The 288,358-nt window shown below is 46.4% G+C and overlaps 2 protein-coding genes and 1 long non-coding RNA gene across 5 annotated transcripts; all 3 read right to left on the reverse strand.

Moving 5' to 3' along the window:
* Positions 1–22,741: 22,741 nt before the first annotated feature.
* On the reverse strand, positions 22,742–24,813 carry LOC139275096 (uncharacterized). The gene is made up of 2 exons (XR_011595670.1): positions 24,577–24,813; positions 22,742–23,699 (listed from the first exon to the last, which is right to left on the reverse strand). It is a non-coding gene; the product is annotated as an uncharacterized lncRNA (long non-coding RNA).
* Positions 24,814–58,499: 33,686 nt separating this feature from the next.
* On the reverse strand, positions 58,500–137,021 carry creg2 (cellular repressor of E1A-stimulated genes 2). 3 transcript variants are annotated; one of them, XM_070892087.1, is made up of 4 exons: positions 136,541–137,021; positions 82,469–82,638; positions 71,613–71,708; positions 58,500–60,388 (listed from the first exon to the last, which is right to left on the reverse strand). In XM_070892087.1, exons 1-4 carry the CDS (start codon positions 136,970–136,972, stop codon positions 60,238–60,240), a joined length of 849 nt encoding a protein of 282 aa, XP_070748188.1. In that variant the 5' UTR covers positions 136,973–137,021; the 3' UTR covers positions 58,500–60,237. The 3 variants fall into 3 exon arrangements, with proteins under 3 accessions (XP_070748188.1, XP_070748187.1, XP_070748186.1); XM_070892086.1 differs by having other exon boundaries at positions 71,595–71,708; XM_070892085.1 differs by having other exon boundaries at positions 58,500–60,391; positions 71,595–71,708.
* Positions 137,022–143,937: 6,916 nt separating this feature from the next.
* Positions 143,938–219,607, reverse strand: LOC139274621 (DNA-binding protein RFX8-like). The gene is made up of 10 exons (XM_070891299.1): positions 219,457–219,607; positions 197,664–197,722; positions 191,985–192,141; positions 184,490–184,584; positions 179,627–179,744; positions 170,078–170,358; positions 160,035–160,176; positions 145,459–145,608; positions 144,587–144,663; positions 143,938–144,012 (listed from the first exon to the last, which is right to left on the reverse strand). The coding sequence occupies exons 1-10, from the start codon at positions 219,605–219,607 to the stop codon at positions 143,938–143,940; spliced, it is 1,305 nt and encodes a 434-aa protein (XP_070747400.1).
* Positions 219,608–288,358: the final 68,751 nt, after the last annotated feature.

The raw sequence follows: 288,358 nt of genomic DNA on the forward strand, positions 1-288,358 counted from the left end.
GGCCGCCTGCCAGTGAATCTGCTTGAGGTGCTCCAACAGACTCTTGGTAAAGCGGTCCCTATTCACCTCGATTACCTGAGCTTCCATCAGGACCGGGGCAAGTACATGGGTGGGAGTTCACATGGCTCTTCCAGTCATGAGATCGTATGGGGAATACCCCGTGCTTTTCGACTGGCTGGCCTGGATCCCCATCAAAACCAAGGGGCAACCTCTCCACCCACCTCTGCGGGGAATCCCCAGACTCCTTCCTGAGTTTTCCTTTCAAGGTCCTATTCATACTAGCCCCGAGGACTGGGGGTTGTAGGCGATGCACCACTTCCCCTCAATCCCCAGCACCTTAAGGGTCACCTGCATGACCTATCCCTTGAAGTGGCTCCCCCGGTCGGACTCCACATACTGTGGAAGTCCCCACCTGGAGAACACCTCCCTAACCAATATCCTGGCGGTCCCCGCTGCTGTGGCTGTTCGGCAAGGGAAGGCTTCAACCCACTTTGTGAAAGTGTCCACCAAAACCAGGCAGTACCGGTACCCTCTCTTAGCCATAGGTAGGGCCCTATGTAATCGATGTGTACCGATTGCCATGGTCCTTCTACCCTCCTTGCGTGTCCTAGAGACACCTTTCTTTTCTGGGGATCTGGATTATTGGTTGCACAGAAAGACAGTTCCCGCAAAATTCACGAGTGTCTTCCTGGAGCTGGGGCCACCACCCGACCTGTTCCACCCGTTGCCAGGTGACCTCCAGTCCGGGGTATCCAGCTCCAGGGCCTGCGTGGGCCAGCTGAAGGAACTCCCTCTGGTGCTGCTGGAGCACTATCCACTGCTCTCCTTTAAACAACATCTTCTCCCTAACATGGATGCCTGTGCCTCCATACGGTCCTTCGACCTTTTCTCCCGCAGTCAGCTTGTCCATGACGGACTTGAGAACGGGATATCGCGCCTGTACCTGCTGGAGGTCCAGGGCCAAAGCCACCCCTGCACTCCCTTGCATCCCCTGTCCGCCCCGGATATCTGCTATGGGGCCTGCCTCGAGCGGGTTCCACTTGGTTCCCGTTCGCGCTCCCTCTTTGGCCAGTTGATCTGCCTTTTGGTTCCCTGCAGTCCTGGGCTCATGTTTGTAATGGGCCTTTACTTTGTGAATGCAAATGTCTGCCTCAGTCCCTACTGCCTGCATGATGTGCTGCAGTAGGGGTTTTATGGCCAGGGGCTTACCGTCTGCAGATGTATACCCGCGACGGGACTAGATGGCTAGGTACTCCGTGCAGGCATTGCAGGTGAACATACTATCTGAACAGATGGTATAGGGCCATGGGAATTCGTCGGGGTGGGTGACTACGTACATGACTGCCGACAGTTCAGCATGCTGGGTGCTCATTGTGGTTGGGAGCTTTATGGCCCTGGCAATGCCTGCCTGGGGATCATAAATCCCACACCCTGTGAGCCTTTCCCCCGCCACCACCATGCTGGACCCGTCAACATAGATCTCCCGGCCGTGGGGGTGGATCCCTGCCCGGAGCCCTATGTCCATGTCCCAGACCCCCTCAACGGAGCAACGGTGGGCTTTCCCGGGGTACAGCATGTTGGCTGACAGTCGGGGCTCACACATCCCTTTTACTCTCAAATCCATCTGTGAGAGCAGGAGGGTCCAGCGAGCAATGCATGCGCTGCTCACTGTCCCATCCTTAATTCTCCCATCCAGCAGCATCTGAGTGGGGGTGTGATGAGTGAGGAGGGTGATTGGGGACACCCCTGTAAACACCTGCGACCGCTTCACAGCCCAGTGGGTGGCCAGCAGATGCCTTTCACAGTTTGAGTAACCCCTCTCAACCTCAGTGAGGACCCTGGAGGAGTAGACCACCGGCCTCAGCTGGCCATGCCGCTGTTGCATCAGCACAGCACTTAAGCTATCCCCGCTGGCTGCTACCTCCAGGAAAAATTCCTCGCTCCCAGGGCCGGAACTTTCTGCAGGTCTCCCTTGAGGCGGGTAAATGCTGCATCACAGTCCTCATCCCACTCCCACTCCACGCCTTAGCGCACGAGCCGGGTAGGAGGGCTGCAATGGCTGTGTAATCCTCAATGAAGTCCCTGCAGTAACCGGTCAGACCCAGGAACGACCTCACCCCTGTAACTGTAGTCGGAGCCAGTAACTCCTGAACTGCCCTCCTCTTAGCCTCATCAATGGCTCTCTCCCCTGCCCGCACAGTCAGCCCCAGGAATTTTACCTCTGTCTGGCCGATCTGTGCTTTCTTAGGGTTTACTTTAAAACCCTCCTCGTGCAACAGTCCCAACAGCTCTGCCAGCAGGGGACCGTGCTCTTCCTCCGAATCGGAGAATAGCAGCAGGTCGTCCACATACTGGACTAGCTGTCTGGGTCTGCTGAACTCTTTCAGGCAGTTGGCCATACACTGATGAAAAATGCTCGGGCTGTTGTGGAAGCCCTGGGGAAGACAGTTCCAAGTATACTGCTGTCCTTTGAATGTAAAGGCGAATTTGTACTGGCCCTCCCGCTGCAGCAGGATGGACCAGAACCCATTCGAGATGTCCAGCACCGTAAAGACGCGGGGATGATCTTATTGAATGGTGGAGCAGGCTCGAGCGGCTAGATGGCCTACTCCTGTTCCTAATTCTTATGTTCTTATGTTCTTATGACTAGGTCGGCTATGGCTGCCACTGTGGGCGCACAGGCAGGGATATTTTTATTGAGGACTCGGTAGTCCACCGTGGCCCTCCAAGAACTGTCCGTTTTCCGAACCGGCCAAAGTGGAGAGTTCACATGTGTGGCTATTTTTCTCAACACTCCCTGTCTGACTAGAGATCCCAATGCGACCTCTAGGTCTGCCTCAGCCTCCCTGGGAAAATTATACTGCTTCTGGGGCTTAGACATGGGGTCCCCATCTACTTTGACCTTGACCCCATTTACCCGTCCACAGTCGTGCTTATGCCTGGCAAATGCCGCCAGGTTGGCCCGCACAAAAGCCCAATAGATCATCGGGGTGCCGTCTACCAGAGCGCTGAGGTCATATCCCTCCTTCGGCTTTACAGTGCAGAGGGAACCCTTCCCCTGCTTCCCCTGGATGACTGCTGTACCTTCCCCCTCTCCGGTGTCAGCTGTGCCCCACAGACTGTGGTTCCTCAGGTCGACCAGAATTTTCTGGCCGCTGAGGAAATCTGCCCCTAGGATGTCTTTACCCACTCCCTCCCACGGCAGAAGGACACACTTCCACATGGTGTGGAGGGTGCCTATGTGTATCTGCCGTGGTTTGGAGAAGAAGCCCTCGCGTTCTTCTCCAGTGAAGCTGGTTAGGCAGTAGGGGATCCCACTGGATAGGGGTGAGGTGGTCGGGTCATCTACATGAACCAGGGTGCACGAGGCCCCTGTGTCCAGCTGATACTCCACCCCGACCCCCTCAACCCCCATCATGACACATGGTATGCTCCATGCATCATAGGTGACTGGGCAGAGGTACGCGGGTTCCTTGGGGTCTAGTCATTGGGGGGTGTTGGTCTGGGCCTGAGGGACTTCTCCCCCGGTCACGGCTGAAACCTTCCCAGTCTGGGTAAAGAATGCCTGCAGAGCCGCGAGGAGACCCTCGAGTGGGGCGGCAGGGCTGGGCACAGCTGGCTTGGGAGGGCTTGCGTCCGCGGGGACTGGGGCTGAGGTTGGGGCCTGTGGACCTCTCTTTTCCTGCCTCAGAGCCCGGCATTCCCTCCTCATGTGCCCTGTCTTCCCGCACCCGTAGCAAACCACCTCTCTGCCTGCCTGCCAATTCCCTTCTTGCCTTCACTCTCTCTTATCAGAGCCGGGGCGGATCTCACACACCTTCCCCTTGGTGGGTTTCTCCCTGCCAATTCTGTCATTGCGAAAAGAGAGGGTCAGCTGCCTCAGCACCGTCTCCTCTGTGGCTTGGGGGTTCTCTGAAATCGAACCACAGGTTGGCCTGGGCGCGCAACTCCGGTAGGCTGTTTGCCACCAGTGCACGCAGCCAGCGACCACGTCGGTGTGCATCCAGCTGGGTTCGGTCCAAATTCCCACCACTGGCTTCCTCATACACTAGCCACAGTCGATCAGCGAACGCCTGGGGGGTCTCCCCGGGTCTCTGGACAGTGGCCTGTACCTGCTCGAATGGACAGCCGTCGTTCAGTCCCATGGCCTCCAGGATATCCTCCTGGAGAGCGGCCATTGTTCGCTGACCCCTCTTGCTCTTAGCAGAGGGAGCCTGACACAGGGCTGGGTCCAGTGAGAACAGGAGCAGTTTGCTCCGTTCGGCCTCATCGCAGTCATTTATGTCTCCTATCTGCTCTACTTCCATAAAGTGGACAGAGGGGTCTCCTTTTTGGGTAAGTTTATTCACATGGGCCACCATCTGCCGCAGCTGGGTCGCACTGTGGGGAAGCACGTATTGGTTCTGTCGGGGACCCTTAGCCTGACCCACTGCGGGTGGTCCGAATCTACTCTGCCTGATGGAGCACATTGGGGTTGGTCCCGGAGGTTTAGATTCCAGCATTTCATCCTGTCTCTCCTCCGGGATCCCGAATGGGGCTGTGGGAGAGGGCCTGTAGGATTCTTCCTCCCTATCCTCCTCCCCACAGCCTGTTTCACTATGCTCCCCCTTCCACACCTCGGCTGGGCTGGTAAGGCACACCACTCCTTTACTGGGTGCCTTGCTTTCAGCCCAGCCAAGGGCTTTTGTCTCAGCTAGGGCCGGAGCTTTGGTGTCGGGCCGGTTGGGCATTTGAGTCTCGGGCACTTCCAGAGCTTTTGCTCCGGCTAGAACAAGGGCAGCTTTGGTTACAGCCAGAACCAGGGTGAGCCGATCAATTTGTTCCTGGAACGATGATCCGCCTCTGCCCTGCTGTGGCACGCCTGAAGCGCAGCCTGTAGCTGGAGACTCTTATCCTCTCCCAACCTTCCCTGGTTCTGAGCCTGGGCAAGTTCCTCCTGCAGTCCCCTGACGTAACCTTTTCCCTCAGTTACCTGGGACTGAAGGTACTCCCTGTGGTTGCGATAGCTTTCGCCATCCCTCTCTCGTTCCTGCCTCTCCCACTTTAAATCCTGATCCAGCTTTTCCCTTTCTTTGCTGGTCTTTACTAGCTCCTCTCTCTGCTTAGTTAACTCTGTCTGCAGGATGTCTACCTGCCTGTCCAAGACCTGTATTTGCTTCCGAAAGCAAATCAGCCACACTGCCTTTTCCACTGATCTTTTATGATCTTTACTCTGAGTCCACCTGGCTGCTGCGTCCTCGGGCCGTTCTGCCCTCAGCAGCGCCTGCATCCACTTCCTTGAGCAGTTTGTCCTTGTTGTTACATACCTAGCAATCCTACCCTCCATTTTATACTCCTCTCCACCAAGACTGACTGTATCTTCACCCTCACTCAACGCACGTCCCTTCGTGGTCGCCATTGTAAGGGGAGCTTGGGGTGTGGGTTCGAATCCACACTCCCCTGAGGTTCTGTACGTGCGATTTATGAGGATGGGTGAGTAACGAGGCACCAGACACAGTGGGTAAGAGTGCAAAATGGCTAATGTTGTTTATTTAGAATAGTAAACACAAAGATAGAGGGCATAGGAAGAGGTCTTAAATAGCAGTAATGGCACAATCTCACACAACAACACGAAAAATTTTTGCAACAGGGAAGGGGAAGATAAGAGGTTGAAACATTCCGCTCACACACAACCCCACCTCCCACTTCCACCCTTCTTACCAATTCCTATCCTAAATTGAGTCTGTGAGGGGGTTTGGGCTGTACTCACAATCCTATCAACTCCGGGGTTCTGGGGGCACTTATTTCAGCTCGGGATCCCTCTGGAGTGGGTTTTACATTGTTTGTCAGTTCAGTTTTCCTCCTCGATATTGCGTCGCTTTCTTCTATTTGCCTCTCGGTTGGCTCCTAAGCAAAAAGTTGCTTGAGTTAAGCACACCTTCCCCAGAGCGAGGGCCCTGTGAAGAGCTGACTCAACTCCCCTTTAACTCAATTCAACCACAACGAAAACTGACTCCCACCTTCTTAACTCAACTCTACAACTCAATGCAAAAGCTGACTCCAACCTACAATCTCCTTGTGTGTTTTTGCAGCTTTTACATAACAACATAAGAATTAGGAACAGGAGTAGGCCATCTAGCCCCTCGAGCCCATTCAATAAGATCATGGCTGATCTGGCCGTGGACTCAGCTCCACTTACCCGCCCGCTCCCCGTAACCCTTAATTCCCTTATTGGTTAAAAATCTATCTATCTGTGACTTGAATACATTCAATGAGCATGCCTCAACTGCTTCCTTGGGCAGAGAATTCCACAGATTCACGACCTTCTGGGAGAAGAAGTTCCTTCTCAACTCAGTTTTAAATTGGCTCCCCCGTATTTTGAGGCTGTGCCCCCTAGTTCTAATCTCCCCTACCAGTGGAAACAACCTCTCTGCCTCTACCTTGTCTATCCCTTTCATTATTTTAAATGTTTCTATAAGATTACCCCTCATCCTTCTGAACTCCAACGAGTAAAGACCCAGTCTACTCAATCTATCATCATAAGGTAACCCCCTCATCTCCGGAATCAGCCTAGTGAATCGTCTCTGTACCCCCTCCAAAGCCAGTATATCCTTCCTTAAGTAAGGTGACCAAAACTGCACGCAGTGCTCCAGGTGCGGCCTCACCAATACCCTATACAGTTGCAGCAAGACCTCCCTGCTTTTGTACTCCATCCCTTTCGCAATGACGGCCAACATTCCATTCGCCTTCCTGATTACCTGCTGCACCTGCAAACTAACTTTTTGGCATTCATGCACAAGGACTCCCGGGCCGCCTGCAATTTCTGCGGTCTGGAGGAGTCCGTGTTCCATGTTTTTATTGAGTGCACAAGGTTGCAGCCCCTGTTCCATTATTTGAAGGGGCTGCTCCTGAAATTCTGGCTGCACTTCAGTCCCACTCTCCTGATCTTTGGGCACCCTGTGCGGAGGGGAGCGGGTAGGTCCGAGGGCCTCCTCGTAGGACTGCTCCTGGGCACGGCCAAGGGTGCCATCAGCCGGTCCAGGCAGCGGGCGGTCGAGGGGGTCGTTCAACCTGACTGCCTGCCTCTCTTCCGCTCTTACATCCGATCCAGGGTGTCCTTGGAGATGGAGCACGCGGTGTCCACCGGTACGCTCGCGGCCTTCCGCGAGAGGTGGGCACCGGAGGGACTGGAGTGCATCATCACGCCCGGCAACCAAATTTTAATTTGATTTTACGTTTTAAAGTTTAATTTGTTTTAATTGCCGGTGCTTTTAGTGTCCCCCTTCCCTTTTATAGGGGGCACTGGGGAAAATTGTTATTTTAGTGCCCAAAAAAAAAACCAAAAAAAAAAGAGAAAAACACAAAAAAAAACCAAAAAAAAAAAAGGGGGGAAAAAAAGGGCCTTGAAAATGTCTGGAGTGTCACCCAGGTCGGGTGGCACCGTTTATTGTTTTTATGTTTTCACAGGTGAACTCAAAAGAGTTTCATGCACAAGGACTCCCGGGCCGCCTGCAATTTCTGCGGTCTGGAGGAGTCCGTGTTCCATGTTTTTATTGAGTGCACAAGGTTGCAGCCCCTGTTCCATTATTTGAAGGGGCTGCTCCTGAAATTCTGGCTGCACTTCAGTCCCACTCTCCTGATCTTTGGGCACCCTGTGCGGAGGGGAGCAGGTAGGTCCGAGGGCCTCCTCGTAGGACTGCTCCTGGGCACGGCCAAGGGTGCCATCAGCCGGTCCAGGCAGCGGGCGGTCGAGGGGGTCGTTCAACCTGACTGCCTGCCTCTCTTCCGCTCTTACATCCGGTCCAGGGTGTCCTTGGAGATGGAGCACGCGGTGTCCACCGGTACGCTCGCGGCCTTCCGCGAGAGGTGGGCACCGGAGGAACTAGAGTGCATCATCACGCCCGGCAACCAAATTTTAATTTGATTTTACGTTTTTAAGTTTAATTTGTTTTAATTGCCGGTGCTTTTAGTGTCCCCCTTCCCTTTTATAGGGGGCACTGGGGAAAATTGTGATTCTAGTGCCCAAAAAAAAACCAAAAAAAGAAAAACACAAAAAAAAAAGGGGGGAAAAAAAAAAGGGCCTTGTAAATGTCTGGAGTGTCACCCAGGTCGGGTGGCACCGTTTAATGTTTTATGTTTTCGCAGGTAAACTCAAAAGAGTTTCATGCACAAGGACCCCCAGGTCCCTCTGCACCACAGCATGTTGTAATTTCTCCACATTCAAATAATATTTCCTTTTACTGTTTTTTTTCCCAAGGTGGATGACCTCACACTTTCCGACATTGTATTCCATCTGCCAAACCTTAGCCCATTCGCTTAACCTATCTAAATCTCGTTGCAGCCTCTCTGTGTCCTCTACACAACCTGCTTTCCCACTAATCTTTGTGTCATCTGCAAATTTTGTTACACTACACTCTGCCCCCTCTTCCAGGTCATCTATGTATATTGTAAACAGTTGTGGTCCCAGCACCGATCCCTGTGGCACACCACTAACCACCGATTTCCAACCTGAAAAGGACCCATTTATCCCGACTCTCTGCTTTCTGTTAGCCAGCCAATTCTCTATCCATGCTAATACATTTCCTCTGACTCCGCGTACCTCTATCTTCTGCAGTAACCTTTTGTGTGGCACCTTATCGAATGCCTTTTGGAAATACACCACATCCATCGGTACACCTCTATCCACCATGCTCGTTATATCCTCAAAGAATTCCAGTAAATTAGTTAAACATGATTTCGCTTTCATGCTGCGTCTGCTTGATTGCACTATTCCTATCTAGATGTCCCGCTATTTCTTCCTTAATGATAGTTTCAAGCATTTTCCCCACTACAGATGTTAAACTAACCGGCCTATAGTTACCTGCCTTTTGTCTGCCCCCTTTTTTAAACAGAGGCATTACATTAGCTGCTTTCCAATCCACTGGTACCTCCCCAGAGTCCAGAGAATTTTGGTAGATTATAACGAATGCATCTGCTATAATTTCCGCCATCTCTTTTAATACCCTGGGATGCATTTCATCAGGACCAGGGGACTTGTCTACCTTCAGTCCCATTAACCTGTCCAGCACTACCCCCCTAGTGATAGTGATTGTCTCAAGGTCCTCCCTTCCCACATTCCTATGACCAGCAATTTTTGGCATGGTTTTTGTGTCTTCCACTGTGAAGACCGAAGCAAAATAATTGTTTAAGGTCTCAGCCATTTCCACATTTCCCATTATTAAATCCCCTTCTCATCTTCTAAGGGACCAACATTTACTTTAGTCACTCTTTTCCGTTTTATATATCTGTAAAAGCTTTTACTATCTGTTTTCTTATAGTCCGTTCATCTTCGCGCTAAAACTGCATGCCATTGTCTTGGGTCTTCCTTGAATAAAATGGGGTGTGAATGGCAGTAGGATGTGTATCGATCTGTCTGGAATGGGAGATTAGCCACACCTCCTGTATCCTGTCGCTCGCTGATGATTGTTCACTATCTCGACAGAGGTGCCACTCTGTCTGGGCTGGCCAAAATGATTGCATCAGACCTGTGGGCCTTTGTTTAATTATTCAAACTGATACCCTTTGTGTTGCCTTGTATATTACTGGGGGGATTTTCCTGGACATGTTGCCTCTTCTGTGAGGGTTTTTCACGAAAAGCTGGAGAAATGTCCTTTTAAAATATAAAGTTGCCTTGTATCCATTTTCCTGGAAGAACCGAATGTACACTCTTCCCCGTTACGGTAGCTGGCTCATCCCCTGTTCGGTTCCATGCCCCTGCAACACTGTCTGTTACTGTACAGGGTGGCCAGAGTCCCATCATCCTCCGCGGTTTACAGGCTGTTGGCTACAGTTGGTCATTTTAAACATGGCATCTTCCCATTTTCCCTGCCACATGTCTCCGTGGTTGGTTTTGCAGAACCTTACAGTATGTTGGCTTTCATAGCTAGGGGATTTGAGTATAGGAGCAGGGAGGTCTTACTGCAGTTGTACAGGGCCTTAGTGAGGCCTCACCTGGAATATTGTGTACAGTTTAGGTCTCCTAATCTGAGGAAGGACGTTCTTGCTATTGAGGGTGTGCAGCGAAGGTTCACCAGACTAATTCCAGGGATGGCTGGACTGTCATATGAGGAGAGACTGGATCAACTGGGCCTTTATTCACTGGAGTTTAGAAAGATGAGAGGGGATGGTATAAGATTCTGACGGGACTGGACAGGTTAGATGCAGGAAGAATGTTCCAGATGTTGGGGAAGTCCAGAACCGGGGGACATAGTCTTAGGATAGGGGTTAGGCCATTTAGGACTGAGATGAGGAGAAACTTCTTTACTCTGTGTCATGTATGTAACCTTCATGTAACAACACTGCAATACTGTATATACTTGAGAAATGCACACCTTGACCACAGGGGGTGAACTTGTGGGAGACACTCCTCACCTGGTCACCCAGGTATATAAAGGGAGGTCCCACGCAGGATCATCATTTCTTGGTCCTGTAAATAAAGATGCAGGTCACAGAGTGACCTTGTCCATAGAATGTGCCTCATGTGGATTTGTGGTATTGTGTGAGCACTTTACAGTGGCGACGAGAAACGGGAATCAACGACCCACGAGAATGGCTACCGGTAGCACAGAGGAACAGTACTGTGTTGGTGAGGACTGGGACGATTTCATTGAAAGGCTCCAGCAGAGCTTTGTCACGAAGGACTGGCTGGGAGATGCAACGGCTGACAAGCGAAGGGCTCATCTACTGATCAGCTGTGGATCTAAGACGTACGCGCTCATGAAAGACCTGCTAGCACCCGAGAAGCCGGCGGACAAAACCTTTGAAGAACTCAGCAAGCTGATCAGTGAGCACCTCAAACTGGCGAGCAGCATACACATGGCCCGACACAGATTTTATACCCACCGACGTCGGGAAGGACAGAGCATACCGGACTTCGTTGCGGACCTCCGGTGCTTGGCCAGCCTCTGTAAGTTCATAGATGCCTGGAGTGGGGAGATGCTAAAGGATTTCTTTATTGAGGGCATCGGTCATGCCCGTATTTTCAAAAAGTTAATCGAGACCAAGGACTTGACCTTGAAAGCGACGGCGTTGCTGGCTCAGACTTTTATGGCGGGGGAGGAGGAAACCAAGATAATATATGCGCGCAACTCTGACTCCAACTTGGCGATGGATCGGGGGTCAATATCATAAACGTGACTCAGAGCCCAGCAGGCGGGCAAGGGCAGTTCCACACACCCCAGATAGCAATAAACCCCAGAACAGGTTTTTAACACAGACAATGGTAGGCTGAACAGACATTTACGACATCCCAGTGGACAATGTGTTCTGGGATGGGGCCATTGACACCCACTAACAGGGTGCTCAAGAGCAGTCAAAGGGACAATCAGCGAGGAATGCCTTGTAGCAGCTCTTTTGTTCACAACAATGGGAATCTCAGTTCATGCTGGAGGTGTGGGGGCAGACATGCTGCCAGGACTTGCAGGTTTCAACAGTTCGCCTGCAAAAATTGTAACCTCAGTGGCCATTTAGCCAGAATGTGCAGGAAGCCTGCGACCAGGCTAATTTACGAGGCCGATGGACCAGAAGAGGGGCCTACGAGGCAGGATGACGCATGGGGAAAATCAATGGACGCTGAAGTTCAGCGGGTTCATGTGGCAAACATTCACAGCTCATATACCAAAACGGCACCTATGATGATGAAGGTCCTATTAAACGGCATCCCGGTGTGCATGGAGCTGGACACAGGGGCCAGCCAGTCACTCATGAGCGTTCAACACTTCGAAAAGCTATGGCCACTCAAAGTCAGCAGACCCAAACTAGAACGCATTGAGACTCAATTACGGACATACACCAAAGAAATGATTCCAGTGCTAGGCAGTGCAATGTTGGCGGTCACACATAATGGATCAGTGAACCGGCTGCCGCTCTAAATTATCCTGGGCAATGATCCCGCACTGTTGGGGAGGAGCTGGCCAGCTGAGATGAATGGAAATGGGGGGATGTGCATTTGTGGAGCAAAGTTCATGCTCACAGGTCCTACAGAAATTTGAGTCGCTATTCCAACCTGGTGTCGGGACGTTCAAAGGTACCAAAGGAGTGATTCGCATCACCCCAGACGCCAGACCAGTGCACCACAAAGCCAGAGCTGTGCCGTTTGTGATGCGGGAGAAAATTGAAAGCGAATTGGACCGTTTGCTGAGAGAGGGCGTCATTTTGCCCATTAAATTCAGCGACGGGGCGAGCCCCATTGTTCCCATCCTAAAAGCGGATGGTTCAGTCAGGATCTGTGGCGACTACAAGGCCACTATCAACCGGGTGTCACTACAAGACCAATACCCGCTCCCGAAAGCGGGGATCTTTTGCCATGCTGGCAAGCGGCAAGCTGTTCACCAAGTTGGACCTCACTTCAGGCTACATCACCCAAGAACTGGCCGACGAATCCAAACTACTGACCACAATCACCACGCACAAGGGACTGTTCGTTTACAACAGATGCCCGTTTGGCATTCGATCAGCGGCTGCGATCTTTCAAAGATACATGGAAATGCTGATCAAATCCATTCCTGGAACGATTGTATTCCAGGACGACATCCTCATCATGGGTCGGGACACCGAGGAACACCTCCACAACCTGGAAGAGGTGCTACGCCGACTGGACCAGGTAGGCTTGCGACTCAAGAAGTCTAAGTGTGTGTTTTTGGGCAGGAGTGTTTCTGCAGATGGGATTCGGCCTACCGAATCCAAAACAGAGGCGATTTGACGAGCGCCCAGGCTCGGCAACACATCGGAGTTGCGTTCATTTCTGGGATTCTTGAACTATTTCGGGAACTTTCTGCCGAACTTAAGCACATTGTTGGAGCCGCTACACGGGCTCCTGTGTAAGGGTTGCGTTTGATTTTGGGGGAACTGTCAAGAACGGGCTTTCAATCGGGCGCGTAACTTACTCTGTTTAAATAAGTTGTTGACCCTGTACGACCCCTGTAAAAAATTGGTTCTGACATGTGATGCATCGTCCTATGGGGTTGGGTGCGTGTTGCAGCAGGGCAATGCTGAGGGGCAACTACAACCTGTGGCTTATGCCTCCAGGTCGCTCTCTCAAGCAGAACATGGATATGGGATGGTTGAGAAGGAAGCACTCGCATGTGTCTATGGGGTGAAAAAGATGCACCAGTACCTTTTTGGCAGGAGGTTCGAATTAGAAACGGACCACAAGCCGTTAACATCCCTGTTGTCAGACAGCAAGGCTGTCAATGCCAATGCGTCAGCTCGCACACAGCGATGGGCTCTCACGCTGGCTGCTTATGACTACTCCATCCGGCACCGGCCCAGCACTGAAAATTGCGCTGACCCGCTCAGCAGGCTTCCACTGGCCACCAATGAGGGGGCAGCGGAGCAAAGCGCTGAGATGGTCATGGCAATTGATGCCTTTGACAAAGCAGGCTCCCCCATCGCAGCCCGCCAGATCAAAATCTGGACCAACAGAGATCCCCTCCTATTTTTGATTAAGAAATGTATCCTGATTGGGGATTGGGTGCCCGCACACGGAGCATGCCCTAAGGAGGTCAGACCGTTTCACAGGCGGATGGATGAGCTCTCCATCCAAGCCGATTGCCTACTATGGGGCAGCCGGGTAGTCATGCCCCAGAGGGACAGGGAAGCTTTCACCAGGGAACTCCACAGCAAGCACCCAGGCATTGTGCCGATGAAAGCCATTGCCCGGTCACACGCTTGGTGGCCGGGAATTGATTCAGACCTGGAACACTGTGTTCGCAGGTGCACGACATGTGCTCAGCTGGGAAATGCCCCCAGGGAGGCCCCACTCAGCCCGTGGCCCTGGCCCACCAGGCCATGGTCACGCATTCACATAGACTACGCGGTTCCGTTCACGAGGAAAATGTTTCTCATCATGGTTGATGCGTACTTGAAATGAATCGAGTGCATCATTTATAATTCGTGCACGACATCCACCACTGTGGAGAGTCTACGTGTGGTCTTTGTGACCCATGGTTTGCCGGACATCCTTGTTAGCGATAATGGCCCATGTTTCACTAGCTACGAATTCCGGGAGTTCATGTCGGGTAATGGTATCAACCATGTCAGGACAGCACCGTTCAAGCCGGCCTCCAATGGCCAGGCGGAACGTGCGATCCAAATCATAAAACAAGGCATGCTCAGGATTCAAGGTCCGTCCCTTCAATGACGCCTATCGCGCCTCCTGCTGGACGATAGGTCCCGACCGCACTGCTCACGGGGGTCCCGCCCGCGGAGCTCCTTATGAAACGTACACTTAAAACCCGGCTGTCCCTCATTCATCCTGACTTGTCCGACATTGTTGAAGGCAAACGCCAGTCCCAAAATGAGTACCATGACCATAATTCAAGGAGGAGATGTATAGAAATTGGTGACCCTGTATTTGTTCTCAATCACGCTTTGGAGCCCAAATGGCTTGAAGGTACTATAATAGACAAAGTGGGGAATAACATCATCGTGGTTAAACTTAACAATGGGCAGATATGCCGCAAGCATCTGGACCAAGTAAAAAAAAGGTTCAGCATGGACACTGAGGAACCTGAGGAAGATCATGAGATGGTATTCACACCACCGCCAGTGAACGAGCAACAGGAACATTCAGCAGCATGCACAGTCCCTGCAGTCAGCCCAGACAGGCCGGAATCACCACAGGTGACAGACACGCAGGCCAAGGCTCAACAACCAGAGCCCCAACTGCGGCGCTCCACGAGGGAGCGCAGACCACTCAAAAGACTTAACCTGTGATCCCAATAAGATGTTGGGGGGGGGGGGGGAGGTGATGTCATGTATGTAACCTTCATGTAACAACACTGCAATACTGTATATACTTGAGAAATGCACACCTTGACCACAGGGGGTGAACTTGTGGGAGACACTCCTCACCTGGTCATCCAGGTATATAAAGGGAGGTCTCACGCAGGGTCATCACTTCTTGGTCCTGTGAATAAAGGTACAGGTCGCAGAGTGACCTTGTCCATAGAATGTGCCTCATGTGGATTTGTGGTATTGTGTAAGGACTTTACACTCAGAGAGTTGTTAACCTGTGGAATTCCCTGCCGCAGAGAGTTGTTGATGCCAGTTCATTGGATAGATTCAAGAGGGAGTTAGATATGGCCCTAATGGCTAAGTGGATCAAGGGGTATGGAGAGAAAGCAAGAAAGGAGTACTGAGGGAATGATCAGCCATGATCTTGAATGGCGGTGCAGGCTCGAAGGGCCGAATGGCCTACTCCTGCACCTATTTTCTATGTTTCTATGACCTGTACTTCGTGGCCAACGAACTGTAAGGAGACACTAACGCGGTCAAGCGCTGGCCGGTTCTCCTCACCATCTGTGGGCCTAAAATATATGGCCTCATCAAGAATCTGCTCGCACCAACAAAACCAATGAAGAAGGAATGTACAGAGTTGTGCACGCTGGTTCAGGACCACCTCAAGCCGAAGGAGAGTATCCTCATGTCCAGGTATCGCTTTTACATGCACCATCGCTCCGGGGCCAGAACGCGGCGGATTATGTCGCCGACCTGAGACGCCTCGCGGGACCGTGCGATTTTGGAGCTGCGTTGGGGGAAATGCTGCGGGACTTTGTCATGCTGGGCATCAGTCACGAGGTCATTCTTCGAAAGCTGGTGGCTGCCGAAACCCTAGACCTGAGCAGGGCCATCGCGATCGCTCAGACATGCATGGCCATGGACGATAACACCAAACAGATACCTTCTCAACATCGAAGCTCACCGGAAAGTACTGTGCATAAAATGATGTTGCTAGCAGGCCGAACTGCATATGGCAGGGCTTAAACGTCTGCGGCTGCAAGATCTGTGATGACTCAGAGTCCGCCATTGGGGGTGAATGTGAATCCATTAGCTGTTGGCGCTGCGGGGGTAATCATTAGGTCCATCAATGTCAATTCAAGCACTATGTGTACAAAAGCTGCGCAACAATGGGGCATCTCCAGCGAATGTGCAAACGTGCTGCGACACATCACGTGGCAGAGGATGATCGATCCAGCGCAGATCACGTAGCACAGGCAACTCAACTCAAGGAAGAAGTATATGGGGTACATGCCTTCATCACCAAGAGCCCTCTGATAATGCTGAAAGTCAAATTAGATGGAGTTCCAGTATCCATGGCAAGTCAGTCAATAATGAGCCAGATGGCTTTCGAGAAACTGTAGGGCAATAAGGCACAAAGGCCCAAACTGAGTCCGATTAATGCAAAGCTGTGAACCTACATCAAAGAGCTCATACCAGTCATTGGAAGTGCGGCAGTGAAGGTATCGTATGATGGAGCTGTGCATGACCTATCAGTGTGGATTGTTCCAGGCAATGGCCCAATGCTGTTCGACAGAAGCTGGTTAGAAAAGATTAGATGGAATTGGAACAACATCAAAGCACTATCTTCAGTGGATGACGCCTTGTGCGCTCAAGTGCTGAGCAAGTTTCCCTCGCCATTCGAACCAGCGTTCGGCAACTTCACAGGCGCCAAGGTACAGATCCATCTCGGCACCGATGCATGGCCCGTCCATCACAAGGCTCGCTCGGCTGCAGCCATTTTCCAAAGAAACATGAAGAGTTTGCTGAAATCTGTTCCGCGCACCGTTGTGTTTCAAAATGACATCCTGATCTCCGGTCGTGACACCATCGAACACCTACACAACCTGGAACAGGTTCTAAGTCGCCTAGACAGAGTGGGATTCAGGCTGAAACGCTCCAAGTGTGTTTTCCTGGCACCAGAAGTTTTGGGGGAGAAAGATTGCGGCGGACGGCATCAGGCCCACGGACTCAAAGACAGAGGCCATCAAGAATGCACCCAGACCACAGAATGTGACGGAGCTGCGTTCGTTCCTGGGACTCCTCAACTATTTTGGTAACTTTCTGTTGTGCATGCAAGCACTCTAATAATGACTTCACGAGGTAAGGGTATAGTACTTGAACTGTAGTGACCTTAGTCCTTTATTGCAGCTCCTAGAGTGAGGACAACAAGAGATGAGCTCCCTTTTATGCTTGGTTACCTGCAGTGTACAGGTGACCCTTAGGTCTCCAGCAGCAGCACCCTCTGGTGGTACAGGTATAGTGTATACAGGGTGAAGGTACATTCAGTGGTCTAGTGTTACAGTACATACATTAACATGCATACCTAACACTTTCTACCCGGGTTGAACACGTTGTTAGAGCCTTTGCACATGTTGCTACATAAGGGTGACGACTGGGTTTGGGGAAAATCTCAAGACACAGCCTTTGAGAAGGCCAGGAACCTGCTATGTTCAAATAAGTTACTTGTACACTATGACTCATGTAAACGTTTAGTGCTAGCTTGTGACGCCTCATCATATGGGGTCGGCTGTGTGTTACAGCAAGCCAATGTATTGGGCAACCTCCAACCGGTTGCATACGCATCTAGAAGTCTGTCTGAGGCTGAGAGTGCCCTATAGTATGGTCGAGAAAGAGGCGTTAGCATGTGTATGTGGGGTTAAGAAAATGCACCAATACCTATTTGGACTTCGGTTTGAGCTTGAAACTGACCATAAGCCGCTCATTTCGCTGTTTTCAGAAAGCAAAGGTATAAACACCAATGCTTCGTCCCGCATCCAAAGATGGGCACTAACATTATCCGCTTATGACTATGTTATCCGCCACAGACCAGGCACTGAAAACTGTGCTGATGCTCTCAGCCGGCTACCATTACACACCACCGAGGTTGAAATGGCGCAGCCCGCAGACTTGCTACTGGTCATGGATCCTTTTGAGAGCAAGGGGTCACCCGTCATGGCTCGCCAGATCAGGACCTGGACCAGCCAGGATCCTGTGCTATCATTAATAAAGAGTTGCTTCCTAAATGGGAACTGATCGGTCGTTCACAGGGAAATGCAAGATGAAACTAAGCTGTTTCACCGACGCAAAGATGAAATGTCCGTCCAGTCAGATTGTTTTTTAATTGGGTAATCGCATGGTTTTGCCAAAAAAAGGCAGGGAAACATTTATACGCGACCTACAGAGTACCCACCCAGGCATTGTCATGATGAAGCCAATTGCCAGGTCACGTGTTTGGTAGCCCGAAATTGACTCGGACTTGGAGTCATGCGTGCATCAGTGAAACACTTGCTCGCAACTGAGCAATGCACCAAGGGAGGCTCCACTGAGTCTGTGGTCATGGCCCTCCAAACCATGGTCCAGGATCCACATAGATTTTGCCGGCCCCTTTCTAAGAAAGATGTTTTTAGTAGTAGTGGACGCTTATTCCAAATGGATTGAATGCGTAATCATGTCATCCAGCACGTCCACAGCCATCATTGAAAGCCTCCGGGCCATGATTGCTACCCATGGCTTGCCCGATGTCCTTGTCAGCGACAATGGACCGTGTTTCACCAGCTCGGAATTCAATGAGTTTATGACCCGCAATTGCATCAAGCATGTCAGGTCTGCTCCGTTTAAGCCGTGTCTAATGGTCAAGCAGAGCGGGCAGTCCAAACAATCAAGCAGAGCATGAAATGCGTGACAGATGGCTCTCTGCAGACCCGCTTGTCTCGCATTCTGCTCGGTTACCGGAAACGACCCCTCTCACTCACCAGGGTTCCTCCGGCAGAACTGTTAATGAAGAGAGCCCTCAAAACCAGGCTTTCCCTAGTCCACCCAGATCTTAATGATCACATGGAAACCTGGTGACACCGGCAGAACATGTACCACGATCGCACGGCTGTTTCAAGTGACATTGATGTTAATGACCCTGTGTTTATCCTGAATTACGGTCATGGTCCCAAGTGGGTTGCTGGCACTGTTTTGGCCAAGGAAGGGAATAGGGTGTTTATAATCAAACTGTTAAATGGCCAAATGTGCAGAAAGCACTTAGATCAGACCAAATTGCGATTTACTGACAACCAGGAACGACTTGAAGAGGGCATCACCTTCGACGATCCACCAACACACACCTAACCAGCAATCGACCTCACTGTCAAACACGAGGATGAACCCACCGTTCCTGACAGTCCGGTCAGACCAGCCGTGGTGCAGTGCAGCAATGGTCCGACCAACTCACACACGCCAGGATTTGAACTTAGACGATCAACCAGGGAGCGAAGGGCTCCGGATCGCCTCAACTTGTAAATAACTTGTATCGAAGACTTTGGGGGGAGTGATGTAATGTATGTAACTATGTAATACTTGCCACCAGAGGGTGCGACTGTTGGAGTCCTAATGGTCACCTGCACATACGTGTAGGGCCAGTATAAAAGGTTGGCTGCCATGTTGTTTAGGCACTCTGGAGTTGTAATAAAGAAGACTAAGGTCACACTTAATTTAGCTCACAGTACTCAGCCTTGTGGAGTTCTTCTATACATAATATATGACACCACTGGAGTTATTGTGAGAGTTATAGTTGAGTGTGACAGTGTGAGAAAGCTGAATCCACAACAGGATAGATAGACAACAAAATAATAAATACCGTGCAAAGAAAAACTGCTGTTAGCACAGCGGCGCCCAGCAATCCTTCTACCATTTCCTCAGTAAGGTCATCAGCACTTACCACTTAAGCAAGAACATTACATGCTGTTCCATGTTATGGTGGGACAATTTGCCTTACAGCAAGTTCCCAAAACAATTTGTGTGGTGGGAGGGGGAAGGGGCAGGGAACAAAGAATGTCATTCTTGCTTAGCCTGTATTTATGTTCCATGCTCAGTATCATGTTCTGAATGAAAGTTATCCTATTTGCCATTAGGAAAGGTTTTCTTGAATACTGTACTACCGTTCACTCAATTTGATTAATCTCTTCCCTCAAACCCTTTAAATTTGGCCCATTGAAAGTAGTATAATTGAGTATTGGTTTGCCCCAATCAAATGTATTCATATTCAGTCATTAAAGTAGATGCCCCTACTTTAATCCCCAGTATGTTATCTGGGTCTTTAATTACCATGTCAAGGTGAGTTACAAAATGTGGTATTCCTATTGAGTTATGAAGGTAGATCACAGGCCTTGGGTTTGGGTTTACTGGATAAGTGTCAAATTAAAGTGGATCTGATTCAGACATTTAAAATGATTAAGGGCATTGGTAACAAACAAGTGGATACATTATTTGAGTTAATGAGACCTTGTAGAACTATGGGCCATTTATTTAAGTTGAGAAAGCACTTAGTGAGGTCGGATGTGCTGAATGTTATTTTCCCAGAGGGTGATTAACTTGAGAAACAGCATTCCGGAGGTGGCAGTGAGGATTTCTTCAAAAAGTGTTGAGACACTTTTCTGAAAAATCTGTGAGATCACTGGAAGATCTGTTTCATCTTTTGTTTTACTGAGACATTCATGTGATCTGTCAACTGTTACTGAGCAACAAGGAGCTGATCCTGAAGAAAGCTTTATATTCTTTGGGCCTAGATCATTAAGGCAGGACAGTGGATATAATGAAGCAGATAGCACAATTATTCCATTGGATTATAGGACAGCTTGATTTACTGTATTGCTGGTATATCTCCTATAGTATGCAACGGATGATCACACAGCAATCATCCTTTTAAGTTAAAAGATAGAGGCTTGATGAGGAAAAAAATAACAGCATTTCACAAATTCTGTTAAGAGATTTGGAACAGAAAGCAAGAGACATTTCCTTACATATGGCCCAAGTTTCGGGCCGAGCCTAGAACGGCGCAGTCCCGACCTGGACGCCCGTTTTTTGCGCCCGAATGTGCGCCTAAAAAATACCTGCAGATTCTCCGGCTCCCTGCAGGTCCTTTGGAGCTCGGCGCAGCGCAGCACGAGCTGTGGGGGGCGGAGTCAGGTCCCTGGCTGAAAAGAGTGCTGGGATCTCTGCACAGGCACACTACAGTGGGCGCGCATGTGCAGTAGCTCCAGGTGCCCGAAACTGTGTGGGAGGGGCCCAAAGCACACAGCCCCTAGCCCTGGCTGAATGGCCTCACTGGGGCTGCGAGATTAAAGCTGCACCTCCCTCGTCCAGCTCCTGCTCTGACTCCAGCTTCCTCCCCTGTTCAGCTGGCTCTTTCAACCCCCAGGTCCCGCTCCAACCCCCCCCAAGCTTCCGCTCCGCTCCCCCCCAGACCCCCCCCCCAGCTCCTGCTCAGACGACCCAGCTTCCGCTCCGATGATCCCCCCCCCCCAACTCCCGCTCCGATGACTTCTCCCCCAGCTCCTGCTCCGACGATGCTCCCCCCCCAGCTTCCGCTCCGATGACCTTCACCCCCAGCTCCCGCTCCACTCCCCCCCAGACCCCCCCCAGCTCCCGCTCCGATGACACCCCCCCCCCCCCCCTGCTCCGATGACCCCCCACCCCCACTCCAACTCCAACTCCGACGACCGCCCCCCCCAGCTCCGGCTTCCCCCGGCCACCTATTTTTAACTCCGGTCTGCTCCGCTCCCTCTTCCTTCGGCGGGGCCCTCCCGCCCGGCATCTTGCTGGGGGTGGGCCCCGCCCGAAGTCTTGGACCCAGCTTCTTCACGTCCGCCGGGCCCGTTCAGCCTCCTCCCTCTCCTCTCCCCCTTCCTCCCCCTACATCACCCTCCTTCCTCCTCCCCCTCCTCCTCCTCCTCCTCCTCTCCCCTCCTCCTCCTCCCCCCTCCTTCTCCTCCCCCTCCCCTCTCCCCCTCCCCTCTCCTCCTCTCCTCCCCCCCCCCCTCCTCCTCCTCCCTCCCCACTCCCCACGCTGTCAGAAACACATAGACACTGGCAGACAGAGTGAGAGACTGACACTGACAGACAGAGAGTGAGAGAGAGACACACAGACAGACAGAGAGAGAGAGACACACTGGGAGGGCCCCGTCCCAGCACGCTGTTGGAGGGCTCCTAGTGCTGCAGTCGGTGAGGAGAAATTTTTTTATTTATTGATTTTTTAATTTTTTTAATTTTTTATTAATTTTTTTTGATTGATTTATTGGTTGATTTATTGATGTATTTATCATGTATTGTTGATGATGGCTCTTTATTTGTAAAACTGAAGTGTTTAATGTTTGTAAACTTCCCTCCCCCCCCCCCTATCCCCGTTCCCTACACCTGATTTGTAACCTACGCCTGATTTTCTAAGTGTAGGCAAGGTTTTTCTGAGCGTACAAAAATCTACACTTACTTCATTCTAAGTTAGTTTGGAGTAAGGTTTCACTGCCTAAACTTTCAAAATGGGCGTAAGTGGCCGGACACGCCCCCTTTTGAAAAAAAAAATCTGTTCCAAACTGAAACTGTTCTCACTGACTAGAACTGGAGCAAATTAAATGCCGAGAATTGCAATTTCTAAGATACTCCATTCTAAACCAGTTGCTCCAAAAAAACAGGAGCAACTCAGGCCGAAGAGTTGTGAGGCTATAGAATTCACTTCATGGTTCAGTGGTTGAAAGAAGATTGAACATTTTCACATCTATTTTTAAATGTTAAATATATTGTGGAACTCTCACCTTAAGAGTATTCCTTGAACTAATTTAATTCCAACTCTTTTTAAAACAAATGCCAGCTTCCCCCCATTCTGATCTGTGAGACACTCTTCAGGGGATTATGCTCCCCCTCACACCCCATCAATCATTTAGGCCTAAGATCTATCATATAGTCTTCCTATTAACCATGTGTAAAATCAACAGAAGAGATAGCGAAATGGGACAGGTTTTCAAGAAATGTAAAGTACAGGAATAGACAATATGAAATGAATTCCATGCCCTCAGCAAAGCTACTTGACAATGTTCAAGTTCTTATGGACAATTAGTTCTTATGCATTGATTTAAATTTAACAAGTGGTTGATATATTTTAAACTAATACAGCACAAGACCCTAACTGTAAACCACTATTTATTGTGGGCAGTCCCTCAAAATCGAGGAAGTCTTGCTTCCACTCTAAAAGTGAGTTCTCAGGCGGCTGTACAGTCCAATGCAGGAATTACAATCTCTGTAACAGGTGGGGGAGACATTGGTTGAAGGAAAGGATGCGTGGGGAGCCTGGTTTGCTGCATGATCCTTCCACTGTCTGCGGTTAGTTTCTGCATGCTCTCAGCGATGAGACTCGAGGTGCTCAGCGCCCTCCTGAATGCTCTTCCTCCACTTTGGGCGGTTTTGGGCCAGGGATTCCCAGGTGCCAGTAGGGATGTTACACTTTATCAAGGAGGTTTTGAGGGTGTCCTTGAAATGTTTCCTTTGTCCACCTGGGGCTCGCTTGCCATGTAGGAGTTCTGAGTAGAGCGCTTGCTTAGGGAATCTCGTGTTGGGCATGCGGCTGATGTGGCCTGCCCAATGGAGCTGGTCGAGTGTGGTCAGTACTTTGATGCTGGGGATGTTGGCCTGATTGAGAACTGGCATTGGTGCATCTACCCTCCCAGGGGATTCGCAGGATCTTGCGGAGGTAGCGCTGGTGGCACCTCCCTCCGTTATGATCGCAGTGAAATTTTCGATGGTCACGGGAATCCTACCCAGGGCATCAAGGAGCTGAGGGGTGAGCTGGATGCTCTCCCTGGACAGTTCCACCATTTCCACTTCCGCGTCTGCCTATCTGTCAGCAGACCGACTTTGCTGACTCACCCTCTGGAGAGATGGCCACTAGTCCCAGGAGCCTCAGAGATTTCAAAGCTGTTTGCCGGTGGAAAAAGTGTTATAGAATATATCTGCCGCCCCCCCCCACCGTCCCGGAGTCGGCTGCTCTGTCAACTCCTCTTCCTCTTCTTCCTCCTCCTCCTCCTCTATATGATGGCCTGACATGGAGGGTTGATCCGAAGGATACAGCGCCTGTGACTGGTGATCTGGAAGTAGAAAGCAACAGATGAGTGATTTGCAGCAGGGGAGGGGGCAGGGTGACATGAGGGAGGTCACATAGCACAGGCTCATTTGAAGGTCCGCCGCTACTCCGTTATATCTAGTCCAGAGACACTATATTACATTGCCCCAAACCTAGTCCAGAGACACTGCATCACAGTGCCCCAACCCTAGTCCAGAGACACTGTATTACATTGCCCCAAACCTAGTCCAGAGACACTGCATCACAGTGCCCCAACCCTAGTCCAGAGACACTGCATCACAGTGCCCCAACCCTAGTCCAGAGACACTGCATCACAGTGCCCCAACCCAGCCCAGGGAGTGTGCAGGACTTACGCTCCGTATGCAAGCGGGGGTCAGCACCACCACTGGCAGTTGCCTGACCTGAGATGCTGATGAGGCCTGCCATTCGTTCCTCCAGGTCTGTAGGTGGCAGCGTCTGAGGACCGCCGCCTGTCCACACCTGTTCGTAGCGGTTATGGGACTTATTTGCCTGCAAAGATGAAAATAGGAATGGTTACCAGAGGGTCCATCTGCTCTTACAGATAACCACTGGAACCATACCACTTATACCATACTGTCTGAATGTAATACAGTCCTCTGTTTAATAGCCTTGGAAGTTGCATGTGGATCATCAGGAGGACATCGAAATGCGGAAACATCTTATGAGATCTCAGAAAGCAATCTTAATAATGTTTAAAGATCATTCATGACAAACAAGGTTCCAAAATAAGCCTACCTATGTGTCATGCATTTTAGAAAGCAACTGAGAGTGCTGAGAGACAGCAACAGCATGAGAACAAATAGTGTGTCAGATTTATAATTTAAGTAATAAAGGAATGCATCAATAAAAATTGTACTCACTCTAACGACCCTCGAAAGATCATTAAACTTTTTCTGGTGCTGCTTCCCACTCCTGGCCACTGTGTCTGAGGCAGAGACCTCCTTAGCAATCTCCCTCCAGATTCTGTTAAAAATGGATGGCAGGGGTCTAGATACACCCCTCCTGTGTAGTTCCTGCCATCTCCTCTCCACAGTCCCCACAAGAGCTTTGTTAGCCTCCTGTAAAAATTGTCTGGCACGCTGCCTGCTGTCCTCCTCCTCCATCATCAAAATCGAATAATAAAATGGCTGATTCAGCCCCGGGTGTACTGCGCATGCGCGCGGCCGCGCCCTGCATTGGCGTTTGCAATCGGACAGCAGACCAGAAGTGCGGGAAAGAAAAATTTGCGCACGCGCAGAACAGCCGTTTTATTTAGGGCCATAAATTTTGGCTCCGGTGCACAAATTCTGTGATGCAATGCCGTATTTAGTGCTAACACCCGTTGTGAACTTTCATTTGACAAAAGCTGTGTGCTCTGGCGGTTATGCTAACCCGGCGCTAAAAATTTTATTTTGCCACGATTTGCGCCCGGGAAGGGGTGAAATCGCAAAAAGCCGAAAATTCAGCCCAAGGTGTCTGAAGGAATGGAAGCCAGACAGAAAATGACTGGTAGTGTAGTGCAGATACAAACTAAACCAGTAAGGCTATGTTAGGTGCCAGAGGGTGGTATGAGATGTGAATTGGCTAGGATAGACTGGCGAATGATACTTAAAGGGTTGACGGTGGATAGGCAATGGCAGACATTTAAAGAACACATGAATGAACTTTAACAATTGTACATCCCTGTCTGGCATAAAAATAAAACGGGGAAGGTGGCTCAACCGTGGCTAACAAGGGAAATTAGAGATAGTGTAAAATCCAAGGAAGAGGCATATAAATTGGCCAGAAAAGCAGCAAACCTGAGAACTGGGAGAAAGTTAGAATTCAGCAGAGGAGGACAAAGGGTTTAATTAGGAGGGAAAAAATAGAGTATGAGAGGACGCTTGCAGGAATCATAAAAAGTGACTGCAAAAACTTCGATAGATATGTGAAGAGAAAAAGATTAGTGAAGACAAATGTAAGTCCTTTGCAGTCAGAATCAGGTGAATTTATAATGGGGAACAAAGAAATGGCAGACCAATTGAACAAATACTTTGGTTCTGTCTTCACTAAGGAAGACACAAATAACCTTCTGGAAATACTAGGTGACTGAGGGTATAGCGAGAAGGAGGAACTGAAGGAAATCCTTATTAGTCAGGAAATTGTGTTGGGGAAATTGATGGGATTGAAGGCCGATAAATCCCCAGGGCCTGATAATCTGCATCCCAGAGTATTTAAGGAAGTGGCCCTAGAAATAGTGAATGCATTGGTGGTCATTTTCCAACATTCTATAGACTTTGGATCAGTTCCTATGGACTGGAGGGTAGCTAATGTAACACCACTTTTTTAAAAAGGAGGAAGAGAGAAAACAGGGAATTATAGACTGGTTAGCCTGACATCAGCAGTGGGGAAAATGTTGGAATCAATTATTAAAGCTGTAATAGCAGCGCATTTGGAAAGCAGTGACAGGATCGGTCCAAGTCAGCATGGAGGCGGGAGTTCCGGCGGCGGAAAGTCGAGAGGCCTATAAAGGCCAGTGAGACCGGGAAGTCAGGAGTTCCGGCGGCAGAGAGTCGAGAGGCTGATAAAGGCCAGTGAGACCGGGAAGTCGGGAGTTCCGGCGGCAGAGAGTCGAGAGGCTGATAAAGGCCAGTGAGACCGGGAAGTCGGGAGTTCCGGCGGCAGAGAGTCGAGAGGCCGATAAAGGCCAGTGAGACCGGGAAGTCGGGAGTTCCGGCGGCAGAGAGTCGAGAGGCTGATAAAGGCATGCTTGAGCTGCTGCAGCAGGGACAGAAGGCAAAAAATAAGTAGAAAGAAATTGAAAGGTGACGTCACAGCCAAAGGGGTAAGTGATTGGCTGGCGATTGGTAAGTAGCTTTTCTATTTCCTTTCTATTTCAGTAAGTAACCTTTAGCATTGTGGTTGCTAAATTAAGTTAATCTAGGGGATAAGTCATGGCAGGAGAGCTCGGACACATGTTATGCTCCTCCTGTACCATGTGGGAAATCAGGGACGCCTCCAGTGTCCCTGACGACTACGTGTGTGAGAAGTGTATCCGCCTTCAGCTCCTGACGAACCGCGTTGCGGAACTGGAGCTGCGGGTGGATTCACTCCGGAGCATGCACGATGCTGAGAATGATGTGAATAGCACATTTAGTGAGTTGGTCATACCGCATGTAAAGGGTACACAGCCAGATAGGGAATGGAAGACTAACACGAAGAGCAGTGCAAGGAAGGTAGTGCAGGGGTTCCCTGCGATCATCCCCCTGCAAAACAGATACACCGCTTTGAGTACTGTTAAGGGGGATGACTCATCAGGGGAGAGCAGCAGCAGCCAAATTCATGGCACCATGGCGGGCTCTGCTGCACAGGAGGGCAGGAAAAAGAGTGGGAGAGCAATAGTGGTAGGGGATTCTATTGTAAGGGGAATAGATAGGCGTTTCTGCAGCTGCAACCGAGACTCCAGGATGGTACGTTGCCTCCCTGGTGCAAGGGTCAAGGATGTCTCGGAGCGAGTGCAGGACATTCTGAAAAGGGAGGGTGAACAGCTAGTTGTCGTAGTGCATATAGGTACCAACGACATAGGTAAAAAACGGGATGAGGTCCTACGAGACGAATTTAGGGAGCTAGGAGTTAAATTAAAAAGTAGGACCTCAAAGGTAGTAATCTCGGGATTGCTACCAGTGCCACGTGCTAGTCAGAGTTGGAATCGCAGGATAGCTCAGATGAATACGTGGCTTGAGCAGTGGTGCAGCAGGGAGGGATTCAAATTCCTGGGACATTGGAACCGGTTCTGGGGGAGGTGGGATCAGTACAAACCGGACGGTCTGCACCTAGGCAGGACCAGAACCAATGTCCTAGGGGGAGTGTTTGCTAGTGCTGTTGGGGAGGAGTTAAACTAATATGGCAGGGGAATGGGAACCAATGCAGGGAGACAGAGGAAAACAAACTGGAGACAGAAGCAAAAGACAGAAAGGGGAAGAGTAAAAGTGGAGAGCAGAGAAACCCAAGGCAAAAAACAAAAAGGGCCACATTACAGCAAAATTCCAAAGATTCAAAGTGTGTTAAAAAGGCAAGCCTGAAGGCTCTGTGCCTCAATGCGAGGAGTATTCGGAATAAGGTGGACGAATTAACTGTGCAGATAGCAGTTAACAGATACGATGTGGTTGGCATTACGGAGACATGGTTCCAGGGTGACCAAGGCTGGGAACTCAACATCCAGGGATATTCAACATTCAGGAAGGATAGACAGAAAGGAAAAGGAGGCGGGGTGGCGTTGCTGGTTGAAGAGGAAATTAATGCAATTGTAAGGAAAGACATTAACTTGGATGATGTGGAATCGGTATGGGTGGAGCTACGGAATACCAAAGGGCAGAAAACGCAAGTGGGAGTTGTGTACAGACCTCCAAACAGTAGTCGTGATGTTGGGGAGGGCATCAAACAGGAAATTAGGGGTGCATGCAATAAAGGTGCAGCAGTTAACATGGGTGACTTTAATATGCATATAGATTGGGCTAACCAAACTGGAAACAATGTGGTGGAGGAGGATTTCCTGGAGTGCATAAGGGATGGTTTTCTAGACCAATATGTCGAGGAACCAACTAGGGGGGAGGCCATCGTAGACTGGATGTTGTGTAATGAGAGAGGATTAATTAGCAATCTCGTTGTGCGAGGCCCCTTGGGGAAGAGTGACCATAATATGGTGGAATTCTACATTAGGATGGAGAATGAAACAGTTAATTCAGAGACCATGGTCCAGAACTTAAAGAAGGGTAACTTTGAAGGTATGAGGCGTGAATTGGCTAGGATAGATTGGTGAATGATACTTAAGGGGTTGACAGTGGATGGGCAATGGCAGGCACTTAGAGACCGCATGGATGAACTACAACAATTGTACATCCCTGTCTGGCGTAAAAATAAAAAAGGGAAGGTGGCTCAACCGTGGCTATCAAGGGAAATCAGGGATAATATTAAAGCCACGGAAGTAGCATACAAATTGGCCAGAAATAGCAGTGAACCCGGGGACTGGGAGAAATTTAGAACTCAGCAGAGGAGGACAAAGGGTTTGATTAGGGCAGGGAAAATAGAGTACGAGAGGAAGCTTGCAGGGAACATTAAAACGGACTGCAAAAGCTTCTATAGATATGTAAAGAGAAAAAGGTTAGTAAAGACAAACGTAGGTCCCCTGCAGTCAAAATCAGGGGAAGTCATAACGGGGTACAAAGAAATGGCAGGCCAATTGAACAAGTACTTTGGTTCGGTATTCACTAAGGAGGACACAAACAACCTTCCGGATATAAAAGGGGTCAGAAGGTCTAGTAAGAAGGAGGAACTGAGGGAAATCCTTATTAGTCGGGAAATTGTGTTGGGGAAATTGATGGGATTGAAGGCCAATAAATCCCCAGGGCCTGATGGTCTGCATCCCAGAGTACTTAAGGAGGTGGCCTTGGAAATAGTAGATGCATTGACAGTCATTTTCCAACATTCCATAGACTCTGGACCAGTTCCTATGGAGTGGAGGGTAGCCAATGTAACCCCACTTTTTAAAAAAGGAGGGAGAGAGACAACAGGGAATTATAGATTGGTCAGCCTGACATCGGTAGTGGGTAAAATGATGGAATCAATTATTAAGGATGTCATAGCAGCGCATTTGGAAAGAGGTGACATGATAGGTCCAAGTCAGCATGGATTTGTGAAAGGGAAATCATGCTTGACAAATCTTCTGGAATTTTTTGAGGATGTTTCCAGTAGAGTGGACATGGGAGAATCAGTTGATGTGGTGTATTTGAACTTTCAGAAGGCTTTTGACAAGGTCCCACACAAGAGATTAATGTGCAAAGTTAAAGCACATGGGATTGGGGGTAATGTGCTGATGTGGATTGCGAACTGGTTGGCAGACAGGAAGCAAAGAGTAGGAGTAAATGGGTACCTTTCAGAATGGCAGGCAGTGACTAGTGGGGTACTGCAAGGTTCAGTGCTGGGGCCCCAGCTGTTTACATTGTACATTAATGATTTAGACGAGGGGATTAAATGTAGTATCTCCAAATTTGCAGATGACACTAAGTTGGGTGGCAGTGTGAGCTGCGAGGAGGATGCTATGAGGCTGCAGAGTGACTTGGATAGGTTAGGTGAGTGGGCAAATGCATGGCAGATGAAGTATAATGTGGACAATTGTGAGGTTATCCACTTTGGTGGTAAAAACAGAGAGACAGACTATTATCAGAATAGTGACAGATTAGGAAAAGGGAAGGTGCAACGAGACCTGGGTGTCATGGTACATCAGTCATTGAAGGTTGGCATGCAGGTACAGCAGGCGGTTAAGAAAGCAAATGGCATGTTAGCCTTCATAGCGAGGAGATTTGAGTACAGGGGCAGGGAGGTGTTACTACAGTTGTACAGGGTCTTGGTGAGGCTACACCTGGAGTATTGTGTACAGTTTTGGTCTCCTAACTTGAGGAAGGACATTCTTGCTATTGAGGGAGTGCAGCGAAGGTTCACCAGACTGATTCCCGGGATAGCGGGACTGACCTATCAAGAAAGACTGGATCAACTGGGCTTGTAGTCACTGGAGTTCAGAAGAATGAGAGGGGATCTCGTAGAAACGTTTAAAATTCTGACGGATTTAGACAGGTTAGATGCAGGAAGAATGTTCCCAATGTTGGGGAAGTCCAGAACCAGGGGTCACAGTCTAAGGATAAGGGGTAAGCCATTTAGGACCAAGATGAGGAGAAACTTCTTCACCCAGAGAGTGGTGAACCTGTGGAATTCGTTACCACAGAAAGTTGTTGAGGCCAATTCACTAAATATATTCAAAAAGGAGTTAGATGTAGTCCTTACTACTAGGGGGATCAAGGGGTATGGCGAGAAAGCAGGAATGGGGTACTGAAGTTGTATGTTCAGACATGAACTCATTGAATGGTGGTGCAGGCTTGAAGGGCCGAATGGCCTACTCCTGCACCTATTTTCTATGTTTCTATGTTTCTATGATTTATAAAAGGGAAATCATGCTTGACAAATCTTCTAGAATTTTTTGAGGATGTAACTAGTCGAGTGGACGAGGGAGAACCAGTGGATGTGGTGTATTTGGACTTTCAAAAGGCTTTTGACAAGGTCCCACACAAGAGATTAGTGTGCAAAATTAAAGCACATGGTATTGGGGGTAATGTATTGACGTGGATAGAGAACTAGTTGGCAGACAGGAAGCAAAGAGTGGGAATAAACGGGTCCTTTTCAGAATGGCAGGCAGTGACTAGTGGGGTACCTCAAGGTTCAGTGCTGGGACCCCCAGCTATTTACACTATATATTAATGAGTTAGATGAAGGAATTGAGTGTAATATCTCCAAGTTTGCAGATAACACTAAGCTGGATTGCAGTGAGAGCTGTGAGGAGGATGCTAAGAGGCTGCAAGGTGACTTGGATAGGTTAGGTGAGTGGGCAAATGCATGGCAGATGCAGTGTAATGTAGATAAATGTGAGATTATCCACTTTGGTGGCAAAAACTGAAAGGCAGAATATTATCTGAAGGGTTACAGATTCGGAAAAGGGGAGGTGCAACGAGACCTGGGTGTCATAGTACATCAGTCATTGAAAGTTGGCATACAGGTACAGCAGGCGGTGAAGAAGGCAAATGACATGTTGGCCTTCATAGCGAGAGGATTTGAGTATAGGAGCAGGGAGGTCTTTCTGCAGTTGTATAGGGCCTTGGTGAGGTCACACCTTGAATAGTGTGTACAGTTTTGGTCTCCTAATCTGAGGAAAGACATTCTTGCTATTGAGGGAGTGCAACGAAGGTTCACCAGACTGATTCCCGGGATGACAGGACTGACATATGAAGAAAGACTGGATCGGCTCGGCTTATATTCACTGGAATTTAGAAGAATGAGAGGGGATCTCATCGAAACATATAAAATTCTGATAGGATTGGACAGGTTAGATGCAGGAAGAATGTTCCCGATGTTGGAGAAATCCAGAACCAGGGGTCACAGTCTAAGGATAAGGGGTAAGCCATTTAGGACCGAGAGAAGGAGAAACATCTTCACTCAGAGAATTGTGAACCTGTGGAATTTTGTACCACAGAAAGTTGTTGAGGCCAGTTCGTTAGATATATTTAAAAGGGAGTTAGATGTGGCCCTTACGGCTGAAGGGATCAAGGGGTATGGAGAGAAAGCAGGAATGGGGTACTAAAGTTGCATGATCAGCCATGATCATATTGAATGGAGGTGCAGGCTCGAAGGGCCGAATGGCCTACTCCTGCATCTATTTTCTATGTTTCAATGTTTCAAGGATTATATCTGGCCACTAAAGGAGTCTGCAAAATAGCTTTGGGAGAAGTATCAAGATAAGACTGGGGTTTTAACTTTACATCAGCTTTTCTCACTGAAGTTGGTGCAAACCATTCCTCGTCGTCCTTCTCGACCTTTCTGCAGCCTTTGACATGGTTGACTACTCTACCTTTCTCCAACGCCTCACCATCATCGTCCAGCTGGATAGGACTGCACTCACCTGGTTCCATTCCTATCTATCTAATTGTAGCCAGAGAATCACCTGCAACAGCTTCTCTTCCCGCCCCTGCATCGTTACCTATGGTATTCCACCAAGGATCTATCCTTGGCCCCCTCCTATTTCTCATCGACATGTGCCCCTTGGCGACATCATCTGGAAACACAGCGTCAGTTTCCACATGTACACTGATGACACCCAGCACTACCACTTCTCTCGACCCCTCCACAGTCTCTAAATTGTCAGACTGCTTGTCCGATATCCAGTCCTGGATGAGCAGAAATTTTCTCCAATTGAATATTGGGAAGACCAAAGCCATTGTTTTCGGTCCCCGGCACAAACTCTATTCCCTAGACACTGACTCCATCCGCTCCCCAACTTCTGTCTGAGGCTGAACCACACTGTTTGCAACCTTGGTGCCATATTATATAGTTCTCTATCCACGTCAATACATTAACCCCAGTACCATGTGCTTTAATTTTGCACACCCATCTCTTGTGTGGGACCTTGTCAAAAGCCGTTTGAAAGTCCAAATACAGCACATCTACCAGTTCTCCCTTATCCACTCTACATCCTCAAAAAATTCCAGATTTATCAAGCATGATTTCCCTTTTACAAATCCATGCTGACTTGGACCGATCCTGTCACTGCTTTCCTAATGCGCTGCTATTTCATCTTTAATAATTGATTCCAAAATTTTCCCCACTACTGATGTCAGGCTAACCCATTTTCTCTCTTCCTCCTTTTTAAAAAATGGTGTTACATTAGCTACCCTTCAGTCCGTAGGAACTGATCCAGAGTCGATAGACTGTTGGAAAATGATCACCAATGCATCCACTATTTCTAGGGCCACTTCCTTAAGTACTCTGGGATGCAGACTTGGGATTTATCGGCCTTCAATCCCATCAATTTCCTTAACACAATTTCCCGCCTAATAAGTATATCCTTCAGTTCCTCCTTCTCGCTAGACCCTCGGTCCTCTAGTATTTCCTACATTAAAAGCACTATATAAATATAAGTTCTGGTTGTTGTTGTTTTATAGAGTTGATGCTAAAATTGAACATGTAGAAGTGGATCTAGAAATAATTTTTGCCAGAGTTAAGACGCTTGAAGCAGATTAGGCTACTAGTTCTGATGGTATTCACCCGAGGGTGCTGAAGTAAATGAGGCAAATAATGCAAATAATGCAAACCACTGGCTCATATATTTAAGAGCTCACTTGTGAACAGAATTGTTCCCACAGACTGGAGAGAGGCCCATGTGGTTCCATTATTTAAAGAGGGCGGTAAGTCAAAACCAAAAACTAGGACAATTAGTTTAACTTCAGTTCGAAATGTCATGTATGTAGACCATGTATACTAACTGTATAGTCACATAAGGTGTGCCATCAGAGGGCACTGCGGTGGGAGACCTGAGGGTCACCTACATAGGTGTGCAGGGCCCAGTATAAAAGGCTGCCCACTATGCTTGTGCCTCACTCTGGAGTTACAATAAATGGGACTGAGGTGACAACAGCTCAAGTACAATACTAGATCTCGTGGAGTCATTCATAAGAGTATTAAAGACATAACAACTGGCGACGAGATTATGGACTTTCATGCAAAAATGATTAACATTGGTGCATTAGAAAAATTCTCAGAGGGTGAAGATTGGGAAGCCTTTACAGAGTGGCTCGATCAATATTTCGTAGCAAACGACCTGGTAGGCGATGATCCGGCCATGCTGGCAGATAAGTGCAGAGCTATCCTGTTGACCAGTTGTGCGCCCGTGGTTCACAGCCTCGTCAGGGACTTGCTTGCGCCAGAGAAAACAATGACCAAGTCATACGAGGAGCTGAAAGTGCTAATTCGGGACCAACTCAAACCGAAGGAGAGCATCCTCACGGCCAGGCATCGATTTTATACACACCAGTGCCCCGAGGGCCAGGAAATCGCGAAGTACACTGCCAACCTCAGGAGGCTGGCAGGACCGTGTGAATTTGGCGCATCCCTCGCCGATGCTGTGGTGTCCCTGCACCTTGCTACTGAATCACACGAGGCATGTATTGCAGACACGGTCACTGCGTGACCTTTCTTTATTCCCAGGACCAAGAAGTGATGAGCCTGCGTGGGACCTCCCTTTAAATACCTGAGTGCCCAGGTGAGGAGTGTCTCCCACAAGTTCACCCCCTGTGGTCAAGGTGTGCATTTCCAGGACATATATACAGTGTACAGTGTGGTTGCATGAAAGTTACAGTTACATGAAGGTTACAGTTGTATGAGGGTTGCATATATGACATCACTTCCCCCTCACGTCTTTTTGTGTCAAAGGTTAAGTCTTTCAGGTGGTCGATGTTCTCTCGTGGAGCACCGCAATTGGGGCTCTGGTGGCTGAGCCTTGGCATGCGTCTCTGTCGCCTGAGGTGATTCCGGCCTGTCCGGGCTGGCCGCAGAGACTGTGCATGCTGGTGATTGTCCTTGTTGCTCATCCACTGGCAGTACTGTGGGTAACATCTCATGCTCTTCCTCAGGTTCCTCAGTGTCTATGCTGAACCTTTTCTTTACTTGGTCCAAGTGTTTGCCCATTGTTGAGTCTGACCACTATGACCCTACTCCCCTCTTTGCCAATTACGGTGCCCACTTGGGTCCCAAAGCATGGTTAAGAACAAATACCGGGTCATCAATTTCTATACACCTCCCCCTTGCATTTCGATCATGGCACTTGGTTTGGGACTGGCACCTGCCCTCAACAATGTGTGCCAGGGCTGGATGAATGAGGGACAGCCGCGTTTTAAGTGTGCGTTTCATGAATAGTTCCACTGGCGGGACTCCCGTGAGCGAATGCGGGCGGGACCTGTAGGCCAGCAGGAGGCGCGATAGGCGGTACTGAAGGGAGGGGCCTTGGATACGGAGCATGCCCGGTTTTATGACTTGGACCGCATGTTCCACCTGGCCATTGGAAACCGGCTTGAACGGCGCTGTCCGGACGTGTTTGATGCCATTACCCTACATAAACTCCTGGAATTCATGGCTGGTAAAACACGGGCCATTGTCGCTGATCAGAATGTCCGGCAAGCCGTGGGTCGCGAAAACCGTGCGCAGACTCTCCACTGTGATGGATGTCGTGCACGATTATAATATGATGCACTCGATCCATTTTGAGTATGCATCGACAACGATCTGGAACATTTTTCCCATGAATGGGTCCGCGTAGTCTACGTGAACGCGTGACCATGGCCTGGTGGGCCAGGGCCACGGACTGAGGGGGTCCTCCCTGGGGGCATTGCCCAGCTGGGCACAAGTCGTGCAACTGCGAACCCAGTGTTCCAGGTCTGAGTCAATTCCTGGCCACCATACATGTGACCGGGCAATGGCCTTCATTAGCACAATGCCAGGGTGTTCGCTGTGGAGTTCCCTGATGAATGGTTCCCTTCCTTTCTGGGGCATAACTACCCAGCTGTCCCATAGCAGGCAGTCAGCTTGGATGGAGAGCTCATCCATCCATCTGTGAAATGGTCTGACCTCCTTGGGGCATGCTCCATGTGCGGGCGCCCAATCCCCAGTCAGAACATATTTCTTTATCATGGACAGGAGGGGGTCTCTGTTGGTCCAGATTTTGATCTGGCGGGCTGTGATGGGGGAGCCTGCAGTGTCAAAAGCCTCAACAGCCATGACCATCTCAGCCAGTGGGAGCCTGCTGAGCGCATTAGCGCAATTCTCGGTGCCTGGCCGGTGCCGTATGGTGTAGTCATACGCAGCCAGCGTGAGAGCCCATTGCTGTATGTGAGCTGACACATTGGCATTGACAGCCTTGCTGTCGGACAACAGGGATGTTAATGGCTTGTGGTCTGTTACTAGCTCGAAATGCCTACCGAAAAGGTACTGGTGCATCTTTTTCACACCGTAAACACAAGCGAGTGCTTCCTTTTCGCCATGCCGTATCCATGCTCTGCCTGGGAGAGCAACCTGGAGGCATAAGCCACCGGTTGGAGTCAGCCAACATCATTACTCTGCTGCAACATGCCCCCAACCCCAAAGGATGATGCATCACACGTTAAAACCAGTTTTTTACAGGGGTCGTACAAGGTCAACAGCTTGTTAGAACAAAGGAGGTTCCGCGCTCTATTGAAAGCCCGTTCTTGACCGTCCCCCCAAAACCATTCACAACCTTTACGCAAGAGCACGTGTAACGGCTCCAACAATGTGCTTAAGTTTGGCAGAAAGTTCCCGAAATAGTTCAAATGTCCCAGGAATGATCGCAACTCCGATGTGTTGCTGGGCCTGGGCGCCCGGCGGATCGCCTCTGTTTTAGCTTCGGTGGGCCGGATCCCGTCTGCGGCAACCCTCCGGCCCAAAAACTCGACCTCTGGGGCCAAAAACACACACTTGGGCTTTTTCAACCGCAAACCTACCCGGTCCAGTCAGCGTAGCACCTCCCCCAGGTTTTGGAGGTGTTCCTCGGTCTCTCGACCTGTTATTAGGATGTCGTTTTGGAATACGATTGTTCCAGGAATGGATTTAAGCAAGCTTTCCATGTTCCTCTGAAAGATAGCGGCCGCCGAACGAATGCCAATCGGGCACCTGTTGTAGATAAATAGCCCCTTGTGCGTCGTGATGGTGGTGAGAAGCTTGGATTCTTCAGCCAGTTCCTGAGTCATGTCGGCCGAAGTGAGGTCCAACTTGGTGAACAGCTTGCCACCTGCCAGCGTGGCAAAAAGGTCCTCCGCTCTTGGAAGCGGGTATTGGTCCTGCAGTGTCACTCGATTGATGGTGGCCTTGTAGTCGCCACAAATCCTGACCGAGTCATCTGCTTTGAGAACAGGAACGATGAGGCTTGCCCAGTCACTGAAAGCAACGGTCGAAATTATGCCCTCTCTGAGCAGCCTGTCCAATTCACTTTAAATTTTCTCATGCATCACATACGGCACCGCTCTGGCTTTGTGGTGCACTGGTCTGGCTTCCGGGGTGATGTGTATCACTACTTTGGTGCCCTTGAAAATCCCGACACCGGGTTGAAACAGTGCCCCGAATTTCTATAGGACCTGTGAGCATGAGCTTCGCTCCACAGATGAAATGGTGTGCACATCCCCCCATTTCCAGTTCATCTCGACTAGCCAGCTCCTCCCCAAAAGTGCGGGGCCGTTTCCCGGGACAATCCAGAGTGGCAGCCGGTTCTGTGATCCATTATGTGTTACCACCAAGTTTGCACTGCCTAGCACTGGGATGATCCCTTTGGTGTACATCCGTAGCTGCGTGTCTATGCGTTCCAGTTTTGGCCTGCTAGCTCTGTGTGGCCATAGTCTCTCAAATTGTTGGGCGCTCATAAGGGACTGGCTGGCTCCTGTGTCTAGCTCCATGCGCACCGGGATGCCATTCAATAAAACTTTCATCATCATGGGTGGCGTTTTGGTATATGAGCTGTGGACGTCAGCCACATGAATCTGCTGAACTTCAGCATCCATGGCTTTGCCCCAAGCATCATTCTGCATTGCAGACCCCTCGTCTGGTTCCTCTGTCTCGTAGATTAGCCTCGTAACAGCCTTTCTGCACATTCTGGCCAAGTGTCCTCTGATGTTGCAATTCCTACAGATAAATTGCTGGAACCTGCAGCTTTTTGCAGTAATGTCTACTGCCACACCTCCAGCATGAGTTGAGGTTGTTGTTAACAAAAGGACTGTTACCAGGCATTCCTCTCTGATTGTCCCTTTGGTTATTTCTAAGCGCTCTGATGGTGGGTGTCAATGGTTCCATCACGGGACGCATTGTTCCTCGAGATGGCGTGAATTGCCGATCCTCTTTCCATTGTCCCTGTTGCGGGCCCACCCTAGAGTCTGTTGCTGCCTGGCCGGTTTCAAAATGCCCTTGTCTGCCTGAGGGGTCCTGAGCTGCGTTCACAATGTTAACTCCCTGGTCCTTCGCCACATTGGAACCAAAGCTGCGCGCGTAAATTAGCTTGGTCTCCTCTTCCCCTGCCATGAAGGTCTGAGCTATCAACGCCGCCCTTTCTAAAGTCAAGTCCTTGGTCTCAATGAGCTTCCTGAAAATCCCGGCATGATTAATGCCCTCAATGAAGAAATCCCTTAACATCTCCACCCTGCAGGCATCTATGAACTTACAGAGACTGGCCAAGCGCCGCAGGTCCGCAACGAAGTCCGAGATGTATTGTCCCTCCCGACGCCGGTGTGTGTAGAACCGGTGCCGGGCCATGTGTACGCTACTCGCTGGTTTGAGATGCTCACTGATCAGCTGGCCGAGCACTTCGAAGGACTTGTCCGCCGGCTTCTCGGGTGCGAGCAGGTCTTTCATCAGCGCATATGTCTTTGGTCCGCAGCTGGTCAGTAGATGCGCCCTCCGCTTGTCAGCCGCTGCCGCTCCCAACCAGTCCTCCATGATGAAACTCTGCTGGAGTCTCTCAACAAAGTTGTCCCAGTTCTCACCCACACAGTAACGTTTCTCTGTGCTACCGGTGGCCATCCTCGTGGTCCGGTGATTCCCGTTTCTCGTTGCCAAATGTGGTGTCCCTGCACCTTGCTACTGAATCACACGAGGCATGTACTGCGGACACGGTCACTGCGTGACCTTTCTTTATTCCCAGGACCAAGAAGTGATGACCCTGCGTGGGACCTCCCTTTAAATACCTGAGTGCCCAGGTGAGGAGTGTCTCCCACAAGTTCACCCCCTGTGGTCAAGGTGTGCATTTCCAGGACAGTGTGGTTGCATGAAGGTTACAGTTGTATGAAGGTTGCATACATGACAGATGCGTTGTGGGACGTCTTTGTAATTGGCATCGGTCATGAGGCCCTTCTTCACAGGATGAAACCACCGTCACTCTGCAGAAGGCCATCAGCATCAGCCAGGCATTCATGACCTCAAGCTGCAGCTCCAAGCAGATGATGACTCATTCTCAGGACTCAAACCCGGCAAGTACTGTAAATAGAATGGCGCCTTTAACGGGCAGAACTGTTGAATGTGAATCTGCCCAGGGCAGAGCGTACAGGCCCCCGAATCCTTTAACACAGAGTCTGCCGAGGGGTGCAAACGTAAGTCGAGTAGCACCATGTTGGCGTTGTGGAGGTAATCACAGGGCTCATCAGTGTCGGTTCAGAGACTATGTGTGCAAAGGCTGCAGCACAAAGGGCCACGTCCAGCGAATGTGCAAAAGAGCTGTGATTCACCACGTGGAAGAGGAGTCAGCAGATGCTGTGAATCCAGCGCGGATTACGAGGAGATGGCTAGAGAGGCAGCTCAGTCCCAGGACGAAGTGTATGGAGTATATACCTACACCACAGATTGTCCTCCAGTGATAATGGAAGTCAAGATAAATACCATTCCAGTCTTCATGGAAGTGGACACGGGGGTAAGTCAGTCAGTAATGAGCCAGGAAGCCTTTGAGAGGCTATGGAACGATCAAGCTAAACAACCCAAGCTGGTCCCGGTTCAGGTAAAGCTGCGCACCTACACCAAGTTGTTGGTAGTGTGGATGTAAGTGTATCCCATGATGGTGCGGTGCACAATTTACCATTGTGGATTGTTTCAGGTGATGGACCATCGCTACTTGGAAGAAGATGGATGGGGAAGATTCATCGGAACTGGGAAGACTTCATCCCTCCAGCGATCGACGTCCCCCGTGCTCAGAGGCAGAGCAAGCCCCCACCTTCAGTTGGACCAAGCACCGGAGAGCAGATCCGCGCAGCCCCCGAGGCACAGACCGCTCATCACGACTGCGTGGCGATGACCCGATGGTCCGGCCGAGACGACCCGAACGCACCTTCCCGGTTTCAGTGGCAGGATTCCTCGGGAGGAAGATTGGATCCGAGGGCGCCTTCCCAACTTCAGTGGCAGAATCACTGGGAAAGAAGATCGCAGCAGTCGACATCATGGACAGGGAAAAGATGGCGTCCAAACCACGAGGTGCAGCGCTAATGGAGCAACGACACGTGGTTCCACGCAAGGAAGATGATTGGGGTAAAAGTAGTAAGGCCATTTTAAAGGAGGCCAGCAACCCGCCATTTTTGAATGAACTGCTTGAAATTGGTAATCAATGTAAAAGTCCAGCTGTAACAAGCAAAATGTTGTTGTCGGATGCAAATTGCAATTAGCCAATGTAGCGGGCGAACACCTAATGGTTGTATAAAGTCCAGTGGGCTACCCAATGCTGTAGCCTGCGTCCCCGGGATCAGAACGATGTATCATAAAGTGTCCCCACAGCTGACAGAAGAAGACAAGTCGCAGAGTAAACGATCCCCAGAGAGCAGAGGCACTGGTAGCGATACCCTGCCTCAGATCGGTTTAACATTGCAGGCACCCAATGGCATGAACCGCCACGGGCCAGAAACAGTAAATGGCGCCTATGCTTGCAGTCGGCTACCGTCGCCCACCACGTGGGTGGAAATGGCGCAGCCCACAAACCCACTCGCCACCATGGCAATGCCCAAGAGCGAAGGGTCACCTGCAACGGCTCCTCCGAACGGGACCTGGACCAGTCAGGATCCCAAACTAGAGAGTGCTCACAATGGTGCCCTCAAGGAAAGCGAGTCAGCAGTCCCCTGCGAACTGCTAGACAAGACGAGGCAGCCCCACCGTCGCTTAGACGAAACGCTCACTCGCTCAGACCGCTTCCCAGGGAGCAGCAACGACACTGTGCAAACGAAAAGGACAGGGAGGTCACAGACACATCAGCTGTCTTTGGTCCTGCCCGACACTAGAAGTAACGGCAAGAACCCTGAGCTCCGGCAACTCGAGCAAAATGAGCTCACCTCGCCCACAGACCCACTAGCATGGGGCGCTTTGCTGCCACCAGACGACCTGGATCTCATCCTGCCTTGCTGGAACTAGACTGCCCTTGTGTACCTGTACTGATATACCTGTACTGATCATGTAAATGTACCTCACAAAAAGAAACGCAACTGAAATCCACCCAACAAATGTACCAAGATGTAAATGTAAAACCCATGTGATGAACTTGAATGCTACTTGCATGTAACGGGCCATTAACATGATCCCTGTGTGGGGCGGAGAATGGAGTAGTGGACTCACAACCAGAAACCAGTGGGACCTCCACTGGCAACAAATCTCACTACCAACCCATCCAAACTAGAAGTGACCCTCCAATGGTCAACCAGGAAGAGCAAATCCCAGGCCACCAACAATGTACGAGTCAATTTGCATTAAAACTTGGGGGGGAGTGATGTCATGTATGTAGACCATGTATACTAACTGTATAGTCACATAAGGTATGCCACCGGAGGGCACTGTGGTGGGAGACCTGAGGGTCACCTGCATAGGTGTGCAGGGCCCAGTATAAAAGGCTGCCCACCATGCTTGTGCCTCACTCTGGAGTTACAATAAATGGGACTAAGGTCACAACAGCTCAAATACAATACTAGACCTCGTGGAGTCATTCATAAGAGTATTAAAGACATAACACAAAACAAGTTGCCAAAAAATATTATTGGAGATGTGTTGCATGATCATCTAAGAAGAGTACAAATTTTTAGGGAATCCTTGCATGATTTCTGAAAAAGGAAGTCCTGTATCACCAATTTAAGAGAATTCTTTTGAAGAGGTTACAAAGTTTGTGAATAGTGGAAGTAGGGTAGATAATGTGCATCTAGATTTTTCAAAACACTTTGATAAAGTGCTGCTCAAAAGGCTGCTCAGTGAGGTTAGGCTTGTGGGAATGGTGGGCAGATCTCAGGTTGGTTAACAAATTGATTGCATTCATATCGACGGAGAGTAGTTACTAATGGTAGCAGCTCAGCATAGAACCAGTCACTAAGAGAGTCCCACAGGGATCTGTGTTTGGTCCATTGCCATTCACTATCTTTATTAAGGATCTATGTAAAGGCATTGGGAGAACAGCCTACAAGCTTACTGATAACACAAGCTATGAGTTATAAAATGTTAGTATTAAGTGTCAGTTCTATTGATGCACATAAATTGATTTATTTGCGTCACTTTCCCATCTTGTCCATTTTTTACCTGCTATTTGGGAAGTGGCCTTTTCAGTTGGAGTGAATGGTGAGACATTATTTAACCTCGAGCAGTGGGTGTGTGTGTCACAGGAATAGTTTGGTCATTTTAGGACTGCTTTGTGGTGTAGTTTGGTGGGGGAGGGGAGAAGTTGGTACAGCATCTGGGAGCCAGATGGGTGCACTGGTGCAACTTAACTAAATCATGTCATTGTGAGGCCATCCCGGGCCTCCCAGGTAGCAATGTGCACTGCTACTGGTGCCATGTCGACCTCAGGTTCCTTCTCCTCGTGTTCTACCTATTCCTCCTCCTCCTCTGAAAAGGTTGTGTTCTCTGTTTCTTGCTCCTCTTGAAGCTCCAATCCTCGCTGCTGCACCTTGTGCAGCGTGCAGTGCACAACAATGATTCTGGAGACCCTGGCTGGTGTGTACTGAAGGGCTCCTCCAGAGCTGTTAAGTCATCTGAAGCACATCTTCAGCATGCTGATTGCTTGCTCTATGACACATCTGGTCATCATGTGGCTTTCATTATAGTACTCTTCGGCTTCATTGCTCGGCCTCCTCAAGTGTCATCAGCCACGTCTTCAGTGGATACCTCTTGTCTCCAAACAGCCAGCTGGTAAATCTGTTCAGAGGTGCAAAGAGCTGGCAAAGCACGAAAGAATCATGACAGATCCCTGGGAATCTGGCACACACGTCCATGATGATCTTTTTGTGGTTGCAGACGAGCTACACATTGGGGATCACAAACACCCCTGGGTGATCCGGGGGTGCCTTGATTGACACATGTGTACAGTCGATCATGCCCTGCATCTGTGGGAAGCCATCCAGAGCTGTATAGCTCAGCGCCCACTCAGGAACACTGGCTTCATCAGTAGCTAAGTGTACATAAGTAGCTGACATGTAAAACATGGCATCGGTCACCTGGGTGATGCATTTGTAGGCGGCGGACTGCGAGATCCTGCAAATGTCTGCTGCAGATCTCTCAAAGGAGCCTGAGGTGAAGAATTTGAGGATGATGGTGACTTTGAAAGCTATTGGTAAAGTGTGTCCACCAAGTCCTCGTGGCAGCATGTCTTCTTCCAGCAAGGTACAAATGTCTGCCCTGACCTGGTGTGATAGCCCGAGCCTCCCGAAGCACTGTTGCTCAGTCATGTTCAGGAAACTCATCCGCTGCCTGTATATCCTGTGTTGGGGTATCGCCTCCGACACAGTGCCCCTGTGCTGATCCCCTCTCTCCTGTGGAGCATCAGGTTGGTGAGAAGGCTGCTGATGTTGTTGCTGCTGCTGCTGGTGTGGCTGATGTTGTCAGTGCTGGGGCTCATTTTGGTCCGAATCTGAGGTCCAAGATGAGACAGCTTAAATGGCACCAAAGCTGATCTGATAGATGCCAGACAAAGTGGAGATCAGAGGCACAAACCACCAATCTATTGAGCGTGACTTGCAATGTAGTGAGAGTGGCTTCCAAGGTTGCAGAAACCACCTGCAAACTCTTAAAAGCAAAATCTCTGCACAAAATGCTTAGGCAAGGAAGCAGGTGTAAGCTATCTGTATTTATGTGCTTTTTTCAGCTTTCACTTAATGGCCATTGAGCTCCCGCCTTGCCTTCACAGGCGAGCTTCACGAAGTCTGTGAATGTCATGCACAAGCAGTGAAAAATGAAACATCATGTTAAAAATCTTCTTAGGGGTCTCTCAACGAGCAGTTAAGTACTTCAATAAGTTCGTCCGCCTTTCCCACGTGGATTCGTGGCGCGCTTCTAAACATGCCCCAGTTAAACGTGGAAGTCAACGGGATGATGGTGGGTTCACAACGCCCTGTTAATTTCAACGCTTTTAATTGCTGACACACTCCCAAACCCACACTCACTGCAATGTGAAAATTAGGCCACTGTGTAAAGTTTTGATTTGGATTGTACGGTGGGTTGGGGCAGACTTGATGGACCAGCTGGTTTCTTACTGTTCTTTTCTATATATGTATGTTGATAAAAAGGACATTTTGTAGATGGACAGATTTAAATATTGTGCATGATCAAACTACTGATAATAAATAGGGGAAAGTTAAATTAAAAGAAGTAGTTGCATTTATATGATAGGATAAAGTTCTTATTGAAATGTGTCAAAGCACTCCACATAATGAATTATTTTTGGAGAGCAGTATTATCATTGTTGTTGTAAATGCTGAAGTTATTTTGTGCCAACGATGTCCCACTAACAGCACTAAAACACATGACTTTTTAATCTTTTTTTGTGTGCGAGAGAATATTAAAGAGAGCTACAAAAATATGTAAACAGAAAAAAAGTGTAGAGAAATAACATTCCAGTCAGAAAACGTTAGAATTAACTAAGCAAGTAAGGTTACCTGATCTCAAACTCTTGTGCTTTATTAAAAAAAAGTCACTTTGACTTTTTTAATCTATTAGAAGCTTGCATTCTGCCACCGAGGTTACAAATACGGCCTCTTCTACATACTAATTGATATTGTGTGATATCTGGTATCTTCATGGCTGATCTGGTGACTATTTTTAACTGCAAAGATGGAAGTAAGTTAATTTGGTCTGACATTTTAAAGTTACTGTTCAGAGTCTCCTCATGTGGAGATGACCTAAATAGATATGTCCTGTGGTCAATTAGAGGGTAATTGTTGACGGACATTTCTGTCAATTGGCAGCTGCTTACAATTCGCGAGCTCCTGAGGAGAAATCATCAGGACTTGACAGACTATTTTTACACATACTTTTAATACTTTGAAGCATAATGTCATATGTGATGGAATTGTGTAGTTGCAAGAATTTTCTATACATAGATAAAGAGCTAGTTTAATACTACTATCAGCATTGCACTATAACTAGAACACTTGAAATGTACTTCATTGGTTGTGAAGCACCAAGGGATGTCCTGAGATCCTGAAAGGTGCTTCCAGGAGCAGGCTTCTCCTTCCTGCCATTTTAGTTGCGCTCGGTGCTGTGAGGCCCGGGGCCGGGCGGCAGCGATGGAGAGCGGGCTGTCGGCTCGGCTGGGCCATGGCAGTAGTGGTGGTGGGAGAAGAGGAGGAGGAGGCGGCCCTCCCCCCCCCGCGGCGGTGGGGCCCTCGGGGATCAGGCTCCGGGGAATCTGGTCGGCCGGCCGGCAAGCGGCGCTAATTGAAGTGTTGTCACTGTTGTGGCTGAGATTTGATGGGTGATCAGCCAATGTTTGGTGCGGAGTTGTGGCGGGAGATCATGGCGGAGGTGCGTGGATGTGTTTTTGTGGCGGAGGAGCGGTGAGGGATTATGGCGAGGGATCGTGACGGAGGTGCGGCGCGAGTTCATGGCGGAAGTGCGATGAATGAGAGTACGGGGCCCAGAAGAGCCGGGGGCCCAGGGCAGCATGGGCCTGCCCACACTGCGATATGTGTGCACACGAGGTCCGTGCAGCAGAGCAGGTCTCCAGTCGTCCTTGCCACTGGATAAAGGCCTAGCTTTGTCAAGCCCGTGTGGTGACTGGTGTGCAACGATCACCACACATGAAAAAAAATCCACGCACAGGCATCTTCCACCCTCTCAATTGGAGTTCAGGACTGGAATATCGGTTCCTTCATTGAAACATCTGTGAATTCATGTGGAAGCAAGTCATCCTCGTTCGAGGGACCGCCTATGATGATGATAACTAGAACATTAGTACACATGAAATAAACCTTGAGGAGACAATGTGCATCCTTTTCTATAATCTGAACAAAAGTAATTGATTGCAAAATTAATTTTCATATATATTCCACAATATTTTAAGGACTCTCTGACAAATTTAATTAAAATAGCACTAACACCAAATGGCTAATATATAGAACAAGGGACACCCGCAGTGCACAATTGTTCTTTCCACATGTGAGTTGACCAGATTCCTTGAGCTGAAAGAAAAATCACATGATACAGATCCCACAAGTCAATTGCAGCTGCTGGAAGGTTTTTGGCCCAAGGTCATCGGAATAGAGAATGAAATGGCTGTATTTCCTTCTCCAAAATTATTAACATATGGGCCTCGATATTAACCACTATTTAAGAAAGCTGAGAGAGAGAAACCGTGAAATTATAGACCTGTTAGTCTAACATCTGTTGTGGAGAAGTTATTGGAATCTAAAATTAAATAATTTGAGGGTTAAGTCATGGCAGGAGAGCCCAGATCCGTGTCATGCTCCTCCTGTGCTATGTGGGAAGACAGGGACTCTTCCAGTGTCCCTGACGACTACATGTGCAGGAAGTGTGGCCTGCTGCAACTCCTGACAGACCACATTGCGGCACTGGAGCTGCACATGGATTCACTCCGGAGCATCCGTGATGCTGAGGATGTCGTGAATAGCATGTTTAGTGAGTTGGTCACACCGCAGATAAAGGTTACACAGGCAGATAAGGAATGGGTGACCATCAGGAAGAGCAGTGGAAGGAAGGTAGTGCAGGGATTCCCTGCGGTCACCTCCCTCCAAAACAGATACACCATTTTGGGTACTGTTGGGGGAGATGACTCATCAGGGGAAGGCAGCAGCAGCCAAGTTCATGGCACCATGGGTGGCTCTGCTGCACAGGAGGGCAGGAAAAAGAGTGGGAGAGCTATAATGATAGGGGATTCTATTGTAAGGGGAATAGATAGGCGTTTCTGCGGCCGTAATCGAGACTCCAGGATGGTATGTTGCTCCCTGGTGCAAGGGTCAAGGATGTCTTGGAGCAGCTGTAGCACATTCTGGAGGGGGAGGGTGAACAGCCAGCTGTCGTGGTACATACAGGTATCAACGATATAGGTAAAAAATGGGATGAGGTCCTACAAGCTGAGTTTAGGGAGCTAGGATTTAAATTATAGAGTAGGACCTCAATGGTAGTAATCTCAGGATTGCTACCAGTGCCACGTGCTAGTCACAGTAGGAATGGCAGGATAGCTAAGACGTGGCTTGAGGAGTGGTGCAACAGGGAGTGATTCAAATTTCTGGGACATTGGAACCAGTTCTGGGGGAGGTGGGACCAGTACAAACCGGACGGTCTGTACTTGGGCAGGACCAGAACCATTGTCCTGGAGGGATTTTTGCTCGTGCTGCTGGGGAGGGGTTAAACTAATATGACAGGGGGATGGGAACCTATGTAGCGAGACAAAGCGAAGTAAAATGAATGCAGAAGCAAAAGATAGAAAGAAGAAAAGTGGAGGGCAGAGAAACCCAAGGCAAAAATCAAAAAGGGCCACATTACAGCAAAATTCTAAAGGGACAAAGTGTGTGAAAAAGACAAGCCTGAAGGCTCTATGCCTCAATGCGAGGAGTATTCATAATAACGTGGACGAATTAACTGCTCAGGCAGCTATTAACGAATATGATATAATTGGGATTACGGAGACATTGCTCCAGAGTGACCAAGGCTGGGAACTCAACATCCAGGGGTATTCAACGAAGGAAGGATAGACAGGAAGGAAAAGGAGGTGGGGTAACATTGCTGGTTAAAGAGGAAATTAACACAATAGTAAGGAAGGACATTAGCTTGGATCACGTGGCATCTGTATGGGTAGAGCTGCTGAATACCAAGGGGCAGAAAACACAAGTAGTAGTGAGTAGTAGTGAGCTTGGGGACAGCATCAAACAAGAAATTAGGGATGCATGCAATAAAGGTAATGCAGTTATCATGGGTGACTTTAATCTGCATATAGATTGGGCTAACCAAACTGGTAGCAATACGATGAAGGAGGATTTCCTGGAGTGCATTAGGGATGGTTTTCTAGACCTATAGGTCGAGGAACCAACTAAAGGGCTGGCCATGCTAGACTGGGTGATGTGTAATGAGAAAGGACTAAGTAGCAATCGTGTTGTGCGAGGCCGCTTGGGGAAGAGTGACCATAATATGGTAAAATTCTTTATTAAGGTAGAGAGTGACAGTTAATTCAGCGACTAGGGTCCTGAACTTAAGGAAAGGTAACTTTGATGGTATGAGACGTGAACTGGCTAAAATAGACTGCCGAATGATATTAAAGTGTTGACGGTGGATAGGCAATGGCAAACATTTAAAGATCACATGGATGAACTTCAACAATTGTATATCCCTGTCTGGAGTAAAAATAAAACGGGGAAGGTGGCTCAACCGTGGCTAACAAGGGAAATCAAGGATAGTGTTAAATCCAAGGAAGAGGCATATAAATTGGCCGAAAAAAGCAGCAAACCTGAGGACTGGGAGAAATTTAGAATTCAGAAGAGGAGGACAAAGGGTTTGATTAGGAAGAGGAAAATAGAGTATGAGAGGAAGCTTGATGGGAACATAAAGACTGAATGCAAAAGCTTCTATAGATATGTGAAGAGAAAAAGATTAGTGAAGACAAACGTAGGTCCCTTGCAGTCAGATTCAGGTGAATTTATTAAGGGAAACAAAAAAATGGCAGAGCAGTTGAACAAATACTTTGGTTCTGTCTTCACGAAGGAAGACAAAAATAACCTTCCGGAAATACTAGAGTATCAAGGGACTAGCGCGAAGGAGAAACTGAAGGAAATCCTTATTAGTCAGGAAATTGTTTTAGGGAAATTGATGGGATTGAAGGCCAATAAATCCCCAGGGCCTGATAGTCTGCATCCCAGAGTACTTAAGGAAGTGGCCCTAGACATAGTGGATGCATTGGTGATCATTTTCCAACAGTCCATCGACTCTGGATCAGTTCCTATGGACTGGAGGATAGCTAATGTAACACCACTTTTTAAAAAAGGAGGGAGAGAAAATGGGGAATGATAGACCGGTTAGCCTGACACCAGTAGTGGGGAAAATGTTGGACTCAATTATTAAAGATGAAATAGCAGCACATTTGGAAAGCAGTGACAGGATCAGTCCAAGTCAGCATGGATTTATGAAAGGGAAATCATGCTTGACAAATCTTCTAGAATTTTTTGAGGATGTAACTAGTAGAGTGGACAAGGGAGAACCAGTGGATGTGGTGTATTTGGACTTTCAAAAGGCCATGGACAGGGTCCCACACATGAGATCGGTATGCAAAATGAAAGCACATGGTATTAAGGGTAATGTATTGACGTGCATAGAGAACTGGTTGTCAGACAGGAAGCAGAGAGTAGGGATAAACGGGTCCTTCTCAGAATGGCAGGCAGTGATTAGTGGGGTGCCGCAGGGCTCAGTGCTGGGACTCCAGCTATTTACAATATACATCAATGATTTGGATGAAAGAATTGAGTGTAGTATCTCCAAGTTTGCAGATGACACTAAGCTGGGTGGTGGTGTGAGCTGTGAGGAGGATACTAAGAGGCTGCAGGGTGACTTGGACAGGTTAGGTTGGGCAAATGCATGGCAGATGCAGTATAATGTGGATAAATGTGAGGTTATCCACTTTGGGGGCAAAAACATGACGGCAGAATATTATCTGAATGGTGGCAGATTAGGAACAGGGGAGCTGCAACGAGACCTGGGTGGAAGAGGAGAGAAAGCATTAAAGGTGAAGAGAAGAACATAAACTGTTTGCACCAATCTGATCAATTTATTTATTGCCATGATCTGAATCAAAACAACAATAAGCATTTGTATAGCACCTTCAATGTAGTGAATTGTTCCAGTGCACTTCACAGGAGTGTTATCAGACAAAATTTGACACTGACCCACATTGAGATATTAGGACAGGTGAAAGAGATAGGTTTTAAGGAGCATCTTTAAGGAACGAGAGGCGGAGAGGCGGAGAGGTTTAGGGAGGGAATTCCAGAGCTTGGGGCCTAGGCAGCTGAAGGCATGGCTGCCAACATGGAGTGATGGAATTTGGGGATGCACAAGAGGCTAGAATTGGTGAATGCAGAGATCTTGGAGCGCTGTAGGGCTGGTAGGAGGTTACTGCGATTGGGGGTGGGGGGGCAGTGGTGAGGCCATGGAGGGATAATAACTCTGAAATTACTACCAATGTATATATTACATATACTATACATGTGTAACTTTTAGAATTTGCATGTACTGTGAAGTTTATGCAGTATTCTGTGTTGTATCATTATTTTTTTAAGGCAATAGGTCTTCTAATGGGCACAATCTACTATCTCAAGTTTATGCATAACCGTCTACACTAAAGGTTAACTACTTTCAAAATAATTGCTGCAAACTTATTGCGAGACAATCCAAGGTTCAATTTGGGGATATAACATTGTATGGGGAAAATAAGGGAGAGGGCTATTAACTGTGTTAACTATTTCCTGAATGTTAAAAGGTTATTTACAATATACATGAATGATTTAGATGAAGGAATTGAGTGCAATATCTCCAAGTTTGCAGACGATACTAAGCTGGGTGGCGGTGTGAGCTGTGAGGAGGATGCTAAGAGGCTGCAGGTTGACTTGTGGACAGGTTAGGTGAGTGGGCAAATGCATGGCAGATGCAGTATAATGTGGATAAATGTGAGGTTATCCACTTTGGTGGCAAAAACATGAAGGCAGAATATTATCTGAATGGCGGCAAATTAGGAAAAGGGGAGGTGCAACGAGACCTGGGTGTCATGGTACATCAGTCATTGAAAGTTGGCATGCAGGTACAGCAGGCGGTGAAGAAGGCAAATGGCATGTTGGCCTTCATAGCTAGGGGATTTGAGTATAGGAGTAGGGAAGTATTAATGCAGTTGTGGAGGGCCTTGGTGAGGCTTCACCTGGAATATTATGTTCAGTTTTGGTCTCCTAATCTGAGGAAGGCCATTCCTGCTATTGAGGGAGTGCAGCGAAGGTTCACCAGACTGATTCCTGGGATGGCAGGACTGACATATGAGGAGAGACTGGATCGACTGGGCCTGTATCCACTGGAGTTTAGAAGAATGAGAGGGGATCTCATAGAAACATATAAAGTTCTGACGGGACTGGACAGGTTAGATGTAGGAAGAATGTTCCCGATGTTGGGGAAGTCCAGAACCAGGGGTCACAGTCTAAGGATAAGGGGTAAGCCATTTAGGACCGAGATGAGGAGAAACTTCTTCACTCAGAGAGTTGTTAACCTGTGGAATTCTCTACCACAGAGAGTTGTTGATGCCAGTTCATTAGATATATTCAAGAGGGAGTTAGATATGGCCCTTACGGCTAAAGGGATAAAGGGGTATGGAGAGAAAGCAGGAAAGGAGCACTGAGGTGAATGATCAGCCATGATCTTCTTGAATGGTGGTGCAGGCTCAAAGGGCTGAATGGCCTACTCCTGAACCTATTTTCTATGTTTCTAGGACAGAGTGGCTGAACACTTAGAGCTGATTAGAGAGAGCCAACATGGATTTGTAAAGCATAGGTCATGTCTAACAAATTTTATTGAATTTTTTGAGGAAGTAACTAAAGTAGTAGACAGGGGAATGTCTATGGATGTAGTTAATATGGAATTTCAGAAGGCATTCAATAATGTTCCACACAAATGACTGTTATTTATAATTAAAGCTGATGGAATTGAAGGCAAATTATTGACCTGCTTAGGAGATTGGCTGAGCGGCAAGAGACTAAGAGTAGGGATAATGGACTCGAATTGGAAGGAAGTGACTAGTGGTGTCCAGTAAGGATCTATGCTGGGGCCTTAACTATTCACTACATTTATTAATGTCTTAGATGATGATAGAGAGCCACATATCCAAATTTGCTGACAACACAAAGATTGGTGGTATAGTAAGTAGTGTAGAACGGCGCATAAAATTACAAACAGATGTTGATAGATTAATTGAGTGGGCAAAACTGTGGCAGATGGATTTCAATGCAGGTAAATGCAGATCATTTATTTTGTACTAAAATAGGATAGAACCGAGTATTATTTAAGTGGTGAAAAGCTGGGAACAGTGGAGGTCCAAAGAGATTTAGGGGTCCATATACACAGATCAGTAAAATCTAGTAGTCAGATATAAAAAATAATTAACAACTAGCAGTCCCACAGGGATCTGTGCTGAGGCCTCAACTATTCATTGTATTTATTAACGACTCAGATGATGGGATACAGAGCGACATATCCAAGTTTGCCAATGACACAAAGATCGGTAGAATTATAAGGCAGGTAGATGGAAGCATAAAATTACGAAGAGATATTAATAGGTTAAGTGAATGGACAAAACAGTGGCAAATGGATTTCAATATGGGCAAGTGTGAGATCATGCACTTTGGACCTAAAAGGATAGGTCAGAGTACTTTCTAAATGGTGAAAAGCTAGAAGCAGTGGAGGTCCAAAGAAACTTAGGCGTCCATGTACATAGATCATTAAAATATCATGGACAAGTACATCAAATAATCAAAAAGGCTAAGAGAATGCTGGCCTTTTATATAGAGGACTAGAATACAAGGGGATAGAAGTTATGCTGCAGCTATACAAAGTTCTGGTTAGACCACACCTGGAGTACAGTTCTGGGTACCACGCCTGAGGAAGGATATATTGGCCTTGGAGGGAGTGCAGCGTAGATTTACTAGAATGATACCTGGATTCCAAGGGTTAAATTATGAGCAGAGATTACACAAACTAGGGTTTTATTCCCTGGAATTTAGAAAATTAAGGAATCATTTGATTGAGGTTTCTAGGATTTTGAAAGGAATTGAGAGAATAGAGAGAAACTTTATCCGCTGGTGGGGAGTTGAGGACAAGTGGACATAAACTGAAAATGCAAGCCAGGATGTTCTTCATTCAAATGGTGGTAGAAGTGTGGAGCTCTCTCCCACAAAAAGCAGTAGATGCTAGCTCAATTAATAATTTTAAATTTGAGATCAATCGATTTTTGCTCGACAAGGGTATAAAATAATATGGAGCCAAGGCAGGTGGATGGAATTAAGATACAGATCAACCATGAACTCATTGAATGGCAGAATAGGCCCGAGGGGCTGAATGGCCTACTCCTTTCCCTATGTTACCTCAACCACGGATGGAAGAGGTCGGGGATGGGGGGGCGGGGGGATTTAATGACTTAAATATGGGGAATGCGTCCTGAACATGCCCGCTGCCTTTTTTATGGCGGTGGGTATCGGAGCACCTGAGTGCTCTGCCATAGAGAGGTGGGACACTTAATGAACATATTTAAATTGGGCTCTCACAGTGCACGTCTCCCGAAATGAAGCAAAAAAATGACATCCAGTGGCTAAATTCAACAGGTCCTGATGAAATGCATCCCAGGGTATTAAAAGAGATGGCGGAAGTTATAGCAGATGCATTCGTTATAATCTACCAAAATTCTCTGGACTCTGGGGAGGTACCAGTGGATTGGAAAGCAGCTAATGTAACGCCTCTGTTTAAAAAGGGGCCAGACAAAAGGCAGGTAACTATAGGCTGGTTAGTTTAACATCTGTAGTGGGGAAAATGCTTGAAACTATCATTAAGGAAGAAATAGTGGGACATCTAGATAGGAATAGTGCAATCAAGCAGACGCAGCATGGATTCATGAAGGGGAAATCATGTTTAACTAATTTACTGGAATTCTTTGAGGATGCTATGAGGCTGCAGAGCGACTTGGATAGGTTAGGTGAGTGGGCAAATGCATGGCAGATGAAGTATAATGTGGATAAATGTGAGGTTATCCACTTTGGTGGTAAAAACAGAGAGACAGACTATTATCTGAATGGTGACAGATTAGGAAAAGGAGAGGTGCAACGAGACCTGGGTGTCATGGTACATCAGTCATTGAAGGTTGGCATGCAGGTATAGCAGGCGGTTAAGAAAGCAAATGGCATGTTGGCCTTCATAGCGAGGGGATTTGAGTACAGGGGCAGGGAGGTGTTGCTACAGTTGTACAGGGCCTTGGTGAGGCCACACCTAGAGTATTGTGTACAGTTTTGGTCTCCTAACCTGAGGAAGGACATTCTTGCTATTGAGTGAGTGCAGCGAAGATTCACCAGACTGATTCCCGGGATGGTGGGACTGACCTATCAAGAAAGACTGGATCAACTGGGCTTGTATTCACTGGAGTTCAGAAGAATGAGAGGGGACCTCATAGAAACGTTTAAAATTCTGACGGGGTTAGACAGGTTAGATGCAGGAAGAATGTTTCCAATGTTGGGGAAGTCCAGAACCAGGGGACACAGTCTAAGGATAAGGGGTAAGCCAGTTAGGACCGAGATGAGGAGGAATTTCTTCATCCAGAGAGTGGTGAACCTGTGGAATTCTCGACCACAAAAAGTTGTTGAGGCCAATTCACTAAATATATTCAAAAAGGAGTTAGATGAAGTCCTTACTACTAGGGGAATCAAGGGGTATGGTGAGAAAACAGGAATGGGGTACTGAAGTTGCATGTTCAGCCATGAACTCATTGAATGGCGGTGCAGGCTAGAAGGGCCGAATGGCCTACTCCTGCACCTATTTTCTATGTTTCTATGTTTCTACATAACGAACATGGTGGATAGAGGTGTACCGATGGATGTGGTGTATTTAGATTTTCAAAAGGCATGCGATAAGGTGCCACACAAAAGGTTACTGCAGAAGATAAAGGTACGCGGGGTCAGTGGAAATGTATTAGCATGGCTAGAGAATTGGCTGGCTAACAGAAAGCAGAGAGTCGGGATAAATGGGTCCTTTTCGGGTTGGAAATCGGTGGTTAGTGGTGTGCCACAGGGATCGGTGCTGGGACCACAACTGTTTACAATATACATAGATGACCTGGAAGAGGGGACAGAGTGTAGTGTAACAAAATTTGCAGATGACACAAAGATTAGTGGGAAAGCAGGTTGTGTAGAGGACAAAGAGAGCCTGCAACGAGATTTAGATAGGTTAAGCGAATGGGCTAAGGTTTGGCAGATGGAATACAATGTCGGAAAGTGTGAGGTCATCCACCTTGGAAAAAAAACAGTAAAAGGGAATACCATTTGAATGGGGAGAAATTACAACATGCTGCGGTGCAGAGGGACCTGGGGGTCCTTGTGCATGAATCCCAAAAAGTTAGTTTGCAGGTGCAGCAGGTAATCAGGAAGGCGAATGGAATGTTGGCATCATTGCGAGAGGGATGGAGTACAAAAGCAGGGAGGTCCTGCTGCAACTGTACAGGGTATTGGTGAGGCCGCACCTGGAGTACTGCGTGCAGTTTTGGTCACTTTACTTAAGGAAGGATATACTAGCTTTGGAGGGGGTACAGAGATGATTCACTAGGCTGATTCCGGAGATGAGGGGGTTACCTTATGATGATAGATTGAGTAGACTGGATCTTTACTCGTTGGAGTTCAGAAGGATGAGGGGTGATCTTATAGAAACATTTAAAATAATGAAAGGAATAGACAAGATAGAGGCAGAGAGGTTGTTTCCACTGGTCGGTGAGACTGGAACTAGGGGGCACAGCCTCAAAATACAGGGGAGCTAATTTAAAACCGAGTTGAGAAGGAATTTCTTCTCCCAGAGGGTTGTGAATCTGTGGAATTCTCTGCCCAAGGAAGCAGTTGAGGCTAGCTCATTGAATGTATTCAAGTCACAGATAGATAGATTTTTAACCAATAAGGGAATTAAGGGTTATGGGGAGCGGGCGGGTAAGTGGAGCTGAGTCCACGGCCAGATCAGCCATGATCTTGTTGAATGGCGAAGCAGGCTCGAGGGGCTAGATGGCCTACTCCAGTTCCTAATTCTTATGTTCTTATGTTCTTATGTCTCTGGCCTTGCAAAGTTCTTCGGCCGTTTTCTGCCTCCCCCCATCCTGCCCGGGGCCATGGAGTGCAATGGATGTGTGCTCACTGCAAACAATACGTGAAATTACATAGCGGAATCATGTTGGCTTTATACAATAATAAATCAGCAAAATTTAAAAATTGTAATTGTGAATTGTTTTAAATAATAGCTGCTCCTTTTTCTGTATGACTACCTCCTGAGTCAAATCAATTATGCCACCACTGTCATTAAATATTAGATATAGCAGTTTATTGATCTACAGATGTTGGGGAAGTCCAGAACCAGGGGTCACAGTCTGAGGATAAGGGGTAAGCCATTTAGGACCGAGATGAGGAGAAACTTCTTCACCCAGAGAGTGGTGAACCTGTGGAATTCTCTACCACAGAAAGTAGTTGAGGCCAATTCACTAAATATATTCAAAAGGGAGTTAGATGAAGTCCTTACTACTCGGGGGATCAAGGGTTATGGCGAGAAAGCAGGAAGGGGGTACTGAAGTTTCATGTTCAGCCATGAACTCATTGAATGGCGGTGCAGGCTAGAAGGGCTGAATGGCCTGCTCCTGCACCTATTTTCTATGTTTCTATGTTTCTATGTGCACAAGAGAAACAAAATTATGAAATTAAAGAAATTAACTATGGATAGCCCATAATCTGTACCATGCAACATAATCCAGAGTGTATTTAAAAGTGAACCTGTAAACCAATTGGATCACATCACTGACATTTCAATCAAAAGACTGTTACAACTCAATCATACTTGTGGGATTCCTGATTTCATATTCCTATAAAACATACACTGATGTTTTTGTTTCTCAGTAAATGCACCAATTTTCTGAATTCCTATACTGCAGGAGATAAATTGCATCTTCCCTTGTTTTGAATTCAGTTAACAGTAGATTTAATAAAGTGTTCTACATATGAGAGACTGGATCAACTGGGCCTTTATTCACTGGAGTTTAGAAGGATGAGCGGGGCTCTCATAGAAACGTATAAGATTCTGACGGGACTGGACAGGTTAGTTGCGGGAAGAATGTTTCCGATGTTGGGGAAGTCCAGAACCAGGGGACATAGTCTTAGGATAAGGGCTCAGTGTTTTTATACAATCTTGGTGAACAGAGAATGGAGATTAGGAAAAGGGGAGGTGCAACGAGACCTGGGTATCATGGTTCATCAGTCATTGAAAGTTGGCATGCAGGTACAGCAGGCGGTGAAGGCGGCAAATGGTATGTTGGCCTTCATAGCTAGAGGATTTGAGTATAGGAGCAGGGAGGTCTTACTGCAGTTGTACAGGGCCTTGGTGAGGCCTCACCTGGAATATTGTGTTCAGTTTTGGTCTCCTAATCTGAGGAAGGACGTTCTTGCTATTGAGGGAGTGCAGCGAAGGTTCACCAGACTGAATCCAGGGATGGCTGGACTGACATATGAGAGACTGGATCAACTGGGCCTTTATTCACTGGAGTTTAGAAGGATGAGCGGGGCTCTCATAGAAACGTATAAGATTCTGACGGGACTGGACAGGTTAGTTGCGGGAAGAATGTTTCCGATGTTGGGCAAGTCCAGAACCAGGGGACATAGTCTTAGGATAAGGGGTAGGCCATTTAGGACTGAGATGAGGAGAAACTTCTTCACTCAGAGAGTTGTTAACCTGTAGAATTCCCTGCCGCAGAGAGTTGTTGATGCCAGTTCATTGGATATTTTCAAGAGGGAGTTAGATATGGCCCTTACGGCTAAAGAGATCAAGGGGTATGGAGAGAAAGCAGGAAAAGGGTTACTGAGGGAATGATCATCCATGATCTCATTGAATTGCGGTGCTGGCTCGAAGGGCTGAATGGCCTACTCCTGCACCTATTTTCTATGTTTCTAATACACAAAGTGAAAAGGTATTGCTTTAATTAGCTCTTTGTCTTCTATATAAACATAGAAGCTGTTAGATTGTTCCTGGTCGGTATGCATTAGGGATTGCTATTTTTTATATTTATTTGAGATTGACATTTTTATGTTGCTTCTTTCTGTTGATACTACTTTTTTATTCTGCTTTTCATATAGACTAATAATTGTGAATTTGTTCTTCAAACCAAAGGTCTTTACCAGGAAGCAATGATTGTTGGGCAAGAATTTTAAAAAAATTTTTACTCAACCATGAATTCATAACTGATAAGGATAATCTCTCTTTTTATTATATACTGGGTTCAAGACCAATTCAACCATGTCATTATGTACATTGTGTCCTCTTGAAGCATTTTATGCTGATTTTGCAGAGGCACTGAAGTATAATTCAGCTGAACTCCCAGTATCAGAGATACACAGCTTTAGAAACATCATGAATGTACAGATAACATTCTCATATCAAAGCATTGTTTCTTCTGTGGCTGTCTTTAGTTGGGTGGTTCTGTCACAAGGCTGTTCTTTGACTGCCCTTGCAATTAGGCCTCCAGCATAGCTACTCAGAGGTATTATGCTAATATAAGAAACAATTGGACAATATTGGCAGTTACCATCTTGAGGTAGAACTCTGATGAGCAAGCAGTGAATGTTTGGGCTAAAGGTACCTCTGTCGTTTGAATCATGGAAAAATAAATGTTTGTGCATTGGTCTTTTGTGTTTACATCACTAAAACAACCCCCTTCTCCTGACAGTAGAAGCATTTTCATAGGTCCGCGATTCTGACATCAGGATAAAGAGCTGGTTTGAACAATGTAAGCAAGAAGAATCAGGACACAAACATTGCTTTCCTATGTTCTGAGATACAGCAGTGCTACATGTAAATGTGCCTTAAAAATCAGCTCCTACTTAGCTAAATAGCACAGAAATGAAAAAACATCGAGTAATCTCACATCCTGTTTATACTTTTAATTTCATTGCCAGATTAATTACTATCTGCACTGGTAGTATGTACAATGGCAAATTGACAACAGCACAAAATGCATCCCATTATTTCAATTATACAGATGTGCCAGTATAAAACAGCCAGTGTACCATTTGCTTTTATAAACAACCAGCAACATCACAATTGCATGTTTCACGTGCATACAGGATGCATTTCTCATTATTATCTGCCTCAATTTCAATTGTTTAGATCCTTCTGAATATTTGTGGTGGCAGCTTTGAGGAAATTGGTGTAAAAATGGACACAACAATTTTCTGATATTCACTGTACCAGGTGTTTCACAGCGGCATGGAGAAAATGGAAACCAAAACTAAGGAGCAGAGATTTGGAGGAGTGACCAATGGCTTGGTCAAAGAGCTGGGTTTTAAGTAGGATCTTAAAGGAGGGAGGTGGAGTTGAAACCGTAACAGACTAAGTTGAAGCTCCAAATCAGCAACCACCAGCTTCAGAAAACCAGTGTTTAGTCACCAGTCAAATGTTCCACCATTCTTTAAAAAAATTCCACTGTTACTTGAAAATATTAATTTTAATAATTAGTAATTAACTTGCATGGGTCAGTTGACTATTGAAGAATATGGGGAGAGGAAATTATAATTCCTTCTAATACCTCTTTACTCATTATCTAGATTCAGAGAATTATTTATCTGTCGATCACATGCCCATGAAGTCAAAATACATATTTTCTCTCGAACATTTTTTGGAGGCAAATTCATCCACAGTAAATGTAAATAGTACATTTTAGTATCAGCCAGCAAAAAGTGAAACATGCTTTGTTGTTACAAATGTTAATACAATCACACATGCCATAGGCCCTCCAATGCTAAGGAAGAGATGGACACAGCTTGTGTATCACAGACTGCTTTGATCACATGGCTCAGCACTGTGTTACAACATTCGATCAATAATCAAGATTACATTTGATCACAAGCAAATATTCATAAATTGCTGATACCAACAAATGGCCTGCCATGGACTTTTTCAATTTTCGGCACTTACAAAAGATAATCTAGAAGCAAGCAGTACAATAGATGTTTACCAACTCAGAATAATTCAAGTTACAACACTCTGTAATTACTGAAAGTTGCATGCCACAGTGGGTTAAGCTCAGGGTAGAACAACAACAACTCTTGAAACCTTGCAGAGGAAAAGGATTCTGAACAAAGTTGGCAGAATTTTATCAAAATATCCTGTTGTTTCAGAGAACAATCTCATATTGTACATTAACAGAATACAGCATTGAGGATTAGTAACTTTGCTGGACACTTCACATTGTTCGCAAAGGGTGCTCGCACACTAATGTGGTTACATATGGCAGGTGTAGGCAACAAATATTGGCAAGGAGAAGAGGCCCATATTACATCACAAAGAATGTCCTTCATCGTCACTAGGTCAAAATCCTTGAACTCCTTACCTAACAACACTGTGAGAGTACCTTCACCACATGAACTACAGCAGTTCAAGAAGGCTTCTCAAGGGCAATTAGAGCTGGGCAATAAATGCTAGCCTTGCTAGCGATTCACACATCCCGAGAATAATGTTAAAAATTCCAGCTGTACCCAGATAATATACCTATATGGGGAACAAAACTTTTCCAGCCTGAAGATACAAAATGGGCACCTACACAAACTGTAAACAATGTTTTTATTTTATTTTTAACAGAAGTATTCTTTTAGAAACTATTCAATATTCATTGGGTTTGCTTTGAAATAATCTTCCAGCGGGATTATGGCGACCCCTCCAAACCAGTTCTGGAGCCACACCTGTTGAATGTCCATTTTCATAAAGAACCAATTGTGGTCTGGAGGCCACTTCTTCATTACTGGATGTCTGCTGGCACAAACAGTTAAATGGTTCAGCAAATACTATGTTCAGTACAGAGGATTCTGTCTTCTGCATCTGGACTGTAGAAAACAATTGCACATTTATGCCTGGTTCCACTTATGTTAAGACAGTTTACATTTGTCCTGGCAAGTTTTGGTGGCTAGGTTTTCTGCAGATGATGCAATTATAAATGATAAGGCAATTAAATAAATTGACTGCATGTTATAAATTGTGATAACGTTTCAAATCTGTCAACAAAACAGCATGCAGCGTGTAAAAATAAAAAAAAAATAGAACAAACTATGGCCGGAGTTTTCTTCCAGGAGGCCGGGTTTCCCGCAGGCCCTGCTGATTTTACGGGCAGTGACTAATTTGAGTGTGAGGCCTCGGGTTCCCAGCGCAGCCAGCCAGCTTGAGAGGCTGGAGGCCGGCTGGCTGCGGGCAGGTAGGCCTCAGTTGCAAGGGGTTGGTCCGGGGGAGAGGTCGCAGGAGGGTGTGTCAGGGATTGTCGGAGATCGGCGGGGGGTGGGTCGGAGAACGGTGGGGAGTTTCAGGAATCGGTGGAAGGGGCATCGGGAAGAGGGTTGGCAATTGGGAGGGGGGGGGCAGAGAGGATTGGAATCGGGGGGAGGTGTTACAGATCGTCAGGCGATGGTAAAAAACGGGATGAGGTCCTACGAGACGAATTTAGGGAGCTGGGAGCTAAATTAAAAAGTAGGACCTCAAAAGTAGTAATCTCAGGATTGCTACCAGTGCCACGTGCTAATCAGAGTAGGAATCGCAGGATAGCTCAGATGAATATGTGGCTTGAGGAGTGGTGCAGAAGGGAGGTATTCAAATTCCTGGGACATTGGAACCGGTTCTGGGGGAGGTGGGACCAGTACAAACCGGACGGTCTGCACCTGGGCAGGACCGGAACCAATGTCCTACGGGGAGTGTTTGCTAGTGCTGTTGGGGAGGAGTTAGAAACAGAGAAACATAGAAAATAGGTGCAGGAGTAGGCCATTCGGCCCTTCTAGCCTGCACCACCATTCAATGAGTTCATGGCTGAATATGCAACTTCAGTACCCCATTCCTGCTTTCTCGCCATACCCCTTGATCCCCATAGTAGTAAGGACTTCATCTAACTCCTTTTTGAATATATTTAGTGAATTGGCCTCAACAACTTTCTGTGGTCGAGAATTCCACAGGTTCACCACTCTCTGGGTGAAGAAATTTCTCCTCATCTCGGTCCTAAATGGCTTACCCCTTATCCTTAGACTGTGACCCCTGGTTCTGGACTTCCCCAACATTGTGAACATTCTTCCTGCATCTAACCTGTCTAAACCCATCAGAATTTTAAACGTTTCTATGAGGTCCCCTCTCATTCTTCTGAACTCCAGTGAATACAAGCCCAGTTGATCCAGTCTTTCTTGATAGGTCAGTCCCGCCATCCCGGGAATCAGTCTGGTGAACCTTCGCTGCACTCCCTCAATAGCAAGAATGTCCTTCCTCAGGTTAGGAGACCAAAACTGTACACAATACTCCAGGTGTGGCCTCACCAAGGCCCTGTACAACTGTAGCAACACCTCCCTGCCCCTGTACTCAAATCCCCTCGCTATGAAGGCCAACATGCCATTTGCTTTCTTAACCGCCTGCTGTACCTGCATGCCAACCTTCAATGACTGATGTACCATGACACCCAGGTCTCGTTGCACCTCCCCTTTTCCTAATCTGTCACCATTCAGATAATAGTCTGTCTCTCTGTTTTTACCACCAAAGTGGATAATCTCACATTTATCCACATTATACTTCATCTGCCATGCATTTGCCCACTCACCTAACCTATCCAAGTCGCTCTGCAGCCTCATAGCATCCTCCTCGCAGCTCACACTGCAACCCAACTTCGTGTCATCTGCAAATTTGGAGATACTACATTTAATCCCCTCGTCTAAATCATGAATGTACAGTGTAAACAGCTGGGGCCTCAGCACAGAACCTTGCGGTACCCCACTAGTCACTGCCTGCCATTCTGAAAAGTACCCATTTCCTCCTACTCTTTGCTTCCTGTCTGACAACCAGTTCTCAATCCATGTCAGCACACTACCCCCAATCCCATGTGCTTTAACTTTGCACATTAATCTCTTGTGTGGGACCTTGTCGAAAGCCTTCTGAAAGTCCAAATATACCACATCAACTGGATCTCCCTTGTCCACGCTACTGGAAACATCCTCAAAAAATTCCAGAAGATTTGTCAAGCATGATTTCCCTTTCACAAATCCATGCTGACTTGGACCTATCATGTCACCTCTTTCCAACTGCGCTGCTATGACATCCTCAATAATTGAGTCCATCATTTTACCCACTACCGATGTCAGGCTGACCGGTCTATAATTCCCTGTTTTCTCTCTCCCTCCTTTTTTAAAAAGTGGGGTTACATTGGCTACCCTCCACTCCATAGGAACTGATCCAGATTCGATGGAATGTTGGAAAATGACTGTCAATGCATCCGCTATTTCCAAGGCCACCTCCTTAAGTACTCTGGGATGCAGTTCATCAGGCCCTGGGGATTTATCGGCCTTCAATCCCATCAATTTCCCCAACACAATTTCCCGACTAATAAGGATTTCCCTCAGTTCCTCCTCCTTACTAGACCCTCTGACCCCTTTTATATCCGGAAGGTTGTTTGTGTCCTCCTTAGTGAATACCGAACCAAAATACTTGTTCAATTGGTCCGCCATTTCTTTGTTCCCCGTTATGACTTCCCCTGATTCTGACTGCAGGGACCTACGTTTGTCTTTACTAACCTTTTTCTCTTTACATATCTATAGAAACATTTACAATCCGTCTTAATGTTCCCTGCAAGCTTCTTCTCGTACTCCATTTTCCCTGCCCGAATCAAACCCTTTGTCCTCCTCTGCTGAGTTCTAAATTTCTCCCAGTCCCTGGGTTCGCTGCTATTTCTGGCCAAACTGGAGTTAAACTAATATGACAGGGGGTCAGAGGGAAATAAAATGGAGGCTGAAACAAAAGATAGAAAGGAGAATAGTAAAAGTGGAGGGCAGAGAAACCCAAGGCAAAAACCAAAAAGGGTCGCAGTTAACGGATATGATGTAATTGGCATCAGGGAGACATGGCTCCAGGGTGACCAAGGCTGCGAACTCAACATCCAGGGGTATTCAACATTTAGGAAGGATAGACAGAAAGGAAAAGGAGGCAGGGTGGCGTTGCTGGTTAAAGAGGAAATTAATGCAATTGTAAGGAAAGACATTAGCTTGGATGATGTGGAATCGGTATGGCTGGAGCTGCGGAATACCAAAGGGCAGAAAACGCTAGTGGGAGTTGTGTACAGACCACCAAATAGTGAGGTTGGGGACAGCATCAAACAAGAAATAAGGGATGTGTGCAATAAAGGTACAGCAGTTATCATGGGCGACTTTAATTCACATATTGATTGGGCTAACCAAACTGGTAGCAATGCGATGGAGGAGGATTTCCTGGAGTGTATTAGGAATGTTTTCTAGACCAATATGTCGAGGAGCCAACTAGAGAACTGACCATCCTAGACTGGGTGATGTGTAATGAGAAGGGACTAATTAGCAATCTTGTTGTGCGAGGTTCTTTGGGAAAGAGTGACCATAATATGGTAAAATTCTTTATTAAGATGGAGAGTGAAAAAGTTAATTCAGAAATTAGGGTCCTGAACTTAAGGAAAGGTAACTTTGATAGTATGAGGCGTGAACTGGCTAGAATAGACTGACAAATGATACTTAAAGGGTTGACGGTGGATAGGCAATGGCAAACATTTAAAGATCACATGGATGAACTTCAACAATTGTACATCCCTGTCTGGAATAAAAATAAAATGGGGAAGGTGGCTCAACCGTGGCTAACAAGGGAAATCAAGGATAGTTTTAAATCCAAGGAAGAGGCATATAAATTGGCCAGAAAAAGCAGCAAACCTCAGGACTGGGAGAAATTTAGAATTCAGCAGAGGAGGCCAAAGAGTTTAATTAAGAGGGGGAAAATAGAGTACGAGAGGAAGCTTGCCGGGAACATAAAAACTGATTGCAAAAGCTTCTATAGATATGTGAAGAGAAAAAGATTAATGAAGACAAACGTAGGTCCCTTGCAGTCAGATTCAGGTGAATTTATAATGGGGAACAACGAAATGGCAGACCAATTGAACAAATACTTTGGTTCTGTCTTCACGAAGGAAGACACAAATAACCTTCCGGATGTACTAGGGGATCGAGGGTCTAGTGATAAGAAGGAACTGAAGGATATCCTTATTAGATGGGAAATTGTGTTAGGGAAATTGATGGGATTGAAGTCCGATAAATCCCTGGGGCCTGATAGTCTGCATCCCAGAGTACTTAAGGAAGTGGCTCTAGAAATAGTAGATGCATTGGTGATCATTTTCCAACAGTCTATCAACTCTGGATCAGTTCCTATGGACTGGAGGATAGCTAATTTAACATCACTTTTTTAAAAAGGAGAGAAAATGGGTAATTATAGATCGGTTAGCCTGACATCAGTAGTGGGGAAAATGTTGGAATCAATCATTAAGGATGAAATAGCAGCACATTTGGAAAGCAGTGACAGGATCTGTCCAAGTCAGCATGGATTTGTAAAAGGGAAATCATGCTTGACGAATCTTCTGGAATTTTTTGAGGATGTAACTAGTAGAGTGGACAAGAGAGAATCAGTGGATGTGGTGTATTTGGACTTTCAAAAGGCTTTTGATAAGGTCCCACACAAGAGATTGGTGTGCAAAATCAAAGCACATAGTATTGGGGGTAATGTACTGACGTGGATAGAGAACTGGTTGGCAGATAGGAGGCAGAGAGTCAGGATAAACGGGTCCTTTTCAGAATGGCAGGCAGTGACTGGTGGAGTGCCGCCGGGCTCAGTTAATGGACCCCAGTTCTTTACAATATACATTAATGATTTGGATGAAGGAATTGAGTGTAATATCTCCACGTTTGCAGATGACACTAAACTGGGTGGCGGTGTGAGCTGTGAGGAGGGTGCTAAGAGGCTGCAAGGTGACTTGTACAGGTTAGGTGAGTGGGCAAATGCATGGCAGATGCAGTATAATGTAGATAAATGTGAGGTTATCCACTTTGGGGGCAAAAACACGAAGGCAGATTATCTGAATGGTGGCAGATTAGGAAAAGGGGAGGTGCAACGAGACCTGGGTGTCATGGTTCATCACTCATTGAAAGTTGGCATGCAGGTGCAGCAGGCGATGAAGAAGGCAAATGGCATGTTGGCCTTCATAGCTAGAGGATTTGAGTATAGGAGCAGGGAGGTCTTACTGCAGTTGTACAGAGCCTTGGTGAGGCCTCACCTGGAATATTGTGTTCAGTTTTGGTCTCCTAATCTGAGGAAGAACGTTCTTGCTATTGAGGGAGTGCAGCGAAGGTTCACCAGACTGATTCCAGGGATGGCTGGACTGACGTATGAGGAGAGACTGGATCAACTGGGCCTTTATTCACTGGAGTTTAGAAGGGTGAGCGGGGATCTCATAGAAACGTATAAGATTCTGACGGGACTGGACAGGTTAGATGCGAGAAGAATGTTCCCGTTGTTGGGGAAGTCCAGAACCAGGGGACACAGTCTTCGGATAAGGGTTAGGTCATTTCGGACTGAGATGAGGAGAAACTTCTTCACTCAGAGAGTTGTTAACCTGTGGAATTCCCTGCCGCAGAGAGTTGTTGATGCCAGTTAATTGGATATATTCAAGAGGGAGTTAGATATGGCCCTTACGGCTAAAGGGATCAAGGGGTATGGAGAGAAAGCAGGAAAGGGGTACTGAGGGAATGATCAGCCATGATCTTATTGAATGATAGTGCAGGTTCGAAGGGCCAAATGGCCTACTCCTGCACCTATTTCCTATGTTTCTATGGGGGGTGGTCGGGGATCGGCAGGCGATGGGGAGTGGTTGGGAAAGGACGGACGGGACGGACGGACGGAATTACTGACTGATTGACTGACTGACTGACTTTCACGACTACTAGACGTCCCGAAGCCCTTTACAGAGAATGAAGTACTTTTGGAGTGTCGTCGCTGTTGTAATATAGGGAATTTGGGAGGGAATCAGAGATCGCGGGGCGGTGGGGGGCTCAGCCAGAGATAAGGGTGGTGGGGGTGGAGGATCGGGGCCAGCCTCATCATCATTGTTGGGGGGCCTGGGATTGCGATCAGTGGCCTCGTGCTGGGGTCTCCGATTGCAGGGGATGGGTTAGGTTGGGACCTTGGATCCAGGAGGTAGATATAAATCCACTTACCTCTTGGATGCAGCAGTCCCCACCTCGGTTTAACTGCTGGGTTTCACGAATAGCGTGAAACCCGTCTACAGGCAGTTAAAAACTAAATGGAGGGGCAAAAAAGAGGCTTTCAGCCTCATTACAACATTTAAATTATGGTAACGCCCCCTGGCAGCGGGTTGGTCACCCGCTCCCATCTTGCCTCCGGCAAAACCAGAAGTGGGCGAGGTGGAGGCGGTATCAGGTCGGGATTCACATTTGTAACAATTTAATTGCCCTCACGCTCCAAACCCACCCCTGTTTTTTTAATGGAAAAATTCCAACCTGTGATTCAAAATCTGCTTTTTGCCTTTTTTTTGGATCTCTTAGTTTACAACAACTACTTATATTTCTATAGTGCTCATTATGTACAAAGGGATGTCTCAGGTTAGTGAGTGGATATCGAGCTGTGGGATGGGGGGAAACAGTCATGGATGGACCGAATGGCCTCCTTCTGTGTTATAAATTTCTATGATTCAGAGAGTCAGGCAGAGACAAAGGCACAGTCAAAGCGGACAGTCTTAAGGAGGTTTTAGGAAGAGATAAAACCTCCTTAAAGAGGTGGTCATCGATGACAGCAGAAGAGAGCAGGGTATAAGTAGTAGGCCAATGTAGAGGGCTGGAGGGTATGCACAGGCAGAAGATTTTCTCTAGCGCCGGTAACTGACTGACTGATTCTCATCCTCTCCTCCCTAGCTCTGTGATCTTCTCAAACCCTAAGTCACTGCTCATATCCTCTCTGCATCCCAACATTGGCATACTACTTGTTCTGCGTTATCACAATCCACTCTCTGCGCTCCTTCATCCACTTTGCCATTGTCTACTGGAACTCCCTTCCATCATCATTTCGTTCTTACCATCTCTGTCCCTGGCTTCAGCTACTCGTCTTGTTTTTGTCTCTCTTTATCCTCTTCTTCCCACCACTTATCCACCACCCCCCCCACTGCCCCCACAAACCACCTTTGTGTCTACTCACTAACCACTGCGCCGTAAATTACTGTGAGATATAATGGTGGGGGGTAGGGGGACTTTTATCTCTATACCGCCCTCTTTTTCGGCTAGTGAGATGAAAATACTTGGAACAAAACTTTCTGACGATTTTGGCCCCAAGGCCCACCTAATGCAATTTTTGAGCAGAACTCAACTTAGGCGTCCAGTGCTCCTGCTCGATGCAGACGAGATCCTCATAAACATATGCAAATTAGGATCCTACACTGGTTTTAGGATCCAGTCATTATTTTGCTTCATCACAGGCAGTCTCTCGAAATTGAGGAAGACTTGCTTCCACTCTAAAAGTGAGTTCTCAGGTGACTGTGCAGTCCAATACATATCGATTGGTCAACTCAAATCGCACGGGGTAGACTGGAGGAGGAATTCATAGAATGCATACGGGATTGTTTCTTAGAACAGTATGTTACAGAACCTATAAGGGAGCAAGCTATCTTAGATCTGGTCCTGTGTAATGAGACAGGAATAATAAACGATCTCCTACTAAAAGATCCTCTCGGAATGAGTGATCACAATATGGTTGAATTTGTAATACAGATTGAGAGTGAGGAAGTAGTGTCTCAAACGAGCATACTATGCTTAAACAAAGGGGACTACAGTGGGATGAGGGCAGAGTTGGCTAAAGTAGACTGGATTTACAGACTAAACGGTGGCACAATTGAGGAACAGTGGAGGACTTTTAAGGAGCTCTTTCATAGTGCTCAACAAAAATATATTCCAGTGAAAAAGAAGAGCGGTAAGAGAAGGGATAACCAGCCGTGGATAACCAGGGAAATTAAGGAGAGTATCAAATTAAAAACCAATGCGTATAAGGTGGCCAAGGTTAGTGGGAAAATAGAAGATTGGGAAAATTTTAAACGACAGCAAAGAATGACTAAGAAAGCGATAAAGAAAGGAAAGATAGATTACGAAGGTAAACTTGCCCAAAACATAAAAATGGATAGTAAAAGCTTTTACAGATATATAAAAAGGAAAAGAGAGACTAAAGTAAATGTTGGTCCCTTAGAAGATGAGAAGGGGGATTTAATAATGGGAAATGTGGAAATGGCTGAGACCTTAAACAATTATTTTGCTTCGGTCTTCACAGTGGAAGACACAGAAACCATGCCAGAAATTGCTGGTCACAGGAATGTGGGAAGGGAGGACCTTGAGACAATCACTATCACTAAGGGGGCTAGTGCTGGACAGGCAAATGGGACTCAAGGTAGACAAGTCCCTCTGGTCCTGATGAAATGCATCCCAGGATATTAAAAGAGATGGCGGAAGTTATAGCAGATGCATTCGTTATAATCTACCAAAATTCTCTGGACTCTGGGGAGGTACCAGCAGATTGGAAAGCAGCTAATGTAACGCCTCTGTTTAGAAAAGGGGACAGACAAAAGGCAGGTAACTATAGGCCGGTTAGTTTAACATCTGTAGTGGGGAAAATGCTTGAAACTATCATTAAGGAAGAAATAGCGGGACATCTAGATAGGAATAGTGCAATCAAGCAGACGCAACATGGATTCATGAAGGGGAAATCATGTTTAACTAATTTACTGGAATTCTTTGAGGATATAACGAGCATGGTGGATAGAGGTGTACTGATGGATGTTGTGTATTTAGATTTTCAAAAGGCATTCGATAAGGTGCCACACAAAATGTTACTGCAGAAGATAAAGGTACGCAGAGTCAGTGGAAATGTATTAGCATGGATAGAGAATTGGCTGGCTAACAGAAAGCAGAGAGTCGGGATAAATGGGTCCTTTTCGGGTTGGAAATCGGTGGTTAGTGGTGTGCCACAGAGATTGGTGCTGGGACCACAACTGTTTACAATATACATAGATGACCTGGAAGAGGGGACAGAGTGTAGTGTAACAAAATTTGCAGATGCCACAAAGATTAGTGGGAAAGCAGGTTGTGCAGAGGACACAGAGAGGCTGCAAAGAGATTTAAATAGGTTAAGCGAATGGGCTAAGGTTTGGCAGATGGAATACAATGTCGGAAAGTGTGAGGTCATCCACCTTGGGAAAAAAAACAAAAAAAGGGAATACTATTTGAAGGGGGAGAAATTACAACATGCTGCGGTGCAGAGGGACCTGGGGGTCCTTGTGCATGAATCCCAAAAAGTTAGTTTGCAGGTGCAGCAGGTAATCAGGAAGGTGAATGGAATGTTGGCCTTCATTGCGAGAGGGATGGATTACAAAAGCAGGGAGGTCCTTCTGCAACTGTATAGGGTATTGGTGAGGCCGCACCTGGAGTACTGCGTGCAGTTTTGGTCGCCTTACTTAAGGAAGGATATACTGGCTTTGGAGGGGGTACAGAGACGATTCACTAGGCTGATTCCGGAGATGAGGGGGTTACCTTATGATGATAGATTGAGTAGACTGGGTCATTACTCGTTGGAGTTCAGAAGGATGAGGGGTGATCTTATGGAAACATTTAAAATAATGAAAGGGATCGACAAGATAGAGGCAGAGAGGTTGTTTCCACTGGTCGGGGAGATTAGAACTAGGGGGCACAGCCTCAAAATACAGGGGAGCCAATTTAAAACCAAGTTGAGAAGGAATTTCTTCTCCCAGAGGGTTGTGAATCTGTGGAATTCTCTGCCCAAGGAAACAGTTGAGGCTAGCTCATTGAATGTATTCAAGTCACAGATAGATAGATTTTTAACTAATAAAGGAATTAAGGGTTATGGGGAGCGAGCTGAGTCCACGGCCAGATCAGCCATGATCTTGTTGAATGGCGGAGCAGGCTCGAGGGGCTAGATGGCCTACTCCTGTTCCTAATTCTTATGTTCTTATACAGGAATTACAGTCTCTGTCACAGGTGGGACAGACTGTCGTGACCACACTCAACCAGCTCCGTTGGGCGGGCCACATTGTCCGCATGCTCGACACAAGACTCCTAAAGCAAGCGCTCTACTCAGAACTCCTACTGCGATGCCCAGGTGGGCAGAAGAAACGTTTCAAGGCCACCCTCAAAGCCTCCTTGATAAAATGCACAATCCCCACCGACACCTGGGTGTCCCTGGCCAAAGACAGCCCTAAGTGGGGGAAGAGAATCCGGGAGGGCGTTGAGCACCTCGAGTCTCGTCGTGGAGAACATGCAGAAAGCAAGCGCAGACAGCGGAAGGAGCGTGTGGCAAACCAGATTCCCCACCCACCCTTTCCTTCTTATTTTGCTTACCACCCACGTAGCTGTCAACATTCCCAAACCCCTCCCCCATCCCCAAAACCTTGGGATATCATTTTCAGCATTATTTAAAGGCATTCTTAGCTGCTGTTAGGTGAAATAATGGGAAGTTTTAGTAGACTTTTTGCTTGTATTAAATAGTGTTTTTTGGCTACTTATATCATTTACAAGTGCTCGCAGTGACCGTGTAATGTTCTGAATTCTTAAGAGGCTTCTGACAATGCACTTTTTCCAACCATGGGGATCCTTCTGGGAATTCCAGAATTTTAAAATCTATCCCTATATTAAAGACCAGACAACTCTCAATTAGTGTGGAATTGTGAACAAGACTGTGTTAAAACGCAACAAAATCTTGTTCAATAATCAGTCTAGTTGATTGCTGTCCATTGTTTCACTGGGACAAATTCTACAAAATTATCATGGAGAGAGGAATCCAGATTGATTTTTTTGTTTTAATACATTGAGGCGGGCCGATTACTTATTTCTACAAGAATATAAAATTAACTCAACTGGAGTAAGCACTACACCAGGTTTGCAATTACAAAGCACGTCACAATTTCAGTCCTGCATTATTATTGGAAGTGGTACATAATGTGACTGCAGCACTCTGAACAAAGATAATGGCATGACTTTAACTGTGTATAGTCATAGCTCTCAGACATTCTACCTGCACAAAATACTAATTAGAGTCACTATTTTACAGCTGAATCATAATCGTTTGTATGCTTAAAAAGACAAACCTTGAAAACATAGCTTGCCTTGCAAATTCTATTTCATCAGTGGGCACAGTCACCATTTGGCCTGCAAGAGTCAGCCTGGCACACCTCGGGTCTTCAGGGTCAATGAGATTTTGTCTGTATGCAAATAAAATACAGAATGTGAATGTACAACAAACTAAACACAGTTTGAAATAACCAGCTGATTAACTGAGATAAATTGCTTGCAATGGGACTAGGTCATCTTACTTTGTGAGATTATCATTCAGATTGCATTATAGGCCAGTGAACCTTGGGTTTCTTGAATTTTTTTCAACCAATTCATCCATGGCCCAAATTCTTCACGGCCAGCCTGGTATGAATTGGCTTTCCAGCATTTCTCCCTTCAGCATTTCAGACTCAATCCACAAACTCTACTCAGTCTATCCCTGATAATTTAGTCAATTTTGCACTAAAAAATATTTATCCAATAATTAGAATTAAGCAACATAAATTACACAGCAAACTGGAATGTTTTCACTACTTTGAACTAGGTTTGATCTGTTCTGAGGGTTCTCACCCTGCTCTGAATTCTGCTCCCTTCCTGCTCAATGATCTCAACTTTGCTGCTTTCTGTTTGTTTACGATGTAGACTAACTCTATTCATCCTTCAGAACTCCTCTCTTACCCTTTGTTGGAATGGCTTGGACAAGCTGCTCAAACTCCTACTGCTGCTTCTGATCTTGTGTGTTCCTCATCTGTTCCTTGGACCACTAAGCCAAACCTCCCTCTAGCCTCCCCATACGCTTGCTCTGAACTTTTTATCTATCTATCTTTCTACCCATGCCTTTCAGAGATCATCTCATCCATGAAACCCATCTTCTCCTCCCTTGACCCCATTCCCACTAAACCCCTGCCCAGCCAAACTCTCTTCCAGAGCTCCATGTTATTGTAATGGTTCCCTCTCCTCAGGCACTGTCCCCCTTCCTTTCCAAATATTCCTTAAAAAAAACCATGCTCAACCCAAGTGTTCCCATTAACTAATGCCTCAGTTTCAACTTCCCTTTTACTCCAAGGCTCTTGAACAACTTGTTCCCACTCATCTCTCCTGCAACTCCCTGTTTCAATCCCTCCAATCCAGCTTCTGCCCCTCCAAAAGCACCAGGATGATCCTAACCAAATTCACAGATGACATTTTCTGTTACTGGGGACCATGGTGTATTATCACACCTCTATCCTCAACCTATCTGCACCCTTTCAGCTGGATTTTCGGCTTCTCCGTTTTTGGGGCAATTAATTGCCTAACTTTTGGCATTTGGGGTCTGCGCCAGGGGCGCAGCGCAAGGGAAGGCATTGCATTATTTTCGTGACGTAAAAGCAGGATCCTCGCCAGCATTAGTGCAGGGACAGGAGCGCTCCGAGAGAGGCCTTGGGAGGGGAAAAAAATTCAAAAAACCATTCAAAAACATTGCCAACATCCCTACCTAACAAATCAATGTAAAATTATAAAAAAGTAAAAACTTTAAATGACCCTTTTTTCAGTTTATGCAACTTACTGCTGCCAGCAGGGCTGGACCGCCGTGTTTTCCCTGGCGGTTATCGGAAGGCGGCGTATGGGTTGGGTGAGTCTCGAAACTCGGCCGGTGTCGCAATGCGAGTCGTTACACCTCCGGCGCAGCTCTCCCCGGCAATGCTTTTAAGCGCCACCGCAAAAAGCGAGCCGAGGATCGCGACCAGGCGAAAAACAGCTGAGCGCTCCATTTTTCACTGCGGAGGGTCAAAACACGACGAAAACCCAGTCACATATCCTCCAAAAATCTAGCCGCTTGACTCGGTTGACCATCCCACCCTCCTCCAAAGGCTCCCCTCTACTGTTCAACTCGTGTGGCACTGCCCTCATTTGATTCCACATTTACGTTTCAATTATAGCCACAGCATCTCTAGCAATGGCCTCTCCTCCCACTCCCCTGTCACCTCCAGAGTCTACCAAGAATTCATTCTTGGCCCCCTGCTCTTCCTCATCTAAATGCTGACCCGTGGCAATATCATCTGCAGGCGTGGGGTCAGCTTCCACATGTATACCAATGACACCCAGCTGTACCTCTCCACAACCTCCCTGTTCTGTAAAACTGTTTATCCAACACCCAGTCTTGGATGAGTCTTACTTTCCTCCACCTACATATCGAAGCCTTCACCTTTAGCCCCAAACACCAAGCTCCCTCACCAATGACTCCAAACCTCTCCTCAGCCACTGCCTCAGATTGTTCGCAACCTTGTTGCTCTGTTCGACTCTCAAGCTAAGTTCCCAATGCCACATCTTCGCCATCATATAGACCACATACTTCCATCTCCAGAACATGTGTGCCTCCAACCCTAGCTCAACCATCTCCAACTGAACCCTTCACATATGCCTTTGTCACATCCAGATTCAATTATTCACATGCTCTCCTTGAAGGTTTCCGATCTTCCACAAACTGTATCCAAACCCCCTGCTGCTTGTATCTTTCCTGCACCAAATGCCACTTGAATATCACACCCAGTCCAACAGCCTTAAATTTTAAATTCTTGATCTTCTGGTTTAAATCCCGCCATTACATCGCCCCTACTTATCTCTGTAACCTCCTCCAGCCCTACACTCCCTTCTCTCCTGAACTCACGGTTCCTCTGACTCAGCCTCATGTGCACCCTCATACTTTCGCCTTTTCGAGGCTGTACCTTCAGCTGATGAGGTCCTACTCTCTGGGATCTCCTCTCCAATTCTTCCTTTAAGATCTTCCTTAAAACCTATGCCTTTGACCAACCTTTTCATTGCCCCTCCTAATCTCCTTGTGAAGTGGCTTGGGGTGGTTTCCTATGTTAAAGGAACGATATAAATGCAAACTGTTGTTGCTGATGTATTGTCTCCTTTAATTCTAAGGTACAGGTTTATGGAATATTTCCTATGTGTTGTTTTGATGGGGTGAATATGCATGACCTGGTATCTGCCAAACCAGTATATGATACTATTCTCCCACCGTGAAAGAGTCCAGTTAAATGAAATTTAATCAGATTTTCCTAAACTTTCTGCTCTCCACTCTGCAATTTGAAGAGTGACAGCAGCAGTCACAAGATAACATAGAGCATTGCTGTGCTCCTGAATTTTCAAAGACGTCATCTGCTTAGTGCCAGCTCAGAGCTGGATTTAAAGGCAATGGCGGGGTGGGGGGTGATTTTGGTCTTTCGCCCGAAACAGGCGCAAAGCTAGTGGAGCAGACACACCGCCTGCCAGCAAACTCTCACGCAGACAGGTTAGGCCAGGAGAGGGAGCCAATCCTAGAAGGAGCACTCCTGTTCCTCCTGGCCAATGTCTCCCAAGCTGCGTGGCCTCGCAGTGATCAGGAGGTCCCGCGCAGGCTGCTCACCAGCTGTAAGGCTGGAAAAGATATCATGCTGCAAATTTAAAGGGACCATGTACCTAAATTAAAAATTAGAGGGAAGATTGCTCCTGGCCCCACATAAATTCTCCCCCCAAAGATTTCTGGGCCTTCAAAGACCACTGGTTAGTCCGCTCACTGCCTGGTACAAATGGGTGAATGTGCACAGCACACCCTAAAATCTTATCTGAAAATTGCAAATGGGGTCCTACAATTGCATAGGACCCTGACTTGCATATTTAAGCAGCCTCCTAGATAAAACAGGCAGGCATGCTGCTTGTCCATTTACATGCCCGCCTGAAAATTGCAAAGGCTGTCCTTCTGCATCAACGGGGCGAGCAAAGTACCCCTTCCCCCATCTTTCAACTGCTGGCAGCCTGTTTTAAAGAGCAAGAAACAGTCAGCCAGCAGTTAAGTATCACCCAGATCAGGTCTGCGGGATTCGTAATTATTTGGTAACGAGTTTAATTGTAGTTTTTCTCCAGCAAGTTAATCAACCCGTTTGATATTGGAGATAGGTAACAGAAATATGTGACCTCTAACCTCAACAGACGAACATATTGGGGCCGAAATTGCCCCCCTCCATAAGCTCCAGTACAGCGTCTAAGAGGTGGGAATTTAGTGGCGAGGCCTTACTGACCGGGGGCAGACCGATGGGCCGACCTGACCGAAATTGTCCCCCAGGCTGGAAGTGGTGGGAACGGGTTACCGCACCGTCCATTTTCCCATACTGACTGGCGGCGACCCCCTTTCCGACCTCCACGCGGAATTGCCCCGTAGGAGAGGCACGGCTGCCGGTCGATGCCACCGACAGCTTTCACCAGCGAGGAACTGTCTGTGGCTGGGCGGCGCATCCACCCTTAAAGGGGAGGTCACACTGCCAGCAACTCCATGTTATTTTTTTATTGTCGGCCAACTGCCAGGTCAGGCTGACAGTTATGCCCACAGGTTCGGCCGGGCCACCAACAGGCAGCCTGGCACCCCCTCTTGGGTCCGTGTTGCGCTGACATCATCAGCGTGACACTGATGACTTGGAGCGACGGCCGTTCCGATCCGCCCGCACTTCCGCCCTGCTGTCGACCGGAAAAAAAAATAAAGTCCTGAATTTCCCTGGATTATCCATCCCATGAATTGGGGCAGACAGAACACTTACAAAACGGTAAGTGCACCCCATTTGGGGCGGAGGGCAATTTAGGCCCCATCAACTCCTGCATCACTGCGGTTTAGGGTCTTGTTCTACTGTGTGAAAACATTCTGACGTGAGGAATTTACCTCCATCAGATTGCCTCCTGAACCCAATTATATTCATTGCTTGAATGGCTTCCTGTAGTAACTCAATCCATTTGTCTATTGCCAATTATGTGTAATAATTTGGCCCAAATTCCCTATTTACTCAATTCATTTTTAAATTGTGTCCCTTAGTCTTTGATCCCTTTGTCAGTGTGAATAATTTATCTGTTATTAACTTTTATCAATCCTCTTCATAATTTTGAAAACTTGTTGTTACTTCAAATACTCCTTCCGAATGAAAACAAGGCCAGTGACCTCCACTTTTCCTCTTAAATGAAATTCCTAACACCTGGTATCATTTTTGCTGCTCCTTTTCCAAGGCAATATTATCCTTCCTATGTTAGTGACCAGTACAGCATGAGGTCCAACGAGAAAACATGGAAGTTGCTACATGGAAACAGGCCAGTCAGCCCAACCAGTTCACATCTGTTTACCCTCCACACAAATAGTGCTTTATGTAGAAACAGTAGTCTATTTTAACATGCTCTGTTAATACAGTGCTCACTTTAACCTTTTCACTGCAGCTGCACAGTAGGCCAATGGTTTCAAGGATCCCCTGGAGCACTATCGGAGCAGGCCGGGGAGCGGAAGGAGCAGTGTGGCGGCCTAGCCCAGCACTCTGTGTGGCCCCCGGTCTGCGAGCACCATCGGAGCAGGCCGGGGAGTGGAAGGAGCAGCGTGGTAGCGTACCACTCCAAGGAGCAGCAGGTGCTGGAGCAGGAGAGCAACAGCAGTGAAAAGGGACATCACCAAGGTCCAGGTCGCTGATTGGAGCGTGGGCAGATACATCAGGAGCGGCGAGGTCGGGGCGAAGGAGTGGTGAGAGATTGTAGAGGGACGTGATCGGGATCCAGGAGAGGTGCAAGTTCGGGGCCCAGAAGAGGTGAGGGCCCACGGGCAGCACGGGCCAGCCCATACTGCGATACGTGTGCGCACTAGGTCCATGCAGCAGAGCTGGTCCCCAGTCGTCTTTGTCATGTATTCAACTGTCATTGCAATCCATGTATAAACTGACCTAAGTTGTACACCGTGAGAACAATGACCACTAGGCGGTGAACTTGTGGGAGACACTCCTAACCTGGACTTTCAGGTATAAAAGGGAAAGCTCCACCCATCTTCTCCACTTCAGTGCTGGCTAATAAAGGTTACTGACCATAGAGTGACCTTCTCTCTAGTATGGGCCTCGTGTGCATTTGTACTGTATAGCAAGGACATATTATTGGCGATGAGAAACTAGGATTTAAACTACGCGAGCATGTCCACTAGCAGCACAGAAGAGAGATACTGTGTTGGTGATGATTGGGATGATTTTATTGAGAGACTACAGCAAAGTTTTGTCACTAAGGAATGGCTGGGACAGGATTCGGCCGACAAACGCAGGGCTCATCTCCTGATGGTTTGTGGATCCAGAACGTACTCCCTGATGAAGGACCTTCTAGCGCCAGAGAAGCCGGCGGACAAGACTTTTGAAGAGCTCAGTAAGTTGATCGGGGAACACTTTAAACAGGCGAGCAGCAAGCACATGGCGAGACACCGGTTTTACATGCACTGGCGGCGAGAAGGGCAAAGCGTTCCAGACTTCGTGGCAGACCTCCGGCGACTGGCGAGCCGATGTAAGTTCACAGATGCATGCAGAGCAGAGGTGCTGCGAGACTTTTTTTATTGAGAGCATCGGGCACGCTGGGGTTCTCAGGAAACTGATTGAGACCAAAGACTTGACTCTGGAAACGGCGGCTTTGATGGCCCAGACATTTATCTCAGGGGAGGAAGAGACCAGAATGATGTTTGACAAAAATCTTGGTTTAAATGCAGCAAATGGACAGGGAGTCAACATTGTTAACGCGGCACACAGTTCTCCAGGCAGACAGGGGCAATCGGATATGCCCGAGCATGTAGTCGAACCCAAAAGGGGAATTCAACAGAGATAATAGCTAGCTGAACGGCGATTCATGCCATCGCAAGGGACAATACGGCCAGTAATGGGGCCATCAAACCTGTCAATGGTGCGTTTAAGGACAGTTACAGAAACAGTCAGAGACGATCGACTGGTAATGGACCTTTTGTTTCCAACAACGGCACATGTTGGAGGTGTGGAGGCAAACACACAGCCAGAGCTTGCCGGTATCAGCAATATACCTGCAGAAACTGCAATGTCAGCGGTCACTTGGCGCGCATGTGCAGCAAGCCTGCAGCCAGGTTGATGTACGAGGAGGACGGGCCTGAGGGAAGCCCTACGAGGCTAAATGGACACTGGGGGAAATCGCTGGAAACTGAAGTTCAGCGAGTTCATGTGGAGCACATATACAGATCATACACCAGGACGCCACCGATAAAGATGAAAGTGCCCAGTATCAATGGAGCTAGGCACAGGGGCCAGCCAGTCCCTGATGAGTATCAAACAGTTCGACAAGTTGTGGGCGTCCAAGGCCAGGAGGCCAAAATTATTGCCGATTGACACACAGCTACAGACATATACAAAGGAGATAATTCCGGTGCTAGGCAGCGCCACGGTAATCGTGACTCACAAAGATTCGGAGAACAGGTTGCCACTCTGGATTGTCCCGGGGGACCGTCCCGCACTGCTGGGGAGGAGTTGGCTTGCTGTCATGAACTGGAAATGGGGCGATGTCAATGCAATTTCTTCTGTGGAGTGAATATCATGCTCACAGGTCCTGGACAAATTTGACTCACTATTTCAACCCGGCATTGGCACTTTCATGGGGACCAAGGTAGTGATTCACATAAACCCGGACGCCAGGCCAGTACACCACAAGGCCAGAGCGGTGCCGTACATGATGCGGGAAAAGATATAAGGCGGATTGGACCGCCTGCTGAGGGAAGGCATCATCTCGCCAGTCAAATTCAGTGACTGGGCGAGCCCAATTGTGCCGGTGCTCAAGGCGGATGGGTCGGTCAGGATATGTGGTGATTACAAGGCCACCATCAATCGGGTGTCACTCCAAGACCAGTACCCGCTACCGAGAGCGGAGGACCTCTTTGCGACGCTATCCGGTGGCAAACATTTTTCAAAATTGGACCTGACCTCAGCTTACATGACCCAGGAGCTGGCGAGTGAATCGAAGAAGCTGACCACCATCATGACACACAAGGGGTTGTTTGAGTACAACAGATGTCCGTTCGGGATTCGCTCGGCCGCCGCGATCTTTCAACGAAACATGGAAAGCCTCCTCAAGTCGATTCCAAGGACGGTGGTTTTTCAAGACGACATCCTCATCACGGGTCGCGATACTGAAGAACACCTCCACAACCTGGAGGAGGTGCTTCTCAGACTGGACCGGGCAGGGCTGCGACTGAAAAAGGTGAAGTGCGTCTTCCTAGCTCCAGAGGTACAATTCCTGGGGATGAGGGTAGCAGCAGACGGGATCAGACCTACTGCGTCCAAAATGGAAGCGATCCAGAGAGCACTCAGACCCCGTAACACGACGGAGCTGCGTTCGTTCCTGGGGCTCCTGAACTATTTTGGTAACTTTCTTCCCAAATTGAGCACGCTGTTAGAGCCGCTACACATGCTCCTACGCAAAGGTCGCGAATGGGTCTGTGGGGGACAGCCAGGAAAGGGCTTTTGATAGAGCACGCAATTTGTTATTCTCCAACAATCTGTTAACGCTATGAAAGAAACTTGTTTTAATGTGCGATGCGACGTCCTATGGGGTTGGGTGTGTGTTGCTGCATGTTAATGCCAAGGGTCAGTTGCAGCCGGTAGCTTGTGCCTCCAGAAGTCTGTCCCAGGCAGAAAGGGGCTACGGGATGGTAGAAAAGGAAGCGCTTGCATGTGTATATGTAGTAAAAAAAATGCACCAGTACCTGTTTGGCAGGAAATTTGAGCTGGAGACAGGTCACAAACCCCTAACGTCCCTTTTGGCCGACAACAAGGCCATAAATGCAAATGCGTCGGCCCGCATACAGAGGTGGGCACTCACGTTAGCTGCCTATGACTATACAATTCGGCACAGACAGGGTACTGAAAACTGTGCCGATGCACTCAGCAGGCTCCCACCAGCCACCACTGAGGGGGCAACCGAGCATGCTGCTGAGATGGTCATGGCTGTTGAAGCTTTCGAAAGCAAAGGCTCACCCGTGACAGCCCGTCAGATCAAAGTCTGGACAAATAGAGACCCGCTACTGTTTTTAGTCAAGAAATGTGTCCTGAATGGGGACTGGGCAGCCACATACGGGGCATGTCCTGAGGAATTTAAACCATTTCACAGGCGCAAGGATGAACTCTCGATTCAGGCCGATTGCCTACTGTGGGGAAACCGAGTAGTCATGCCCCAGATGGGCAGAGAGGCGTTCGTCCGAGAACTCCACAATGAGCACCCGGGCATTGTCATGATGAAGGCAATTGCCAGGTCACACGTGCGGTGGCCAGGGACAGATGCAGACCTGGAACTTTGTATTCGCAGGTGCAACACGTGTGCCCAGCTGGGCAATGCGCCCAGGGAAGCCCCCCTTAGCTCCTGGTACTGGCCCGCCAAGCCATGGTCACACATCCATGTGGACTATGCAGGTCCTTTGATGGAAAAATGTTTTTGGTTGTAGTAGACGCCTACTCCAAATGGATTGAGTGTGACATTCTCAATTCAAGCATATCCTCTGCCACGGTAGAAAGTCTACGGGCAATGTTCGCCGCCCGTGGTCTACCGGACGTCTTGGTCAGCGACAATGGCTCGTGCTTTAGAAGCATTGAATTCCAGGACTTCATGGCAGGAAATGGTGTCAACCATGTCAGAACGGCACCGTTCAAGCCGGCCTCAAACGGCCAGGCAGAATGAGCAGTGCAGATAATCAAACAGGGGATGCTCAGAATCCAAGGGGGTTCCCTACAAAGCTGCTTATCACGCCTCTTGTTGGCCAATAGATCCCGATCACACTCGCTCACAGGGGTTCCACCCGCAGAGCTGAAAATGAAAAGGACGCTCAAAACCAGGTTATCCCTTATACACCCCACTATGAAAGAAATTGTTGAGAGCAGGCGTCAGTCACAATGTGACTACCATGACAGGAATGCGAGGGCGCGATGTATTGATGTCAATGACCCTGTTTTTGTCCTTAATTACGCTGTAGGGTCCAAATGGCTCGCAGGCACTGTGATTGCCAAAGAGGGGAATAGGATTCTGGTAGTTAAACTTACTAGTGGACAAATCTGCTGCAAACACGTGGATCAAACAAAAAGGAGGTTCAGCAACCCCATTGAAGAAGCAGAGGAAAACACGATGTAGAGTTCACTCCACCACAGGTGACCGAACACCAGAACCAAGTGGAGGAGAGCCCAGTCACTGTGGGCAGTCCGGACGGGCCTGAGGCACCGCAAACAGCAGACACTCAGGCCGGCGACCAACAACCGGAGCCCCAACTCAGGCGCTCTACAAGGGAGCATAACCCACCAGAGACTTAACCTGTGATCCCAATAAGACTTTGGCGGGGAAGGGGATGTCATGTATTCACCTGTCATTGCAATCCATGTATAAACTGACCTAAGTTGGACACCGTGAGAACAATGACCACTAGGTGGTGAACTTGTGGGAGACACTCCTAACCTGGACTTTCAGGTATAAAAGGGAAAGCTCCACCCATCTTCTCCACTTCAGTGCTGGCTAATAAAGGTTACTGGTCACAGAGTGACCTTCTCTCTAGTATGGGCCTCGTGTGCATTTGTACTGTATAGTAAGGACATATTAGTCTTGGTTAATCCTTGCTACTGGACCAAGACGTTGCTCTGTCAAGCCCGTGTGGTGGCTGGTGTGCAACGGTCACCACACGTTAAAAAAATCCACGCACAGGCATCTTCCACCCTTCAAGATTTAGTTCGGACCTGGAATTTTAAATCCATCATTGAAACACCTGTGAACTTTTTGACGTGGAAGCAAGTCATCCTCAGTTCAAGGGACTGCCGATGATGATGATGACAGTAGGCCAATGGTTTCAAGGATTTTTCTACAATAATCACCAAGCTCTTTTCCTGACACGTCTGTTGCATTAATGCTCAATCCAACATATGGGATTGAACATTAATGCAATAGATCTTATCATCGATGCTCAAAATTTGTTTGATTTATTTCCTGCCACAAAGCAATGCACTGCAAATTCATAAACCTGAGAAGGAGGAGGAAAACAGATCAGTACGGAAACAGAGAACTAGCTTGGGGTTAGTGTATGGCCTTGTATAGCAGCATGAAGCTATTGGGATGAACATACCTACAGTAATCTATCTCTGCCTCTGACAACGTTAAAGAAGCACTGGGATTGTTCATCAGATCTGCAACTGTGCTGTCCATTGGAGTGACATAGAAGAACGGAATACCAGTACTGTTGTCCAGGAGGCCATCACTGATTGAAAAAATGTTTCCGAATGGCATACCTTTGATCTGGAAAAAAGTTTACATCCATGTTAAATTCATAGAAAAGATTCACGTTTAAATGAAAACTGCTGTAACCATTTTTTTGGATAGCCTAGTGCCTGCCGCAAGAAGTAGCCCAATACTGTTCTTCATCACCATCATTAACAGCAACAATGACCAATAACAACTTGTATTTATGTAGCGCCTTTAATGTGGAAGACAATTCCTAAAGCACTTCACAGAGTTGTAAAGAAAATAATTGAAGCCAAAGGAGGATATATTAGGTAGCTTGATCAAAATGTTGTGTTTTGCAGCAGGCCAACAGAGGAGAGCGATATAAACAGCTGATAGCACACCTGCCAATAATGGTGTGAAAGGAGGAAATATAAGAGGCACCACCACCACCAGCATCACAACCTCAACACATTTCATCCACCATCTAATGATACACTGACAGTCACACACCCCACACCTATTGCATCCTTCACATGCACTATTCACATCTCAAAGCTCTTCAACCATGTGAGGCATCACACACACACATAAATGCAGCTGCCAAAACACTCAATCACAATCACCATTCTTTCTCTTCCAGGAAAAAATAGCAGCACATAACAGGTGGCAGCAGGACCCACCTGGGTGAGGGGAAGCACAACCTCATGATATCACTCGCCTTGAGGAGGCAGTGATTGGGAGGGGAATGGGAGACGCCCTGGCCAGAGGCAGAGCAGGGGGCATCTTGCCCAGAGATATATGCAGTTTCCTTGCAGATGCACAACTATTCCTGATCCCTAATCCCCCAAAGCTCTCCTCACTCCCAAGCTCTATACGGTCTCATCACATACATCGTCATATAGTGGCCACACTCGCTGCACCCTAACCTTTTCAGCTTTATCATTGCAGGCTCCCAGGAGCAAGATCCACCTCGCCCCATGGAGCAGGTTCAGGAACAGCAACAACCACCTCACCCCCCCACCCCCGGAGGAAGAGGAGGAGAGCAGCTAACCTGGTCGGGAACAGAGAGGAGAGCCGGATATAAGGAGCAGCGGAGCGAAGACCCAGACTTGCAGAGCAGCGAACCTGGTCGGGAACAGAGAGAGAAAAAAATCCCGGAGTGACAACACTGGTATCTGATTGGTTGAGCAACAGAATCGCGGAGCAAGAACAGCAGAGACTCGAGAGCAGCGAGAGTGGTGTGGGTATAAAGGGCAGCGGAGACCTGAGAGCGGGGAGAGGGAGCCAAAAAACAAATCAAGGAGGGACGTCACAGGACAGCAGGTAGGTGATTGGTTGGTGATTATCACTGTTGTCTTTTCTTCTCTCTATGTTAGGGCACTGGAGTATACGAAAAACTTTAGTTAATAATCTAATAGAGGCATGGCAGGTCAGCTCAGTCCCGTGGAATGCACATCCTGTGCCATGTGGGAAGTCTTGGATGCTTCTTGTGGCCTGGATGGCCACGTGTGCAGGAAGTGTCACCAGCTAGAGCAGCTCGAGTCCTGGGTTTTGGAGCTTGAGCGGCGGCCGGTGTCACTGCAGTGCATCCGTGAGGCTGAGAACTTCGTGGATAGCACATTTCAAGAGGTGGTCACCCCGCAGCTTAAGAGTGTGCAGGCAGCGAGGGAATAGACAAGGAGGACCAGGCAAGTCGGGCAGGACTCCCCTGAGAGCATCTCGCTCACCAACCGGTTTTCAGTTCAGGATATTGGTGAGGGCGATGGTTCCTCTGGGGAGTGCAGTGAGAGCTAAGTCCATGGCACCATGGGTGGCTCAGTTGCACGGGGGGGGGGGGGGGGCAGGGGGGACAAAAAAGAGTGAAAGAGCCATAGCGATCGGGGATTCAATAGTTAGGGGAACAGACAGGCGCTTATGCGGCCGCAGACGTGACTCCAGGATGGTATGTTGCCTCTCTGGTACCAGGGTCAAGGATGTTACTGAATGGCTGCAGGACATCCTGAGGGGGAGGGTTAACAGCTGGAGGTCGTGATCCATATCGGTATCAATGACATAGGCAGAAAGAGGGATGAGGTCCTGCAGGCAGATTTTAGGGAGCTAGGAAAGAGATTAAAAAGCAGGACCTCAAAGATAGTAATCTCCAGATCACTACCGATGCCACATATTAGTGAAGACAGAAATAATAGGATAGAGTAGATGAATGCGTGGCTGAAGCGATGGTGCAAGAGGGGAGGACTTCAGATTCCTGAGGCATTGGGACCATTTCTGGGGAAGGTAGGACCTGTACAAGCCGGACAGGTTGCACCTCAACAGGGCCGGGACCAATATCCTCGCAGGGGGGTTTGCTAGTGCTGTTAGGGAGTATTTAAACTAGCTTGGCAGGGAGATGGGAACCTGAGAGTAGATTCAGAAGGGAGAGAAGAAAAGCTGGAAGTGGAAGGCAGACAATTCGTGAGTGAGTTTGGAAGGCAGAGGAAACAAAGACTAGAAAATAGGTAACAAGGGAGTTTGGCAGTGCTAAATGGTATATACTTCAACGCAATGAGTATAGGGAATAAGGCAGATGAGTCAGGGCAGAGGTAGATATAGGAGTATGGTATTATAGCTATTACTGAGACATGGCTGAAAGAAGGGCAGGAACGGCCGCTCAACATTCCTGGTTACAAGATTTTCAGACGAGATAGCGAGGGGGATAAAAAAGGTGGGGGGGGCGCAATATTGATTACAGAAACAATTACAGCTATGTGGAGGGTTAATACATTAGAGGGGTCATCAAATGAGGCCATATGGGTTGAACTGAAGAACAAAAAAGGGACAATCACACTGTTGAGAGTGTACTACGGACTCCTAAACAGTCAGAGGGAGATAGAAGAGCAAATATGTGGGCACATTTCTGAGAAGTGCAAAAATAGGGCAGTAATAATAGGGGATTTCAACGACCCTTATAATAACTGGGATAGAATTAGTGTGAAAGGTATAGAGGGAGCAGAATTCTTCAAATGCATTCAGGAGAACTTTTTTTAGCTAGTATGTAACAAGCCAAACAAGAGAGGAGACAGTTCTGGACTTAGTTTTAATAATGAAGCTGGGCAGATGGAAGGGATAGCAGTGGGAGAGCATTTTGTTGATACTGATCATAATTCAGTTAGATTTAAGGTAGTTATGGAAAACAACAAAGATAGACCGGGAATAAAAGTTCTCCATTGAGGAAAAATTAATTTTACGAAGCTGAGATGTGATTTAGCCAAAGTGGACTGGAAACAGCTACTTGAAGGTAAATCAGTGTCAGAGCAGGGAGGAGGAGTTTGAAATATTAGATAAAATAAACATAGTGAGAGAGGAAGTATTAAGGGGTTTAACATCTTTGAAAGTGGATAAATCCCCAGGCCTGGATGAAATGTATCCCAGGCTGTTAAGAGAAGCAAGAGAGAAAATTATCAATGATTTGGACTTGAATGTAGGGGGTATGATTTAAGAAGTTTGCAAATGATACAAAAATTGGCTGTGTGGTTGATAATGAGGAAGAAAGCTGTAGACTGCAGAAAGACATCAACGGACTGGTCAGGTGGGCAGAACAGTGGCAAATGGAATTCAATCCAGAGAAGTGTGAGGTAATGTATTTGGGGAGGGCAAACAAGGCAAGGGAATACACAATAAATGGTAGGACACTGAGAAGTGAAGAGGAACAGTGGGACCTTGGAGTGCTAACCCACAGATCCCTGAAGGTAGCAGGACAGGTAGATAAGGTGGTTAAGAAGGCAGACAGGATACTTGCCTTTATTAGCCAAGGCATAGAATACAAGAGCATGGAGGTTATGCTTGAACTGTATAAAACACTAGTTCTGCCGCAGCTAGAGTACTCGTGCAGTTCTGGTCACCACATTACAGGAAAGATGTGATTGCACTAGAGAGGGTACAGAGGACATTTACGAGGATGTTACCGGGACTGGAGAATTTTAGCTATGAGGAAAGATAGGATAGGCTGGGGTTGTTTTCTTTGGAACAGGTGAGGCTGAGGGGAGACCCAATTAAGGTGTATAAAATTATGAGGAGCCTAGATAGAGTGGATAAGAAAGACCTATTCCCCTTAGCAGAGGGGTCAATAACCAGGGGTCCCTCACCGCCCCGCGCCAACCCCTTTCTGCCCGCGGGGAGAATTGCCGTGCGGTAATCATGAGGCTGGCCGACATCCGCACACAGGGCGGTGCTTAAAGAGGAGGGTACCAGCACCCAGAGCCGCCATTTTTTTTTGTCGGCCGACTCTTGGGTCAGCTCGATGATGGCGGCCCTAGCATGGTCCGGGCTGCCATCGTGCAGCCTGGCACTCCGGCTTGGATGCCGGGCTGTGGGCCCAGTTGCACGCAGCTCTGTTAGCCTCGTGGAGGCCATCAGAGGCCTTGCAGAGTGCGCAGCAGCCCTCCCCTAGCATCCTGGAGCACGGGTTTGCTCTCCACTTCCTTTGAGGGGCGATAAGTGCATTTCCGCGGCTGGGGGGGGGGACTTTTATGCCGGGTGCTAAAAGTCCTGGCCCCAGAAGATTACTGCCCCCAATCGGGGCACAGGGCAATTTCTCCCATAGAATCACAAAATCATAGAATGGTTCGGTGAGTAAAATTTATTTTACACATTTGCTGGAGATGGCCTTTAATGTTACAGCCTCTCTGTATTGGCACTGGTGGGCCCTGTGATTTCTTCCACAGCGCCAGTATGGGGCTGGCCAGTTGGCCCCATGTGGCGGACTCAGGGTTGCAAGACTCTGGGTTCTGCTCTCTCTACCCTGAGAGAGACTGCGTTCAGCAGTCTTGCCTGTAAAAGGCGCCAGTCGGTTCACGGTACTTGCCGGGTTAGAGTCCTGGGGGTGAGTCATCATCCTCTTGGAATCGCAGGCCGAGGCCACGAATGCCTGGCTGACATTGATTGCCTTCTGCAGGGTGACCGTGGTGTCCGCAGAGAGCAGCCTGTGGAGGAGGCCCTTGTGGGCGATTCCAATAACAAAGATGTCCCTCAGTGCTTCGGTGAGGTGGTCGCCAAAATCACACGGTGCAGCCAATCGTCTCAGGTCTGCAGCATATTTTGCGATTTCTTGGCCTTCAGGCCGCCGGTGTGTGTGTCTGGCTGTGAGGATGCTCTCTTTAGGCTTGAGCTGTTCCTGTATCATCGTTACGAGCTCCACGTACGTTTTGGTTGTCGTCTTCTCTGGGGCTAGCAAGTCCCTGACAATGCCATAGACGGTGGGCCCACAACTGCTGAGCAAGATAGCTCTGCGCTTATCAGTCAGCGAGGTCGGTGTGTCACCAGCCAGGTCATTCGCGATGAATTAGTGTTCGAGCTTTTCCACAAAGGCATCTCAATCTTCCCCATCAGCGAATTGTTGAAAGTTGCCAAGGTTAGCCATTTTTCGCGTGGAAATTCGTAATCACATCGCCAGTTATTGTGTCTGTAAGCACTCTAATAATGACTCAATGAGGTAAGGTATTGCACTTAAACTGTTGTGACCTTAGTCCATTTATTGCAGCTCCTGAATGAGGGTACGGTAAGGTGAGCTCCCTTTTATACTTGGTTACCTGCAGTGTGCAGGTGACCCCTAGGTCTCCACCAGTAGCACCCTCTGGTGGTACAGGCATATTGTATACAGTATAACGATACATTCATTGGTCTTACGTAATTGTACATTGCGTGTACAGGATACATCCATCTATTAAACATACACAACAACCATGACCAAGACTACCACAGGCAATGCAGTCCTGGCTGTGCTGCGACATCTGAGACTTTCTTCAACGAGGCCACAGAGCTCTGTAATGATCTCTTGGTAAAACACAACCTCCTCATGCACTGATCTTGGATCATGCGAATGTAAGAGTATGCTCTCTGAATACCGAATGGATAGGGTCTCCTGCTGAAAGTCCTCCTCACCTTCCTGTCCCTCTCTCCTGCAGCAGCTAGTGCTGCTCTGCCGAGCCTCAGCTTCTCCTCAAAATCATCATGCAGAGCAAGGGGGACCAATATCAAGATGCCCATGACCAACCACTCCTGCTGACTCCTGTAAGGTGTCCAATAAGGTGGAGAAGCACAGCACTAACTCTTTTTAGATGAAGTCCTAAGGTAATATCCAGGAAAAATGTGATGGAGTGCTGGTGAAGTCTTGACAAAATGTCCCACAAAGTCTCCCGATGTGTCTGAAAAGCCCTTATCAAGTGCAATGTAATCGGTCGATCTCAATCAGCAAATGAACATTGAAAGCTGAGCATGGTTTTAAGTAGCGCTCAAAATACTCAGCAACGATGTGTTTATTCCTGTTCAGCTGGTCGCTGTTAGGAGAGGTCATTAAATTAAGTGTTATCCACCAAAATGGTGTGCAGCCTCTTTAATGAGCATTAGCAAGCAATTTAATTGTCAATCAGCTCCTTAATGATACTCCAGGCAGCTGTTCCTAGCACACGCTTCAACTCCTTTACCAAGATGGTGTCTTGTGTTAAATGTGGCATAGAAACATGGAAACATAGAAAATAGGTGCAGGAGTAGGCCATTCAGCCCTTCGAGCCTGCACCACCATGCAATAAGATCATGGCTGATCATTCACCTCAGTACCCCTTTCCTGCTTTCTCTCCATACCCCTTGATTCCGTTAGCCAGAAGGGCCACATCTTACTCCCTCTTGAATATATCCAATAAGCTGGCATCAACAACGCTGCGGTAGAGAATTTCACAGGTTAACAACTCTCTGAGTGAAGAAGTTTCTCCTCATCTCGGTCCTAAATGGCTTATCCCTTATCCTTACACTGTGTCCCCTGGTTCTGGACTTCCCCAACACCGAAAACATTTTTCCTGCATCTAACTTGTTCAGTCCCGTCAGAATTTTATATGTTCCTGTGAGATCCCCTCTCATCCTTCTAAACTCCAGTGAATACAGGCCCAGTCGATCCAGTCTATCCTCATATGTCAGTCCTGCCATCCCGGGAATCAGTCTGGTGAACCTTCGCTGCACTCCCTCAATAGCAAGAATGTCCTTCCTCAGATTATGAGACTAAAACTGAACACAATATTCCAGGTGAGGCCTCACCAAGGCCCTGTACAACTGCAGTAAGACCTCCCTGCTCCTATACTCAAATTCCCTAGCTATGAAGGCCAACATACCATTTGCCTTCTTCACTGCCTGCTGTAACTGCATGCCAACTTTTAATGACTGATGTACCATGACACCCAGGTCTCGTTGCACCTCCCCTTTTCCTAATCTGCCGCCATTCAGAAAATAATCTGCCTTCGTGTTTTTGCCCCCAAAGTGGATAACCTCACATTTATCCACATTATACTGCATCTGCCATGCATTTGCCCATTCATCGAACCTGTCCAAATCACCCTGAAGCCTCTTAGCATCCTCCTCACAGCTCACACCGCCACCCAGCTTAGTGTCATCTGCAAACTTGGAGATAGTACACTCAATTCCTTCATCTAAATCATTGATGTATATTGTAAATAGCTGGGGTTCCAGCAATGAGCCCTGCGGCACCCCACTAGTCACTGCCTGCCACTCCAAAAAGTACCCATTTATCCCGACTCTCTGCTTCCTGTCTGCCAACCAGTTCTCTATCCACGTCAGTACATCACCCCCAATGCCATGTGCTTTAATTTTGCACACCAATCTCTTGTGCGCGACCTGTCAAAAGCATTTTGAAAGTCCAAATACACCACATGCACTGATTCTCCCTTGTCCACTCTACTAGTTGCATTCTCAAAAAATTCTAGAAGATTTGTCAAGCATGATTTCCCTTTCATAAATCCATGCTGACTTGGACTGATCCTGTCACTGCTTTCCAAATGCGCTGCTATTTCATCTTTAATAATTGATTCCAACATTTTCCCCACTACTGATGTCAAGCTAACTGGTCTATAATTACCCGTTTTCTCTCCCTCCTTTTTAAAAAAGTGATGTTACATTAGCTACCCTCCAGTCCATAGGAACTGCGCCAGAGTCGACAGACTGCTGAAAAATGATCACCAATGCATACACTAATTCCAGGGTCACTTCCTTAAGTACTCTGGGATGCAGACTATCAGGCCCTGGGGATTTATCAGCCTTCAATCCCATCAATTTCCCGAACACAATTTCCTGCCTAATAAGGATTTCCTTCAGTTCCTCCTTCTCTCTAGACCCTCGGTCCCCTCGTATTTCCAGAAGGTTAATTGTGTCTTTCTTCGTGAAGACAGAACCAAAGTATTTGTTCAACTGCTCCTGCCATTTCTTTGTTTCCCATTATAAATTCACCTGAATCTGACTGCAAGGGACCTACGTTTGTCTTCACTAATCTTTTTCTCTTCACATATCTATAGAAGCTTTTGCAGTCAGTTTTTATGTTCCCGGCAAGCTTCCTCTCATACTCTATTTTCCCCCTCCTAATTAAACCCTTTGTCTTCCTCTGCTGAATTCTAAATTTCTCCCAGTCCTCCGGTTTGCTGCTTTTTTTGGCCAATTTATATGCCTCTTCCTTGGATTTAACACTATCCTGAAGTTCCCTTGTTCGCCATGGTTGAGCCACCTTCCCCGTTTTATTTTTACTCCAGACAGGGATGTACAATTGTTGAAGTTCATCCATGTAATCTTTAAATGTCTGCCATTGCCTATCCACCGTTAATCCTTCAAGTATCATTCGCCAGTCTATTCTAGCCAATTCACGTCGCATATCATCGAAGTTACCTTTCCTTAAGTTCAGGACCCTGGTCTCTAAATTAACTATGTCACTCTCCATCTTAATAAAGAATTTGACCATATTATGGTCGCTGTTCCCCAAGGGGCTTCGCAAAACAAGATCGCTAATTAGTCCTTTCTCATTACACATCACCCAGTCTAGGATGGCCAGCCTTCTAATTGGTCCCTTGATATATTGGTCTAGAAAACCATCCCTAATACATTCTGGGAAATCCTCCTCCACCGTATTGCTACCAGTTTGGTTAGCCCAATCTATATGTAGATTAAAGTCGCCCATGATAACTGCTGTACCTTTATTGCACACATCCCTAATTTCTTGTTCGATGCTGTCCCCAACCTCACTACTACTGTTTGGTGGTCTGTACACAACTCCCACTAGCGTTTTCTGCCCTTTGGTATTCCGCAGCTCCACCCATACAGATTCCACATCATCCAAGCGAATGTCCTTCCTTACTATTGTGTTAATTTCCTCTTTCACCAGCAACGCTACCCCACCTCCTTTTTCTTTCTGTCTATCCTTCCTGAATGTTGAATACCCCTGGATGTTGAGTTCCCAGCCTTGGTCACCCTGGAAAACCGGCATTGCTGCTTAAGACCCCATTTTGGCCACCTCTTTATCACTTTAGCGCCTAAACTATTCGGCCAAAATTGCTTGCTTTGTATATTAACTATGCAACCCTGCCAATAGGTCAGCCAGAGGCCTATTTAATGCGGGAATGTACCTTCTGTAGGGAGGCTGCATTCCCTTTTGGATTCGTTGGTTTCAGAGGTACTGGAAGACGAGTCTTCTCTGAAATGAGTCGTGGGCAAGCCCTCATGTTAAGAAGCCTCCCTGGTGGTGTTTGTGAAAAAGCTGAGGGCGAGGAGGGAAGCCCTGCTCCCCAGTAGTGCCAGGAGACTTGCCAAACATGCTTTCTACCAGGCATGGAGAGAGAGTTCAGATGTCGTCCAGTGTCACTCCCAGGACCTGGATACAGCGCAGGAAGTAATTCAATGACCTCACTAGAGTAGCAAGCTCTTAATTTATCTCTTTCTCTCTCTACAACTACATGGCAGCAGTCCTTTACTCCACTCCCCCACCATTCGCAACAGTTCCCTTCCCTCCATCACTTCCTTCACCACCCAGCTCAAGGCAACACTATATCACTTCTCGTTCTCATTACAATATGCACTCACCTCTTCCTTGTTCCTTCACACCAGCCACTAGCACCATTTCCCTCTCACTCGCTACCATTAGCAGATCAAAACAGTGCACAATAATCATGAGAGGAGCAAGACCGGGGGCGGACCACTCAACCTCATGATCCTCAAACAAGCTGGAGCAACAAGCCATGGAAGTTTATGGGCCTGCAAGAGTTGTGTGTATTGGCCATTTCGAGACCAAGGGCACCACTGAACAGGATCTCTTTATTACTTTTACTCCTTCATTAAGTACTCTTCATTGTTTTCTCTTTCCTCAAGGACCTCTCAACAGCCAAAGGCTCCCTGAAGAAGACATCTCAGAGGAGGAGAGTCCTTTTGAGGAGGCACTGTCATGTACCTCGTCACTCCTAAGCACCAACACAGAGATTGGCACCATGGCTGAGTTAAGGAGTGAGGTAGATGCGTCTGTTTGTGGTGATGCACCTAGCACTAGTAAGAGCAGGTATTGGTGGGAGGGATAGCCCAGGAGACACATCGCCTGTGATGGTGCATCCTCAAAAGGAATGAGGTCCTCGGAAGAATCCTCATGGATGTCCTGCAACACTTGAAGTATGCTTGAAGGCCCTAGAAGAAAAAAGAAAGGGATATGATTTGGTTGTGGTAAAGATAAGTGATGAGCTCCTTCATCCGCCTATACCTGCAATCCTCTCTGCTGCGCAATATTGTGCAGAAAGCAGCACATCATCATTATTCTGGAGACCCTCACTGGCGAGTACTGAAGGGCGCCTCCAGACCTATCTAGGCACCTGAAGCACATCTTCAACATTTCAATGGTTTGCTCTATGACACACCTGATGGTCATGTGGCTCTAGTTGTAGCACTCCTGCGCCTCATTAGTGGAGTTCCTCACAGGTGTTATGTGGCAAGTTTGAAGGGGATATCTCTTGTCATCTTTGAATCAACCCTCAATCTGCTTCCTGGAATGAAAAGTTTGGAATGTTGGACTGCTGCAGTGACAGCATCATGACAGTTCCCAAGGAATCTGGTGCAGCCCGACATGAACGTCTTCTTGTGGTTGCACATCAGCTGCGGTTTATAAAAACTCCTGGTTGCTGTGATGGTGCTCGGATTGCCATGTGTGTCCAGTTGATGGCTCTCTGTATCGAGTGGAATCTTGCCAGAGAAGCGAAGGCGAGTGCCCGTTCATTCTGGCAATTGTCATCACAGGGGAAATGTACATAACTCTGGCAAACATCCATCCGTCGCCTGCATTATGCATTTATGTGCAGCAGACTGCGAGACACGCGATATGACTCCAGTAGCGCCCTGGAGGGATCCGGAGGTAAAAAAAGTTGAGGGCGGTGACCTTCACACCCTCTGGTAATGCATGTCTGTCATGTCCAGCAGGGAGCATGTCCTCCTCTAGCAGACTACAGATCATAGAATCATAAACATTTACAGCACGGAAGGAGGCCATTTCGGTCCATCGTGTCCGCGCCGGCCGACAAAGAGCTATCCAGCCTAATCCCACTTTCCAGCTCTTGATCCGTAGCCTTGTAGATTACGGCACTTCAAGTGCACATCCAAGTACTTTTTAAATGTGGTGAGGATTTCAGGCAGTAGGTTCCAGACCCCCACCACCCTCTAGGTGAAGAAATGTCCCCTCAAATCCCATTTCAATCTTCTACCAATTACTTTACATCTATGTCCCCTGGTTGTTGACCCCTCTGCTAAGGGAAATAGTTTCCACTGATCCATTATATGTAGGCCTCTCATAATTTTATACACCTCAATTAGGTCTCCCCTCAGCCTCCTCTGTTCCAAAGAAAACAAACCCAGTCTGTACAATCCGTCCTCCATAGCTAAAATTCTCCAGTCCAGGCAACATCCTCGTAAATGTCCTCTGCACATCTTTCCTGTAATATGGTGACCAGAACTGTACACAGTACTCTAACTGTGCCCTAACTAGTGTTTTATACAGTTCAAGCATAACACCCCTGCTCTTGTATTCTATGCCTCGGCTAATAAAGGCAAGCATTCCGTATGCCTTCTTAACCACCTTATCCACCTGGCCTGCTACCTTCAGGGATCTGTGGACATGCACTCTAAGGTCCCTTTGTTCTTCTACACTTCTCAGTGTCCTACCATTTAATGCATATTCCCTTACCTTGTTAGCCTCCCCCAAATGCATTATCTCACATTTCTCTGGATTGAATTCCATTTGCCACTGTTCTGCCCACCTGACCAGTTCATTGATATCTTCCTGCAGTCTGCAGCTTTCTTCTTCATTATCAACCACACAGCCGATTTTTGTATCATCTGCAAACTTCTTAATCATACCTCCTATATTCAAGTCTAAATCATTGATATTTAGCACAAAAAGCAAGGGACCTCGTAGAGCCCTGCAGAACCCCACTGAAAACAGCCTTCCAGTCACATAAACACCCATTGACCACTACCCTTTGCTTCCTGCCTCTGAGCCAATTTTGGATCTGCCAGCACCTGATATGGCAACCTCAGCCTGCGGAAGCATTGCTCTTCCAAGAGGTCAAGGAAGCTGAACCTCTGCATGTAAACTCTGTGACATGGCTCTGCAACTTCAGTATCTCTCCTGTGCACCTCCCTGCTGTGCACATCCCTCATGTGCACGTGCTGATCCCACCACAGCACGTCATCGCTGATGTGGATGGTGATGGTCTTCCTCTTTTGATGTGCTATTAAACACATCCAACACGCTGCCCATCCTGGTGTTGTCAGTTTGAAAGCTCCAAAGTTCAGAAAAAGCTGCATCAACACAAGAACTCGTTGCCAAACATTTGCCAGAGGGAAATGAGACACCAGCTGTACCAAGTGAGCTTTTATTCAGATTGGGCAATCACAAGTTTAAATAACTACCTGAACTGCGGTTGAATTTCACTGGTCAGTTTACTTACCCCAGGAAACCCATGCTGGAGTTAAATCTAAACCTAAGTTAAATTCAATTTAAGAACACCTCATTAACGTCTCCTAAGGACATTAATTGTACCAAAGTCTACCCGCATGCCTGCACTAATTAAAGCCCCAATTTCGGTGAGTAAGTTCATTATAGGCATCCAAACATGCCTTCGTTAAACCCGCACGTCTATTATCTATTATTTTAACTTCCCATCTGCCCCCAAACCAACCGTTCTCGGGTTAAAACTCCCCCTCCCTCCCTTGTCTCAGTAAAGCAGTCAGTAGAAGCCAAGGGGGGAAAAGCAATAAATACACTGTGCTACAAATCAATGCAGTACACGTTTCAACGCCAGTTTCATGGGTTAGTTTCAGTAAAAGTCTGAGCCATGGCGTAGGTGCTCACCTGCACCTTCTAGCAGCTGATTACACAGCAACATTAGTATTAGGCCTTAGAATAAGATATTTGGTTATTCTTCAGGTTGAGAAATAGCACACGGCATGGGGTTGCGGGGGGAGGGGAAGGAGTCGGAGAACTTGAGAGTCTGAATACAATGAAAATTAAAGAAAAAAACTGGCTTTCTGAGATCAGTTTGAAGACTGAGTGGATTGAGGGCAGGATCAGGCTCAGGTATGACCGAGAGTGGAAAATCCTGCTAATATAGTCTAGGTTCACACATGAACTGTTGATCCACAATTCATTGCCTCAATTCATTGGGAGAAAACTATTGTGCCTAGGCACTATGCCATTCTGCTCAAGAGCATAGTAATACCCTGTACCAGACTTTGAAGTGTTGCTGTTGCATTTCAAACTGGCTAGACCTAGCCAATGTTAATAAAGCATGACAGAATACTCAGGTCATAATCAACATTTTTGATTTAACTCTATATTTCAGCTGCAAAAAGATTGTGAGTGGAAGGGAGAGAACATTTCCTTTTCTGTTCCTATTACGAGAGCTTTAGGTGATGAGTATAAACTTATGAAGCACAGATCAGACAGGTGAACAAAACATATGGTGGAGTCGGTCCAGATTCAAGCTGCATAAAAAGAGCAATATTGAGTAAATGAGCGAAAACGGAATCACAATCCTCATATCAGCAAATGCAAATATTGCAGAAAAGATGAAAATGTTCATCTCCGAATGATGACAAAAATGAAGCATTTGTGTCTTAAGATTCAGCATGGCATTGGCTTCTTCGATTGTTTCAGAATTAAGATCCAGCTTCACTCACACTTTGGTTTAAGCAGACATCCGAGGGTGGGGTCAAGCCATTCAATTAGTAACCTCTTTTGGGTTTACCAGAATATTATTTAGATCTGTTTGGACTCTATAATTTTGTGGAAAGTATTTCTCAGCCTGGCTGGCTGCAATTGGACAGTAAATGTGACATTACCAATGTGCTAAGTAGGTCAGATTAATGACAGATCTAGCAAGCTAAAACTGGGCATCTTTGAGGAGTTGTGCATCATCATGAGCAGCTGAATTATATGCCATCACAATTTATAACCTTATGGCCCAGCCAATGTTCCTGTTAATTCTTTTTTGGGTGTGTGGCTCCTTTAAGGCGCTGCCGGCCCATTCAAAATACCACGCATGCGTGGCTTTTCCTATTGAAAAGCCAGCGAGCTGGCTGCGCTGGAGGTCCAGAGAGCTGTGCAACCGCACAACTTAAAGGAAACATTGGGCCCAGCACATCTGTCACCCAATGATAACATCAAGCCACGGGACTAACTCTGGTTCAATGCAAAGTGCAAAAGGGCGTGCTTGGAGCAGCACCTTAGAATGAGATACAAACCTTGTGAAGCTACTACATAGGCTACCTGCATTCTAAATGCTAAAAACAGTAGGCTAATGGCAGAGATAAGCGATCCAACAACCAACATATCACAGCAAAGCGCCGTAGCCCTACCAAATCCAGTCAGGAATGCTGGTGGACAACCAGGCAATTCCATGAGGAGACAGCTCAATGTATATTCCCATCGCCAACCATGGTGCAAGTAACAAGTCTGAAGTGTTTGCTTGTGTCTTCAGCCAAAAAGTCCCAAGTGGATGATCATACTCAGCCTGCTCCTGAGGTCACTACATCAGGGTCCAGCCATTTCGGTTCACTCCATGTGACATTAAGAAATGGCTGAGTGAACTGGACGTAGAAAAGGCCACAGGTCCTAACTTGAGTCTTGAAGGTGATGGACATCAATGTTCCCTCTAATTTTTTTGTGTGTGCACGGCCCCTTTAACAAGCAGTGCAGCCCATTCAAATATCTGTGCACTAGAACTAGCTACTCCTTTAACCAAGCTGTGCAGCTATGACACTGGCATCAATCTGACAACCCCTCCAATAATGAAGCAGCCCTCGCCAATGGCTGACAAGTGGCAGGTAATATTCGCACAAGTCTCAGGTAATGACCAACTCGAACAAGAGAAAGCCGAGCATCACCATTTGACCATCAACAGCACCACCATCGTCAAGTTCTCCACCATCAACACCCGGAGGGAAGCAGGGAGGTCACCATCGGCCAGTAGCTTAATTAGATTAGCCATATCGATACCATGACTACAAGAACAAGTAAGAGGCTGGGTACTCTGTGATGAGTGGTTCCCCTCCTGACCCATCATAGCCTGTCCATCAATGTTCCCGTTAAGATGCGTTTGAATGGAAAAACTGCACATGCGTGAAAATTTGAATGGGCTGCGCAGCCTGTTAAAGGGGCCGTACACACACACAAAAAAATTAGAGGGAACATTGCTGTCCATCATCTTCAAGACTCAAGTTCTAACTGTCATGGAAAACTCATCACCTGCCTGGATGGGAACAGTTGTAATAACACCCAAGAAGTTCAACATCATCCAGGACAAAGCAGTTTGCTTATTCTCTACCACTGGACCCAATATTCATTACCAGTGCACCGTGGCTGCAGTATGTACGATATGCAGGTTGCACTGCAGCAACTCACCAAGTTTACTTTAATAATACCTCCCTTCCCTGAGACCTCTACCACCGAGAAGCACAAGAGCAGAAATGTCATGAGAACACCATCACCTGCAAGTTTCCCTCCAAGTTACACACCATCCTGACTTGAACATCTATCATTGTTCATCATCGCTGGGTCAATATCCTGGCATTCCTTATCTAACACCATTAGCACAAGGACTGCTGCAGTTCAAGAAGGCCAAGTACCACCTCCTCAAGGCAACTTGGGTTGGCTAATAAATGCATTCTTGCCAGCATCAACAACATCCTGAGAACAAATATAAAAATGCCCGTATGGCTCAAATTGGAGACGGTCTAAAGCCTCTGAAGCGAGGAAGTCGGGCTAGATAGCTTCTGTAGATTGTAATAAAATGAAAGGAGCTGCTGTGTAAGAACATTGACAGCCAAGGAGCTAGCCCCAATGTTAACACCTCCCCTCACAGCCGACAAAAATGGAGCGTGCAAAACTGTTAAAATTGTGACAACTCGCCGCCATTTCTGCTGCCGGGTTTCGGGAGGCATGTGAAGCTCTCGCTACATACAAGTCAGGGCTTCATAAATATTCAATAGTCAGTGTCCCATGATGCGATCACAGTGCCGTCTGTACCCAGGAAAGCTGCCACAGATTGGAACCAGGGCCAAAAGAGGCCCATTTAACTTATGTTTTATATTTTTTAAAGATTTCCTTGTGAGCCAGGAGGAGCAAGAGCTCTTGGGCCTCCCCTGCCCTGGGCTTCCCGTCCCATTCCTGCAATCACCTGGAACCTCTCCCCATCATTTCCCTTGCCAGGGACCATTTCCTTGGGTCCCCGAAGGCAGCCTGCTGCTGCGCAATTTCCTGCTTCCTCCTGCCGCCAGCCATGGTTTTGGCCAGAAGTACAACGGTGTCGAGGTTCGAGGGTTAGAATGGCCTGGGCCACTTGTCGCCACCGCTTCTTGCTCACTCCACACCGCCCTCCCAAGTTAACACGGGGGCTTTAATAACTACTGAAAAATGTGTTTTGTTACTGTCACTATTCCCTTGTTTGGTTATTGTTTAATAAATTTGCTTGGTAGTTAAAAGCAAAGTCAAAGTCTAGTGCAGCGTTATTCTGCCACCTTCCAAAGACAACATGGATCATGTGCGATCACATGATAAAATCGGTCACGGAGATAAACTGTAAGTGTGTAGATCAATGGAAACACCCCAGTCACATTTTTTAAGGCAAATGGATCAGTTCCACTGAAATTAGGATCCACAATAGGAATATGGGGATTGGATTCACAATTAAGAACCAATGTGCATGATATATGATGATAAACAGGCAACAAAAGTGGACTGTGTACTGACAGTGCCAGCCTATGAAAACAGACAAAGATTTTGGAATGGAAAAGCATTTCCTTATTTGGATTCACTGGGGGGGTCAATCCTATTTTCTTACACAAATTGAACCTGTTATCGGTGATATTCAGCAATTCTGAGTTAGTCACCACACAGTTCTGCTCATCAGTGAGCCATTTCATTTTACTTTATTGTGATAACTTGTTGTGCATCATGCTTTTGTGCAATTGGATGTAATTTGGTGTTTAACAGGTGCGTAATTAATGGTAGTGTTCCAAAACATTAGTTGTGTACAGACCACCAAACAGTAGAAGTGAGGTTGGGGATGGCATCAAACACGAAACTAGGGATGCGTGCAATAAAGGTACAGCAGTTATCATGGGTGACTTTAATCTTCCTATAGATTGGGCTAGCCAAATTGGTAGCAATACTGTGAAGGAGGATTTCCTGGAGTGTATTAGGGATGGTTTTCGAGACCAATATGTCGAGGAATCAACGAGAGAACAGGCCATCCTAGATTGGGTGTTGTGTAATGAGAGAGGATTCATTAGCAATCTTGTCGTGCGAGGCCCCTTGGGGAAAAGTGACCATAATACGGTAGAATTCTTCATTAAGAACAAGAGTGACACAGTTAATTCAGAGACTAGGGTCCTGAACTTAAAGAAAGCTAACTTCGATGGTATGAGACGTAAATTGTCTAGGATAGACTGGCGAATGATACTTAAACGGTTGACGGTAGAGAGGCAATGGCAGACATTTAAAAATCACATGGATGAACTACAACAATTGTACATCCATATCTGGAGTAAAAATAAAACGGGGAAGGTGGTTCAACCATGGCTAACAAGGGAAATTAGGGATAGTGTTAAATCCAAGGAAGAGGCATATAAATTAGCCAGAAAAAGCAGCAAACCTGAGGACTGGGAGAAATTTAGAATTCAGCAGAGGAGAACAAAGGGTTTAATTAGGAGGAGGAAAATAGAGTATGAGAGTAAGCTTGCAGGGAATAAACACTGACTGCAAAAGCTTCTATAGATATGTGAAGAGAAAAAGATTAGTGAAGACTAATGTAGGTCCCTTGCAGTCAGAATCAGGTAAATTCATAATGGGGAGCAAGGAAATGGCAGACCAATTGAACAAATACTTTGGTTCTGTCTTCATTAAGGAAGACACGAATAACCTCCCAAAAATTCTAGGGGACCGAGGGTCTAGCAAGAAGGGGGAACTAAGGGAAATCCTTATTAGTCAGGAAATTGTGTTAGGGAAATTGATGGGATTGAAGGCCGATAAATCTCCAGGGCCTGATAGTCTGCATCCCAGAGTACTGAAGGAAGTGGCCCTAGAAATAGTAGATGGTCATTTTCCAACATGCCATCGACTCTGGATCAGTTCCTATGGGTTGGAGGGTAACTAATGTAACCCCACTTTTTAAAAAAGGAGGGAGAGAAAACAGGGAATTATAGACCAGTTAGCCTGACATCGATAGTGGGGAAAATGCTGGAATCGATTATTAAAGATGTAATAGCAGCGCATTTGGAAAGCAGTGACAGAATCGGTCCAAGTCAGCATGGATTTATGAAATGGAAATCATGCTTGACAAATCTTCTAGAATTTTTTGAGGATGTAACTAGTAGAGTGGACAAGGGAGAATCAGTGGATGTGGTGTATTTGGACTTTCAAAAGGCTTTTGACAAGGTCCCACACAAAAGATTAGTGTGCAAAATTAAGGCACATGGTATTGGGGTAATGTATTGACGTGGATAGAGAACTAGTTGGCAGACAGGAAGCAAAGAGTGGGAATAAACGGGTCCTTTTCAGAATGGCAGGCAGTGACTATTGGGGTACCGCAAGGTTCAGTGCTGGGACCCCAGCTATTTACACTATATATTAATGAGTTAGACGAAGGAATTGAGTGTAATATCTCCAAGTTTGCAGATGACACTAAGCTGGGTGGCAGTGTGAGCTGTGAGGAGGATGCTAAGAGGCTGCAGGGTGACTTGGACAGATTAGGTGAGTGGGCAAATGCATGGCAGATACAGTAGAATGTGGATAAATGTGAGGTTATCCACTTTGGTGGCAAAAATAGGAAGGCAGATTATTATCTGAATGGTGACAGATTAGGAAAAGGGGAGGTGCAATGAGACCTGGGTGTCATGGTACATTAGTCATTGAAAGTAGGCATGCAGGTACAACAGGCAGTAAAGAAAGCAAATGGCATGTTGGCCTTCATAGCGAGAGGATTTGAGTATAGGAGCAGGGAGGTCTTATTGCAGTTGTACAGGGCATTGGTGAGATCACACCTTGAGTAGTGTGTGCAGTTTTGGTCTCCTAATCTGAGGAAGGACATTCTTGCTTTTGAGGGATTGCAGCGAAGGTTCACCAGACTGATTCCCAGGATGGCAGGACTGACATATGAAGAAAGACTGGATCGACTAGGCTTATATTCACTGGAATTTAGAAGAATGAGAGGGGATCTCATAGAAACATATAAAGTTCTGATGGGATTGGACAGATTAGATGCAGGAAGAATGTTCCCGATGTTGGGGAAGTCCAGAACCAGGGGTCACAGTCTAAGGATAAGGGGTAAGCAATCAAGGACTGAGATGAGGAGAAACTTTTTCACCCAGAGAATTGTGAACCTATGGAATTCTCTACTACAGAAAGTTGTTGAGTCCAGTTCGTTGGATATATTCAAAAGGGAGTTAGATGTGGCCCTTATGGCTAAAGGGATCAGGGGGTATGGGGAGAAGGCAGGAGTGGGGTACTGAAGTTGCATGATCAGCCATGATCATATTGAATGGCGCTGTAGGCTCGAAGGGCCGAATGGCCTGCTCCTGCACCTATTTTCTATGCTTCTATGTTTTCCTGCATGTGGACTTGTTTACTATCCAAGGCTTTGACCAACGTAAAATATATTTAATAACTTATCTATAAAACATAAAAGAAAAAGAAAAAGAAAGCAAATAAGATAGTACTATTTGTTAATCCATTATATTTGAGGACAATAATCAACTGTGTAATACAAGTGGGCAATAAAGTTTAATTCTCCAATATTCAATTAACTTCTGCTACCAATCATTGAAAACTATGGAATACCGGGGACAAGCTAGTTTTCAAATGTCAGTTGTATGTGAGACTGGAGCTGGAAATAATAATTTGCGTAACTAATTATGTGCTTCACAAAGCAGCACTTAACAGAGAAATGTTCAAAAAGGATTGTTGCGCTCTGCACAGAGTCCAGATTGTTGTCTGTAACTAGATGTTCTCTCAGCACTGCATCCCACTCTTACCTGAAATCATGCTCCACAGCAATAAGTTGACTAAGGTAATAATAAAATAAATAGCAACCAGAGTTGAACAAACACTGAAGAAAGAATTCAAATATAACTGGACATACCAATGCTTTTATCCTCGTGTACTATTTAACTTGAAATTTAAGCAATGCTCACAAAAACTCCTGTGAAAATTATTGGTGCAGAAATCACTCAAAATACCACAAGGAGAAAGCACAAGCAGATAGCCAAGTATCATTGTAAGCCAAAAGGTCATGATTTTTCTTTTTTGGTAAAATATATTTCTACAATTTTAGTGCTTACCTGCTTTTAAATATGCAGTTTTCCTCATTGCACGACTATGGTTTAAAATCTGGTGCCTAATGAAGCTGGAATCTGCACATATTAGATCTGCGCGCCCCCATTTTTAATCATTATCAATTATCGAGCACCACTGTGGTCCCAACACACTGCATCACAAAGTAATGGAATATATGTTTGAGCCTGTGATAATCCATGTTGTGAGTTCAAAGTTTCAACTGTGCTGTTCACTTTCCCCATAAAGACACATGAAAGGGCTAATCACCCTCGCTTGCTCTTGTGCTCCTCTGTGTGGCCAGACATCAAACATGATAGTTTTTTGTTTTATTTAGTAGGTTGGATAGTATATACAACATGCTGAGGCTCAAAACATAGAAAACTCTGAAAGTAACATTTAATTTATATTTTATTCACTCAGGACTAGAATTTCCCCTCCAATCGCTGGCGCTGGATCCTTAGCGGTATTCCGGCGGTTGCGTCTTTTTAGCCACCGGAATACCGCTGGTGTGCCCTCCCGCGGTTTTTGGATCCTCGATGTCGGCGGTGGCGAAGCCTAGCAATAGCAGACTGGAGCGGGCGATGAAAACGGGAGAAAACTCGCCGATCTCCTTACCTTTTAGTAAGGGAAGCAGAACCACTGCAGAAAACGGCCGGAAACTCTTCTCTGCGCATGCGCGGTCATTCTCCCGCGATTTCAGGGTCAAGGGTAACCCTGCACATGCGCAGAGAAGAGTAGGACAGCACTGGACATCTTGAAGCTGCAGAGGTTGGTTGGGGTCAGTGAGAGAGGAGTTGAGAGAGGATTTGAGTACATTGATTATCTTCAGTATATTTACAATTATATTATAATATAAAATAATATAATTAATAATATAACTAGTAATAATTATAAGAATAATAGATCTTAAAATCTTAAAAAATAGTAATAATAATAATAATAAAATAAATAAATAATTCAATTCCAAATATATATATATATATAAATAAATATCAACAAAATGGAAAATCAAGCCATGGAAGTGGAGAGGGCATTAGATGGGAGGAAACAGGCCACTCGTTTCTCGGAGGAAGCCCAGGAATCATTGGTGAACAAAGTGGAGGCCCATTGGAATCAGTTAACACGGGGTGGGTGAGGGAAACCGTTACCATTCGTGTATCAGTGGTTATGGCGAGAGATCGCTAAGGCGGTGTCCTCTGTCGCGTCCGTGATGTAAGAGCCGAACCAGTGCTGCAAACGATGGAATGACATCGTTGGGTCTGGGAGAGTAAGTACTAACTTTTATCATGCATTGACGATTTACTCTTCCACGTTTAATTATGTTGTAAAGCTTGGTATCATTTTTATTTCCCATCATCGATCTCATTGTGTTAATCCTCTGTATTTTCATGTGTTCATCATGCAACATTTGCGTGCTAACAAAATTTAAATCGTGCACTTGTTGACGAAAAGACTGGGATTGGTTAATTGGGGATGAGTACCTCTATATATGTGCATATATATATATATTATATATATGTGTGTGTGTGCATTCAGTATTAGTAGCTGTCAAATTAGTTCACACATTTTTTGTCACCTTTGCAGAAAAAATTAGCCGGCAATAGGGCGGAGCTCCGCAAAACGAGCGGTGGTCCGTCGAAGACGATTCCTCTGACGGACCTCCACATAAGGCTGTGCAAAGTGAACTGCTCTGGTGTTACCTCTGACCCCTCCCCTCCCCTGCCGCCAACCATTAATGTTATGTTTTTACAGTTGCACAGGTGGAGCCACCTGACTCTCCCAAAGAGGAGTCACTGCAGGGAAGAGCAAATGAAGAAATGGTGGAGGAGATGGTGCTGCAGAAGCTGCAGAAGAACACTCCTCAAAGCGTTGTACCCGTGGTGGTGCAGGAGGAGGGAGGAGTGGCGGGACTTGAAGGGTCCTTTATACCGGCAGCCACCAGTTCCTCGTCGGAATCTAACTTTGTTGGATTCCCGCCCGAGGAAGCGGGATCAAGTGGAATGCAATGGCACACACCGACCCACATGGTGAATCTGCGGCGGCTGATCCGCCAAAGTGGGAACGCTGCGCGACAGGCAGATGCGAGCCTGGACATGGTGGGACTGTCCAGGATGAGCATCGACTTGATTCGAGAGTTCCTGCAGGCCATTGCTGGGTTGTCCGAAAAGATTGCAGCTTTAGCAGCCCGTCAATCGGAGGACATGGCGGAGTTGATTGCCGCAGTGAGGGAGAATACCCAGACCGCCAAGGCCAATGCTATGTGGCAATCGACAGTCGTGGGATATGGCACTGCACCCCAAAGTGCCATACCAGCAATGGTGACCGCACCTAATTGTCGGGAGGAACTAGTTTCTTCCGACTTTGAAGATGGGTCGTCAGCACTTCCATCTTCTCCAGAAGCCCCAAACATAGCCACTGCCATTGTCGCCCCCCCCCCCACCCCACCCCTTCGTAGCCACGTGCGGGTGCATGATGTACTGTTTTCGACGTGGGCAGGGCCAGGAGTATTGATAATGGGAGGAGGAGGAGGGGGATTGGGGAGGAAAGGCATTGGGAAAGGTAGCTGCAGGTAGAATTGTGGGAGGGTGCAGGGGTGTTCTGAGTGTTGTTTAAACTGTTGTTGCTGTTGTTGTTGTTGTTGCTGTTCATAATGGGTTTTTTTGTACAAATTTTCATTCAGAACAATTATGTTAGCATTTATAACACTGTTAAAGTTTAATACAAATTACAAGTTTTATATAACATTTTATTTAACTAAACCATTCTTGTATTGTGTCTCACTCACTTTTGGGAAGGGGAAGATATGTCTCACATGAAAACTTTTAGGAAACACAACTTTAAACGTATGATTGCCGGTGTCCCTTGTAAACTCATACCTCATCTGGATGACCTAGACCCAATTGACTGGGGTTTTCTTCAGTCTTGTGAACATCACGTAACTGGCTAAGCCATTCACAATATAACAGCTCTACAACTATTTTGGTTGCATCTGTAAATCAAATATAAATCAAGTGCCCCCTGATTAAAGGGGGGGGGGGGCAACAAAACCAACACATTAAACAAATTAAACTTTTGACAGTAACTTAATTCAAATTAAAATTTGGTTGCCGGAGGCGATGATGCACTCCAGTCCCTCTGGTGCCTACCTCTCGCAACACCTCTACAACTCTTTTTGTGGGCAAACATAAACATTAAATCAAGTGCCCCGCGATCTGGGAGACACTCCAAACATTCTTCAAGCCCTTTTTTGTGTTTTTTTGGGGGGGGTTTTGTATTTTTTGGTAGTTTTTTTTTTGGGCACTAAAATGATGATTTTTACAAGTGCCCCCTATAAAAGGGCAGGGAGACACTAAAACTCAGCAATTAAAACAAATTAAACTTTAAAACATATAAAATCAAATTTAAATTTGGTTGCCGGGGGTAACGATGCACTCCAGTCCCTCTAGTGCCTACCTCTCGCAACACCTCTACAACTCTTTTGGGGGGGGAACTATTGGAGTGGATTTTTGGACATATATTTGATTGTATGCGGGACCAAACATTTGTTTTATTTTCCCCTTTAAATGAATTTTGTAAGGGACAATACTGATGCATTATGAACACTGGAGAGTTAAGTGCTAGGTATGTTTGTTTGTACCGGTGTCAAAAGCCTGCACTTGTTTATACTGCCCTGTCACAATGCAGGATGGGTTATATATCAAAAGCTTAGCCTTCAATAAGTCAAAGCTTTGTAGTGCTAAAGCATGTGTTGTAAAGTGACGTAATTTGTAAGATAAAAGGACTTCACTGCAGCTACCAATTTGAGAAGATGGTTCAAAGACAGGGGTCTTTAACACTTCTCCCAAAGCTTTGTCTCTGATTTAATAAACCTCTCTTTATATATTATACAGTCTCGGAAATATTTTTCCACAACAAAATGGCGTCACGACAGGATACTGTCTGATCAGACGTGATCACTTAAGACAGTATCTGGAATCTGGTGTTAGAGACTGAAAAGAGAGGTGTACGGGCACGACGGGATAGTGTATAAGATACGAGTAAAGAGATAGCGGGAAGAGGCTGACTAACCAGTTTGAGTTGTCCCTTTAGTAAATAAGGTCGGTGCGGAAGGGAACTGATCGATCAAACCTAGAGCTGAAAACTCCGGTGGTAAGGAAACACGCTAGCTTTGAAGCGAAGACAAAGGGTCTCCACAGAGTAGTCGTGGCGGTGAGTATTACAGAAACAAAGGGAAACGTCCGAGACTGGCGAACATGGAAGGTAAGGAAGGGAATGTAAAACGCGGGCTGCCCGGGTCATTAATTAATTCCTATCATTAATTGTAACTTGCGTAATTACGTAATAGAAACATAGAAACATAGAAAATAGGTGCAGGAGCAGGCCATTCAGCCCTTCTAGCCTGCACCGCCATTCAATGAGTTCATGGCTGAACATGAAACTTCAGTACCCCATTCCTGCTTTCTCGCCATACCCCTTGATCCCCCGAGTAGTAAGGACTTCATCTAACTCCCTTTTGAATATATTTAGTGAATTGGCCTCAACTACTTTCTGTGGTAGAGAATTCCACAGGTTCACCACTCTCTGGGTGAAGAAGTTTCTCCTCATCTCGGTCCTAAATGGCTTACCCCTTATCCTTAGACTGTGACCCCTGGTTCTGGACTTCCCCAACATTGGGAACATTCTTCCTGCATCTAACCTGTCTAAACCCGTCAGAATTTTAAACGTTTCTATGAGGTCCCCTCTCATTCTTCTGAACTCCAGTGAATACAAGCCCAGTTGATCCAGTCTTCCTTGATAGGTCAGTCCCACCATCCCGGGAATCAGTCTGGTGAATCTTCGCTGCACTCCCTCAATAGCAAGAATGTCCTTCCTCAAGTTAGGAGACCAAAACTGTACACAATACTCCAGGTGTGGCCTCACCAAGGCCCTGTACAACTGTAGCTGACTTGGACTTATCATGTCACCATTTACCAAATGCGCTGCTATGACATCCTTAATATTTGATTCCATCATTTTACCCACTACAGAGGTCAGGCTGACCGGTCTATAATTCCCTGTTTTCTCTCTCCCTCCTTTTTTAAAAAGTGGGGTTACATTGGCTACCCTCCACTCGATAGGAACTGATCCAGAGTCAATGGAATGTTGGAAAATGACTGTCAATGCATCCGCTATTTCCAAGGCCACCTCCTTAAGTACTCTGGGATGCAGTCCATCAGGCCCTGGGGATTTATCGGCCTTCAATCCCATCAATTTCCCCAACACAATTTCCCGACTAATAAAGATTTCCCTCAGTTCCTCCTCCTTACTAGACCCTCTGACCCCTTTTATATCCGGAAGGTTGTTTGTGTCCTCCTTAGTGAATACCGAACCAAAGTACTTGTTCAATTGGTCTGCCATTTCTTTGTTCCCCGTTATGACTTCCCCTGATTCTGACTGCAGGGGACCTACGTTTGTCTTTACTAGCCTTTTTCTCTTTACATACCTATAGAAACTTTTGCAATCCACCTTAATGTTCCCTGCAAGCTTCTTCTCGTACTCCATTTTCCCTGCCCTAATCAAACCCTTTGTCCTCCTCTGCTGAGTTCTAAATTTCTCCCAGTCCCCGAGATCGCTGCTATTTATGGCCAATTTGTATGCCACTTCCTTGGCTTTAATACTATCCCTGATTTCCCTTGATAGCCACGGTTGAGCCACCTTCCCTTTCTTATTTTTACGCCAGACAGGAATGTACAATTGTTGTAATTCATCCATGCGGTCTCTAAATGTCTGCCATTGCCCATCCACAGTCAACCCCTTAAGTATCATTCGCCAATCTATCCTAGCCAATTCATGCCTCATACCTTCAAAGTTACCCTTCTTTAAGTTCTGGACCATGGTCTTTGAATTAACTGTTTCATTCTCCATCCTAATGCAGAATTCCACCATATTATGGTCACTCTTCCCCAAGGGGCCTCGCACAATGAGATTGCTAATTAATCCTCTCTCATTACACAACACCCAGTCTAAGATGGCCTCCCCACTAGTTGGTTCCTCGACATATTGGTCTAGAAAACCATCCCTTATGCACTCTAGGAAATCCTCCTCCACCGTATTGCTTCCAGTTTGGCTAGCCCAATCTATGTGCATATTAAAGTCACCCATTATAACTGCTGCACCTTTATTGCATGCACCCCTAATTTCCTGTTTGATGCCCTGCCCAACATCACTACTACTGTTTGGAGGTCTGTACACAACTCCCACTAACGTTTTTTGCCCTTTGGTGTTCTGCAGCTCTACCCATATAGATTCCGCATCATCCAAGCTAATGTCTTTCGTAACTATTGCATTATTCTCCTCTTGAACCAGCAATGCTACCCCACCTCATTTTCCTTTTATTCTATCCTTCCTGAATGTTGAATACCCCTGGATGTTGAGTTCCCAGCCCTGATCATCCTGGAGCCACGTCTCCATAATCCCAATCACATCATATTTGTTAACATCTATTTGCACAGTTAATTCATCCACCTTATTGCGGATACTCCTTGCATTAAGACACAAAGCCTTCAGGCTTGTTTTTTTAACACCCCTTGTCCTTTTAGAATTTTGCTGTACAATGGCCCTTTTTGTTCTTTGCCTTGGGTTTCTCTGCCCTCCACTTTTCCTCATCTCCTTTCTGTCTTTTGCTTTTGCCTCCTTTTTGTCTCCCTCTGTCTCCCTGCATTGGTTCCCATCCCCCTGCCATATTAGTTTAACTCCTCCCCAACAGCACTAGCAAACACTCCCCCTAGGACATTGCCATAAAAAAGCTGATAGTGACTATCTTAAGTGACATATGGATCCAGACATAAGCTTTGTTGAATGAAGAGAGACTTTTGTGAGTGTCTATTTTGAATGAAGAGAGTACTTGAGTAATTTTGACTGTGGAATGAATGAAAGCCTGTTTTAAGAAGGTGTGGAGTTGCCTGCCTGTTTTATCTCCACCCACTCTTTCCAAACAGAGTAAAATGTTTTTTTTTAACCCTTCGTAATATTGTCCTGTATGTGGGAAGTTTAAGAAACTGTGAACCTTATGGTATTACATTTTAAGTTAGAAACGAAGGTGTGGATATAAGTTACGGAGCTAGGAAATGCACAAAGGATAGGTTTGTTGAGTAAAAGATAAAAATACATGGTCCCGGTAGTAATAAAAAAAGAATTTGACACGCTCACTTACTTGTCGAAAGAAAGCATGCAATTGGGTTGAAAGACATAAATTTAGGCCAGGAATGAGATAAAGAATGCCTTTTAAAATGCTCCCATTTTCCTTTGTGTAAAACCTTGACACGAAAGCTTCTAGCTCAGTAAAAAAAAAGTTTTAAATTTAGAAATACCTTCAGGGATTAGTTCAAACTCATGGGCAAGTGGTGAGCTATCTGTGAAGGTGTAAAAGGGACTTTTGAAAAAGGCTAAAACAGTAAGCTTTAGCAGTTTAGAAAAGAAAATGATAAAGCAGGAAAAGGTCTCCGCCACGGGAACAGGAGGAGGGCAGAAAAGGGGGACTTATATACCCTATAAGACCTGAAGCTAGAACAGCGGTTGTAGAAATAGTAAAAGGGCTAGTGGAAAAGGGTATCTTAAAAGAAACAGTTAGCACCACTAACTCCCCAAAAAGGCCCAGGTAGGGAAATCCCAGGTCCTGTACCTAGGGTACTGCCTCTCAAGGGGCTGAAAGAAATGCCCTCAGATAGGAAAAAGGCTGTCAAGGACATGCCTAGACCAGTAACGGTAAGGGGGGTGAGGAAGGTACTGGGCCTCTTTAATTACAGCCGGAACTTTATCCATGATTTTGCAAAAATTGCTGAGCCAATACAAAGATTAGTGAAAGGGGGGAAACCGGCCCTAGACCTCATAGAATGGGGCCCTGAACAAGAACAGGCGTATAGTAAACTCAAGTCAAAACTAGTTTCCGCACCTGGATTGGGACTGCCTGACATGAGTAAGGATTTCCACATCCACTGTAACAATGAAGGTGGGTTCTATATGGCCGTGGTCACCCAAGATCATGGGGATAAAAGGAGACCTATAGCCGATTACTCTACCACCGAAAGCCCGGTGGTGACTGGGTTATCCAGATGTATAGCTGCGCTAGATTGCGCAGCTTGGGCGGTAAAAATAAGCGAGCCTGTGGTGATGACTGGAAACATCATTCTCCACACTAAACACACATTGGTAGAAATGTTAAACACAGGAAAACTGAGAACCATATCTAATATGAGACGGGCAAAGTGGGAAGCAGTCCTCTTAACACCCAACAAAGCGGTAACCATAATTAGGGATGTAGGAAACAACCCCGCAGAAGGTATGATGGGTGAAGGGGAACCCCACTTTTGCGAAGAGGTATGTGAGGATATGGAAGAGGATAAAATAAAAGACGCCCCCCTTCAAACCGCAGAACAAACCTTGTTTGTGGACGGCTCACAAAAATACGTAGAGGGTCTACCTCGTACTGGATGGGCCGTAGTTAACCAGGATCTAGAGACAGTTGAATCAGGACGAATTAATGGGGGGTCATCAGCTCAAGTGGCAGAACTGGTAGCCCTCACCGAGGCACTGGAATTATCGGAAAATAAGATTGTTAATATCTATACGGACAGTAAATATGCATTCGGGGTAGTACACGATTATATGACAGCATGGGGGAGAAGGGGTGTTTGCGATGGATAAAGACATAACTTACTAAATACCAGTTGATATCAGCTGTGAAAAAGATATTGGTTTAATTGGAAAAAAAATAATTTGAAGAGGTAAAAAAACACTCTCCATTGATAATGATTTTAAATTATTAAAATTAAGTCAGTGCCGCTGGGGCCCGAGACGAACAGATAAGTATTGAGAAACTACACCAGGACACGTCTGAGGAAGAAATAGGTATGTGGACAAAGCAGGGCGCAACGCAAGGGAAGGATAACGTTTGGAGACGCAACGACAAGGTAATTGTAAAAACAATATGCCAGTTGATGGGCATAAAACAAAAATTCCACATCCCCTACCACCCGCAGAGTTCTGGGATCGTAGAGCGCATGAACCGTACCCTTAAGAACGCCCTGGCAAAGGCCATGCAAATGTCAGGAAAAACGTGGACAGAAGTATTACCCATGATATTGATGAAGTTAAGAGCCACGACAAACCGGACAACCGGATTAACGCCTCTGTTTAAAAAAGGGGGCAGGCAAAAGGCAGGTAACTATAGTTTAACATCTGTAGTAGGGAAAATGCTTGAAACTATCATTAAGGAAGAAATAGCGGGACATCTGGATAGGAATAGTGCAATCAAGCAGACGCAGCATGGATTCATGAAAGGGAAATCATGTTTAACTAACTTACTGGAATTCTTTGAGGATATAACGAGCATGGTGGATAGAGGTGTACCGATGGATGTGGTGTATTTAGATTTCCAAAAGGCATTCGATAAGGTGCCACACAAAAGGTTACTGCAGAAGATAAAGGTACGCGGAGTCAGAGGAAATGTATTAGCATGGATAGAGAATTGGCTGGCAAACAGAAAGCAGAGAGTCGGGATAAATGGGTCCTTTTCCGGTTGGAAATCAGTGGTTAGTGGTGTGCCAGAGGGATCAGTGCTGGGACCACAACTGTTTACAATATACATAGATGACCTAGAAGAGGGGACAGAGTGTAGTGCAACAAAATTTGCAGATGACACTAAGATTAGTGGGAAAGCGGGTTGTGTAGAGGACTCAGAGAGGCTACAAGGAGATTTGGATAGGTTAAGCGAATGGGCTAAGGTTTGGCAGATGGAATACAATGTCGGAAAGTGTGAGGTCATCCACCTTGGGAAAAAAAACAGTAAAAGGGAAAATTATTTGAATGGGGAGAAATTACAACATGCTGTGGTGCAGAGGGACCTGGGGGTCCTTGTGCATGAATCCCAAAACGTTAGTTTGTAGGTGCAGCAGGTAATCAGGAAGGCAAATGGAATGTTGGCCTTCATTGCGAAAGGGATGGAGTACAAAAGCAGGGATGTGTTGCTGCAACTGTATAAGGTATTGGCAAGGCCGCACCTGGAGTACTGCGTGCAGTTTTGGTCACCTTACTTAAGGAAGGATATACTAGCTTTGGAAGGGGTACAGAGACGATTCACTAGGCTGATTCGAGAAATGAGGGGGTTATCTTATGATGATAGATTGAGTATACTGGGTCTTTGCTCCTTGGAGTTCAGAAGGATGAGGGGTGATCTTATAGAAACATTTAAAATCATGAAAGGGATAGACAAGATAGAGGCAGAGAGGTTGTTTCCATTGGTGGGGGAGACTAGAACTAGGGGGCACAGCCTCAAAATACGGAGGAGCCAATTTAAAACCGAGTTGAGAAAGAATTTCTTCTCCCAGAGGGTTGTGAATCTGTGGAATTCTCTGCCCAAGGAAGCAGTTGAGGCTGGCTCATTAAATGTTTTCAAGTCAAAGATAGATAGATTTTTAAGCAATAAGGGAATTAAGGGTTACGGGGAGAGAGCTGAGTCCACGACCAGATCAGCCATGATCTTATTGAATGGCGGAGCAGGCTCGAGGGGCTAGGTAGCCTACTCCTGTTCCTAATTCTTATGTTCTTATGTTCTTATGAACTAATGACAGGAAGGGCGATGCAATTACCAGAGAACATCATAACAGCGGGGGGCCGATGTAGGTCCATTAAAAGACAAAATGTTTTGGAACTAAGTACTCAATTAAAAGTGAGGCGTAAATTAGTTAGGGACAATCAGGAAGAAAGAGACGCGGAAGCGGAGCTTACAAAGCTCCCTGAAGTCCCGTTGGCGGGAAGTCGCGTTATGGTAAGGGTCCTCCCGGGAAAACCGGGGTTTGCCCCAAAAAGGACCATATGAGGTTATAATCAGCAAGGACACTTGTGCCTGCATCGATGTTAAAGGGAACGGACAATGGAAGCATTGGACCCAGCTTAAGGTTTTTGAACCAGCCGTTTAGCACATGTTTTAATTCTTGTTGTTTGTCTATTTACAGATTGACAGCGAGAGATTCTTCAAGCAAGCCATACGGCCATTTTGCCTTTGACTATTTGTTAATTATAGAGTAATAAGATGAAACTATATATTGCGATCGGTGCGATTATCATAGTTCGTGTTAGGTCCGGCCTGCTAGCTAGACCGAAACGAGAGTTACATGTAAATACCTTTGAGGTCAATCTCCCTTAACATTTCGCAAGTAGCAGAGTGGATAATGCGACAAAACGGTACAGGGGAAGTAAATGATACTTGGAACCAGAGTGGGGATAAAGAAATGTGGAGATCGGGGGGTTACCTTTTGGATGCATTTGACGGATGGTACCAGCCGGAATACAATAGGTCGGTACGACCCCTGTTCCTGGTTTTGACCAACACCTCAGAAGTTGGAAGGCCCACCGCTGACATTTGTTTCACTAGAGACCTGACTGGTGAGGAAACAGGTTTTGTAGCAGGATATAGCAATTGTACGCAATACTTTAACCTCACCAGGTGGAACATAATAGCCAGCGAAACAACAAACCAGGGGTTCTTTGAAATAGAGGGTTTGAAGAATCAGACAAGTAGCCAGGACTGGGACCCTAAGATTAGGTGGCGACGGGGGCTGAGAGAGAGATTGGGATCGAATCTAACAGCATACAATGGCACTTATTTTGTGTGCGGGCATAAGGCCTACCCCTGGTTGCCTCAGAACTGGAGGGGATCCTGTTATTTGGGATATGTGGTCCCTTTTGGCAGACGGGTACGTACTTTAGCAGAAGTACAGACACCAGGTCGACTAAGACGAGATCTTACCCCGGTAGAGAGGCTATTTGGGGTCATGATGCTCCCATTCGGGATAGGATGCACCATGGATGAATTACGTAACCTAGAGAGGGTACAGGAACAGATAGTTAATGACACTGCTGAAGCAATAGAGGGCATAACGGCTGAAATGGTAGCCATATGCACAATAGTACTCCAGAACCGAATGGCCCTAGATTATATACTAGCACAAAGTGGTGGCACATGTGCCTTAATTGGAGCTGAATGTTGCACTTACATTCCCGATAATTCAGAAAACATAACTAACCTCGTTGATCACATCAGAAGGGAAGTAAAGAAGTTATCCACAACAGCAGGAGGATCTGGCTGGTTTGACTGGCTGTTAGGGGGATCCTGGGGGTCCTATCTTTTGCATGGAGTAATTATTCTGGTTGTAATAATAATTACTTGCTGTCTGATTATCGGGTGTTTTAATATCTGCTGTAAAGTTATGATGGCTCGACTGATGCCAGTAGCCAGTGTAATCACCGAAGAAGAAGCACACCTGATGGAAATACCTGAAGACACCAAGGATGAAGAAACAGACGACGATGACACCGACCACTATCTTTGAAGGGTAGCCGAGAGCTACAGGCAAGGTGGATATACGGAACATCAGGGAAGTAATATACCTCAAAGGACGAATATATGCTACTACCATTGTGGTCATCTGGATTTTGTAAACATCCTCCAGGACCAAAAGGGGGAATATTGTTGGAGCGGATTTTTGGACATATATTTGATTGTATGCGGGACCAAACATTTGTTTTATTTTCCCCTTTAAATGAATTTTGTAAGGGACAATACTGATGCATTATGAACACTGGAGAGTTAAGTGCTCGGTATGTTTGTTTATACCGGTGTCAAAAGCCTGCACTTGTTTATACTGCCCTGTCACAATGCAGGATGGGTTATATATCAAAAGCTTAGCCTTCGATAAGTCAAAGCTTTGTAGTGCTAAAGCATGTGTTGTAAAGTGACGTAATTTGGAAGATAAAAGGACTTCACTGCAGATACCAATTTGAGAAGATGGTTCAAAGACAGGGGTCTTTAACACTTCTCCCAAAGCTTTGTCTCCGATTTAATAAACCTCTCTTTATATATTATACAGTCTCGGAAATATTTTTCCACAACAGGAACAAAATAAATATTAGATCAAGTGCTCCCCCCGATCTGGGGGCCACTCCAGACACTTTTAACTGCCCTCTTTTTTCATATTTTTTGGGGGGTTTTTTGTGTTTTTAAAAATTTTTTTGGGGGGCATTAAAATTCTATATTTTACAAGTGCCCCCTATAAAAGGGGAGGGGGACACTAAAAACCCGGCAATTAAAACAAATTAAGCTTTAAAACATGTAAAATCAAATTAAAATTTGGTTGCCGGGGTGATAATGCACTCCAGTCCCTCTGGTGCCTACCTCTCGCAACACCTCTACAACTCTTTTAGAGGAGACAAAATAAAACATTTAAATCAAGTACCCCCCAGATGGGGCCACTCCAAACATTTTCCAATGCCCTTTTTTGTTTTTTTTGGGTTTTTTTTTGTATTTTTGTAGGTTTTTTTTTGGTTTTTTTGGGCATTAAAATCGTATATTTTACAAGTGCCCCTATAAAAGGGGAGGGGGGACACAAAAAACCCCGGCAATTAAAACAAATTAAACTTTAAAGCATGTAAAATCAAATTAAAATTTGGTTGCCGGGGTGATAATGCACTCCAGTCCCTCTGGTGCCTACCTCTCGCAACACCTCTACAAACCTGTGAGCAGCCTCACAGGTGCATGCATTACAGTTGTGATGCCTGCTACAGTTGAATAGCCCCACGACCACACTGTCAAGCCACATGAAGAATAGTTACTTGGATGAGGCCCCAGTGCATGGACACAACCCCTCCTCCCTCCAACCCTCCCCCCCCACGGCCCTGCTACAGCCAGCATCAATAAAGGGGAGCGGAGGTGGGGTGCCGATGGAGAAAATTTCTCGCAAATAATTAATGTTCAGCCATGAATAGCTCAGTGGGCTGACTCCAATGGCTTTTTCCTGAGTGGTGTTACAAATGTTACAAAATCCCTTTCCTGCCACCCACAAAATCAGCTCCTCGGCATGTTACAGAGGTACTGGTCAGTTACTCCAGCCAAACAGACGCGAAACATCTGCAAATGAATTAGGTTTATTTTTTGGGAGTGTCTGTTTCTGCGGACCCAGAAGTACACCAGGCAGCATCGCTCAGCAAACACCCTGAGTTCAGTGTATCTCTGAATTGACGACAACTAGCGAGACATGGCGTGAGATCAGTAGTGAGGCATCATTCCTCGCCAACCTGCATTCCTCAGTTTTAAAAAAAGTTCAAGCAATAAAATGAACCACTCCTGTCCCTCTTCCCATCCCACTCACACATGTAACCGCTAATAAAATATTTCATTGGCGGTGATTGTTGCGACTGGCTTTAATTAGATCAGCCCAGGCCGTTGTAAGTACTCCAAAAATTACTTTATTGTATATGAAATGTGATAATAAATACAGATTTTCTTTCTAAACGAGCTCAAAATGTTTGTATCAACCTCTGCAAATGTTGCTTCCTCTCCATGCAAACTGCTCCAGTAACTGAAGTTGGACCAGGAGCTTGATGAAAGTCCAACTCATGATGTTGATGGAACAAATGCTGAGGTTGCTCCTTGTCAGTCTAATTCAAAAATCTCTGGTTGGATGTAATGGGGAGCAAAGGTTCTTGGGTAGCTGGTGGGTATCTCCTCAGACTGTTATATCACTTGGTAGTGAGAATGAAAAGGGGTGGCAGCCTATTTTCTTCTCTGGAAGTACTGCTTCTCCTTGGAGCTCTGATCCACAGCAGCTCTCCAGCACCTCACCCAAGTGGCTATCCCTTTGAGCCTCGCAAATTTTGGGCTATGAATCATAGAATCAAATTTACAGCACAGGAGGCCATCTCGGCCCATCGTGTCAGTGCCTGCCAACCAAGAACTATCCAGTCTAATCCCACTTTCCAGCTCTTGGCTCTATGGGTGTATTGTGGCCAAGCCAGATTAGGTGATCCAACAGTATATCAATATATTTTAGAAGTGTTTGCACAGGAATGCAGGATTCTATGTGGCACAGGGAAATTGATCTTGGAATCATGGAACAGGGAATGGGGGGCTCCCCCTCTGGGTCAGGGAAATGGAGGCTCCTCCTCCGGATCAGGGAATAGAAGACTCCTCCTCCGGGTCAGGGAATAGGAGGCTCCTCTTCCGGTTCAGGGAATGGGAGGCTCCCCCTCCGGGTCAGGGAATGGGGGGTGTTATTTATGTAAACTTGTATATACCTTGTACAGCCACCAGAGGGATCATCCCCTGAAGTCTCAAGGGATCCCACAATCCCTTGGGAGCACAGGTACTTAAGGAGGCTGCACAGGTTGGAGAGGCACTCTGGAGACCTGCAATAAAACACTAAGGTCACACTTTACTTTGAGCTCACAGTATCCAGTCAGACTCTTTATTCATATACAACAACTGGCGATGAGATACAGATGACGAACCCAACGATGCAGAGAACAGTGCATCGGAGAAATTCCCGGAGGGAAATGATTGGGAAACCTTCATAGAGCGACTCGATCAATACTTTGTGGCTAACAAGCTGGAAGAAGAAGCGAATGCTGCCAAACAAAAGGCAATTCTCCTCACCGTCTGTGGGGCACCACCGTATGGCCTCATGAAAAATCTGCTTACTCCAGTGAAACCTACAGCGAAATCGAATAGTGATTTGTGCACACTGGTCCGGGAGTATCTGAAGCCGAAGGAAAGCGTTCTGATGGCGAGGTACCGGTTCTACACCTACAAAAGGTCTGAAGGCCAGGAAGTGGCGAGTTATGTCGCCGAGCTAAGACGCCTTGCAGGACATTGCAAATTTGAAGGACATCTGGAGCACATGCTCAGAGACTTTTTCGTACTTGGCATTGGCCATGAAGTAATACTTCGCAAACCTTTCACTGTAGATACCCCAACTTTTAGTAAGGCCATAGCAATAGCCCAGGCATTCATTGCTACCAGTGACAATACTAAGCAAAGCTCTCAGCACACGAGTGCTGCTACAAGTACTGCGAACAAAGTGATGTTGTTTTCAAATCGCAACGTACAGTGCAGGCCCCACATGCCTGCAGCTGCACGTCCGCAGATGTCTCAGAGTCCCCCATCAAGGGTGATGAATGCAAGACCATTGTTGGCGCTGCGGGGGTGATCATCGTTTCCATTCATGCCGCTTCAAAGGGTACGTTTGCAAGGGCTGTGGAACAATGGGACATCTCCAAGGTATGTGCAGGCGAGCTGCAAACCCTGTTAATCCTGCAAGCCACCATGTTGCAGAGGACAGATCCACGGTGGGTCACAACGAACCAGAGCCTCAGACCGAGGAGGCAGAGGTATATGGGGTGCACACATTTAACACAAAGTGTCCCCCGATAATGCTGAAGGTTGAATTCAATGGACTCCCGGTGTCAATGGAGCTGGACACAGGTGCAAGCCAGTCCATAATGAACAATAAGACTTTTAAAAAATTGTGCTGCAGCAAGGCCTCAAGGCCAATCTTGACTCCCATTTGCACGAAACTGAGAACTTACACAAAGGAACTGATTCCCGTAATCAGCAGTGCTACTGTAAAAGTCTCCTACAATGGAGCGCTGCACAAGCTACCACTCTGGGTGGTACCGAACGATGGTCCCACGCTGCTCGGCAGGAGCTGGCTAGGAAAGATACGCTGGAACTGGGACGACGTCCGAGCGCTCTCGTCCGCTGACGACACTTCGTGTGCCCAGGTCTTAAACGTTCCATTCGCTGTTCGAACCAGGCATTGGGAAGTTCCAAGGAGCAAAAGTGCAGATCCACCTAATGTCGGGGGCGCGACCCATCCATCACAAGGCAAGAGAATACCGTACATAATGACAGAAAGGGTAGAGATCGAGCTGGACCGGCTGCAACGAGAGGGCATCATTTCGCCGATCGAATCAACGAGTGGGCCAGTCCTATTGTTCCAGTCCTCAAGGGAGACAGCACCGTCAGAATCTGTGGTGATTACAAAGTAACTATCAATCGTTTCTCCCTGCAGGATCAATACCCACTACTAAAAGCTGATGACATTTTCGCTGGTGGGAGGAAAGATGCTCACGAAGCTGGACTTGACCTCGGCCTACATGATGCAGGAGCTGGAGGAATCATCGAAGGGCCTCTCCTGCATCAACACGCACAAAGGTATCTTCATTTATAACAGATGCCCGTTTGGAATTCGATCAGCCATGGCGATATTTCAGAGAAACATGGAAAGCTTACTGAAGTCGGTCCCGCGCACGATGGCCTTCCAGGATGTCATCTTGGTTACAGGTCGGGACAGAGTTGAGCATCTGCAGAACCTGGAGGAGGTTCTTAGTCGACTCAACCGCGTGGGACACCGGTTGAAACGCTCGAAGTGTGTTTTCCTGGCGCCTGAAGTGGAATTCCTGGGGAGAAGAATCGCGGCGGATGGCATCAGGCCCACCGATTCGAAGACGGAGGCAATCGTGAAGCCACAGAACGTAACGGAGCTCCGGTCATTTCGAGGACTCCTGAACTACTTTAGTAACTTCTTACTGGCTCTCAGCACACTGTTAGAACCACTGCACGCCTTACTGCGTAAAAGAGACAAATGGGTATGGGGCAAAAGCCAAGAAAATGCCTTTGTAAAAGTTAGAAAATTGTTTTTCTCAAACAAATTGCTTGTGTTGTATGATCCATGTAAGCGGTTGGGACTAGCATGTGATGCGTCATCGTATGGTGTCGGGTGTGTATTGCAACAAGTTAATGAATCTGGGAAATTGCAACCGGTTGCTTATGCATCCAGGAGTCTGTCTAAGGCTGAGAGAGCCTACAGAATGATTGAAAAAGAAGCGTTAGCGTGTGTGTATGGGGTAAAGAAAATGCATCAATATCTGTTTGGGCTAAAATTTGAATTGGAAACGGACCATAAGCCACTGATATCCCTGTTTTCTGAGAGTAAGGGGATAAACACGAATGCATCGGCCCGCATCCAATGGGCGCTCACATTGTTCGCATACAACTACGCCATCCGCCACAGGCCAGGCACAGAAAATTGAGCCGAAGCTCTCAGTAGGCTGCCATTGCCCACCACGTGCGGTGGAAATGGCACAGCCCGCAGATTTAGTCATGGTTATGGAAGTATTTGAGAGTGAGCAATCACCCGTCACAGCCCGACAGATTAGAACCTGGACGAGCCAGGACCCCTTATTGTCATCTGTGTCAGGAACACAACATCTGTCACTAGTAAAAAATTGTATGCTTCACGGGAGCTGGTCCAGTGTCCCAGTGGAAATGCAGGAAGAGATAAAGCCGTACCAGCGGCGCGGGGATGAAATGTCTATACAGGCAGACTGCCTTCTGTGGGGCAATCGGGTAGTGGTCCCCAAGAAGGGCAGAGACACTTTCATCAGTGACCTCCACAGTACCCACCCAGGCATCGTAATGATGAAAGCAACAGCCAGATCCCATGTGTGGTGGCCCAGTATAGATGCGGACTTAGTGTCCTGTGTGCACAGATGTAACACATGCTCGCAGTTAAGCAATGTACCCAGGGGGGGGCGCCACTAAGTTACATAGAAACATAGAAAATAAATGCAGGAGTAAGCCATTCGGCCCTTCTAGCCTGCACCGCCATTCAATGAGTTCATGGCTGAACATGCAACTTCAGTACCCCATTCCTGCATTCTCGCCATACCCCTTGATCCCCCTAGTAGTAAGGACTTCATCTAACTCCTTTTTGAATATATTTAGTGAATTGGCCTCAACAACTTTCTGTGGTAGAGAATTCCACAGGTTCACCATTCTCTGGGTGAAGAAGTTTCTCCTCATCTCGGTCCTAAATGGCTTACCCCTTATCCTTAGACTGTGACCCCTGGTTCTGGACTTCCCCAACATTGGGAACATTCTTCCTGCATCCAACCTGTCTAAACCCGTCAGAATTTTAAACGTTTCTATGAGGTCCCCTCTCATTGTTCTGAACTCCAGTGAATACAAGCCCAGTTGATCCAGTCTTTCTTGATAGGTCAGTCCCACCATCCCGGGAATCAGTCTGGTGAACCTTCACTGCACTCCCTCAACAGCAAGAATGTCCTTCCTCAAGTTAGGAGACCAAAACTGTACACAATACTCCAGGTGTGGCCTCACCAAGGCCCTGTACAACTGTAGCAACACCTCCCTGCCCCTGTACTCAAATCCCCTCGCTATGAAGGCCAACATGCCATTTGCTTTCTTAACTGCCTGCCGTACCTGCATGCCAACCTTCAATGACTGATGTACCATGACACCCAGGTCTCGCTGCACCTCTCCTTTTCCTAATCTGTCACCATTCAGATAATAGTCTGTCTCTCTGTTTTTACCACACATTTATCCACATTATACTTCATCTGCCATGCATTTGCCCACTCACCTATCTAAGTCACTCTGCAGCCTCATAGCATCCTCCTCGCAGCTCACACTGCCACCCAACTTCGTGTCATCTGCAAATTTGGAGATACTACATTTATTCCCCTCGTCTAAATCATTAATGTACAGTGTAAACAGCTGAGGCCCCAGCACAGAACCCTGCGGTACCCCACTAGTCACTGCCTGCCATTCTGAAAAGTACCCATTTACTCCTACTCTTTGCTTCATGTCTGACAGCCAGTTCTCAATCCATGTCAGCACACTACCCCCAATCCCATGTGCTTTAACTTTGCACATTAATCTCTTGTGTGGGACCTTGTCGAAAGCCTTCTGAAAGTCCAAATATACCACATCAACTGGTTCTTCCTTGTCCACTCTACTGGAAACATCCTCAAAAAATTCCAGAAGATTTGTCAAGCATGATTTCCCTTTCACAAATCCATGCTGACTTGGACCTATCATGTCACCTCTTTCCAAATGCGCTGCTATGACTTCCTTAATAATTGATTCCATCATTTTACCCACTACTGAAGTCAGGCTGACCAGTCTATAATTCCGTTTTCTCTCTCCCTCCTTTTTTAAAAAGTGGGGTTACATTGGCTACCCTCCACTCCATAGGAACTGATCCAGAGTCAATGGAATGTTGGAAAATGACTGTCAATGCATCCACTATTTCCAAGGCCACCTCCTTAAGTACTCTGGGATGCAGTCCATCAGGCCCTGGGGATTTATCGGCCTTCAATCCCATCAATTTCCCCAACACAATTTCCCGACTAATAAGGATTTCCCTCAGTTACTCCTCCTTACTAGACCCTCTGACCCCTTTTATATCCGGAAGGTTGTTTGTGTCCTCCTTAGTGAATACCGAACCAAAGTACTTGTTCAATTGGTCTGCCATTTCTTTGTTCCCTGTTATGACTTCCCATGATTCTGACTGCAGGGGACCTACGTTTGTCTTTACTAACCTTTTTCTCTTTACATATCTATAGAAACTTTTGCAATCCGTCTTAATGTTCCCTGCAAGCTTCTTCTCGTACTCCATTTTCCCTGCCCTAATCAAACCCTTTGTCCTCCTCTGCTGAGTTCTAAATTTCTCCCAGTCCCCGGGTTCGCTGCTGGCCAATTTGTATGCCACTTCCTTGGCTTTAATATTATCCCTGATTTCCCTTGATAGCCACGGTTGAGCCACCTTCCCTTTTTTATTTTTACGCCAGACAGGAATGTACAATTGTTGTCGTTCATCCATGCGGTCTCTAAATGTCTGCCATTGCCCATCCACAGTCAACCCCTTAAGTATCATTCGCCAATCTATCCAAGCCAATTCATGCCTCATACCTTCAAAGTTACCCTTCTTTAAGTTCTGGACCATGGTCTCTGAATGAACTGTTTCATTCTCCATCCTAATGCAGAATTCCACCATATTATGGTCACTCTTCCCCAAGGGGCCTCGCACAACGAGATTGCTAATTAATCCTCTCTCATTACACAACACCCAGTCTAAGATGGCCTCTCCCCTAGTTGGTTCCTCGACATATTGGTCTAGAAAACCATCCCTTATGCACTCCAGGAAATCCTCCTCTACCGTATTGCTTCCAGTTTGGTTAGCCAAATCTATGTGCATATTAAAGTCACCCATTAAAACTGCTGCACCTTTATTGCACGCACCCCTAATTTCCTGTTTGATGCCCTCCCCAACATCACTACTACTGTTTGGAGGTCTGTACACAACTCCCACTAACGTTTTTTGCCCTTTGGTGTTCTGCAGCTCTACCCATATAGAATCCACATCATCCAAGCTAATATCCTTCCTAACTGTTGCATTAATCTCCTCTTTAACCAGCAATGCTACCCCACCTCCTTTTCCTTTTATTCTATCCTTCCTGAATGTTAAATACCCCTGGATGTTGAGTTCCCAGCCCTGATCATCCTGGAGCCACGTCTCCGTAATCCCGATCACATCATATTTGTTAAAATCTATTTGCACAGTTAATTCATCCACCTTATTACGGATACTCCTTGCATTAAGACACAAAGCCTTCAGGCTTGTTTTTTTAACACCCTTTGTCCTTTTAGAATTTTGCTGTACAGTTGCCCTTTTTGTTGTTTGCCTTGGGTTTCTCTGCCCTCCACTTTTCCTCATCTCCTTTCTGCCTTTTGCTTTTGTCTCCTTTTTGTTTCCCTCTGTCTCCCTGCATTGGTTCTCATCCCCCTGCCATATTAGTGTAACTCCTCCCCAACAGCACTAGCAAACACTCCCCCTAGGACATTGGTTCCGGTCCTGCCCAGGTGCAGACCGTCCAGTTTGTCCTGGTCCCACCTCCCCCAGAACCGGTTCCAATGCCCTAGGAATTTGAATCCCTCCCTGCTGCACCACTGCTCAAGCCACGTATTCATCTGCGCTATCCTGCGATTCCTACTCTGACTAGCACGTGGCACTGGTAGCAATCCCGAGATTACTACTTTTGAGGTCCTACTTTTTAATTTAGCTCCTAGCTCCTTAAATTCTTCTTGTAGGACCTCATCCCTTTTTTTATCTATGTCGTTGGTACCAATGTGCACCACGACAACTGGCTGTTCTCCCTCCCTTTTCAGAATGTCCTGCACCCGCTTCGAGACATCCTTGGCCCTTGCACCATCCTGGAGTCTCGGTTGCGGCCGCAGAAACGCCTATCTATTCCCCTCACAATTGAATTCCCTATCACTATCGCTCTCCCACTCTTTTTCCTGCCCTCCTGTGCAACAGAGCCAGCCACGGTGCCATGAACTTGACTGCTGCTGCCCTCCCCTGATGAGTCATCCCCCCCAACAGTACTCAAAACGGTGTATCTGTTTTGCAGGGGGATGACCGCAGGGGACCCCTGCACTACCTTCCTTGCACTGCTCTTCCTGCTAGTCTTCCATTCCATATCTGGCTGTGGACCCTTCACCTGCGATAAGACCAACTCGCTACACGTGCTACTCACATCATTCTCAGCAACTCCGCAACGCGGTCCGTCAGGAGCTGGAGGCGGATACACTTCCCGTAGATGTAGTCGTCAGGGACACAGGTGTCGTCCCTGAGTTCCCACATGGCAAAGGAGGAGCATATCACGTGACTGAGTTCTCCTGCCATGATTTAACCCTTAGATACCCTTAAATTGACAACAACAATGTTAAAAGTTACTGACTGATATATAAAAGAAAAAGAAAAGCTACTCACCAATCACCAGCCAATCACTTACCCCCTTGGCTGTGACGTCACCTTTTGATTTCTTTCTACTTCTTTTTTGCTTTCTCTCCCAGCTGGAGCTGTACAAGCTCCGCCTCTCTCCCCGGACTGCCCGACTGCTGAGCCTTTATAGGCCGCTGCCTCTCGCCGACTCCCGCCTCTCTCGACGCTCCCCGGACTGCTGAGCCGTTATAGGCCGCTGCCTCTCGCCGACTCCCGCCTCTCTCGACGCTCCCCGGACTGCTGAGCCTTTATAGGCCGCTGCCTCTCGCCGACTCCCGCCTCTCTCGACGCTCCCCGGACTGCTGAGCCTTTATAGGCCGCTGCCTCTCGCCGACTCCCGCCTCTCTCGACGCTCCCCGGACTGCCCGACTGCTGTTTATGGTCTTGGCCCTCCAAACCGTGGTCCAGGGTCCATGTCAACTATGCAGGCCCGTTTTGGGGTAAAATATTCCTTGTGGTTGTAGATGCGTACTCCAAATGGATTGAATGTGAGATAATGTCAGCAAGCACATCCGCTGCCACTACTGAAAGCCTGTGGGCCATGTTTGCCATGCACGGTCTACCTGATGTCCTTGTGAGTGACAACGGGCCATGTTTTACCAATGCCGAGTTCAAAGAGTTCATGACCCGTAACGGGATCAATCATGTTACATCTGCTCTGTTCAAACCAGCATCCAATGGTCAGGCAGAGAGAGCAATGCAAACTATCAAGCAGGGCTTGAAGAGGGTAACTGAAGGCTCACTGCAGACTTGCCTATCCCGAGTTCTGCTTAGCTACCGCACGAGATTCCACTCACTCACTGGGATTCCACCTGCTGAACTGCTCATGAAAAGGACACTTAATACAAGACTCTCGTTAGTTTACACTGATCTACATGAACAGGTAGAGAGCAGGCGGCTTCAACAAAGTATATATCATGATAGCGCAAATGTGTCATGCGAGATTGAAATCAATATATTTGTATTTGTATTGAAATATGGACAAGTGGCTTCCCGGCATTATTGTGGCCGAAGATGGGAGCAGGGTGTTTCGGGTCAAACTTTCAAATGGACTCATTCACTGGAAACACTTGGACCAAATCAAACTCAGATTCACGGACTATCCTGAGCAACCAACTTTGGACCCTACCTTCTTTGACCCCCAACATACACACCAGTGGCAACCGACACCGCAGAACCCATCACCCGCAGCAGCCCAGCAGGACTCACCACACCAGGCAGCCCAGCAAGGCCAGCTGCACAGCAACTCAGCGAGGGCCCAACAAATGATTCACCAAACCAGCATTTGCACCAAGACGATCAACCAGGGAAAGAAAGGCCCCAGATTGACTCACCTTGTAAATAGTTACACTGTTGGCCTGGGGGCGGGGGGGAGGGGGTGTTGTTATGTATGTAAACTTGTATATATCTTGTACAGCCACCAGAGGACTCATCCCCTGGAGTCCCAAGTACTTAAGGAGGCCTCACAGGCTGGAGAGGCACTCTGGAGACCTGCAATAAAAGACTAAGATCACACTTTACTTTGAGCTCACAGTATCCATTCTGACTCTTTATTCATATACAACAGGGGGCTCCCCCTCTGGGTCAGGGAATGGGAGGGTCCCCCTTCGGGTCAGGAAATGGGAGGCTCCCCCTCCGGGTCAAGGAATGGGAGGCTCCCCCTCTGGGCCTATGTCTATTCCCTGACCCCTGGGACCACCGGGCTCAAATAGTCCCCAGTCCGGTGGGAGATGGAAGCTTCAGAACAAGCACTCGCCTTTCCCGCTCCCGGGGTGCCAGAGTCACGTTCCCTATCCGAGGATGTCCAACCTGTTCTCCTTCACTTGGGTGGCAGGAAGCTGGATCCTCTTCTGAACGAGGCGAACATGTTAAATCTGATCAAAACCTGCCTCGACAGCGTGTTGGGACTGCCGCCCCTCGGGATGGAGAAGACCAAGGACGAGACCAGTGCCGACATGAAGGATAGAGAGGTAATGATTGAGGAGTGGGCTCGATACTGGCCTTTGACCTATGGTGCCTGAGTTTAAAGGGAGCCCTACTCTGCTGTACCTGCCCTGGGAGTGTTTGATGGGACAGTCGAGAGGGAGATTTACTCAGTATCTAAAATCTAAAATCATAGCAGCCCAGCGACACTTGCTCGATGGAATCCTTTGTACCTTCATGATCTGAATGGAGTGAGCACGAGCACGATGACGACCCCCCCAGGTCACTGTCACACTGGGTGACAGAACCAGCAGTGGTCAGGTCTCTGTACTCCCTGTACGTATGGGTTCCACTACGCTGCGTTTACGTATTTTAAAAAAATCTTTATTTCTCCCCTCTGGGTCTTTGGAGAAGATGGAACAGCTGGAGTGATCAGCCAGCCTGTTATGATGGTGAAAAGTAGTAATGTCCACTCTGAATGAAGTTTGTATCTCAATTGCCAATGCTTAATCGTGCATAACGCTGGGCCCAAGTCAGGTAGGTACTTTAAAAATGGGCAGTTGTGATCGGAGCGATAATGGGCGGTAGCGGGCCTTAAAAAATACTTTTTGGTGGAAATTAGCGCTGGGGGTGGAATTAGGGACGATTTCTGGTTGGCAAATGTGGGCGGGCAATTTGCAACAACGCTGGTGGTAATCGTAGGCTGAAATTACCGCCGGCAATAATCGGGAGGTGAAACGGGCAGTACAAAGCGGTAATTTACATTTTTGACCAAAATGGGCGGTGACTGGGCATTAAATGGGCGATCCGAGGGGAAATTCTAGCCCTAAATTTATTTTGAAAAATATAAACTTTTTGAATGTCTAGAATCAGGATAAGAAACGACAATAAAAGTTCTGATAAAGGGTCTTGTTCAAAAAACATACTTTGTTTTTCCTTTCCCATGGTGACTCACCTGCTGTGTACTTCCGCCATTTTGTTTTCAATAAACAAATTGATATCTAACTGCAGATAGTTATCATTTGTCAACTTACAGCATGAATTTTTTCTGCGGAAGTTACAACCCATATGGACTGGTAAATCTTACCATGTTGTGTACTAAGACTTAAAAAACTTTGATAAAAGTTCCACAAAAGGCTCCTCGTTAAGCTCAAAGCTCTGGGGATTCAGGGTCCATGCTGTCAATTGACTGGTTGAATGGTAGGAAACAATGTGGAATCATTAGAGGAATTATGTCGGGGGGAGGGGCGAGAGTTGGAGTACTGAGTGGGGTGTCCCAGGGCTAGGTGCTGGGACTGATCATTTATATAAATGACCTGGATTCAGAAACTCAATAAAATGTGGATAAATTTGCATGATATCAAACTTAGCAGGGCCAAGTCAGAAATCAGAAAAGGCAGCACAGAAATTATAGAATGAGTAGATTAAGATACGTTAAGTGGGCAGAACAATGGCAGATGAAATTTAACGCAAACAAACGTAAAGTGCTACAGATAGGAACAAAAAATAGACAACATACATACTCCATGAATGATTGCAATAGCTACGGATGAAGTTGAAAGCGATTTAGGAGTTCTGGCGGACTCAATATTCAGCATGTCCAACCAAGGCAATCAACAAAGCCAACAGCATGTTACATAGCCAAAACAGTAGAATACAAGTCAGTATACAAATAGTGATCAGACAGTACAATGCTCTAGGCAGAGGAACACAGGGCAGGAGCTCTCTGCAGGAGCTCATGGGAGGACTTAAATCTGAATCCATCTCCTTCATCTCCCTCATCAACATAGTTCACATGGAGATAGCAATGTCTCTGTTCTTCCTCCTCATCATCTTTCTCTTCTGTGTGCCCCTTGGCTGTGGTGGATTTGCAGGAAAGGATAGAAGCTAAAAATGTAATTACCTCCTTGGGATTAAGGGAACAGAGAAGGTTGGGAAGCTTGTGTCAGTGCAGTGCTTCACAGCGATGCCAGGGTGATAGTGTAAGTGCTCGGTTACTAACCTGGCACCAGCAATATACCCCCGACCTCACCATCTCCCATGGCAAAAGCAGTGTGCCTCTCCATGAGTTCCATGACCTTCTCTTCTTAGGGTGTGAGGCATTTGAGTTTAGGGATGCCGCCTCCGGTACCCTGCTTGTCATGGGCATTGTGCACCAATTTCTCTTGCAACAACATTGAGTAAGTTGAAGGCTAGCAGCTGAAGAATTTGTGCCAAGTGCCATGGGAGAGTTGATGTAAGAAATATGGTGGTATCAGCCTTTTGAAGTGGAGGAAGGAATTTTAAAGTTATGCATGCAACTATTTGCTGTTAGAGGAGATGGGTAGCCATACTGTTAGATCACGAGCTAGTGCTTCTCCCCTTAACGAGAATGCATTGTGAAGAATGAGTTGTACAGTTATTACTTTTAGAGGGTGAAGAGTGTATTGGCACTCAGGGTACTCAATAAAGAAAAGAGGGAAGTGGCAGTGTGTTATGTTGTCTGCCCTCGACAGGAGACTGAACATTTTACAACACTATTCTGCAACCCGGGGAGTGAGAGAGTTGGCATAAGTGGCAGTAGTAACTCTGTCCAGGTGGCACAAACAATGGGCCCAAGTTTCGAGCCGCGCCTAGAACGGCGCAGTCCCGACCTGGACACCTGTTTTTTGCGCCACAAAGTGCGCCTAAAAAAAACTTCCAGATTCTCCAGCTCCCTGCAGATCATTTGCAGCTCGGCGCAGCGCAGCAGGAGCTGTAGGGGGCGGAGCCAGGTCCCTGCGCTGAAAACAATGCCGGGACCTCTGCACATGCGCTACAGTGGGCGCACATGTTCAGCAGCTCCAGGTGCCCGAAACTGTGTGGGAGGGGCCGAAGCACGCAGCCCCTAGCCCTGGCCCAATGGCCTCACTGGGGCTGCGTGAATAAGGCTCCTCCCACGTCCGGCTCCTGCTTCCTCCCGACCCGACTTGACTCCCGCTTCCCGCCCCCGGACTGGACCAGACCGGACACGACACCCGCTTCCTCCCCCCCCCGCCCCTGGACCGGACCCGACCCGACTCCCGCTCCCCCCCCCCCCCCCCGGGACTGGACCTGACTCCGACCCGACTCCCGCTCCCCCCCCCCCCCCGCCCCTGGACCGGACCCGACCCCGACCCGACTCCCGCTTCCCCCCCCGCCCCCGGACTGGACCCGACCTGAGCTCCCTCCCCCCGACCTGACCTCCCTCTCCCTCCCTCCCCCCAACCGAACCGAACCGACCTCCCTCCCACCAACCCTCCCGACCCGCGCTCCCCCCGACCCGACCCAACGCCACCTACCTGTAAATCTGGTGCTGGGGACAAGCCCTGCCCGAAGTCTTGGGCCCTGTCCGAAGCCTCGGGCCCGGCCCGTTCAGCCTCCCTTCCCCCTTCTCCTTCCCCACTCCACCCCACCATCTCCTTCCCCCCCCCCGCATCTCCCCCCCCATCTCCTTCCCCCCCCATCTCCTTCCCCCCATCTCCTTTCCTCCCCCTCCCCCTCCTCCTCCTCTCCCCCGTTCTCCTCCTCCACCCCTTCTCCTCCTCCCCCCTCCCCTTCTCCCCCCCTCCCCTTCTCCCCCATCCCTCCCTCTGCTCTCTCCCTCTACCCGCCTCCTCGCTGTCAGAAACACAGACACTGACAGACAGAGAATGAGAGACACAGACAGACAGACAGACAGAGAGATAGAGACACTGACAGAGACACACTGGGGGGCATCCCAGCACGCTGTTGGAGGGCTCCCGGTGCTGCAGTCGGTAAGTAGAAAATGTTTTATTTATTGATTTAAAAAAAAAATTATTTCTTATTAATATTTTTTGATTGATTTATTGATTGATTTATTATTGATGATGGCTCTTTATTTGTAAAACTGAAGTGTTTAATGTTTATAAACTTTCCTTTAAACCCCCCTCATTCCCTACGCCTGATTTGTAACCTACGCCTGATTTTCTAAAGTGTAGACAAGGTTTTTTCGAGCGTACAAAAATCTTCACTTACTCCATTCTAAGTCAGTTTGGAGTAAGTTTTCACTGACGAAACTTTGAAAACAGGCGTAAGTGGCTGGACACGCCCCCTTTTGAAAAAAAAATTCTGTTCCAAAGTGAAACTGTTCTAACTGACTAGAACTGGAGCAAACTAAATGGCGAGAATTCCAATTTCTAAGATACTCCGTTCTACACCAGTTGCTCCTAAAAATCAGGAGCAAATCATGTCGAAACTTGGGGCCATTATTTCTAGCAGGTTTTCTGCCACATACGCCCAGCAGTCTGTGTCTCCTGATCTCAATTTCCTCAGGAGTGTTTGCAGGGCAGACTCTGTGAAATTGTGGCAACTTCTCTGCCTGTGTGCCCTGGTCTCTTGTTTGGCTGTCTGCACCAACTGATCCTGTGTTAGACATTCTTGAAATTGACACAAAAAGATTCATGAGATTGCAGCCAAGCTAGCTGACAGTCAAATACGCGAGCCAAATACTTGTTTACGTACCTGCTGCATCCCCACACTGCTCTTGCAATCTTTAGCCAGAACTGGCTTTTTAAAAGCTGCACTCTTCATTTTATACACCCCAGCAAATTACACTTGTTTTATACAGTGTTTATGCGTATCATTACACCAATCAATAGACAAATGAGCTGGCCCAGGAAAATCTTGCGTACTCTCCAGATCATCAGCGCGTGCTAATCTTTTCCCATGGCTTAAAAATGATGCAATTCACCATGCTGAAATTTCCCCCTCCCCTAGTATCAAGGTTCTGCACCCTTTTTTCCTACGTGTTGTGCCCACAATACAGTTGTACCTGGGGCACATGCCAGAAAAATCAGCCCCTGGTTCTGCTTCTGGTTGGTGTGATGTCAGTCTACCATGGATGGTGTCATGTATCTCACATTACTGTACATAACTGTATCTTACCATGCTATACATGACTGTAATGGGATATGACCTGTAACAATAAGCATACCTTACCACCAGGGGTGCACTTGCAGGAGACACTCCATATCTGTCCCACTGAGGTATATAAAGGGAGGTCTCGGGCAAGTGCAGCACTGGAGAGCTGGAATTAAAGGTGCAGGTCCTGAGTGACCTTGACCTCAGCATGTGTCTCGTGTAAGTCAGTACATTAGAGTCAGGGCTTAACAGTGGCGATGAGTTACGGGATCACAGAATCCACAGAATGGCTGCCAACAGCTCAGATGAGAAATACAATGCTGGAGACAATTGGGATAACTTTATAGAAAGGCTCCAGCAAAGCTTTGTGACCAAAGACTGGCTGGGCGATGATAAGGCAGACAAGAGAAGAGCCCATCTCTTGACCAGCTGTGGCTCGAAAACATACGCTTTAATGAAAGACCTGCTGGCACCCGAGAAACCAGCAAGCAAGCCATTTGAGGAGTTGAGCACACTGGTGAGAGACCACCTGAAGCCAGCGAGCAGCCTACACATGGCCAGACACAGGTTCGACAACTACAGACGCTGTGTGGGCCAAAGCATACCCGACTTCATGGCGGAACTTCGGAGGCTGGCTAGTTCATGTGAGTTCCCCGATGAACTAAGGAGAGAAGTACTGAGAGACTTTTTTGTTGAAGGAATAGGCCACGCAGGCATATTCCAAAAGCTTATAGAGACTCTAGAGGCAGCAGCACTGGTCGCACAGACGTTCTTGGCAGGCGAAGAAGAAACGAGGCTGATCTATACTTCGGGTACGACAACCAACGAGGCATCAGAACAAGGGGTTCACATTGTGAAACAAACCGCTACCCCCACACACAGACAAAGGCAGGAGAACAGACCTTCAACAGCAGACAGTGGCGCCAGAGGCCATCAAAATCAAGGGCCACATGAATGGCCGATCACACCTCATCAACCCACAATGCGAGCAATCAACTACAAACTGAGAGAAGCTCAAGGGAGATCAGCCAGACGCAGCTCATCCTTCGGAAACAATGGAAACGGACTGTTGGAGATGTGGGGGAAGGCACTTAACCAGGGTGTGTCGATTTCAGCATGCCATTTGCAGAAACTGCAACTACACAGGGCATCTGGCTCGCATGTGCAGAAAAACAGCAGCTCGGCTGGTATACGAATCGGAAGAGTCGGAAAGCAGGCCAGAAGACGGTTGGAACAGTGCACGGGACGCCGAGGTACAGCAGGTTAACACAATCAATGTCCACTGTTCTTACACCAAGACCCTCCAATTATGATGAGGGTTCTACTCAACGGGATACCCGTCAACATGGAACTGGACACGGGGGCCAGTCAATCCCTCATGAGTGTTCAACAATTTGAACAGCTGTGGCCGCACAAAAGCAACAGACCAAAACTCACAAAGATCGACACCAAACTAAGGACCTATACTAAAGAAATCGTCCCAGTCCTTGGCAGCGCCATGCTCTCGGTCACACACAAAGGGATAATGAACCGATTTTCCCTGTGGATTGTCCCCGGGGATCTCCCAGCCCTGTTGGGGAGAAGTTGGCTAGCAGAACTTAATCGGAAATGGGATGATGCTCACGCCATGTCGTCAGAGGAACGGACCTCCTGCTCAACAGTTCTAAGCCGTTTTGAACATCTCTTTCAGCCAGGTGTGGGCACCTTCAAAGGGGCTAAAGTTAGAATCTACATCACACAGAATGCCAGACTGGTCCATCACAAGGCTAGAGCTGTGCCTTATGTGGTGAGGGAAAAGATTGAAAACGAACTGGACCGGCTTCTGCGGGAAGGCATAATTTCTCCCGTGGAATTCAGTGACTGGGCAAGCCCCATCATCCCCGTCATGAAGCCTGATGGATCTGTGCGAATCTGTGGGGATTACAAGTCTACCATAAACAGAGTCTCCCTACAGGACCAATACCCGCTGCCCAGAGCGGAGGACCTATTTGCCATGTTGGCTAGGAAAACTTTTCTCAAAACTTGACCTCACATCTGCGTGTATGACGCAAGAACTGACCAAAGAGTCTAAGCTACTCACCATCATCAACACACATCGAGGCCTTTTTGTGTACAATCGGTGCCCATTCGGCATCAGGTCGGTAGCTGCTATATTCCAGCGCAACATGGAAAGTCTGCTCAAGTCCATCCCGGGGACGGTTGTGTTTCAAGATGACATACTCATCACGGGTAGGGACACCAACTCTCATCTCCGCAATCTTGAGGAAGTACTGAGTCGATTGGATCAGGTAGGCCTAAGAGTTAAGAAATCCAAGTGTCTGATTCTCGCGCCTGATGTTGAATTTTTGGGCAGAAGGATTGCCGCTGATGGAATCCGCCCAACCGAATCCAAAACCGAAGCGATTCGCCTGGCACCCAGGCCCCGGAATGTCTTGGAACTGCGCGCCTTTCTTGGGCTACTCAATTACTTTGGGAACTTTATGCAGAACTTGAGCACGCTGCTGGAGCCTCTCCACGCGCTACTCAGAAAGGGGTGCGATTGGTTTTGGGGGGACGCCCAAGAATGCGCCTTCAATAAGGCACGCAACCTTCTATGTTCCAAGAGTGTTTTAGCCTTTTTTGGACCAGGTAAAAAGTTAGTCCTTACGTGTGATGCGTCAGCGTACGGGGTCGGGTGCGTTTTACAACACGTCAATGAGGCAGGTAAATTGCAGCCTGTTGCTTATGCCTCCAGGTCACTTTTGCAGGCGGAGCGAGCAGTGCAGATCATTAAATAAGGCATGCTCAGAATCCAAGGTCCCACGCTGCAGAGCCGCCTGTCGCGACTGCTGCTGGCATACAGATCTCGTCCGCATTCGTTGACTGGGGTTCCCCCCACGCAACTATTGATGAAACGAACCTTAAAGACCAGGCTCTCGTTAATCCTCCCAGACATGCATGAAATTGTTGAGGCTAAGCGTCAAAAGCTAACTGAGTGCCATGACTGAAATTCGAGGGGGAGGTGGAATGAGATAGGGGACAAAGTGTTTGTGCTAAGCTATGGCTGAGGTCCCAAATGGCTTGCAGGTACAGTAACAGACAAGGAGGGAAACAGGCTACTGGTTGTACAAATGAACAATGGCCAAACCTGCCGGAGGCATGTAGACCAAGTAAAAAGTAGATTCACTGATAACACTGAAGAATCAGAGGCAGACTACAATGTAGAACTCACACCACACCTGGTGGACAGACAGGTGGAACAACCTGAGGAAAGGGCAGTCTCAACAGACAGCCCAGGCGAGATACCAGCAATCACACCGAATGAAAAACAGGCACCAAGGCAAACAATTGAACCACAACTAAGACGCTCCACGCGAGAGCGCAGACCACCTGAGCGACTGAATCTATAAAGGCAATAAGACCTTGGGGGAGGGTGATGTCATGCATCTCACATTACTGTATATAACTATTTTACCATGCTATACATGACTGTAACTGGATATGACCTGTAACAATAAGCATACCTTACCACCAGGGGTGCAGTTGCAGGAAACACTCCATACCTGTCCCACTGAGGTATATAAAGGGAGGTCTCAGGCAAGTGCAGCACTGGAGAGCTGGAATTAAAGGTGCAGGTCCTGAGTGACCTTGACTTCAGCATGTGTCTCGTGTAAGTCAGTACATTAGAGTCAGGACTTAACAAATGGCATCGCTGAATACTTAGCTTAAAAACTTGGTAGAAGTGGCCATTTAAAATATACATATATATATATTTCCTTCAAGACGTGGTGTATAATTTTGCTGGGAACCTTACACTGTTGGAAACCAATACATGGTGCAGTGTAAGCTGAGTACTGAGTTACAGTACTCAATCAAACAGTACTGAGCAATACTCAACATTATAAAAAGGGGGGGGGGGGGCGAACAGTCCTTAAAAGTTATTACAGTCATTTTGACACAGCATGGCCCCAGGCTACACCGAGCAGCATGGTCTTACTATTTCACTTTGAAACCTATTCATGCAACAATAAAAATGCTACAAAGCCCGGGATGCTGCCTGCAGTACCTTGTCCAGAGTGGAGAGAGTTGCCAAGAAGCCCCAGTTGGTGGAATGGACCATGTAGCGGGCGATCCGCGCTTTCTCCTGGTGAGACGGCTCAGGGGGGATCTGCTCGGAACCCTTCACACTCAACCCTTCTCTCCGGTAAGAAAACATCCTGGAGGGGAAGCTGCGAACCTCTTTCGGACTCGGCAGCTCGGCCATGGCCCTGCCTTCACCATCCTCCTCCTGGTAGACGGCGGCGGGGTAGGACGCTTTCCAGATGCTGCTGCTCTCGAAGAGGCGGTTAGGCAGCACATCCACCTCCTCCTCCTCGGTGGACACCGCTTCCTCCTGGTTGGTGACTGCCCAGGACACCGAGTTGACAATCACGTAGCCGCTGCTGCAGTGCACCACCCAACCCAGCAAGACAAGTGACAGCAGAGACAGCACGGCCATGGCCACCAGCGCGCCTGGCCGTAAACAGTCTTTCAATAAAACACCTTAAAAAAAACCCAAGCTGGGCTGTAATTCAAAGCAGCACCATCTGCCGGTGAAGGCAAGGCGCACTCTGGCTGCTCCCACTCTTGGCATCTTTCAATTAGCAGTGCCTCACATTCAGATCGACCGTTCAGAAAGAGTTATCATTAAAGAGAGAATTGTTGTCATGGAAATGTACCTGGCAAACCTTTTCTCAGTTCATGGGATAAAACGACTTATTTTGCTACCGTGTGGCAAAAATGACACTTCTACAAAGGGATTTCCTCTAATATTTAAAATATGTATATATGCTAAAAACGAAAGGGTAGTGCATGGGAGTATTTTCAGTGCAATGTGCTTATTCCTTCAAGATCGGATATAGTTATTTAAAAACATATTTATTTGCAAACACCCAGAATTTAGGTTACTTCTCCATGTCGCCAGAGAGGCCTTAGAGGATTTTAAGGGCATAGCGGATATCAACGGTGAAGTCCGTTTGGAAACTTGTACTGAATGAACATCGTCACTGTTTAGTTACAGGGCTTACTTAAAGGGGCGCACATGCAATACCATCCCACTGAAGGAGTGGACAATCATACTGGGGGAGAGAGGTCTGTATGCTTCGCCAAGAAAATAAATACACCTTTCTTATACACTCTCCCATCCTTACACACACTAAACTTTTCTTACAGACTCCAGTGGCTTGTTTGTGGCATCATCAGTCTTTAAATTACTACAACAACTTTTATTTATATAGCGCCTTTAATGTAGCAAAATGTCCCAAGGCACTTCACAGCAGTGTTATAAGACAAAACATAAATTTGACACCGAGCCACATAAGGGATCACGGCAGGTGACCAAAAGCTTGGTTAAAGAGGTAGGTTTTAAGGAGCGTCCTAAAGGACGAAAGAGAGGTAGAGAGGCAGAGAGGTTCAGGAAGGGAGTTCCAGAGTTCAGGGCCCAAACAGCTGAAGGCACAGCCACTGATGGTTGAGCAGTTATAATCAGGAATGCTCAAGAGGGCAGAATTTGAAGAGCGCAGACATCTCATGGGGTTGTGAGGATGAAAGAGATTACAGAGATAGGGAGGGGCGAGGCCATGGAGTGATTTGTAAACAAGGATGAGAATTTTGAAATTGAGGCGTTGCTTAACCGGGAGCCAATGTAGGTCAGCGAGCATAGGGGTGATCGTGACTTGGTGCAAGTTAAAACACGGGCTGCCGAGATGGAGTGTAGAATGTGGGAGGCCAGCCAAGAGTACAAGGGGTATGATTAAGAAGATGATACTAAAATCGGCTGTATGGCTGATAATGAAGAAGAAAGCTGCGGATTGCAGGAAGATATCAATCAACTGGTCAGGTGGGCAGAACAGTGGCAAATGGAATTTAATCCAGAGAAATGTGAGGTAATGCATTTTGGGAGGGCTAACAAGGAAAGGGAATACACATTAAATGGTAGGATACTGAGAAGTGCAGAATAAATAAAGGGACCTTGGAGTGCATGTCCTCAGACCCCTGAAGGTAGCAGGCCAGGTAGATAAGGTAGTTAAGAAGGCATACAGAATGCTTATCTTCATTAGCCGAGGCATAGAATACAAGAGTAGGGGGATTAAGCTTGAACTGTATAAAACACTGGTTAGGCCACAGCTGGAGAACTGCGTGCAGTTCTGGTCACCGCATTACAGGAAGGACGTGATTGCACTGGAGAGGGTACAGAGCAGATTTACGAGGATGTTGCTGGGAGTGTAGAATCTAAGCTATGAGGACAGATCCGATCGTCTGGATTTGTTTTCATTGGAACAAAGGAGGCTGAGGGGAGACCTCATTGAGGTGTATAAAATTATGAAGGGCATAGAAACATAGAAACATAGAAAATAGGTGCAGGAGTAGGCCATTCGGCCCTTTGAGCCTGCACCACCATTCAATATGATCATGGCTGATCATGCAACTTCAGTACCCCCATTCCTGCTTTCTCTCCATACCCTTGATCCCTTTAGCCATAAGGGCCACATCTAACTCCCTTTTGAATATATCTAACGAACTGACCTCAACAACTTTCTGTGGTAGAGAATTCAACAGGTTCACAATTCTCTGAGTGAAGAAGTTTCTCCTCATCTCGGTCCTAAATGGCTTACCCCTTGTCCTTAGACTGTGACTCCTGGTTCTGGACTTCCCCAACATCGGGAACATTCTTCCTGCATCCAACCTGTCCAATCCCGTCAGAATTTTATATGTTTCTATGAGATCCCATCTCATTCTTCTAAATTCTAGTGAATATAAGCTAGTTGATCCAGTCTTTCTTCATATGTCAGTCCTGGGAATCAGTCTGGTGAACCTTCGCTGCACTCCCTCAATAGCAAGAATGTCCTTCCTCAGATTATGAGACCAAAACTGCACATAATATTCAAGGCCCTGTACAACTGCAGTAAGACCTCCCTGCTCCGATACTCAAATCCTCTCGCTATGAATGCCATTTGCCTTCTTCACCGCCTGCTGTACTTGCATGCCAACTTTGAATGACTGATGTACCATGACACCCAGGTCTCGTTGCACCTCCCCTTTTCCTAATCTGTCATCATTCAGATAATATTCTGCCTTTGTTACCTCTAGACTTGACTGCTCCAATGCACTCATAGAAACATAGAATCATAGGGGCCTAGATATAGTGGATAGAAAGGGCCTATTTCCCTTAGCAGAGGGGTCAACAACCAAGGGGCATAAATTTAAAGTAATTGGTAGAAGGTTTAGAGGGGAATTGAGGGGAAATTTCTTCGCACAGAGGGTCATGGGGGTCTGGAACTCACTGCCTGAAAGGATGGTAGAAACTCTCATCATATTTAAAAAGTACTTGGATTTGCACCTGAAGTGCCGTAACCTGCAGGGTTATGGACCTAGAGCTGGAAAGTGGGATTAGGCTGGATAGCCTCTTGTTGGCCAGCATGGACACCATGGGCCAAAATGGCCTCTTTCCATGCTGTAAACTTCTATGATTCTATGATTCTATGAGTGCATTGGAGTAGTCAAGTCTAGAAGTAACAAAGGCATGGATGAGGGTTTGAGCAGCAGAAGAGCTGAGGCAGGGGTGGAGGCTGGCAATGTTACGGAGGTGGAAATAGGCGGTTTTAGTTATGCCGCAAATATGTGGCCGGAAGCTCAGTTCAGGGTCAAATATGACACCTAGGTTGTGAACAGTCTGGTTCAGCCTCAGACAGATGCTCGGGAAAGGGATGGAGTCGGTGGCTAGGGAATGCAGCTTGTGGCAGGAACCAAAAACAATGGTTTCGGTCTTCCCAATATCTAATTGTAGAAAATTTCTGCTCATCCAGTACTGGAAGTCGGACAAGCAGTCTGACAATTTAGAGACATGGATGTTGTGTCCTTATACACTACAGCAAATCAACACGAGGCACATACTGGAGTACTGGAGACAAGGTCACTCTGTGACCCTAACCTTTATTCACAGGACCAAGAAGTGATGACCCTGCATGGGACCTCCCTTTATATACCTGGATGACCAGGTGAGGAGTGTCTCCCACAAGTTCACCCCCTGTGGTCAAGATGTGCATTTCTCAGGTGTATACAGTGTACAGTGTTGTTACATAAAGGTTACAGTTATGTGAGGTTACAAACATGACATCACCTCCCCCCAACGTCTTTGTGTCAAAGATTGAGTTTTTCAGGCGGTCGACGCTCTCTCGTGGAGCGCCGCAGTTGGGGCTCTGGTTGTTGAGCCTTGGCATGCGTCTTTGTCATCTGTGGTGATTCCGGCTCGTCCGAGCTGACCGCAGGGACTGTGCATGCTGCTGACGGTTCTTGTTGCTCGTTCACTGGCAGTGGTGTGGGCAACATCTCATGATTTTCCTCAGGTTCCTCAGTGTCCATGCTGAGCCTTTTTTTTACTTGGTCCAGATGCTTGCGGCATATCTTCCCATTGTTGAGTCTGACCACTATGACCCTATTACCCTCTTTACCAATTACAGTACCCTCGAGCAACTTGGGCCCCACAGCGTGATTAAGAACAAATACAGGGTCATCGATTTCTATCCATCTCTCCTTTGAGTTACGGTCGTGGCACTCCTTTTGGGACTGGCGCTTGCCCTCAACAATGTCTGACAACATAGGATGAATGAGGGACAGCCGAGTTTTTAATGTACGTTTCATGAGTAGTTCCACTGGCGGGACTCCCGTGAGCAAGTGCGGTCGGGACCTGTAGGCCAGCAGGAGGCGCAATAGATGGTATTGAAGAGAGTGTTCTTGAATCCAGAGCATGCCTTGCTTTATGATTTGGACCGCATGTTCCACCTGGCCATTGGAAGCCGGCTTGAACGGTGCCGTCCTGACATGTTTGATGCCATTACCTGACATGAACTCCCGGAATTCATAGCTAGTGAAACACGGGCCTTGGTCGCTAACTAGGATGTCCGGCAAGTCGTGGGTCACAAAAACCACACGCAGACTCTCCACTGTGGTGGATGTCGTGCACGAATTCAATATGATGCACTCGATCCATTTCGAGTACGCATCAACAACAATGAGGAACATTTTTCCCATGAACGGGCCCGCGTAGTCTACGTGAATACGTAACCATGGCTTGGTGGGCCAGGGCCACGGGCTGAGTGGGGCCTCCCTGGGGGCATTGCCTAGTTGGGCACACGTCGTGCACCTGCGAACAGTGTTCCAGGTCTGCATCAATTCCCCGCCACCATCCATGTGACCGGGCAATGGCCTTCATCAGCACGATGCCTGGGTGCTCGCTGTGGAGTTCCCTGATGAATGCTTCCCTACCCCTCTGGAGCATGACTACCCGGCTGCCCCATAGTAGGCAGTCGGCTTGGGTGGAGAGTTCATCCATCTGTCTGTGAAACGGTCCGACCTCTTCAGGGCAAGCTCCGTGTGTGGGTGCCCAATCCCCAGTCAGGACACATTTCTTAATCAGAGATAGGAGGGGATCTCTGTTTGTCCAGGTTTTGATCTGGTGGGCTGTGATGGGGGAGCCTGCATTGTCAAAGGCATCGACAGGCATAACCATCTCCGCGCTTTGCTCCGCTGCCCCCTCAGTGGTGGCCAGTGGAAGCCTGATGAGCGCGTCAGCGCAATTTTCGGTGCCTAGCCGGTGCCGTATGGTGTAGTCATATGCAGCCTGTGTGAGAGCCCATCGTTGTATGCAAGCTGCCACATTGGCATTGACAGCTTTGCTGTCGGACAACAGGGATGTGGTCCGTTTCTAACTCGAACCTTCTGCCAAAAAGATACTGGTGCATCTTTTTCACCCCATAGACATATGCGAGTGCTTACTTTTCAACCATCCCATACCCCATTTCTGCTTGGGAGAGCGACCTGGAGGCATAAGCCACAGGTTGGAGTTGGCCCTCATCATTACTCTGCTGCAACACACACCCAACCGCATAGGATGATGCATCACATGTCAAAACCAATTTCCTACAGGGGTCGTACAGGGTCAATAACTTATTAGAGCAAAACAGGTTCCACGCCCAATTGAAAGCCCGTTCCTGACAGTCCCCCCAAAACCAATCGCAACCCTTACGCAGGAGCACTGTAGCAGCTCCAGCAATGTACTTAAGTTCGGCAGAAAGTTCCCGAAATAGCTCAATAGTCCCAGAAATGAACGCAACTCTGATGTGTTGCCGGGCCTGGGCGCACGACGGATCGCCTCCGTTTTGGATTCGGTGGGCCGGATCCCATCTGCGGTAACCCTCCTGCCCAAAAACCCGACCTCTGGGGTCTTAAAACACACACTTGGACTTCTTTAGTTGCAGGCCTACCTGGTCCAGTCGGGGTAGCACCTCCTCCAGGTTGTGGGGGTGTTCCTCGGTGTCTCGACCCGTGATAAGGATGTCATCCTGAAATACGATTGTTCCAGGGATGGATTTGAGCAAGCTTTCCATCTTCCTCTGAAAAATAGCGGCTGCTGAACGAATGCCAAATGGACACCTGTTGTAGACAAACAGCCCCTTGTGCGTGGTGATGGTGGTCAGTAGCTTGGATTCTTCGGCCAGTTCCTGAGTCATGTAGGCCGAAGTGAGGTCCAACTTGGTGAACAGCTTGCTGCCTGCCAGCATGGCAAAAAGATCCTCCACTCTCGGAAGCTGGTATTGGTCCTGAAGTGACACTTGGTTGATGGTGGCCTTGTAGTCGCCACAGATCCTGATGGAGCCTTCCATTTTTAGAACAAGGACGATGGGGCTTGCCCAGTCGCTGAATTCAACGGGTGAAATTATGCCCTCTCTTAGCAACCTGTCCAACTCACTCTCAATTTTCTCCCGGATCACATACGGCACAGCTCTGGCTTTGTGGTGCACTGGTGTGGCGTCCGGGGTGATGCGTATCCTTACTTTGGTGCCTTTGAAAGTCCCGACACCAGGTTGAAATAATGACTCGAACTTTTGTAGGACCTGTAAGCATGAACTTCGCTCCACAGATGAAATGGCGTGCACATCTCGCCATTTCTAGTTCATCTCGGCTAGCCAGCTCCTCCCCAAAAGCGCGGGACCATTTCCCGGGACAATCCAGAGTGGCAGCCGGTTCTCTGATCCATTATGTGTGACCACCAACATTGCACTGCCTAGCACTGGGATGATCTCTTTGGTGTACATCCGTAATTGTGTGTCAATGTGTTCTAGTTTGGGTCTGCTGGCTCTGAGTGGCCACAGTTTCTCGAATTGTTGGACACTCATAAGTGACTGGCTGGTTCCTGTGTCTAGCTCCATGCGTACCAGGATGCTGTTTAACAGTACTCTCATCATCATACGTGGCGTTTTTGTGAATGAGCTGTGGATGTTTGCCACCTGGACCCGCTGAACTTCAGCGTCCATTGCTGTGTCCCAGGCATACCCCTGCCTTACAGACCCCTTTTGTGGTTCATCCACTTTGTAAACCAGCCTCGCTGCAGGCTTCCTGCACATCCTGGCTAAATGTCCATTCAAGTTACATTTTCTGCAGATGAATTGTTGAAACCAGCAGGTCTTCGCAGCATGTTTGCCCCCGCACCTCCAGCATGAGCTGAGATTGTTGTGAACAAAAGAGCTGTTACCAGGCATTCCTCTCTGATTGTCTCTTTGATTACTCTTGAGTACTCTGTTTGTGGGTGTCAATGGTCCCATCCCGGGATGTATTGTCCCTTGTGATGGTGTAAATGTCCATTCGACCTGCCATTGTCTCTGTTGAGGACCCACCTTCGAGTCTGTTACTGCCTGGTTGGTGTCGAATTGCCCTTGCCTGCCTGTGGGGTTCTGAGTCGCATTTACCATGTTAACTCCCTGCTCCATCGCCACGTTGGGAGCAGAGTTGCGTGCGTATATGATCTTGGTTTCCTCCTCCCCCGCCATGAAGATTTGAGCCATCAATGCCGCTGCTTCCAAGGTCAAGTCCTTGGTCTCAATTAGCTTCCTAAAAAACCCGGCATGACCAATGCCCTCAATGAAGAAATCCCGTAACTTCTCCCCCCCCTGCAGACGTCTGTGAACTTACAGAGGCTGGCCAAGCGCCGAAGGTCCACAATGAAGTCTGGTATGCTCTGCCCTTCCCGACGTCGGTGCGTATAGAATCGATGTCAGGCCATGTGTATACTACTCACCGGTTTGAGGTGCTCACCGATCAGTTTGCTAAGCTCCTCGAAGATCTTGTCCGCTGGCTTCTCGGGTGCAAGCAGATCTTTCATCAGCGCGTAAGTCTTAGGTCCACAGCTGGTCAGTAGATGCGCCCTTCGCTTGTCAGCCGCTGCCGCTCCCAGCCGGTCCTTCGTGACAAAGCTCTGCTGGAGCCTCTCAATGAAATCGTCCCAGTCCTCACCAACACAGTACGGTTCCTCTGTGCTACCGGTGGCCATTCTCTTGAGTCGTTGATTCCGTTTCTCGTCGCCAAATGTTGTGTCCTTACACTCTACTGTAAATCAACACAAGGCACATACTGGAGACAAGATCACTCTGTGACCTGTATCTTTATTCACAGGACCAAGAAGTGATGACCCTGCGTGGGACCTCCCTCTATATACCTGGATGACCAGGTGAGGAGTGTCTCCCACAAGTTCACCCCCTGTCGTCAAGGTGTGCATTTCTCAGGTGTATACGGTGTACAGTGTTGTTACATAAAGGTTACAGTTATGTGCGGTTACAAACATGACAATGGAGGGGTTGAGAGAAGTACTGGAGAGGTAGAGCTGGGTGTCGTCAGCATACATGTGGAAACTGTCTCAGATGATTTCGCCAAGCAGTGGCATATAGATGAGAAATAGGAGGGGGTCCTTGGGGGACACCAGAGGTAATGATGCGGGAGTGGGAAAAGCCACTGCTGGAGATTTTCTGGCGATGATTAGATCGATAAGAATGGAACCAGACGAGTGCAGTGCCACTAGCTGGATGATGGTGGAGAGGCGTTGGAGGAGGATGGAGTGGTTAACTGTGTCAAAGGCTGCAGACAGATCCACGAGGATGAGCAGGAATAGCTTACCTTTGTCACAGTCACAAAGGATGTCATTTGTGACTTTGATGAGAGCCGTTTCGGTTCTGTGGCAGGGGTGAAAACCAGATTGAAGGGATTCAAACATGGAGTTCCGGAAAAGATGGTAACGGATTTGGAAGGCGACAACACGTTCAAGGACTTTGGAGAGAAAAGGGAGGTTGGAGATAGGGCAGTTGCTAGCAAGCACAGTGGGGTCAAGGGTTGTTTTTTTGAGGAGGGAGGTGATGACGGCAGATTTGAAGGAGAGGGGGATAGTACTTGAGGAGAGGGAACCGTTAACAATGTCGACTGACATGGGAGCCAAAAAAGAAAGTTGGGTGGTCAGAAGTTTAGTGGGAATAGGGTCAAGGGAGCAGGAAGTGGGTCTCATGGACAAGATGAGCGTGTAGAGGATATGAGGGGTGATCAAAGAGAAACAAGAGAAAGATGCGAGTTTAGGGCTTGGGCAGGTGGGAGCATCAGATGAAGTTTGGCCCAGTGGGCTGGGTGAAGGAAGGGAACTTGCAGAGGCAGCTGATCGGATGGTCTCAATCTTTGCGACAAAGAAGTTGATGAGCTCCTCACACTTGTTGGAGGTGAGTGTGGTGGAGACAGGGGAGAGGGGTTTAAGAAGATGGTTAGCGGTAGAGAATAGTAGCCGGGTGTTAACTTTGCATTCCAGAATGATCCTGGAACAGTGAGCAGTTTTAGCAAACAAGAGTAGGATCCGATAATGCTTTATGTGTTTGAGCCAGATCTGGCGGTGATTGGCTAAACCAGTTGTCCGCCACATCCATTCAAGTCTGCGCACCCCTTGGATTTGAGGGAGTGAAGATGAGGGCTGTACCAGGGGGAATGGGCAGGGTGAGATAGAGTAATGGTTTTAATAGGGACGAGGACATCAAATGTGGTGGTGAGGGTGTGGTTGAGTAGATCAGTGGCTGCAGAAATGTCATGGTGAAAGGAGAGCCAAAGGTTGGACAGTTTGGAGTTGATAAGTGCAGTTGTGAGAGAGTTTGGAGAGAGTATTTTCCAGGGCAGATGCAAAAGGAAGTAGGTTTAGATTGGGGATGGGGGATGTGGGTGGAGAGCGATACAAGGAAATGGTCAGAGATGGATGGTAGGAATAGCGAGGCCACGAGAGATGGCAAGGTCAAGGGGATGGCCGTGAATATAGGTTGAGGAATTCTCATGGAGGGTGAAATTAAGAGAGTACAGGAGGGTAGTGAGTTCAGAGAAGAGAGAGCACGATGAATTGAGATGGAGATGGAATTGAAATCACCAAGTCGCTCAGTGCAGAGGCTGAGGGTGGAAAGCAGTGAAGATATATCTGTGATAACATTTTTATCATACTTGGGTGGGCGGTAGAGAACGTTTAACTACATTCGATTAACTCTCAGCCCTCCAATCAGTGCCATAGCTAAGAGCTATAAAAATTGATGGTTTACAGAAGAGGTTTCCTTTTCATCAACACATGGCCTTCCATCCTCCAGCAAGTAGTCTGGGCTTTCTGATTAAGTCCAGGGCTGATTAGCTCCCAATTCCCCTGCAACAAAGTTTAAACATTTTTATTGAGATAATTGTTTCTCCATTTGATGTTATTTGTTCCAAATTAAGCGATAAAATAAGGAGAGCAGTACGTTCTTTCTCTTTTTAAGTAGTGTGCTTGTATATGCATCTTACCTGACTATATGGACCCGAACTTGGTTGACTTACTGCCGGCTGCTGTCAAGTCTTTCGGGCAGTCTCCTCTCGGTGCCAGTTTCCTCCAGGCCTCTGGTAGGAGGGGAGGACCGCTGGGACCCGCCCACTGACGTCCGCTAGTGCACAAGGCTAGCAAGTGTCCTCCCGCCTGCTGAGCTGACAGATTGCTCTGGGCAGGCGTGGCAGCAGGGGGAAGGACTGCTGCGTGGAGGCAGGTCTAACCCCAACGGTAAGTATGAAGACCTGCAAAAAAAGGTTAGTAAACTTCTTTTTAAAAACTTCTTACAGTGATTCAAGCTGGATGGGGTCCCCTGAAGGTTTTCCAGCGGGTTTTTTTTGTGTAAATTTTTATTTTTATGTGTTTCCCCCTCCCTAGGCCCAACTCAATCCTCGGCGGCACTTTGTCGAGATTTGCATTTGCCGCCGAGATTGGGAGCTCTCGCCCACTGCCGCCCACAGGCAGGGCGTAACTGTCTTTTTTTGCCGCTGGGCGGAATCTCCCTATCAAAGTACTGCCAGGTCTCTCGGCGGTCCTTTGGGTGGCACTTGGGCGGGCCTTAGTTTTGACCAAGTTCGGGCCCTAGTTAGTGACAGTATAATTGCACCGCCAGATTAAATTCCACAGGAAGGAGAAATGGTGAGTGAAGCTTTGCTATTGATGTTTGTGCTGACCTCTTGGCGGAGCTTTTGCGGGAGCGGCGCGGGGGGGATGTCAGTGGGCGCGATCGGTGGTGGGAAAGTATTTTTTCCCCCAGCGGGTCGGGACCCTGCTGTCAACCCGCTGCCACCTGCGTTTCCCAATGTCGGGTCTGTCAGCACTGAGCAGACCAGACATGCAGCGGCAGGGGACTCAATTCAGGTAATTACAACTTTGTTTAGAGATCATTAAGAATACATTTGAGCTCACTTTTTGATATTACGTGCTCGCACAAGGGGTCCTCGCTGCTCGGGGATCACATCTGTTAAGCTGAGGTGGGAGATGAATAGCCATTGAATCAGCTAATCACTTAACAGCTTGAAATTTGCGATAAAAGCTCCTACCTCACAGCTCTTCACTTTCCAAGCACAAGCTGTTGCTTACTGTATTTGGAAGACAGATTGAGCTTTATGCAGGTTGCAAGTGTTTGGAGCAAACTCTCTATCATAGAAACATAGAAAATAGGTGCAGGAGTAGGCCATTTGGCCCCTCAAGCCTGCACCACCATTCAATATGATCATGGCTGATCATGCAATTTTAGTACCCCATTCCTGCTTCCTCTCCATACCCCTTGATCCCTTTAGCCATAAGGGCCACATCTAACTCCCTTTTGAATAGATTTAACAAACTGGCCTCAACAACTTTCTGTGGTATAGAATTCCATAGGTTCACAATTCTCTGAGTGAAGAAGTTTCTCCTCATCTCGTTCCTAAATGGCTTACCCTTTTCCTTAGACTGTGACCCCTGGTTCTGAACTTCCCCAACATCGGGAACATTCTTCCTGCATCTAACCTGTTCAATCCCGTCAGAATTTTATATGTTTCAATGATATCCCCTCTTATTCTTCTAAATTCCAGTAAATATAAGCCTAGTCGATCCAGTCTTTCTTCATATGTCAGTCCTGCCATCCGGGGAATCAGACTGGTGAACCTTCGCTGCACTCCCTCAATAGCAAGAATGTTCTTCCTCAGATTAGGAGACCAAAACTGTACACAATATTCAAGGTGTGGTACAACTGCAGTAGAATCTCCCTGCTCCTATACTCAAATCCTCTCGCTATGAAGGCCAACATGCCATTTGCTTTCTTCACCGCCTGCTGTACATGCATACCAACTTTCAATGACCAATGCACCATGACACCCAGGTCTCGTTGCACCTCCCCTTTTCCTAATCTGTCACCATTCAGATAATATTCTGCCTTCCTGTTTTTGCCACCAAAGTGGATAACCTCACGTTTATCTCCATTATACTCCGTCTGCCATGCATTTGCCCACTCACCTAACCAGTCCAAGTCACCCTGCAGCCTCTTAGCATCCTTCTCACAGCTCACACCGCCACCCAGCTTAGTGTCATCTGCAAACTTGGAGATAGTAGACTCAATTCCTTCATCTAAATCATTAATGTATATTGTAAGTAGCTGGGGTCCCAACACTGAGCCCTGTGGCACCCCACTAGTCACTGCCTGCCATTCTGAAAATAATCCGTTTATTCCGACTCTCTGCTTCCTGTCTGCCAACCAGCTCTCTATCCACGTCAGTACATTACCCCCAGTACCATGTGCTTTAATTTTTCACACCAATCTCTTGTGTGGGACCTTGTCAAAAGTCTTTTGAAAGTCCAAATACACCACATCCACTGGTTCTCCCTTGTCTACTCTAGAAACATAGAAACATAGAAAATAGGTGCAGGAATAGGCCATTCGATCCTTCAAGCCTGCACCACCATTCAATAAGATCATGGCTGATCATTCACCTTAGTACCCCTTTCCTGCTTTCTCTCCATACCCCTTGATCCCTTTAGCCAGAAGGGCCATATCTAACTCCCTCTTGAATATATCCAATGAACAATCAACAACTCTCTGTGGTAGGGAATTCCATAGGTTAACAACTCTCTGAGTAAAGAAGTTTCTCCTCATCTCAGCCCTAAAAGGTTTACCCCTTATCCTTTGACTATGTCCCCTGGTTCTGGACTTCCCCAACATCGGGAAAATTCTTCCTGCATCTAACCTGTCCAGTCCCGTCAGAATTTTATATGTTTCTATAAGATCCCCTCTCATCCTTCTAAACTCCAGTGAATACAGGCCCAGTCGTTCCAGTCTCTCCTCATATATCAGTCCTGCCATCCCGGGAATCAGTCTGGTGAACCTTCGCTGCACTCCCTCAATAGCAAGAATGTCCTTCCTCAGATTAGGAGACCAAAACTGAACACAATATTCCAGGTGAGGCCTCACCCAGGCCCTGCACAACTGCAGTAAGACCTCCCTGCTCCTATACTCAAATCCCCTAGCTATGAATGCCAACATACCATTTGTTGTCTTCACCACCTGCTGTACCTGCATGCCAACTTTCAATGACTGATGTACCATGACACCCAGGTCTCGTTGCACCTTCCCTTTTCCTAACCTGCCACCATTCAGAAAATATTCTGCCTTCATGTTTTTGCCACCAAAGTGGATAACCTAACATTTATCCACATTATACTGCATCTGCCATGCATTTGCCCACTCACCTAACCTGTCCAAGTCACCTTGCAGCCACTTAGCATCCTCCTCACAGCTCACACCGCCAACCAGCTTACTGTCATCTGCAAACTTGGAGATATCACACTCAATTCCTTCATCTAAATCATTAATGTATATTATAAATAACTGGGGTCCCAGCACTGAGCCCTGCGGCACCCCACTAGTCACTGCCTGCCATTCTGAAAAGGACCCATTTATCCCGACTCTCTGCTTCCTGTCTGCCAACCAGTTCTCTATCCAGGTCAGTACATTACCCCCAATACCATGTCCTTTAATTTTGCACACCAATCTCTTGTGTGGGACCTTGTCAAAAATCTTTTGAAAGTGCAAATACACCACATCCACTGGTTCTCCCTTGTCCTCTGCCAGTCACATCCTCAAAAAATTCTAGAAGATTTGTCAAGCAGGATTTCCCTTTCATAAATCCATGCTGACTTGGACCGATCCTGTCACTGTTTTCCAAATACACTGCTATTACATCTTTAATAATTGATTCCAACATTTTCCCCACTACCGATGTCAGGCTAACCTCTCACCTCATTGGAACAATCTCTCTCACCATTGACAGAATGTTTCTGTCATCTCAACTTCATCTGCAATCTTTTCCATCAACATGGGTGCCCTTTATACTCTCTCAACTTGGTCCTCAGAATCCCACCATGATTAGCCCCAACACCAGCAGCACCAGGCACACCTGCAGCACCAACAACAACAGCTACCTACTCTCCAATCAACTGATGCTGACCAGGACAGAGGGCATCAGCACCCGACCATATTGTGGCCCGGAAGGCCTCACTATGGCCAGATTTACTTCACTTGACATTGTACACCCTGGCTGCCACATGATGAGCCAGGTTGATATCACCCCACACCAACACTATAAAACATCTATGCAATGCCCAAGCCATTCCTTTCACACTCATGACCATTGCAGGGTGACGGAGGGCGGGGGAGGGGTGGTGCGGGAACCACTATGTCTCACCATTCACTGCAACTCACTAAGCCACTTCCAAAGGTGCACACAAATCTGTCCAAGAACGTGTTGAAGATAAAGGTTTCAATTTTTGACATCACGTCTGTAATGTCCTTACACACTACTATAAATTTACATGCGGCACATTCTGCAGACAAGGTCACTCTGTGGCCTGAACCTTTATTCACAGGACCAAGAAGTGATGACCCTGCGTGGGACCTCCCTTTATATACCTGGATGACCAGGTGAGGAGTGTCTCCCACAAGCTCACTCCCTGTGGTCAAGGTGTACATTTCTTAGGTGTATGCAGTGTTGTTATGAAGGTTACAGTTACATAAAGGTTACATACATGACATCACCTCCTCCTCAATGTCTTATGGGGTCAAAGATTAAGTCTTTCAGACGGTCGACGCTCTCTCGTGGAGCGCCACAATTGAGGCTCTGGTTGTTGAGCCTTGGCATGCGTCTCTGTCACCTGTGGTGATTCTGGCTTGTCCGGGCTGGCCGCAAGGACTGTGCGTGCTGCTGAATGTTCTCGTTGCTCATTCTCTGGCAGTGGTGTGAATACCATCTCATGATCTTCCTCAGGTTCCTCAGTGTCCATGCTGAACCTTTTTTTTACTTGGTCCAGATGCTTGCGGCATATCTGTCCATTGTTAAGTCTGACTACTATGACCCTATTCCCCTCTTTGCCAATTACAGTACCCTCGAGCCACTTGGGCCCCAAAGCGTGATTAAGAATAAATACAGGGTCATCAATTTCTATACATCTCCCCTTTGAGTTAGGGTCATGGCACTCATTTTGGGACTGGCGCTTGCCCTCAACAATGTCTGACAACATAGGATGAATGAGGGACAGCCGAGTTTTAAGTGTACGTTTCATGAGTAGTTCCGCGGGCGGGACTCCTGTGAGCGAATGCGGTCGGGACCTATAGGCCAGCAGGAGGCGCGATAGGCAGCCTTGAAGGGAGGGTCCTTGAATCCGGAGCATGCACTGTTTTATGATTTGGACCGCACGTTCCGCCTGGTCATTGGAAGCCGGTTTGAACGGTGCCTTCCTGACATGTTTGATGCCATTACCCGACATGAACTCCCGGAATTCATAGCTAGTGAAACACGGGCCGTTGTCGCTAACCAGGATGTCCGGCAAGTCGTGGGTCGCAAAGACCGCATGCAGACTCTCCACAGTGGTGAATGTCGTGCACGAATTCAATATGATGCACTCGATCCATTTCAAGTACGCATCATCAACAATGAGGAACATTTTTCCCATGAACAGGCCCGCGTAGTCTACATCAATGCGTGACCATGGCCTGGTGGGCCAGGGCCACGGGCTGAGTGGGGTCTCCCTGGGGGCATTGCCCAGCTGGGCACACGTCGTGCAACTGCGAACACAGTGTTCCAGGTCTGAGTCAATTCCTGGCCACCATACATGTGACCAGGCAATGGCCTTCATTAGCACGATGCCTGGGTGCTTGCTGTGGAGTTTCCTGATGAATGCTTCCCTTCCCTTCTGGGGCATTATTACCCGGCTGCCCCAGAGTAGGCAGTCGGCTTGGATGGAGAGTTCATCCATCCGTCTGTGAAACGGTCTGACCTCCTCGGGGCAAACTCCGTGTGCGGGCACCCAATCCCCAGTCAGGACATATTTCTTAATCAAGGTTAGGAGGGGATCTCTGTTTGTCCAGATTTTGATCTGGCGGGCTGTGATGGGGGAGCCTGCGCTGTCAAAGGCTTCAACGGCCATGACCATCTCAGCGCTTTGCTCCGCTGCCCCCTCAGTGGTGGCCAGTGGAAGCCTGCTGAGCGCGTCAGCGCAATTTTCGGTGCCTGGCCGGTGCCGTATGGTGTAGTCATACGCAGCCAGCGTGTATGTGAGCTGACCGCATTGGCAGTGATGGCTTTTCTGTCTGACAACAGGGATGTTGACGGCTTGTGGTCCGTTTCTAACTCGAACCTTCTGCCAAAAAGGTACTGGTGCATCTTTTCCACCCCGTAGACACATGCGAGTGCTTCTGTTTCAACCATCCCATATCCCCATTCTGCTTGGGAGAGCGACCTGGAGGCATAAGCCACAGGTTGGAGTTGGCCCTCATCATTACTCTGTTGCAACATGCACCCAACCCCATAGGATGATGTATCACATGTCAAAAACAATTTTTTTACAGGGGTTGTACAGAGTCAACAGCTTATTAGAACAAAGCAGGTTCCGCGCCCGATTGAAAGCCCGTTCCTGACAGTCCCCCCAAAACCAATCGCAATCCTTACGCAGGAGCACGTGTAGCGGCTCCAACAATGTGCTTAAGTTCGGCAGAAAGTTCCCAAAATAGTTCAAGAGTCCCAGAAATGAACCCAACTCCGACGTGTTGCCAGGCCTGGGCACACGACGAATCGCTTCTGTTTTGGATTCGGTAGGCCGGATCCCGTCTGCGGCAACCCTCCTGCCCAAAAACTCGACCTCAGGGGCCAAAAACACACACTTGGACTTTTTTAGTCGCAGACCTACCCGGTCTAGTCGGCGTAGCACCTCCTCCAAGTTGTGGAGGTGTTCCTCAGTGTCTCGACCCATGATAAGGGTGTCATCCTGAAATACGATTGTTCCAGGGATGGATTTGAGCAGGCTTTCCAGGTTCCTTTGAAAGATAGCGGTCGCTGATCGAATGCCAAACGGACACCTGTTGTAGACAAACAGCCCCTTGTGCGTGGTGATGGTGGTCAGTAGCTTGGATTCTTCAGCCAGTTCCTGGTCATGTAGGCCGAAGTGAGGTCCAACTTTGTGAACAGCTTGCCGCCTGCCAGCGTGGCAAAAAGGTCCTCCGCTCTCAGAAGCGGGTATTGGTCTTGTAGTGACACTCGGTTGATCGTGGCCTTGTAGTCGCCACAGATCCTGACCGAGCCATCTGTTTTTAGGACAGGGACGATGGGGCTTGCCCAGTCGCTGAATTCAATGGTCAAAATTATGCCCTCTCTTAGCAACCTGTCCAACACACTCTCAATTTTCTCCCGCATCACATACGGCACAGTTCTGGCTTTGTGGTGCACTGGTCTGGCGTCCGGAGTGATGCGTATCACTACTTTGGTACCTTTGAAAGTCCCGACACCAGGTTGAAATAGTGACTCAAATTTCTGTAGGACCTGTGAGCATGAACTTCGCTCCACAGATGAAATGGCGTGCACATCCCCCCATTTCCAGTTCGTCTCGGCTAGCCAGCTCCTCCCCAAAAGCGCGGGACCATTTCCCGGGACAATCCAGAGTGGCAGCCGGTTCTCTGATCCATTATATGTGACCACCAACATTGCACTGCCTAGTACTGGGATGATCTCTTTGGTGTACGTCAGTAATTGCGTGTCAATGCGTTCTAGTTTGGGTCTGCTAGCTCTGAGTGGCCATAGTTTCTTGAATTGTTGGACACTCATAAGTGACTGGCTGGCCCCTGTGTCCAGCTCCATGCATATCGGGATGCCGTTTAATAGGACTTCCATCATCATAGGTGGCGTTTTGGTATATGAGCTGTGGATGTTTGCCACATGAACCCGCTGAACTTCAGCGTCCATTGCTTTGTCCCAAGCATCAACCTGCCTTGCAGACCCCTCTTCTGGTTCATCTGCCTCGTAAACTAGCCTCGCTGCGGGCTTCCTGCACATTCTGGCTAAATGTCCACTGAAGTTACAATTTCTACAGATAAATTGTTGAAACCTACAGGTTTTTGCAGCATGTCTGCCCCTGTACCTCCAGCATGAGCTGAGATTGTTGTGAACAAAAGGGCTGTTACCAGGCATTCCTCTCTGATTGTCTCTTTGATTACTCTTGAGCACTCTGTTAATGGCTGTCAATGGCCCCAACACGGGACGCATTGTCCACCGTGCTGGCGTAAATATCCGTTCAACCTGCCATTGTCTCTGTTGAGGACCCACTCTAGAGTCTGTTGCTGCCTGTGTGGTGTCGAATTGCCCTTGCCTGCCTGCGGGGTTCTGAGTCGCATTTACAATGTTAACTCCCTGATCCATCGCCACGTTGGAAGCAGAGTTGCGCGCGTATATTATCTTGGCTTCCTCCTCCCCCGCCGCTTCCAAGGTCAAGTCCTTGGTCTCAATTAGCTTTCTGAAAATCCCGGCATGACCAATGTCCTCAATAAAGAAATCCCTTAACATCTCCCCCCTGCAGGCGTCTGTGAACTTACAAAGGCTGGCCAAGCGCCGAAGGTCCGCAACGAAGTTCGGTATGCTCTGTCCTTCCCGACGTCGGTGTGTATAGAATCGGTGTCGGGCCATGTGAATACTGCTCGCCAGTTTGAGGTGCTCACCGATCAGTTTGCTGAGCTCTTCAAAGCTTTTGTCCGCCGGCTTCTCGGGTGTGAGCAGGTCTTTCATCAGCGCATACGTCTTAGGTCCACAGCTGGTCAGTAGATGCACCCTTCGCTTGTCAGCCGCTGCCGCTCCCAGCCAGTCCTTCGTGACAAAGCTCTGCTGGAGCCTCTCAACGAAATCATCCCAGTCCTCACCAACACAGTACCGTTCCTCTGTGCTACCGGTGGCCATTCTTGTGAGTCGTTGATTCCCGTTTCTCGTCGCCAAATGTAATATCCTTACACACTACTATAAATTCACACGAGGCTCATTCTGCAGACAAGGTCACTCCGTGACCTGAACCTTTATTCATAGGACCAAGAAGTGGTGACCCTGCGTGGGACCTCCCTTTATATACCTGGATGACCAGGTGAGGAGTGTCTCCCACAAGTTCACCCCCTGTGGTGAAGGTGTGCATTTCTTAGGTGTATACAGTATGCAGTGTTGTTATGAAGGTTACAGTTACATGAAGGTTACATACATGACAACGTCAATAGAAACTTTACATGAACATTTCATAAAACACCCTTGTGTGTTGTTAGTTGGTATAATTGCACTAGGATGAGGGTGAGGGGTGGCTAATAAGCTGGGGATGTGATAATATAGATAGAGAGGGATGGGTGGAGCTACAATGTAAATTGGTGTGAGTAAAGATGTGTAGGAATAGGGTAGGAAAGGTAGAGTGATGGGGATGTGATGAGAGGCACAGCAGGATGAAGTTGAGTGTGGCTTTCTACTAACATTTTGTGATTCACTGAGATCATTGAAACATTAGCGCACTGCACCCAGGACCCCCTGACCACATCCATTCTTGTGCCCTCCTGTGCAATGTGCAACCAGGCTGTGTTGATCTCCTGGAGAGGTCTCTTCCGCCCAAAGAAAGGGAAGAGGAGCTCCATGCGTGCTGTGACTCCCTCTATAAGCCTATGGAGAAAGTCATGGCAGAGCCTGCATGCAGCCCCATGCCTTTGTGCAGTCATTGTCAGTGTTTGCAGCACCTCAATGCTGTCGAACACTGACAGCACAACTGTCAAAATAAAGTTGGCCATGGTCCCTTTAAAAACCCATCAAATGACATCACGAGACCCACTTCCTTTAATTTGCTGGGCAGGCTTAACAAGCCCAATCAAGGTAAATTAATTTCACAGAGCTGGGTGGAGCCTGCAGCGGGGTTGGGACCCACCACTGACGTCACCCATCACGGACCTGCCGAGGTTAGTAAAATCACAGCCTTTGTTTTTGTATATACACAATGCTGGCAAAGCCACATTTATTGCCCATCCCTAGTTATCCTGAGAAAGTGGTAAGGAACCTGCCCCTTGAAAACTGCTGCAATCTTTGTGGTGATGGTCCTCCCACGATCGTGTTAGGTAGGGAATTCCAGGATTTTGAGTTGGTGACGATGAAGGAATGACGATATATATCCAAGTCAGGATGGTGTGTGGCTTGGAGCAGAACTTGGGAGGTGATGGTTTTTCCATGCTGTTGCTGCTCTTGTCCTTCTTAGCTGTAGAGGTGGGAGATATTGTTGAAGTAAACTTAAAAACTTGGGTTCCTACCTAAACATAACAGAAAAAAAATCAACAACCTTGGCTTACTGTACTGTAATATTCCCCATAAAGATATGTGAAGTGGAATTAACTTTTTTTTTTTAGCGGTGTTTTGCTGCCCGTCCTAAATCCCTTCATTGGACACATAGGTTATGTCTGGGTAGTGATCTGCCCAGTGGCATATTGTACTGTTGACTTATACATAGAAATACATGGAAGTTACATAGAAACAGGACATTCAGCCCAACCATGTCTACATTTGCCTTGGAACATTTTACCATATTAAGGTTGCTACAAAAATGCAAGTTGTTGTACCCTCAACCAAACAAATAGCCCTAGTTGCATTTACCCACCCTGTTCCTATATTCCTTCATCGCCTTTTCCTTCATCCACTTAGCCACTTGAATGTTGACATAGTTTCTGCTTCAACCACTAACTCGGAAGTGATTTCCACATTCCAACTCTCTGTGTAAAGATGTTTCTTTTGCTCTCTGTGCTAAATCTCTTACATTTAAACTATTTATCTATCTATGGTTCCTCATTCTAGACCCCTCAACTACTAGGAATAATCTCCCTCTATCTACCATGTACCATCCTTTTAAAGCTTTAAACACTTTTATCATATTGCCCTATAATCTAGATCATTCTAATGGAAAAAGCCCCAATTTTTTAAAGTCCTTCTTTGCATTTGTATTTCCTTATACCAGGCAGCATCCGAGTGAATCTGAAGCCTCAATATGATTCTTATAGTGCAGAGCCCAATATTGCACACAGTACTCAAACTGGGGACTTATCAAGGGTTTATATAGGCTCATCATTGGACAGGGCTAGTGTGCTGCCTAGTACAAGTTCAGCATCCTCAGGTGACAGAATGGATCCCAGTTGGGAAGGCAAAAGCTGTGACAGTGTAATCTGAATGGAAGAGTGATAATCAGCAGGCATTTATGGGAGCAGGCAGAGGGCAGAGTGTGATGGTGAAGTCTTGTGGTGACTATGATCAGCCTGAAGACAGCTAATAACTGACTGATTGACTTGTTCTATCCAGAGGATATTTTAAAAAACAATTTTCCATTTTTACTCGCCTGTATTGAAGGTGTTGACTCTTGTTGGATATGTATCTACAGGCAGATCAGGTTGTGTGTCTTTGTAGCTGGAGGACTAGAATACACGGGGATAAAATCATGCTAAGCAATACAAAGCACTGGTTAGACCACACCTGGAGTACTGTGTTCAATTCTTTATGACAAAAAAAACTGGCCGGGCGATATTACTGAATCTCAGCGTTAATTCCGTGCTGGTCGATATTATGGGCGTTGGTTTCTGATGATTCCGTCCAAAAAAACTGGGCGGGTGGTATTATTTTTTCCCAGCATTAAGCACATGGGGAACGTAATGCTCAGCGATAAGTTTCCAAAAAATGCCCGGCAGTTTCCATTTTGTGGCTAAATGGGTGATATATGGACGTTTTACGTCATTTCAGCGGTAAAATGGACGTTAAGTAGGCGTTAAGCATGCAAAAAAACGTGGAAAGTTTAGCTAGCCCTAAATACCGCACCTTAGGAAGGAGTGCAGCATAGATTTACTGAAATGATACCTGGACTCTAAGGATTAAATTACTAGGCGAGATTACACAAACTATTGTTGTATTTCCTGGAATTTAGAGGATTAAGGGTTGATTTGATCGAAGTAAAGGAAACTGATAGGGTAGATAGAAACTACTTCTACTAGTTGGAGAATCTAGGACAGGGGACATAGCCTAAAAAATAGCTCCAGACCTTATAGGAGTGAAGTTAGGAAGGGATTTGGGGCAAAGGCAGCTATATGGAGTTCGGTCACAGATCAGCCATGATCTTATTGAATGGCGGAACAGGTTCTCCAGGGGCTAAATGGCCTACTCCTGTTCCTATGTTCCTATGTACACGTGTCAGTTATCCTCTCGTGTCTCGCATAAGAATTCATTCTTCATTCACAGTGAGTGTTGGTAAAAAATGGAGGACATCAAACCAAGCCCAATCATGTATTTACCCAACATTTAGATATGCTCACTTTCCAGGAATGGTGGTTCATTTTCTCCCTAGCTCAGGATACTGGCACCAATCGTTGTCCCCACTACTACCCTGGATAAGATCAGCTAATTCAGCACAGTCTAGTAATCAAACCTGAGGCCCTCTAGTCTGTTTGCCTCAGTAATTCACCAGGCAGTGCATTTAGCCAAGAAGGTACTATTCTATATTATTGATAATTAGTTATTATTGAAATAAGTAAAAATAAGAAAGAACAGTATATTCATGTAATGATCGTTTAATGCTTCCTTTAATTAACATGCTATACAGATGCATTTTGTTTACATTAGCTAGTTACATCAGCTATTAAAATGGAAAGAAACAAAAACTCCAGTTCCAATACCATATTTAGGGGCAGAGCTATGATGGATGGAAGGATTGTTGCAACCATGCTATCGATAATTGATTTTCCATTCAGAATTATAGATATCTGATATACAGGGTACTGAATAATATTGCAACACATCCACCTCCCATCCCGATTACCCAAACCTTGCCTCCATTTCTGATCAAATTACCAAACATTTGTAAATGATACTGAATAAAGTTAACAATTGCACATATTTTTTAAATCTTAGATCTCTAAAGAAGGATAAATTTACTCATCGGTGTAAGTAATAACAGAGTCATTCATTTCCCGGGCATACTCGTCTTTCAGCAGTGCTGTTTTGGTGCTTTGAAAATCTTCTTTGTACACAATTTGATGAAGGCACTTATGTTTGCACGTCACCAGCAACATGTTGCTGCATCCTGGAAGTGTGGATTTCAAATGTCTGACCATTCTTTAAAGTGACGACTGCTTTCTTCCCTAATGACAGATTCAGCTTAAGAGTACTTTTACTTGGTTCATCTTCAACCAAAACCTGAATTAACTGTAAGAAATAATCACAAAGTTTAAAGCAATTTAGCTTTTAAAACATTCTGCAGATAATTATTGACAATGACAGAAGAACCAATTAAGCTTTTCTATCTGTAATGCAATGATTAGAATGCAGTTTTTCCCCTCATTTTCAGTCCTAGATTCATGTGTTGATTCACTAGTGTACAGAACCATGAAACTTTTGGATACAACTTTCATTTAAATAGCACCTGAAAAGAAAATGTACCAAAACACTTCACAAAAGCATAATTAAAAAAATGGATGCTGAGTCAAGACAAGAGATATTAGGAGTGATGATCAAAGAGGTTTTTAAAAAAGGAGGGAAGGTGAAGAGATAGAGAGGTTTAGGAAGGGAATTCCAGAGCATGGTGCCAAGGGTAATGTAGGACAGCAAGCTGAGGGGTGATGGGTGAGTGGGACTTGGTATGGGATAGGATATGGGCTGCAGAGGCTTGAATGAGCTGAAATTTACAGAGGGTGGAGAAGGGAGGCCTGCCAGTAGAACTTTGAAATGGTTGAATCTGGGGGTGATAAAGGCATGGATGAATGTTTCATTGGCAGATAGCCTGAGGTAGGAGCTGAGGCAGGCAATGTTAGAGGTGGAAGTAGGCATCCTTTGAGATGGAGATATTTCAGAAGCTCAGCTTGGATTCAAAAGGATGACGAGTTTGTGAACAGTCTGCTTCAACCTAAGGCAGTGGTCAGGGAGGGGATCGAGTTTGTGGTTGGGACCAAACACAATGGTTGCGATCTTCCCAATATTTAGTTGGAGAAAATTGTAGCTCATCCAAGACTATATGCCAGACAAGCAGTCGAACAGAATGGAGACAGTGGGGGAATTGAAATAAGTGGGGGAGAGGTGGAGTTGAATGTTTTCAGGGTAGATGTGGAAGCTGACATCCGCATCTGTGGATGATGTCACAAAGGGACAGCATGTAGATGAGGAAGGGACGAAGGACAGATGCTTGGGAGACTTTTGAAGTAACAATGCAGAAGCAGGAAGAGAAGCCATTGCTACAGATGCTCTGCCAAAACCTGGATAGATAAGAGTAGAACCAAGATTAGGCTCACCGAGCTGACAGCAGAGGAAAGGCAGTGGAGGAGGATGGGTTTGTTGAAAGGGAGCAGGTCAGTGCTGGAGGAGAAGACCTATTTACAATGTCAACATGGGGACCAAGCAGGGAATGATCTGCTGTGTAGTGGGAGGAAAGAAGGATGGATATCTCAGGCAGAAACAAGGGTTGGGGCTGTGGGGAAGGAGGCGAGCAAGAATGATGATTTTAAAAAGGGACAAGAGGAGTGGAACAGGTTGAGCTGTTCGAAGAAGGAAAAGGGGAAAAGACCACACAAACTTGGAGATAAGGACCACACCTCCAATGTGGCAGTTTGGGTCGGATAGGTGGTGGAAATTATAGTCAGGTTGGGAGACTTCAGTAAGGCGCATATTGTCACCAGCTGTGAGCCAAGTTTCAATCAAAGCCAGAATGTCAATATAGTTGTCCATGATAAATATAAGAACATAAGAAATGGGAGCAGGAGTAGGCCATTTGGCCCCTCGAGCCTGCTCCGTCATTCAATAAGATCCTGGCTGATCTGATCCTGGCCTCAACTCCACTTCCCCGCCCGCTCCCCCTAACCCTTGACTCCCTTTTCTTTCAAAAATCTGTCGATCTCCACCTTAAATACATTCAATGACCCAGCCTCCACAGCTCTCTGAGGTAGAGAATTCCAAAAATTCATGACCCCCTGAGAGAAGAAATTACTCCTCATTTCCGTTTTAAATGGGCAACCCCTTATTCTGAAACTATGCCCCCTAGTTCTAGATTCCCCTACGAGGGAAACATCCTCTCTGCATCTACCCTGTCAAGCCCCCTCAGAATTTTATACGTTTCAATAAGATCACTTCTCATTCTTCTAAACTCCAATGCAGAAAGGTTGAGTATAGGCCCAACCTGCTCAACCTTTCTGCATATAAAAAGCCCTTCATCTCAGGAATCAACCTTGTGAACCTTCTCTGAGCTGCCTCCAGTGCAAGTATATCCTTCCTTAAATAAGGAGACCAAAACTACGCAGTACTCTAGGTGTGGTCTTACCAATGCCCTGTAAAGTTGTAGCAGGACTTCCCTACTTTTATACTCCATCCCCCTTGCAATAAAGGTCAACATTCTATTTGCCTTCCTGATTACTTGCTGTATCTGCATGCTAACATTTTGTGTTTCGTGTACAAGGACCCCCAGATCCCTCTGTACCACCACATTTTATAATCTCTCCCCATTTAAATAATAATTTGCTTTTTTATTTTTCCTACATTATACTCCATCTGCCAAATTTTTGCCGATTCACTTAGCCTATCTTTGCGTCCTCCTCACAACTTGCTTTCCTACCGATCTTTGTATCATCAGCAAATTTGGCTATATTACACTCAGTCCCTTCATCCAAGTCATTAATATAGATTGTAAATAATTGAGGCCCCAGCACTGAGCCCTGTGCCACCCCACTAGTTCCAGTTTGCCAACCTGAAAATGACCCATTTATCCCGACTCTCTGCTTTCTGTTAGTTAGACAATCCTCTATCCATGCTAATATATTACCCTCAACCCTATGAGCTCTTATCTTGTGCAGTAACCTTTTATGTGGCACCTTCTGCCTTCTGGAAATCTAAATACATGACATCTACTTATTCCCCTTTATCCACCCTATTCATTACATCCTCAAAGAACTCAAGCAAATTTGTCAAACATGATTTCCCTTTCATAAAAGCATGCTGACTCTGCTTGACTGCATTAAGATTTTCTAAATGTCCTGCTACTACTTCCAAATGATGGACTCCAGCATTTTCCCAATGACAGATGTTAGGCTAACTGGTCTGTAGTTGCCTGCTTTCTTCCTCCCTCCTTTCTGAAATAGGGGGCGTTAAATTTGCGGTTTTCCAGTCCGCTGGGGCTCTCCAGAATCCAGGAAATTTGGTAGATTACAACCAATGTATCCACTATCTTTGCATCCACCTCTTTTAAGACCCTTCGATGCAGGAGACTTGTCCACCTTTAGTCCCATTAGTTTGCCTAGTACTTTTTCTCTAGTGATAGTGTGTTTTAATTCCGTCCCCCCTCCGCCAATAGCCTCTTGATTATCAATTATTGGGATGCTTTTAGTGTCTTCTATAAAGTTGTGGATGGCAAGAGCCTTGTTTACGAGTGGAGGGCAACGCAGAGAGGGGTGTTATAGTTGATCCACTGACAGAGTCCAAGTGGAAATGCATTATTTCTGTTGAAACAGCCTCAGGACAGTGTTACTGCTGTACACATAAAGGTACAGGTCGATTTGAATGAACTTGCTGCCACTGCTAAATATTTGTGTGTTATCTTTGGCAGTCCCTTGAAATCGAGGAAGACTTGCTTCCACTCTAAAAGTGAGTTCTCAGGTGACTGTACAGTCCAATATGGGAATTACAGTCTCTGTCACAGGTTACAGACAGTCGTTGAAGGAAAGGGTGGGTGGGGAGTCTGGTTTGCCGTATGCTCCTTCCGCTGCCTGCGCTTGCTTTCTGCATGCTCTCGACAACGAGACTCTCGGTGATCAGCACCCTCCTGGATGCTCTTTCTCCACTTAGGGCGGTCCTTGGCCAGGGACTCTCAGGTGTCGGTGGGGATGTTGCACTTTATCAAGGAGGCTTTGAAGGTGTCCTTGAAACGTTTCCTCTGCCCACCTGGGGATTGCCTGCCATGTAGGAGTTTTGAGTAGAGCGCTTGCTTTTGGAGTCTTGTGTCGGGCATGCGGACAATGTGGCCCTCCCAATGGAACTGATTGAGTGTGGTCAGTGCTTCAATGCTGGAGATGTTGGCCTGATCAAAAACACTGACTGTTAAGTTCAGAATAACTCCACAAGACTGTGTTGTAAGTTCAAACCATTGTGACCTTGGTCTCTTTAATATAACTCCAAAGTGAGGCAGCAGCATGGTGGACTGCCTTTTATACCTGCTTGCTCCAGGGTACACAGGTAACCCATAGGTCTCCCACAGGTGTGCCCACTAGTGGCAAGTCTTACACATAGGTGAGGTTCACATACATAACATCACTTCCCTCCCAAAGTCTCAATTACAAGTTATTTACAGGTTGAGGCGATCTGGCGCTCTGTGTTCCCGGGTTGATCGCCTATGTTGAAGTCCTGGCATGGGTGAGTTGGTCGGATTATTGCTGCACGGCAGCGCGGCTGGTCTGATCGGACTGTCGGGCATGGTGGGTTCATCCTCGTGGTTGACAGTGAGGTCGATTGCTGGTTGGGTGTGTGTTGGTGGATCATAGATGGTAAAGTCTTCAAACTGTTCTTGGTTGTCCGTGAATCGCAGTTTGGTCTGATCCAGGTGCTTTCTGCACGTTTGCCCATCCAACAATTTCACGACAAACACTCTATTCCCCTCCTTGGATGAGATAGTGCCAACAATCCACTTGGGACCATGACCATAATTTAGAACAAACACGGGTTCATTGACCTCAATGTCACGTGATACAGCCGCACGATCGTGGTACACATAATGCCGGTGCCGCTGGGTTTCTACGTGATCACTAAGGAGAGCCTGGTTTTGAGTGCTCTCTTCGTTAACAATTCTGCAGGGGGAACCCCGGTGAGCGAGTGGGGGCGCGTGTAGCTGAGCAGGATCCGAGATAACTGGGTCTGCAAGGAGCTGTCCGTTACGCGTTTCAAGCTTTGCTTGATGGTTTGGACTGCCCGTTCCGCTTGGCCATTGGATGTGGGCTTAAATGGGGCAGACCTGACATGCTTAATGCCATTGCGGGTCATGAACTCGTTGAATTCCGAGCTGGTGAAACATGGTCCATTGTCACTGACAAGGATGTCGGGCAAACCATGGGTGGTGAACATGGCCCTGAGGCTTTCAGTGGTGGCAGTGGATAACATTATTATACATTCAATCCATTTAGAATAAGCGTCCACTGCTACTAGAAAGATCTTCCGTAGAAAAGGGCCAGCAAAATCTACGTGGACCCTGGACCACTGTTTGGAGGGCCATGACCACAGACTGAGAGGGGCCTCCCTGAGTGCGTTGCTCAACTGTGAGCAAGTGTTACATTGGTGTATGCATGACTCCAGTTTGGAGTCAATGCCGGGCCACCAAACATGCGACCTGGCAATAGCCTTCATCATCACTATGCCTGGGTGGGTACTGTGTAGGTCGCGTATAAATGTTTCCCTGCCTTTTTTTGGCAAAACCACACAATTCCCCCATAGGAGACAATTCGATTGGATGGACAATTTGTCCTTACGTCAGTGAAACGGCTTAAATTCACCTTGCATTTCCCCGGGAACCGCCGACCAGCTCCCATTGAGGATGCAGCTTTTTACAAGTGATAGTACAGGGTCTTGGCTAGTCCAGGTCCTGATCTGGCGAGCCGTAACGAGTGACCCCTCGCTCTCAAAAGCATCCATTACCAGAAGCAAGTCTGGTGGGCAATGGCAGCCGACTGAGGGCATCAGCGCAGTTCTCAGTGCCTGGTCTGTGGCGGATTACATAGTCATATGTAGATAATGTTAGTGCCCATCTTTGGATGCAGGATGAAGCATTGGTGTTGATACCTTTACTTTCTGAGAGGAGTGAAGTAAGCGGTTTGTGGTCGGTTTCGAGCTCGAACCGGAGACAAAATAAATATTGGTGCATTTTCTCAACCCCGTATACACATGCCAACGCTTCTTTCTCAACCATACTGTAGGCTCTTTCAGCCTTGGATAAACTCCTGGATGCATATGCAGCCGGTTGCAGTTTGCCTGACACATTTGCTTGCTGTAACACACAACCGACACCGTACGACGACGCATCACATGTTAGTACTAAGCGTTTACATGGGTCATACATTACAAGTAACTTGTTAGAGCATAGCAGGTTTCTGGCCTTATTAAGTGCTGTCTCTTGAGATTTACCCCAAACCCAGTCGTCACTCTTGTGTAGCAATAAATGCAAGTGTTTCAGCAAAGTGCTCAACCCTGGTAGAAAGTTACTAAAATAGTTGAGGAGTTCCAGGAACGAACGCAGCTCCGTCACATTCTGTGGTCTGGGTGCATTCTTGATGGCCTCCGTCTTGGAGTCCGTGGGTCTGATGCCATCTGCTGCAATCTTTCTCCCCAGAAATTCGACCTCTGGCGCTAGGAAAACACACTTGGAGCGTTTCAGCCTGAGTCCCACTCTGTCCAGTCGCTTTAGAACCTCTTTCAGGTTGTGCAAGTGTTCGGTGGTGATGCGACCAGTGATCAAGATGTCGTCTTGGAACACCACGGTGCATGGAACCGATTTCAGCAGACACTCCATGTTCTTTTAGAAGATGGCCGCAGCTGAGTGAATCCTAAAGGGGCATCTGTGGTAAACGAACAGTCCTTTGTGCATGTTGATGCACGTCAACTTCTTTGACGGTTCAGCCCGCTCCTGTGTCATGTAAGCAGAGGTTGATCTAGCTTGGCGAACGACTTTCCCCCTGCTAACGTTGCTCCGCTTTGGGTAGTGGGTACTGGACAGACGTCAACGAGAGGCGATATGATTCCCTCTCGTTGAAGTCTGTCCAGCTCGATCTCGACTTTCTCTCACATCATATATGGGACTGCTCTGGCCTTGTGATGAATGGGCCCATGCCCAGGAACAAGATGGATCTGCACTTTGGCGTCTGTGAAGTTGCCAATGCTTGGCTCGAATAACGGCAGGAATTTGTTTAGCACCTGGGCGCACGGGGCATCATCCACCGAAGACAGTGCTTTGATATCGTCTCAGTTCCATCGGATCTTGCCTAGCCAGCTCCTGCCGAACAGTGTTGGGCCATTGCCTGGTACAATCCATAGTGGTAAATCATGCACCATTCCGTCGTACGATACTTTCACTGCCGCACTTCCGATAACAGGTATGAGTTCTTTGGTGTAAGTGCGCAGCGTTGTGTGAATCAGGCTCAATTTTGGCCTCTGTGCCTTGTTTCTCAAAAACCTTCTGGCTCATGATTGATTGACTCGCCCCGTGTCCAATTCCATGAAGACTAGAATGCTGTTAAGTTTAACTTATCGGAGGGTTATTGGTGGTGAAGGTGTGTACCCCATACACTTCCTCTTCATCCTCAGGTTGAGTTGCGTCTCCTGCTCGTTCAGCATGATCCACTCTGGATCGGTCGTCCTCTGCTGACTCTGCCACGTGGTGAGTTCAAGGCACATTTGCTGGAGGTGCCCCATTATTCCACAGCCCTTGCACACGTAGTGCTTGAATCGACATTGATGGGCTCTATGACTGCCCCCGCAGCGCCAGCATGGTGTTAATGGATTCGCATTAGCACTCCACAGCAGCCTCTGAGTCACCCTAGGCCTGGCCTCTGCAGTTGTGTGGGCCCTACCATGTACAGTTCTGCCTGCTGAAGGCATTATTTTAAGCACAGTACTTGCTGGTGAGCTACGATGCTGTGAAGATATCTGTTTCGTGTTGTCGCTCGTGGATATGAAGGCCTGGGCTATCATGATGGCCTTGCTCAGATCTAAGGATTCGGCAGACAGCAGTTTGCGAAGAATGACCTCTCGGCCGATTCCAAGCAAGAAAAAGTCCCGCAACATTTCCCTCAAAGATCCTGCAAATTCGCACTGTCCCGCGAGGCGTCTTAAGTCGGCGACAAAGCTTGCTACGTTCTGGCCCTTGGAGCGATGCTGCGTGTAAAAGCGATACCTGGTTCTCCTTCGGCTGGAGGTCTTCCCAAGCTAGTGCACAGAGCTCTGCGTAAGTCTTGTCCGTTGGTTTGTCCGGTACCAGCAGATTTTTGAGGAGGCCATATATCGAAGACCCACGTACAGTGAGAAGAATCGCCCTGCGCTTGATTGCTGTCTCAGCCGTGTCCAGGTCGAAGTACAGGTCGAGACGCTCAATGAAGGCTTCCCAATCAACACGCTCAACAAATCTCTCAAGAATACCAACAGCAGCCATTTCCGCGTGAAAGTTCATGATCTGTAACTCGTCGCCAGTTGTTAAGTTCAGAATAACTCCACGAGACTGTGTTGTAAGCTCAAACCATTGTGATCTTGGTCTCTTTAATATAACTCCAAAGTGAGGCAGCAGCATGGTGGACTGCCCTTTATACCTGCTTGCTCCAGGGTACACAGGTGACCCATAGGTCTCCCACAGGTGTGCCCCCTAGTGGCAAATCTTACACATAGATGAGGCTCACATACATAACACTGACGTTGGTGAGTCTGTCCTCCCAGGGGATTTGTAGGATCTTGCGGAGGCATCGTTGGTGGTATTTCTCCAGTGATTTGAGGTGTCTGCTATACATGGTCCACGTCTCTGAGCCATACAGGAGGGCGGGTATCACTACAGCCCTGCAGACCATGAGCTTGGTTCCAGACTAGAGTGCCTGATCTTCGAACACACTTCCTCAGGCGACCGAAGGCTGCGCTGGCACACTGGAGGCGGTGTTGAACCTCATCTTCGATGTCTGCCCTTGCTGACAATAGGCACTTCTGATCTGGAAGGAGGAAAGCATGCCTAGAGATCTCAGAGATGCCGTAATTGTGATCATCTTTAAAAAAGGGGACAAGCCTGACTGCGGCAACTGTAGAGGAATCTCCTTGTTGTCGGCCACTGGAAAAGTCATTGCTAGAATCCTCCTCAACCATCTTCTCCCTGTGGCTGAGGAGCTCCTCCTGGAGTCACAGTGCGGATTCCATCCACTATGGGGTACAACGGATATGATCTTTATGGCACGACAACTGGAAGAGAAATGCAGGGAACAGCACCAACTCGTGTACATGGTCTTCTTTGACCTCACAAAAATCTTTGACACTGTTAATCGCGAGGGACTATGGAGTGTCCTCCTCCGTTTCGGCTGCCCCCATAAGTTTGTCGCCATCCTCCGCCTGCTCCACGATGACATGCAGGCCGTGATCCTGACCAACGGATCTGCCACAGACCCAATCCACATCCGGACCAGGGACAAGCAGGGCTGTGTCATCGCGCCAACCCTCTTCTCGATCTTCCTCACTGCAATGCTCCATCTCACACTCAACAAGCTCCCCGCTGGAGTGGAACTGAACTATAGAACCAGTGGGAACCTGCTCAACTGTTGTTGCCTCCAGGCTAGATCTAAACTGTCCTATCCTCTGTCGTTGAACGACAGTATGCGGACAATGCTTGCATCTGCGCACATTCAGAGGCTGTACTCCAAGCCATCGTCAACATCTTCACCGAGGCGTACGAAAGCATGGGCCTTACACTAAACATTCGTAAGACAAAGGTCCTCTACCAACCTGACCCCGCCACACAGCACGGCCCCCCCCCGTCATCAAAATTTGTGTGTATGTTGGGGTGGGGGGGGCAAGGCTGACAAAATGTGAGTCACAAAATCTAGTTTATCACAAATTGACTAAAGTTTGTAGGAACATTACTTTGTGGTATTTTCAAGATTTTGAAATTAACAATTGTTAAATTATTGCTAGAACTACAGTTTTAGATTTCATTCAAACCTAGCCTGTATATTAACATTCTGCCAACACAGAGCTTGTGTTAAACCCTGATAGAGTAAATGATAACAGCACTGATTGATTTGGTTACTTAAAATAATGGGTACTAAAGAAATGATGGGCTGTATTTTGCTGAGCTGCGAACAGCACCAGCCCATTGATGAACTTTTGCACGGCAAGGTGCTGTCAGCCGAATAGCCATACAGCGCGACGCCCTCTACAGGCCATCGGAGGGGCAGCGCATCTCGGACAGCAACTTCCGGATTTTCACATTTAACTGCGCATGTGCGTTCATCGGAAGTTGCTGTTTGAATTGCATGTAAATACTGGAGAGCATTGTTAGCCTCACTGTTATTTTCACAGCAGAATTTGTCTCAATACTAATTAGATTCCAGGACAAATTTACCTTGTTGCCGGTCAAAGTATCAACTTTAAAGCCCAAAGGTTTGATGGTGATATTTTGCAGATTAAGGTCTTTGTCACCTATTTGTTCTGATTTTACATTAAGAGACTCTGATGGTAATGAATATTTTTTGAGAACAGATTCTAAGTCTGGTTCCTGAATTGTGTTATGTGAAAGTTGATCCATGCTTTCTGGTAGTGACTTTTCCATCTCTTCTTCCATGTAGGACTGGAGTACATGAGTTAGGTACTCAGAAATGAGAAGATTCATCAAGTGCCAAGATCCTATTGTATAACAAGTAAAAGGCTTATAAAGTAAGTGATCACATTCCATATCTTCACCACATCATTCCTTGTTATGCTAAATGCAATCATAATGCATTATAAATCTATATATATATATATACACACATCAATCCTTTCATTTAAATTAGGGTAGATCATTTTAACAAAAATCATGTTTTAACAAAAATCAAATTTCTAAACAATAGCAGGATTAGTAGTTTAAACAGCGGTTATAATTTTGCATTACATTTTAAATATTCCATTTCTTTATCATATGTCTCTGTTAGTGTACAACCAAAAGATTGTTTCACTATGATCGCTTACACTTTCCTTTATAATCATCATCATCATAGGCAGTCCCTCAAAATCGCGGAAGACTTGCTTCCACTCTAAAAGTGAGTTCTCAGGTGACTGTACAGTCCAATGCGGAAATTGCAGTCTCTGTAACAGGTGGGACAGACAGTGTTTGAAGGAAAGGGTGGGTGGGGAATCTGGTTTGCCGCACGCTCCTTCCGCTGTCTGCATTTGATTTCTGCATGCTCGAGGTGCTCAGTGTCCTCTCGGATGCTCTTCCTGCACTTTGGGCGGTCTTGGGCCAGGGATTCCCAGGTGCCAGTGGGGATGTTGCACTTTGTCAAGCTGGCTTTGAGAGTGTCCTTGAAACGTTTCCTCTGCCCACCTGGGCCTCTCTTGCCATGTATGTGTTCCGAGAAGAGTGCTTGCTTAGGGAATCTCGTGTCAGGCATGCGGACGATGTGACCCGCCCAACGGAGCTGATCGAGTGTGGTCAGTGCTTCGATGCTGCGGATGTTGGCCTGAGCAAGAACACTGACGTTGGTACGTCTATCCTCCCAGTGAATTTATATATAGTCCACGTCTGTTATGTATTGATGCTTGGGGTCACCAGACACCAGAGGGTGCCACTGTCAGAGGTCATCGGGCTGTACGCGCGTGTGCTTGATCACTGGTATATAAGCGCGGGTACAATGTCTCGTGTGTACTTTGGGCGCGAATAAAGATGGAACATGTTTACACGTGACGCAGTTTACAAGACTCTTGAATCATTACATTTGGCGACGAAGTAAATTAAGAACCTTCGCATGTACAATGGGCACTATTGGAATTCTGGAGAAATTTGTGGAGGGCGAGGATTGGGTGGATTTTATTGATCGCCTGGATCAGTATTTTGTGGCCAACAAACTGGAGGGGGAGGCTGACGCAGTTTGGCGCAGGGCCAAAGCCAAGTTACGTACTTACACCAAGGAACTCATACCGATGATTGGCAGTGCAGTAGTCAAGATGTCATATGATGGTGTGGTTCAAGATCTACCATTAAGGATCATCCCAGGTAATGGTCCAACGCTGTTTGGCAGGAATTGGTTCGAGAAAATTAAGCTGAACTGGAATGATGTCAAAGTGTTGTCCTCAGTGGATGACACTTCGTGTGCTCAAGTGTTGAAGAGGTTTCCTTCTTTGTTTGAACCGGGCATTGGTAATTTTACTGGAGCCAAAGTGCAGATTCACCTGGATTCTTTTGCAAGGACTATCTATCATAAAGCTCGGTCTGTTTCTTACATAATGAGGGAGAAGGTTGAAATTGAGTTTGACAGACTCCAACGTGAAGGGGTCATATTACGGGTTGAGTTTAACGAGTGGGCCAGTCCTATTGTTCCTCTGTTGAAGAGTGATGGCACTGTCAGGATTTGTGGAGACTATAAGGTACGAGTAACCGATTTTCGAAACAGGATCAGTATCTGTTACCGAAGCCTGATGACCTGTTCGCCATGCTAGCTGGAGGAAAGTTGTTCACTAAGCTAGATCTGACGTCGACCTATATGACACAGGAGCTTGTCAGCACTTCGAAGAAATTCACCTGCACCAACACCCATAAAGGACTGTTTGTCTACAACAGGTGTCCTTTTGAAATTCGTTTGATTGCAACCATATTTCAGAGGAATATGGAGAGTCTACTGAAGTCCGTTCTTAGAACTGTCGTGTTTCAAGATAACATTCTGGTCACAGGTCGTGACACTGCTGAACATCTGAACAATCTTGAAGTCCTACATCGTCAGGCTGAAACGTTCGAAGTGTGTCTTCATGGCACCTAAAATTGAATTCCTGGGGAGGAAGATTGCTGCTAATGGCATCAGGTCCACTGATTTGTAAACCATTAAAAATGCACCCAGACCTCAGAATGTGATGGAGTTGTGTTCATTCCTTGGGCTACTCAACTACTTTGGTAATTTCTTACCCCGATTGAGCACTTTATTAGAGCCACTGCCCATGCTACTCAGAAAAGGTGACAACTGGGTCTGGGGTGTGTCTCAAGATAGAGCTTTTGAGAAAGTTAAGTATGTGCTTTGTTCAAACAAGTTGCTTGTTCATTATGATCCATGTAAGTGTCTTGTATTGGCCTGTGATGCTTCATCATATGGGGTTGGCTGTGTACTCCAACAAGCAAATGAGTCGGGTAAGCTACAACCTGTTGCGTATGCTTCAAGAAGTTTGTTAAAAGTGGAAAGAGCTTACAGCATTGTAGAAAAAGAAGCTTTGGCCTGCGTGTATGAGGTAAAAAAGATGCATCAGTATCTGTTTGGTCTTCATTTTGAACTCAAAACGGATCACAAGCCACTCATTTCATTGTTTTTGGAAAACAAAGGTATTAATACCAATGCATCGTCCCGTATCCAGAGGTGGGTGTTGACATTGTCTGCCTATGATTATGTTATTCGTCATAGACCAGGCACAGAGAATTGTGCCGATGCACTGAGTCGTCTGCCTTTGCTTAACCTGATATGAAGATGCCTCAACCTGTAGATCTACTGTTAGTAATGGATGCTTTTGAGAGTAAAGGAACTCTGTCACTGCTCAACAAGTTAGGATCTGAACCAGCCATGATCCTATTTTATCGGTTGTGAAACGTTGTGTCCTCAGCGGTGATTGGTCTGCAATACCTATGGAGATGTGTGATGAGACCAAACCTTACAACCGTCACAAAGGTGAGCTGTCCATTCAGTCAGATTGTCTACTGTGGGGCAATCGTGTCATCATGCCTAAGAAAGGTTTTGTCATGATGAAAGCCATTGCTGGTCTCATGTATGGTGGCCTGGAATTGACTCTGATCTGGAATCATGTGTGCACCAGTGCAATACTTGCATGCAGCTAAGTAAAGTACCAGCGGAATCTCCTCTGAGTCTTTGATCGTGGCCATCTAAACCATGGTCCAGGATCCACATCGATTTTGCAGGTCCTTTCCTGGGAAAGATGTTTTTTGTTGTGGTGGATGCATATTCAAAATGGATAGAATGTATTATTATGTCATCCAGTACATCTGCAGCTACTATTGAGAGCCTTCGTGTCATGTTTGCTACTCATGGTTTACCTGACATTGTTGTGACGACAACGGATTTTGCTTCACAAGTCTTGAGTTTCAAGAGTTCATGAAACTCAATGGTATTAGACATGTGAAGTCAGCTCCGGTCAAACCTGCTTCTAATGGTCAAGCAGAGCATGCTGTTCAAACTATCAAACAAAGTATGAAACGTGTAACTCAGGGTTCACTGCAGACTCATTTGTCATGTATATTGCTCAGTTACAGGACAAGACCTCATACGCTTACTGAGGTTTCCCCTGCTGAACTACTGATGAAGAGAAATCTCAAGACCAAGTTTTCTCTTGCTCCTCCTGATTTGAATGATCGTGTTGAAAACAGACGTCAAAGTCAGCAATGGTATCATGATCGTGCTGCTGTGTCACGTGACATCTCTGTCAACGATCCGGTTTATGTACTGAACAATGGTCAAGGTTCAAAGTGGATCACTGATTCTGTTATAGCCAAGGAGGGTAACAGATTGTTTATTGTCGTCTCAAGAATGGGGAAACATGCAGGAAACATGTTGATCAGGTAAAACTGTGGCACATGGATGAACTGGGACCATTTGAGGAAGATGCAGTCAGTGACCAACCAACCAATGTGTTGTGTATGCATGCCTGTTTACTGTGTGATGTTTGTAACACAGTTATGCAACACTGAATGTACCCTTACACTGCACACACCTTGCCTGTACACCAGAGGGTGCTGCTGCTGGAGACCTAAGGGTTACCTGCACACTCCAGGTAACCCAGTATAAAAAGGAACACACAGCTTGTCGTCAGCACTCGGGAGCGGCAAATAAAGGACTATAGGTCTGCACAGTTTAAGTATCATACCCTGCCTCGTGGAGTCATTACTAAAGGTGTCTACATACCCCACATCTGGCGACGGGAATACGAGGTCACAAACTACACGCTCAACATGTCTAACCTCAGCAACTTTCAGCAATTTACAGAGGGGAAGATTGGGACGCTTTTGTAGAAAGATTGGAACACTTCTTTATAGCTAACGACCTGGACGGGGACACACTGGCTACACTACCGAACAGCGCAGGGCCATCCTGCTTAGCAGTTGTGGGCCCACCATCTACAGTCTCGTCAGGGACTTACTAGCCCCGGAGAAGACAACCACCAAGAGCTATGAGCAACTTGTAACAATCATACAGGAACAACTAAAACCGAAAGAAAGCATCCACACAGCCAGGCACCGGTTCTACACTTACCGGTGACCTGAGTGCCAAGAAATTGCCAAGTTTGCTGCAAACTTAAGAAGACTAGCTGCACCGTGTGATTTTGGCGACCACCTTAATGAAGCACTAAGGGACATATTTGTCATCGGAATCGGCCACGAAGGCCTCCTACACAAATTGCTCTCAGCTGACATCACGGTCACCTTGCAGAAAGCAATTCAAGTGAGCCAGGCCGACATGGTTTTGGCCAGCGACTCCAGGCGAATACTGACCCATGACTCTAAACCGGCGAGTGCAGTGCACCGCATGGATACTTCTAAAGGCAGAAATGCTGCCCCGAGTCCCGCAACACTGAGTCCGCCATATGGGGCAAACCGGCTAGCCCCGTGCTGGCGCTGTGGAGGAAACCACAGGGCCCACCAGTGCCGCTACAAAGACTATGCATGAAAAGGCTGCAAAGAGAAAGGGCACCTTCAGAGAATGTGCAGAAAAGGCTGTACTCACCGCGTTTCTGATGAGTTGGCTGATCACCGGGGCTCCAACACAGAGGAAGGTGAAGTTGCTCAACCCCTGGAAGCAGAGTATGGAACTCATACCTGCTCCACTGAAAGTTCTCCGTGGGCGAGGAAAGTAGACGGCAACGGGGCTCCAGTTTCTATGGAGAGCGACACAAGGGCGAGCCAGTCTGTGATGAGCCAAGCGACCTTTGAAGAACTTTGGATGAATCCTGCCAATCGACCACAATGGCAGCCTGTCCAAGCGAAGCTGCTCCCAGGCCTCCGGGCTCCGGCAATCGACCTCAAACATGGATCCACCACTGTCCAGCTCAACTGCCCATAGCATCCCGGCGAAATCTCTGAGACCAAGGATCCAAACTCCACTTTCCGAGCCGGGGCGACACTCCAAGAGGTGAATGGCATCGAAAGAAATGGATTCCCAATGTCCAGGGTCGAACTTGTGGAAGGAAAGAGCACCACAGCCTACCTGCAGCAAGACCAGAAAATGGCTGCCGCAGCACAAGGAGAAAAACTTGTAATCAAAATGGCCACGGCCATACCACAAGTGAACATGGAAAAGCATCACGTGACACTGAGCGGCCAATCGGATTTGAAGGCTCCCTTAAAGGAGACCGGTAACCAAAGAAATTTAAAGGGGAAGTTTCAATTATTTGAGTACACCGGCTTTAAAGCTAAAGATGCAATTAAAGGGTGAAAGTATGAAAATGTATGCAATGTAACCATGAATTGTGATGCTGGTTTAACTAATGTGACTAATGAGATGAATGCAGGTGTCAGTAAGGTTAAGAACAAGATTATTATGCTTAACAGTAATGATAGAGATTGTGAAATGCCTAATGTAACCATGTCTGTTGAAACCTGGATACCCAAAAGTGATGCAAATGCTAGAATGTATAATGCAGGCTCGACTATTAGTGATCAGAGCCAAGGTGTCATGTATACCGGTAGGACACTGCCAAAGGACATTGGGTCCTACAGGGACCATGCTGACGCCAATGGAATCCCCCTGTGGGAGACCCCCAGGTCCAGCAGGCTACCTGACCATGTAGCCTGGACCTTTGGAACGAATGTGATGCCCCTTGCAGGACACACACAGCCAGTGGGAGCAGACCCACTACAGGGACAGTGGTCAAAGGGCAGCCCAGCCACCACCAATGGCAACCTGCACCAGATCAGCCCTACAACCCCTGACCACCAGGGCCAACACCAGGAGCAAGAGGCCAATACCCTCTAGCTTCCCTGGTAAACCCTGGGATGACCTGACCCTCATCCCAATTGGTGGACAAGGAGCCCACCCAATCTTGTGGCCCTGCCCACCACCCCATAACAACAGTGGACAAGGAGCCCACCCAGTCTTGTGGCCCTGCCCACAACTACCCACATCACAGTGTATACACACCACCCACTGCTGCTGTGGTTACCCCCCCCGAGGGATCCCACAACAGTAACATCCACATATTCTGTGTATGAGGGAGGGGAAATGAACGAGGTTAGCCTCAAGCACAGGGGTCACACCTGGCAACCACACAACCCTCACCACAATCTCTCATAGCCCACCACTGATCACCTCCCCTGGGCATGACAATAAGCATATGAAAAATGCTTAGGGGGGAAGTGTTGTTGTGTATGCATGCCTGTTTACTGTGTGATGTCTGTAACACTGTTATACAACACTGAATGTACCCTTACACTCTACACACCTTGCCTGTACACCAGAGGGTGTTGCTGCTGGAAACCTAAGGGTTACCTGCACACTGCAGGTAACCCAGTATAAAAAGGAACACACAGCTTGTTGTCGGCACTCGGGAGCGGCAAATAAAGGACTACAGGTCTGCACAGTTTAAGCATCATACCCTGCCTTGTGGAGTCATTACTAAAGGTGCCTACATACCCCACACAATGTTCATTCATCAGAGGACTCTGCTGTCATTACTGAACCTGGACCTTCAGTCTCTGATGTGGTCATTACCACTCCCATCAGATCTGTTACTCAGCCCTCACTCACAACTGACTCAAAACGCTTGCCTAGAACTAAAGTTGAACTGAGACGATCAACTCATGAGCGGAAAGTCCCAGACCGTCTTAATTTGTAAAGAGACTGATATTAAGACCTTGAAAGGGGGATGTTGTTATGTATTGATGCTTGGGGTCAACAGACACCAGAGGGCGCCACTGTCGGAGGTCATCGGGCTGTACGCACGTGTGCGCGGTCACTGGTATGTAAGCACGGGTACTGTGTACTTTGGGCGTGAATAAAGACGGATCAGGTTTACACCTGAGGCAGTTTACAGTAACAAGACTCTTGAGTCATTACAACATCTCTGAGCCATATAGGAGGGTGGGTATCACTGCCCTGTAGACCATAAGCTTGGTGCCAGATTTGAAGTCCTGGTCTTCAAACATTCTCTTCCTCAGGCGACCGAAGGCTGTGCTGGCACACTGGAGGTGGTGTTGGACCTCGTCATCGATGTCTGCCCTTGCTGATAATAGGCTCCTGAGGTATGGAAAATGGTCCACGTTGTCCAAGGCCGTGCCGTGGATTTTGATAACCGGGGGGCAGTGCTGTGTGGTGGTGTCAGGTTGGTGGAGGACCTTTGTCTTATGTATATTTAGTGTAAGGCCCATGCTTTTGTACGTCTCGGTGAAGATGTTGACGATGGCTTGAAGTTTGGCCTCTGAATGTGCGCAGACGCAAGCGTCGTACGTGTACTGTAGTTCGATGACAGGATGGGATGACCTTGGATCTAGCCTGGAGGCGCCAAAGGTTGAACAGGTTCCCATTGGTTCTATAGTTTAGTTCCACTCCAGCGGGGAGCTTTAGGAATACCTTAAGAATACCCTGGGCCAGAAATTACGACCTCCTGGGTCCATACTGAGTGTGTACGGACCTGGGAAGGCATCACAAAAGCCGGTTTTCAGCGCACAATGCGCATGCGCTGAAAACCAGCTTTTCCGACGTGTCACATCCTCCTTATATCGGGAGCGAGGACATTTGCAAGGGCAAGATTGCGGTATTTACCCATATCTTGCCTAGCAAATGTCCTCAAAACTCTTGCGCCTGATAAAAGCATGTGCATAACCTACTTTTATAGGCGTAAGAGTTTTAAAATACACAAAAACATTATAAAATAACATTTAACAAAACACATTTTATTGTTAAAAACCCTCCCCCACTACGGTAAGTTTATTTTAAACCATGATTTAAAAAACGTTTTTAAAAATCGGAAAAATATTTATTTTTTATAATACATAAATAACTTTAATTTAAATTAATAAAAATATATGCGTCTTAACTAGCATTGTGAATTTAGACTTAACATTTAATGGAACACACACACAAATTATGATCTGTTTCATTTTTACACATGATTTATTAAAAGGAAGTTTAATTCTGATGAAAAACGGTTTATTCCACAATATTTAAACGGTGCTTATCTCTTCTGTTAGCCCACTAGATTGAATGGTGATATTATACAAGCCTGAAATATAATTGCAAATATTAAAGGTGTACTATGCCTTAATTGTCATTGTTTCACTTATAAACTGGCAAAATAAAATCACATTGAACTTTTAAAATTAATTTTAACCAGAATAGGTCTACTAAATAGTTTAGAAGGATGAGAGGGGATCTCATAGAAACATATAAGATTCTGACTGGACTAGACAGGCTAGATGCGGGAAGAATGTTCCCGATGTTGGGGAAGTCCAGAACCAAGGGACACAGTCTTAGGATAAGGGGCAGGCCGTTTAGGACTGAGATGAGGAGAAACTTCTTCAGAGAGTTGCTTACCTGTGGAGAGAAAGCAGGAAAGGGGTACTGAAGGAATGATCAGCCATGATCTTATTGAATGGCGGTGCAGGCTCGAAGGGCCGAATGGCCTACTCCTGCACCTATTTTCTATGTTTCTATGTAACCTGCTAGGATAATCAATCTGAAGACTAAGCAGCCTGTAGCAGCATTATCCAGGCTACCTGCAACCTAACCTGGTGCCCAGCAGTACATAATATAATCATAGAATCAGTAGAATAAATTTTCCATTAGATGCTCGCGCCAGTGTTATTTTAAGGTATGCAATAACCAATATAAAATAAACAGGAAATTTCCTCTATATTTTAATGATTCTTTACTCTCAGTACTTATAAAAACAGGGACATATTCAAGTTATTGGTCTCAGAGGTAAGCCTTACCAAAGGATTCTGCATTTAACAGTGTTAAAGCACGACTTATTGCAGAAAGAAAGTAGTTCCATCTCAGCTGGAAATTCGCGGCTAGTTGTGTGAACTCTTCTCCTCTGAAGTTGCTGGGCTGAAATAGCAAATATTTTAATCTTTGTATTACACATTGTTGTGAAGCAGTGCTCTTTATCTTGAAATTAAATTTGATGATGAAACGAATCATCATTTGTTGATGATTTGAAGGGGAAAATTAATTGTAACTGTAGCTCAATCGCTGCACGTAAGAAATACCATGGAAGGTCTACCAGTGTGTGCTTTTTGATAATGTTCCTAATTGTGATGGCGGGTTGGGTGTTTTGTATGTATAGTAAAGGTGCTCTTTAAGTTTAAACTTTTGTTGTTGTGATTTGTAAGCCTGAAAGTGTTTTTGTCTAAAAGGTCTTTGTTTATAATGCTGCAATTAATACTGTTTCTGATCAGTATTTAAAGTACCGATTTATTTATGCTACCTGGCTTACACTAATGTATAGTGCTCTACTCCCATGCAGTAATTATTTTGTGTCAGATGGCGTTGAGTTAAAAATATGAACTTTCAAGCAATCATGTCTGTTGGATTTTTGGAGAGATTCGTGGAAGGGGCAGACTGGGAGGGTTTTACTGATCGCCTCAACCAGTACTTCATAGCCAACGGATTGAAAGGAACCGATAATGCAATTAAGCACAGGGCGGTTCTCCTCGCCATTTGTGAGTCAAAAATTTATGCCTTATCAAGAATCTACTCTCACTGACTCAACCAACGGATAAGACTTATGAGGAATTGTGTCCGCTGGTTCGGAACCACTTTAAAGTGAAGAAGGCATCATGGCGAGGTTACGTTTCTATACGCAAAATCGCTCCGAGGGCCAGGACGTGGCGGAATTTGTGTCCGACCTGAGACGTCTTGCTGGGCCGTGCAACTTCGGATCTGCGTTGGAGGAAATGCTGCGGGACTTTTTCGGTGCTTGGCATTGGCCACGAGGTCATCCTTCGAAAGCTGTTGGCTGCTGAATCTCTAGACCTGAGCAGGGCCATCATGATCGCCCGACATGCATATTCATGGACGAAAACTCGAAACAGGTATCTTCCCAGCATCGAAACTCACCGGCAAGTACTGTGCATAAAATAATATCGTCGGCATGTAGAGCTGCACATGGCAGGGCCTACTCGTCCGCGTTCGTACGACCCTGTAACTGCTCAAAGTCTGCCATCGGGGGTGAATCAAATCTCGCCTTGTTGGCGTTGCGGGGGCTATCATCGGGCCCATCAATACCGATTCAAGCAATACGTGTGCAAAGGCTGTGCAACAATGGGGCACCTTCAGTGAATGTGTCCACAACCGAGCAAGTGTGCTGTGACACATCACGTGGCTGAGGATAATCGATCCAGCGTGGATCAAACTGCACAGGCAACTCAACCCGAGGCACAGGACAAAGAAGTGTATAGGGTACATTCTTTTACCAAAAGTCCTCTGATAACGCTGGAAATTAAATTAAATGTGGTTCCAGTATCCATGGAATTGGACACGGGTGCGAGTCAGTCAATAATGAGCCAGAGGGCTTTTGAAAAGCTGTGGGACACTAAGGCAAAAAGACCCAAACTGAGCCCAATTCAATGTAAAGCTGCGTACCTACACCAAAGAGCTCATACCAGTTATTGGCAGCGTGGCAGTAAAGGTATCATACGATGGAGCTGTGCATGATTTATTGTTGTGGATCGTTCCAGGCAATGGCCCAACGCTGTTCGACAGGAGTTGACTTGAGAAAATTAAATGGAACTGGAACGATATTAAAGCCTTATCATCAGTGGATGACGTTTCGTGTGCTCAAGTGCTGAGCAAGTTTCCCTCGTTGTTCGAACCAGGCATCGACAACTTCACGGGAGCCAAGGTGCAAATCCACCCAGGCCCGGATGCAAGATCCGTCCATCACAAGGCTCGGGTGGTTCCGTACATGATGAGGGCGAAGGTCGAGATCGAACTGGCAGACTTCAACGGGAAAGAATCATATCACCAATCGAGTTCAGCGAATGGGCTAGTCCAATTGTCCGGGTGTTGAAAAGTGATGGCATGGTCAGGATCTGCAGCGACTACAAGGTAACAATCAACCGAGTCTTGATACACGATCAGTACCCATTACCCAAGGCTGATGACCTGTTTGCAATGCTAGCAGCGGGGGGGGGAGTCATTCACCAAATTGGACCTGACCTCCGCTTACATGACACAGGAGCTGGTCGAATCTTCGAGAAAACTGACGTGCATCAACACGCATAAAGGTCTGTTTATATACCTTTCGGAATTCACTCGGCGACAGCTATATTTCAGAGAAACATGGAGAGTTTGCTGAAGTCCGTCCTGAGAACCGTCGTGTTCCAAGATGACATCCTGATCACCGGTCGCGACACCACCGAACACGTGCACAACCTGAAAGAGGTTCTACGCTGTCTGGACAGAGTGGGACTCAGGCTATAAAACGCTCCAAGTGCGTTTCCATGGCACCAGAGTCGAATTCCTGGGGAGAAAGATTGCAGCAGACGGCATCAGGCCTACAGATTCGAAGACAGAGGCCATCAAGAATGCACCCAGACCCCAGAGTGTGACGGAGCTGCGTTCGTTCCTGGGTCTTCTCAACTATTTCGGTAACTTTCTACCTAGTTTGAGCACATTGCTAGAGCCCTTGCACATGTTGCTGAGAAAGGGCAACAACTGGGTTTGGGGCAAATCTTAAGACAGAGCCTTTGAGAAGGCCAGGAACCTGCTATGTTCCAATAAATTACTGGTACACTATGACCCATGTAAGCGGTTAGTGCTGGCCTGCGATGCCTCATCATATGGGGTTGGTTGTGTGCTCCAGCAAGCAAATGTATCAGGCAAACTCCAACCAATTGCATACGCATCCAGAAGTCTGTCTAAGGCTGAAAGAGCCTATAGTATGTTAGAGAAAGAGGCTTTAGCATGCATGTATAGGATTAGGAAAATGCACCAATACCTGTTTGGGCTTCTGTTTGAGCTTGAAACAGATCACAAGCCACTCATTTCATTGTTTTCTGAGAGCAAAAGTATAAACACCAATGCCTCGTCTCGCATCCAAAGATGGGCACTGACATTATCAACTTATGATTATGTCATCTGCCACAGACCAGGCACTGAAAACTGTGCTGATGCGCTTAGCCGGCTACCATTGCCCACAACCGGGGTGGAAATGCCACAGCACACAGACTTGCTGTGGGTCATGAACGCCTTCGAGAGCGAGGGGGTCACCCGTCACGACTCGCCAAATTAGAACCTGGACCAGCCAGGATCCTGTACTGTCAAGCGTAAAAAGGTGTGTCTTAAATGGAAATTGGTCTGCCATTCCCAGGGAAATGAAGGATGAAATTAAGCCTTATAGCCACCGCAAATATGAATTGTCTATTTAGTCTGATTGTCTGTTATGGGGTAATCGTGTTGTTATGCCAAAAAAAGTAAGGGAAACTTTTGTGCGAGATTTACACAGTACCCACCCAGGCATTATCATGATGAAGGCCATTGCCAGGTCTCACGTTTGGTGGCCCGGCATTGGCTCGGACTTAGAGTCATGCGTGTATCAGTGCAACACTTGCATGCAACTGAGTAATGCACCTGTGGAGGCTCCACTGAGTCTTTGGTCATAGCCATCCAAACCGTGGTCAAGGATCCACATAGACTTTGCCTGCCCCTTTCTCAGCAAAATGTTTTTAGTGGTAGTAGATGCTTACTCCAAATGGATTGAATGCGTAATCATGTCATCCAGCAAATCCAAAGACATTGTTGAAAGCCTCCGGGCCATGTTCGCCACCCATGGCCTGCCCGATGGCCTTGTCAGCGTCAATGGACTGTGTTTCACGAGTTTATGACCCGTAATGGCATCAAGCATGTCAGGTCTGCCCCTTTCAAACCCGCGTCTAACGGTTAAGCGGAGCGGGCTGTCCAAACCATTAATCAGAGCCTAAAACACGTGACTCACGGCTCCCTACAAACCCGCTTGTCCCGCATTCTGCTCAGTTACCGGACGAGACCCCACTCGCTCACCGGGGTCCCTCCTGCCGAACTGTTAATGAAGAGAGACCTCAAAACCAGGCTCTCCCTTGTACACCCAGATCTCAATGATCATGTCGAAACCAGAAGGCAACTGCAGCAATGGTACCACGATCGCATGGTCGTATCACATGACATTGCTGTTCATGACCCTGTGTTTGTCCTGAATTATGGTCATGGTCCAAAGTGGGTTGCTGACACGGTTTTGGCCAATGAGGGGAACAGGGTATTTGTAGTCAAACTGTTAAATGGCCAAATGTGCAAGAGGCACATCGACCAAACCAAACTGCGATTCACAGACAACCCAGAACAAATTGAAGGTGACATCATCATTGACCAACCAACACACAGCCAACCATCAGTTGACCCTTGTGTCATTCACGAAGACGAACCTACCATCCCCGACAGTCCTGTCAGACTGACTGCAGCAATGGTCCTACTAACTCACCCAAGCATGGGTTCGAACTGAGAAGATCAACAAGGGAGCGGTAGGCCCCGACCGTCTCAACTTGCAAATACAACCTGTACCAAGGACTTTGGGGGAAATGATGTTATGTATGTTAACTGGATTTTACCTGCCACCAGAGGGCGCGACTGTTGGAGTCCTAATGGTCACTGGCAGACATGTGCAAGCTGTGTATATAATGTTGGCAGCCATGTTGAATCCTCACTTTGAGAATAAATAAACTGGAATAAGGTCATGCCTGAACTAACTCATCGTACTTAGCCTCGTGGAGTTATTCGATACTTAACAATGATAATATTATTTCCAGTAAATAACTTACCTGAAACACGAAGAGATGCACAAGGGTTGACACGCACTGAAAGTAAGCTCTAATATCTGCTGCAGTATCCAGCAAAGCTAACAAACTATTAAAACCTGCAATAAGAAGAAATCATATTAGGCTGTTTATACTTGCATTTTTTTTTCTGAGATGCTACTGTCATTATTTCCCAATACATATCACAAAACAAGTGAGCACAAGCCCAGGTGAAGAAGATTTAAGTATGGGCAGTGAAATTAATGCTTTTCAATAACAGATTTTCAGATTAAAAATATCCATTTTATAAACCATATATAATGATGTTACGTCTATTTTCATATTTTTTGGAGATGACATTAAATCACATTCTAATTATTGCTATTACTTTCTTTGAAAATTTATGTGAAGAGAATTTCAATGGTGTAACAGTCTACACTTACAGCACAAAAAACACTCTAACTAATATTCCTAGCTGCACTCATAAAAATATTAATGTCATTAAACCCATTTTTTTTAAAGCTTCTTTACCTAATTTACTTTCCAGAATTAATTTTAATGCTGACTATAATTAATGGGTTCCAAATCATATCTGAAGAAATCTTGATAATGTGTCTTAGTTGGTTTGTGAATAATGTTTCAAAACTTACTAGAAACTCCAAAATCTAGACCCAAAATTTATAGGTCATTTAAATTGTACAATTGAGATAATCAGCACGTAACCAATATTTATAAATTAATATTACATTGTGACTGGTAGTAAATTGGCAACTTCATGCAAAGAGGCCATAGGATGGCTGGTGTAAGAAACTGGAAAGTCTCATTGGTGGAGATGGTGGTATTCTTCTGAAGTTAGGGCTAACCAAGAAAGATGGCACATAGATACTCATTTTTACATTTTACTTCCTTTTAGTTATACCACCTTTTTAAATGCTTAAAAAATATATAGCAGTACCCTTGTAATGCACCAAATTTCTTTAGGGCCTGGGGAAGGGGGGGCAAAGTCAGTGCAAGAGGGCTGACAGGAAGGAACATTGGGCAAGATCCAGAAATGTCAGGTTTCCACCGAGAAGAGAAGGCAGCAAGATTTTCTGTTGGGGCCTGGGGCAGGTGGAACATGATGTGACAAGTAGGCTGGGCCAACATGGATGACTTCGCCTGTATGAATTCCTATGGATCACACTTCGCTCCACTCAGCAATTTGGACACCAGGTTCTCCTTGGTGGTTTACGGGCACAAAGGGGGCCCACCTAAATATGCAAGCATGGATTCTGACCTGGACATCTCTGAAAAATGTCAGAATGATTGGCAGCATTAAAAAATGTTAGAACCAATGGAACCACTTGATCTCCTGAGCAACTTGCCAGCATTGCATTTACTCCCCCCTCCCTCCAATTCTAACAGGCATCCAAGATATGCCATACTGGTGCGGGTGCCCACCGAAAATATTTAAATAAAATGACCCTGCCCTGAGCCTGGTTACTTCAGCAGTGTCAGATGCAGAGATGTGTGGTGGAGCAGGATCCCTTCTCTACTGCACTTGCGTTGGTCTGGCAGGTCGAAGGATTTTCAGGTCAATAATAGCATCCATTTCCACTTTAGACCAAATGGAAATATTATAGGGCAGGTAGTCAGATGAATGGGTAGTGTAGTGCTCATGGAAATGTTATTTAAAGAACAGATGAAAGGAAGTAAAAATCAAATTTAGAACAATTGGAGGTTGAAAGTCTCTTGCAATATTCAGTGCACTGGTTAACGTAGTTACATCAAATTCCCATCCATGCTATTTTGACAAAGTTGTCAACCAGTTTATTTTAATATAATTGTTAAAAGCACTGTTACAAATTTGGGGCTACTGTAGATATCTTCTCAGGTTCTGTGATGTCAGTTCCTCCTTTAAGCAGTCTGAGCATTTTACTATTATGGGAGTTAACTCACATTGGCCTATATTTACTTGCACGATTGCATAACCCAGGGATGAAACAATAGCATCGCCTTGTTATCTGAACCAGATACTTGTGTCTTTTGAACATTTTCTTTTTCAATCTCTCCTATGGCTGACCAAGTTACTACTAGATATGGGGAGGGTTGATACATCAGTGATTTATATAAGAAGTATTCAAACTGTTCCTCTAGCATTTCTGATTTCTGAGTCTGCCTTAGTGAACTTTTTCTTTTACAAAACTTGACTGCCCACATGGTTATTGCCCAGAATAGCTGCCAATCAAAGATACTACCCATGCTCCCCCCATTAGCTTCATGCATACCTCAACAGGAAGGGGCATTCTATTCCCCCCATGGTAGGAATGTTTTTTGGGAGCCCCTGAGATGAGCTAACACCTCCCTATTATTTCCGATCATCCTGGGTAACAGTATCCATGTCTGGTTCTAATACACTTTTGGCAATTGCCTCCAGCTTGTGGCCTTCCTTTTTAAGCCGATGCAAATTCACTTTGTTTTAAAACCCAGCACTTGAAAGCAACTCTTTTTTTCTTTGGAAAGGTGATCAAAAATACTGAAATGTAAAAAGCACACATAAGAATTTGATGCAAGCATATTAATCAGTGAATTAAAAATAGCAGCCGAAGGAATTTTAACCCCTTAACTTGAAAAAGGTGAAATTCATCAATTCCACTGGTTTATCTCAAATAAGGTCACTGTAAATTAGTAATACATATCTAGTGCATTACATAATCCATTATGATCTAGGTGAATTATCACTTGTATGTTCTACAATTTTTTTTTTCATATACCAAGTTATATAAATTGTACATAGAAATCTCTTTGAAGAATCAAACAAAAACAATGGGCTCAATTTCCCCAGTGATTTGCGCAGTTTTTTTGGCGTAAATTAAAAAATTTAAGTTTCCCCAAGGAATGGGCGCCAGCGTAATTCAGTTAGTTACGATTTTTTTAGGTTAATTTTTTTCGCGTCATAGTAACCTGATGTCTGTGCCAGTTTTTGTCAATTATGGAAGATTGCCCCCCAAAAATTCTCCTAGTTTGGCATATGTGACCGCTCCCGAGAAACCTGGTGAATTAAGAAAAAGCAGCGCACGTTGAAAAATCGGCACAGAAAGACGCCATTGTTTTTCAGCCAGCGAAGTTTTTCAAAGTCAAGAAGACTTAAATATGCAAAATAAAGATTACATTTTTTTTTACCTTATAACGCAGTAAATGGAAGTTTGATGGAACTCTGTAAGTTTTCATATTTTTTTAACTGACACACCACCACTAAACATCTGCAAACAGGGCTGGAGGGTCGGAGCGTTGCCCAGCAGAATCGGTCCCGTGCAGGGACACAGGGACTCGGAGCTCGGCTGCAAAAGAAGCCTGGGAGAGAGGTGGGGGGCTGTGGAAGGCAATCATAAGGCATCAGAAGCCTGCACTACTCATCAAATCAAGCCCAGGTGGGTGGCGGTGAGGGCTTTGGAAGGCGATCAGAAGGCATCAGAAGCCTGCACTACCCATCAAATGTAGTCTGGGGGGTTGGGCGGGGTGGGGGCAGAGGAGTGGGGGGTTCCCGATCACTGTGCCTGCTCAGACCTGGGTGTGGTCCATACAGACCTGTAGAGAGAGAGAACAAAGAACTTTGTCCTGCCTGCCTGCCGTTTTGAGCTTCTTGCAAAGGTAAAATTTAAGCATGGGGGCAATACTGACAATGCCATACCTTGTGCAAGACTTTTGCATGATGGTGCTGCGGAGGAGACAATTGATTCGACGTCATCACATGACGAACCTCAGAGCCCGTAGGGTGATAGACAGGGGGCTTTACCCACGTTGGGTATATCGAGACAGGTGTTCGTGCCTGCGTTTTCACAAAGAAGTTGTAACTGAGATCTGTGAGTTGGTAAAAGCAGACCTGCAACCTAGAAACGCCAGGGGGACTGAAGTGAAGGTTACAGCTGCACTTTCATTCGATGCACCCGGATCATTCCAGGCTACAACTGGGAATGTGCGCACCATTTCTCAACATGCAACACATGTCTGCATTCGGCAGGTGACTGCTGCACTATATGCCCGGAGGAATGACTACATAAAGTTCCCCCCGACAGCCCAGGCAATGTGTGACAGGGCTGTGGGCTTCTTCAGGACTGTTGGCTTCCCAAAGGTACAGGGCTGCATTGATTGTACCCACATCACCTTGTAAGCACTTTTGGAAGATTCCAAGATGCACAGGAACAGAAAAGGCTTCCACTCCATTAACGTGCAGCTCGTGTGTGACGACATGCATCGCATCATGTCAGTTGATGCAAGATACCCTGGGAGCAACCATGATGCGTTCATCCTATGCGAGAGCGTTATATCTGCCATGTTTCAGCAGCAGCCAGAAGGGCAGAGCTGGCTACTGGGAGACAAAGGGTTCGGCCTCACCACCTGGCTCATGACGCCCCTACGCATAACCCGGACGGAAGCTGACTGGGAATACAACATGTCGCACATTGTGATGTGCAGCCTAATAGAGAGGACTATTGGCATCTTGAAATGGCATTTCAGATGCCTGGACCATTCCGGAGGCCACTTGCTATACTCCCCTGAGATTGTCAGTCAGTTCACTGTTGTGTGCTGCATGCTGCATAACTTAGCCGTCATGAGGCAACAGCAGAAGGTAGTAGAAGACCCACCTGAGGTGTGAGTGGCTGATGATAATGATGAGGAAGATGCAGATGACGAGGGGAGGAGGAGCATGAGGACGGGGAAGCCATGCAACTAACTGAACCCGGAGGAGGGCGGGCCATTGTGCCCCTTTAACGATTGCTCGAGCCTTGCGCCAGCAGCTCATCCATGAATGCTTTGCTGCCTGAAGGCTCAGCGGCAACTATTCCACATGGACCATGTTTACTGTTTGGACCTGTTCCATAATGTTGTGTTGTGTTAATGGAACAAATGATGGAAATTACTCTTTTCAAACGTTGTATTAATAATCGAATAAATAATGGAAATGATTCTTCTTGAGTTCCAAAAATTGTGTTAATAATGGAACAAATAATGTAAATGATTCAGTTATAATTTAAAATATATTTTATTCAAAAGTTTAACAAAAATTTCTTTGTAATTAACTTAACTTTAACAAACATATTCTTGTATCAAAATGAAAGTTTTCACTTATGATCACCTACAAACTTTAAGATCACTTACAAACTCTAAGATCACTTAAAAACTTGTAAATTTATATAATTTGCAAAGAACTTTTAGATTTTGAACAGTTACAACAGTAACAACAATAAAAATAATAACAACAGCAGAAAAGAAAGGCTGCACCCATCTCTCCTCCACCTTATTCTAAGACCGCCCGCTGCGCTTGGTCTTGGTGACTCCATCCCTGCTCGCAGGTGGTGGCACAGAGTTTCTAAGGTTGGTGCCAAGCTTATTCTTTCGAACATCTCAGGTAATGTGCACTTCTTGATGGGGGGGGAGGGTGGGGGTGGCGGCAGGGTGCAGCCGGTAATGTGGAAGGCCTGGCTTGGGCCTCTTCAGAGGTTGGTCCGGGGATTGGAGTGGGAGTGGCAGTTGATTTAGTCAATGGGCGCGGGGTCTGGGCGTGTTCCCTTATTGCAGCAGCTAACTTCAACATCCCCTCCCCCATGTGCCCCGACAGTATTTCAACTACCTCCAACATTCTCTCCCTCATGTTCGCCGACAGTGTCTCAGCTACCTGTGACATGCCCTTCCTCATGTTGAGCAACAGTGTGTCAAGTACCTGCAACATTCCCTCCCTCATGTTCACTGACAGCGCATCAGCTACCTGCGACATTCCGTCCCTCATGTGCACTGACATGGTTTCAGCTGACTGAGATATTCTCTCCTTTATGTTCCCGGACGGTGTTCCCATTTCTCGTGAGAGTGTTATTTCTCCCAACAGTCCCGATACCTCATCACCCACCCCACTGATGGTGTCCAGGAGTGATCGGGTAAGGTCAATGCTCTCCGCACTCATTGCCATCATCTGAACCACATCTGTTAGATCCTGCACCTCAGGAGAGCGCGATCGAGCTCTCCTTCCCCTCCTCACCGTGGGTGTGCCTCGCTGCACCCCACTGGGACCTGCAGTCTCGGACGATAGGGCCGTGGGTGTGGCTTGCTGCACCCCATTGGGACCCGCAGCCTCAGACGGTGGGGCCCTGGGTGTGCCTCGCTGCACCCCACTGGAATCCCCAGTCTCGGACGGTGGGAAACCATGGAATGTCTGACCAACACTCATACCACTACTCAGGGAAGGGGCCAGCACCTCAAAGGGCGGCACCTGCACCTCCTCTAAAGTGAGTACAACAGTGGGGACTTCATCCATCCCCTCTCCTATCCCCTCCCCCTCCACCTCACCCCCATGCTCTTGGTCTGGAAGGTGGGATTGGAAGATGTTCTCCTCCTCAGGCTCGTCCTCCTCTGAATCTTCTTCTGCATCGTCAGGGTTGGCCTCAAGTTCTGCAAAATATAACACAACAGACAAATGGTTAGCAGCAGAGGAGGGGGCAGGGTGGGTGACATGAGTAGGCTCACACATTGCAGGCCAGGCAGCAGGCTCATTTGAAGCACCACGATGAATGATAGCACATTGCATCAACCGAAGCGTAGCTGACGGAAACATCCCCATGAACCGAAGCATGGCTAGCCCGTGCAGTACTTAACATTTAGCAAAGTCAGACTGTGGAATTTGCAGGACTTACCCTCTCCCTCAAGTGTGGGCCCAGCTTATGCAGTGGTGGTTGCTTTTCTCCAGGCAGGACTCATCAAAGCAGCAACCCTCTCTTCCAAGGGTGTCAATGGGTGCAGATGTGCCGGGCCTCCTCCTGTTCGAGTTCTTGCTCGTTTGTTGTGTGCCATTTTCCTCTGCAAAGATGAAATTATAACTTTTTAGAGAGGGTGCCTTTCTGCTGGGTGGAACATATACAGCCGGTCACATTTGCGATTGCAATTCCATTGAAAAATGAAATATTACTTACACTAACTACTTGACCAAGGTCCTGCCACTTTTTGCACTGGCTCCAGACCTCGGGATGGTCACCATTGCACAGTAATCTTCTGCAAGTTGGTTCCAACGTTTCTTCATTTATTTGGGTGGACCTCTGCTGGTGACAAGCTCCTGTCATCTGGTCTCAATCACAGTAACTAGTGCCTCCACTTCATCCTGTAAGAAATTCTTGATCCTTGCGCCGGGTTGCATCTTGTATTGCAGCTCCGATTTTTCCAATGAGAATTAAAGTTCTCACACACAACTGGCTCTTTAAAAATGGCCGATTGCAGACCGGGAGCTGTACTGCGCATGCGCGCCCTGAGGAATAACGTCATAAACGTCCTTTTTTTCTGCGCATGCGCAGAAGGGACAGCATCGTTTTTTCAGTGCAGAGAGTAGGCTCCACTCCCCGAGGCTACAAGACAGGCTGCGCGGCGCCAATTGTGAAAAATAGAGCGGGGAAACTTGGCACACATTTTTGGTGTCGTTCTGACCTAGAAAAACAGGCGTAACTCTGGCAATTCGCCAAAAAACGGCTTTGGGCAAAATTGAGCCCAATGTACTTACATTTCCATTCAAAACTACTGCCTATTTCTTCCAGTGAACAGTTGAATGTTTCTGTGGATTTGCTGGGGATATTCAACAGCCCCTGACTGATGACAGCACGCAGGTCAGCTTTTAAAGTACTGACCATTCTATGATTATTCAAAACTGTGCGCATGCTCTAGAATAGAAAACAAATATTTTCTGTGAATAGTTTTAAAATGGAAATCAAAGAAAATTATTATACATTATCTGTATCCTTTTATATGCTGTAGTTCCTTTTGTCAATAATATTGGTTCTTTCAAAAGGTTAAGTGAAGGTAAGTAAACAAGCAAGATCTGCCAAAGCCTCTGGGAGGAATTCTTTGTCATGTATGTAGACCATGTATACTAACTGTATAGTCATATAAGATGTGTCACCAGAGGGCACTGCGGTGGGAGACCTGAGGGTCACCTGCCTAGGTGTGCAGGGCCCAGTATAAAAGGCTGCCCACCATGCTTGTGCCTCACTCTGGAGTTACAATAAATGGGACTAAGGTCACAACAGCTCAAGTACAATACTAGACCTCGTGGAGTCATTCATAAGAATATTAAATACATAACATTCTTCTTCATGATCCTGTCCCAAATCAGATGGGATCGTAATGGAGAATGTCAAAACTTATGAGCACTGAGGCCTATTGTTACCTCACTGGTCGACTGGGATTTTGCTCTTCCTGCCAGGACTGTTCATTTCTTCCACACCCGCAACATGTAAATGGTGGCAGGGTTGGCGCCTATGTTCCTGGCAGATTTCTCTGCTCTTTGCCACACTTACCACCATGAAGCGGCAGTTGTAATGTATTTGCTTCATGGGCTCTTTGTTTAAGAATTCATAGCAACATATTGCTATTAAGAGCTAATTGGTTTATTGGCAAAGGTTTAACAATCACACTACACATTGCAGTTCATCCACCAGGTTCACAACCACCTGCCTCATGATGGATCCCCTGAACCCAACTGGCTGGGATTTTATAGAGTCTTGTGAACATCACGTCACTGGCTATGACACGCCTAACTCAACAGCTCTACAACTATTTTCTTGTAAACTAAACTAATAATCAAGTGCCCCCTGATTAAAGCGGATGGGGTGGGGGCACACTCCAAAAACTTTTCAAGTGTTTTGTATATTTTTTTTGAGCGCACTAAAACACAAATTATACAAGTGCTCCCTGACTAAAAGCTGGGGGGGGGAGGCACTAAAACCGACAACTTAAACAAATTAAACTTTAGACATTTAAAATCAAATTAAAATTTGGTTGCCGGGGGTGATGATGCACTCCAGTACCTCCAGCGCCCACCTCTACAGAAGGCCGCGAGCGTACCGGTGGACACCGCGTGTTCCTTCTCCGTGGACACCCTGGCTTGGATGCAACCGCGGAAGAGAGGCAGGCAGTCAGGCTGAACGACTCCCCTGACCGCCCGCTGCCTGGACCGGCTGATGACCCCCTTGGCCATGCCCAGGAGCAATCCTACGAGGAGGCCTTCCGACCTGCCTGCTCCCCTCCGCACAGGGTGCCCAAAGATCAGGAGTGTGGGACTGAAGTGCAACCAGAATTTGAGAAGCAGCCCCTTCAAATATTGGAAGAGGGGCTGCAAACTCGCACACTCAATAAAAACATGGAACACGGACTCTTCCAGACCGCAGAAATTGCAGGTGGCCTGGGAGTCCATGAACCAACTTACAAATTTATTGCACGGGATTGCTCCGTGCAACACCCTCCAAGCCAAATCCACAATAAATAGAGGGAGGACTCCCGCATAGACTGTACTCCATTGGGGATCCCCGCCTCCTATGGACAGGAAGATGATGCGCCATGGTGTGTCCGGATGGCATATGAGGCAACAGCTCTACAACTCTTTTTGGCTGTAAAACAATAAATCAATTAATTCAAGTGCCTCCTGATTAAAGGGGCGGACACTCCAACTCTTTTGTAGAAAACAAAATAAACATTAAATCAAGTGCCCCCTTATTAAAAGGGGGAGACACTCCAAACATTTTTCAAGTGCCCTTTTTTTTTCTTTTGTTTTTTTTTGTTTTTTTTGTATTTTGTTTGGGCACTAAACCACAAATTATACAAGTGCCCCCTGGCTAAAATGGGAGGGGATACTAAAACCCAGCAATAAAACAAGTTAAACTTTAAAAACATATAAAATCAAATCCAGGCCAAGTCCCCAGTAAATAAAGGGAGGACTCCCGCATAGAGTGTACTCCTTTGGGGATCCCCGCCTCCTCCGGACGGCAAGATGGTGCGCCATGGTGTGTCCAGATGGCATATGAGGCAACAGCTCTACAAACCTGTGAGCATACTCACAGGTGCATACATTACAGCTGCGAATACCCAAATGGAGTGAGAGAACCTTGTAGGGGTCTCCCCCTTCAGACGGCCCAGTCTTATCTGCTGAAGGCCGTGGTGGGAGACCTCATTCTGCCCGTTTAAGTTCTTCATTGGATCTTTGGGTGTTGCAGCAGCATCCCTGCTGTAGCACCACTGCAGTTTCCTGGCTGGCACTGGTGGCTTCCCTCTGGATGGTAGGAATCCTGCTTGGGGAATGGCATGCATATCTAATATACCCCAGCCCAGGAAAATAGGTCTCAGCTAGAGCCTCCAGGGAAGAGCGGCTGAAAGTATAGTCCTGTTGAAACTCCTCCCCAAAGATAAATATCTAGGTCTTTGTATCATCATGATTACACATAGAATTAACTAGATAATTCTATGTGTAGTGGAACATTTTAGTCAGCTGTGAACTTTAAAATCAGTCACAATTCAGACTTGATCTGTAATAAGTAACATATGGAAGAAATAGTCTCTCTGGGCTAGAATTTCCTATTAGCCCACCAGCGTCCTATCGCCGCCCAAAAGACCGCTAAGAATGGGAAGATTATCGCTGGCGAAAACTTCCCCCCAAAAATAAAAAAATCCGCCGCGTGAAAAATATGGGCCTTGCACCCCCATTCTGGGCGAAAATGTGCAATTTAGGGTATTTGGGCGGTTCGTAAACAAAATGGGTGAAAAATTAAAAAAAATCAATAACAATATACCCCAAGGCTCTGGGTTGGGCCTAACACCAGAAAAACAATAAAAATAATTTTTCAAAAAACATCAACTAAAAAATCATATAAACATTCCAAAGACACTTTAAAACAAAATCACCACAACACATTTTTAAAATAATTAAGTAAAAAAGCAATTACTAACCTTTTTCCTGAGACCTCATCGAGGTGTACAAAATATTGAGGGGCCTGGACATAGTGGATAGTAAGGATCTATTTCCATTGGTGGAGAGGGCTATTACGAGGGGGCATTGTTTTAAGGTGGTTGGTGGAAGGTTTAGAGGGGATTTGAGGTGGGGGGAGGCTTCTTTACGCAGAGGGTTGTGGGGATCTGGAACTCTCTGCCTGGAAGAGTGGTGGATGCAGAAACCTTCACCATTTTTAAGAGATGGTTAGATGGACACTTAAAGTGCCATAACCTGCAGGGTTACGGACCGAAAGCTGGTAATTGGGATTAGATTAGACGACCTTTTGTTGGTCGGTGCAGATATAATGGTAAGTACTGCAGGGAATAGAATACGGCCAAGGTGATCTCCTGGACTAGTTTCGATCGCCTGGATGGGTCAGAGAGGAATTTTCCCAGATTTTTTCTCCCTAAATTGGCCTGGGTTTTTATCTGGTTTTTGCCTCTCCCAGGAGATCACATGGCTCCGGTTGGGGTAGAGTGTAGATGTTTTTAGTATAAGGGGTGTGAGGCGGAATGGTTGGGCTGGGTGCTCTTTGCCTTTCCGTCATTGTTCATGGGTTTGTATGTAACCTTTAGGGCTGGTGACGAAGGGCTCTTTGTCGGCCGCCGCAGACATGATGGGCCGAAATGGCCTCTTTCTGCGCTGTAAATTATTATGTTTCTATGTTTCTACCACCCAGCTCCGCTGATCCTCGTGGGCGTTTTTTAAAAACTTACCTATGGGTCACCACTCAGCCAAATATCGCGCCAGGGCAACCTCAGGACGGTGCATGCCGGCGGTCCGCTCCCCATCGGCACCTCGAAACCGCTGGCGTAACTCAGGTAAGGACATTTTTGCTCACCTGATTACCGCCCACAATAGCCAATACTGTCCAGAAACCGGGCGGTAAGCCATAGGAAATTCTAGCCCTCTATTTTCTTCAAAAGGCTGCCTGGAGCCTCTCAGCCCCTCATATATTCAAACTGCAGTAACATCTGGAGACAAATACTGATAGAACGTAAAAGTAACCATTCCATACTTCAGATAAATGCCTTCAAATTAAACATACTGCCTATTCCCTATTTTCTCCCTTTCGCCTTTTCTATGTCTCCGTACACAATACATATCCTGAACATACGAGCAAGAGATAACTACCAATATAACAGCAAAATTGCGCAGGAGTTAGCAGAGGTGCTGACACGGTAGCGCCGTGCTCCGCTAGTAGCAACCTGGGCCGGCGCGCAACCGACAATGACATCATTGCTGTGCACGGTGACCCCTTAGTGCCCTGCGACGACCCCTTCTCGCCCCATGGCAGAAATTGGCCAGTGCTCGCAAGGCTGCCGCGAGCAGTGTCAGTGACAACCTCATGGGTCGCGAACCAGGCCGACATCCACTCATGGGGTGGAAGTTAAAGGGGATGCCGCCATTTTACTGTTTAGGCCCACTCATCAATCAGCCCGTCTTGAGGCTCCGTGGTGTGGTGTGGGCCGCCATTGTGCAGCTTGGCACTCTGTTTGGATGTTGGGCTCCGGCCTCGGCACCACACTACCCTGGTGGCCCAGTGAAGGCGATCAGAGGCCCTGCAGAGTGTGCAGCTGCCCTTCCGTTTAACGGAAGTGGAGGGGCATTGAAACGCTTCAGCACTACATGGAGAAGCTGCATAGCGCCGCGTAAATCGCCCGCGTTTACCGCCCCAACAGGAAGTGGATCATGCAACACTGTGCTTCACTTCCTGTAAGGGGCAGTAACCCCAATTTTGCGGCCGGGACAGAACTTCCGCGCTGGGCGCAAGAAGTCCCCCTGACTGGGTTACCGTCCCCAAACTTGAATTTCGCCCCACATGTTTTATAATTATAGGTCTGGATGAGGAAGGGTCTGCACCCAAAATGCTAACTTCTCTTTTAGATGCTGAGGGATCAGCAGTGCTTGTCCGGTATTTTCTGTTTTTCATTCTTGAGTCAGTTACTAGTAGGGATGCATGAGCAATCATGGTGTCATTCTTTCCCTTACTCTGGGGAAATGCCATTCCTCAGCTCTGTGAGAGTACATCTATAATCAAAAACCACCATATGGGAAATCATTGATCCAAGCCTGACACTTTGTGTCACAGTAACCTACACCTCAAAATAAAGGCTCAGTGTATCCTGACAGAGATAAGTGGGAAAATATTTATGGTGGGTTACCCTGGGGTACTTTTATACAGTTAACAATGTTGGAAAGTAGGTGATTGTTTACTCTCTTTGCTAGGAGTCAGTGTGTGACATGTGGAAGATAAAAGGCATCAGTAAAGGTTCTAAAAGGTTATTAAAATAATATTAAATTAATACCTTGACATGAAGTTGATTTGATATCTGTCAATTTAAATTATGGGTATTTTATATTTATTAGCTCTCTACTGACTAACACATTGAAGCGTTCTCTATATTATGTGTATATTACCTTTGCTAGATTGCAAATACAAGTTCTTCTTCGTAGTCTGTTGACAAACATATTTGCTGCTGAAAAATGTAAAAGTTATGTCAGGTAAATGTTTGCATACAAAATTTTTTAAATATTTTATTCATAAAGGCAGAATGGAAGCACAGATGCTGTGCCAGAGTACTAAGAGACAGATTAATCCTCGCAATTCTTCACAGAACTAGTACGTCACAGATATGACAATTCTTCACACATTGTCTTCCCGATTTCAAGTGTGAGACTTCCTAACAGGAAGCAATAGGAACCAGGAATGAGTATCATTCTATGCCACTTTTTTTGCACCTCTGAATAAGTGCCTTCTACCATTTTTAAGATTTTCTAATTGCTTATACTGGTAGAGAGGTCAAATTAATGTGACTGTTTTTATGAATTTGCCAAGCACTTTTTCATTAAAGGTTATTTAGAATCATTTTTTGATGGTAAATGACAGGTGAATCATTCTTTGAATATTCTCCAGTGTACTACAGTGAACAAGGTATAAATTCCAAGATCCAAAGGTCTGACTTAATTTTATGTGTGGACCATAACAAAACAAATCCTGAATATGGGTAACATTATTGAATTAGGGTGGGGGGCAGAATATCAGTTTAATACCCTGGATTGACTGGTTTATTTTGCATATGGCTAATAGAACAAAGTTTTACCATTGTAAAAGGAAAACGGTCATGGTATTTTAAAATCTGATTTGCTAGTTGAAGCAGAGATGTTTGATAACATGGATAGGTCCAGTGACTGTGCCAGAGAAGACTGATTACTGGCCAGTTACAGGAATCAAGGAGAATGTTATATATGAAGCTAAAATTCGAGGTTCTAAGTTCCAGCAAGGTCTAATGTGGTTTTCTCTCCACAGAAAACAGATAAATGGGCTCCTGCAATGGCCCAGTGAGTTTAACAAGTGAGTAGCTGAGCCAAACAGACCAGCTGGATCATAGATATGGTCCTTGGTCTGCACTGAGTAAGATGATATCAGCCAGGGTGGCAATTGGGGTGTAACAATTAGCCTCAGAATCCTTGGACCACTATCTAACTCTTGAAGTGCGCTGGTGAGAGAGGGAGAGGATAATAACAAAAACAACATGCATTTATATAATGCCTTTAATGTAAAAAAACATCCTAAAGCACTTTACATGGGCAGAGAAAAATAAAAATAGCAATAGATATGGGAATGGATTCTGAGAGAGAGAGATTAGGAGGGGTGACTTAAAGTGTTGTCAAAAGGATAGGTTTTAATAAGGATGTTAAATAGAGAGAGAAAATGAGAGCTGATGGGTTCAGGTGAGAGTTCCAGAGGTAACTTATGGTTGTGCTACCAATGGTTGGGGCGAAGGGAGGGGGCGATGTACAAAAGGCCAGAGTCAGATAATCGAAGGCTGTGGGAGGGAATATAAATCTGTAGCAGGTTACAGAGGTATGGTGAGGTAAGACCATGGAGGGATTTTAAGATGAGGACGAGGATTAAAATTTAAATGCATTGAATAAGCCAATGTAGGTAATTAAGAATGGGGAGAAAAGGATAAGCAGAACTTGTTGCAGGACAGGATGCAGGCGGCTGCATTTTGGGACAGATAGGCACGAGACTAGGAGATGACAACTTGTTTGAGGATTTCAGAGGAGAAAAGGGGATTAGAGATGGGGTACTAGTTGGAGAGGACAGATAGGTAGGGGGTTGATTTTTTTTTGAGGAGAGTGACAATATGGGTTTTGAAAGGGAGATGGGCAGTGTCTGAGGAAAGAAAACAATTAATGTCAGATAGCAGGCAGGGCAAGAGGGGTAGTTGGGCAGTCAGGAGTTGAATGATAAGGGAATCAAGGGAGCAGAAGGTGGGTGCTACAAATTCAGGTCTTGCCTTAGATATTCTCTCGGGTATAATAGTGCTAGTTACTCCTGTAAGCGGTCAGAGTTTCTTACATTTAGGGATACTCCCGTCCCGCGACACTTACTTGTGCCTGCAAGGCCATAAAATTATCAGCACATGCAACTAACTATTTGAGAATTTTACACATCTGATCAAGTAACCAGATTCTTAAATCATCTGGAATTATTCACAGAAATCTATCTCTTTAGCAAGAAAGAAGAAAATTGCTTTAAAATTGCTTTAAATCATAAACCCTGAGAATAGTATGCATCACTAAATCATAGTCGATACCTATTGCAGGATTGATGTGAGAAAAGACTGTGAGTGTCTTGTTGTTTAGTGACATCGTCAGTTGACTGGCCCATTCATTTTTGACCCACTTTTGGTAACTAGCTAACAATTCAGATGTCCAGTCAAAACTGTCAAAATCATTCCCCTTTTGAAAATTTGTAATAAGATTTGATTTGATAAAATGGTGGGCCTGGTAGGCTTGTTTCTCTGCCAGTTCATGAGTGCAGCAAAAAAGAAAAAAAGACTTGCATTTATACAGCGCCTTTCATGATCTCAGGACATCCCAAAGTGCTTTACAGCCAATGAAGTACTCTTGAAGTGTAGTCAATGTTGTAAAGTAGGAAACGTGGCAACCAATTTGCACACAGCAAGCTCCGACAAATAACTATGTGATTGTTGTGTATGCAATAACTGTTAGGCTGAGTACTGTTTAACTCCAAGAGGTATGACCTTGGCTCTGCTTTATTATGGCCCAAAGTGACTAATATACAAAATGGCTGGCCTTTTATACTTGGCTGCACACCCGTGCGTGCAGCCCAATGGCCTCCAACAGTGACGCCATCTAGTGGCTAGTGATTTCAAAAGTACATACATGACAATACCCCCCTCTGAGATATTAACAGTCTTTTACAAATTGAGACAGTCCGGTGTTTTACACTCCCGGGTTGACCGTCTCAGTTCAACTCCAGCCTTGGGTGAGTGTTCAGAGTCTGTTGTGACTGGTGGCTGGGTGGCTGACCTGGTGGGAGTGGCAATGGCCATGTCAGGGATTAAAAGTCCATTTTCATTGAACATGTCAGTGATTGAAAGTCCCGATTCACTGATGACCACTGAGTTCTCTGATAATTGGGGGTAGGTTGGTCGGTCGTCGATTGTCTCTTCCTCCGACTGTTCCGGTTCGTCTGTGTGCCGCAGCTTTGTCTGATCCATATGTTTCCTGCATGTTTACCCATTTTTGAGCTTGACAATAAATACTCTGTTGCCCTGCTTGGCCATGACAGTACCAACGATCCACTTGGGACCCTGACCATAATTCAGAATATATACAGGATCATTTACAGAAATATCGCGTGACGCAGCTGCACGATCGTGATACCCTTGCTGACTTAGTCTTCTATATTCAACGTGATTATTCAAGTCAGGGTGTACAAGAGATAGCTTGGTCTTGAGACCTCTCTTCATCATTAGTTCACCAGGCGAGACCCTGGAAAGCGTGTGTGGTCTTGTCCTGTAACTCAGCAGTATTCATGACAGGAGGGTCTGCAGTGATCCTTGGGTTACTCACTTCATACTCTGCTTTATGATTTGGACAGCACATTCTGCTTGCCCATTGGATGCAGGTTTGAACGGTGCTGACCTTACATGTTTGATACCATTGAGTTTCATGAACTCTTGAAACTCCTGACAGGTGAAGCACGATCCGTTGTCGCTAACAACGATGTCAGGCAGACCATGTGTCGCGAACATGACACTGAGATTCTCAGTGGTAGCTATGGATTTACTGGATGACATGATAATACACTCTATCCACTTCGAATATGCATCCACCACAACTAAAAACATATTCCCCAGGAAGGGACCTGCAAAGTCTATGTGGATCCTGGACCATGGTTTGGACGGCCACGACCACAGATTCAGCGGCGATTCTGCTGGTGCTTTGCTGAGCTGCATGCAAGTGTTACACTGATGCACACATGATTCCAGCTCAGAGTCAATTCCCAGCCACCATACATGAGACCTGGCGATGGCTTTCATCTTAACAATGCCGGGATGTGCGCTATGTAGCTCACATAAAAAATTTCTCTCTCCATTTCTTGGGCATAACAACACAATTGCCCCAGAGTATACAATCCGACTGAATAGACTGTTCGTCTTTGCGACGAATGTAAGGTTTGGTCTCCTTGCACATTTGCTTGGGTATGGCAGACCAATCATCTTTGAGGATGCAACTCTTCACCACCGATAAAATCGGGTCCTGGCTGGTCCAGGTCTTAACTTGTTGAGCTGTGACAGGGGTTCCTTCACTCTCAAAAGCATCCATAACTAACAATAGGTCTGCCGGTTGTGGCGTTTCAAGCTCCGGTGTGGGCAACGGCACATGGCTCAAAGAATCGGCACAATTCTCAGTGCCAGGTCTATGGCGAATGACATAATCATAAGCGGATAATGTCGGCGCCCACTTCTGGATGCGGGATGAAGCATTGGTATTGATACCTTTGTTTTCAGAGAATATTGAAATGAGCGGCTTGTAATCTGTCTCCAGTTCAAACTGAAGACCAAACAGGTACTGAAGCATCTTTTTAACCCCATACACACAGACTAGTGCTTCTTTCTTTACCATGCTGAAGGCTCTTTCTGCTTTAGACAACATTTTTGAAGCATACACAACTGGTTGAAGTTTACCCGACTCATTAGCTTGCTGGAGTACGCAACCAATTCCATATGACGAAGCATCACAGGCCAATACTAAACATTTACATGGGTCATAATGTACCAGCAGCTTGTTTGAGCAAAGAAGATTAGTGGCTTTCTCAAAAGCTCTGTCTTGAGATGCACCCCACACCCAGTTGTTGCCTTTTCTTAGCAGCATGTGCAGTGGTTCTAATAAGGTGCTCAATTTAGATAGGAAGTTACCGGAGTAGTTGAGTAGACCCAGGAACGAACGCAGCTCTGTCACATTCTGTGGCTTGGGTGCATTCTTGATGGTCTTGGTTTTCACGTCCGTGGGCCTGATGCCATCAGCAGCAATTTTCCTCCCCAGGAATTCGACCTCTGGTGCCATGAAGACGCATTTGGAGCTTTTCAGTCTGAGTCCCACTTTGGTCCAGACGATGTAGAACCTCTTCCAGGTTGTTCAGCTGTTCCTCGGAGTCACGACCTGTGATCAGGACGTCATCTTGGAACACGATGGTTCTGGGAACAGACTTCAGTAGACTCTCCATGTTCCTCTGAAATATTGCTGCAGCCGAGCGAATTCCAAAAGGGCACGTGTGATAAATAAACAGTCCTTTATGCGTGTTAATGCACGTAAGTCTCTTCGACGTCTCAACCAGCTCCTGTAATCATGTAGGCCGACGTCAAGTCCAGTTTGGTGAACGACTTCCCCCCGACTAGCGTTGCAAACAAGTCATCAGCCTTTGGTAACGGGTACTTGTGTATGGAGAAAGAGTCAGACTGAACACTGTGAGCTCAAAGTAAAGTGTGACCTTAGTCTTTTATTGCAGGTCTCCAGAGTGCCTCTCCAACCTGTGAGGCCTCCTTAAATACCTGTGCACCCAAGGGACTATGGGATCCCTTGAGACCCCATGGGATGAGCCCTCTGGTGGCTGTACAGAGTAAATACAAGTCCACATATATAACAACACTCCCCCACAAAGTCAATAATGTAGCTATTTACAATGTGAGTCGATCTAGGGTCCTTCTTGCCCTGGCTGATCGTCTCAGTGTGAAAGATGGTGTTGTTGAATCATTTGTTGGACCCTCGCTGGGCTGCTGTGCAGCTGGCCTTGCTGGGCTGCCTGGTGTGTTGGGTTCTGCTTCGTGGTCAACCGTGGTGCCGGTTGCCACTGTTGTGTATGTTGGGGAATCAAAAAAGGTAAGGTCCAAGGTGGGTTGCTCAGGATAGTCCGTGAATCTGAGTTTGATTTGGTCCAAGTGTTTCCGGTGAATGAGTCCATTTGAAAGTTTGACCCGAAACATCCTGCTCCCCTCTTTGGCCACGACAGTGCCGGGAAGCCACTTGGGACCTTGTCCATAATTTCATACAAATATAAGATAATTGATTTCAATCTCGCGTGACACATTTGCTCTATCATAGTTTGTACTTTGTTGAAGCCGCCTGCTCTTTACCTGTTCATGTAGATCAGGGTGAACTAACGAGAGCCTTGTCTTAAGTGTTCTTTTCATGAGCAGTTCAGCAGGTGGGATCCCAGTAAGTGAATGAGTGGGGTCTCGTGTGGTAGCTAAGCAGGACTCGGGATAGGCGAGTCTGCAGTGAGCCTTCAGTTACCCTCTTCAAGCCTTGCTTGATGGTTTGCACTGCTCTCTCTGCCTGACTATTGGATGCTGGTTTGAACAGGGAAGATGTAACATGTTTGATCCCGTTACGGGTCATGAATTCTTTGAACTCAGCACTGGTAAAACATGGCCCGTTGTCGCTCACTAGGACATCGGGTAAGCTGTGAGTCGCAAACATGGCCCGCAAGCTTTCAGTAGTGGCAGCGGACGTGCGAGCCGACATTATCTCACATTCAATCCACGCATCTATGACCACAAGGAATATTTTACCCACGAACGAGCCTGCATAGTCGACGTGTACCCTAGACCATGGTTTGGAGGGCCAAGACCATAAACTTAGCGGCGCCTCCCTGGGTACATTGCTTAACTGCGAGCATGTATTACATCTGTGAACGTAGGACTCTAAGTCCACATCAATACCGCGCCACCACACGTGGGATCTGGCTATCGCTTTCATCATTACGATGCTTGGGTGGGTACTGTGGAGGTCATTGATGAAGGTGTCTCTGCCCTTCTTGGGGACCACTACTTGATTGCCCCACAGAAGGCAGTCTGCCTGTATAAACATTTCATCTTTGCGCCGCTGGAACGGCTTTATCTCTTCCTGCATTTCCACTGGGACACTGGACCAGCTCCCGTGAAGCACACAGCTTTTGACTAGAGATAATAAGGGGTCCTGGCTTGTATAGGTTTTGATCTGCCAGATGACTGCTCACTCTCAAATGCTTCCATAACCATAGCTAGATCTGCGGGCTGCGCCATTTCCAACCCTGTGGTGGGCAATGGCAGCCTACTGAGAGCATCGGCGCACTTTTCTATGCCTGGCCTATGGCGGATGGTGTAGTTGTATGTGGACAACGTGAGCGCCCATCTCTGGATGTGGGCCGATGCATTGGTATTTATCCCTTTACTCTCGGAAAATAGGGATATAAATAGCTTATGGTCAGTTTCCAATTCGAATTTTAGCCCAAACAGGTATTGATGCATTTTCTTTACCCCATAGGCACATGCAAACGCTTCTTTTTCAATCATGCTGGAGGCACTCTCAGCCTTAGACAGACTCCTGGATGCATAAGCAAACAGTTGCAGTTTCCCGAAATCATTAGCTTGTTGCAAAGTTACCAAAGTAGTTCAAGAGTCCCAGAAACGACCGCAGTTCCATCACGTTCTGTGGCCTCGGTGCATTCTCATTTGCCTCCGTCTTCGCGTTGCAGGGCCTGATGCCGTCCGCCGCAATCCTCCTTCTCAGAAACTCCACTTCAGGCACCAGGAAAATGCACTTCGAGCATTTTAACCTGAGCCCCACGCGGTTGAGTCGACTAAGAACCTCCTCCAGGTTCTGCAGGTGCTTGACTGTGTTCCGTCCTGTGACCAAGATGTCGTCCTGGAAGACCACGGTGTGCGGGACCGACTTCAATAAACTTTCCATGTTTCTCTGGAATATCGCCGCCACTGATCGGATTCCTAACGGGCATCTGTTATAAACAAAAAGACCTTTGTGCGTGTTGATGCAGGTGAGGGCCTTCGATGATTTCTCCAGTTCCTGCGTCATGTAGGCTGAAGTCAGGCCTAGCTTTGTGAACGTCTTTCCTCCCGCCAGCTTTGCAAAGAGGTCGTCGGTCTTTGGTAGTGGGTATTGGTTCTGCAGGGAGAAATGATTGATAGTTACTTTGTAATCGCCACAGGTTCTGACGGTGCCATCTCCCTTGAGGACTGCGACAATAGGACTGGCCCACTCGCTGAACTCGATCGGTGAAATGATGCCCTCTCTTTGCAGCTGGTCTAGCTCGATCTCTACCCTTTCTCTCATCATGTACAGTACTGCTCTCGCCTTGTGATGGATGAGTCACGCCCCCAGAATTAGGTTGATTGCACTTTTGCTCCTTGGAATTTCCTGATGCCTGGTTCGAACAGTGAAGGAAATTTGTTTAAGACCTGGGCAACGAAGTGTCATCAGCGGGCGATAGCGCTCGGACGTCGTCCCAGTTCCAGCATATCTTTCCCAGCCAGCTCCTGCCGAGCAGCATGGGACCATCGCCCGGTACCACCCAGAGTGGTAGCTTGTGCACCGCTCCATCGTAAGACACCTTTACGGTAGCACTGCCGATTACAGGAATCAGTTCTTTTGTGTAAGTTCTTAGTTTTATGTGAACTGGAGTTAAGACTGGCCTTGAGGCCTTGTTGCACCACAACCTTTCGAAAGTCTTTTTACCCATGATGGACTGGCTCGCGCCCGTGTCCCGTTCCATTGACACTGGGAATCCATTTAGTTCAACATTCAGCATTATTGGGGGACAATTCGTGGTGAATGTGTGCACCCCATGTACCCCTGCCTCCTCAATCCAAGGCTCTGGTTCGTCGTGATCCTCTGTGGATCTGTCCTCATCTGCAACATGGTGGTTTGCAGATTTAACAGGCTTTGCAGCTCGCCGCACACTCGTTGGAGGTGTCCCATTGTTCCACAGTCCTTGCAAACGTACTCTGTGAATCAGCATGAATGGAAACAATGATCACCCCCGCAGTGCTAACAGGGTATTAATGGCCTTGCATTCATCACTCTTGATGATGGACTCTGAGTCATCTGCGGACGTGCAGCTGCAGGTATGTGTGACCTGCCCTGTACGTTACGATTCGAAAACAACATCACTTTGTTCACAGTACTTGTAGCAGCACTTGTGTGCTGAGAAATTTGCTTCGTATTGTCACTGGTGGCATTGAACACCTGGGCTATCGCCATGGCCTTACTCAAGGTTGGGGTCTCGACAGTCAAAAGTTTGCGAAGTATGGTTTCGTGACCAATGCTAAGTAAGAAAAAGTCTCTGAGCATGTGCTCCAAATGTCCTTCAAATTCGCAATGTCCTGCAAGGCGTCTTAGCTCGGCGACATAACTCGCCACTTCCTGGCCTTCAGAACTTTTGTAGGAATAGAACCGGTATCTCGCCATCAGAACGCTTTCCTTCAGGTTCAAATGCTCTCAGACTAGTGTGCACAAATTGTCGTGCGATTTTTCCGTGGGTTTCGCTGAAGTGAGCAGATTCTTCATGAGGCTAAACGTTGGTTAGTGCCCTACAGACAGTGAGGAGGGTCGTCCTTCGTTAGACAGCGCTCTCTAGCTCGTTGGCCACGAAGTATTGGTCGAGTAGCTCTACAAAAGTTTCCCAATCATCTCCCTCCGAGAATTTCGCCAGGATGCCCACTGTTCTCTACATCTTTGGGTTTGCTATCTGTATCTCATCGCCAGTTGTTGTGTATGGAGAAAGAGTCAGATTGAACACTGTGAGCTCAAAGTAAAGTGTGACCTTAATCTTTTGTTGCAGGTCTCCTGAGTGCCTCTCCAATCTGTGAAACCACCTTAAATACCTGTGCTCCCAAGGGATTATGGGATCCCCTGGGACTCCAGGGGATGAGCCCTCTAGTGGCTGTACAGAGTAAATGCAAGTCCACATTATTGTGTTCCTAACACAGATGAGGCTGCACACAGGGAGGTTAAAGTAACAGTGACCTCAGTTTTTAATAAGACACTCCAGAGTGAGGAACAGGCCTGAGGGGCCGGCTTATATACAGTGCTCCCAAGGAATGCTGGGATCCCCTGTGACTTCAGAGGATGAGCTCCCTGATGGCGTACACAAGACTCTAAGTCAGAGTCGATACCGGGCCACCACACGTGGGATCTGGCTATCGCTTTCATCATTACTATACTGGGTGTGTGCTGTGGAGATCCGAGATGAATGTCTCCCTGCCCTTTTTTGGTAGCACTACACAGTTACCCCACAACAGGCAGTCTGCCTGAATGGACAGCTCGTCCTTTCGCCGCTGGAACGGCTTGATTGGCTCTTGCATCTCAACGGGGATGCTGGCCCAGCCCCCATGCAGTACACAGTTTTTTACTCGGGACAGCAGAGGATCTTGGCTGGTCCAAGTCCTAATCTGGCGGGCCGTGACAGGTGACTTATCGTTTTCAAACACTTCCATGACCATCAACAAGTCTGCGGGCTGCGCCACCATCAACAAGTTTGCAGGCTGTGCCATTTCCATCCCCGTGGTGGGCAGTGGTAGCCGACTGAGAGTATCCACACAGTTCTCGGTGCCTGGCCTATGGCGGATGGTATAGTTATACGCTGATAGAGCGAGTGCCCACCTTTGTATGCGGGCTGAGGCTTTAGTATTTATCCCCTTGTTTTCAGCGAATAGGGATGTGAGGGGCTTGTGATCGGTTTCCAGCTCAAATTTGAGGCCAAACAGGTACTGATGCATTTTCTTTACCCCGAAAACACATGCTAATGCCTCTTTCTCAATCATGCTGTAGGCCCTCTCGGCCTTAGACAAGCTCCTGGAAGCATAGGCGACAGGTTGCAACTTCCCCGCAATGTTAGCTTGTTGTAATACACACCCGGCTCCGTACGACGACGCGTCACATGCTAGCACATGTCTTTTACACGGGTTATACAATACAAGCAGCTTGTTGGAGCATAAGCAATTACTTGTTCTTTTTCCCCCATACCCAGTTCTCACCTTTGTGCAATAACACATGTAGGGGCTCTAAGAGGATGCTTAACCCTGGTAGGAAGTTACCAAAATAGTTGAGGCGTGCCAGGAACGACCGCAGCTCCGTGACGTTCTGTGGCCTGGGCTCGTTCCTGATAGCCTCTGTCTTGGCGTCTGTGGGCCGAATGCCATCCGCCGCAATCTTTCTCCCCAAAAACTCTACTTCTGTTGCCATGAAGATGCATTTCGATCTCTTCAGCCGCAGCCCTACGCGGTTTTGTAGGTGCTCGGCGGTGTCCCGACCCGTCACCAATATGTCGTCCTGAAAGACCACCGTGTGTGGTACCGACTTGCATAGGCTCTCCATGTTTCTCTGGAAGATCGCTGCAGCCGACCGAATTCCAAACGGGCATCTGTTGTAGATGAACAGTCACTTGTGCGTGTTGATGCACGTGAGGCCCTTCGAAGACTCCTCCAGCTCCTGCGTCATGTAGGCCGAAGTCAGGTCGAGCTTGGTGAACGTCTTGCCTCCTGCCAACGTCACAAATAGGTCGCCTGCCTGAGGTAGCGGATATTGGTCCTGTAGCGAGAAACGATTAATATTTACTTTATAATCGCCGCAAATTCTGACCGTGCCATCACTTTTGAGTACTGAAACAATCGGGCTGGCCCACTCGCTGAATTCCACTGGGGAGATGATGCCCTCGCGTTGCAGCCTGTCCAGCTCGATTTCCACTCTCTCCCTCATCATCTGAGGTACCGCTCGCACCTTGTGGTGAATGGGTTGTGCCTCTGGGACCAAGTGGATCCGCACCTTCACCCCAGAAAAGTTTCCAATGCATGGCTCAAAAAGGGAAGGAAATTTGTTAAGAACCTGAGGCCTCATTGACGTGATAGCGCTCGCATATCATACCAGTTCCTGCGGATTTTGCCCAGCCAGCTCCTTCCAAGCAATGTGGGGCCATCACCCGGGACAATCCAAAGTGGCAGTTCGTGCACCATGCCCTCGTAAGTGACCTTGACCATGGCACTGCCCAGGACAGTGATGAGCTCTTTGGTGTACGTTCTCAGTTTCGTGTGGATGGGGCTCAGGGCTGGTCTGAATGCCTTGTTGCACCACAGTCTCTCAAACATCTTTTTACTCATGATGGATTGGCTAGCACCAGTGTCCAGTTCCATGGCTACGGGTAAGCCATTCAATTTTACATTTAGCATTATAGGTGGATATTTCATTGAAAATGTGTGGACCCGGTGTACTTCAGCATCTGCCTCCTCTCTCTGAGGCTCGAAATTGCTTTGATCCACCATGGACTGATCTTCCTCTGCCCCATGGTGGTTAGCAGGTTTTGCAGAGCTTGCAGCTCATTTGCAAGATCCTTGGAGGTGCCCCATTGTTCCACAGTTCTTGCAAACATACCCTTTGAAGCAGCATAAATAGGCTGAATGGAAGCCTCCACAATGCCAGCAAGGTATGAATTGCCTTGCATTCATCCTTTGTTGGGGACTCTGAGTCATCTGGGTCACCTGAGGCCTGCTGGCAGTTGCAGACTCATGGGTTCTGCCCTGTACATTTCTGCTCGCAAACACAGTTCCAGTTAATTTATGAACATTGCTAGCACTTGTGTGCTGACAGATTTGTTTGGTGTTATCACTGGTGGACATAAATGCCTGTGCTATCGCAATGGCCTTACTGAGAGTCGGTGTCCCTACTGTCAAAAGTTTTCATCGGATGGTCTCGTGGCCAATGCCCAGTACAAAAAAGTCTCTGAGCATTTGCTCCAGGTAGCCATCAAACTTACATTGTCCTGCAAGTCACGTTAGCTCGGCGACATAGCTCGACACTTCCTGACCTTCAGATCGCTGGCACGTGTAGAACCGATACCTCGCCATCAGCACGATCTCCCTCAAGTTAAGATGCTCCTGAACCAGTTTACACAGCTCCTCATACAACTTATCTGTGGGTTTCACTGGAGCCAGAAGATTCTTCATGACGCTGTAGGTCGGTGCCCTGCAGACTGTGAGGAGAACTGCTCTCCTTTTTGCAGTGCTTCCTTCTCCGTCCAGCCCGTTGGCTACAAAGTACTGGTCTAGCCTTTCGACATAGGCTTCCCACTCCTCACCCTCCGAGAACTTCTCCAGGATGCCCACAGTTTGCTGCATCTTTGCGTTGGATTCGTATTCTCGTTGCCAGTTATTGCGTTCCTAACACAGATGAGGCTGCACACAGGGAGGTTAAAGTAACAGTGACCTCAGTCTTTAATAAGACACTCCAGAGTGAGGAACAGGCCTTAGGGGCCGGCTTATATACGTGCTCCCAAGGGATGCTGGGATCCCTTGGGACTTCAGGGGATGAGTTCCCTGGTGACGGAACATGGGAGTGCATGCTTTACAGATACACTACACACATATATAAAGCAGTACTGATCCTGTTTCAAAACCCTGTTGATTGTAGCCTTGTAGTCTCCACAGCTTCTGACTGTGCCATCACTTTTCAGCACAGGAACAATGGGGCTGGCCCATTCATTAAATTCAACCAGTGATATGATCCATTCACACTGGAGTCTGTCCAGTTCAATTTCAAACTTCTCCCTCATCATATACGGAACTGCCCGAGCTTTATGATGGACGGGTCTTGCATCCGAGTCCATGTAGATCTGCACCTTGGCCCCCGTGCAGTTGTCGATGCCTGGTTCAAACAGCAAGGGGAACTTGCTCAGAACTTGGGCACATGTATCTTTCTCCGATGACAACACTTTGCTGTCGTTCCAATCACATCTGATTTTTCAAGCCAGTTCCTGCCGAACAGCGTTGGGCCATTGCGTGGGACAATCCATAGCGGTAACTCGTGAACCGCACCGTCATATGACACTTTAATTGTGGCACTGCCAATCACCTTTATGAGTTCTTTGGTGTACGTGCGCAACTTGGCATTGACTGGACTCAGCCTGGGTCTCACAGCCTTAGTATCCCACAGCTTGTCGAATGCCCTCTGGCTCATTTATCAATTGACTCGCACCCGTGTCCGGTTCCATCGATACCGGCACCCCATTAAATTTCATGTTGATCATTATTGGTTTGCTCTTTGTTGGGAACTAGTACAGTCCATACACTTCCTCCTCTAGTATTTCGGATTGCGTATCGGGATCTGCGCTAGTCTGACCATCATCCTCCACGTGGTGTGTCGCAGCACGCTTGCTCATCTGCGGACACTTGTGCTGGAGGTGCCCCACTCTCAGACAGCCTTTGCAACTATATTGCTTAAATCGGCACTGCTAGTGCTGGTCATTTGCCCCACAATGTCAACACGGAGAAACCAGATGCATTCCCGCTGGCGGACTTTGGGCAGCCACAAGTTTCACGTATGCAGTTGGGTAGGCCCTGCCATGTGCCACTCTGCCAAACGCCAAATCAATCATATTTACAGTACTTGTCGAGTTTCGATTTTTCACTGATATCTGCTTTAAACTTCTTTCCGTCGTCATGCATGACTGAGCGATCGTGATAGCCCTGTTCAAGTCCAATGTCTCTACCACCAGTAGTTTATACAGGATCACCTCGTGGTTGATGCCAATTACAAAGAAGTCCCGCAGCAAGTCTGCCAACACAGCCCCGAACTTACACGCTTCCGCTAGACGTCTCAGGTCGGCAACGAATTCCGTTGCATTCTGGCCCTCTGAGCGAACGTGCGTATAAAATCTGTATCTCGAGATGATGATGCCGTCGTCTAGCTTAAGGTGGTCCTGTACCAGTGTACACAATTCTTCATACGTCCTCTCTGTTGGACTCACAGGCAGGAGTAGATTCTTTATCAGACCATAAATTTTTGGACCGCAAACCGTGAGGAACATCGCCCGGTGCCGATCTGCGTCACTGACCTCTTCCATTTTGTTGGCCACAAAGAACTGGCTCAAACAGCTCACAAAGCCTTCCCAATGTTCTCCTCCAACAATCCAATCGTGCTCATTTTTGCATGCAAAGGTTCTTGTTGCCTCGTCGCCAAATGTTGTGTATGCAATAACTGTTAGACTGAGTACTGTTTAACTCCAAGAGCTATGACTTTGGCTCTGCTTTATTAAGGCCCAAAGTAACTAATATACTAAATGGCTGGCCTTTTATACTTGGGCTGCACATACGCGCGTGCAGTCCAATGGCCTCCAACCGTGACGCCATCTAGTGACTAGTGATCGATCCCAAAAGTACATACATGACAGTGATGATGACCAAATAATCTGGATGTTGATTGAGGGATAAATATTGGCCATGATATCAGGGATAACTCCCCTGCTCTTCTTTGAAATAGTCCCATGGGATATTTTACATCCACCTGAGAGAGTAGACAGGGCCTCAGTTTAATATCTCCTCCAAAAAATGGCACACCCTTAGTACTGCACTGTCAGCTTAGATTTTTGTGCTCAAGTCTCTGGAGTGGGACTTGAACCCACAACCTTCCGACACATAGGGGAGAGTGCTATCCACTGAGGCACGGCTGACACTTAAAACAATGCTCTTTCTTCTTGTCTAACTCATGCTGCAACTTTTTCTCCTTTCTCATTGGTTTCAAAGTTATGGTGTTCCATCCCTTCCTGCAATCTGCATTCCTTTTGTTCTTGCTCTTCTTCCCATTTGTATTGCTCTCATCTTCGCTCAAGCTCTGATTGAAAGTCGTGTATTTTTAGATGAAACTGTATCCCGTTCGTTTTCTCTTTGGCCACTATTCTGGCTAATTCAAGCTCAAATCTTTTGATTTGGACATGTTATTTTAATCTCACTGTTTTTGTTCAAAGCATATCTAAATTTTAAACATTTTGAAATGCATTTGTCACCAGTGTAGTTCAGTAGTCCAGGTAGCTGCCACAAAATGGTATAAATTTGAAGCTTGTTTTAGATTTTGGGCCGAGAATTGCGGCCTGGCCAAGTGCGTACGAGTACGGACTCAGCAAGGCCTCACAAAAGCCGATTCTCGGGGCGTGATGCACATGCGCTAAAAACTGATTTTTCCAATCTGTCAAAATTTCTTCAGACAGAGTCTACGCATCCCCGCGGGAAGGATGTCCGCAGGCAGAGATTGGGCTATTTGCCCAATTCATGCCCAGCAAATAGACTTCAGACTTTTACGCCTGTTAAAAACAGGTGCATAGCTTACCTTTACCAGCGTAACACTTTTAAAACATAGAAAAATAAAATGTAATCATTCATTTTTATGTTAAAAACCCTGTCCATTAAGGTAAGTTTATTTGTAACCTTATTAAAACACATTAAAAAAAATCCCCAAATTTTTTTTCTAAAACATTTACTTACATTTAATTTCAGCAAATTTTAAATATGTGAGGTGTTTTTTTTTATTGTGCTATGTTTCGGTGTTTTAGGGGGTTATTCTCATTGATAGTAATGGGAACTCATACAAACGGAGTTCCCATTTTTATCAATGAGAATACTACTTGGTGATTGGTGGTCCAGGCCCATGTGATTGCAATAGAGATGTCTGTACGTGGAAGACAGATCCCCATATGCTGCGCAGCGAATGAAGGCCTCAGACTGGAATCCTACAGGTAGTTTCGTAGATTTTTTTCGGGTCGGGTGCTTTCGTATGAAGGAAGCCTCCGACAGAAATTTTCCCCCCAATATTTTGGATATAGTGGTGCTAGCCACTCTTACAAGTTGTCCGAGTATCTTGCGTTTAAAGATGTGCCACTCTGCCCAATATTTAATTATACAATAGCGTAACCCAAGGGTGTAACAACAGTACCTTATGTTATCTGAACTAGATATTCGGGTCGTTCACATGTGTGTGCACATGCCACTTCAATCTTTTGAATGGCGAATTGAGAAAACACTTGATAAGATAAGGACAGATATGAACTGTAAAGCTATTTTATTTCACAACCAGTGGACATACAGTCCAACAGTTGTGATTGGACTCACACAATCAATACAACTTCACATAATAATGCAAAATAATGAGCATGCTATGCTTCCCCACATCAACGAGTCACCTTGCTTGAGTTAAACAAAATAACTTACGAACATACGAACATATAGAAAATAGGTGCAGGAGTAAGCCATTCGGCCCTTCGAGCCTGCATCGCCATTCATTGAGTTCATGGCTGAACATGCAACTTCAGTACCCCATTCCTGCTTTCTCGCCATACCCCTTGATCCCCCTAGTAGTAAGGACTACATCTAACTCCTTTTTGAATATTTTTAATGAATTGGCCTCAACAACTTTCTGTGGTAGAGAATTCCACAGGTTCACCACTCTCTGGGTGAAGAAGTTTCTCCTCATCTCAGTCCTAAATGGCTTACCCCTTATCCCTTATGAACAATGACGGACAGGTAAAGACCATCTGGTCCATTGAGCCTGTCTCACAGAATTGCGATACTTTGTGTATCATAACTTATGCACTCCACCCCGCTCGAAACCATGTGATCTCCTAGGAGAGGAAAAATCATTAAAGATCCAGGCCAATTTGGGGGGAAAAAATCTGGGAAATTCCTCTCCGACCCATCTAAGCGATCAAAACTAGTCGAGGAGATCACTCTGGCCTTGAATTCCCTGCAGTACCTACCTTCTGTAAGAGGCGATCTCCACCCCAGCCAGAAACAAATCCAGCTTTTGCTTGAAGGAATTCAGTGAGTCTGCATCCACCACACGAAATGGCAGCTTGTTCCAGAGGTCTAGTATTCTCTGGGAAAAGAACCACCTCCTGACATCTAACCTAGAGCTAGCCCTATACAACTTACATTTGTGACCCCTGGTCCTACCTAACCTATTTAATTGAAATAAACTGTCAGCTGGAATACCGTCTATTCTCTTCATTATCTGATAAACCTCAATCAGATACCCCTAAGTCTACCCTTCTCTAAGGCAGAGAGTCCCAACTCTTTTAGCCTATCTTGATAATGAAGATACTTTAGACTTGGAATTAGTTTAGTGGCCCTCTTCTGCACCCTTTCTAGCGCTTCAATATTACCCACCATGCGAGGAGACCAAAACTGGACACAGTATTCCAAGTGCGGCCTGACTAAGGTCTTGTACAAGGACAAAACAGTACGTCTCATCTTACACTCAATTGTCCTATGGATACACCCCAACATCCTATTTTCTCTAGCTATCGCTGCACGGCATTGCTCGTGTACCTTTAAGGATGTATGCACTAGAATACCCAAACCTCTTTTTATCTCCACCATCTTTAATGCCTTTTCCTGAGGGATATGAATGCTGAGCATTTGCCCTGCCCACAAGCATAACACTGTACTTATCTAAGTTATACATCATTTTCCAGTCTTGAGCCCAATCTTCCAACACATTAAGATCTGCCTGAATCAGACGAGCATCTTCTACAGTTCTAACACTCACACAGATCTTGGTATCATCTGAAAATTTGCAAATTGTGCCCCCAACCCCTAAATCCAAATCATTAATAAAAATAGTAAAAAGCAACGGTCCCTGCGGGACACCACTGGTGATTGGTCTCCAAAAAGATCCAAATCCATCTATAATTACTTTCTGTCTGCATCCTGCCAGCCAGTTCTGAATCCAACTCAATATATTACCACTAATAGCAAAGGCTATTATATTAAATCTTATAGAGAAGCCTCTTATCAAAACCTTATCAAAAGTGTTTTGGAAATTGAAGTAGACAATGTCTATTGGGCTTCCCTCATCCATCAATTTTGTAACTTCTTCAAAAAATACAATTAGATTTGTAAGACATGACCTTTTTATTATGGAGCCATGTTGGGTGTCCCTAATATGACCTTCCCTATCCAAGTATTCATATATTGCATCCCTTGTGATTCATTCAAGCATCTTACCTATTACTGATGTTAAACTGGTGGGCTTATAGTTACCAGGGTCTGTCTTGTCACCTTTTTTTAAAAATGGGGACTACATTAGCCTCCTTCCAATCTGTAGGAACAATTCCAGAGTGCAGTGAGCTATTAAAAATACAGGCCAGGGGCTCGCACAGCACATGTCCCATCTCCCGGAAGACCCTCGGTTAGATATCATCCAGCCCAGCTGCTCTATTTTCTAGTTCTTAATTCTTTTTAAAACAATGGCCCTGAAATTCTGGTCGGAGGCTTCCCACGGGCAATTGCCTCCGACCTGAAACATTTCTACGCAAGTACCTGGTGGTCCGGGAGGAGCCTACGATTCCAGTGAGGAGGCCTTCTCTTCCTGTGCTGTGAAGCGCGCTCCCGTCCTTCAGGTTCCCACGCAGAAGGTGCCGTATCATGTGACTGCTCAGCCAAGCAAGTACAGTATCCCACAGTTTTTTCATTAATAGCAATGAGAACTCCATATCTACGAGTTCTCATTGCTATTAATGAGAAAAAAAAAACAAAGACACTAAACACATGTAATAAAAAATAAAAAACACACCTCACATAATTAAAATTAATTGAAATTAAAGTTACTAAATATCCGAGAGAATTTTTTTTTCCGAGTTTTTAAAAAGTTTTTTAAATTATGGTTAAAAATAAATGTAACGTAGGGTTTTTAAAAATTATGTGTTTTTAAAATTTAATTTAATTATATTTTTGGATGTTAAACTCTTACGCCTGTAAAAGTAGGCTATGTGCCTGCTTTTATCAGGCACATGAATTTTGAGGACATTTGCTGGACAAGATATGGGTAAATACCGCAATCTTGCCCTTGCAAATGTCCACACTCCCAATATGCGGAGGATCTGTCAAGCTCCAGCTTGACAGATTGGAAAAGCCAGTTTTCAGCGCACGCACATTGTGCGCTGAAAACCAACTTTTCCGATGCCTTCCTAGGTCCGTAGAAACTTCGTACGGACCCATAGAAGCAGGAATTTTAGGGCCAATGTGCCAAATATTCTGGTCTCGCCAGATTCGTACGAAGTGTGCATGGACCTGGTGAGGCCTCGCAAAAGCTGTTTTTTGGGGCGCGATGCGCATGCGCCGAAAAGCGGCTTTTCCGATCCATCAAGATTTCTCTTGACAGATCCTCCGCATCCCCGGGAGAAGGACATTCGCACGGGAGAGATTGGGCTATTTGCCCATCTCCTGCCCAGCGAATGTCCTTCAAGCTCTTATGCCTGGTAAAAGCAGGTGTATAGCCTACTTTTGCCAGTGTAAGAGTTTTAAAACATATAAAAATTAAATTTAATCATACATTTTTAAGTTAAAACCCAGTCTATTAAGGTAAGTTTATTTTTAACGCTATTAAAACACATTAAACAAAAATTCCCCCCAAAATATATTTTTTCTAAAACATTTAATTACATTTAATTTCAATTAATTTTAAATATGTGAGGGGTTTCTTGTTTTAGGAAGGTTTTCTCATTGATCTCGTATCAACGGAGATCCCATTTTTATCAATGAGAATACTACCTAGTGATTGGTGGTCCAGGCCCACATGACTCCAGCATTTCTGTACATACAGGGAAATCCTCTCCACGTACGCTGTGCATCGAATGAAGGCCTCCAACCGGAATCGAAGGCACCTCCGTGACCACCAGGTATTTTTTCGGGTCGGAGGCGTTCATTCGAAGGAAGCCTCTGATCACAATTTCTCCCCTAATATGTTTATCTATCTTAATGTTACTAACAAAACTAGTATTATTAAATTCTAATATTCGATCATCACCTTCAAGGATGAAGACTGATGCAAAGGACTCATTTAAAATTTCTCTTTACCTAGTGCGTCGTTAGTAACCTGTCCTTGAACACCCTTCAGGGGCCCAATACAGTCTTTGATAGTTCTCTGATTCTACACATAACTAAAAAAGCTCTTCCCATTACTGCCACAGTTGTCTACAATCCTTTTCTCCATTAGCTTTTTTGCTGATTTAATGTTTTCTTAAGCAGTTCCTTGTATGCAACGCTGTTTATTTGAGTATAAATGTTTTTAATTTATAGAAACATTTCTGTTTACATCTTATTTGTCTTTGTACATCACCAGTGAGCCACCTTGGCTTTTCCTTCTTTAGATTTCGGGTTCACGTTTGTTTTCCACATTTTCCACTTTCCATTTATATTCAACATCGGCCTCATCACCACCGAGGAGGGTTGGCCAATTTACCCACCTAGCTTATTGTCATTTCAACCACTTTTGATCCCTCAGTGCTTGTTTCAAAATTATGTGAATTGGGAGGGGGCATGTGGTGGTCGGCACCTCCCAATTGCCTCCTCCCCGCTCCTGAACTCACTTTAGGTTCTTGATCAGTATCTCAACTGGCTGATCAAGCTTCTCGCCCCCCCGCCCTATCCTGCCCAATCCCACTCCGTGATTGTCGAGCTGCATCTGGGGTAGCGACAGCCACATACAGTTCACCAGTACGATACTAATGAGGCCAGCAGACTAATTTGATGCGGTCCTGCTGTTGCTCATTCGGCGTGTGCAACATACCAGGCTAACAAATTGCTTATTGTTTTCAATCTTTGGGGAAACAACTTCAATGCCTTGCTCATTGTCATTTTAACAATGATTTGCTCCTCAGTGCTTGTTTCAAAACTTGTATTAATACAGTTCGTTTTAAAAACCTGACACTTCAATGTAATTCTTTTCTAAAAGGTCAAAAAATCGTGAAACATGATAGTGGGTGGCATTGAAGAAATTAGGCTGGAGAGGACAAGCAAAGATGGGAGAGAAATTATATAATGATATGGTTGCTGTGGGCAGCTACCTGGGTGGTCTAAATATTACAGTCAAAGAAATCCATTAGCTCTTCACACTCTGGAGGTCAGGGTGAACAGGATAGGGGAAAAGGAGATTGAGGAGACAGCTGGTCATAGAGAAGAGGAGCCTTATGTCCTTGCCCTCCAAGTAGGTTGAGGCATGGTAGAACGTGACATGATTGAGCCAGATCTAATAATGAATAACTAGACTTGTTGTGCATCAAGTTTCTGGCCTCTAACATAGTGGAGTGAGGATGAGTTTTGTAGCAGTGGGAAAAGCAAGTAGAGACGGTGAGTGATTTGGTGGGAACAATGGCATAGAAGGCAGAAGCAATGGAGCAAAAGCAGCAGAGGAGAGGCAGTTGAGAGTTTGAGGATTAGACTTGGCTATAATGCTACCCAGTGGATGAATAGCCTTCAGGTAGGGTAATAAAGTTTAATCAATTACAAAAAGTTACCTCTCATTTTAAGGGACTGTAGCAGTAATGGTGTGCCCTCCAGTACATCAACTAGCCAACTTTTAAACTTTTTGGCAAAGGATCGAGCACTCTGAAGATGTTGCACAGAAAAGTCACCTAGAAAATCGCATAGAAGAATTTCTTCTATCATCTGCTGACACAGTAAATGTGGACAGTAAATAATGGTTAAACTAGGCTTTTCATCATATCAGCAAGTGACTTTGAAACTTACTTTTCATCTCAGATAACTTTCAGACTATTTTACATAAAGTATTAACCAAGCATAATCATTAACACCACAGCAATAAAGCCTTAAAATCTTAGTGAATGCACACACTCATGTTGCATTTTATTCTGAGGATAATCATTCAAACTGCTATTAAAAATGAACTGAAGGGCAGATACAATCAAATAAAATTAATGCAAATTTGGGGAGAGTTCACATTAATAAAAAATTTAAAAAGAGGAGCAGCAATGTGATGCAGCATGTTAATGCTCTAACATACTCTGATACGGTGGAATTAGAGGATGTGGTTCATAATGCACAATAAATTTTCAATCTTAAAGTGCCATCAATTGAGGCAAGGTGCTTCTTCAGAGGAATGGAGGAAAAATTGCAGTTACCATTGCCTGTTTCCTTACACCTTTCAATGGTCAGCAGCTGCAAAGACAGATGCCTGACAGCAGATCTCACAGAGTCTTTACTGGGGGATGGTGTGTGCTGTGTGCAAGGATATCTAAAAAAAATCATTTCAAAAGGGGTAAACCAAAAAAGAAAGTATAATTATTAGTAGATAATATTATTTATATTCAAATGATCTCAATGCTGTAAGTAAATGCTGAACATTTGAATAAAACTTCAGTACATAATTTCATAAAAATATTCCTCATCTAAATACAACTTGCATATTTTCTTTGTATTTTTTATTGCATATGCTGTAATTATTAATCTATTGATTTCACAAGGCTCTACAACTATTAAGCGTTGTTTAGTAACAACTCATTTCAACGTTCTGGGAAAACTACCTTTGCCAGTGTTAGTATTGTCAAGCTATTACTGTTTTTATTTGTCAATGAAATAAGTAATGATTTCCTAAAATAAAGATTACAACCAAGGGAATATGCTAATGTATTGCATGCAGGCTGTAATAGAGCTCCATCTAGTGGACTACTGTGGTAATGCAACTACTGATGTAAATAATAAAAGGGTCATGTGGCAAAGTCAGATGATGGCAGTTTTCTGTTGAGAGCCATCTTGTGTGCAGTGTGCTTCTTATTGATGTGGTAAGGAAATATATCACATTGGCGATGAGGATAGGATTTCTGGATTCCCTAGCTGAAATATTTGTTGGTGGATGTTCCTGCCAACCAACAGAAAAGCTAAAAATCCAAAGTAAATTTCAAGCACACTTGGCTGAACTGTCGACATTGCCAGAGTCCAGATGACCGTGCCTATGGGAATAATAGGGCACTTGGGTGAGTTTTGTCGCGATCGAGAGACTTTCGGAGCGTATGTGGAGTGGCTGAAAACGTTTTTCACTGCAAATAACATTGTTGAAGTCACCGATGATGAAAACCATAACCGGGTGGTTTTAGAAAGGAAACAGGCTATTTTCTTGACTGAAGCAGGCACCGAGGTGCCAAAGCACACATCACTGATTCAGCACTGCAGTCCTGAAGCCCTGGAAATTGTTGAAAGTTATCGTTTTGGAACACGAGATCAATTAATTGACGAAGGTATCAGTAAGTATATTGTAGCTTTAATAAAACTATCCATTCACTGTTATTTGGGAAACTTTCAGGACCGAGCATTGTGTGAACGCTTTGTTTGTGGGATGAAAAATGAAGCAATCAGCAGAAAGTTGTTGACAACCCCTAACTTGACTTTTGATTTAGCTTGTGAGACAGCTATGTCGATGGATATGGTCCACCAATACTCCCGAGAATTTTGTGCCATTTCCAGTCATCAGACAACCGAGGTGAATTGCCTGCAGGTTAAAAGTCATCATCATCATAGGCAGTCCCTATCGAGGAAGACTTGCTTCCACTCTAAAAGTGTATACAGTCCAATGTGGGAATTACAGTCTCTGTCACAAGTGGGGCAGACAGTGGTTGAAGGAAAGGGTGGGTGGGGGAGCCTGGTGTGCCGCATGCTACTTCCGCTGTCTGCGCTTGATTTCTGCATGCTCTTGGCGTCGAGACTCGAGGTGCTCAGCGCCCTCCCGGAGGCTCTTCCTCCATTTTTGGTGGTCTTGGGCCAGGGATTCCCAGGTGCTGGTGAGGATGTTGCACTTTATCAAGGAGGCTTTGAGGGTGTTCTTGAAACGTTTCCTCTGCCCACCTGGGGCTTGCTTGCCATGTAGGAGTTCCGAGCAGAGTGCTTGCTTAGGGAATCTTGTGTCAGGCATGCGGATGATGTAGCATGCCCAACGGAGCTGGTCGAGCGTGGTGAATGCTTCGATGCTGGGGATGTTGACCTGAGCAAGAACACTGACGTTGGTGCATCTATCCCCCCAGTGGATTTGCAGGATCTTGCAAAAGCAGCGTTGATGGCACTTCTCCAGCACTTTGAGATGTCTGCTGTATATGGTCCATGTCTCTGAGTCATATAGGAGGGTGGGTATCACTACTGCCCTATAGACCATAAGCTTGGTGCCAGATTTGAGGTCCTGGTCTTCAAACACTCAGGGCCCGAATTAGATGGACTCACCACCCATTGCAGACGACTGCCGCCCACTGCCACCGACATTCCTCTTCGGGTTCCGCCCACTTTCTTTTTGGGCTGGAGGAGGTGCGAGAGGAGAGCTGCCGGGAACTGCCTGCTGACATCAGCGGATGGCCGAGTGGCGTAAGTAACCTCCCCTTGCCGAGATGCCGTATTTATGCGGGCGGGAGTTGGCGGGAGATGGTGCTAGAAAAGGGGTGGACTGCTGCGAGGAGGCTGGTCTGTTCCCAATGGTAGATATAAAGATCCTGAAAAAAGGTTAGCAAACTTAAAAAAAAAATTTTCACAGCCACTTACCTCAATGGTGTCCCCTGAAGGTCTTCCGATGGATTTCTTTTTTTTCCTGATGACTTTACTTTTCAGCTCTTCGACCCTCCGTGGGCCCGACTCCATCCTTGGCGGCACTTGGCAGCAAGCACCTCTGCCACCAAGAATGAGAACTCCCGCTGGCTGCAGCCCAAATTGGTGGCGTATGTCGCAGATTTGCCTTCTGCCGACCTTCAATCACTAAGGAAGTGGTACTCAGTAAGATAACGAGACTAAAGGCGGATAAATCTCCTGGACTTGATGGCTTGCATCCTAGGGTCTTAAGATAAGTAGCGGCAGGAATAGTGGATGCATTGGTTGTAATTTACCAAAATTCCCTGGATTCTGGGGAGGTCCCAGTGGATTGGAAAACTGCAAATGTTATGCCCCTATTTAAAAAAGGAGGCAGACGAAAAGCAGGAAACTATAGACTGGTTAGCCTAACATCTGTGATTGGGAAAATGTTCGAGTCCATTATTAAAGCAGCAATAGCAGGACATTTGGAAAAGCATAATTCGGTCAGGCAGAGTCAGCATGGATTTATGAGGGGGAAGTCATTTTTGACAAATTTGCTGGAATTCTTTGAGGATGTAATGAACAGGGTGGATAAAGGGGAACCAGTGGAAGTGCTGCATTTGGACTTCCACATAAAAGGTTACTGCACAAGATAAAAGTTCACGGGGTTGGGAGTAATATATTAGCATGGATAGAGGATTGGCTAACTAACAGAAAACAGAGAGTCGGGATAAATGGTTCATTCTCTGGTTGGCAATCAGTAACTAGTGGGGTGCCGCAGGGATCAGTGCTGGGACCCCAATTATTTATAATCTATATTAACAACTTGGAAGAAGGGACCGAGTGTAACGTAGCCAAGTTTCCTGACGATACAAAGGTGGGAGGAAAAGCAATGTGTAAGGAATACACAAAAAATCTGCAAAAGGACATAGACAGGCTAAGTAAGTGGGCAAAAATTTGGCAGATGGAGTATAATGTTGGAAAGTGTGAGGTTATGCACTTTGGCAGAAAAAAAAAATCAAAGAGCAAGTTATTATTTAAATGAAGACAAATTGCCAAGTGCTGCAATACAGCAGGACCTGGGGGTGCGTGTGCATGAAACACAAAAGGTTAGTATGCAGATAGAGCAAGTGATCAGGAAGGCCAATGGAATCTTGGCCTTTATTACAAAGGGAATGGAGTATAAAAGCAGGGAAGTCTTGATACAGTTATACAGGGTATTGGTGAGGCCACACCTGGATACTGCGTACAGTTTTGGTTTCCATATTTACGAAAGGATATACTTGCTTTGGAGGCAGTTCAGAGAAGGTTCACTAGGTTGATTCCGGAGATGAGGGGGTTGACTTATGAGGAAAGATTGAGGAGGTTGGGCTTCTACTCATTGGAATTCAGAAGAATGAGAGATGATCTTATCGAAACGTATAAGATTATGAGGGGGCTTGACAAGGTGGATGCAGAGAGGATGTTTCCACTGATAGGGGAGACTAGAACTAGGGGGCATAATCTTAGAATAAGGAGATGTGGAGGAATTTCATCTCTCAGAGGGTTGTAAATCTGTGGCATTTGCTGCCTTAGAAAGCTGTGGAATCCAGGACATTGAATAAATTCAAGACAGAGATAGACAACTTTTTATCTGATAAGGGATTAAGGGGTATGGGGAGCAGGCAGGGAAGTGGACCTGAGTCCATGATTGGATCAGCCATGATCATATTAAATGGTGGAGCAGGCTCGAGGAGCCATATGGTCTACTCCTGCTCCTATTTCTTATGTTCTTATGTTCTTATCTTATAGCCATTACAGATATGTGATTACAAGGTGACCAGGACGGGGAACTAAATATTCAGCGGTATTTGACAATTCTGAAGGACAGACAAAAAGGAAAAGGATGTGGGGTAGCACTGTTAATAAAGGATGAGATCAGTGTGTTAGTGAGCAACGATATTGGCTCAGAGGATCAAGATGTTGAATCAGTTTGGGTGGAGAAAAAGAATAATAAAGGGAAAAAGTCGCTGGTGGGTGTAGTTTATAGGCCCCCTAATAGAAGCTACACCGTCGGACAGAGTATAAATCAAGAAATTAATAAAGAAATGGCAATAATCATGGGCAATTTTAACTTCATATTGATCGGACAAAACAAATTGGCCAGGGTAGCCTTGAGGAAGAGTTCATAGAGTGTATCCGGGATAGTTTCCACGTTGTGGGGAGCAGGCTATCTTAGATCTGGTACTGTGTAATGAGACAGGATTAATAAATGATCTCTTGGTAAAGGATCCTCTAGGAATGAGTAACCATAACATGGTTAAATTTCAAATTCAGTTGGAGCGTGAGAAAGTTGGTTCTCAAACTAGGGCCTTAAGCTTAAATAAAGGAGACTACAAAGGTATGAGGGCAGAGTTGGCTAAAGTGGACTGGGAAAATAGACTAAAGTATAGGATGTTTGATGAGCAGTGGCAGACATTTAACGAGGTATTTCATAACTCACAACAAAAATATATCCCAATGAGAAGGAAAGACTGTAAGAGAAGGGATAATTATTCGTGGTTAATTGAGGAAATAAGGGAGGGTATCAAATTGAAAACAAGGGCATACAATGTGGCCAAGAATAGTGGGAGGCCAGTGAATTGGGAATTTTTTAAAAGCCAGCAAAGAACAATTAAAAAAATGATTAAGAGAGAGAAGATAGATTATGAAAGTAAACGAGCACGAAATATAAAAACAGATAATAAGAGTTTCTACAGGTACATAAAAAGGAAAAGAGTAGCTAAAATAAGTGTTGGTCCCTTAGAAGATGAGACTGGGGAATTAATAATGGAGAACAGGGAAATGGTAGAGACGTTGAACAAATATTTTGTATCGGTCTTCACGGTAGAAGACATTAAAAACATCCCAACAGTGGATAATCAAGGTGCTATCGGGAGAAAGCAACTTAATACAATCACTATCACTAATGAAGTAGTACTGGGTAAAATTATGGGACTAAAGGCGGACAAGTCCCCTGGACCTGATGCCTTACATCCTAGGGTCTGAAAAGAAGTGGCTGCAGAGATAGTGGATGCATTGGTTGTAATCTACCAATATACCTGGATTCTGGGGCGGTCCCAGTGGATTGGAAAACCGCAAATGTAATGCCCCTGTTTAAAAAAGGAGGCAGACGAAAAGCAGGAAACTATAGACTGGTTAGCCTAACATCTGTGGTCGGGAAAATGTTCTCGTCCATTATTAAAGAAGCAGTAGCAGGACATTTGGAAAAGCATAATTCGGTCAGGCAGAATCAGCCTGGATTTATGAAGGGGAAGTCATGTTGACAAATTTGCTGGAATTCTTTGAGGATGTAACGAGCAAGGTGGATAAGGGAGAACCAGTAGATGTGGTGCATTTAGATTTCCAGAAGGCATTCGATAAGGTGCCACATAAGAGGTTAGTACACAAGATAAAAGTTCACGGGGTTGGGGTAATATATTAGCATGAATAGAGGATTGGCTAACTAACAGAAAATTGAGAGTCGGGATAAATGGGTCATTTTCTGGTTGGCAAACAGTGACTAGTGGGGTGCCGCAGGTATCGGTGCTGGGTCCTCAACTATTTACAATCTATTTTAATGACTTGGATGAAGGGACCGATTGTAATGTAGCCAAGTTTTCTGATGATACAAAGATGGGTGGGAAAGCAAATTGTTTGGAGGACACAAAAAATCTGCAAAGGGATATAGACAGGCTGAATGAGTGGGCAAAAATTTGGCAGATAGAGTAAAATGTGGGGAAATGTAAGATTATCCACTTTGGCAAAAATAATAGAAAAGCAAATTATAATTTAAATGGAGAAAAATTGCTAAGTGCTACAGTACAGAGGGACCTGGGGGTCCTTGTGCACGATACACAAAAAGTTAGTATGCAGGTACAGCAAGTAATCAGGAAGGCAAATGGAATGTTAGCTTTTATTGCAAGGGGAATAGAGTATAAAAACAAAGAAGTCCTGCTATAACTGTAGAGGGTATTGGTAAGGCCACACCTGGAGTACCGCTTACAGTTTTGGTCTCTGTATTTAAGGAAGGATATACTTGCATTGGAGGCTGTTCTGAGAAGGTTCACTAGGTTGATTCTGGAGATGAGGGGGTTGACTTATGAAGATGGGTTGAGTAGGTTGGGCCTATACTGATTGGAGTTCAGAAGAATGAAAGGTGATTTTATAGAAACATATAAGATAATGAGGGGGCTCAACAAGATGGATGCAGAGAGGATATTTTCACTCATAGGGGAAACTAAAACTAGGGGACATCATCTCAGAATAAAGGACCGCCCATTAAAAACTGAGACAAAGAGGAATTTCTTCTCTCAGAGGGTTGTAAATCTGTGGAATTCTCTCCAGAGAGTTGTGGAGGCTGGGTCATTGAATCTATTTAAGGCGGAGATAGACAGAATTTTGAGCGATAAGTAAAGGGTTAAGGGGAGCAGGCAGGAAAGTGGAGCTGAGTCCATGATCAGATCAGCCATGATCTTACTGAATGGCGGAGCAGGCTCGAGGGGCCAAATAACTGACTCCTGCTTCTATTTCTTATGTTCTTATGTTCTTGGGCAGGCGGCGGCCGTCATCAAATTTGGACCGCTCTTCCGCAGCCGACCGAAGGCTGCGCTGGCACACTGGAGGCGGTGTTGGACCTTGGCATCGATGTCTGCCCTTGCTGATAGTAGGCTCCTGAGGTACATGTTGTCTAAGGCCGCACTGTGGATTTTGATGATCAGGGGGCAGGTCGGTGGAGGATCTTTGTGTTATGCATGTTTAGCGTAAGGCGCATGCTTCCGTACGCCTTGGTGTTAAAAGTAAAAGGTAGTTGGGCCCCAAGGCCTCGGTAACTGGCCAAGGTAACAATGAATTAAAGTTGTGCTATTGGTGCCTGGGACAACACATCGCTCAAAGCTGTCCATATGTGAAGGTAGAGTGTTGCTTCTGCAAGAAAACTGGGCATCTTGTGAAGGTTTGCCGACTGAAGAGTAAACTGATATTCAATGCTGGAAATAGAAATCATCAGACACTACATAGCATTGAAGAAAAACAACAGGACGAGCAGGTTCTGGAGATACATGTCATCAGGAGCACGAGGGTACCTAACAGTGATCTGCAAAGTATCATCATCCAAGTAGACATTGCAGGAAGCAGGATACCCCTGCAAATCGACACTGATGCATCTGTGAATGTAGTATCGGAATCCCTATATCTGTACAAGTTGCGTGATTTTCGTCTGGAGAAGTCGAAGATAGAGCTGCAAGGTTACTCAGGAGAGAAAATTCCTGTTGTAGGAATTATCACCGTACCAGTGAAATACAAGGATCCGTTTCAGAGCTTGATTCTCATAGTAGTGGCAGGAGACAAGCCTGCCTTAATAGGTAGAAATTGGTTGGGATTACTGAAGCTGGATTGGAATGAGATTTTTTGTGTGGAAACAAAATTTCCATCAAAAGATGATGTCATCAAGCAGCATCAAAGATGTTCTGCGAAACAGGCAGTCCGATACAAGACTTCAAGGTGAGTGTCTGAGTGCAGGACGCAAGATAAGTTTGCTGCAAGCCATGTCCTGTACCATACGCACTCAAGGAGAAAGTTGAGTAAGAACTCAAAAGTCTAGAAACTGAGAACATTATCTCTAAGATAGATCGAAGTAATTAGGCTACACCCATTGTTGTTGTACCTAAGTCAAATGGTAGTGCTGATGCTATGTCCAGGTTGCCATCCCCATCACAAGTTACACCCAATAGTGAAGAAGTGTTCTATTTTTCATACATTGATGAACTGCCAGTCACAGCTGAGGAGACTGGCAGAGCAACCAAATGTGATCCATTTATGTCAAAGGTGTAAGATTACATAGCAAATGGCTGTCCAAACCAGGTATCAAAGAAATATATTCATCCATACTTCATTCGTAGGAATGAATCGTCAGTGAATAAAGACTGTATCATGTGGGATGCAAGAATAGTTCTCCCAAATAAGTTCAGGTCCAAATTGTTTGGAGATCTTCATGACCAACACCTGGGAATGTGCTTGACCAAGAGTTTTGCAAACAGTTACTTATGGTGGCCAGGTTCAGATAAACATAGAAACATAGAAAATAGATGCAGGAGCAGGCCATTCGGCCCTTCGAGACTTCACCGCCATTCAATATGATCATGGCTGATCATTCAAGCTCAGTACCCCACCCCAGCCTTCTCCATAACCCCTGATCCCTTTAGCCATAAGGGCCACATCTAACTCCCTTTTGAATATATCCAACGAACTGGACTCAACAACTTTCTGTGGCAGAGAATTCCACAGGTTCACAACTCTCGAGGTGAAAAAGTTTCTCCTTATCTCGGTCCTATATGGCTTACCCCTTATCCTTAGACTGTGTCCCCTGGTTCTGGACTTCCCAAACATCAGGAACATTCACCCTGCATCTAACCTGTCCAGTCCCGTCAGAACTGTATATGTTTCTATGAGATCCCCTCTCATTCTTCTAAATTCCAGTGAATATAAGCCTAGCCGATCCAGTCTTTCCTCATATGTCAGTCCTGCCATCCCGCGAATCAGTTTGGTGAACCTTCTCTGCACTCCCTCAATAGCAAGCACGTCCTTCCTCTGATTAGGAGATCAAAACTGCACACAATACTCAAGGTGTGGTCTCACCAATGCCCTGTACAACTGCAGCAAGACCTCCATGCTCCTATACTCGAATCCTCTCGCTATGAAGGCCAGCATGTCATTTGCTTTCTTTATTGCCTGCTGTACCAGCATGCCTATCTTCAATGACTGATGTGCCATGACACCCAGATCTCATTGCACCTCCCCTTTTACTAATCTGTCACCGTTCAGATAATAATCTGCCTTCCTGTTTTTGCCACCAAAGTGGATAACCTCACATTTATCCACATTATACTGCATCTGCCATGCATTTGTCCACTCACCTAACCTGTCCAAGTACCCCTGCAGCCTCTTAGCATCCTCCTCGCAGCTTGCAATTCCTCCCAGCTTCGTGTCATCTAAAAACTTGGAGATATTACATTCAATTTCTTCATCTAAATCATTAATGTATATTGTAAATAGCTGAGGTCCCAGTACTGAACTCTGCGGCACCCCATTAGTCACTGTCTGCCATTCTGAAAAGGACCCGTTTATTCCCACTCGTTGCTTCCTGTCTGCCAACCATTTCTCTATCTATGTCAATACATTACCCCCAATACCATGTGCCTTAATTTTGTACACTAATCTCTTGTGTGGGACCTTGTCAAAAGCCTTTTGAAAGTCCAAATACACCACATCTACTGGTTCTCCCTTATTCACTCTACTAGTTACATCCTCAAAAAACTCTAGAAGATTTGTCAAGCATGATAAAGATATAGAGTACATAGAAACATAGAAAATAGGTGCAGGAGTAGGCCATTCGGCCCTTCTAGCCTGCACCGCCATTCAATGAGTTCATGGCTGAACATGCAACTTCAGTACCCCATTCCTGCTTTCTCACCATACCCCTTGATTCCCCTAGTAGTAAGGACTTCATCTAACTCCTTTTTGAATATATTTAGTGAATTGGCCTCAACAACTTTCTGTGGTAGAGAATTCCACAGGTTCACCACTCTCTGGGTGAAGAAATTCCTCCTCATCTCGGTCCTAAATGGCTTCCCCCTTATCCTTAGACTGTGTCCCCTGGTTCTGGACTTCCCCAACATTGGGAACATTCTTCCTGCATCTAACCTGTCTAACCCCGTCAGAATTTTAAACGTTTCTATGAGGTCCCCTCTCATTCTTCTGAACTCCAGTGAATACAAGCCCAGTTGATCCAGTCTTTCTTGATAGGTCAGTCCCGCCATCCCGGGAATCAGTCTGGTGAACCTTCGCTGCACTCCCTCAATAGCAAGAATGTCCTTCCTCAGGTTAGGAGACCAAAACTGTACACAATACTCCAGGTGTGGCCTCACCAAGGCCCTGTACAATTGTAGCAACACCTCCCTGCCCTTGTACTCAAATCCCCTCGCTATGAAGGCCAACATGCCATTTGCTTTCTTAATCGCCTGCTGTACCTGCATGCCAACCTTCAATGACTGATGTACCATGACACCCAGGTCTCTTTGCACCTGCCCTTTTCCTAATCTGTCACCATTCAGATAATAGTCTGTCTCTCTGTTTTTACCACCAAAGTGGATAACCTCACATTTATCCACATTATACTTCATCTGCCATGCATTTGCCCACTCACCTAACCTATCCAAGTCGCTCTGCAGCCTCATAGAATCCTCCTTGCAGCTCACACTGCCACCCAACTTAGTGTCATCCGCAAATTTGGAGATACTACATTTAATCCCCTCGTCTAAATCATTAATGTACAGTGTAAACAGCTGGGGCCCCAGCACAGAACCTTGCGGTACCCCACTAGTCACTGCCTGCCATTCTGAAAAGTCCCCATTTACTCCTACTCTTTGCTTCCTGTCTGACAACCAGTTCTCAATTCATGTCAGCACACTACCCCCAATCCCATGTACTTTAACTTTGCACATTAATCTCTTGTGTGGGACCTTGTCGAAAGCCTTCTGAAAGTCCAAATATACCACATCAAATGGTTCTCCCTTGTCCATTCTACTGGAAACATCCTCAAAAAATTCCAGAAGATTTGTCAAGCATGATTTCCGTTTCACAAATCCATGCTGACTTGGACCTATCATATTACCTCTTTCCAAATGCACTGCTATGACATCCTTAATAATTGATTCCATCATTTTACCCACTACCGATGTCAGGCTGACCGGTCTGTAATTCCCTGTTTCCTCTCTCCCTCCTTTTTTAAAAAGTGGGGTTACATTGGCTACCCTCCACTCGATAGGAACTGATCCAGAGTCAATGGAATGTTGGAAAATGACTGTCAATGCATCCACTATTTCCAAGGCCACCTCCTTAAGTACTCTGGGATGCAGTCCATCAGGCCCTGGGGATTTATCTGCCTTCAATCCCATCAATTTCCCCAACACAATTTCCCGACTAATAAGGATTTCCCTCAGTTCCTCCTCCTTACTAGACCCTCCGACCCCTTTTATATCCGGAAGGTTGTTTGTGTCCTCCTCAGTGAATACCGAACCAAAGTACTTGTTCAATTGGTCCGCCATTTCTTTGTTCCCCGTTATGACTTCCCCTGATTCTGACTGCAGGGGACCTACGTTTGTCTTTACTAACCTTTTTCTCTTTACATATCTATAGAAACTTTTGAAATCCGTCTTAATGTTCCCTGCAAGCTTCTTCTCGTACTCCATTTTCCCTGCCCTAATCAAACCCTTTGTCCTCCTCTGCTGAGTTCTAAATTTCTCCCAGTCCCCGGGTTCGCTGCTATTTCTGGCCAATTTGTATGCCACTTCCTTGGCTTTAATGCTATCCCTGATTTCCCTTGATAGCCACGGTTGAGCCACCTTCCCTTTTTTTATTTTTACGACAGACAGGAATGTACAATTGTTGTAGTTCATCCATGCGGTCTCTAAATATCTGCCATTGCCCATCCACAGTCAACCCCTTCAGTATCATTCGCCAATCTATCCTAGCCAATTCATGCCTCATACCTTCAAAGTTACCCTTCTTTAAGTTCTGGACCATGGTCTCTGAATTAACTGTTTCATTCTCCATCCTAATGCAGAATTCCACCATATTATGGTCACTCTTCCCCAAGGGGCCTCGCACAACGAGATTGCTAATTAATCCTCTCTCATTACACAACACCCAGTCTAAGATGGCCTCCCCCCTAGTTGGTTCCTCGATATATTGGTCTAAAAAACCATCCCTTATGCACTCCAGGAAATCCTCCTCTACCGTATTGCTTCCAGTTTGGTTAACCCAATCTATGTGCATATTAAAGTCACCCATTATAACTGCTGCACCTTTATTGCACGCACCCCTAATTTCATGTTTGATGCCCTCCCCAACATCACTATCACTGTTTGGAGGTCTGTACACAACTCCCACTAACATTTTTTGTCCTTTGGTATTCTGCAGCTCTACCCATATAGATTCCACATCATCCAAGCTAATGTCCTTCCAAACTATTGCCTTAATTTGCTCCTTAACCAGCAATGCTACCCCACCTCCTTTTCCTTTTATTCTATCTTTCCTGAATGTTGAATACCCCTGGATGTTGAGTTCCCAGCCCTGATCATCCTGGAGCCACGTCTCCGTAATCCCAATCACATCATATTTGTTAACATCTATTTGCACAGTTAATTCATCCACTTTATTGCGGATACTCCTTGCATTAAGACACAAAGCCTTCAGGCTTGTTCTTTTAACACCCTTTGTCCTTTTAGAATTTTGCTGTACAGTGGCCCTTTTTGTTCTTTGCCTTGGGTTTCTCTGCCCTCCACTTTTCCTCATCTCCTTTCTGTCTTTTGCTTTTGCCTCCTTTTTGTTTCCCTCTGTCTCCCTGCATTGGTTCCCATCCCCCTGCCCTCCACTTTTCCTCATCTCCTTTCTGTCTTTTGCTTTTGCCTCCTTTTTGTTTCCCTCTGTCTCCCTGCATTGGTTCCCATCCCCCATCATTAATCAGTGTACAGCATGTCAATCTGTAAGCAAGAAACCACCATTAGATCATTACAGCCATGGAAACGGCTTCCCAGGGTGTGCCAAAGGGTATGTATAGATTTTGCTGAGCTGGAAGGACAACAATTGTTCACTGTGATTGATAGTCATTCGAAGTGGGTAGAGGTGTTTCCGATGTGGAAAATAGCAACCAGTAAAACCCTAGACAATTTGTGAAGATTGTTTTCTTTAATGGCCTCCCAGAAGAAATTGTGTCTGATAATGGGCCGCAATTTTGTTCAGTTGAATTTGCATAGTTCATGAGCAGAAACGGTGTGAAAGATACCAAAGTTCCACCCTGCTTCAAATGGTGCAGCAGAGCGCACAGTACAATTTGTAAAAGATGCCCTCATCAAGCAAATGTTGGATCCAAATCCAAGGAAACGACAGTTGTCATTGGACCATTAACTGGCAGCTTTTCTCTACTTATCATAATGCTCCTTATACAACGACTGGTAGAATACCAGTAGAGTTGTTTCTCAAACGACAGCCATGGACCAGGTTCTCGTTGTTAAACTCAAACTTGGCACAGTCAGTAGAAGAGAAACAATCATGATAGAAAGAGAATCATGATTGAGGCAGAGTAAGAAGGAGAAGTGTAAAATTAAATCACAAGGTTAGAGTGAAGAACCATCACCATAAAGTTTGACACCAAGTTTAGAAAGTTCTGTTGAAGAAATAAGGTATCCTCTTCGAAACAGAAAACCACTGGTTAAGTTTGATTTGTAAATATGGAAAAATAAATTAATATCTTTTGTTGTGTATACTATGCAAGTTATGCATGATAATTATTTTGTTATGATTACTTCTTCAATAAGGAGGGAGAAGTGTAATAGAAATCCACCTAGTGGACTACTGCTCCACCTAGTGGACTACTGTGGTAATGTAACTACTGATGTAAATAATAAAAGGGTCATGTGGCAAAGTCACATGATGACAGTTTTCTGTTAAGAGCCATCTTGTGTGTAGTGTGCTTCTTCGTGATGGCGTAAGGAAATATATCACACTCTCAATGTTAACTTTCTACTAGTGACCATTTTTAATTACCTTGTACAGCTGTGTATCATAAGAGCAGAAAAGCTGACATATATCTGGAAAAGATATATTGATGGCATCATATGTGAATGACTCCCAGAACAATGAAAGGAGGCCTCTGACCTAAAATTATACATAATTATATTTATCAGTATGACAGCTTTCCATTGTGAAAAACATTTTCTTTCAGGCAAACAGGTTATCTCTGCGAATTTCATGCACCGTGGGCTGGCTTCATTATGTAGTATAGACTATTCAGAAATGTGCTAAAATAGCAGTATGGTACAATAGCTTGTTACTCATTCTACAATTAGAGATACCAGACATCAGATACAACAAACATTGATTATTTTTCTGGAGAAATAATACAAGATACTATTTTTACCATCGATTGCACCTCATATGCTTGATAATAGTTCTTAACATACTCAATAGCAATAAATTACCATCTTTTTTTGTAAAATAAGTAAAGCTTGATGATGATTCACAAACAATTTGCATTTATATTGCACTCTTGTGCAGGAAGACAAGAATGCTTTATAATGAGGAGGGGAAGGGAATGCTGGACACTGAGCGAGGGGAAAGGGAAGAAGAACGCTGAGATGAAGATGGGGTACTGTAGACAAGGTCAAAGAGAAAAGCTTGCAAAAGGTTTTTGAAAGCAGGGAAGGAATTCATTGTGAATTGGCCTAGTAACACATGCTGTATTCTACCCCCGGAAGGTATATTAGTCATAAAACTAATGATCTCCAACTTATTTATGCAGCATTGATTGAAGCAGTTCTGTGGACCACGTTTTCTTTTTCTTTGTTCTCAGGGTGCTGGTGACACTGGCAAAGCAACATTTATTGTGCTTCCCTAATTGCCCTGAGAAGGTAGTGGTGGTGGTGGGTATTCTCCTTGAACTGGTGCAGTTGTTGTGATTGTGCTCCCATGATGGTGTTAGGTAGGAAATTCCAAGGTATTGACCCAGTGACAATGAAGGAATGGGTGACATATGGCAAAATCACAATGGTGTGTGATTTGGAGGGGAACTTAAAAATTATGGTGTTTCTACAACCTTGCTACTTCTATCTTCCTTAGTTGTTGGAGTCACAGGGGAGGGAGGTGCAGGCAAAGTCCACTTGAGTAGGTAGATGCGGTCTTGGTTGAACAACTTATCTGAAAGATCCTCCTGCACTGCAGTAGACCCTCCATACTCCACTGAAGTATCAGCCTAGATAATGGCCCTGAAATCCCAGTTTCTTCTTCACGTGGGCGCGCGACTAAAAATAGGACAAAAGATGCGCCACTTACCTTTTAGTTGAACGCTCACCAGAAATCCCGGACTCGAGGCCTCCTCTTCTTGTGCAACGGAGCGCGTTCATATTGGGACGTCCATAGGAGTCACATGGGTCTGGACACCTAATCACGGTAAAAATATTTTCTCATTCATAGTAATAGAAGTTTCGTAAGTCTGAAACTCCTATTACTATGAATGAGAAACACTCCCAAACACCACATAAATCTTTTTTAAAAGCACCTCACATAAATACATTATAGAAATTAAACTTGATAGATATGTTTTTGAAAATAAAAATATTTGTTGATTTTTTTTTAAAGTTTTAATTATGGTTTAAAATAAAATTACCTGAGTGGGCAGGGTTTTTAACAAAATTTTTAAATTTTATTTTTATTTGTTTTTGATATGTTTTAAAGCTCTTACGCTGGTAAAAGTAGTCTATGCGCCTGCTTTTACCAGGCGCAAGAGTTTTAAGGACATTCGAAGGCAAGGAATTGGCTGTCAAGCCAGAAACTTGACAGATCGGAAAAGCCGGTTTTCGGCGTATGCGCATTGCCCGCCGAATACCGACTTTTACGATGCCTTCCCAGGTCCGTACACACTCCATACACACTCCGTATAGACCTGGGGAGGCCGGGATTTCAGGGCCAATTTAAGTCTCTGGAATAGGGTTGAATCCACAACCTACTCACTCAGAGGCGAGAGTGCTAACTCTGAGCCAAGGCTGACATCAATTAACAAAAAGCTACTTAATATCTCATTACATGATTTAAAAAATAACCTTGTTATTTTCATAGTTAACAGGATGTGAATCCTACTTATGCCCGACCTGTCAGTCATACCTAGCGGGACTGGTAGTATTGATGTAAATGCTGCCCTGATGTGATTTTTACACTAATTCTATGTAGATCATAGTAACACACTCAGGCTTGGCCAGAAAATATACATGAATTTTTATGGGAGAGAAAAAAATCGCATTGTTAATATAAGTTGCACTTGAGCTATAACATTTTGGGTTGCTTTTGAGAAATGGGCTCCATATAGATATATATATATATGTCTGTTAACTAAAATAATTTTCCATGTTATTACTTGCTTGAGATTATTTGCAAGAATCATATACCTTATCAAGTTGATTGCTTCTAACATGCTGCAAGATTTCCTGACAGTGGTTGTAATATGAATCTGCAACAACAGTAAACTAAGACAACAAAAAAAAGTAAAAACCTTTTTGTTAGCATACACTTATGGGGAATTAAGTTGTTTTGGGTGGGTGAGGGTAACAGAGATGTATACTTGCCATCTGAGTAGAATATTTCTCTTCGATTTCATGTTCCCAGGAGGTAAACCGAGTTATTTCACAAGTAGAGCCACAAAGACTTTCTGTCTTTATTATCAATAATAATAATATTAGAAAACATCTAGTAGTTCACATATTTTGACAAATATTACTTACCATCAATTAGAACTACTGAACAATTTTGTTTTAATTTCCTCATTACATATAAATGTAAAATTGTGATGCATAGTAGAGATAATGGGCCCGAAATTGATAGATATACTGCCCTCGGACCGCCAACATTCCGCCCAAAATCGCCAAATTGATCAAAAAATACCTACATACTGCCCACATACCACCTGGCGGAAAATTCATCAGCGACATACCGCCGGGCGGTATGCATACCGTCTGCCCATGCACACCGCCAACATGCCGCCCCAAATTGCCAAATTGATCACTTACCACCGACATACTGCCGACCCTGCAGACCACCCTGGAAAAGGTGGTTTTAAGACGATCTTCAGTTGGCAATATGCAGCTTTACCTGTAAAAATGTTTTTATCTCTCATCTCCCACCCCCGTTTCTCCCACCCCCCAGTCTCTTCCCCTCCCCGCTACAGCAATCTGCTCCCTCCCCACAGCGATCTCCCCTAAAGCAGTGATCTCCCCCCAAGTAGCGTTCTCTCCAGAAGCAATGATCTCCCCCCAAGAAGCGATTACCCACCAAGCAGTGATCCCTTTTCACAGATATCTTCCCCCACAGCAGCGATCCCGAATCTGAGGAAGGACATTCTTGTTATTGAGGGAGTGCAGCGAAGGTTCACCATACTAATTCCTGGGATGGCAGGACTGACATACGAGGAAAGACTGGATCGGCTAGGCTTATATTCACTGGAATTTAGAAGGATGAGAGGGGATCTCATAGAAACGTATAAAATTCTGATGGGATTGGACAGGTTAGATGCAGGATGAATGTTCCCGATGTTGGGGAAGTCCAGAACCAGGGGTCACAGTCTAAGGATAAGGGGTAAGCCATATATGACCGAGATGAAGAGAAACTTTTTCACCTAGAGAGTTGTGAACCTGTGGAATTCTCTGCCACAGAAAGTTGTTGAGTCCAGTTTGTTGGATATATTCAAAAGAGAGTTAGATGTGGCCCTTACGGCTAAGGGGATCAGGGGGTATGGAGAGAAGGCTGGGGTGGGGTACTGAGCTTGAATGATCAGCCATGATCATATTGAATGGTGGTGCAGCCTCGAAGGGCCGAATGGCCTGCTCCTGCACCTATTTTCTATGTTTCTATGTTTTTCTATCCCCTTTCACAGGTATCTCCCCCCACAGCAACGATCCTCCCTGCCCCTCCCCCCACCCTGCCACATACCTGCACATCGCTCTCAGGCCGGCAGTCTCTGTGGACTCTCGGGGGGTGGAGCTTCTCAGCAGCATGCATGTGCGCACAACTTGGGACCCGAAAATTCCCGAGTGAAAATGATTCACTGCCTGCACACCGTTGGCTGCACTCCGCTCGGCTCGGCATACTGCCGAAAAAAAACTGATGAAAATCACGCACACTCCACCCCAGCGGTACCCAGCGGTATGAAACGACATACCACCGGCATAACGCCGAGAAATGGGTGGACGATTAATTTTGCCCCCAATGGATTTATCGCAACTGGTGACATGATCAAATGCAAGTCAAAAATTGTAAAATAGAATTGCATCACTCTCACCCAACAGCTTATCTGGTCATACACTGAAAGTACTGATACATATTATTGCTATAATTTTATTTTTGAAATAGTATGTTTATGGAAGCAATGATATTATGGATAGAAGTCTATTCTTTTACAACAGAATTACCACTGTTTGTTCAGCAAACTCAAAAGGAAAGGAATAGTAAGATAATTTGACTGAATAAATGGTTGAAAGACCTGTGTTGGAAGGAGAAACTCACTAATGTGGAAAACCAGAGAACATTTTCTGGTGAATGTATGCTTTTCAGGAGGGGTGAGATTCACTTGAATTGGTTGGAAGCCGAGATGTGCCAAGAATGCAGAATCAGTTATTGGGAGAACTTTACGCTGATTGGGGAATCAGGGCTGTTCTACCTGACTCTGAGTGTAGGTCCATTCGCACGATAAATCAGAATACAGAATATACCAATTCTTAAGTCTCAACTGAATTTAACTATAAACTTTAGAACAAAGAGGAAGGAGTTCATTGCCAGCGAGTTGTCATTTTGTCTGGCCAATAGGGTGATTTTGGACGTGAGCTGAATAGCCAATAGGGTGGCTTTGGACATGTGCCCCTCCCTCAGGGAAAGGGAACCACTAGTACAAAACAGGTGGCTCAGTGAAACTAAAAATGTGTGTGTAGATTATTAAATGATGACCCGGATCTCAACATCAATAAGGCAATGTCCTGTGGTGCCTTCTGGTTGTGGAAAGCTTTGACTGAACCAGTGGACACTGCATGCTTGTGTTCCATGGTCATATAAGCAACGAGTTAATAAGACCTTAAAATGCTTAGAAATAAATGCCGAGATTCTCCATTTCGGGGTGGAGTTCTGGTAGGGTGAGACCTGCCCGACAGCCCCAATTTACCTCAAACCCAACCCATTCCCTGGATTGTGAGTCATTTGCTAGGCATCACAGAATTCTTGCTGCCAAGAAGGAGCCACCAGTGTGAAGGTGGGAAATCCCAGCTGCAGCACAATGGGTGGTAGACCTTAAAGAGACATAACCACCCCGAAGGTCAGATCAACTAGCTCACTGAAGGCCTGAGCTGCATGGAAGGTGAGAAGATTGCTACAAGGCCGTTTCCCTCTACAGGGTAGCCTCAAGACCTTTACAGCCACTTCCTGGAGCCTATTGCCACCTTTCAATTGACAACTCCAGGAAGTGGGGTGAAATGGGATGGAAAGGAGAGAAATTCTCTGGCGAGCAGGGCCCCACCCCCATTTGCATGCAACAGCCAGGGAAGGAGCAGCCAGCAGCAGTCCCAGTGAGGGAAGGGGGAGAGTAATCTTGGTTGGGGCAGTGAGCAGCAGTATGCCTCACTGCCCAAATTTTCCCTCTTTGCCACAATCCCACTCAATTTCAGGATGGATTACATAGAATAAATCCTCCCAAAATGTCAGAATTAGTCGCCTGCAGCTATGGATAATTATAGGTATATCCGAAACATAATTCTATTTTGTTTGGGCCAAGGGAGTGCATTGGGCTAGTATAATGTCAGTGGGATAAATATCTCTACATATCCTGCCAGGAGAAGGGCACCACTAAAACAAAATAGGAGGCCCAATCAGCTGGAAATTATTGTGTTCCTAACACAGATGAGGCTGCACACAGGGAGGTTAAAGTAACAGTGACCTCAGTCTTTAATAAGACACTCCAGAGTGAGGAACAGGCCTTAGGGGCCGGCTTATATGCTGGGATCCCTTGGGACTTCAGGGGATGAGCTCCCTGGTGGCGGAACATGGGAGTGCATGCTTTACAGATACATAACATCACTCTATCCGAAAGTCGAAGTGAAAACTATTTACAAGGTGAGGCGGTCGGGAGCCTTTCTTTCCCTGGTGGACCGCCTCGGTACAAATGTCTGTTCTAGTGTGTTGGCTGTGCCCTCGCTGGGCTGATGTGTTGTTGGCCCTGCAGGGCTGCTGGGTGAGCCTGGCCTTGCTGGGCTGTTGGGCGTAATGGGTTCGATTTCCTGGTCCGGGGTGGTGTCGTTGATCCTTTGCATGTGTGTTGTGGGCTCGAAAAAGGTGGTATCTGCTGTGGGTTGTTCAGGGCAGTCTGTGAACCGCAGCCTCGTTTGGTCCAGGTGCTTTCTGCAAACTTGTCCATTGTCTAGTTCGACCCCCAGATCGGGGGGCACTTGATCTAATGTCTATTTTGTTCCCCCCCCGAAAAGAGTTGTCTAGTTCGACTACAAACACACGACTCCTTTCTTTAGCTATCACCGTACCCATGATCCACTTGGGACCATGTCCATAGTTTAGCACATTCGCAGGGTCATTCAGATCAATTTCCCGTGACACAGTGGCGTGACCGTCGTTTACATTTTATTGCAGTGTCTGCTCTCTACTGATCATGCAGGTTGGGGTGAACCAGCGAGAGTCTGGTTTTAAGTGTCCTTTTCATGAGTAGCTCAGCCGGAGGCATCCCTGTGAGCGTGTGGGGTCTTGTACGGTAGCTGAGCAGTACTCGGGACAGGCGGGTTTGGAGTAAGCCTTCTGTGACTTGTTTAAGGCTCTGTTTGATTGTTTGTACTGCCCACTCTGCCTACCCATTGGAGGCTGGTTTAAACGGGGCCGAGTTGACATGTTTGATCCCATTGCGGGTCATGAATTCTTTAAATTCGGCACTGGTGAAACATGGCCCATTGTCACTGACCAGTATGTCAGGCAGGCCGTGGGTGGCAAACATGGCCCTCAGGCTTTCAATGGTGGCGGTGTCGGTGCTTCCCGACATTATTTCACGTTCAATCCATTTTGAAAAAGCATCCACATCACCAGGAACATTTTACGAAGAAACGGGCCTGCATAGTTGACCTGGATTCTCAACCATGGTCTGGAGGGCCAGGACCACAAACTTAGTGATGCCTCTCTGGGCGCATTGCTCAACTGAGCACACACGCTGCATTGCCGTACACAGGACTCTAAGTCAGAGTCGATACCGAGCCACCGCACGTGGGATCTGGCTATCGCTTTCATCATTACTATACCCGGGTGTGTGCTGTGGAGATCCGAGATGAACGTCTCCGTGCCCTTTTTGGGTAGCACTACGCGGTTACCCCACAACAGGCAGTCAGCCTGAATGGACAGCTCGTCCTTTCGCCACTGGAACGACTTGATTAGCTCTTGCATTTCAAAGGGGATGCTGGCCCAGCTCCCATGCAGTACACAGTTTTTTACTAGGGACAGCAGAGGATCTTGGCTGGTCCAAGTTCTAATCTGGCGGGCCGTGACAGGTGATTTATCACTTTCAAACGCTTCATTGACCATCAACAAGTCTGCGGGCTGTGCCACCATCAACAAGTTTGCAGGCTGCGCCATTTCCACCCCCATGGTGGGCAATGGTAGCCGACTGAGAGCATCCGCAGAGTTCTTAGTGCCTGGCCTGTGGCCGATGGTATAGTTATACGCTGATAGCGCGAGTGCCCACCTTTGTATGCGGGCTGAGGCATTAGTATTTATCCCCTTGTTTTCAGCGAACAGGGATATGAGAGACTTGTGATCAGTTTCCAGCTCAAATTTAAGGCTAAACAGGTACTGATGCATTTTCTTTAACCCGAGCACACACGCTAATGCCTCTTTCTCAATCATGCTGTAGGCCTTCTCGGCCTTAGACAAGCTCCTGGAGGCATAGGCGAAAGGTTGCAACTTCCCCGCAACGTTAGCTTGTTGTAATACACACCCGACTTCATACGACGACGCGTCACATGCTAGCACAAGTCTTTTACACGGGTTATACAATACAAGCAGCTTGTTGGTGCATAAAATGTTTCTGGCTTTCTCAAAAGCAATTACTTGTTTTTTTCCCCATACCCAGTTCTCACCTTTACACAATAACACATGTAGGGGCTCTAAGAGGGTGCTTAATCCCGGTAGGAAGTTACCCAAATAGTTGAGGAGTCCCAGGAACGACCACAGCTCCGTGACGTTCTGTGGCCTGGGCGTGTTCCTGATGGCTTCTGTCTTGGCGTCTGTGGGCCGAATACCCTCCGCCGTGATCTTTCTCCCCAAAAACTCCACTTCTGTTGCCATGAAGACGCATTTCGACCTCTTCAGCCGCAGCCCTACACGATCCAGTCGCTGGAGGACCTCCTCCAGGTTTTGTAGGTGCTCGACAATGTCCCGACCCGTGACCGATATGTCATCCTGAAAAACCACCATGTGTGGTACCGACTTGAGTAGGCTCTCCATGTTTCTCTGGAAGGTCGCTGCAGCCGACCGAATTCCAAACGGGCATCTGTTGTGGATGAACAGTCCCTTGTGCGTGTTGATGCAGGTGAGGCCTTTCGAAGACTCCTCCAGCTCCTGCATCATGTAGGCCGAAGTCAGGTTGAGCTTGGTGAACGTCTTGCTTCCTACCAGCGTCGCAAATAGGTCGTCTGCCTTAGGTAGCAGATATTGGTCCTGTAGCGAGAAACGATTAATAGTTAATTTATAATTGCCGCAAATCCTACACTTTTGAGTACTGGAACAATCAGGCTGGCCCACTCGCTGAATTTCACTGGGGAGATGATGCCCTCGCGTTGCAGCTTGTCCAGCTCGATTTCCACTCGCTCCCTCATCATGTGAGGTACCGCTCGCGCCTTGTGGTGAATGGATCGTGCCTCTGGGACCAAGTGGATCCGCACCTTCGCCCCGGGAAAGTTTCCAATGCCTGGCTCAAAAAGGGAAGCAAATTTGTTAAGAACCTGGGTACATGAGGCCTCATCGACATGTGATAGCGCTCGGATGTCATGCCAGTTCCAGCAGATTTTGCCCAGCCAGCTCCTTCCAAGCAGTGTGGGGCCATCGTCCGGGACAATCCAGAGTGGCAGTTCGTGCACCGTGCCCTCGTAGGTGACCTTGACCATGGCACTGCCCAGGACAGTGATGAGCTCTTTGGTGTACGTTCTCAGTTTCGTGTGGATGGGGCTCAGGGCTTGTCTGAGTGCCTTGTTGCACCACAGTCTCTCAAACATCTTTTTACTCATGATGGATTGGCTAGCGCCAGTGTCCAGTTCCATGGCTACGGGTGAGCCATTCAATTTTACATTTAGCATTATAGGTGGACATTTCGTCGAAAATGTGTGCACCCCGTGTACTTCAGCATCTGCCTCCTCTCTCTGAGGCTCGAAATTGCTTTGATCCACCATGGACTGATCTTCCTCTGCCACGTAGTGTTTAGCAGGTTTTGCAGAGCTTGCAGCTCGTCTGCAAGTTCGTTGGAGGTGCTCCATTGTTCCACAGCTCTTGCAAACATACTCTTTGAAGCGGCATGAATAGGCTGAATGAAAGCCTCCACAACACCAACAAGGTGTGAATTGCCTTGCATTTATCCTTTGTTGCGGACTCTGAGTCATCTGGGTCACCTGAGGGCTGATGGCAGTTGCAGACTCGTGGGTTCTGCCCTGTACATTTCTGCTCGCAAACACAGTTCCAGTTAATTTATGAACATTGCTAGCACTTGTGTGCTGAGAGATTTGTTTGGTGTTATCACTGGTGGACATAAATGCCTATGCTATCGCAATGGCCTTACTGAGGGTCGGTGTCTCTACAGTCAAAGGTTTTCGTAGGATGGTCTCGTGGCCAATGCCCCCGTCACCACGTCAAAAAAGTCTCTGAGCATTTGCTCCAGGTAGCCATCAAACTCACATTGTCCTGCAAGTCGCCTTAGCTCGGCGACGTAGCTCACCAGTTCCTGACCTTCAGATCGCTGGCACGTGTAGAACCGATAACTCGCCATCAGCACGCTCTCCCTCGGGTTAAGATGCTCCCGAACCAGTGTACACAGCTCCTCATATGACTTATCTGTGGTTTTCACCGGCGCCAGAAGATTCTTCATGAGGCTATAGGTCGGTGCCCCGCAGACCGTGAGGAGGACCGCTCTCCTTTTTGCAGCACTTCCTTCTCCGTCCAGCTCGTTGGCTACAAAGTACTGGTCTGGCCGTTCAGCACAGGCTTCCCAGTCCTCACCCTCCGAGAACTTCTCCAGGATGCCCACAGTTTGCTGCATCTTTGTATTGGATTCGCATACTTCTTGCCATTTATTGTGTTCCTAAGGCTGTACACAGGGAGGTTAAAGTAACAGTGATCTCAGTCATTATTAAGACACTCCAGGGTGAAGAACAGGCCTTAGGGGCCGGCTTATGTACAGTGCTCCCAAGGGATGCTGGGATCCCTTGGGACTTCAGGGGATGCGCTCCCTGGTGGCGGAACATGGGAGTGCATGCTTTACAGATACACTACAGAAATGTGTACAATTATAAATTAAATAGTGGTTTCATTCTGGTAATTTATTGAACAGGCATTATCCTGAGTGCCTTTTGGTTGCAGACAGCTTCAAACAACCAGTGGATACTATGTAATTTCATTGCAGGGCATCAATAATGCTTGAAAATCAAGAAAGCAATTGGATATCCCATTCGGACAGATGTAGAAGGGCTGCCTGTCAGAATTCAGGCAGTACATCAGCTGGAAGAAAAACAACAGCAGTGCACACCTTGAAGGTTCCTCAAAAGAATGGTATCTCTGCAGAGTCTGAAGGTGGAAAATCGACACAAGGGTGCAAACGTTCACCAGCGCCTGATCATCTTTCCCAACTGAGAGTTTTTCCCTAATCTTGGAATTCTTGTTGAGAACCAGAACCTTCCCTTTGTCCCAGAAGAAACCAATCAGTTTCCTCTGGATCTTGAGCCCGATTTTAACTCCCCCCTCTCCGCCCAACCTGGCCCAAACCAGGCGGAGGGGCAGTTACAATGTAGTGGGCAACTTACCCACTTCCTTCGCGCCTTGATCCAACCAATTTTAAATTGCAGGTGGCAAGGACACCCACCGCAAGTCAGCGGAGTCCTCTTTAAATATACAGATCGGGCTCCAATGACGTAATCTGCTATTTTAACTAGAGGCCTGAGCGGAGGACCAGTAACGGCTTCCCCAGTGGGCCAAACCAGCCGGAAGCTGGATCATGGGCCAGAAGAGCCCCAACAGGTAAGTTTCAAAAATACTGGCCCCTGTCCCTCTGAGTGCATGGCCATGATTTTACTAACCTCGACGGGTCTGTGGCGGGCAACGTTGGTGATGGGTCCCAATCCTATTACTGGCTCCATCCTGCTCTGTGAAATGAATTTTCCTTGATTGGGCTTGTTAAGCCCGTCCAGCGCATTTTCCGGGCCAATTAGAGGAAGCGAGTCTGGTGACGTAATTTCATGATGGTTTCCTTAAAGGGACCATTGCCGACTTTATTTTGACTTGTGCTATCAGTGTTCTACAGCATTGAAGTGCTGCAAATACTGACGATCACTGCACAGAGGTGCAACGCTGCACCGAGGTTCTCTCATGACTCCCTCATTATGCTTATGGAGGGAGTCAGAGCATGCAGGGGCAAAAGAGACCTGCCCAGGAGACCAAGACTGCCTGGTTGTACAATGCACAGGAGGGCACAAGCAGGGATATGGTCAGGAGAACCTTGGTGCATTGGCTCACACCATTCAATTATCTCATTAGATTACGAAACGTTAGTACAAAGTAAAACTCGTCTTCATCTTGCTGTGCCTCTCATCACATCCCCATCATTCTGTCTTCCCTACCCCACCCCTGCAGATCCTTACTCACACCAACTTACCTTGCACATCCACCCATCTCTCTCTCACAATCTACATTATCACATCCTATCTCACTAGCCACTCCTCACACTCACACTCATCCTAGTGCAATCATGCCAACTAACAATACACAAGGGTAGGCACTTGGGTGCATTATCCAATGTTCATGTAAAGTTTCTGTTAATGCAGTGTAAAACATTGACACCTTTATTTTCAACACTTTGCATTTTTGGACAGATTTGTGTGTACCTTTGGAAATGGTTTATTGAGTTGCATTGAATGGTGAGACATAACAGTATCCCCGCAATGGTGGTGAGTGTGAATGGAATGGCTTGGGCAGTGTAGGAATAGTTTATGGTGTTGGTGTGGGGTGATGCCAACCTGGCACATCATATGGCAGCCAGGGTGTACAGCATCAAATGAAGTGAAGTGGGGTGGTGACCTCCCGGGCAGCAATGTGGTTCGGTGCTGATGCCCATCTGTCCTGTGCAGCACCAGTTGACTGCGGAGAAGGGTGGTGTTATTGTTGGTACTGCACGTGCTGCTGGTGTTGTGGCTGATCATGGTTGGACTCTGAGGACCAAGGTGAGAGAGTATAAAGGGCACCCATGTTGATGGAATAGATAGCAAGTGAAGTAGAGATGACAAAGAGTTCTTCCAATGAGGTGATACTGGATGGAGAGTGGAAAGTGGAAAGCCTGCTGAATCTGTGCTGGAAATGGACTGAGAAACAGCTTATGGCTGAGGAAAGTGAAGATCTGTCAGATGGGAGCTTTTACTGTATATTTGAAGCTGTCAAGGAATCCACTGGAGCAATGACCACTGAACTCCCGCCTCAGGTTGACAGCCATGGTCTCTGAACAGCGTGGTTCCCGTGGCCATGAAGTAAAAGTGAAGAGGTAAGTTAAAAAAGCCTGTTAATGATCTATCAAGAAGGCAATAATTAGATTAATTGGGTCCCCTGCCGGTGCCTGTCGGGTCTGTTCAGTGCTGACAGATCGGACATTGGGAAAGGCACGTGGCAGCATCAAAAACTTTCCCACCCGACCTGCCACTGATCCCGCCCACTGAACCTCTGGAAAATTCCTCTCCATAGATCTGAAATAGTTCAACTTATTACTAAATCAGATCATTTCTGCATTGTCCATTCATAGAAAGTTGTGCTAAGAGTTTCAGAACTCAATTTATTGGCAACTATAATATCTGAGAGGCCACATTTAGGCCTCTCTGTATTGCTGCATGATTTAATGGTCTCAACCATAAGCAGTTACAGTGCAATCTTCAAGACACATACTTGCATACAGAGAAACAAAGTATTTCTAATGGAACCTTTATCTTATAAAACTAGAACTAGATATGTGAATAATTCAAAAATGATTTTACTTACAAACCTTTCTGCATTTGTTATTGACAGTGAAGAAACTTTCTCCTTCCAAACTGGAAAAATCTAAACTAGTATTTTGGAAAGAAATGAAAAACATCTAAATATTGCTGTATTAAAGAAAATGTTGCATTTATATAGTGCCTTTATAGTGCCTTTAATATCCACAGGATGTTCCAAAATGCTCCACAGGTGTGCTTTTGATTTATAATTACTGATGTCTGGGCAAATATGGCAGCTAATTTGTGCATTAAGGCACACATTCATCCAATCTATTTAATTAACTATTAGAGATCCAAATATGGGACTTTCCGATTTTAAAATTCAGTATCAAACTGTTTCTATAATTTCCAAATATCATAACTCTTAACTCTCTTAGGCAGTGTACAGTTCCAGATATCTTGAAAATTCCTGTAGATGGATTCCAGTGTCAGCTGTGGCTCAGTTGGTAGCACTCTCACTACCTTCTTAATCAGAAGGTCATGAGTTCAAGTCCCACTCCATAGACTTGAGCACAAATATCAGAGTAGGAATTGCAGGATAGCGCAGATGAATACGTGGCTTGAGCAGTGGTGCAGCAGGGAGGGATTCAAATTCCTGGGGCATTGGAACTGGTTCTGGGGGAGGTGGGACCAGTACAAACCGGACGGTCTGCACCTGGGCAGGACCGGAACCAATGTCCTAGGGGGAGTGTTTGCTAGTGCTGTTGGGGAGGAGTTAAACTAATATGGCAGGGGGATGGGAACCAATGCAGGGAGACAGAGGGAAACAAAAAGGAGGCAAAAGCAAAAGACAGAAAGGAGATGAGGAAAAGTGGAGGGTAGAGAAACCCAAGGCAAAGAACAAAAAGGCCCACTGTACAGCAAAATTCTAAAAAGACAAAGGGTGTTAAAAAAACAGGCCTGAAAGCTTTGTGTCTTAATGCAAGGAGTATCCGCAATAAAGTGGATGAATTAACTGTGCAAATAGATGTTAACAAATATGATGTGATTGGGATTACGGAGACGTGGCTCCAGGATGATCAGGGCTAGGAACTCAACATCCAGGGGTATTCAACATTCAGGAAGGATAGAATAAAAGGAAAAGGAGGTGGGGTAGCATTGCTGGTTAAAGAGGAGATTAATGCAATAGTTAGGAAAGACATTAGCTTGGATGATGTGGAATCTATATGGGTAGAGCTGCAGAATACCAAAGGGCAAAAAACGTTAGTGGGAGTTGTGTACAGACCTCCAAACAGTAGTAGTGATGTTGGGGAGGGCATCAAACATGAAATTAGGGGTGCATGCAATAAAGGTGCAGCAGTTATAATGGGTGACTTTAATATGCACATAGATTGGGCTAGCCAAACTGGAAGCAATACGGTGGAGGAGGATTTCCTGGAGTGCATAAGGGATGGTTTTCTAGACCAATATGTCGAGGAACCAACTAGGAGGGAGTCCATCTTAGACTGGGTGTTGTGTAATGAGAGAGGATTAATTAGCAATCTCATTGTGCGAGGCCCCTTGGGGAAGAGTGACCATAATATGGTGGAATACTGCATTAGGATGGAGTATGAAACAGTTAATTTAGAGACCATGGTCCAGAACTTAAAGAAGGGTAACTTTGAAGGTATGAGGTGTGAATTGGCTTGGATAGATTGGTGAATGATACTTAAGGGGTTGACTGTGGATGGGCAATGGCAGCCATTTAGAGATCGCATGGATGAACTCCAACAATTATACATTCCTGTTTGGCGTAAAAATAAAAAAGGGAAGGTGGCTCAACCGTGGCTATCAAGGGAAATCAGGGATAGTATTAAAGCCAAGGAAGTGGCATACAAATTGGCCAGAAATAGCAGCGAACCCGGGGACTGGGAGAAATTTAGAACTCAGCAGAGGAGGACAAAGGGTTTGATTCGGGCAGGGAAAATGGAGTACGAGAAGAAGCTTGCAGGGAACATTAAGGCGGATTGCAAAAGTTTCTATAGATATGTAAAGAGAAAAAGGTTAGTAAAGACAAATGGAGGTCCCCTGCAGTCAAAATCAGGGGAAGTCATAATGGGGAACAAAGAAATGGCAGACCAATTGAACAAGTACTTTGGTTCGGTATTCACTAAGGAGGACACAAACAACCTTCCGGATATAAAAGGGGTCAGATGGTCTAGTAAGGAGGAGGAACTGAGGAAAATCTTTATTAGTCGGGAAATTGTGTTGGGGAAATTGATGGGATTGAAGGCCGATAAATCCCCAGGGCCTGATGGACTGCATCCCAGAGTACTTAAGGAGGTGGCCTTGGAAATAGCGGATGCATTGACAGTCATTTTCCAACATTCCATTGACTCTGGATCAGTTCCTATCGAGTGGAGGGTAGCCAATGTAACCCCACTTTTTAAAAAAGGAGGGAGAGAGAAAACAGGGAATTATAGACCGGTCAGCCTGACCTCAGTAGTGGGTAAAATGATGGAATCAATTATTAAGGATGTCATAGCAGCGCATTTGGAAAATGGTGACATGATAGGTCCAAGTCAGCATGGATTTGTGAAAGGGAAATCATGCTTGACAAATCTTCTGGAATTTTTTGATGATGTTTCCAGTAAAGTGGACAAAGGAGAACCAGTTGATGTGGTATATTTGGACTTTCAGAAGGCTTTCGACAAGGTCCCACACAAGAGATTAATGTGCAAAGTTAAAGCACATGGGATTGGGGGTAGTGTGCTGACGTGGATTGAGAACTGGTTGTCAGACAGGAAGCAAAGAGTAGGAGTAAATGGGTACTTTTCAGAATGGCAGGCAGTGACTAATGGGGTACCGCAAGGTTCTGTGCTGGGACCCCAGCTGTTTACATTGTACATTAATGATTTAGACGAGGGGACTAAATGTAGTATCTCCAAATTTGCGGATGACACTAAGTTGGGTGGCTGTGTGAGCTGCGAGGAGGATTCTATGAGGCTGCAGAGCGACTTGGATAGGTTAGGTGAGTGGGCAAATGCATGGCAGATGAAGTATAATGTGGATAAATGTGAGGTTATCCACTTTGGTGGTAAAAACAGAGAGACAGACTATTATCTGAATGGTGACAGATTAGGAAAAGGGGAGGTGCAACGAGACCTGGGTGTCATGGTACATCAGTCATTGAAGGTTGGCATGCAGGTACAGCAGGCGGTTAAGAAAGCAAATGGCATGTTGGCCTTCATAGCGAGGGGATTTGAGTACAGGGGCAGGGAGGTGTTGCTACAGTTGTACAGGGCCTTGGTGAGGCCACACCTGGAGTATTGTGTACAGTTTTGGTCTCCTAACTTGAGGAAGGACATTCTTGCTATTGAGGGAGTGCAGCGAAGATTCACCAGACTGATTCCCGGGATGGTGGGACTGACCCATCAAGAAAGACTGGATCAACTGGGCTTGTATTCACTGGAGTTCAGAAGAATGAGAGGGGACCTCATAGAAACGTTTAAAATTCTGACGGGTTTAGACAGTTAGATGCAGGAAGAATGTTCCCAATGTTGGGGAAGTCCAGAACCAGGGGTCACAGTCTAAGGATAGGGGGTAAGCCATTTAGGACCGAGATGAGGAGAAACTTCTTCACCCAGAGAATGGTGAACCTGTGGAATTCTCTACCACAGAAAGTAGTTGAGGCGAATTCACTAAATATATTCAAAAGGGAGTTAGATGAAGTCCTTACTACTAGGGGGATCAAGGGGTATGGCGAGAAAGCAGGAAGGGGGAACTGAAGTTGCATGTTCAGCCATGAACTCATTGAATGGCGGTGCAGGCTAGAAGGGCTGAATGGCCTACTCCTGCACCTATTTTCTATGTTTCTATGTTTCTAACTGACACTCTGGTGCATTACTGAGGGAGTACTACACTGCCAGAGGTGCTGTTAAACTGAGGCCCCATCTGCTCTCTCAGGTGGATGTAAAAGATCCCATGGCACTATTTTGAAGAAGAACAGGGAGTTATCCCTGGTGTCCTTGCCAATATTGTTACCATGGTCTTCTGAAACTGTTTGATTGCCTTTGGAATTTGTTGAGGAATTTTCCAGTTTTTCCTTAAATTGGCTCAATGTTTATTCTCTTATTTTGTTGCTTCTCCTTGGAAATTATATGACTTTGTGAGGGAGGGTGTTACACCATACTGGGATGGGACAGGCTCAATAAACCAGCAGGTCTTTTCCTGTCCTTTTTTGTACATTTTGTTTAACTTTTGTAAAATTTCAAAACCAGAGGGTTATAAGCTTCATTTTCCAGCTTTGCTATCGGTGGGGAAAATAGAGTGTACAGAATTGGATCTCACCATCTAAGCAGGAAGAAAAACTGGCAGCTTTGCCCAACAGAAATGCACTTCCTGTCAGCAGGCTACAGAACTGCACTCAGAAACCTATGAGACTTAAAAGGAGGGAAGAGAAGTAACATACCAATTTAAAGAACCTCACCAAGTACACAAATTCTACTCTTCATGTTTAAATTCATGCAAATACCCATTCTAGTTATCCACTTTATAAATGAACATTATTTTACCTTTCAAATTGTTTATTGGTCATCAGAGATGAGTACCGACCATACAGAGGAGAATGTGGTCTCACACTTATTCCTTCATAGTGATATCTATAAAAACAATTGCATTTCCTGTAAAACCAACAGCATTTTTCTCAAAAATTTTGAAACAATAACATAGTGCTTTTGAAAATATATTGTTGTGTTCTATATAAGGTATCTTTGATGTAGGACAGTGTTTGCTCAACAATTCCAAACAAAAATAGTTTGTGACAACACAAAATCAAACTAAGAAAACCATCAAATGAAGTTAAAGAAGCCAATGATAATACAAGTTCACAATATCAATTTCATTCATTGGTAACGAGATATCTGTACTCAGTACAGAGCAACAGGTCAGTAACATTGAAGGAAAGGGGGCGGCATAGGTCTGACAGCACTGGATGAAGTGGGATGGGACTTTCTAATTGAAACGTTAAAGTTTGTGCTTTGGTATTGGTTCCTGGAAGTGTGGCCGCAATTCTGACTTTTGGATGTAGCTGGAGCCGGGGATGGGGGGTGGACGGGAGTGGGTGAGCGGCGTTAGAATGTGGGAAACCGATCCCTGACCCAAGGGGGAAGACGATCCTGGGGGGATCCGATCACTGACCCTGGGGGACTGGCTGATCCCCGACTCCAAGGGAGGCTTCGAATACCGACCCCGATGGGCTGATGGTAGTGGAGCTTGGGAGACAGGAGGAGAGCCGTCTTGTTCCTCTTGACTGACAAGGATTGCTCCTGGAGGCTGTCCTTGTCTCGCTGCAGCTGCCGGGAATACCGAGGCCTGGGAACCCCGGCCGGCCACAGCGAAACCTATTGTGTATGTAGTACATAAGTATATACCCTGTACACTTAATGTACAGTTACATAAGACCACTGGATGTATCTTCACACTGTATACACTATGCCTGTACCACCAGAGGGTGCAACTGGTGGAGACCTAGGGGTCACCTGCACACTACAGGTAACCAAGTATAAAAGGAAGCTCACCATACTGTACCCTCACTCAGGAGCTGTAATAAATGGACTAAAGTCACAACAGTTCAAGTTCAATACCTTACCTCATGGAGTCATTACTAGAGTGCTTACAGATACAATAACTGGCGACGAGATTACAAATTTCCACGTGAAAAATGGCTAATCTTGCAAACTTTCAACAATTCGCCGATGGGGAAGATTGGGATGCCTTTGTGGAAAGGCTCGAACACTTTTTCATTGCGAACGACCTGGCTGGAGACACACCGACCTCGCTGGCTGATATGCGCAGAGCCATTCTGCTCAGCAGTTGTGGGCCCACCGTCTATGGCCTCGTCAGGGACTTGCTAGCCCCAGAGAAGACAATAACCAAAACATATGCGGAGCTCGCAACGATGATACAGGAAAAGCTCAAACCTAAAGAGAGCATCCTCACAGCCAGACACCGGTTCTACACACACCAGCGGCCCGAAGGCCAAGAAATCTCAAAATATGCTGCAGACCTCAGACGATTGGCTGCATCATGTGATTTTGGCGACCACCTCACTGAAACGCTGTGGGACATCTTCATTCTTGGAATCGACCACGAGAGCCTTCTCCACAGGCTGCTTTCTGCGGATACCATGGTCACCCTGCAGAAGGTAACTAACGTCAGCCAGGCGTTCATGGCCTCGGCCTGTGATTCTAAGCGGATGATGACTCACCTCCAGGACTCTGACCCGGCAAATACTGTGAACCGACTGGTGCCTTTTAGAGGCAAGGCTGCCGCAAGCGGTCTCTCTCAGGGTAGAGAGAACAGAAACCCGAGTCCCGCAACCCTGAGTCTGTCACATGGGGCCAACCGGCCAGCCCCATGCTGGTGCTGTGGAGGGAATCACAGGGCCCACCAGTGCCGCTACAAAGACTATACTTGCAAAGGCTGTAACACGAAGGGCCACCTCCAGCGAATGTGCGAGAGAAATTTTACTCACTGAATCGCTGAAGAGTTGGCCGATCATCCGGACTCCAGCGACGATGAAGAGAGAGTCCATGAGGCAGCTCAGCCCCACGAAGAGGGGTACGGAGTGTTTACCTGCACCACCGAGAGTTCTCTGTTGAAAATGGAAGTTGAAATCAACGGTGTTCCAGTCACAATGGAGGTGGACACAGGGGCGAGCCAATCGCTGATGATCAGGCAGCCTTTGAGAAACTCTGGGACAGTCCAAGCGAATGACCTAAAATGATCCCGATCCAAGTGAGGCTGCTCACCTACACAAACAACACCATCCGAGTCGTTGGTAGCGTGGATGTCCAGGTGTCCCATGCAGGCGAGATGCACAAGCTACCTTTGTGGATCGTTGCTGGTGATGATCCAACGCTGCTAGGAAGAAGATGGATGAAACAAATCCAAATCTGTTGGAGCCAGGAAAACCTCCAAGGCCCACGATCAACGTGCTATGCGGACCCAAATTTGGATCCAGCACAATACCTGAAATCCAACCGTCCAACTCGACTGCTTGGAGACGACACAGACCGCTCAGCCCAACTGCGAGATGATCCAGCCCAAATGACCCAACCTTACCTTCCAGGCTCCAGTGGCAAGACTCCGGAGGAAGAAGATCGGCGCAGAAGTTAACTTTCCTGTTTCCGTGGCAGAACCTGGGGAGAAAAGGATCACCACAGCCTAGCTCGTGGAGAGAAAGAAGATGCGCCCGCAGCACAACCTACGCCTGAAGTAAAGATGGCGGCGGCCACACCACGAGAGGCAGCATTGAGGGAGCAACACGTGATGCCAAGCAGCGAACCGGATTGGGGTAAAGATTGCAAGGTCCTCTTAAAGGAGACCGGCAACCCATCATAATTAAAGGGACAGTTCCACTCTCTGTACAGCGATGCCGGTAATACACATGTAAAAGATGTAATTGACAAATGCAAGTATGTAAATGTAACTTTGTACAGCGATGCCATAGTACACATGGAAAAGATGTAATTGACAATTGCGAATATGTAAAGGCAACTAACAGTATCGAATCGGGTGATTGCGGTCGGAGTCAATGCATTATGACTATAAATGAAGAAATGCTGTGCAATGCCGGGTTCTACATGTATGCCGACAAAACCAAGGGCAACCTCCCGTCGGAAACACCCAGGCCCAGCAGGCTACCTGATCAGGTAGCCTGCGCCTCCGGGACCAATGTGATGCCCCAGGGAGCATGGCCACACACAGCGAGAGCATACCAACATCAGGGCCAGCAGTCAGCAGACAGCACAGACACCACTACTGGCACCCTGCCCCAGGTCGACCCTACCTTTCTGGCTACCTACCTACCTACCAGGGCCAGCACCGGGAGCAAGAGGCTAGCACCCTCCAGCCTTCCCAACGGGACCTGGGACGACCAGGCTCCCACTACCGCTGAAGGGCAGCAGGGAGACACTGCAGCCCTCAAAGGAGGACAGGGAGGCCACACATTCCTGTGGCTCTGCCAACACTAGGCAATGGCAAAGATCCTGAGACTCAGCCAGGTGAGCGATCTGAGCCCACCCAGCTGACGGGGGAGCAGCGCCGCCAACAGATAACCTGGACACAGTCCGATTACTCTGGAACTAGCGTCCTCACCCACCTGCACCTACACCCCAGGGGAAAGACTGTGATACCATGTATGCACCTCACCTGTAAAATGTACTTGTTCCACTACTGCAAAACTCAAACAGTGATGTAATGAATCCTATTTCTTTTTTTTGGGTTCTTTCCCTCTGTACATGTATGCACATGCAGGTGTTGAGCCACACACATGGTCTATGTATGGAGGGGGGGGGGGGAAATTGATGTATGTAGCCATGGACACACATGGATCATGCCCAGAACCCACTCAACCCCGCCTGCAACCTCCAACCGTCCACTGCTGACCATTTCCCAATGTTGTGGCAATAAGGACTTGGGGGTCTACAGGGAGAGAGCCAAGCCAAAGCATAGACAAGGTGCAAGGGCTTTGGGCACTCAAGTCTAGGGCAGAGCATACAGTGCTAAGGTCAGTGGCACAAGATTTAGGGGGGAGTGATGTTGTATGTATAACATAAGTATATACCCTGTACACTCAATGTACAGTTACATAAAACCACTGGATGTATCTTCACACTGTATACACTCTGCCTGTACCACCAGAGGGTGCAACTGGTGGAGATCTAGAGGTCACCTGTACACTACAGGTAACCAGGTATAAAAGGGAGCTCACCATACCGTACCCTCACTCAGGAGCTGCAATAAATGGACTAAGGTCACAACAGTTTAAGTACAATACCTTACCCCGTGGAGTCATTACTAGAGTGCTTACAGACAGTGCATAGCAGGCTAAATCCAAGACTTCCAGCCTTATTATCATATTTAAAGTGCCAACTCGTCTCTTGGGAGCGGGTTGGCTGCCTGTCCCCATGTCCCGCCTCCGTTAAAACCAGAAGTGGACAGGTTAGGGTCGGGATTCAAATTTTTAAGACTTTAACCACCCAGCAATCCCAACCCACCTGTTTTTTGGAGTTAAAATTCCCTCTGTATCTCTGTCTGCATTACCTACTCCCTCTACAGTGTCTCTGTCTCTCTGACTGTGTGTGTGCCTCTCTCGTTCTCTCTCACTCTGTTTCTTTCTGTGTCTCAGTATCAGTAATTATCTGACCATCAAAAGAAAAAGTAAGCTCAAAAAAGGCTGTCGTCTGTGTCTCTCACAGGTGTCTGTAATTAGAATATTTACATTTACTTTCAACAAAGTATAGGTAATAATCAAATGATAATTCTGGTTCCTGTCAAAATTCTACTTTTTAAAATTCAAATTAGGATAAGGAAAGACATTCTGACTTTGTATTTATGTGGGGTTCTCTCTCATGTGTAATCAATATAGTCTGTCATTTCCACTTCTTTCACACACACAGACAACCTCTGTTTAAAAAAAAACACTTGATAAAATTTGTAGCTGAATAAAGCTTTTGAATAATGTTCTCTAGGTTTTTTTTCAAATAATTTTGAAAAACAATCAAATAGATTTTGTGAGAAATTAAGAGAGCAGCATTCTCCCATTTGGCAAGTTTAGATAGTGTTGATGCATCTTGGGAAATTTTACACACGGCACATGCTCAGACTGCAGGAACTGTCTTCAGCTAACTGAGTCACAACACTGGGAAAAAATATCAAGCCCAAGTCTTTGCGAGAGACTGAGACGCACGCCTTTCACAACCTCAGGACAATCTGAAAGCGCTTTATAGCCAATGAAGCACTTTGGAAGTACAGTCACTGTTGTAATGTAGGAAATGTAGCATCCAATTTGCGCACAACAAGGTCCTACAAACAAGAATGTGCTAATGACCAGATAATCTGTTTTTGTGATGTTGGTTGAGGGATAAATGTTCCCTGCTCTTCTTTGAAGTAATGCCATGCGATCCTTTTCGTCCACCGACGCAGGCAGACGGGGCCTCAGTTTAATAATTCATCCGAATAACGGCATCGCCGACAGTGCAACACTCGCTTAGTACTGCACTGGAGTGTCAGCTTAGATTTTGTGCTCAAGTCTCTGGAGTAGAAACCTTAATAAAGTTATTAAAAATGTGGGCTAGACTTTCGCGTTCTTATCGCCCAATTACCGCCCGATTTAGTGCCCGTTTTAACGTTTTCATTGCCTTACCGCCCGATTTTAGATTGACAAGCAAAGTTGCGCCCATACACCGGCCAATTACCGCCGGTGGTATTTTCAGGGTCAAATGATCGCTGGCGGTAAATCCAGCCACCTGTCCAGTAGATGCCATCAATTTTCTCTCCTGGATGTCGTGCACTGCCCGTTTACGGCCCGCAAGACCGCCCAGCGCTAGTTTCGTTTTTTTTTTAGAATCGCCAGAATACCGCCCGCTATCGATATCGCTATGAAAAGGGCGCATTTAAGTGCCCTGACCCAGCGATGTGGACGCCATTTGTAATCGAAGCTAAAGTTGGATTAAATTGCAGGTTAAATTTAAATTGTTTTTTTAGTGCATTTTATTGTTGTTTTACAGGAATACTTTTAATTTCAGGGGTTTATAAAAATATGCTTTAATTTGAGGAGAGATTGATGAAATTTGATTAATTTTTGAACAATTTATAGTAAATGTATCTTTAAAAAAATGGAACCTGTAATTTCTCAACCAATGCTGGCTACTAATTACAGGCTGCAGAATGCAGCTAGAAGAAGGATTATTGAAGAGCATTATGTGCCCAATCAAAGAGGTGGCAGACTGCTGAGGAGGAGGAGACCTTACCCACAACGCATTTACAGGGATAAGTGATCATACCTGGACTTTTCCGAGAACACATACATTAGAAGGCTGCGCTTCCGAAAGAAGGTCGTCAATGAGATATGCCAGCTCATTAAGGGAGACTTGCAGCTTTCCAGCACCATCAGGACTGCTCTGCCCATTGAGGTTAAGGTAACTGCGGCACTTTTATTCTATGCATCGGGCTCCTTTCAGGCATCAGCTGGTGACATTGGCTGCATCTTCAGCACGCCACACATTACTGCATTCTTCAGGTGACAGAAGCGCTTTACACACGAAGATTTGACTTTATAAACTTCCCAATGACCAGGGAGGCACAGAATGAAAGGGATCTGGGATCTTCGAGAATAGCAAACTTCCTTAAGGTACTGTACGCACATCACCCTGCGAGCACCCTAAGAGGATGCAGAGGTGTCTTGTATCCAAAAGGGATTCTACTCCATGAATGTGCAGCTCGTTGTCAACCACAATCAAATAATCATGGCAGTAAACGCCAATTTTCCAGGGAGCATTCATGATGCGCACATCTTGCGTGAGAGCACTGTCTCCGACCTCTTTAAAAGTCAGCTAGAAGGTCAATGCTGGATGCTTGGTGATAAAGGATATGGCCTCACCACCTGGCTCTTCACCCCCCCCCCTTCATAAGCTCCAGACAGGAGCCGAGCATCGCTACAATTACAGCCACATAGCCACATGCAATATCATTGAAAAGACAATTGGAATGCTGAAGCAGCGCTTCAGATGCTTGGACCACTCTGGAGACAACTTACAATACCACACGGAACATATCGCGGAGTTCATTGTGGTGTGTTGCATGTTGCATAACTTGGCAATCAGAAGGGGGCAGGAAATGCCACTGGGGACTGCAGGTCCACCTCAGGACATAGTGGACGAGCCAGTTAGAGAAGTGGAAGAGGAAGGTGAGGAAGAGGAGGTCAAGGAGGAGTCTGGTGATGAAACCATGATACCAGCCACCCCAACACTGCTGGAGACGACCTATGGCAGTTATGCAGCAGCAAAACTGTTACATCAGCAGCTCATAAATGAACGCTTTGCTTGAACGGTTACGAGTTCAGTTAAAATGCCCATTGTTTGTAACACTTGCATTGATTGTATTGATTGTTGACAGTATTCAGTCTAATGAGTTATTGCATACACAACATTTGGTGACGAGGTAACAAGAACCTTTGCATGCAAAAATGAGCACAATTGGAATTCTGGAGCAATTCATGGAGGGAGAAGATTGGGCAGACTTTGTAGCCTGCTTGGACCAGTACTTCGTCGCCAACAAAATGGAGAAAGAGGCAGACGTAGTTCGGTACCGGGCGGTCCTCCTCACGGTTTGTGGTCCGAAAATCTATGGACTCATAAAGAATCTCCTCTCGCCCTTAAGTCCAACGGACAAGGACTATGAAACATTGTGTGTTCTGGTACATGATCTTCTCAAACCAGATGAAGGCATCATCATCTCAAGATAGTGATTCTATACTCACGTTCATTCTGAGGGCCAGGATGTATCGGAATTCGTTGCCAACCTAAGACGTATAAGCTGGATCGTGTAAGTTCGAAACTGCATTGGCAGACATGCTGCAGGACTTCTTTGTATTCGACATCAACCACGAGGTGATCCTGCGTAAGCTACTGGCGGCGGAGACGCTGGATTTGATCAAGGCCATCACGATTGCCCAATCATGCATGACGATGGACAAAAGCTTAAAGCAGATACAATTGAAAAATCGGAACTCGGCAAATACTGTAAACAAGATAGTATCATTGTTTGGCAGAGCTGCATATGGCAGGGCCTACCCGACTGCGTACGCGAAACCTGTGGCTGCTCAAAGTCCGCCAACAGGAATGAATCCGATATAACGTGTTGCCGTTGTGTGGGAAATCATCGGCATCATTAGTGTTGGTTTAAGCAGTACATTTGTAAAGGCTGTTCGAGAGTGGGGCATCTCCAGCGCATGTGTCCGCAACTGAGCAAGCGTGCTGCGACTTAAAACATGGAAGATGATGACCAGTCTAGGGCGGATCCGGACATTCAATCCGAGATACCAGAGGAGGAAGTGTATGGACTGGATTCGTTCCTAACAAAGAGCCAACCAATAATGATTAATGTAAAACTTAATGGTGTACCGGTATCGATGGAATTGGACCCGGGTGCGAGTCAATCAATAATGAGCCAGTGGACATTCGACCAGCTGTGGGATACGAAGACTGTGAGGCCTAAGCTGAGTCCAGTCAATGCCAAGTTGCATATGTACACTAAAGAACTCATAACTGTAATTGGCAGTGCAGTAATCAAGGTGTCGTATGATGGTGCGGTTCACGATTTACCATTATGGATTGTTCCAGGCAACGGTCCAACGCTGTTCGGCAGGAACTGGTTAGAAAAAATCAAATGGAACTGGAACGAGAGCAAAGCATTGTTGTTGGAGGAGGATACTCCATGTGCTCAAGTGCTGAGCAAGTTCCCCTCACGGTTTGAACCAGGCATCAGCAATTTCACGGGAGCCACGGTGCAGATCCACCTGGACTCGGATGCAAGACCCGTCCATCACAAAGCTCGGGCAGTTCTGTACATGATGAGGGAGAAGGTCGAAATCAAACTGGACAGACTCCAGCATGAAGGGATCATATCACCGTTCGAATTTAACGAATGGGCCAGCCCCATTGTTCCCATGTTGAAAAGTGATGGCACTGTCAGGATTTGTGGAGACTTCAAGGTGATGATCAATCGAGTTTTGAAACAGGATCAATACCTGTTACTGAAGGCTGATGGCCTGTTTGCAACGCTAGCCGGGGAGAAGTCGTTCACAAAACTGGATCTGACGTCGCCCTACATGACACAGGAGCTGGTCGACACGTCGAAGAAACTTATGTGCATCAACACTCATAAAGGACTGTTTATCTACAACAGGTGTTCTTTTGGAATTCGCTCGGCTGCAACCATCTTTCAGAGGAACATGGAGAGTCTACTGACGTCCGTCCCCAGAACTGTCGTGCTTCAAGATGACATACTGGTCACAGGTCGTGACTCCGCCGAACATCTGAACAATCTGGAAGAGGGTCTACATCATCTGGACAAAGTGAGACTCAGACTGAAGCGCTCGAAGTGAGTCTTCATGGCACAGGAAGTCGAATTCCTGGGGATGAAAATTGCTGCTGTCTGTATCAGCCCTATGGACTCAAAAACCAAGGCCATCAAAAATGCACCCAAGCCTCAGAATGTGAAGGAGCTGCATTTGTTTCTTGGTCTACTCAACTACTTCTAAAATTCCTTACCGAGATTGAGCACCTTATTAGAGCCACTGCACATGCTGCTAAGAAAAGGTGACAACTGGGTTTGGGGTCCGTCTCAAGACAGAGCTTTTGAGAAAGCTACTAATCTGCTTTGCTCTAATAAGCTGCTAGTACATTATGATTCATGTAAGTGTCTAGTATTGGTTGGTGATGCTTCGTCATATGGAGTTGGTTGCGTGCTCCAACAAGCTAATGAGTCGGGCAAATTACAACCTGCTGCATATGCTTCAAATAGTTTGTCAAAGGCGGAAAGAGCCGACAGCATGGCAGACCAAGAAGCACTAGCCTGTGTGTATGGGTTTAAAAAGATGCATCAGTATCTGTTTGGTCTTCGGTTTGAACTGAAAACATTTCATTGTTTTTGAATTATTAAGGATGAAATAGCAGCGCATTTGGAAATCAGTGACAGGATCAGTCCAAGTCAGCATGGATTTATGAAAGGGAAATCATGCTTGACAAATCTTCTAGAATTTTTTGAGAATGTAATTAGTAGAGTGGACAAGGGAGAACCAGTGGATGTGGTGTATTTGGACTTTCAAAAGGCTTTTGACAAGGTCCCACACAAGAGATTGGTGTGCAAAATTAAGGTACATGGTATTGGGGGTAATGTACTGACGTGGATAGAGAACTGGTTGGCAGACAGGAAGCAGAGAGTCGGGATAAACGGGTCCTTTTCAGAATGGCAGGCATTGACTAGTGGGGTGCCGCAGGACTCAGTGCTGGGACCCCAACTATTTACAATATACATTAATGATTTAGCTGAAGGAATTGAATGTAATATCTCCAAGTTTGCGGATGACACTAAGCTGGGTGGCAGTGTAAACTGTGAGGAGGACGCTAAAATGCTGCAGGCTGACTTGGACAGGTTAGGTGAATGGGCAATTGCAAGGCAGATGCAGTATAATGTGGATAAATGTGAGGTTATCCACTTTGGTGGCAAAAACACGAAGGCAGAATATTATCTGAATGGCGCCAGATTAGGAAAAGGGGAGGTGCAACGAGACCTGGGTGTCATGGTACATCAGTCATTGAAAGTTGGCATGCAGGTACAGCAGGTGGTGAAGAAGGCAAATGGTATGTTGGCCTTCATAGCTAGGGGATTTCAGTATAGGAGGAGGGAGGTCTTACTGCAGTTGTACAGGGCCTTGGTGAGGCCTCACCTGTATTATTGTGTTCAGTTTTGGTCTCCTAATCTGAGGAAGGACATTCTTGCTATTGAAGGAGTGCAGCGAAGGTTCACCAGACTGATTCCCGGGATGGCAAGACTAACATATGAGAAGAGACTGGATCGACTTCGCCTGTATTCACTGGAGTTTCGAAGGATGTGAGGGGTTCTCATCGAAACATATAAAATTCTGGCAGGACTGGACAGGTTAGATGCTGGAATAATGTTCCCGATGTTGGGGAAGTCCAGAACCAGGGGACACAGTCTAAGGATAAGGGGTAAGCCATTTAGGACTGAGATGAGGAGAAACTTCTTCACTCAGAGAGTTGTTAACCTTTGGAATTCCCTACTGCAGAGAGTTGTTGATGCTATATCATTGGATATATTCAAGAGGGAGTTAGATATGGCCCTTATGGCTAAAGGGATCAAGGGGTATGGAGAGAAAGCAGGAAAGGGGTACTGAGGTGAATGATCTTATTGAATGGTGGTGCAGGCTCGAAGGGCCGCTGAATGGCCTAATCCTGCACCTATTTTCTATGTTTCTATGTTTCCACGTCCCACATCCAGAGGTGGGCGCTGACATTATCTGCCTATGATTATGTCATTCGCATTGACCTGGCAGTGAGAATTGTGCCGATGCATTGAGCCATCTGCCGTTGCCCACACCGGAGGTGGAAACGCCACAACCGGCAGACCTACTGTTAGTCATGGATGCTTTTGAAAGTGAAGGAACTCCTGTCACGGCCCAACAAGCTAAGACCTGGATCAGCCAGGACCCAATATTATCGGTTGTGAAACGTTGTATCCTTAGTGGTGATTGGTCTGCCATATCCAAGCAAATATGTGAGGAGACCAAACCTTACATCCGTTGTAAAGACAAACTAATATGGCAGGGCGATGGGAACCTATGCAGCGAGATAGGGCGAAGTAATATGGAGTCAGAAACAGATGGTAGAAAGGTAAAAAGCAATAGTGGAAGGCCGAGTAAACAAAGGCAAGAAACAAAAAGGGCCACACTACATCAAAATTCTAAAAGGACAAAGGGTGTTAAAAAAACAAGCCTGAAGGCTTTGTGTCTTAATGCAAGGAGTATCCGTAATAAGGTGGATGAATTAACTGTGCAAATAGATGTTAACAGATATGATGGGATTGGGATTACAGAGACATGGCTCCAGGATGATCAGGGCTGGGAACTCAACATCCAAGGGTATTCAACATTCAGGAAGGATAGAATAAAAGGAAAAGGAGGTGGGGTAGCATTGCTGGTTAAAGAGGAAATTAATGCAATCGTTAGGAAGGACATTAGCTTGGCTGATGTGGAATCTATATGGGTAGAGCTGCAGAACACCAAAGGGCAAAAAACGTTAGTGGGAGTTGTGTACAGACCTCCAAACAGTAGTAGTGATGTTGGGGAGGGCATCAAACAGGAAATTAGGGGTGCATGCAATAAAGGTGCCTTCATGGATGACTTTAATATGCATATAGATTGGGCTAACCAAACTGGAAACAATACGGTGGAGGAGGATTTCCTGGAGTGCATAAGGGATGGTTTTCTAGACCAATATGTCGAGGAACCAACTAGTGGGGAGGCCATCTTAGACTGGGTGTTGTGTAATGAGAGAGGATTAATTAGCAATCTCATTGTGCGGGGCCCTTGGGAAAGAGTGACCATAATATGGTGGAATTCTACATTAGGATGGAGAATGAAACAGTTAATTCAGAGACCATGGTCCAGAACTTAAAGAAGGGTAACTTTGAAGGTATGAGGTGTGAATTGGCTAGGATAGATTGGCGAATGATACTGAAGGGGTTGACTGTGGATGGGCAATGGTAGACATTTAGAGACTGCATGGATGAACTACAACAATTGTACATCTCTGTCTGGCGTAAAAATAAAAAAGGGAAGGTGGCTCAACCGTGGCTATCAAGGGAAATCAGGGATAATATTAAAGCCAAGGAAGTGGCATACAAATTGGCCAGAAATAGCAGTGAACCCGGGGACTGGGAGAAATTTAGAACTCAGCACAGGAGGACAATGGGTTTGATTAGGGCAGGGAAAATAGAGTATGAGAGGAAGCTTGCAGGGAACATTAAGACGGACTGCGAAAGTTTCTATAGATATATAAAGAGAAAAAGGTTAGCAAAGAGAAATGTAGGTCCTCTGCAGTCAGAATCAGGGGAAGTCATAACGGGGAACAAAGAAATGGCAGACAATTGAACAAGTACTTTGGTTCGGTATTCACTAAGGAGGACACAAACAACCTTCCAAATATAAAAGGGGTCAGAGTGTCTAGTAAGAAGGAGGAACTGAGGGAAATCCTTATTAGTCGGGAAATTGTGTTGGGGAAATTGATGGGATTGAAGGCCGATAAATCCCCAGGGCCTGATGGACTGCATCCCAGAGTACTTAAGGAAGTGGCCTTGGAAATAGTGGATGCATTGACAGTCATTTTCCAACATTCCATTGACTCTGGATCAGTTCCTATGGAGTGGAGGGTAGCCAATGTAACCCCACTTTTTAAAAAAGGAGGGAGAGAGAAAACAGGGAATTATAGACCGGTAGTGGGTAAAATGATGGAATCAATTATTAAGGATGTCAGAGCAGTGCATTTGGAATGAGGTGACATGATAGGTCCAAGTCAGCATGGATTTGTGAAAGGGAAATCATGCTTGACAAATCTTCTGGAATTTTTTGACGATGTTTCCAGCAGAGTGGACAAGGGAGAACCAGTTGATGTGGTGCATTTGGATTTTCAGAAGGCTTTCGACAAGGTCCCACACAAGAGATTAATGTGCAAAATTAAAGCACATGGGATTGGGAGTAGTGTGCTGACATGGATTGAGAACTGTTTGGCAGACAGGAAGCAAAGAGGTACTTTTCAGAATGGCAGGCAGTGACGAGTGGGGTACCACAAGGTTCTGTGCTGGGGCCTCAGCTATTTACATTGTACATTAGTGACTTAGATGCGGGGATTAAATGTAGTATCTCCAAATTTGCGGATGACACTAAGTTGGGTGGCAGTGTGAGCTGCGAGGAGGATGCTATGAGGCTGCAGAGGGCCTTGGATAGGTTAGGTGAGTGGGCAAATGCATGGCAGATGAAGTATAATGTGGATAAATGTGAGGTTATCCACTTTGGTGGTAAAAACAGAGAGACAGACTATTATCTGAATGGTGACAGATTAGGAAAAGGGGAGGTGCAACGAGGCCTGGGTGTCATGGTACATCAGTCATTGAAGGTTGGCATGCAGGTACAGCAGGCGGTTAAGAAAGCAAATGGCATGTTGGCCTTCATAGCGATTGGATTTGAATACAGGGGCAGGGAGGTGTTACTACAGTTGTACAGGACCTTGGTGAGGCCACACCTGGAGTATTGTGTGCAGTTTTGGTCTCCTAACTTGAGGAAGGACATTCTTGCTATTGAGGGAGTGCAGCGAAGGTTCACCAGACTGATTCCCGGGATGGCGGGACTGACATATCAAGAAAGACTGGATCAACTGGGCTTGTATTCACTGGAGTTCAGAAGAATGAGAGGGGATCTCATAGAAACGTTTAAAATTCTGATGGTTTTAGACAGGATAGATGCAGGAAGAATGTTCCCAATGTTGGGAAGTCCAGAATCAGGGGTCACAGTCTAAGGATAAGGGGTAAGCCATTTAGGACCGAGATGAGGAGAAACTTCTTCACCCAGAGAGTGGTGAACCTGTGGAATTCTCTACCATAGAAAGTTGTTGAGGCCAATTCACTAAATATATTCAAAAAGGAGTTAGATGTAATCCTTACTACTCGGGGGATCAAGGGATATGGCGAGAAAGCAGGAATGGGGTACTGAAGTTGCATGTTCAGCCATGAACTCATTGAATGGCGGTGCAGGCTCGAAGGGCTGAATGACCTACTCCTGCACCTATTTTCTCTGTTTCTATGTTTATCCATTCAATCAGATTGTATACTGTGAGGTAATCATGTTGTTATGCCCAAGAAAGGCAGAGAGAAATTTGTGCATGATCTACATAGTCTTGATGAAAGCCATTGCCAGGTCTCATGTATGATGGGCTGGAATTGACTCTGATCTGAAATCATGTGTGCATCAGTGCAACACTTGCATGCAGCTTAGTAAAGCACCAGTGGAATCGCCTCTGGGTCTGTGGTCGTGGCCATCTAAACCATGGTCCAGGATCCACATCAACTTTGCAGGTCACTTCCTGGGAAAGATGTTCTTAGTTGTGGTGGATGCTTTTTCCAAGTGGATAGAGTGTACCATCATGTCATCTAGCACATTCACAGCTACCATTGAGAGCCTTCGTGTCATGTTTGCTACGCATGGTCTGCCTGATATCGTTGTAAGCGACAACGGATCTTGCTTCACCAGTATGGAGTTTCAAGAGTTCAGGAAACTCAATGGCATCAAACATGTGAGGTCAGCACCATTCAAACCCGCATCCAATGGACAAGCAGAACGTGCGGTCCAAACCATCAAGCAGAGTATGAAACGTGTAACTCAAGTTTGACTGCAAACTCGCTTGTCACGCATATGGCTTAGTTACAGGACAAGACCACATATACTTACCGGGGTCTCCACTGCTGAACTATTGATGAAGAGAGGTCTCAAGACCAGGCTCTCTCTTGTCCACCCTGACTTGAATAATCGTGTCGAATACAGACGTCAAAGTCAGCAAGGGTATAATGATCGCGCTGCTGTGTCACGCGACATTTCTATCACTGATCCTGTGTATGTACTGAATTATGGTCAAGGTTCCAAATGGAATCGCCGGTACTGTTATGACCAAGGAGGATATCAGACTGTTTATCGTTAAGCTCAAGAATGGGCAGACATGCAGGAAACATGTCAATCAGATAAAGCTGTGGTACACAGATGAACCGGAACAGTCTGAGGAAGACACAATCAGTGACCAACCAACCTACCCTCAGTCATCAGAGGACTCCGCTGTCATCAATTAATCTGGACTTTCAATCACTGACATGGTCAATGAATCTGGACTTTCAATCACGGACATGGTCACTGAATCTGGACTTTCAATCCCTGACATGGTCATTGCCACTCCCATCAGATCGGCTAACCAGCCCCCGTCATAACACACTCAGAACGCTCGCCCAAGGCTGGAGTTGAACTGAGTCATTCAACTCGGTAGCGGAAAATCCCGGACTGTCTCAATTTGTAAAAAGACCACTACTACTATCTTAAAGGGGGATATTGTCATGTGTGAAGGCTTGGGTTTACTAGCCACCAGGTGGCGTCACTATCGGAGATCATTGGGATGTGCGCATGTGTGTGCGGCCCAGGTATAAAAGGCCAACCATCTTGTAATATAATCACTTTGGGCCCTAATAAAGTAGAGCCAGGTTTGTACCTGTTCAGGGTTTACATTATTCAGTCTATTGAGTTATTGCATACACAACAGACGCACAGCACAAAAATATTAAGTTCAATAAAAGTTATATCGATTTTGAAAAAGGTTGAGTGTAAAATAAATTAATAAATAACAAATAATTCTTTTAATACTTAAATAATACTTAAAATAAAAAGTATTAACAAGATTGAAATATGTGTGGGGAATGTGGAGAGGTGGTAGGGTCTGACGACCTTATGTTCTTATGACCCATAGAAACATAGAAACATAGAAAATAGGTGCAGGAGCAGGCCATTCGGCCCTTCGAGCCTGCACCACCATTCAATATGATCATGGCCCATCCTCAGAGTCAGAAGAATTTGCATTCTCCTGACTCCCATGTTCTGTAGGCATGATTGGTACAACACCGTGGGGTTCAGTATCATTCTCCGATTCCACTGGCTACCGCAAGGTGTCCACAGAATCAGCAATTCGCTGCATTACCTCAATCCGTGCCGCCGTCTCCTCCGAATGGCGCGCTGATTGCGCTGCAATCACTTGTGTGAGTGCACCAATTGCCTCGAGGAGCTGTCGACCTATGTCGACGCTCGCCCTAGTCAGTGCAACCACGTCCAGCTCTGCGTCTGCCTGTCTTGCAGCACGGATCTCATGCTGAATCAGCCTCCTTGGATTAGGCATGGGGCCTATGACACTCGGTGTGTAATGCTGCACAATGCTTGGTCCGGCCACTTCTTCGGAGCCGAATCCATGATAAATGGATTCGTCTGAGGAAGAGGTGGTCGCAGGCATAAGGGACCCTTCCATGGACTGCAGCATCTCCACAAGTTCGACTTCCTGCTCCTGCTCCTGCTCCTCTGTAAACACTATGTGCTCCTCTTCAGCTATTAAACAAGATAGAATAGGTAAGCAGAAGGGCGAGGAAGGGAGGGAAGAAGGGTGAAGGTGACATTTTATAGCTTACATTGTACATGAATATGAGGAGGCGCAATATTACTGCATTATATTTCACCGAGATACACTGCATTTACAGAGACTGCATGGCATTCTCATAATATTTCATAATGGTACAAGCTTTAGAGTATAATTTATGCATTATGCACATCCTGGGGATCATGCATTGCTCACGTAGCGCCAGCACCACATCAGCACCACCACGAGTGGCTGAGCAATCATGTGCCCCAGTGAGGGCTGCGGCCCACTCCTCCAGGTCGCTCAGCTCCTGCAGCTCTGCTGGCCCTCCCACGTTGTGGCGACATTCGCCTTGGCTGAAAGCGATTTTTTTCTGAAGATATGACAAAACCATGATTTAATATAATTGCACAAGTACGATTAAGCACCCCCAATGCTTTTCAACACTGTCCCATTAATGCACTATCACCTTCCAAATTATGCATGATGAACACATCTTATTTATTATAAGAAAACAATATGAAATCGTTTATAGTAACTCCAAATTTAACGAGATTAAGAAATGCACAGTATGGCACTTTTACATTTTAATTAATGAATCATTGCATGATTACATTTGTTAAAGTTTTTACTTACTCTTGCAGCCGAAACAATGCTGTTCCAGCACTTTCTGCACTGCACTGGTCCCCGATGGATCTGGTTGACCGAGGACACTGCATCAACAATTTCTGCCCATATTCTCTGATATACTTGCGGGCTGGGCTTGCCACGACCACCCCGAATCAATCGGTCCCAGCCCGTTTCAATCTCATGGACTAGCGCAGCTTGGGCTTCCATTGAGAAACGTTTTGCCCTTTTCCCCCCTCCCACATTCGCCTCGGACTCCACCTCCATCGCAATCATTAAATCTTCTGCCATTTTAATTTTAGTAGAACATTCGTCAAATGTACACAACTTTCCTCATCTCTCTCTCTCCTTACCCCTCCCTTCCTCAACTGTGCATGTGTGGGATGACCCCTGACCCCCGAGACGAGGGGGGAAAAAAACCATTGCGCATGCGCAAAAAAAAAGAAAGCGCACATGCGCATTGGAAAACTACAATTCAATAATAAATGTAATCAGGTTAATGTGAAATTAGTTTTTAAAAACATTTTCAAACTTTTATTTGGATGTTAATAATCTCTGTTACTGAGAAAAAAATGGCAGCTGTTTTTACAAAACACATTTTAAATGATTTCATTGATTCATCAATAAATCATGCTGGTGAAATGTTGATGTGTTTCTATGGGCTAGAACCTCCACTTTTGAGCTTATTGCCCAAAAATGGCGTTAGTTCCAGCTTGGGCAGTAAAAATGGGTTTTCAGATTGCCGGCTTCTCGTCCATTCTCAAAACACCTCGCTTACATTTTTGAAAATACACGTTACCGTGAGCGATATCAAATGGGCGGTAGCGTTAAATTTTTTTGACTTTCTGCCGTAAAATGTGGCCGTCCTTAGCAACGGCTCAATTCCCGTGATTCAGGAGGTCAAGGATCACCATGACATGCGCAAAAGAGGAGGCAGAGAGAGAGGGAGCTCAGAGGGACTGAAGGCATGGCTGGGTGTGGGTGGCTGCTTTGGGAGGAAGGAGGGAGACTTTAGAGCTTCACAGCAAGCAGGCAAACAAAAAGTAGCTGTTGCCAGCCACATATCTGACCGAATTTGGCCTATAATGGAGGGAGAGGAGGAGGCATCACAGCACGCTGTGGAGACTGATGCTGGAGAGAGCAGTGAGGTGGGAGAGGATCACATTGGAGGCCGCAAAAGAGCCAGGAGGTTCTCAGACAAGGCAAATGCCTCCCTCCTGCAGGATGTCGAGTCATGCTGGGGTGATTTGACACAGGAAGGGTGTTGGAAGCCCACCCCAAGGGCCTACCAGCAGATATGGACCGAGATAGCAGAGATGGTTTCATCGGTGACCAACGTGGTGCATGAGGGCAACTAATACCGTAAACGATGGAACGATCTTGTGGGATCCGCAAGAGTAAGTATTACATTGATTTACATGTACTTACATATTTATATAATTTGATTTGTAACAGTCATGAGTGACTATCAGCAGATGTGAGGTCTTGCACTTTTACCGGGAATGTTTGACTCAAAGCCTGCGGTCACGGTGTACGTCTTTAGGTAAAGAATGATAATAATCATAAAAATCATGATTACATCTGTGACAGATGTTCTATCAGTCTCTGTGACAGTACCTAGCAATGATATCACGCAATGATCTCATGCCATGTCATCCTGTCACCTTTTACAGAAGAAGCTATCGACAATGAGGTCCATGCAGAGGCGAACGGGTGGGGGGCAACCAGTCCCCAGCGACATCACAGAGATGGAGGAGCGAGTGCTAGCACTCATGGGGAAGCACCCCCGGACAGCCACAAACGCATCTGCAGACCCTGAAGTGATGCCATGTGAGTAAGGCTTACATCATTGCGTGTTGTAAAGTCAATACATGCCACACCAATCATATATGATAAATGACTTCTAAAAGTGTCATAGAAATAATGCTGGCCTAATGAAAATCATTGAAATCCACAATGTGTTGATGGTCATGAAATGTGATGTCTGCTATGATTTTCAGAGCGGTGGTGCTTTTGTCATGCATATGCTGTGTGTAGCGCTGGACCCACCTTGTCACCCGAGCACCCCCTTCTCCTCTAACAACCTCATTTGTGTAATGAGAAAGGACTAATTAACAATCTTGTTGTGCGAGGCCCCTTGGGGAAGAGTGACCATAATATGGTAGAATTCTTTATTAAGATGGAGAGTGACACAGTTAATTCAGAGACTAGGGTCCTGAACTTAAGGAAAGGTAACTTCGATGGTATGAGACGTGAATTGGCTAGAATAGACTGGCAAGTGATATTTAAAGGGTTGACGGTGGATAGGCAATGGCAAACATTTAAAGATCACATGGATGAACTTCAACAATTGTACATCCCTGTCTGGAGTAAAAATAAAACGGGGTAGGTGGCTCAACCGTGGCTAACAAGGGAAATTAAGGATTGTGTTAAATCCAAGGAAGAGGCATATAAATTGGCCAAAAAAGCAACAAACTTGAGGACTGGCAGAATTTTGTAATACAGCAGTGGAGGACGACGGGTTTAATTAGGAGGGGGGAAATAGAGTATGAGAGGAAGCTTACCGGGAACATAAAAACTGATTGCAAAAGCTTCTATAGATATGTGGAGAGAAAAAGATTAGTGAAAACAAATGTAGGCCCCTTGCAGTCAGATTCAGGTGAATTTCTAATGGGGAACAAAGAAATGGCGGACCAGCTACACAAATACTTTGGTTCTGCCTTCACAAAGGAAGACACAAATAACCTTCCGGAAATACTAGGGAACCGAGGGTCTAGTGAGAAGGAGGAACTGAAGGAAATCCTTATTAGGCGGGAAATGGTATTAGGGAAATTGATGGGATTGAAGGCTGATAAATCCCCTGGGCATGATAGTCTGCATCCCAGAGTATTTAAGGAAGTAGCCCTAGAAATAGTGGATGCATTGGTGATCATTTTCCAACAGTCTATCGACTCTGGATCAGTTCCTATGGACTGGAGGGTAGCTAATGTAACACCACTTTTTAAGAAAGGAGGGAGAGAGAAAACAGGTAATTATAGATCGGTTAGCCTGACATTAGTAGTGGGGAAAATGTTGAAATCAATTATTAAAGATGAAATAGCAACACAATTGGAAAGCAGTGACGGGATTGGTTCAAGTCAGCACGGATTTATGAAAGGGAAATCCTGCTTGACAAATCTTCTAGAATTTTTGAGGATGTAACTAGTAGAGTGGACAAGGGAGAACCAGTGGATGTGGTGTATTTGGATTTTCAAAAGGCTTTTGACAAGGTCGCACACAAGAGATTGGTGTGCAAAATTAAAGCACATGGTATTGGGGTAATGTACTGACGTTGGTAGAGAATTGGTTGGCAGACAGGAAGCAGGGAGCCGGGATAAATGGGTCCTTTTCAGAATAGCAGGCATTGACTAGTGGGGTGCCGCAGGTCTCAGTGCTGGGACCCCAGCTATTTACAATATACATTAATGATTTGGATGAGGGAATTGAGTATTATATCTCCAAGTTTGCAGATGACACTAAGCTGGGTGGCAGTGTGAGCTGTGAGGAGGATGCTAAAAGGCTGCAGGGTGACTTGGACAGGTTAGGTGAGTGGGCAAATGTATGGCAGATGCAGTATAATGTGGATAAATGTGAGGTTATCCACTTTGGTGGCAAAAACAAAAGCCAGAATATTATCTGAATGGCGTCAGATTAGGAAAAGGGGAGGTGCAACGAGATCTGGGTGTCATGGTATATCAGTTATTGAAAGTTGGCATGCAGGTTCAGCAGGCGGTGAAGAAGGCAAATGGTATGTTGGCTTTCATAGCTAGGGGATTTGAGTATAGGAGCAGGGAGGTTTTACTGCAGTTGTACAGGGCCTGAGTGAGGCCTCACCTGGAATATTGTGTTCAGTTTTGGTCTCCTGATCTGAGGAAGGACGTTCTTGCTATTGAGGGAGTGTAGCGAAGATTCACCAGACTGATTCCCGAGATGGCAGGACTGATATATGAGGAGAGACTGGATCGACTGGGCCTGTATTCATTGGAGTTTAGAAGGATGAGAGGGGATCTCATAGAAACATATAAAATTCTGATGGGACTGGACAGGTTAGATGCAGGAAGAATGTTTCCGATGTTGGGGAAGTCCAGAACCAGGGGACAAAGTCTAAGGATAAGGGGTAGGCCAGTTAGGACTGCGATGAGGAGAAACTTCTTCACTCAGAGAGTTGTTAACCTGTGGAATTCCCTACCATAGAGAGATGTTGATGCCAGTTCATTGAATATATTCAAGAGGGAGTTAGATGTGGCCCTTACAACTAAATGGATCAAGGGGTACGGAGAGAAAGCAGGAAAGGGGTACTGAGGTGAATGATCAGCCATAATCTTATTGAATGGTGGTGCAGGATCGAAGGGCCGAATGGCCTACTCCTGCACCTATTTTCTATGTTTCTATGTTTGCAGCTCAGCCAGCAGCGAAGCCCCAGGCAAGGCACAGAGGCTAGAAGGTGGGGGCGCGGGGCAGGAGTCGCCGGATGATCCTACTACATCTGGTGCTGAGGAGCTACGATTGTTGCCCCTCAATCCGCTGGGTCTGTTCTCGATGGATGAGAGCGCGGACTTCGAAGAACCTGCATCGCCACGCTCCGGAACCCATTCCACCCCAAGGCTATCTATTGGTCCTCCGGTCATTCCCACCTCCACTCTGGAGATGCCGGCCCCAAGCACCTCTCCACAGGGCACCCCATTTGTCCCCAGGACGGCGCCGACCCCGTGGAGGCCTCATGGACACGGCAGGTCTGTTCCACGAGCGCGACATGACAGCCGAGAGGTGGTTCAGTTGTCCAGGAGTACTATAGACACTGGTGACCAGCTGATTGAAGCTTAGAGGGGCATATCCCGACACCTGGCCACCATGACCGAGTACATTCCGCGCATGGCGAAATTCCTGGATGCGATAGCCAGCAACACTGCTGCACAGCCCTCCCAGTGGTCCCAGAGTGCAGTACTCCACCCCTCGGTTCCGTACCACCACTGCGAACGACAGATGAGAGCAAGGACCAAGATCCTGCTTCTGCATCAGAGAATGTTGCCCCCTCGGCATCCCCCGCTCCCATACCCATGCAACCACCGCATCTGCCTTCATCCCCCTCCAATGAGGCACCGCCTGAGGATAGAGGTGGGGAGAAGAAAGGGAGGGGGGAAGGAAAGTGAGGTGCATGTGCGCGGGTGATGGCTGTGTTATATCTCCATCTGGGTGTATGCAATTTGTTGCAATGTATGGGGGCTGGGGACCACGCTCCTGCTTTGCCTTAGTATTCTGTGTTGCTGGACATGTTGAACATGTGATTTATTTCAATGGTGGAAAAAGCGGGATGTGGATGGTGGTTGGGTGTTATTGGCTATGATGATTATGATTTCAGACCTATGTTGGTATTAAACTTTTGTTATTGGACATAAACTTGTTGCGCATTGTCTCAGATAGCTGGACCATTACACACTGGTGAACTTTACATCAATCAACGTCAACTTTAACTGGCACCAATATGTTGGGCACCATTGATGTCTGAGCTGCACACACACAGCAGTGTGTCAGCATTGTCACTCACATCAGCGTTCTTTCAGGCAAATCCTTCTGATATCAGCTCCTCACGTAAGAGTGGGATTTAACAAATGCCAGCCACACTGCTGGCATCCGTCCCGGTTAGTTCCACTTTTTGTGGGTGGTTTTTTGAGCGGGCGGTATTCTGGGCGATATGTGTGTGAGGTGTACTAGTTTGAGTAAATATGCTCTTTACGTCAAAAAACAGTCGCCGGGCGTTATTATTGAATCTTGGCGTTAAGTCCGTAAGGAAAATAACACTGGCCGATAATATGGGCGTTGAATTTGCCCATTTTGCTGATTCCACCCAAAAAAAGTGGGCGGGCAGTAATATTTTTTCTCGCCGTTAAGCACATTGGGAAAATAACGCTCGGCGATAAATCTCCTAAAAAAGTCGATCAGTTTCCATTTTGTGCCAAAATGGACGATATATGGGCGTTATACGTCATTTCAGCGGTTAAATGGGTGTTCAATGGGCGTTAAGCAGACAAAAAAAGTCGAGGTTCTAGCCCTATATGTTTTTTCCATTATAATTGTTGATTTAAAAAGCGAAACTCAAAATTGTGATGCAGGAAAGTATGGTTTACAGACAGAAAGCGCAAGCCATGTGCAATATTTTAATAAAATATAGATCTGCTCATTGAAGGTACAATCTGTTAGTGCTAGGGGCTGAACATCCAAGGACTGAAATTGTCCCTTTCTATAAGGCCCGTGGCTGCCTGAAAGAAGCGGCCATGGGTCGGAGCGGAATGGCCGCCGAGTTGCGGTGGATTGACAGACTCTCGCGGCATTGCCCTTGTGCATATTTTTTGCGGTGTAGGTATCCGCCCCGCTCTCCCCACTTCTGCCCCGCTTCTGCGTATGCATCGTTAACGACATCATCAGAAAGTGCACCGTTTCGGACCCGTCCCGGAAGCTAAATTGCCCATAAATCGTCTTCCGGTCGCCTGTCGGTGCCAACGACAGGTTTTTGGGTCGGTACACAGTGCTTGCCAGCGGCATTTAAAGGCTCGGTGCGTTTACCACCATTCTTGTTGGCCAGATTATTTTGGATGCTTTAAACCTTTGCGAGTTGCCTTCTTGACAGCAGATTTGAATAATAGTGGGCCAGGCTCTTCATACTCTGTAACAGAGAGCGCTGATTGAGGGGACTGGGCTTGAGGATTACTAAATGGGGTTAGTGCTGGCAGCGGGACGCCAGCTCCAACGGCTGGAGAGGCAGCGGGCAAGGGACACAGCACACATGGCTGAGGGACATGCAGAAGGCCGTGGAGATAGCGACAGAACTGAACCCAGAGAGGTGCACAAGGAAGGACCTCAAGAAGACCCTGCTGTCAGGAGGAGGTCACATATGCAGACCCCTAGCACCACATAGTGGGCCAGATGGAGAGGAGGCAGCATGAACAGAAGGCAGATGCTTGCCAGCAGCAGGCTGCAGAGGGTGAGCACCAACAACAGCAGGAGGGAGAAGGCAATGAGGTAGCTGTCAGAGGAAGACGCCTACAGAGACGTGGTGCCAGAAGGCCCTATCGTGAAAAGGTATACAGACAGCAGTTCTCCTATATGGACCTGACTGATGACCAGTGTCTCCGGAGACTGCGATTCCGCAAAGACATCGTCACAAAGCTGTGCAATTTCCTGCAGTCAGACCTGTAGCCTCAAACAAGGTTGAGGACAGTTCTGTCAGTCACATCAAAGGTCACCATCACACTCAATTTCTATGCGACTGGATCTTTTCAAGCTGCAAGCAGACATTAAGAACATTTCACAGTTTGCCGTGCATAGCTCCATCCATCAGGTGACAGATGCTCTGTATAAGAGGAGGAGGGACTACATATCCTTTCCTATTAGAAGGGAGAAATAGTTGGAGCAGCAGACTGGATTCGTCAGGATTGCAGGCTTTCTCATGGTTCAGGGCACCATAGACTGCACCCAAGTCACAGAACAATCTCGAGATCTTCCATAACCACAAGGAATTCCACTCTCTCAATGTCCAGCTGATGTGTGACCAAAACCGCAAAATCATGGCAGTTGATGCCCGGTATCCTGGCAGCAGCCACGATGCTTTCATCCTGTGCAAGGCGTCTTTACTGGGCCAAACCAAGATTGCAGCTGGCTCCTTGGAGACAAGGGCTACCCACCCTGCCCTTGGCTGCTGACTCCCCTTCACCACCCCAGGACTGCTGCGTAGCAATCGTACAATGACTGTCATTGAGCAGACCATCGGAATACTTAAACAGAGGTTCCGATGCCTGGATCACTCAGGAGGAGTGCTGCAGTACTCGTCCCTATTCGTCGTCGTCCGCTGCTTCACAACCTGGCAATCATAAGGGCACAACCATTGGAGGATGAGGCAGCAGTACCACCTGAGGAGGAGGACCAGGAGGAGGATGTGCAGGAGTACGATGTGCAGGAGAAGGAGGAGGAGGAGGCACAGGAGGAGGAGCAGAATGTGGGTCGTCGGCCACGCAAGAGGCGTCGTCGCCATCCGGACCCTGCAAGGGAAGTCCTAAACCATCTCATTGCTGCACATTTCCGCTGAGTTCATGCGCATTTTAGCTTTCATCTGTACATCTCCATGGCCAAACCAATGAGCCCTTTCACACCTCATTCCCTACAGTGAAATGAGTGACCGGCACAGATATTCCAACCCAAAATAAAGATTTATTACACCAGAAATAATGTTGCAAAACACATAGAAATATAGAAACATAGAAAATAGGTGCAGGAGTAGGCCATTCGGCCCTTCTAGCCTGCACCGCCATTCAATGAGTTCATGGCTGAACATGGAACTTCAGTACCCCATTCCTGCTTTCTCACCATACCCCTTGATTCCCCTAGTAGTAAGGACTCCATCTAACTTCTTTTTGAATATATTTAGCGAATTGGCCTCAACAGGTTCACCACTCTCTGGGTGAAGAAATTCCTCCTCATCTCGGTCCTAAATGGCTTCCCCCTTATCCTTAGACTGTGTCCCCTGGTTCTGGACTTCCCCAACATTGGGAACATTCTTCCTGCATCTAACCTGTCTAACGCCGTCAGAATTTTAAACGTTTCTATGAGGTCCCCTCTCATTCTTCTGAACTCCAGTGAATACAAGCCCAGTTGATCCAGTCTTTCTTGATAGGTCAGTCCCGCCATCCCGGGAATCAGTCTGGTGAACCTTCGCTGCACTCCCTCAATAGCAAGAATGTCCTTCCTCAGGTTAGGAGACAAAAACTGTACACAATACTCCAGGTGTGGCCTCACCAAGGCCCTGTACAACTGTAGCAACACCTCCCTGCCCCTGTACTCAAATCCCCTCGCTATGAAGGCCAACATGCCATTTGCTTTCTTAACCGCCTGCTGTACCTGCATGCCAACCTTCAATGACTGATGTACCATGACACCCAGGTCTCGTTGCACCTCCCCTTTTCCTAATCAGTCACCATTCAGATAATAGTCTATCTCTCTGTTTTTACCACCAAAGTGGATAACCTCACATTTATCCACATTATACTTCATCTGCCATGCATTTGCCCACTCACCTAACCTATTCAAGTCACTCTGCAGCCTCATAGCATCCTCCTCGCAGCTCACACTGCCACCCAACTTAGTGTCATCCGCAAATTTGGAGATACTACATTTAATCCCCTCGTCTAAATCATTAATGTACAGTGTAAACAGCTGGGGCCCCAGCACAGAACCTTGCGGTACCCCACTAGTCACTGCCTGCCATTCTGAAAAGTCCCCATTTACTCCTACTCTTTGCTTCCTGTCTGACAACCAGTTCTCAATCCATGTCAGCACACTACCCCCAATCCCATGTGCTTTAACTTTGCACATTAATCTCTTGTGTGGGACCTTGTCGAAAGCCTTCTGAAAGTCCAAATATACCACATCAACTGGTTCTCCCTTGTCCACTCTACTGGAAACATCCTCAAAAAATTCCAGAAGATTTGTCAAGCATGATTTCCCTTTCACAAATCCATGCTGACTTGCACCTATCATATCACCTCTTTCCAAATGCACTGCTATGACATCCTTAATAATTGATTCCATCATTTTACCCACTACCGATGTCAGGCTGACCGGTCTATAATTCCCTGTTATCTCTCTCCCTCCTTTTTTAAAAAGTGGGGTTACATTGGCTACCCTCCACTCCATAGGAACTGATCCAGAGTCAATGGAATGTTGGAAAATGACTGTCAATGCATCCACTATTTCCAAGGCCACCTCCTTAAGTACTCTGGGATGCAGTCCATCAGGCCCTGGGGATTTATCGGCCTTCAATCCCATCAATTTCCCCAACACAATTTCCCGACTAATAAGGATTTCCCTCAGTTCCTCCTCCTTACTAGACCCTCCGACCCCTTTTATATCCGGAAGGTTGTTTATGTCCTCCTTAGTGAATACCGAACCAAAGTACTTGTTCAATTGGTCCGCCATTTCTTTGTTCCCCGTTATGACTTCCCCTGATTCTGACTGCAGGGGACCTACGTTTGTCTTTACTAACCTTTTTCTCTTTACATATCTATAGAAACTTTTGCAATCCGTCTTAATGTTCCCTGCAAGCTTCTTCTCGTACTCCATTTAACCTGCCCTAATCAAATCCTTTGTCCTCCTCTGCTGAGTTCTAAATTTCTCCCAGTCCCCGGGTTCGCTGCTATTTCTGGCCAATTTGTATGCCACTTCCTTGGCTTTAATGCTATCCCTGATTTCCCTTGATAGCCACGGTTGACCCACCTTCCCTTTTTTATTTTTACGACAGGAATGTACAATTGTTGTAGTTCATCCATGCGGTCTCTAAATGTCTGCCATTGCCCATCCATAGTCAACCCCTTCAGTATCATTCGCCAATCTATCCTAGCCAATTCATGCCTCATACCTTCAAAGTTACCCTTCTTTAAGTTCTGGACCATGGTCTCTGAATTAACTGTTTCATTCTCCATCCTAATGCAGAATTCCACCATATTATGGTCACTCTTCCCCAATGGGTCTCGCACAACGAGATTGCTAATTAATCCTCTCTCATTACACAACACCCAGTCTAAGATGGCCTCCCCCCTAGTTGGTTCCTTGACATATTGGTCTAAAAAACCATCCCTTATGCACTCCAGGAAATCCTCCCCCACCGTATTGTTTCCAGTTTGGTTAACCCAATCTATGTGCATATTAAAGTCACCCATTATAACTGCTGCACCTTTATTGCACGCACCCCTATTATCAATTCTCAACCTTGTGCATTTCCTTATAACCTCTCTTATGCATAACTATTCTGGAACTACGCTGCAGTGTCTCTCTTGTGGCTGCACAATGACTTTGGGAAGGCTGCTGTGTTTCAGGCGTAGAGGCTACAGATGTCCCCTCGAGCAGCTCTGACCCTGGAAGGGCTGGTTGCAGACTGGGCCGCATCCTCCTCGGCGCCGTCAGTCAGAATTGGCTGGGGCAAAGCCATGGTTGGCAGCAATGGTGGAATGGCTCAGGACTGCTGTGACCCTGAGAGACCACATCAGATCCTGGTTCGAGGAGCCTGCGCCACTCCCCCGGGGCAGCACCTCACCATCACCACCAATCTGAGGGAGCCCAGGTTTGGTGGTGTGGCATGACACCGGAAGGTCCCCGTTGGACCGTGGTGGACCCAGCGGCGATGGCAGCAGTCAGATCTCGAGTAGCATCCAGCTGAGACTGTATGAGAGCAGACACAGTCTCGATGCCACCAGATACGACAACAGTTAGACGTTCCGTGGCCTGTTGCTCAGAGTGCATGAGAGCATTGTGAGCTTCCAGGCCAGCGGCCATCCTCTCCAATACAGCACTGTGACGTTGGTTCCCTTCTGCCTGTGCTGTAATGGCAGCTGCCACATCGCCCACGACACGCCTCATCACATCTGGATCTGCACGGTCACTCTGGGAGTACACAATCGTCTGCACACTGGCAATGCTGGGCTCCATGGTGTGTGCAGAGCAGTCCACAATGTGGGAGGTAGACTCCTCCACGCTCCTGCCCGTTTGCGACAGACTCTCGCGCACCCTTGCCATTACCCTCAACATCTGCGAATTCATGGCCTGCGCCCTTCTTTCAAAAGCTGCCACATTGAGGGACTCGTCTGGGTTGCCTGCAGCAGAGCTCGCGTGAGAACCCGCCCCCGGAGAGCTGGCACCCAAGGTTTCCTTTGCCCTTCACCATGCTGCAGCTCACCATGCCTATGCCCCAGTGTATCACCCAGTGCAGACCCCTCTCCTAAATCTAACTGACCTGACCGCGTACTCCCAGTATCTGAGCTGGTGCGTGGGAGTGTAGGATGCGGTGCTCGCAGTAGTGTCCTTCTCTTCATCGCCCTCATCGGACATGCTGCCAATGTCTGCACTCAGCTCAAGGGTGTTGGGCTGATTCTGGCTTACAGTCAGCTCAGTGATCTCAGTCTCACTCTGGCTCACACTCGGAGTATCATCTGCAATCATAAATGGCACACGGGTTCGGTGAAAGTGAGAGGGCATTGCACCATCCAGCAAGCAACTTGCACACAATCATAACCAATTGACTGGTAGGCACTTGGACTTTCAGGGAGAGATGGCATTAAAGGAAGGCTTTCACTTACCGAAGCTGCCCCCAGCGGGATCCACACAAACGGCGGCCACAGGGAAGGCAACATGTGGGCCCACTAGCCGCTGCACTCTCTTTTCTATGTCACTGAGCTGCTGGATATCGGCTTCGCCGCCACCAGTCCTCTGTTGCTCCAAACGGTTGTGGGAGACCTTGGCCTGCAAAGCAAAGAAGGGTTGCTGAGCAGCAGTATCATGAGGCCTTGGCAATTAGTGCAAGTGTGGGTCCATCACATGCAGGTGTAACTCTGACATGAAAGGGACCCTCCATTGTGAGTATGCACACATAGATATAGATGGTTCAAGGCTCAACAATCAAATGTTGTTTCATTGACTATATAGTGAAGGTGGGAAATCAGAGAAGGTGAAGGAGAGGCTCAGAGATGGAAGGTCAGCAGTTGGGAGAACATGTACTCACTTTCATCAGTCGAATTATGTCATTCAGCCTTTTGCGGCATTGGGTGGATGTGCGGTCGTGAATGGAGGTCCCTGACACTTCCACAGCTATCTCTCTCCACGCATTCACAAAGATGGCGTGACTGGGTCTTCCTGTGTCCGGATATAATACGTGACTCCTTCCGTCCACAGCTTGGACGAGGGTCTGAAGTTCAACATCGGAGAAGTGGCTGGCCCTCCTTAAAGCTCTTGCATTAGCCATTCCTTGACAAGCACTAGAGACAAACTCAGCTCGGCGCCTAGTTGCAAAACCTGCCCTTTAAGAAGGCCAGGGAGCCTCATCATCAGTCAATCAGCATCAGCTGAATTTCTCGGCCTAATTGGGCAGTCCACCCCCACACCGTTGCAAAGAGCCCATTCCCGTCACCAACACCGCATGCTCCTTTTTTTCAACCTACCAGCTGAATTTCACTCAAATAGCCGCCCCATTCACTGTGGCGGTAATGCACGCCAAAATGCGGTAGGTGCGTCCCGTTTAGGGCGGAGGATAATGTTGGCCCCCCAGTATTCAGCTTAAGCATTCCCAGGTATAATACAGTTAGATGCACAGTAGAGCTCCCTTTACTCTTTCACTAGAAGGTGCTTCAGCCCTAAACTTAGATGGGTAGATCATGCTGCACCTTTGTGACATTTTTCCATTACCCAGACCAGCTATCCTTTCTAAGTGAGATTGCCAATTTAGTTTGGTGTTGACTTGGCTGCAGTTTTGTGCCATGTGCCCAAACTCATTGGGAAATGGGTAATCTAAACTAATTTTGCATTGGACATTTAGAGCCAGTTGACAATGGAAAACTGATTCCATCCCTCTGGATTGGATTTGCATCAAATCCCAGAAATGAAAAGCTTGTGTCGAATCCATTACATTACCCAGTTATATATTTTTAACACAATTTTTTATTTTCTTAATTACTTGCAATGCATTTGCAGGCACCTGACAAATGAAGAAATCTACTGTAAAAATGTTTGTGCTAACCTTATTAAAATTTCAACAATATGCTGATAGGTGGTATGAACACCATTAAAATTATTTTTTTTTAAATAAATTCAAATAGAAAGGGCCCTATGCCATGAAAGACAAGGAACTGAATTTTAACATAAATTTTCAAATAGCAGGTTTAAGAAAAAAGCAATGAAGATGGTTTGTTCGTGCCTGTAATATCTTTGACCATTTCTCCGTTGGTCATTACTCTAAAGAAAACAGTTGTAGTGTTTGTACAAGCTGAGATCTACTTTACCAGCACTTAGGATGCTGACTGATGAAGTACAAATAAATATATATTTTGCACAAATAAATTCCCAGTATGCCAAAAACGTAAAAGAGATGTACTGGGGGTAATTTTTCACCTTCACGACCTGGGCGATAATTTGGTGGAGCAGTTCGCCTGTTTGTTGTGGATCCCACACAACTTTCATGCCACTGATTTCAAGGGAAGGTGAAAGTGAACATTTACCAGATTAATTGTAGATGATTATCAGGAAAGTAAAAGCATTACCTTGCACACCCTCTTGTACCCAGTCGCCTGGTTCTCAGATCACTAAATACTGAACGAACAAGCTTTCAAAGAAAGTAGATAATTAATAGCAAATAACTCAGAAATCTCCTCCCCCTAATTTCTTGATGCTTTATCTAGTCATTAGAAAGTTAACCGTTTACATTATATTTAAATAAAACTACTTTTCACCAGTAATTCACACTGGCGTTCCAAACTCACTTATGCCAGCCAATGTCCACATAAAAATAGTTTAATAAAAAGAGTGTAAGCAGTTTATATTAGTTCCCTTTGAGAGCGAATAATGAACCTCAAGATGCATAAAAGGATAGAATCATCTAATTTCATTTTTTTAATAAACTACTAATATTTATGTAGAGATAAACCAGTGGAAATAAACAAATGCATCACTGCTCAACTGCAATAATATTATCTTGTGTTGTCTATGTGACTAGGAACTGAAATGGCGATCTTATCGAATAATTAAATTAATTTTAGGTATTCAAAAGCATCAATATACTGTGCCTCAAGGCATTGGTTTCATGATTCCCTTTGTGCTGCCAAATAAATGTGAATCAAATCATTTGCTTGAATTTCTATCACAAGAGATATCGAGAAGATAACGGTAATAAAAGGATACATATACAGGTTTAATTAGATACCTGCGTCATCGCCATCTGATTTTTTTAATATTGTGTTTGTGTATGAATGTGTGTTTTTCCCTTCCCATTGTTCTGTTCATTTTTAATGCTGTTCATCTCTAACATCCTCCAGTTTTGACGAAATGTCCAACACCTGAAACATTAACTCATCTATTCTCTCCACAGCTGTTGCCTGGTCTCCTAGTTTCCAGCATTTTCTGTTTTTGATTCAAATCTACCATTAAATACAATTAATATTTTTCTATGTTTCTATGTTTCTAATATATGCTGAGTATAATTGTAACATTAAGGCAGTGTGATGTAGTATCATTTAATTGCAAATAGTCTGAGATTGAGAGAAGTGAGAATGAAGCTGTTATGTCTTGAATAAAGAGTCAAACTAGATACTGCAAGCTCAAAGTAAATGTGACCGTAATCCTTTATTACTGATCTCAGAGTGCTTCTCCAGCATGTGAGGCCTCCTTATATACAGGTGCTCCCAAGGGATTGTGGGATCCCTTGGGACTCCAGGGGATAAGCCCCCTGGTGGTTAGACATGGTATTTACAAGTTTACATACATAACAACATTCCCCCCAAAGTCAATAGTGTAACTATTTACAATGTGAGTCGATCTGGGGCCTTCCATTCACTTGTTGATCGTCTCGATGCAAATGCTGGTGTTGGTGAGTCGTTTGTTGGGCCTTCGTTGGGCTGCTGTGCAGCTGGCCTTGCGGGACTGCTGCGGGTGATGGGTTCTGCTTCGTGGTCAACCGCTGGGTCGGTTGCCACTTGTGTGTGTGTGTGTTGGAGGGTCGAAAAAGGTAGAGTCTATTGTGGGTTGTTCTGGATAGTCCGTAAATCTGAGTTTGGTTTGGTCCAAGTGTTTTCTGCAGGTGAGTTCATTTGCGAGTTTGACCACAAACACCCCTAATCCCCTCTTTGGCCAAAACAGTGCCAGTAATCCACTTGGGACCTTGTCCATAGTTCAACACAAATACAGGAGCATTTACTTCAATTTCTTGTGACACATTTGCGCAATCATGATATGTATTCTGTTGAAGCCACCTGCTCTCTACCTGTTCGTGTAGATCAGGGTGAACTAACAAGAGCCTTGTCTTAAGTGCCCTTTTCTTGAGCAGTTCAGCGGGAGGGACCCCGATGAGTGAGTGGGGTCTTGTGCGGTAACTAAGTAGGACTCGGGATAAGCGAGTCTGCAGTGAGCCTTCAGTTACCCTTTTCAAGCTCTGCTTGATTGTTTGAACTGCTCGTTCTGCCTGACCGTTGGACACTGGCTTAAACAGGGCAGACGTGACATGTTTGACCCCATTGCGGGTCATGAATTCTTTGAATTCGGCACTGGTAAAGAATGGCCCATTGTTACTTACAAGGACATCAGGCAGGCCGTGCATGGCAAACATGGCCCATAGGCTTTCAATGGTGGCAGTGGACGTGCTTGCCGACATTATCACACATTCAATCCACTTGGCGAACGCATCTACAACCACTAAAAACATTTTTCCCAAGAATGGGCCTGCATAGTCGACATGAACCCTAGACCACGGTTTGGAGGGCCAAGACCATAAACTTAGTGGCGCCTCCCTGGGTGCATTGCTTAACTGGGAACATGTATTAAATTTGTGCACACAGGACTCTAAGTCTGCATCGATATCGGGCCACCACACGTGGGATCTGGTAATCGCTTTCACCATTACAATGCCTGGGTGAGTACTGTGGAGATCACTAATGAAAGTGTCCCTGCCCTTTTTTGACACAACTACCCGATTACCCCATAGGAGGCAGTCTGCCTGTATAGACATTTCATCTCTGCACCGCTGATACGGCTTTATTTCTTCCTGCATCTCAAATGGGACACGAGACCAACTCCCGTGGAGCACACAGTTTTTTACTGACAGTAAGGGGTCCTGCCTCGTCCAGGTTCTAATCTGTCAGGCGATAACAGGTGATTGCTCACTCTCGAATGCTTCCATTACCATAATTAGATCCGCAGGCTGTGCCATCTCCACCCCGGTGGTGGGCAATGGTAGCCTACTAGGAGCATCGGAACAGTTTTCTGTGCCTGGCCTGTGGCGAATGGCGTTGTTGTATGCGGACAACGTGAGAACTCATCTCTGGATGCGGGCCGATGCATTCGTATTTATCCCCTTATTTTCAGAAACGAGGGATATAGCAGCTTATGGTGGGTTTCCAATTCAAATTTGAGCCCGGGCAGATATTGATGCATTTTCTTTACCCTGTAAACACACGCTAATGCTTCTTTTTCGATCATACTGTAGGCCCTCTCAGCCTTAGACAAACTTCTGGATGCATAAGCAACCGGTTACAATTTCCCAAATTCATTAGCTTGTTGCAACACACACCCGACCCCATATGACGACGCATCACATGCTAGGACCAAACGTTTACATGGATCGTACAACACAAGCAATTTGTTTGAACAGTTTCCTAGCTTTCTCAAAGGCATTTTCTTGGCTTTTACCCCATACCCATTCATCTCCTTTACGCAGTAAAGGGTGCAGGGGTTCTAACAATGTGCTAAGAGCCGGTAAGAAGTTACCAAAGTATTCAGGAGTCCTAGAAACAACCGCAGCTCCGTCATGTTCTGTGGTCTTGGTGCATTTTTGATTGCCTCTGTCTTCGAATCGGTGGGCCTGATGCCATCCACCATGATTCTTCTCCCCAGGAACTCCACTTCAGGCGCCAGGAAAACACACTTCGAGCGTTTAAGCCTGAGCCCCACACGATTAAGCCAACTAAGAACCTCCTCCAGGTTCTGCAGGTGCTCGACGGTGTCCCGACCTGTAACCAAGATGTCGTCCTGGAAGACCACGGTGCGCGGGACCGACTTCAGTAAACTTTCCATGTTCTTCTGGAATATCACCGCGGCCAAATGGACATCTGTTGTAAACAAAAAGACCTTTGTGCGTGTTGATGCAGGTGAGGCCTTTCGAAGATTCATCCAGCTCCTGCGTCATGTAGGCCGAGGTCAAGTCCAGCTTCGTGAACGATTTTCCTCCCGCCAGCGTCGCAAATAGGTCGTCTGCCTTTGGTAGCGGGTATTGATTCTGCAGTGAGAAACGATTGACAGTTACTTTGTAATCACCACAGATGCTGACGGTGCCGTCTCCCTTGAGGACTGGAACAATCGGACTGGCCCACTCATTGAATTCGATCGGCAAAATGATGCCCTCTCACTGCAACCTGTCCAGCTCAATCTCCACCCTCTTTCTCATCATGTACAGTACCGCTTTCACCTTGTGATCGATGGTTCGCGCCACCGGAATCAAATGGATCTGCACTTTTGCTTCTTGGAACTTCCCGATGCCTGGTTCGAACAGCGCGGGGAACTTGCTTAGGACCCGGGCACATAAGGTGTCGTCGACGGATGAAAGCGCTCGGATGTCGTCCCAGTTCCAGCATATCTTTCCCAGCCAGCTCCTGCCGAACAGCGTGGGGCCATCGCCCGGTACCACCCAGAGTGGTAAATCGTGCACCGCTCCATCGTAGGAGACCTTTACGGTAGCACTGCCAATTACGGGAATCAGTTCCTTTGTGTACGCTCTAAGTTTGGTATGAAGGGGAGTCAGGACTGGCCTTGAAGCCTTGTTGCACCACAACTTATTGAAAGTCTTTTTACTCATTATGGCTTGCGCCCGTGTCCAGCTTCATGGACACCGGGAGTCCATTTAATTCAACCTTCAGCATTATTGGGGGACACTTTGTGGTAAATGTGTGCACCCATATACCTCTGCCTCCTCGGTTTGAGGCTTTGGTTCGTCATGATCCACCGTGGTTCTGTCCTCCTCTGCAACATGGTGGTTTGCAGGATTAGCAGGCTTCGCAGCTCACCTGCACATACTTTGGAGGTGTCCCATTGTTCTACAGCCCTTGCAAACGTGTCCTTTGAAGCAGCATGAATGGAATCGATGATCACCCCCGCAGCGCCAACAAGGTGTTAATTGCCTTGTATTCACCACACTTGATGGCGGACTCTGAGTCATCTACGGACATGCAGCTACAAGCATGTAAGTCCTGCCATGTGCATTTCAATTCGAAAACAACGTTATTTTGTTCACAGTACTTGCAGCAACA

Source organism: Pristiophorus japonicus, chromosome 10 (assembly GCF_044704955.1).
Source record: "Pristiophorus japonicus isolate sPriJap1 chromosome 10, sPriJap1.hap1, whole genome shotgun sequence".
NCBI classification, from domain to species: Eukaryota; Metazoa; Chordata; class Chondrichthyes; family Pristiophoridae; genus Pristiophorus; species Pristiophorus japonicus.

Bases quoted from the DNA above. Each gene is read 5' to 3' on its own strand.
- creg2 (XM_070892085.1), bottom strand. From the start codon at position 136,972: ATGGCCGTGCTGTCTCTGCTGTCACTTGTCTTGCTGGGTTGGGTGGTG. The intron at 71,709-82,468 runs GTATGTTCATCC...ATTTGCATACAG, and splicing joins GCAGAGATAGATTACTGTAG to ACAAAATCTCATTGACCCTG. The intron at 60,392-71,594 runs GTTTGTCTTTTT...TGTTTGTGCCAG, and splicing joins AGGCAAGCTATGTTTTCAAG to CAGACATCCAGTAATGAAGA.
- LOC139274621 (XM_070891299.1), bottom strand. From the start codon at position 219,607: ATGATAGAAGAAATTCTTCTATGCGATTTTCTAGGTGACTTTTCTGTG. The intron at 170,359-179,626 runs GTAAGGCTTACC...GTTATACAATAG, and splicing joins GTTAAATGCAGAATCCTTTG to GATCTTGGCACTTGATGAAT. The intron at 144,013-144,586 runs GTGAGTAGTATA...CAACAATCTCAG, and splicing joins TCGGTGAGCACCTCAAACCG to CTCATGCTGGAGGTGCGGGG.